The sequence below is a fragment of the Mustela putorius genome, unplaced genomic scaffold (genome assembly GCF_011764305.1).
Source record: "Mustela putorius furo isolate JIRA1106 unplaced genomic scaffold, ASM1176430v1.1 tig00003835_pilon_pilon_pilon, whole genome shotgun sequence".
Classification (NCBI taxonomy): Eukaryota; Metazoa; Chordata; class Mammalia; order Carnivora; family Mustelidae; genus Mustela; species Mustela putorius.
The window spans coordinates 1316021-1604378 of record NW_025421988.1 but is presented as its reverse complement, the minus strand read 5'-3'; positions in this window follow the sequence as shown (position 1 = coordinate 1604378).

Genomic DNA, 288358 nt, shown 5'->3' with positions numbered 1-288358 from the left:
GGGAGCGGGAGGTTGTAGGAGATCCTGCCTGCCCAGGGTCATGACCTGATCCCAAGGCAGTCGCTGAACTAATCGAGCCACGTAGGCGCCCGTCTCCAGAAATGGTTCAACAAGAGCTGAGGAGCACCTGGGCGGCACCTTCAGTGAAGTGCCCAACTCTGGGTTCTGGTTCAGGGGTTGATCTCAGGCTCTTGAGATTGAGCCCTGAGGCTAGCTCTGGGCTCAGGTCAGAGTCCACTAGGTCTCTCTTCGGGTCCTGCCCTTCCCCCCTTCCCCATGAAGAGTGCTCTTGCCCTGAAACCAACTAGGAAAAGCATTCACAGAAATAAACAATGTTTGAGAGGGGGTGTAATGCCAACTGAATATTACCCCCACCTTAAAAGACCACCAGAGACGTGAGTCAAAGCCAAGCAGCAAGGGTCGTTTATTGCAGGTTCGAACCTGACCTCTGCGCTGCTCATTGCCAATAACGCCGAGAGGTCCGGAGCTGGGTCGGTGCAGGATTTTTATAGACAGATACAAACAAGTTTCGGGTGGGGCTGAGCTGATTGATTGATAGTTTGAACAGGCATACTTGGCGTCCGTGGATTGGGTCAGGGGACCCGCGCGCGCGAAGCAGACAAAGCAATCTTACAGAAGCAGAACTGGCGGGTTAGCCCATGCATGCAGAAAAAAAAAAAGCACTATCAGGATATTGAAGGCCTGGTTACTATCAAGCCAAGGCCACTTTCCCTCTAATGAGGCACTAACATAAAGACAATTGGGAGTCTCCTGGTGAAATGTTACATTCCGGCTATCAAAGGTAAGTAACTTCTTTGTTGTAAATTTCAAGGACATTTGCAAACCAAGGGAGACTCCTACCCTGCAGGACTGTGATTTCTGCAAGTTAACTATTTATCATTTTATGGCAGTCAGGGGTGCCTGAGGAATGCTACACATATGGAGGGGAGCGGGGGTGAGGGGGGGGGGGTGCAAGGCGCCAGCTTTTGCTTTGTCCTCAGCCAGCCTCCTGCTCCTTCATTCCCCCCTGAACAATTTTGACCCTTAAATCTTTAAGGGGGTTGAAGGTGGAAGGTCTCATCTTCTATAACTTCTTCGTGCTGAATGGGGGCATAGAGCTGTCCCTACCCATTGCGGTCAATATTGATCAGGGTAGGAATGTATAAGGGAGTTACGAAAGGTGGAGGCAGCTGAATCCAGCGCTGACAGTGAAGAGGCATCCTCGCGTGCAATAAGGATCGTTTGTCGTGGTGTAGTCATTGTAGCAATGGAGTCTCGGCACCAAGTAGAGAAAGATGGAACAAAGCAACATATTAAGGTTAATAAGGCGATAAGAATAAGAAGCCCGAAAAGGAGATTTGGCCATAGCCCTCCTCCAAGCCAGGAACTTAACCAATCACTAAAAGAGAGAGAGGGACCTTGTAGAGCCTTAATCTGGGCATTCATATCCTTAATTAGTCCTGTGATACTTTTGTGATAGTCTGGGATGTACAAACAACATTCTGTCTTGATAATTGCACATGTGCCACCCTGGGCTGCTTTCAGGACATCTAAGGCCATCCTATTTTGTAGGACTGCCTTGCGTATCTGTGACAATTCGGTATTAAGTAGGGAGATGCCATTTAGTGAATCATTGAGTGCCTTTGTAGTATATTTATTAAAGGCTTCTACATGCCACATGACATCCTCTAGTCCCGCAGATGGAACAAAAATGGATGCTAAGTGATCATACCATTTAAAAACAGATCGCGTCCATCTTTATTTCAAGTTGGGGACCTGATGTGAAGTTATTACAGTCAGGGACTGTTCCATAGTGAGCTTTGAGGCTCCTTTTATGAGGGCTGTTCTATGCTTAGCTAAAGCATCTGTTTGCAATCGCACCTCAACAGAGGTGGCCTCTAGGATAAATATGACTAAGGGATGAAACCAATAAGAAGACCTTTGAGTGGTCCAGCCTTAACAATATCCTGATTACAGAGGATCACTGGCAAGAGAGAATACTTGTCAAGAGATAAGGGGAGTCCCCAATGCATCATACAATCCACTCATAAACAAAGTGGGGTCGTCCATTGTCTCCACAAGTCCATAATTAATCCTATGGAGTGCAATAGGCTGGCTTTTAGGCAATTTCATTATCCCAGCCACACATAAGGTGTTAGTTAAGTTATACAATTGTAGGGGAATCAATCCCATTTTCCAGTTGTTTAATCATGTGTGAGGGGGTTCTACTAATATCACCACAAAAAATAAAAAAGCAAGAAGATCATCTAAATGAGCTATTGTGTAACTTCTCTGAAGTTTACCTCAAATTGTTTAGCTTAGGTAAACAAACATTTAAAGACAATCAAATCTAGAATTTAACATCCATAAAGATGTGTTACTAAAACAAAATTTTTCTCTCTAAAATAACCCTCATTTACAGAGATAGCCAAATCAGGACTAATACACTTGTGAAACAAGTCCAGTTTTAACAAACTTGGCCCATTATTTACATAAGCTCAGCAAGAACAGTTGAGTGTGATCATATAGATCTTTTAGAATCTGCTTTGCTGGAACTTCTTATAAGGAATCTCTGGGTTGAACATTTAGTAGCCTCTCCGGGCCAGAAGCCAAGCCCTGTACTTGCCATCAGGCATGCCTGCAATACCTGTTGATTTGGGCGAGTTCCTCTTCTGAGTTTCCGCACCTACCAAAGAGTGACATTCTTTACTCACCAGGTGAGGCTGCTGGGAACACTGTAAGCAAGGTATCAGGCCAACAGTCCCAAGGGGCTTTATGGCTCCAGGTTTCATAAAGTCAACGTTAGTTCCTTAAAGCTGTCTGGTCATATCTGAGTCTATGCATGTCTTTCTCAAATATATGACATTCCAGTCAAAGCCTTGGTAAAATAACCAGTTCTCAATGGTGTCCTGTTAAAGGAGAACAGATTCTTATTGAACTTATGCAAATGACTGATTGCCATGGAAGAAAGAATACTTACTGAGACCTTTTGGTTTCAGAGGGTTCATATAGAGAGAAAATTTGAATGCCTTGTGCACTTTCACATCTCTGTAAGTTACAGATAACTAGGAGGAAGTATCCCTGGTCTGGAAGAGCAAACATTAGAGAGAACCAGCAATGTTTAAAGTAAGACAAAACATTAAGAGACACAACATTATAATCTTTTAGTTCATTTAGTCCCATGTTACTAAATCTGGTGAATGCGGCTTTAGTTAGTTCTGGAAATTCTTACCCATTTCAGTTTTAGGATTTTCAAGTATATCAAATATCTGTATTTGTCCTGAAAGTCCTTTATAGGAATATCCTTGAAGATAAAACTCATTTTACAAGAGAATTAAAACAATTATAAATGACAAAAACTCAGAATGGATATGGTTAGAGCTAAAGAGACATGGGAGTTTACAATTTAGCTGCAAGGAAATCAGGTTATTTCTGTGATACATAACATTTCCATAATTAGAGTATCAAGCGATGATCTTTCCAAACATTAAAACTTTAGGAAGTGCATAGAATCTCTAGAATAGTTATAGTATTTTTTCCCAAATGTAATCCAAGGTTTATCATTGGTTCAGTAGTATTTCACGAGAAACTTCACATACCAAGGAAAAGCCCGAGTTAAAGAGATTTACAATTTAAATCTTGTCAACATTTGCTAAAATCTTAGAAAGTTTTGAAGCACATGCCTAAATATACTTAGGGATGTTAAACACCTGATAAAACAAAAACATAGAAACTGGTTTTTTTCTGGGCAGGCAAAGAGAAAATCACTTACATTCTCGTAACAGGAGATCAATTAATCTAATAAAACTTTATCCTTTGAACAGAGAATTTCAGTCTTGTACTAATGTAATGTACCTTTAAAACCCATTCATTTTAGGACAAAATTACCTTCCCTTACCTTCAACAAAATGTATTCCCATTCCTTAAATCTTTCTTACATATCTGCTACTTTCTTACATACAGAGTTTCCCTTATTTCCATCAGTCTTAGTTACACTAAGCAGAACTTTGTATTCTTAGAAACACCTTTAGTTATTAACCAATTGTGAACTGTTACACAACAGAATTCTTCAGGTGGCAAATTTATGAATCAGTTAAGTGGCAAACAAGTTTACCAACAGATTTAAATACTCTTAGTTTCTTTGCAGTAAGAAGTCAAAAGCACAAACCTACATCCAATAATTAACGACTTAGCATTTTATCCTGTTTGGTAAAGACCTAGATGTCCACAATTTAATTCCATTTGTCATCCAAGCAAAACTTTAAAACTTTCAGATTACCAAAGACTTTGAAAGCTACTTCAGGAATTACCCATTATAACTTTGAGACAGACAATTAACCTTCAGTTTAGTTATTTCATTGCTAACAAATTTTAATAAATAACATGAGCTTATTTGACCTTCAGTAAACCTCGAAGTTTCACATTTACTGCTGATAACTTAAAAGACAGGTCTTATCTTAATTAAACCAACAAACTTAACTTAGTTCCAACACTGATTTACTTTCCACCTGGGCCCACTCCACTTTGAATGTTTACCTGAGACATGCGTGGGAAGATCTGGAGTGGGGGGTGTTAGGTCCAGGGGGTGCTCTTCTTGCTTCTTGACAGTGAAGAGAGAAGGAGCTGCGGTGCATGATCTAGAGGCCAGTCATGCAGGCTGCACACACGTTGGTATAGAAATAGGAGAAGAGGGAAACAGAAGAAACAAAAAGCGCTGCCAGGAGGCAGAGAAAAGATTCCCGGTTTTTAGAGCTCATAAGGCCCAACAGAGGAGAAGACACCATGCTTTCCCATCAGCCAGGGGGGAGGGGTTAGGCAGTCCAAGTCAGGCCAGAGAACACAGGGAAACTTCCCCGAAACAAAGAGAGTTTCGGCAGCTTGCTTGGGAATATTCCTTATAGTCTCTGTCTCGAGTTAGACCAACCCCAGTTGGCTCCAGTTATAGCCATTAACATGGGAAGTGAGTGAGGGAGAAGCCCCCACACATCTATTAGGAGTAACAGAGAGAAATAAATCCAGAGTCCCCTTTGCTAGGGATGGCCCAGCAACCTGGGTTTACTAGAAGAAGGCTTATTTACATAATTATCATCCAATATGTCAGGAGGAAATTTACTAGCTGACTCATTGAATCTGGTTTTAGCTCTTAATACCTATCTCTTATATTCCCTCCCGATATGTACGATGTTGCAGACAAGGGGAGAGGGATCTTTCAGGTGCTGTCTTGCTCGCGTCCCTCGCGGGAACTTAGGAGCGTCTTAGCTAAGGTCTATCCGTATAAACCCCGGACCAGGCTACTCCATGGAGTAGATGACCGTTATGCTGTATGACGCTCCACGAGACTCAGGGTGCAGTCCACTCAGACTCCGAAGCCGAAGGCGGTGGAGCCACACAAACACATTCATACAGTCAGGCATTCCTCAGATTCAAAAGGGTTAGACACCCTCCCGTTAAACAGAATGTAACCTTCATGACCAGTACAAGGAACATATATCCACATTTAAAGACATAACATGGAGACATACATGAAGACATACATTGTTGTCCTCCGAGGTGGGGCTCGAACCCACGATCTCTGTGAGGCCCTCCTGGCCCCCGAGGTGGGACTCGAACCCACGATCTCTGAGAAGCCCTCTCGGCCCCTGAGGTGGGACTTGAACCCACGATCTCTGAGAAGCCATTCCCACCAGGCACAAGGGACGCCTCCCCATTGGCCCGCTGGCAACACTATAGCGCGACCGCCAGGGTGTATTTGCCAGCCACCGTCCTGGGACTCTAACCCAGGTCCTGGGACTCTAACCCAGGAAAAATCACAGAAAGGACAAGACACACAAGACATACATAAGAACAAAGCATACGAAAAACATAGAGACAAAAGACAAAGCCCGCTTTCTTACCGATCGGTTGCAGTGACCCGTTGACCAGTTGTCTGGTGGGCTTGAAGGGGAGATCTCGGTGGGACCTCCAAATGTATTGCCAACTGAATATTACCCCCACCTTAAAAGACCACCAGAGACATGAGTCAAAGCCAAGCAGCAAGGGTCGTTTATTGCAGGTTCGAACCTGGACTTCTGTGCCGCTCGTTGCTGATAACGCCGCGAGGTCCGGAGCTGGGTCAGTGCAGGATTTTCATAGACAGATACAAACAAGTTTTGGGTGGGGCTGAGCTGATTGATTGATAGTTTGAACAGGCATACTTGGCGTCCGTGGATTGGGTCAGGGAACCCGCGCGCGAAAAGCAGACAAAGCAATCTTACAGAAGCAGAACTGGCCGGTTAGCCCACGCATGCGAAAAAAAAAAAGCACTATCAGGATATTGAAGGCCTGGTTACTATCAAGCCAAGGCCACTTTCCCTCTAATGAGGCACTAACAGAAAGACAATTGGGAGTCTCCTGGTGAAATGTTACATTCCGGCTATCAAAGGTAAGGTAACTTCTTTGTTGTAAATCTCAAGGACATTTGCAAACCAAGGAAGATTCCTACCCTGCAGGAGTGTGATTTCTGCAAGTTATCTATTTATCATTTTATGGCAGTCAGGGGTGCCTGAGGAATGCTACAAATATGGAGGGGAGCGGGTGAAGGGGGCGGTGCAAGGCGCCTGCTTTTGCTTTGTACTCAGCCAGTCTCCTGCTCCTTCACTTCATCATCAGCACCTACTGCTCTCCTCTCCTGGTGGTCTCTCCGGAAAGGGTCTTCTCTAGGTCTTCTAGAAGGAGATGGGCACTTCCCCTCTACCCCTGTTGCCGGACCAACCTAACCTATCCTGCAGGGTCAGGTCGGCCTGGCCTTCTTTTATCTGTTGTTCTCTTCTGAATGGTTAGTTTTTCATAGATACCATGCTTTGCTTTTGTCAGGATTTACCCTGGACTATCAAAACCCATTTCTTGTGCCAGTGAAGCCTAAGAAAAACCCTGATGAGAGAACCAGGAACACGAACAGATCATATTTATCCTGAATGTTCCGTCCAAAATGAAAAATACATTTCTGAGGAGCCTCAAGATCTCTAAGAAGGGAACTTTCACCAACTCTGTCATGTAGGGGCATCAATTCCGATTCTGTGTCAATTTTCCTACTTTCCCAGCTAATACCTCTCTACCTCAGAAAGCCCACTCTCAACCGTTTCCTCTCTCAAAGGCAGTTGCTCTTAGAGTCTGCACATGGCACTTGGGGCCTGCTGGTCGTAGGCTACTGCCCTCTGTACCTTGGGTCTAACAGCTGCGGGGCATCAAGGTGAGAACGTCTCTTGTTCTAAGACTTAATATAGTTTGGGGCACATGGTAAGCAATAATCACTTTTTTTGTTGATCCAAGTGTTCGACCTTTCTTAATTATTCTAGTACCACAGTTTACTTGTTCTAAGAGTTGTCCTCCCCCAGCAATTTTAATATCTCTTAAGGTGGCACTCACCTTGCACTTGATGACATATCCTAGTTTAACTGACAGCATTTCTCTTTCTTAGTCGAGCATAAACTATAGTGCATGTTACACTTGATGAAAGCTAGGATGCAATTAAATACTCTATTATGGTTACGATTCTGATATTTGAAATCCTCCAGTAGCTCCCTGTGGCCCCACAGTGTAGTATCTCACCTCCTAGGCATTGTGTACAAACCATCTCACCCCCAGTGTTAACCCCGGGGCTCAGCCTCCATCCCCAGGTGATGCTGCCAGATCAGCTGTCGGTTGTCATGAACTTGCTGTAGTTTCCCGAATGCACTGTGCTGCCTCCTGGCACTTTGAAACTTGACACACTCATCCTCATTCTTCGCTTTGCCCTTGTCTATCAGCTCCCCTGAAAATCTGTTCCTAAGTGGCTTTTCCCAGCTCCATCCTACCCTTGGTAGCCTTTTATCTCCCTCTGGTAAAGCCTGTCACACTGCACCATGGACATGCCCGTTGTCCCCCTGAGAAGAGAAAGGGGACAGTGAGGTTCCCCCAGCATTTGCAGCTCTAGTGCAGAGCCCCATGCCTGGCTTGCAGGAAATGCCAGACCATGAGGACAAACGGAGATCATCCTCAGGCTAAAACCAGATCTTCTTTGCCTACCGCAGGATCTGGATCAATAAAGAGCAGCCAGTTATTATTGCTGCTTTTCTACGGATTTTTTCCCCATATATTTCCCAGGGCTTTACTCTTTTTATAGGGAGATCCTGCCGTGGCACGAGCAGCAGGCCGGTTGCAAACGAGTGTCACCCGATCCCTCTGCGGAGAGACAAAGCCTGGCTGCTAAGGAGACATGAAGGGACGACTAGGGCAGGGACGCGTGCTCCACTCTGAGGAAGGAGTCTGGGCAGAAGGCAGGCCTGTCCTGTGCTTCTGGTCCCAAGGGCACAGCATCTCCTTGGACAACAGTCGGTAGGGGGCAGACTTGGGCTTGCTACCAGGCAAGATACCCTGAACTCACAGGAACAGCTCCCTCGAGAAACGTTCAGTCAGATGCCATCTTCCTCCAATATGTGACTGCGTTGTCAGTGGCTGGGGGTGTGCCGGGAAAGGAGAGGCAACAATCCCCGAATGCTCCCCATTTAGTAACGCGCGGTTGTTCATGGATCCTGTCGCCTCTCCTCTCCTGTGAGGAAGGCACTGAACTGGTCCGCGAGTCCACCTGAGGTCCACTGCCAAAGCAAAGTGTTGCCTACACGGGAGATGGTAGTATGCATAGAGTGCCATCCTAGGCTACACACGCTACTGCAGGGTTGTGGCTGTGTCTGCTTAGTTCGGCCTGGCAGGGTGAACCCAGGACGCGAACATGGAGCCCAGGAAAGCAAGGCCCAAGAGGCACCTGCTCTCCCGCAGCTCTTCTTCCCTGACACGACTGAAGCCTTGCTGAGGAAGCAGCAGTGGCGAAAGCTGTTTGCTCCAAGCCAAAGCCTCTAGGAAAGCACAGCATTCGCTAAGAAATGTTCTGCGGGCTGCTGCTGCTGCTGCTTTTCTGAGCCCAGTTTCGCATTGGGAGAAACCCGCATACAGCGAAAGCCTCTTTGCCGGGAATCTCCTCTGGGAAAGCACAGCATTCGTTGGGAAATCTGAATCGGATGTTTAGTGATGTTGCAGCTGAATGCCTGAGCTACACTACGCAGCATGGTGGAAGAAACCCGCATGGAGCGAAATCCTCTTTGCCTGGGCATTTCCCCTGGGAACGCAAAACATATGTTGGGAAATCAGAGAGTTGTGTTTGTGGGTGCTTCTGCTTGTCTGAACTAGTCTCCGCAGCACAGTGGAAGATACCAGCATGGAGCGAAATACCCTTTGCATGAGCATCCCCTCTGCTTGAGAGAGAAAAGCCAAATGTGGGGATGGCGCAGCAAGCCGCCCCCAGAGAAGCTAAGGAGCCGTTGGCCTTGTGGTCGGGAAACGGTCGGGAAGCAGGAGAGCCTGCCCTTGCAGGAACAGCAGGCCGGTAGCAAGACAAATGTCACCCGCTCCCTGTGCGGAGATGAAGCCTGGCTGCTAAGGAGACATGAAGGGACGACTAGGGCAGGGACGCGTGCTCCACTCTGAGGAAGGAGTCTGGACAGAAGGCAGGCCTGTCCTGTGCCTCTGGTCCCAAGGGCACAGCAACTCCTAGGACAACTGTACGTAGGGCTGACTTGGGCTTGCTACCAGGCACCATACCCTGAACTCACAGGAACAGCTCCCTCGAGAAACGTGCAGTCAGATGCCATCTTCCTTCAAGATGTGACAGCGTTGTCGGTGGCTGGGGGTGTGCCGGGAAAGGAGTGGTAACAATCCACGAATGCTCCCCATTTAGTAACGGGCGGTGTTCAGGAATCCTGTCGCCTCTCCTCTCCTGTGAGGAAGGCACTGAACTGGTCCGCGAGTCCACCTGAGGTCCACTGCCAAAGGCCAATTGTTGCCTATACCGGGAGTTGGTAGTGTGCATAGAGTGCCATCCTAGGCCACGCACGTTGCCGCAGGGTTGCGACTGCGTTTGCTTAGTTCGGCTTAGCAATGTGAACCCCAGGCAAGAACTTGGAGCCCGGGAAAGCAAGGCCCAAAAGGCACAAGCAATACCGCGGCTCTTTTTCCCTCTCGCAACAGAGCGAACGACGAAAGCCTTGCTGAGGAAGCAGCAGCGAATGCGGTTCGCGCCAAGCTGAAAACCTCTGCGAAAGCATAGCAGTCGCTGGGAAATCAGAGTCGGTTCTGCGGACTTTTCTGCTGCTTGCGTAAGCCCAGTCTCGCGGTTGGAGAAACCCGCATACAGCGAAAGCCTCTTTATCCGGGCATCTCCTCAGGGAAAGCACAGCATTCGTTGGGAAATCAGAATCGGATGTGTGTGATGCTGCAGCTGAATGCCTGAGCTAGTCTCCGCAGCATGGTGGAAGATACCCGCATGGAGCGAAATCATCTTTGCCTGGGCATCCCCTCTGCTGCTGAGAGAGAAGCGCGGTTGCGCCTGTGGAAAGAGCCTTAAGGAAAGGGACACGTCTTTAACTGCGCTCCCCAGGAGCATGTCTGTGGAAGGTGCAGCACGCTGCCCGTTTAGAAGAGCAGGAGCCGTTGGCCTTCGGATCTGGAAACGGTTGCAAAGCAAGAGAGCCGGCCCTGGCAGGCACAGCGGCCGGTGGCAATACAAGTGTCACCCGCACCCTGTGCGGAGGGACGGAAGCCTGGCTGCTACGGAGAGAGGAGGGGATGAGTAGGGCAGGGCACGTGCTCCACTCTTAGGAAGGAGTCTGGGCAGAAAGCATGCCTGTCCTGAGCCTCTGGGCCCAAGGAGACAGCAGCTCCTTGGCCACCTGTCCCTGGGGCAGACATGCGCTAGCCACCAGGCGCCTACGCTGAACTCGCAGAAAACAGCTCCCTGAAATAACGGGGAGTCAGATGCCGTCTTCCTCCAGGATGTGGAAGCTTGAAGGAAGCACGGCTTTTAAGGAAAGGGGTGAGGACAGTCCCCCAAAGCTCCCTATTTAGTGCACGGGCAGTGTGCAGGGAGCCTGTCACCTCTCCTTTCCTGTGGGCAAAGAAATGTCGTAGTCCGCGAGTCCGCCTGAGCGCCAGAGTAAAAGGCCAAGCGATGCCTACAGTGGGAGATGGTAGTGTGCATAGGGCGCCATCCTAGGCTCCGCACGCTACTGCAGGGTTCCGGCTGTGTCTGCAAGTTCGGCCCGGCAGGGTGAATCCAGCACGCGAACTTGGAGCCCGGGAAAGCAAGGCCCAAGTGGCACCAGCTCTCCCGCAGCTCTTCTTCCCTGACGCGAACCAAGCCTTGCTGAGGAAACAGTGGCGAAGTGCTGTTCGCTCCAAGCCAAAGCCTCTGCGAAAGCACAGCATTCACTGAGAAATGTTCTGCGGGCTGCTGCTTGCCTGAGCCCAGTCTCGCGATGGGCGAAACCCGCATACAGCGAAAGCCTCTTTGCCTGGGCATCTACCCTGGGAAAGCACAGCGTTCCTTTGGAAATCAGTGTTGGATTTGTGGATGCTGCTGCTGCTTGCCTGAGCTAGTCTCCGCAGCTCGGTGGAAGATGCCCGCATGGAGCGAAATACTCTTTGCCCTAGCATCCCCTCTGCCTGAGAGAGAAGCGTGGTTGCACTCGTCTGTCACTGCGCTCCCCCCAGGAGCAACTGTGGGGAAGGCGCAACACGCCGCCCCCGGAGAAGAGGAGCCGTTGGCCTTGGGGTCGGGAAAGGCTCGGGAAACAGGATAGCCTGCCGTGGCACGAACAGCAGGTCGGTGGCATGACAAGTGTCTCCCGCTCCCTGTGCGGAGAGATGGAAGCCTGGCTGCTAAGGAGACATGAGGGGATGACTAGGGCAGGGGCGCTTGCTCCACTCTGAGGAAGGAGTCTGGGCCGAAGGCAGGCCTGTCCTGTGCCTCTGGTCCCAAGGGGACAGCATCTCCTTGGCCACCTGTCCCAAGGGCAGACTTGGGCTTGCCACCAGGTGCCAAAGCCTGACTCGCAGAAACAACCACATGGAAAAATGGGCAGTCAGATGCCGTCTTCCACCAAGATTTGGCAGCGATGCGGGTGGCAAGGGGTGTGCCGGGGAAGGAGTGGAGACAGTCCCCCATAGTTCCCCATCCCAGTGCACGGGCCTTGTGCAGGGATCCTGTCGCCTCCTCTCTAAACTGGGAAAGCACAGCATTCACTGAGAAATCAGAGTCTGTACTGTGGGCTGCTGCTGTTAGTTGCCGGAGCCCAGTCTCACAGTGGTAGAAACCCGTATACAGCGAAAGGCTCTTTGTCTGGGCATCTCATCTGGGAAAGCACAGCATTCGTTGGGAAATCATAGTTGGGTTTGGGGATGCTGCTGCTGCTTGCCTGGGCTAGTCTCCACAGCTCGTTGAAATAAACCCGCATTGAACGAAATACTCTTTGCCCGGTCATCCCCCTCTGCCTGAGAGAGCACCTGTCGAAACAGCTTTAAGGAAAGGACACGTCTGTTACCGCGCTCCCCAGAAGCATGTCTGCATAAGGCGCAGCACGCCGCCCCCGGGATAAGAGAAGGAGCCGTTGGCTTTGCTGTCGGGAAACGGTGGTGAAGCAGGAGAGCCTGCCATGGCAGGAACAGCAGGCAGGTGGCAAGACAAGTGTCACCCGCTCCCTGTGCGGATAAAATGAAGCCTGGATGCTGAGACACGAGGGGACGACTAGGGCAGGCGCACGTGATCCTCTCTGAGGAAGGAGTCTGGGCAGAAGGCAGGCCTGTCTGGTGCCTCTGGTCCCAAGGGGACAGCATCTCCTTGGCCACCTGTCCCTAGGGCAGACTTGGGTTTGCCACCAGGCGCAATACCCGGAACTCACAGAAACAGTTCCCTGGAGAAACAGGCAGTCACAGGCCTTCTTCCTCCAAGATGTGGCAGCGTTCGCGGAGGCACAGGGTTTCTGGGGAAGGAGTGGGGGACAGTCCCCCACATCTCCCCATCCCAGTGCATGGGCGGTGTTCAGGGATCTTTCCTCTCCTTTCCTGGTGGAAGGCACTGGCCTAGTCCCCGAGTCTGCCTGCGCACCAGAGCAAAAGGCCAAGTCACCAGGAGACGGTAGTGTGCATAGAGTGCAATCCTAGGCCACACATGCTGCTGCAGGGTTGTGGCTCTGCTTAGTTTGGCCTGGCAGTGTGAACCCAGGGCAGGAACATGGAGCCCAGGAAATCAAGGCCCAAGAGGCACCAGCTCTCCTGCAGCTTTTTCTCTTAAGCGACAGAGCTAACGCCCAAAAAGCCTTGCTGAGGAAGCAGAGGCGAAATGCAGTTCGCGCCTAGCCCAAAACCTCTGCAAAAGCAGAGCAGGCGCTGGGAAATCAGAGTCGGTTCTGTGGGCTGCTGTCACTGCTTGCCTTAACCTAGTATTCACAGCACGGTGGGAGAAACCCGCATAGAGCAAAAGCCTCTTTGTACGTGCATCCCCTCTGGGAAAGCACAGCATTCGTCGGGAAATCCGTGTCAGTTCTATGGGATGCTGATGCCGCTTGCCTGAACATAGTCTCCGAAGCATGGTGGGAGAAACCCGTTTGGAGCGAAATCCTCTTAGCCTGGTCATCCCCTCTGCCTGAGAGAGAAGCGTGGTTGCGCCTGTGGAAACAGCCTTAAAGAAAGGCACACGTCTGTCACTGTGCTCCCCAGGAACATATCTGGGAAAGGCGCAGCAATGCCACCCTGGGAGAAGAGGAGCCATTGGCCTTGTTGTCGGGAAACGGTCATGAAGCAGGAGAGCCTGCCATGGCAGGAACAGCGGGCGGGTGGCAAGACAAGTGTCACCACAGCCTATGACGACACTTTTCAGTCAAGGTTCATCTACTCTACAGATGAGACTGTAAAATTTTTAAAGGCAACATGTTTAAAGGCAACATCATGAAAGAAGGTTTGGTGGATTGCTTTGATTTTCTATTCATGGTATCAGATGAGTTTAAGGGAGCATAATCCAATAAAAAATTTAAAATTAATTTTAAAAAAAAGAAGAAAAAAACATTTTAATGTCTTTGCCTTTGTGGTTCCTGCAAATGAAACTACAAGAAAGGACTGAGAACATTTTCTTTTTTTCTATTTGTTTTTCTTCAATTTGGACCTCCTCCTTAGGTCTCTGATCAAAGAATGCTTACACAGACGCTGTAGTGTAGAAAGGACAAAATATCATATTACAAAATATTCCATTCCTATCTTTTTGTATACCCAGAACAATAAGTTAATATATGTGCTGCCAAAGGAGCACACCAGAGCAATAAGTTAAATGAAGATTGTACTGGGAATATAAAACAATTATTCCATAAAATGAGTGGGTTTTGAATGGGACATGAAGGGCGGACTTGTGAGTTAGGAAAAAAAATATATATATAAAGACTTAATGAAGGTTTAATTAAGGCATAACAACTATGCTGTATTCCTGAAATATATTAAAATGATGATATGGAAATACCTCACAGAGTAAACATCAAAGCACCTCTGTTAATCCTTTCTACTAACAGCTGTTCCTCTTTGTTTCACTTTACATAACATGTGATGGATTGACATTTGTAGAAATAAGGAGGAAACATGGAAGAAAGTGAACAATTAGAAAGGATCAAAATACACTAATAAACCAGGTAAATAACCAGTGAGTATTATTATAGTAAATATATGCACATTTATAAACTGAGAATTTTCAGGAGTGACAGCCAATGTAGAAAATCGAGATGGTGTTATAGAAAATTCCATAAAACCCTTTGCATTAGTTTAACAGCCTGGTATAATATTTAGAAACATGTGTAATTTTTTCGAGCAGTTAAGCATAGAAAAACATGGCTGAAATAATGACAAACACTTAACATTTACTTAAATTTTTGTTTATTTTTTATCCTTTAATGCCCATATTGTGTTCATAATGTCCTAAGTATTTGTGGTTGTTAGAGCAAAGTAAATTTGAAAATTTCCATGGAGAGGGCTAATGGTATCCGTTTTGTAAAACAAAACAAAAAAAAAACACAGGGCACCTTTCCTATGGTTGTGAGCTGCCCTTCCCTTACTGCTCAATGCATTTTCATTAACACCCACCTCACAGTCCATAGGCAGCCATCTGTGTTCCCGTCTTGAAGAAATTTTATCCTACAAGTCTTTCCTCATGACACTGTTGCCTATTACATAAATCAAACAGAAATTCAAACTCTTGGAATAAAATCAGAAACTTTGGCTACAAGGTTGGTTCAACATCTGCAAATCAATCAATGTGATATAACACATTAATAAAAGAAAGAACAAGAACCACATGATACTCTCAAATAGATGCTGAAAAAGCATTTGGCAAAGTGCAGTGTCCCTTCCTGATTAAAACTCTTCAAAGCGTAGGCATAGAGGGCACATATTATCAATATTATCAAAGCCATCTATGAAAAACCCACTGCAAATATCATTCTCAATGGAGAAAAACTGAATACTTTTCCGCTGAGGTCAGGAACACGGCAGGGATGTCCGTTATCACCACTGCTATTCAACATCGTAATAGAAGTCCTAGCCTCAGCAATCAGACAACAAAAAGAAATTAAGGGCATCCAAATTTTGCCAAATTGGCAAAAGAGAAGTCAAACTATCCCTGTTTGCAGACGATATGACACTGTATGTGGAAAACTTAAAGGACTCCACTCCAAATCTGCTGTAACTTGTATAGGAATTCTGTTAAGTGTCAGAATATAAAATCAATGCACAGAAATTGGTTGCATTTTTTTTAAACCAACAAGACTGAAGAAATAGAAATTAAGGAGTGAATCCCATTTACAATTGCACCCAAACCCTAAGATACCTAGGAATAAACCTAACCAAAGAGACAAAGAATCTATACTCAGAAAACTCTAAAAGTACTCATGAAAGAAATTGAAGAAGACACAAAGAAATGGAAAATGTTCCATGCTCCTGTATTGGAAGAACAAATATTGTGAAAATGTCTATGCTACGTAAAGCAATCTACACATTTAAGGCAATCCCTATCAAAATCCCATCCATTTTTTTTTTCAAAGAAATGGGGCAAATCATCCTAAAATATATATGGAACCAGAAAATACCTCGAATAGCCAGAGGAATATTGAAAAAGAAAGCCAAAGTTGTTGGCATCACAATTCCATACTTCAAGCTCTATTACAAAGTTGTCATCATCAAGATAGTAGGGAACTGTCCCCCAAACAGACATAGATCAATGGAACAGAATAGAGAGCCCAGAAATACACCCTCAACTCTATGGTCAACTAATCTTCAACAAAGCAGGAAGGAATGTCCTATGGAAAAGAGACAGCCTCTTCAACAAATGGTGTTGGGAAAATTGAAGAGCCACATGCAGAAAAATGAAGTTGGACCATTTCCTTACACCATACATGAAAATAGACTGGAAATGGATGAAGAAGCATAATGTGAGAAAGGAATCCATCAAAATCCTTGAGGAGAGAACAGGTATCAACCTCTTTGACCTCAGCAGCAGCAACTTCTTCCTAGGAACATCGCCAAAGGCAAGGGAAGCAAGGGCAAGAATGAACTATTGGGATTTCATCAGATCAAAAAGCTTTTGTTTGCACAGCAAAGGAAACAGTTAACAAAGCCAAAAGATGACTGTCAGAAGTTATCTGGGAGAAGATATTTGCAAATGACATACCAGATAAAAGGCCACTATCTATCCAAAATCTATAAAGAGCTTATCAAACTCAACACCCTAAAAACAAATAATCGAATGAAGAAAAGGGCAGAGGACATGAACAGACATTGCTGCAAAGAATACATCCAAATGGCCAACAGACACATGAAAAAATGCTCCACATCACTCGGCATCAGGGAAATGCAAATCAAAACCAGAATGAGATACCACCTCACACCTTTCAGAATGGCTAAAATGAACAAGTCAGTCAATGACAGATGCTGGCGAGGATGTGGAGAAAAGGCAACCCTCCTACACTGTATGTGGGAATGCAAGCTGGTGTGCAACCACTCTGGAAAACAGCGTGGAGGTGCCTCAAAAATCCAGTCATGAATTACCAAAAAAGGGATATAAATTACCAAAGTGTTTGTATAATTGTAATGTACAACTGCCCATTATCGTTCAATAGTGTCGGCTTGTACAAGAACTCTATAAAAGAACTCCACTTCTAAACTGTGGAAAATATGTTCCCTTTCACCCTATATACAACTATTAAGCCATTCATTTAGCTTTTAAAATATCCACTTAATACAGGCTTTTTACTCATTTGAACAGGCAGCAGGGCTCTATTCTTATTGCTTACATCTGAAGGATAGACTTCTAGCATAAGAGGTAAAGCCCTTAAAGGAGCCCAATAATAAACAACAAAATACAGTTTAGTGAGCCCTTACAATCTTCCAGCTACCTTTCTGAGAATACTTCAATTAATAAAACATATAAAATACCTGACCCCAAAGAGCTTACATTCTTTTGAAATATAATAGTGAAATACAGCAATAATAGAGGGGCACCTCGGTGGCTCAGTCTATTGAGTGACTGCCCTCTGGCTTGGGTCATGATCTCAGGGTCCTGGGATGTAACTCCCCAGCAGGCTTTCTAGGCAGTGGGGTGTTTTCTTCTTCCTCTGCGCCCCCTCCCAATTCTCTCTCTCTCTGTCTCAAATAAGGAAATAAACCAGTAATAGAATAATGATTGATGGTTGATGGTGATAAGTGTTACAAAGAAATACAAGAAAGGTAAAAAACCATTGGAGAATGCTGGGATGAAAGTTAATTTTTATTTTGTGTTGGGTGGTTATATCTCATTTATGAGATGTTATTTGCACAAAGACCCAGGAAGTGAAGGAGGGTGTTATACAAATATTAAAGGAAAAGGTAGAGCAAGTAAGTATATAGACTTTGTGTGAACAGCTGGTCTATTACTTTTGAGGAAAAGCAAGGAGGCCAATGAGGAGTTCATAGTGGTGGAGAGAGGAAGAACGTATTGATGCATGACCTTCTGGTACATTGAAATGCCTTCAGTTTTTATTTAATATGAAAGGGGACGATACCAAAAGACTTTCAACAGCAGAATAAAATCATCTGACTTGATTTTTAGGTTAAGTTGCTGTACCAAAATAAATTTGCAGGGAGAAAGGAGTGCAGTATGTGTGGAAGTGGGGCTATCAATCAAGTCAATAATTCAGGAACATATGATGGTGTTTTTAGCATGCTGGGTGGTAATAGAAGTGGTGAGGTATGGCTTTAATTTTTTGTATATATTTTGATGGTGAATATTCTGGTGAACAGGATGGGGTATGTGCAGGACAGACAACATCAACATTTATTTTACCTGCACAAACAGAAGGGTGGAGTCTTCATTCCCTGATATGGAGAGAACTCTGAATTCAAATGTTCTTTCTGATTAAATGGCATAGTGATGATGAGGATTTAGTCAGACAGTGAAAGAGAACAGTAAGCATAGTGTTAAGCGGTAAGACATAATACATTTGAATTCAAAAAACGTTGGGTTGGATCATCTGTTTATGTGAGTAAATAAATTAACAAAGGTTCCTGGGGTTCTGATAGAGGTAAAGAAGACTACTATATGATCCAAAGGGGCACGTGCACCAAATGTTTATAGCACCAATATCCACAATAGCCAAACTATGGAAAGAACCTAGATGTCTATCAACAAATGAATGGTAAATATGATGGAATAGTATGCAGCCATCAAAAGAAATGAAATCTTGCCATTTGCGATGACATGGATGGAACTAGATGGTATTATGCTTAGCAAAATAAGTCAACCAGAGAAAGACACTATCATATGATCTCCCTGATATGAGGAAATGGAGGTGCAATGTGGGGGTTTGGGGGACAGCAAAAGAGTAAATGAAACAAGATGGGATCGGGAGGCAGACAAACCATAACAGACACTAATCTCAGAAAACAAACTGCGAGTTGCCGGGGTGGGGTGGGGAGGGTAGGGAGAGGGTGGTGGGGTTATGAACATTGGGGAGGGAATGTGCTGTGGTGAGTGCTGTGAAGTGTGTAAACCTGGCGATTCACAGACCTGTACCCCTGGGGCTAATAATACATTATATGTTAATTTTAAAAAAAGAGGAAGAAGAAGACTACTATAAATCAAATGCTATGGTTTTCAGCAAAGAGTGTGTAATCAGGCATATTTTATTAAAGTAACCAAGTAAAATGATGGTCGAAAATTGGAAAAACAGAAAACATAAAAATCAGAGATTTTTAAAAAGAGATATGGGACAGTGTAGAGAATATAGTCAATGATATTATAATAGTGTTATATGGTGACAGATGGTGGCTATATTTGTAGTGATCATAGAATAATGTATGGAGATATTGAAAACCTGAAACCAATGTAACACTGAATATCAACTATACTCAAATAAAAAAAGAGTAGTAAAAATAAAACATTTTAATTTAAAAATAAAAAAGAGGGACAAGAATTTGAAAAGTGAATTTCAAAAAGAGTAAAGATGGAGGCTAAGACATACTCTGAACCTTGAGGAAAACACCATTTTGAAAATTCTTCCCATTTTGAGAAAACTCAAATGAATCAATACCATAAAAGAATCCATTTTAACTGAGAGATGTAATGAATGCTCAAGAAATAATTTTATGACAGGATAACTCTTCCCTATGAAACAGCATACAGAAACCAGGGGAAACGCCTGGAAGCAAAATAAACTATACTGAAAATAAGAATTAGAAAAAAGATAAATGATGAAGGATAAGAAAATTAGACCTGCGACAGAGACCTAGTGAAGAGAATTTTTAGCTTGTGTTTTAATGTTTTTGAGGATAATCTAGAGTTCATAACTGCCTTGAGATAGGCTGGTTGTAGGCAGTTTAGGCAGACCCCTAAGACAGGCCTACTTTGGGCAGGTGGTGTTGGAGGAGGCCATTGGGCTGGACAAAGACAAATCCAACCATTTGACTAAAGTGTCTGTGAAGATGTTGAAGTCAGATGCAACAGAGAAAGACCTGTCAAACCTAATCTCAGAAATGGAGATGATGAAGATGATTGGACAGCACAAGGACACCATCAACCTGCTGGGTTCTGCACACAGGACGGTTCTTCGTACACTCTCATGGAATATGCCTCCAAAGACAACATACAGGAGTACCTGCAGGCCCAGAGGCCTCCTGACCTGGAGTACTGTTACAATATCAGCCACAATGCAGCAGAGCAACTCTCCTCCAAGGACCTGGTATCCTGTGCCTATCAGGTAGCCTGAGGCATAGAGTACCTTGCCTCCAAGAAGTGCATACACCAAGACCTGGCCACCAGGGAAGTGCTGGTGACAAAGGACAAAATGATGAAATCTCAGACTTCAGCCTTGCCAGAGATATCACCACATCAGTTACTATAAAAAGACAACGAACAGTGGACTGTCTGTGAAGTGGATGGTCCCTAAGGCCATGTTTGACCAGATCTACATCGACCAGAGTGACTTCTGGTCTTTTGCAGTGATCCTGTGCAAAATCTTCACTCTGGAAGCCTCCCATATCCTGGAGTGCCTGTGGAGGTGGTTTTCAAGCTGCTGAAGGAGTCATTTGATGGATTAGCCAATAAGTTCACCAGAGAGTTCTACACAATAATGAGGGGTGGCTGGCATGTGGTACCTTCAAGCTGCTGGTAGAAGACCGGGATCATACTGTGGCCTTGACCTCCAACCAGGAGTACCCGGACCTGTCCTTGGCCCTGGAGCAATACTGTCTATGCTTTCCCAACACCCAAAGCTCCACCTGCTCCTCAGAGAAGAATTCCACCTTCTCTCATGTGCCGTTGCCCAGGGAGGCCTATCTGCCCTGACACCCAGCCCAGCTTGCCAATGGTGGACTCAAATGACTAGTATCCCTATTACTCCTGTCCAGATTCCGTCATAAGCTCTAACCCTTACTTCCCACACTCCCTGCAAGACTGACTGCCTTCTCCTTTGTCCCTTTCCTACTGGCAGGAGCCAGCTGCCTACCTGAGGCCTTCACCCCTTGAAGCTCACCTCTCTTCCTCTTCCTCCTCCTTACAACCTGCTCATGAAAGAAAGGCACAGAGAGGCAGGTACTTGCTTGTGGCTACTTCCTTCCCTCCCATATGTTGGACCAAGACCCCTCCCTGGCATCTGGTACTGCCTGGACATCGAGGGAGTGGGAGATGAGGCATGCCAGTGAAAGCTGTCGCAGCTTTCCTGTTTTGGTTTTGTCTGCTTAGCATAACATGTAAGACTGAGTTCTGGTGGCAGGGTCCTAGTCCTTGGGGCTATAGCACTAGCGAGGGGAGGTCCACTGCTCTGGGCCTTGGCTAAGAGCAACCCCTGCTCCAGAGATATGGTGCAAGGGGCTTCTTAATTTTGATACTAATTTGCTTTGCTGACCAAAATACCTGGTATCAAAAGATGGGAAGGCAAAGACTGGAAGCAGTGTTGTGACCATGGGGTCCAGCCCCAAACTATGAAGAAAACATAAAGTGTGTAAATCTGAGTAAGTATATATTTACACACCTTTTTAAATAGGTTGTTATCAAAGATTTAATCAATGGGTAATATGCTTCTCGTGGCTGGGAAGCATCAGTTGCCATATATTAAAAAAAAGAAAAGAGGTGTCTGGGTGGCTTACTCCATAAGTGTCCCTTCTTTTCAGGTCATGATTCCAGGGTCCTGATATGGAGCCCCACATCAGGCTCTCTGCTCAGTGGGAAACCTGCTTCTCCTTTTCCCTCTGCCCTGCTTATAGTTCCTCTTCCTGTCTCTATGTCTGTCAAATAAATAAAATATTAAAAAAGAAAGAAAGAAACAAAATGTTTTTGAAAGTTCTTTTTTTCTTTTAATTTTCTAGGGGTGCCTGGATGACTCCGTTCTTTAAGCAGATGTTTGCCTTTGGCTGAGGTCATGATTCCAGTATACAGGGATTCAGCCCAGCATGGGATTACTTGCACCCCAAGGAGCTTGCTTCTTCCTCTCCCTTTGCACGATTTTCCCCCCACTTGTGCGCTTCCTCTCTCTCTCTCTCTCTTGCTGTCAATAAACAAAATAAAATCTTTCACTAAATAAATAAATAAATAAATAAATTTCTAAACCTACTTTCAGTTTAGGTCCCTTAACAAAAATTGCTACTCCTTCATTTAAAAAAAAATAAAGATAATTTAGAAAGATGCTTCATGAGCTAATGAGCTCTTTTGTTTCTTTGTCAGGATTAAATATAGAAGTGCTTTAAAAAGTAAAAGAAAAAATATGCTATATAACACTGACCCTAACAGTGACCCTGACCACGACCCTAACACTAACAGTGACCCTGACTGTGAGCCTGACCCTAACTCTAACCCTCAACGTAACACTGACCATGACACTAAGACGGGCCTTGACCCGAAACCTAACGCTGAACCTAACCCTAAAACTAACCCCTAACATTAACCCTGACACTGACCCTAACCCGGTCTAACCCTCCACCTACCTCTATCCCTAACCCTAACGCCACTTTAACAATAATCCTCACGCTGATCATAACCCTAACTCTGAACTTTGCCTATGTCAGACCTTAACCTTAAACCTAACCCTGGCCTTGACCTTAACACTGACCCTAACCCTGAATGTAAACCTAACTCTGACCCAATCCGTGATCCTAAACAGAATCTTAAGCCTAAAGCTAACCCTGATCCTGAACCTACTCATAAAACAGAACCTAAACATAAAGCTGACCTTACCATAACCATGAACCCTGACCTTGACCCTAACCCTGACACTAGACCTGTCCCAAACGTAACCCTGACCCTGACATGAACCTTGCCCCAAAAGCAAAACTTGACCTGACCCTAAATCTAACCATGACCCTGAATCTGACCCTAAACCTAACCATCACCCTAAAACTGACCCTGACGTGACTCTGACCGTAACGCTAACCCTGACCCTACTGTGAGCCTGACCCTAAACTTAACCATGAACCTAACCCTAACCCAGAGCCCTACCCTAAGCCTTACGCTAACCCTGACCCCAATGACGTCTAACCCTAACCCAGACACTAAGTCTTTCTTAAGCCTAACCCTAACACTAACCTAGTCTAAATCCAGCTCTGTTGCCTCCAACGGGGACAACTTCTGCACCCAGGCCTCCCAGGGGCTGGGGGAGGCTCTATGGGGGTCACTGGATGGGCACTGCCTGAGTGTAGTGTGAGCCTGAGCAGCTTGGGGACCGGCAGCTCAGGGAGCTCTGGTACAGCAGGGAGTTCGGTAAGGAGCCCCTAGGCAGTGGTGACCTCACTTCCCTGACGACAGAGCCCAACGGAATTGGAACCCACGTATCCAGGCTACCCATTACAGAGAAAACCCCCCTGCCCAGCTCATTTCTAGGCACATCCTAAAGGAAGCGACATGTTCTTCTGCTGTACTGAAGCCGAGAGGATGTAGGGAGAATAGAGCTCGCCCGCCAGACACGTCCCCTCCCTGGCCGGTCATATCAGGATTCACCAACGCCTCTGGACCTTTGGCTACTAAAATCAAAAGGTGACACCATGAGACTCAGAGTCAGAGAGTCCCACACCTTCTGATCGACCGGTGTAGCCCTAGGTCTCCTCCCCGTCTCTGTGTGTGTGTGTGAGTGTGTGTGTGTGTGTGTGTGTGCCTCTGGGTGTCTGTGTTTCTGTGTGTAAAGAGGACCTGGCCATGCCATTGTGGGTGGAGATGCCCCAAGCAGGATGAGGCTGATGAGGGTATAGATGTCTGGTGGGCAAGTTATGTTCACACCCCAGTTTAAGGCTGGTTAAGTGGGATCGGGTGGAGGGTCTACACCTTTCTGCCCATGGTTTATCCTGAGACCCTGAACGGATGGGTCCATGACCCAGGAGCAGGGCTAATCCTAACAGTAACCACTAACCCAGACCCTGACACTGACAGTGAGCCTGCCCCAAACCCTAACCCAGACCCTGACCCTGAACCTGACCCTGACCCTGTCTGTGATCCTGACCTGAATCCTAAACCTAAACCTAAGCCTGACAAAGTCCCTGATGTGGACCCTGAAGCTAAACCTAACATTGAAATTACCGTAACCTAGACTCATACCTAACCCTGACCATGACCCTGACCCTAATCGTCACCCTGATGCTGACCTAAACCTGACCCTAACCCTAACCCTGACGTGACTGTTAACCTGACCCTAACCCTAAACCTAAAGGTAACTCTAACCATGACCCTAATACAGACCCTGAACCTAAACCTAACGCTGACCCTGACCCTAACACTAACCCCTACCCTAGGCCAAACCCTAACCCTGACCTTACGCTGACTAACCTAAACCTAACCATAACCCTACTTCTAACTCTAACCCTAACCCCAATCCCAAACACTACCGCCAAAACCTAACTGTGACACTGAACCGAACATTGACCCTAAACCAAAGCCTGACCCTAAACCTGAACCTGGCCCTGAACTTCACCTGACCTGACCCTGACCCTAATTCTAACCATGACACTAACACTGACCACTACACAATCCTGTCCCTGACCCGAATGTGGACTTTAAACCAATACCTGAACCTGACCCTAAACCTGACACTGGCGCTAAACTTCACCCTGACCCTGACCCAGACCATGACCATAAACCTAACCCTGACCCTAACAGTGACTCCGACCCGGACCTAAACAACAAACCTGACCCTGACTGTGAGCCTGACCCTAACTCTAACCCTAAATGTAACCCTGACCCTGACACTAACATGGGCCCTGACCCGAAACCTAACACTGAACCTAACCCTAAAACTAACCCCTGACCCAGACCATGACCATAAACCTAACCCTGACCCTAACAGTGACCCTGACCACGACCCTAACACTAACAGTGACCCTGACTGTGAGCCTGATCCTAACTCTAACCCTAAACGTAACCCTGACCATGACACTAACACGGGCCCTGACCCGAAACCTAACGCTGAACCTAACCCTAAAACTAACCCCTAACATTAACCCTGACACTGACCCTAACCCGGTCTAACACTCCACCTACCTCTAACCCTAACCCTAACCCCACTTTAACAATAATCCTCACGCTGATCATAACCCTAACTCTGAACTTTGCCTAGGTCAGAACTTAACCTTAAACCTAACCCTGCCCTTGACCTTAACACTGACCCTAACCCTGAATGTAAACCTAACTCTGACCCAATCCGTGATCCTAAACAGAATCTTAAGCCTAAAGCTAACCCTGATCCTGAACCTACTCATAAAACAGAACCTAAACATAAAGCTGACCTTACCATAACCATGAACCTAACCCTGACCCTGACCCTAACCCTGACACTAGACCTGTCCCAAACCTAACCCTGACCCTGACATGAACCTTGCCCCAAAAGCAAAACTTGACCTGACCCTAAATCTAACCATGACCCTGAATCTGACCCTAAACCTAACCATCACCCTAAAACTGACCCTGACGTGACTCTGACCGTAACGCTAACCCTGACCCTACTGTGAGCCTGACCCTAAACTTAACCATGAACCTAACCCTAACCCAGTGCCCTACCCTAAGCCTTACGCTAACCCTGACCCCAATGACGTCTAACCCTAGCCCAGACCCTAAGTCTTTCTTAAGCCTAACCCTAACACTAACCTAGTCTAAATCCATCTCTGTTGCCTCCAGCAGGGACAACTTCTGCACCCAGGCCTCCCAGGGGCTGTGGGAGGCTCTATGGGGGTCACTGGATGGGCACTGCCTGAGTGGAGTGTGAGCCTGAGCAGCTTGGGGACCGGCAGCTCAGGGAGCTCTGGTACAGCAGGAAGTTCGGTAAGGAGCCCCCAGGCAGTGGTGACCTCACTTCCCTGACGACAGAGCCCAACGGAATTGGAACCCACGTATCCAGGCTACCCATTACAGAGAAAACCCCCCTGCCCAGCTCATTTCTAGGCACATCCCTAAGGAAGCGACATGTTCTTCTGCTGTACTGAAGCCGAGAGGATGTAGGGAGAAGAGAGCTCGCCCGCCAGACACGTCCCCTCCCTGGCCGGTCATATCAGGATTCACCAACGCCTCTGGACCTTTGGCTACTAAAATCAAAAGGTGACACCAGGAGACTCAGAGTCAGAGAGTCCCACACCTTCTGATCGACCGGTGTAGCCCTAGGTCTCCTCCCCGTCTCTGTGTGTGTGTGTGAGTGTGTGTGTGTGTGCCTCTGGGTGTCTGTGTTTCTGTGTGTAAAGAGGACCTGGCCATGCCATTGTGGGTGGAGATGCCCCAAGCAGGATGAGGCTGCGGAGGGTTTAGATGTCTGGTGGGCAAGTTATGTTCACACCCCAGTTTAAGGCTGGTTAAGTGGGATCGGGTGGAGGGTCTACACCTTTCTGCCCAGGGTTTATCCTGAGACCCTGAACGGATGGGTCCATGACCCAGGAGCGGGGCTAACCCTAACAGTAACCACTAACCCAGACCATGACACTGACTGTGAGCCTGCCCCAAACCCTAACCCAAACCCTGACCCTGAACCTGAACCTGACCCTGTCTGTGATCCTGACCTGAACCCTAAACCTAAACCTAAGCCTGACAATGTCCCTATGTGGACCCTGAAGCTAAACCTAACGTTGATATTACCGTAACCAAGACTCATACCTAACCCTGACCATGACCCTGACCCTAATCGTCACCCTGATGCTGACCTAAACCTGACCCTGACCCTAACCCTGACGTGACTGTGAACCTGACCCTAACCCTAAACCTAAAGGTAACTCTAACCATGACCCTAATACAGACCCTGAACCTAAACCTAACGCTGACCCTGACCCTAACACTAACCCCTACCCTAGGCCAAACCCTAACCCTGACCTTACGCTGACTAACCTAAACCTAACCATAACCCTACTTCTAACTCTAACCCTAACCCCAATCCCAAACACTACCACCAAAACCTAACTGTGACACTGAACCGAACATTGACCCTAAACCAAAGCCTGACCCTAAACCTGAACCTGGCCCTGAACTTCACCTGACCTGACCCTGACCCTAATCCTAACCATGACACTAACACTGACCACTACACAATCCTGTCCCTGACCCGAATGTGGACTTTAAACCAATACCTGAACCTGACCCTAAACCTGACACTGGCGCTAAACTTCACCCTGACCCTGACCCAGACCATGACCATAAACCTAACCCTGACCCTAACAGTGACTCCGACCCGGACCTGAACAACAAACCTGACCCTGACTGTGAGCCTGACCCTAACTCTAACCCTAAATGTAACCCTGACCCTGACACTAACCTGGGCCATCCCCCGAATCCTATCGCTGAACCTAACATTAAGAGTAACCCCTAACCCTACAACAGACCCTGATCCTAACAAGTTCTAACCCTAACCGTCAACCAAACGCTAACCCTAACACTAACCCTAAACTTTAACAATAACCCTGTAACAATAACCCTGACCCTATACCTGACTATGATCATAAGCCTAACCCTGAACTTTGCCTATACCAGACCCTGATCATATACCTGACCCTGGCCCTGAGCTTCAACCTAACCATGACCCTAACAATGACCACTATATAACACTGTCCCTGACCCGAATGTGGACTTGAAACCAATACTTGATCCTGACCGTAAACCTGACACTGGCGCTACACTTCACCCTGACCCTGACCCAGGCAAAGACCATAACCTAACCCTGACCCTAACAGTGACCCTGACCACGACCCTAACACTAACAGTGACCCTGACTGTAGCCTGACCCTAACTCTAACCCTAAACGTAACACTGACCATGACACTAACACGGGCCCCTGACCCGAAACCTAACGCTGAACCTAACCCTAAAAACTAACCCCTAACATTAACCCTGACACTGACCCTAACCCGGTCTAACCCTCCACCTACCTCTAACCCTAACCCTAACCCCACTTTAACAATAATCCTCACGCTGATCATAACCGTAACTCTGAAGTTAGCCAATGTCAGACGTCAACCTTAAACCTAAACCTGGCCTTGACCTTAACACTGACCCTAACCCTGAATGTAAACCTAACTCTGACCCAATCCGTGATCCTAAACAGAATCTTAAGCCTAAAGCTAACCCTGATCCTGAACCTACTCATAAAACAGAACCTAAACATAAAGCTGACCTTACCATAACCATGAACCTAACCCTGACCCTGACCCTAACCCTGACACTAGACCTGTCCCAAACCTAACCCTGACCCTGACATGAACCTTGCCCCAAAAGCAAAACTTGACCTGACCCTAAACCTAACCATGACCCTGAATCTGACCCTAAACCTAACCATCACCCGAAAACTAATCCTGACGTGACTCTGACCGTAACGCTAACCCTGACCCTACTGTGAGCCTGACCCTAAACTTAACCATGAACCTAACCCTAACCCAGAGCCCTACCCTAAGCCTTACGCTAACCCTGACCCCAATGACGTCTAACCCTAACCCAGACCCTAAGTCTTTCTTAAGCCTAACCCTAACACTAACCTAGTCTAAATCCAGCCCTGTTGCCTCCAGCAGGGACAACTTCGGCACCCAGGCCTCCCAGGGGCTGGGGGAGGCTGTATTGGGGTCACTGGATGGGCACTGCCTGAGTGGAGTGTGAGCCTGAGCAGCTTGGGGACTGGCAGCTCAGGGAGCTCTGGTACAGCAGGAAGTTCGGTAAGGAGCCCCCAGGCAGTGGTGACCTCACTTCCCTGACGACAGAGCCCAATGGAATTGGAACCCACGTATCCAGGCAACCCATTACAGAGAAAACCCCCCTGCCCAGCTCATTTCTAGGCACATCCTAAAGGAAGCGACATGTTCTTCTGCTGTGCTGAAGCCGAGAGGATGTAGGGAGAATAGAGCTCGCCCGCCAGACACGTCCCCTCCCTGGCCGGTCATATCAGGATTCACAAACGCCTCTGGACCTTTGGCTACTAAAATCAAAACGTGACACCAGGAGACTCAGAGTCAGAGAGTCCCACACCTTCTGATCGACCGGTGTAGCCCTAGGTCTCCTCCCCGACTCTGTGTGTGTGTGTGAGTGTGTGTGTGTGTGCCTCTGGGTGTCTGTGTTTCTGTGTGTAAAGAGGACCTGGCCATGCCATTGTGGGTGGAGATGCCCCAAGCAGGATGAGGCTGGGGAGGGTTTAGATGTCTGGTGGGCAAGTTATGTTCACACCCCAGTTTAAGGCTGGTTAAGTGGGATCGGGTGGAGGGTCTACACCTTTCTGCCCAGGGTTTATCCTGAGACCCTGAACGGATGGGTCCATGACCCAGGATCGGGGCTAACCCTAACAGTAACCACTAACCCAGACCCTGACACTGACTGTGAGCCTGCCCCAAACCCTAACCCAAACCCTGACCCTGAACCTGAACCTGACCCTGTCTGTGATCCTGACCTGAACCCTAAACCTAAACCTAAGCCTGACAATGTCCCTATGTGGACCCTGAAGCTAAACCTAACGTTGATATTACCGTAACCAAGACTCATACCTAGCACTGACCATGACCCTGACCCTAATCGTCACCCTGATGCTGACCTAAACCTGACCCTGACCCTAACCCTGACGTGACTGTGAACCTGACCCTAACCCTAAACCTAAAGGTAACTCTAACCATGACCCTAATACAGACCCTAAACCTAAACCTAACGCTGAGCCTGACCCTAACACTAACCCCTACCCTAGGCCAAACCCTAACCCTGACCTTACGCTGACTAACCTAAACCTAACCATAACCTACTTCTAACTCTAACCCTAACCCCAATCCCAAACACTACCGCCAAAACCTAACTGTGACACTGAACCGAACATTGACCCTAAACCAAAGCCTGACCCTAAACCTGAACCTGGCCCTGAACTTCACCTGTCCTGACCCTGACCCTAATCCTAACCATGACACTAACACTGACCACTACACAATCCTGTCCCTGACCCGAATGTGGACTTTAAACCAATACCTGAACCTGACCCTAAACCTGACACTGGCGCTAAACTTCACCCTGACCCTGACCCAGACCATGACCATAAACCTAACCCTGACCCTAACAGTGACTCCGACCCGGACCTGAACAACAAACCTGACCCTGACTGTGAGCCTGACCCTAACTCTAACCCTAAATGTAACCCTGACCCTGACACTAACCTGGGCCATCCCCCGAATCCTATCGCTGAACCTAACATTAAGAGTAACCCCTAACCCTACAACAGACCCTGATCCTAACAAGTTCTAACCCTAACCGTCAACCAAACGCTAACCCTAACACTAACCCTAAACTTTAACAATAACCCTGTAACAATAACCCTGACCCTATACCTGACTATGATCATAAGCCTAACCCTGAACTTTGCCTATACCAGACCCTGATCATATACCTGACCCTGGCCCTGAGCTTCAACCTAACCATGACCCTAACAATGACCACTATATAACACTGTCCCTGACCCGAATGTGGACTTGAAACCAATACTTGATCCTGACCGTAAACCTGACACTGGCGCTACACTTCACCCTGACCCTGACCCAGGCAAAGACCATAACCTAACCCTGACCCTAACAGTGACCCTGACCACGACCCTAACACTAACAGTGACCCTGACTGTAGCCTGACCCTAACTCTAACCCTAAACGTAACACTGACCATGACACTAACACGGGCCCTGACCCGAAACCTAACGCTGAACCTAACCCTAAAACTAACCCCTAACATTAACCCTGACACTGACCCTAACCCGGTCTAACCCTCCACCTACCTCTAACCCTAACCCTAACCCCACTTTAACAATAATCCTCACGCTGATCATAACCGTAACTCTGAAGTTAGCCAATGTCAGACGTCAACCTTAAACCTAAACCTGGCCTTGACCTTAACACTGACCCTAACCCTGAATGTAAACCTAACTCTGACCCAATCCGTGATCCTAAACAGAATCTTAAGCCTAAAGCTAACCCTGATCCTGAACCTACTCATAAAACAGAACCTAAACATAAAGCTGACCTTACCATAACCATGAACCTAACCCTGACCCTGACCCTAACCCTGACACTAGACCTGTCCCAAACCTAACCCTGACCCTGACATGAACCTTGCCCCAAAAGCAAAACTTGACCAGACCCTAAATCTAACCATGACCCTGAATCTGACCCTAAACCTAACCATCACCCGAAAACTAATCCTGACGTGACTCTGACCGTAACGCTAACCCTGACCCTACTGTGAGCCTGACCCTAAACTTAACCATGAACCTAACCCTAACCCCAGAGCCCTACCCTAAGCCTTACGCTAACCCTGACCCCAATGACGTCTAACCCTAACCCAGACCCTAAGTCTTTCTTAAGCCTAACCCTAACACTAACCTAGTCTAAATCCAGCCCTGTTGCCTCCAGCAGGGACAACTTCGGCACCCAGGCCTCCCAGGGGCTGGGGGAGGCTGTATTGGGGTCACTGGATGGGCACTGCCTGAGTGGAGTGTGAGCCTGAGCAGCTTGGGGACTGGCAGCTCAGGGAGCTCTGGTACAGCAGGAAGTTCGGTAAGGAGCCCCCAGGCAGTGGTGACCTCACTTCCCTGACGACAGAGCCCAATGGAATTGGAACCCACGTATCCAGGCAACCCATTACAGAGAAAACCCCCCTGCCCAGCTCATTTCTAGGCACATCCTAAAGGAAGCGACATGTTCTTCTGCTGTGCTGAAGCCGAGAGGATGTAGGGAGAAGAGAGCTCGGCCGCCAGACACGTCCCCTCCCTGGCCGGTCATATCAGGTTTCCCCAACGCCTCAGGCCCTTTGGCTACTAAAATCAAAAGGTGACACCAGGGGACTCAGAGTCAGAGAGTCCCACACCTTCTGATCAACCGGTGTAGCCCTAGGTCTCATCCCCATCTCTGTATGTGTGTGTGTGTGTGTGTGTGTGTGTGTGTATGTGTGTGTGTGTGTGTGCCTCTGGGTGTCTGTGTGTCTGTGTGTAAAGAGGACCTGACCATGCCATCGAGGGTGGAGATGCCCCAAGCAGGATGAGGCTGATGAGGGTTTAGATGTCTGGTGGGCAAGTTATGTTCACACCCCAGTTTAAGGCTGGTTAAGTGGGATCGGGTGGAGGGTCTACACCCTTCTGCCCAGGGTTTATCCTGAGACCCTGAACGGATGGGTCCATGACCCAGGAGCGGGGCTCACCCTAACAGTAACCTCTAACCCTGACCCTGACACTGACTGTGAGCCTGCCCCAAACCCTAACCCAAACCCTGACCCTGACACTGACCCTGTCTGTGATCCTGACCTGAACCCTAAACCTAAAACTAAGCCTGGCACTGACCCTGATGTGTACCCTGAATCTAAACCTAACGTTGATATTACTGTAACCAAGACTCATACCTAACCATGACCCTGACCCTGACCCTAATCCTAACCCTGATGCTGACCTAACCCTGACCCTAACCCTAACACGGACCGAGACTGTGAGCGTGACCCTAACCCTAAACCTAAAGGTAACTCTAACCATGACCCTAATAAGGACCCTGAACCTAAACCTAACGCTGACCCTGACCCTAAAACTAACCCCTATGCCAAACAAAACCCTAACCCTGACCTTACGCTGACTAACCCTAAAGCTAAGCATAAACCCTACTTCTAACTCTAACCCTAACCCCAATCCCAAACACTACCGCCAAAACTTAACTGTGACACTGAACCGAACATTGACCCTAAACCAAAGCCTGACGCTAAACCTGTCCCTGTCCATGACCTTCACCTGACCCTGACCCTGACCCTAATCCTAACCATGACCCTAACACTGAATACTACATAACCTTGTCCCTGACCCGAATGCGGACTTTAAACCAATACCTGAACCTGACCCTAAAACGGACAGTGGCGCTAAACATCACCCTGACCCTGACCTAGACCATGACCATAAACCTAACCCTGACCCTAACAGTGACGCCGACACTGACCCGAACACACTAAACCTGACCCGGACTGTGAGCCTTACCCTAACTCTAACCCTAAATGTAACCCTGAACCTGACACTAACACGGGCCCTCCCCCGAATCCTATCGCTGACCTAACCCTCAGAGTAACCCCTAACCCTACCACGGACCCTGATCCTAACAAGTTCTAACCCTAACCGTCAACCAAACGCTAACACCAACACTAACCCTAAACTTTAACAATAACCCTGAACCTATACCTGATTATGCTCATAACCCTAACCATGATCTTTGCCTAGACCAGACCCTGACCCTAAACCTGAACCTGGCCCTGACCCTAAACCTAACCATGACCCGAACACTGACCACTACATAACCCTGTCGCTGACCCGAATGAGAGGACTTTAAACCAAACCTGATCCTGATCGTAAAGCTGACACTGGCGCTACACTTCACCCTGACCCTGACCCAGGCAAAGACCATAAACCTAACCCTGACCCTAACAGTGACCCTGACCACGACCCTAACACTAACAGTGACCCTGACTGTGAGCCTGACCCTAACTCTAACCCTAAACGTAACCCTGACCATGACACTAACACGGGCCCTGACCCGAAACCTAACGCTGAACCTAACCCTAAAACTGACCCCTAACATTAACCCTGATACTGACCCTAACCCGGTCTAACCCTCCACCTACCTCTAACCCTAACCCTAACCCCACATTAACAATAATCCTGACGCTGATCATAAACCTAACTCTGAAGTTTGCCAATGTCTGACCTTAACCTTAAACCTGACCCTGGCCTTGACCTTAACACTGACCCTAACCCTGAATGTAAACCTAACTGTGACCCAATCCGTGATCCTAAACAGAATCTTAAGCCTAAAGCTCAGCCTGATCCTGAACCTACTCATAAAACAGAACCTAAACATAAAGCTGACCTTACCATAACCATGAACCTAACCCAGACCCTGACCCTAACCCTGACACTAAACCTGTCCCAAACCAAATCCTGACCCTGACATGAACCTTGCCCCCAAACCTAAACGTGACCATGACCCTAAATCTGACCATGACCCTGAACCTGACCCTAAACCAAATCGTCACTAACACTGACACTGACCCTGACTCTGACCGTAACCCTAACCGTGACCCTACTGTGAGCCTGACCCTAAACCTAACCATGAACCTAACCCTTACCCTGACCCATACCCTAAGCCTTACGCTAACCCTGACCCCAAGCTCGTCTAACCCTAACCCTGATCCTAAGTCTTTCTTAACTCTAACCCTAACACTAAACTAGTCTAAACCCAGCTCTGTTGCCTCCAGCGGGGACAACAGCTGCACCCAGGCCTGCCAGGGGCTGGGGGGAGGCTGTATGGGGGCCATTGGATTGGCACTGCATTGAGTGGAGGGTGAGCATTGAGAAGTTTGGGGAACGGCGGCTCAGGGAGCTCAGGTACAGCAGGAAGTTCGGTAAGGAGCCCCCAGGCAGTGGTGACCTCACTTCCCTGACGACAGAGCCCAACGGAATTGGAACCCACGTAACCAGGCAACCCATTACAGAGAAAATCCCTCCTGCCCAGCTCATTTCTAGGCACATCCTAAAGGAAGCGACATGTTCTTCTGCTGTACTGAAGCCGAGAGGATGTAGGGAGAAGAGAGCTCGGCCGCCAGACACGTCCCCTCCCTGGCCGGTCATATCAGGTTTCCCCAACGCCTCAGGCCCTTTGGCTACTAAAATCAAAAGGTGACACCAGGGGACTCAGAGTCAGAGAGTCCCACACCTTCTGATCAACCGGTGTAGCCCTAGGTCTCCTCCCCATCTCTGTATGTGTGTGTGTGTGTGTGTGTGTGTGTGTGTGTGTGTGTGTGTGTGTGTGTGTGCCTCTGGGTGTCTGTGTGTCTGTGTGTAAAGAGGACCTGACCATGCCATCGAGGGTGGAGATGCCCCAAGCAGGATGAGGCTGATGAGGGTTTAGATGTCTGGTGGGCAAGTTATGTTCACACCCCAGTTTAAGGCTGGTTAAGTGGGATCGGGTGGAGGGTCTACACCCTTCTGCCCAGGGTTTATCCTGAGACCCTGAACGGATGGGTCCATGACCCAGGAGCGGGGCTCACCCTAACAGTAACCTCTAACCCTGACCCTGACACTGACTGTGAGCCTGCCCCAAACCCTAACCCAAACCCTGACCCTGACACTGACCCTGTCTGTGATCCTGACCTGAACCCTAAACCTAAAACTAAGCCTGGCACTGACCCTGATGTGTACCCTGAATCTAAACCTAACGTTGATATTACTGTAACCAAGACTCATACCTAACCATGACCCTGACCCTGACCCTAATCCTAACCCTGATGCTGACCTAACCCTGACCCTAACCCTAACACGGACCGAGACTGTGAGCTTGACCCTAACCCTAAACCTAAAGGTAACTCTAACCATGACCCTAATAAGGACCCTGAACCTAAACCTAACGCTGACCCTGACCCTAAAACTAACCCCTATGCCAAACAAAACCCTAACCCTGACCTTACGCTGACTAACCCTAAAGCTAAGCATAACCCTACTTCTAACTCTAACCCTAACCCCAATCCCAAACACTACCGCCAAAACTTAACTGTGACACTGAACCGAACATTGACCCTAAACCAAAGCCTGACGCTAAACCTGTCCCTGTCCATGACCTTCACCTGACCCTGACCCTGACCCTAATCCTAACCATGACCCTAACACTGAATACTACATAACCTTGTCCCTGACCCGAATGCGGACTTTAAACCAAATACCTGAACCTGACCCTAAAACGGACAGTGGCGCTAAACATCACCCTGACCCTGACCTAGACCATGACCATAAACCTAACCCTGACCCTAACAGTGACGCCGACACTGACCCGAACACTAAACCTGACCCGGACTGTGAGCCTTACCCTAACTCTAACCCTAAATGTAACCCTGAACCTGACACTAACACGGGCCCTCCCCCGAATCCTATCGCTGACCTAACCCTCAGAGTAACCCCTAACCCTACCACGGACCCTGATCCTAACAAGTTCTAACCCTAACCGTCAACCAAACGCTAACACCAACACTAACCCTAAACTTTAACAATAACCCTGAACCTATACCTGATTATGCTCATAACCCTAACCATGATCTTTGCCTAGACCAGACCCTGACCCTAAACCTGAACCTGGCCCTGACCCTAAACCTAACCATGACCCGAACACTGACCACTACATAACCCTGTCGCTGACCCGAATGAGGACTTTAAACCAAACCTGATCCTGATCGTAAAGCTGACACTGGCGCTACACTTCACCCTGACCCTGACCCAGGCAAAGACCATAAACCTAACCCTGACCCTAACAGTGACCCTGACCACGACCCTAACACTAACAGTGACCCTGACTGTGAGCCTGACCCTAACTCTAACCCTAAACGTAACCCTGACCATGACACTAACACGGGCCCTGACCCGAAACCTAACGCTGAACCTAACCCTAAAACTGACCCCTAACATTAACCCTGATACTGACCCTAACCCGGTCTAACCCTCCACCTACCTCTAACCCTAACCCTAACCCCACATTAACAATAATCCTGACGCTGATCATAAACCTAACTCTGAAGTTTGCCAATGTCTGACCTTAACCTTAAACCTGACCCTGGCCTTGACCTTAACACTGACCCTAACCCTGAATGTAAACCTAACTGTGACCCAATCCGTGATCCTAAACAGAATCTTAAGCCTAAAGCTCAGCCTGATCCTGAACCTACTCATAAAACAGAACCTAAACATAAAGCTGACCTTACCATAACCATGAACCTAACCCAGACCCTGACCCTAACCCTGACACTAAACCTGTCCCAAACCAAATCCTGACCCTGACATGAACCTTGCCCCCAAACCTAAACGTGACCATGACCCTAAATCTGACCATGACCCTGAACCTGACCCTAAACCCAAATCGTCACTAACACTGACACTGACCCTGACTCTGACCGTAACCCTAACCGTGACCCTACTGTGAGCCTGACCCTAAACCTAACCATGAACCTAACCCTTACCCTGACCCATACCCTAAGCCTTACGCTAACCCTGACCCCAAGCTCGTCTAACCCTAACCCTGATCCTAAGTCTTTCTTAACTCTAACCCTAACACTAAACTAGTCTAAACCCAGCTCTGTTGCCTCCAGCGGGGACAACAGCTGCACCCAGGCCTGCCAGGGGCTGGGGGGAGGCTGTATGGGGGCCATTGGATTGGCACTGCATTGAGTGGAGGGTGAGCATTGAGAAGTTTGGGGAACGGCGGCTCAGGGAGCTCAGGTACAGCAGGAAGTTCGGTAAGGAGCCCCCAGGCAGTGGTGACCTCACTTCCCTGACGACAGAGCCCAACGGAATTGGAACCCACGTAACCAGGCAACCCATTACAGAGAAACCCCCCTGCCCAGCTCATTTCTAGGCACATCCTAAAGGAAGCGACATGTTCTTCTGCTGTACTGAAGCCGAGAGGATGTAGGGAGAAGAGAGCTCGGCCGCCAGACACGTCCCCTCCCTGGCCGGTCATATCAGGTTTCCCCAACGCCTCAGGCCCTTTGGCTACTAAAATCAAAAGGTGACACCAGGGGACTCAGAGTCAGAGAGTCCCACACCTTCTGATCAACCGGTGTAGCCCTAGGTCTCCTCCCCATCTCTGTATGTGTGTGTGTGTGTGTGTGTGTGTGTGTGTGTGTATGTGTGTGTGTGTGTGTGTCTCTGGGTGTCTGTGTGTCTGTGTGTAAAGAGGACCTGACCATGCCATCGAGGGTGGAGATGCCCCAAGCAGGATGAGGCTGATGAGGGTTTAGATGTCTGGTGGGCAAGTTATGTTCACACCCCAGTTTAAGGCTGGTTAAGTGGGATCGGGTGGAGGGTCTACACCCTTCTGCCCAGGGTTTATCCTGAGACCCTGAACGGATGGGTCCATGACCCAGGAGCGGGGCTCACCCTAACAGTAACCTCTAACCCTGACCCTGACACTGACTGTGAGCCTGCCCCAAACCCTAACCCAAACCCTGACCCTGACACTGACCCTGTCTGTGATCCTGACCTGAACCCTAAACCTAAAACTAAGCCTGGCACTGACCCTGATGTGTACCCTGAATCTAAACCTAACGTTGATATTACTGTAACCAAGACTCATACCTAACCATGACCCTGACCCTGACCCTAATCCTAACCCTGATGCTGACCTAACCCTGACCCTAACCCTAACACGGACCGAGACTGTGAGCTTGACCCTAACCCTAAACCTAAAGGTAACTCTAACCATGACCCTAATAAGGACCCTGAACCTAAACCTAACGCTGACCCTGACCCTAAAAACTAACCCCTATGCCAAACAAAACCCTAACCCTGACCTTACGCTGACTAACCCTAAAGCTAACCATAACCCTACTTCTAACTCTAACCCTAACCCCAATCCCAAACACTACCGCCAAAACTTAACTGTGACACTGAACCGAACATTGACCCTAAACCAAAGCCTGACGCTAAACCTGTCCCTGTCCATGACCTTCACCTGACCCTGACCCTGACCCTAATCCTAACCATGACCCTAACACTGAATACTACATAACCTTGTCCCTGACCCGAATGCGGACTTTAAACCAATACCTGAACCTGACCCTAAAACGGACAGTGGCGCTAAACATCACCCTGACCCTGACCTAGACCATGACCATAAACCTAACCCTGACCCTAACAGTGACGCCGACACTGACCCGAACACTAAACCTGACCCGGACTGTGAGCCTTACCCTAACTCTAACCCTAAATGTAACCCTGAACCTGACACTAACACGGGCCCTCCCCCGAATCCTATCGCTGACCTAACCCTCAGAGTAACCCCTAACCCTACCACGGACCCTGATCCTAACAAGTTCTAACCCTAACCGTCAACCAAACGCTAACACCAACACTAACCCTAAACTTTAACAATAACCCTGAACCTATACCTGATTATGCTCATAACCCTAACCATGATCTTTGCCTAGACCAGACCCTGACCCTAAACCTGAACCTGGCCCTGACCCTAAACCTAACCATGACCCGAACACTGACCACTACATAACCCTGTCGCTGACCCATGAGGACTTTAAAACCAAACCTGATCCTGATCGTAAAGCTGACACTGGCGCTACACTTCACCCTGACCCTGACCCAGGCAAAGACCATAAACCTAACCCTGACCCTAACAGTGACCCTGACCACGACCCTAACACTAACAGTGACCCTGACTGTGAGCCTGACCCTAACTCTAACCCTAAACGTAACCCTGACCATGACACTAACACGGGCCCTGACCCGAAACCTAACGCTGAACCTAACCCTAAAACTGACCCCTAACATTAACCCTGATACTGACCCTAACCCGGTCTAACCCTCCACCTACCTCTAACCCTAACCCTAACCCCACATTAACAATAATCCTGACGCTGATCATAAACCTAACTCTGAAGTTTGCCAATGTCTGACCTTAACCTTAAACCTGACCCTGGCCTTGACCTTAACACTGACCCTAACCCTGAATGTAAACCTAACTGTGACCCAATCCGTGATCCTAAACAGAATCTTAAGCCTAAAGCTCAGCCTGATCCTGAACCTACTCATAAAACAGAACCTAAACATAAAGCTGACCTTACCATAACCATGAACCTAACCCAGACCCTGACCCTAACCCTGACACTAAACCTGTCCCAAACCAAATCCTGACCCTGACATGAACCTTGCCCCCAAACCTAAACGTGACCATGACCCTAAATCTGACCATGACCCTGAACCTGACCCTAAACCAAATCGTCACTAACACTGACACTGACCCTGACTCTGACCGTAACCCTAACCGTGACCCTACTGTGAGCCTGACCCTAAACCTAACCATGAACCTAACCCTTACCCTGACCCATACCCTAAGCCTTACGCTAACCCTGACCCCAAGCTCGTCTAACCCTAACCCTGATCCTAAGTCTTTCTTAACTCTAACCCTAACACTAAACTAGTCTAAACCCAGCTCTGTTGCCTCCAGCGGGGACAACAGCTGCACCCAGGCCTGCCAGGGGCTGGGGGGAGGCTGTATGGGGGCCATTGGATTGGCACTGCATTGAGTGGAGGGTGAGCATTGAGAAGTTTGGGGAACGGCGGCTCAGGGAGCTCAGGTACAGCAGGAAGTTCGGTAAGGAGCCCCCAGGCAGTGGTGACCTCACTTCCCTGACGACAGAGCCCAACGGAATTGGAACCCACGTAACCAGGCAACCCATTACAGAGAAAATCCCCCCTGCCCAGCTCATTTCTAGGCACATCCTAAAGGAAGCGACATGTTCTTCTGCTGTACTGAAGCCGAGAGGATGTAGGGAGAAGAGAGCTCGGCCGCCAGACACGTCCCCTCCCTGGCCGGTCATATCAGGTTTCCCCAACGCCTCAGGCCCTTTGGCTACTAAAATCAAAAGGTGACACCAGGGGACTCAGAGTCAGAGAGTCCCACACCTTCTGATCAACCGGTGTAGCCCTAGGTCTCCTCCCCATCTCTGTATGTGTGTGTGTGTGTGTGTGTGTGTGTGTGTGTGTGTGTGTGTGTGTGTGTGTGTGCCTCTGGGTGTCTGTGTGTCTGTGTGTAAAGAGAGGACCTGACCATGCCATCGAGGGTGGAGATGCCCCAAGCAGGATGAGGCTGATGAGGGTTTAGATGTCTGGTGGGCAAGTTATGTTCACACCCCAGTTTAAGGCTGGTTAAGTGGGATCGGGTGGAGGGTCTACACCCTTCTGCCCAGGGTTTATCCTGAGACCCTGAACGGATGGGTCCATGACCCAGGAGCGGGGCTCACCCTAACAGTAACCTCTAACCCTGACCCTGACACTGACTGTGAGCCTGCCCCAAACCCTAACCCAAACCCTGACCCTGACACTGACCCTGTCTGTGATCCTGACCTGAACCCTAAACCTAAAACTAAGCCTGGCACTGACCCTGATGTGTACCCTGAATCTAAACCTAAGGTTGATATTACTGTAACCAAGACTCATACCTAACCATGACCCTGACCCTGACCCTAATCCTAACCCTGATGCTGACCTAACCCTGACCCTAACCCTAACACGGACCGAGACTGTGAGCTTGACCCTAACCCTAAACCTAAAGGTAACTCTAACCATGACCCTAATAAGGACCCTGAACCTAAACCTAACGCTGACCCTGACCCTAAAACTAACCCCTATGCCAAACAAAACCCTAACCCTGACCTTACGCTGACTAACCCTAAAGCTAAGCATAACCCTACTTCTAACTCTAACCCTAACCCCAATCCCAAACACTACCGCCAAAACTTAACTGTGACACTGAACCGAACATTGACCCTAAACCAAAGCCTGACGCTAAACCTGTCCCTGTCCATGACCTTCACCTGACCCTGACCCTGACCCTAATCCTAACCATGACCCTAACACTGAATACTACATAACCTTGTCCCTGACCCGAATGCGGACTTTAAACCAATACCTGAACCTGACCCTAAAAACGGACAGTGGCGCTAAACATCACCCTGACCCTGACCTAGACCATGACCATAAACCTAACCCTGACCCTAACAGTGACGCCGACACTGACCCGAACACTAAACCTGACCCGGACTGTGAGCCTTACCCTAACTCTAACCCTAAAATGTAACCCTGAACCTGACACTAACACGGGCCCTCCCCCGAATCCTATCGCTCACCTAACCCTCAGAGTAACCCCTAACCCTACCACGGACCCTGATCCTAACAAGTTCTAACCCTAACCGTCAACCAAACGCTAACACCAACACTAACCAAAACTTTAACAATAACCCTGAACCTATACCTGATTATGCTCATAACCCTAACCATGATCTTTGCCTATACCAGACCCTGACCCTAAACCTGAACCTGGCCCTGACCCTAAACCTAACCATGACCCGAACACTGACCACTACATAACCCTGTCGCTGACCCGAATGAGGACTTTAAACCAAACCTGATCCTGATCGTAAAGCTGACACTGGTGCTACACACCACCCTGACCCTGACCCAGGCAAAGACCATAAACCTAACCCTGACCCTAACAGTGACCCTGACCACGACCCTAACACTAACAGTGACCCTGACTGTGAGCCTGACCCTAACTCTAACCCTAAACGTAACCCTGACCATGACACTAACACGGGCCCTGACCCGAAACCTAACGCTGAACCTAACCCTAAAACTGACCCCTAACATTAACCCTGATACTGACCCTAACCCGGTCTAACCCTCCACCTACCTCTAACCCTAACCCTAACCCCACATTAACAATAATCCTGACGCTGATCATAAAAACCTAACTCTGAAGTTTGCCAATGTCTGACCTTAACCTTAAACCTGACCCTGGCCTTGACCTTAACACTGACCCTAACCCTGAATGTAAACCTAACTGTGACCCAATCCGTGATCCTAAACAGAATCTTAAGCCTAAAGCTCAGCCTGATCCTGAACCTACTCATAAAACAGAACCTAAACATAAAGCTGACCTTACCATAACCATGAACCTAACCCAGACCCTGACCCTAACCCTGACACTAAACCTGTCCCAAACCAAATCCTGACCCTGACATGAACCTTGCCCCCAAACCTAAACGTGACCATGACCCTAAATCTGACCATGACCCTGAACCTGACCCTAAACCAAATCGTCACTAACACTGACACTGACCCTGACTCTGACCGTAACCCTAACCGTGACCCTACTGTGAGCCTGACCCTAAACCTAACCATGAACCTAACCCTTACCCTGACCCATACCCTAAGCCTTACGCTAACCCTGACCCCAAGCTCGTCTAACCCTAACCCTGATCCTAAGTCTTTCTTAACTCTAACCCTAACACTAAACTAGTCTAAACCCAGCTCTGTTGCCTCCAGCGGGGACAACAGCTGCACCCCAGGCCTGCCAGGGGCTGGGGGGAGGCTGTATGGGGGCCATTGGATTGGCACTGCATTGAGTGGAGGGTGAGCATTGAGAAGTTTGGGGAACGGCGGCTCAGGGAGCTCAGGTACAGCAGGAAGTTCGGTAAGGAGCCCCCAGGCAGTGGTGACCTCACTTCCCTGACGACAGAGCCCAACGGAATTGGAACCCACGTAACCAGGCAACCCATTACAGAGAAAACCCCCCTGCCCAGCTCATTTCTAGGCACATCCTAAAGGAAGCGACATGTTCTTCTGCTGTACTGAAGCCGAGAGGATGTAGGGGAGAAGAGAGCTCGGCCGCCAGACACGTCCCCTCCCTGGCCGGTCATATCAGGTTTCCCCAACGCCTCAGGCCCTTTGGCTACTAAAATCAAAAGGTGACACCAGGGGACTCAGAGTCAGAGAGTCCCACACCTTCTGATCAACCGGTGTAGCCCTAGGTCTCCTCCCCATCTCTGTATGTGTGTGTGTGTGTGTGTGTGTGTGTGTGTGTGTGTGTGTGTGTGTGTGTGCTCTGGGTGTCTGTGTGTCTGTGTGTGTAAAGAGGACCTGACCATGCCATCGAGGGTGGAGATGCCCCAAGCAGGATGAGGCTGATGAGGGTTTAGATGTCTGGTGGGCAAGTTATGTTCACACCCCAGTTTAAGGCTGGTTAAGTGGGATCGGGTGGAGGGTCTACACCCTTCTGCCCAGGGTTTATCCTGAGACCCTGAACGGATGGGTCCATGACCCAGGAGCGGGGCTCACCCTAACAGTAACCTCTAACCCTGACCCTGACACTGACTGTGAGCCTGCCCCAAACCCTAACCCAAACCCTGACCCTGACACTGACCCTGTCTGTGATCCTGACCTGAACCCTAAACCTAAAACTAAGCCTGGCACTGACCCTGATGTGTACCCTGAATCTAAACCTAACGTTGATATTACTGTAACCAAGACTCATACCTAACCATGACCCTGACCCTGACCCTAATCCTAACCCTGATGCTGACCTAACCCTGACCCTAACCCTAACACGGACCGAGACTGTGAGCTTGACCCTAACCCTAAACCTAAAGGTAACTCTAACCATGACCCTAATAAGGACCCTGAACCTAAACCTAACGCTGACCCTGACCCTAAAACTAACCCCTATGCCAAACAAAACCCTAACCCTGACCTTACGCTGACTAACCCTAAAGCTAAGCATAACCCTACTTCTAACTCTAACCCTAACCCCAATCCCAAACACTACCGCCAAAACTTAACTGTGACACTGAACCGAACATTGACCCTAACCCAAAGCCTGACGCTAAACCTGTCCCTGTCCATGACCTTCACCTGACCCTGACCCTGACCCTAATCCTAACCATGACCCTAACACTGAATACTACATAACCTTGTCCCTGACCCGAATGCGGACTTTAAACCAATACCTGAACCTGACCCTAAAACGGACAGTGGCGCTAAACATCACCCTGACCCTGACCTAGACCATGACCATAAACCTAACCCTGACCCTAACAGTGACGCCGACACTGACCCGAACACTAAACCTGACCCGGACTGTGAGCCTTACCCTAACTCTAACCCTAAATGTAACCCTGAACCTGACACTAACACGGGCCCTCCCCCGAATCCTATCGCTGACCTAACCCTCAGAGTAACCCCTAACCCTACCACGGACCCTGATCCTAACAAGTTCTAACCCTAACCGTCAACCAAACGCTAACACCAACACTAACCCTAAACTTTAACAATAACCCTGAACCTATACCTGATTATGCTCATAACCCTAACCATGATCTTTGCCTAGACCAGACCCTGACCCTAAACCTGAACCTGGCCCTGACCCTAAACCTAACCATGACCCGAACACTGACCACTACATAACCCTGTCGCTGACCCGAATGAGGACTTTAAACCAAACCTGATCCTGATCGTAAAGCTGACACTGGCGCTACACTTCACCCTGACCCTGACCCAGGCAAAGACCATAAACCTAACCCTGACCCTAACAGTGACCCTGACCACGACCCTAACACTAACAGTGACCCTGACTGTGAGCCTGACCCTAACTCTAACCCTAAACGTAACCCTGACCATGACACTAACACGGGCCCTGACCCGAAACCTAACGCTGAACCTAACCCCTAAAACTGACCCCTAACATTAACCCTGATACTGACCCTAACCCGGTCTAACCCTCCACCTACCTCTAACCCTAACCCTAACCCCACATTAACAATAATCCTGACGCTGATCATAAACCTAACTCTGAAGTTTGCCAATGTCTGACCTTAACCTTAAACCTGACCCTGGCCTTGACCTTAACACTGACCCTAACCCTGAATGTAAACCTAACTGTGACCCAATCCGTGATCCTAAACAGAATCTTAAGCCTAAAGCTCAGCCTGATCCTGAACCTACTCATAAAACAGAACCTAAACATAAAGCTGACCTTACCATAACCATGAACCTAACCCAGACCCTGACCCTAACCCTGACACTAAACCTGTCCCAAACCAAATCCTGACCCTGACATGAACCTTGCCCCCAAACCTAAACGTGACCATGACCCTAAATCTGACCATGACCCTGAACCTGACCCTAAACCAAATCGTCACTAACACTGACACTGACCCTGACTCTGACCGTAACCCTAACCGTGACCCTACTGTGAGCCTGACCCTAAACCTAACCATGAACCTAACCCTTACCCTGACCCATACCCTAAGCCTTACGCTAACCCTGACCCCAAGCTCGTCTAACCCTAACCCTGATCCTAAGTCTTTCTTAACTCTAACCCTAACACTAAACTAGTCTAAACCCAGCTCTGTTGCCTCCAGCGGGGACAACAGCTGCACCCAGGCCTGCCAGGGGCTGGGGGGAGGCTGTATGGGGGCCATTGGATTGGCACTGCATTGAGTGGAGGGTGAGCATTGAGAAGTTTGGGGAACGGCGGCTCAGGGAGCTCAGGTACAGCAGGAAGTTCGGTAAGGAGCCCCCAGGCAGTGGTGACCTCACTTCCCTGACGACAGAGCCCAACGGAATTGGAACCCACGTAACCAGGCAACCCATTACAGAGAAAACCCCCCTGCCCAGCTCATTTCTAGGCACATCCTAAAGGAAGCGACATGTTCTTCTGCTGTACTGAAGCCGAGAGGATGTAGGGAGAAGAGAGCTCGGCCGCCAGACACGTCCCCTCCCTGGCCGGTCATATCAGGTTTCCCCAACGCCTCAGGCCCTTTGGCTACTAAAATCAAAAGGTGACACCAGGGGACTCAGAGTCAGAGAGTCCCACACCTTCTGATCAACCGGTGTAGCCCTAGGTCTCCTCCCCATCTCTGTATGTGTGTGTGTGTGTGTGTGTGTGTGTGTGTGTGTGTGTGTGTGTGTGTGCCTCTGGGTGTCTGTGTGTCTGTGTGTAAAGAGGACCTGACCATGCCATCGAGGGTGGAGATGCCCCAAGCAGGATGAGGCTGATGAGGGTTTAGATGTCTGGTGGGCAAGTTATGTTCACACCCCAGTTTAAGGCTGGTTAAGTGGGATCGGGTGGAGGGTCTACACCCTTCTGCCCAGGGTTTATCCTGAGACCCTGAACGGATGGGTCCATGACCCAGGAGCGGGGCTCACCCTAACAGTAACCTCTAACCCTGACCCTGACACTGACTGTGAGCCTGCCCCAAACCCTAACCCAAACCCTGACCCTGACACTGACCCTGTCTGTGATCCTGACCTGAACCCTAAACCTAAAACTAAGCCTGGCACTGACCCTGATGTGTACCCTGAATCTAAACCTAAGGTTGATATTACTGTAACCAAGACTCATACCTAACCATGACCCTGACCCTGACCCTAATCCTAACCCTGATGCTGACCTAACCCTGACCCTAACCCTAACACGGACCGAGACTGTGAGCTTGACCCTAACCCTAAACCTAAAGGTAACTCTAACCATGACCCTAATAAGGACCCTGAACCTAAACCTAACGCTGACCCTGACCCTAAAACTAACCCCTATGCCAAACAAAACCCTAACCCTGACCTTACGCTGACTAACCCTAAAGCTAACCATAACCCTACTTCTAACTCTAACCCTAACCCCAATCCCAAACACTACCGCCAAAAAACTTAACTGTGACACTGAACCGAACATTGACCCTAACCCAAAGCCTGACGCTAAACCTGTCCCTGTCCATGACCTTCACCTGACCCTGACCCTGACCCTAATCCTAACCATGACCCTAACACTGAATACTACATAACCTTGTCCCTGACCCGAATGCGGACTTTAAACCAATACCTGAACCTGACCCTAAAACGGACAGTGGCGCTAAACATCACCCTGACCCTGACCTAGACCATGACCATAAACCTAACCTGACCCTAACAGTGACGCCGACACTGACCCGAACACTAAACCTGACCCGGACTGTGAGCCTTACCCTAACTCTAACCCTAAATGTAACCCTGAACCTGACACTAACACGGGCCCTCCCCCGAATCCTATCGCTGACCTAACCCTCAGAGTAACCCCTAACCCTACCACGGACCCTGATCCTAACAAGTTCTAACCCTAACCGTCAACCAAACGCTAACACCAACACTAACCCTAAACTTTAACAATAACCCTGAACCTATACCTGATTATGCTCATAACCCTAACCATGATCTTTGCCTAGACCAGACCCTGACCCTAAACCTGAACCTGGCCCTGACCCTAAACCTAACCATGACCCGAACACTGACCACTACATAACCCTGTCGCTGACCCGAATGAGGACTTTAAACCAAACCTGATCCTGATCGTAAAGCTGACACTGGCGCTACACTTCACCCTGACCCTGACCCAGGCAAAGACCATAAACCTAACCCTGACCCTAACAGTGACCCTGACCACGACCCTAACACTAACAGTGACCCTGACTGTGAGCCTGACCCTAACTCTAACCCTAAACGTAACCCTGACCATGACACTAACACGGGCCCTGACCCGAAACCTAACGCTGAACCTAACCCTAAAACTGACCCCTAACATTAACCCTGATACTGACCCTAACCCGGTCTAACCCTCCACCTACCTCTAACCCTAACCCTAACCCCACATTAACAATAATCCTGACGCTGATCATAAACCTAACTCTGAAGTTTGCCAATGTCTGACCTTAACCTTAAACCTGACCCTGGCCTTGACCTTAACACTGACCCTAACCCTGAATGTAAACCTAACTGTGACCCAATCCGTGATCCTAAACAGAATCTTAAGCCTAAAGCTCAGCCTGATCCTGAACCTACTCATAAAACAGAACCTAAACATAAAGCTGACCTTACCATAACCATGAACCTAACCCAGACCCTGACCCTAACCCTGACACTAAACCTGTCCCAAACCAAATCCTGACCCTGACATGAACCTTGCCCCCAAACCTAAACGTGACCATGACCCTAAATCTGACCATGACCCTGAACCTGACCCTAAACCAAATCGTCACTAACACTGACACTGACCCTGACTCTGACCGTAACCCTAACCGTGACCCTACTGTGAGCCTGACCCTAAACCTAACCATGAACCTAACCCTTACCCTGACCCATACCCTAAGCCTTACGCTAACCCTGACCCCAAGCTCGTCTAACCCTAACCCTGATCCTAAGTCTTTCTTAACTCTAACCCTAACACTAAACTAGTCTAAACCCAGCTCTGTTGCCTCCAGCGGGGACAACAGCTGCACCCAGGCCTGCCAGGGGCTGGGGGGAGGCTGTATGGGGGCCATTGGATTGGCACTGCATTGAGTGGAGGGTGAGCATTGAGAAGTTTGGGGAACGGCGGCTCAGGGAGCTCAGGTACAGCAGGAAGTTCGGTAAGGAGCCCCCAGGCAGTGGTGACCTCACTTCCCTGACGACAGAGCCCAACGGAATTGGAACCCACGTAACCAGGCAACCCATTACAGAGAAAACCCCCCTGCCCAGCTCATTTCTAGGCACATCCTAAAGGAAGCGACATGTTCTTCTGCTGTACTGAAGCCGAGAGGATGTAGGGAGAAGAGAGCTCGGCCGCCAGACACGTCCCCTCCCTGGCCGGTCATATCAGGTTTCCCCAACGCCTCAGGCCCTTTGGCTACTAAAATCAAAAGGTGACACCAGGGGACTCAGAGTCAGAGAGTCCCACACCTTCTGATCAACCGGTGTAGCCCTAGGTCTCCTCCCCATCTCTGTATGTGTGTGTGTGTGTGTGTGTGTGTGTGTGTGTGTGTGTGTGTGTGTGTGTGTGCCTCTGGGTGTCTGTGTGTCTGTGTGTAAAGAGGACCTGACCATGCCATCGAGGGTGGAGATGCCCCAAGCAGGATGAGGCTGATGAGGGTTTAGATGTCTGGTGGGCAAGTTATGTTCACACCCCAGTTTAAGGCTGGTTAAGTGGGATCGGGTGGAGGGTCTACACCCTTCTGCCCAGGGTTTATCCTGAGACCCTGAACGGATGGGTCCATGACCCAGGAGCGGGGCTCACCCTAACAGTAACCTCTAACCCTGACCCTGACACTGACTGTGAGCCTGCCCCAAACCCTAACCCAAACCCTGACCCTGACACTGACCCTGTCTGTGATCCTGACCTGAACCCTAAACCTAAAACTAAGCCTGGCACTGACCCTGATGTGTACCCTGAATCTAAACCTAACGTTGATATTACTGTAACCAAGACTCATACCTAACCATGACCCTGACCCTGACCCTAATCCTAACCCCCTGATGCTGACCTAACCCTGACCCTAACCCTAACACGGACCGAGACTGTGAGCTTGACCCTAACCCTAAACCTAAAGGTAACTCTAACCATGACCCTAATAAGGACCCTGAACCTAAACCTAACGCTGACCCTGACCCTAAAACTAACCCCTATGCCAAACAAAACCCTAACCCTGACCTTACGCTGACTAACCCTAAAGCTAAGCATAACCCTACTTCTAACTCTAACCCTAACCCCAATCCCAAACACTACCGCCAAAAAACTTAACTGTGACACTGAACCGAACATTGACCCTAAACCAAAGCCTGACGCTAAACCTGTCCCTGTCCATGACCTTCACCTGACCCTGACCCTGACCCTAATCCTAACCATGACCCTAACACTGAATACTACATAACCTTGTCCCTGACCCGAATGCGGACTTTAAACCAATACCTGAACCTGACCCTAAAACGGACAGTGGCGCTAAACATCACCCTGACCCTGACCTAGACCATGACCATAAACCTAACCCTGACCCTAACAGTGACGCCGACACTGACCCCGAACACTAAACCTGACCCGGACTGTGAGCCTTACCCTAACTCTAACCCTAAATGTAACCCTGAACCTGACACTAACACGGGCCCTCCCCCGAATCCTATCGCTGACCTAACCCTCAGAGTAACCCCTAACCCTACCACGGACCCTGATCCTAACAAGTTCTAACCCTAACCGTCAACCAAACGCTAACACCAACACTAACCCTAAACTTTAACAATAACCCTGAACCTATACCTGATTATGCTCATAACCCTAACCATGATCTTTGCCTAGACCAGACCCTGACCCTAAACCTGAACCTGGCCCTGACCCTAAACCTAACCATGACCCGAACACTGACCACTACATAACCCTGTCGCTGACCCGAATGAGGACTTTAAACCAAACCTGATCCTGATCGTAAAGCTGACACTGGCGCTACACTTCACCCTGACCCTGACCCAGGCAAAGACCATAAACCTAACCCTGACCCTAACAGTGACCCTGACCACGACCCTAACACTAACAGTGACCCTGACTGTGAGCCTGACCCTAACTCTAACCCTAAACGTAACCCTGACCATGACACTAACACGGGCCCTGACCCGAAACCTAACGCTGAACCTAACCCTAAAACTGACCCCTAACATTAACCCTGATACTGACCCTAACCCGGTCTAACCCTCCACCTACCTCTAACCCTAACCCTAACCCCACATTAACAATAATCCTGACGCTGATCATAAACCTAACTCTGAAGTTTGCCAATGTCTGACCTTAACCTTAAACCTGACCCTGGCCTTGACCTTAACACTGACCCTAACCCTGAATGTAAACCTAACTGTGACCCAATCCGTGATCCTAAACAGAATCTTAAGCCTAAAGCTCAGCCTGATCCTGAACCTACTCATAAAACAGAACCTAAACATAAAGCTGACCTTACCATAACCATGAACCTAACCCAGACCCTGACCCTAACCCTGACACTAAACCTGTCCCAAACCAAATCCTGACCCTGACATGAACCTTGCCCCCAAACCTAAACGTGACCATGACCCTAAATCTGACCATGACCCTGAACCTGACCCTAAACCAAATCGTCACTAACACTGACACTGACCCTGACTCTGACCGTAACCCTAACCGTGACCCTACTGTGAGCCTGACCCTAAACCTAACCATGAACCTAACCCTTACCCTGACCCATACCCTAAGCCTTACGCTAACCCTGACCCCAAGCTCGTCTAACCCTAACCCTGATCCTAAGTCTTTCTTAACTCTAACCCTAACACTAAACTAGTCTAAACCCAGCTCTGTTGCCTCCAGCGGGGACAACAGCTGCACCCAGGCCTGCCAGGGGCTGGGGGGAGGCTGTATGGGGGCCATTGGATTGGCACTGCATTGAGTGGAGGGTGAGCATTGAGAAGTTTGGGGAACGGCGGCTCAGGGAGCTCAGGTACAGCAGGAAGTTCGGTAAGGAGCCCCCAGGCAGTGGTGACCTCACTTCCCTGACGACAGAGCCCAACGGAATTGGAACCCACGTAACCAGGCAACCCATTACAGAGAAAACCCCCCCTGCCCAGCTCATTTCTAGGCACATCCTAAAGGAAGCGACATGTTCTTCTGCTGTACTGAAGCCGAGAGGATGTAGGGAGAAGAGAGCTCGGCCGCCAGACACGTCCCCTCCCTGGCCGGTCATATCAGGTTTCCCCCCCAACGCCTCAGGCCCTTTGGCTACTAAAATCAAAAGGTGACACCAGGGGACTCAGAGTCAGAGAGTCCCACACCTTCTGATCAACCGGTGTAGCCCTAGGTCTCCTCCCCATCTCTGTATGTGTGTGTGTGTGTGTGTGTGTGTGTGTGTATGTGTGTGTGTGTGTGTGTGCCTCTGGGTGTCTGTGTGTCTGTGTGTAAAGAGGACCTGACCATGCCATCGAGGGTGGAGATGCCCCAAGCAGGATGAGGCTGATGAGGGTTTAGATGTCTGGTGGGCAAGTTATGTTCACACCCCAGTTTAAGGCTGGTTAAGTGGGATCGGGTGGAGGGTCTACACCCTTCTGCCCAGGGTTTATTTATCCTGAGACCCTGAACGGATGGGTCCATGACCCAGGAGCGGGGCTCACCCTAACAGTAACCTCTAACCCTGACCCTGACACTGACTGTGAGCCTGCCCCAAACCCTAACCCAAACCCTGACCCTGACACTGACCCTGTCTGTGATCCTGACCTGAACCCTAAACCTAAAACTAAGCCTGGCACTGACCCTGATGTGTACCCTGAATCTAAACCTAAGGTTGATATTACTGTAACCAAGACTCATACCTAACCATGACCCTGACCCTGACCCTAATCCAAACCCTGATGCTGACCTAACCCTGACCCTAACCCTAACACGGACCGAGACTGTGAGCTTGACCCTAACCCTAAACCTAAAGGTAACTCTAACCATGACCCTAATAAGGACCCTGAACCTAAACCTAACGCTGACCCTGACCCTAAAACTAACCCCTATGCCAAACAAAACCCTAACCCTGACCTTACGCTGACTAACCCTAAAGCTAAGCATAACCCTACTTCTAACTCTAACCCTAACCCCAATCCCAAACACTACCGCCAAAACTTAACTGTGACACTGAACCGAACATTGACCCTAAACCAAAGCCTGACGCTAAACCTGTCCCTGTCCATGACCTTCACCTGACCCTGACCCTGACCCTAATCCTAACCATGACCCTAACACTGAATACTACATAACCTTGTCCCTGACCCGAATGCGGACTTTAAACCAATACCTGAACCTGACCCTAAAACGGACAGTGGCGCTAAACATCACCCTGACCCTGACCTAGACCATGACCATAAACCTAACCCTGACCCTAACAGTGACGCCGACACTGACCCGAACACTAAACCTGACCCGGACTGTGAGCCTTACCCTAACTCTAACCCTAAATGTAACCCTGAACCTGACACTAACACGGGCCCTCCCCCGAATCCTATCGCTGACCTAACCCTCAGAGTAACCCCTAACCCTACCACGGACCCTGATCCTAACAAGTTCTAACCCTAACCGTCAACCAAACGCTAACACCAACACTAACCCTAAACTTTAACAATAACCCTGAACCTATACCTGATTATGCTCATAACCCTAACCATGATCTTTGCCTAGACCAGACCCTGACCCTAAACCTGAACCTGGCCCTGACCCTAAACCTAACCATGACCCGAACACTGACCACTACATAACCCTGTCGCTGACCCGAATGAGGACTTTAAACCAAACCTGATCCTGATCGTAAAGCTGACACTGGCGCTACACTTCACCCTGACCCTGACCCAGGCAAAGACCATAAACCTAACCCTGACCCTAACAGTGACCCTGACCACGACCCTAACACTAACAGTGACCCTGACTGTGAGCCTGACCCTAACTCTAACCCTAAACGTAACCCTGACCATGACACTAACACGGGCCCTGACCCGAAACCTAACGCTGAACCTAACCCTAAAACTGACCCCTAACATTAACCCTGATACTGACCCTAACCCGGTCTAACCCTCCACCTACCTCTAACCCTAACCCTAACCCCACATTAACAATAATCCTGACGCTGATCATAAACCTAACTCTGAAGTTTGCCAATGTCTGACCTTAACCTTAAACCTGACCCTGGCCTTGACCTTAACACTGACCCTAACCCTGAATGTAAACCTAACTGTGACCCAATCCGTGATCCTAAACAGAATCTTAAGCCTAAAGCTCAGCCTGATCCTGAACCTACTCATAAAACAGAACCTAAACATAAAGCTGACCTTACCATAACCATGAACCTAACCCAGACCCTGACCCTAACCCTGACACTAAACCTGTCCCAACCAAATCCTGACCCTGACATGAACCTTGCCCCCAAACCTAAACGTGACCATGACCCTAAATCTGACCATGACCCTGAACCTGACCCTAAACCAAATCGTCACTAACACTGACACTGACCCTGACTCTGACCGTAACCCTAACCGTGACCCTACTGTGAGCCTGACCCTAAACCTAACCATGAACCTAACCCTTACCCTGACCCATACCCTAAGCCTTACGCTAACCCTGACCCCAAGCTCGTCTAACCCTAACCCTGATCCTAAGTCTTTCTTAACTCTAACCCTAACACTAAACTAGTCTAAACCCAGCTCTGTTGCCTCCAGCGGGGACAACAGCTGCACCCAGGCCTGCCAGGGGCTGGGGGGAGGCTGTATGGGGGCCATTGGATTGGCACTGCATTGAGTGGAGGGTGAGCATTGAGAAGTTTGGGGAACGGCGGCTCAGGGAGCTCAGGTACAGCAGGAAGTTCGGTAAGGAGCCCCCAGGCAGTGGTGACCTCTCACTTCCCTGACGACAGAGCCCAACGGAATTGGAACCCACGTAACCAGGCAACCCATTACAGAGAAAACCCCCCTGCCCAGCTCATTTCTAGGCACATCCTAAAGGAAGCGACATGTTCTTCTGCTGTACTGAAGCCGAGAGGATGTAGGGAGAAGAGAGCTCGGCCGCCAGACACGTCCCCTCCCTGGCCGGTCATATCAGGTTTCCCCAACGCCTCAGGCCCTTTGGCTACTAAAATCAAAAGGTGACACCAGGGGACTCAGAGTCAGAGAGTCCCACACCTTCTGATCAACCGGTGTAGCCCTAGGTCTCCTCCCCATCTCTGTATGTGTGTGTGTGTGTGTGTGTGTGTGTGTGTGTGTGTGTGTGTGTGTGTGTGTGCCTCTGGGTGTCTGTGTGTCTGTGTGTGTAAAGAGGACCTGACCATGCCATCGAGGGTGGAGATGCCCCAAGCAGGATGAGGCTGATGAGGGTTTAGATGTCTGGTGGGCAAGTTATGTTCACACCCCAGTTTAAGGCTGGTTAAGTGGGATCGGGTGGAGGGTCTACACCCTTCTGCCCAGGGTTTATCCTGAGACCCTGAACGGATGGGTCCATGACCCAGGAGCGGGGCTCACCCTAACAGTAACCTCTAACCCTGACCCTGACACTGACTGTGAGCCTGCCCCAAACCCTAACCCAAACCCTGACCCTGACACTGACCCTGTCTGTGATCCTGACCTGAACCCTAAACCTAAAACTAAGCCTGGCACTGACCCTGATGTGTACCCTGAATCTAAACCTAACGTTGATATTACTGTAACCAAGACTCATACCTAACCATGACCCTGACCCTGACCCTAATCCTAACCCTGATGCTGACCTAACCCTGACCCTAACCCTAACACGGACCGAGACTGTGAGCTTGACCCTAACCCTAAACCTAAAGGTAACTCTAACCATGACCCTAATAAGGACCCTGAACCTAAACCTAACGCTGACCCTGACCCTAAAAACTAACCCCTATGCCAAACAAAACCCTAACCCTGACCTTACGCTGACTAACCCTAAAGCTAAGCATAACCCTACTTCTAACTCTAACCCTAACCCCAATCCCAAACACTACCGCCAAAACTTAACTGTGACACTGACACTGAACCGAACATTGACCCTAAACCCAAAGCCTGACGCTAAACCTGTCCCTGTCCATGACCTTCACCTGACCCTGACCCTGACCCTAATCCTAACCATGACCCTAACACTGAATACTACATAACCTTGTCCCTGACCCGAATGCGGACTTTAAACCAATACCTGAACCTGACCCTAAAACGGACAGTGGCGCTAAACATCACCCTGACCCTGACCTAGACCATGACCATAAACCTAACCCTGACCCTAACAGTGACGCCGACACTGACCCGAACACTAAACCTGACCCGGACTGTGAGCCTTACCCTAACTCTAACCCTAAATGTAACCCTGAACCTGACACTAACACGGGCCCTCCCCCGAATCCTATCGCTGACCTAACCCTCAGAGTAACCCCTAACCCTACCACGGACCCTGATCCTAACAAGTTCTAACCCTAACCGTCAACCAAACGCTAACACCAACACTAACCCTAAACTTTAACAATAACCCTGAACCTATACCTGATTATGCTCATAACCCTAACCATGATCTTTGCCTAGACCAGACCCTGACCCTAAACCTGAACCTGGCCCTGACCCTAAACCTAACCATGACCCGAACACTGACCACTACATAACCCTGTCGCTGACCCGAATGAGGACTTTAAACCAAACCTGATCCTGATCGTAAAGCTGACACTGGCGCTACACTTCACCCTGACCCTGACCCAGGCAAAGACCATAAACCTAACCCTGACCCTAACAGTGACCCTGACCACGACCCTAACACTAACAGTGACCCTGACTGTGAGCCTGACCCTAACTCTAACCCTAAACGTAACCCTGACCATGACACTAACACGGGCCCTGACCCGAAACCTAACGCTGAACCTAACCCTAAAACTGACCCCTAACATTAACCCTGATACTGACCCTAACCCGGTCTAACCCTCCACCTACCTCTAACCCTAACCCTAACCCCACATTAACAATAATCCTGACGCTGATCATAAACCTAACTCTGAAGTTTGCCAATGTCTGACCTTAACCTTAAACCTGACCCTGGCCTTGACCTTAACACTGACCCTAACCCTGAATGTAAACCTAACTGTGACCCAATCCGTGATCCTAAACAGAATCTTAAGCCTAAAGCTCAGCCTGATCCTGAACCTACTCATAAAACAGAACCTAAACATAAAGCTGACCTTACCATAACCATGAACCTAACCCAGACCCTGACCCTAACCCTGACACTAAACCTGTCCCAAACCAAATCCTGACCCTGACATGAACCTTGCCCCCAAACCTAAACGTGACCATGACCCTAAATCTGACCATGACCCTGAACCTGACCCTAAACCAAATCGTCACTAACACTGACACTGACCCTGACTCTGACCGTAACCCTAACCGTGACCCTACTGTGAGCCTGACCCTAAACCTAACCATGAACCTAACCCTTACCCTGACCCATACCCTAAGCCTTACGCTAACCCTGACCCCAAGCTCGTCTAACCCTAACCCTGATCCTAAGTCTTTCTTAACTCTAACCCTAACACTAAACTAGTCTAAACCCAGCTCTGTTGCCTCCAGCGGGGACAACAGCTGCACCCAGGCCTGCCAGGGGCTGGGGGGAGGCTGTATGGGGGCCATTGGATTGGCACTGCATTGAGTGGAGGGTGAGCATTGAGAAGTTTGGGGAACGGCGGCTCAGGGAGCTCAGGTACAGCAGGAAGTTCGGTAAGGAGCCCCCAGGCAGTGGTGACCTCACTTCCCTGACGACAGAGCCCAACGGAATTGGAACCCACGTAACCAGGCAACCCATTACAGAGAAAACCCCCCTGCCCAGCTCATTTCTAGGCACATCCTAAAGGAAGCGACATGTTCTTCTGCTGTACTGAAGCCGAGAGGATGTAGGGAGAAGAGAGCTCGGCCGCCAGACACGTCCCCTCCCCCCCCCCTGGCCGGTCATATCAGGTTTCCCCAACGCCTCAGGCCCTTTGGCTACTAAAATCAAAAGGTGACACCAGGGGACTCAGAGTCAGAGAGTCCCACACCTTCTGATCAACCGGTGTAGCCCTAGGTCTCCTCCCCATCTCTGTATGTGTGTGTGTGTGTGTGTGTGTGTGTGTGTGTGTGTGTGTGTGTGTGTGCCTCTGGGTGTCTGTGTGTCTGTGTGTAAAGAGGACCTGACCATGCCATCGAGGGTGGAGATGCCCCAAGCAGGATGAGGCTGATGAGGGTTTAGATGTCTGGTGGGCAAGTTATGTTCACACCCCAGTTTAAGGCTGGTTAAGTGGGATCGGGTGGAGGGTCTACACCCTTCTGCCCAGGGTTTATCCTGAGACCCTGAACGGATGGGTCCATGACCCAGGAGCGGGGCTCACCCTAACAGTAACCTCTAACCCTGACCCTGACACTGACTGTGAGCCTGCCCCAAACCCTAACCCAAACCCTGACCCTGACACTGACCCTGTCTGTGATCCTGACCTGAACCCTAAACCTAAAACTAAGCCTGGCACTGACCCTGATGTGTACCCTGAATCTAAACCTAACGTTGATATTACTGTAACCAAGACTCATACCTAACCATGACCCTGACCCTGACCCTAATCCTAACCCTGATGCTGACCTAACCCTGACCCTAACCCTAACACGGACCGAGACTGTGAGCTTGACCCTAACCCTAAACCTAAAGGTAACTCTAACCATGACCCTAATAAGGACCCTGAACCTAAACCTAACGCTGACCCTGACCCTAAAACTAACCCCTATGCCAAACAAAACCCTAACCCTGACCTTACGCTGACTAACCCTAAAGCTAACCATAACCCTACTTCTAACTCTAACCCTAACCCCAATCCCAAACACTACCGCCAAAACTTAACTGTGACACTGAACCGAACATTGACCCTAAACCAAAGCCTGACGCTAAACCTGTCCCTGTCCATGACCTTCACCTGACCCTGACCCTGACCCTAATCCTAACCATGACCCTAACACTGAATACTACATAACCTTGTCCCTGACCCGAATGCGGACTTTAAACCAATACCTGAACCTGACCCTAAAACGGACAGTGGCGCTAAACATCACCCTGACCCTGACCTAGACCATGACCATAAACCTAACCCTGACCCTAACAGTGACGCCGACACTGACCCGAACACTAAACCTGACCCGGACTGTGAGCCTTACCCTAACTCTAACCCTAAATGTAACCCTGAACCTGACACTAACACGGGCCCTCCCCCGAATCCTATCGCTGACCTAACCCTCAGAGTAACCCCTAACCCTACCACGGACCCTGATCCTAACAAGTTCTAACCCTAACCGTCAACCAAACGCTAACACCAACACTAACCCTAAACTTTAACAATAACCCTGAACCTATACCTGATTATGCTGCTCATAACCCTAACCATGATCTTTGCCTAGACCAGACCCTGACCCTAAACCTGAACCTGGCCCTGACCCTAAACCTAACCATGACCCGAACACTGACCACTACATAACCCTGTCGCTGACCCGAATGAGGACTTTAAACCAAACCTGATCCTGATCGTAAAGCTGACACTGGCGCTACACTTCACCCTGACCCTGACCCAGGCAAAGACCATAAACCTAACCCTGACCCTAACAGTGACCCTGACCACGACCCTAACACTAACAGTGACCCTGACTGTGAGCCTGACCCTAACTCTAACCCTAAACGTAACCCTGACCATGACACTAACACGGGCCCTGACCCGAAACCTAACGCTGAACCTAACCCTAAAACTGACCCCTAACATTAACCCTGATACTGACCCTAACCCGGTCTAACCCTCCACCTACCTCTAACCCTAACCCTAACCCCACATTAACAATAATCCTGACGCTGATCATAAACCTAACTCTGAAGTTTGCCAATGTCTGACCTTAACCTTAAACCTGACCCTGGCCTTGACCTTAACACTGACCCTAACCCTGAATGTAAACCTAACTGTGACCCAATCCGTGATCCTAAACAGAATCTTAAGCCTAAAGCTCAGCCTGATCCTGAACCTACTCATAAAACAGAACCTAAACATAAAGCTGACCTTACCATAACCATGAACCTAACCCAGACCCTGACCCTAACCCTGACACTAAACCTGTCCCAAACCAAATCCTGACCCTGACATGAACCTTGCCCCCAAACCTAAACGTGACCATGACCCTAAATCTGACCATGACCCTGAACCTGACCCTAAACCAAATCGTCACTAACACTGACACTGACCCTGACTCTGACCGTAACCCTAACCGTGACCCTACTGTGAGCCTGACCCTAAACCTAACCATGAACCTAACCCTTACCCTGACCCATACCCTAAGCCTTACGCTAACCCTGACCCCAAGCTCGTCTAACCCTAACCCTGATCCTAAGTCTTTCTTAACTCTAACCCTAACACTAAACTAGTCTAAACCCAGCTCTGTTGCCTCCAGCGGGGACAACAGCTGCACCCAGGCCTGCCAGGGGCTGGGGGGAGGCTGTATGGGGGCCATTGGATTGGCACTGCATTGAGTGGAGGGTGAGCATTGAGAAGTTTGGGGAACGGCGGCTCAGGGAGCTCAGGTACAGCAGGAAGTTCGGTAAGGAGCCCCCAGGCAGTGGTGACCTCACTTCCCTGACGACAGAGCCCAACGGAATTGGAACCCACGTAACAGGCAACCCATTACAGAGAAAACCCCCCCTGCCCAGCTCATTTCTAGGCACATCCTAAAGGAAGCGACATGTTCTTCTGCTGTACTGAAGCCGAGAGGATGTAGGGAGAAGAGAGCTCGGCCGCCAGACACGTCCCCTCCCTGGCCGGTCATATCAGGTTTCCCCAACGCCTCAGGCCCTTTGGCTACTAAAATCAAAAGGTGACACCAGGGGACTCAGAGTCAGAGAGTCCCACACCTTCTGATCAACCGGTGTAGCCCTAGGTCTCCTCCCCATCTCTGTATGTGTGTGTGTGTGTGTGTGTGTGTGTGTGTGTGTGTGTGTGTGTGTGTGTGTGCTCTGGGTGTCTGTGTGTCTGTGTGTAAAGAGGACCTGACCATGCCATCGAGGGTGGAGATGCCCCAAGCAGGATGAGGCTGATGAGGGTTTAGATGTCTGGTGGGCAAGTTATGTTCACACCCCAGTTTAAGGCTGGTTAAGTGGGATCGGGTGGAGGGTCTACACCCTTCTGCCCAGGGTTTATCCTGAGACCCTGAACGGATGGGTCCATGACCCAGGAGCGGGGCTCACCCTAACAGTAACCTCTAACCCTGACCCTGACACTGACTGTGAGCCTGCCCCAAACCCTAACCCAAACCCTGACCCTGACACTGACCCTGTCTGTGATCCTGACCTGAACCCTAAACCTAAAACTAAGCCTGGCACTGACCCTGATGTGTACCCTGAATCTAAACCTAACGTTGATATTACTGTAACCAAGACTCATACCTAACCATGACCCTGACCCTGACCCTAATCCTAACCCTGATGCTGACCTAACCCTGACCCTAACCCTAACACGGACCGAGACTGTGAGCTTGACCCTAACCCTAAAAACCTAAAGGTAACTCTAACCATGACCCTAATAAGGACCCTGAACCTAAACCTAACGCTGACCCTGACCCTAAAACTAACCCCTATGCCAAACAAAACCCTAACCCTGACCTTACGCTGACTAACCCTAAAGCTAAGCATAACCCTACTTCTAACTCTAACCCTAACCCCAATCCCAAACACTACCGCCAAAACTTAACTGTGACACTGAACCGAACATTGACCCTAACCCAAAGCCTGACGCTAAACCTGTCCCTGTCCATGACCTTCACCTGACCCTGACCCTGACCCTAATCCTAACCATGACCCTAACACTGAATACTACATAACCTTGTCCCTGACCCGAATGCGGACTTTAAACCAATACCTGAACCTGACCCTAAAACGGACAGTGGCGCTAAACATCACCCTGACCCTGACCTAGACCATGACCATAAACCTAACCCTGACCCTAACAGTGACGCCGACACTGACCCGAACACTAAACCTGACCCGGACTGTGAGCCTTACCCTAACTCTAACCCTAAATGTAACCCTGAACCTGACACTAACACGGGCCCTCCCCCCCGAATCCTATCGCTGACCTAACCCTCAGAGTAACCCCCCTAACCCTACCACGGACCCTGATCCTAACAAGTTCTAACCCTAACCGTCAACCAAACGCTAACACCAACACTAACCCTAAACTTTAACAATAACCCTGAACCTATACCTGATTATGCTCATAACCCTAACCATGATCTTTGCCTAGACCAGACCCTGACCCTAAACCTGAACCTGGCCCTGACCCTAAACCTAACCATGACCCGAACACTGACCACTACATAACCCTGTCGCTGACCCGAATGAGGACTTTAAACCAAACCTGATCCTGATCGTAAAGCTGACACTGGCGCTACACTTCACCCTGACCCTGACCCAGGCAAAGACCATAAACCTAACCCTGACCCTAACAGTGACCCTGACCACGACCCTAACACTAACAGTGACCCTGACTGTGAGCCTGACCCTAACTCTAACCCTAAACGTAACCCTGACCATGACACTAACACGGGCCCTGACCCGAAACCTAACGCTGAACCTAACCCTAAAACTGACCCCTAACATTAACCCTGATACTGACCCTAACCCGGTCTAACCCTCCACCTACCTCTAACCCTAACCCTAACCCCACATTAACAATAATCCTGACGCTGATCATAAACCTAACTCTGAAGTTTGCCAATGTCTGACCTTAACCTTAAACCTGACCCTGGCCTTGACCTTAACACTGACCCTAACCCTGAATGTAAACCTAACTGTGACCCAATCCGTGATCCTAAACAGAATCTTAAGCCTAAAGCTCTCAGCCTGATCCTGAACCTACTCATAAAACAGAACCTAAACATAAAGCTGACCTTACCATAACCATGAACCTAACCCAGACCCTGACCCTAACCCTGACACTAAACCTGTCCCAAACCAAATCCTGACCCTGACATGAACCTTGCCCCCAAACCTAAACGTGACCATGACCCTAAATCTGACCATGACCCTGAACCTGACCCTAAACCAAATCGTCACTAACACTGACACTGACCCTGACTCTGACCGTAACCCTAACCGTGACCCTACTGTGAGCCTGACCCTAAACCTAACCATGAACCTAACCCTTACCCTGACCCATACCCTAAGCCTTACGCTAACCCTGACCCCAAGCTCGTCTAACCCTAACCCTGATCCTAAGTCTTTCTTAACTCTAACCCTAACACTAAACTAGTCTAAACCCAGCTCTGTTGCCTCCAGCGGGGACAACAGCTGCACCCAGGCCTGCCAGGGGCTGGGGGGAGGCTGTATGGGGGCCATTGGGATTGGCACTGCATTGAGTGGAGGGTGAGCATTGAGAAGATTGGGGAACGGCGGCTCAGGGAGCTCAGGTACAGCAGGAAGTTCGGTAAGGAGCCCCCAGGCAGTGGTGACCTCACTTCCCTGACGACAGAGCCCAACGGAATTGGAACCCACGTATCCAGGCAACCCATTACAGAGAAAAGCCCCCTGCCCAGCTCATTTCTAGGCACATCCTAAAGGAAGCGACATGTTCTTCTGCTGTACTGAAGCCGAGAGGATGTAGGGAGAAGAGAGCTCGGCCGCCGGACACGTCCCCTCCCTGGCCGGTCATATCAGGTTTCCCCAACGCCTCAGGCCCTTTGGCTACTAAAATCAAAAGGTGACACCAGGGGACTCATAGTCAGAGAGTCCCACACCTTCTGATCAACCGGTGTAGCCCTAGGTCTCCTCCCCATCTCTGTATGTGTGTGTGTGTGTGTGTGTGTGTGTGTGTGTGTGTGTATGTGTGTGTGTGTGTGTGCCTCTGGGTGTCTGTGAGTCTGTGTGTAAAGAGGACCTGACCATGCCATCGAGGGTGGAGATGCCCCAAGCAGGATGAGGCTGATGAGGGTTTAGATGTCTGGTGGGCAAGTTATGTTCACACCCCAGTTTAAGGCTGGTTAAGTGGGATCGGGTGGAGGGTCTACACCCTTCTGCCCAGGGTTTATCCTGAGACCCTGAACGGATGGGTCCATGAGCCAGGAGCGAGGCTCACCCTAACAGTAACCTCTAACCCTGACCCTGACACTGACTGTGAGCCTGCCCCAAACCCTAACCCAAACCCTGACCCTGACACTGACCCTGTCTGTGATCCTGACCTGAACCCTAAACCTAAAACTAAGCCTGGCACTGACCCTGATGTGTACCCTGAATCTAAACCTAACGTTGATATTACTGTAACCAAGACTCATACCTAACCATGACCCTGACCCTGACCCTAATCCTAAACCTGATGCTGACCTAACCCTGACCCTAACCCTAACACGGACCGAGACTGTGATCTTGACCCTAACCCTAAACCTAAAGTTAACTCTAACCATGACCCTAATAAGGACCCTGAACCTAAACCTAACGCTGACCCTGACCCTAAAACTAACCCCTATGCCAAACAAAACCCTAACCCTGACCTTACGCTGACTAACCCTAAAGCTAAGCATAACCCTACTTCTAACTCTAACCCTAACCCCAATCCCAAACACTACCGCCGCCAAAACTTAACTGTGACACTGAACCGAACATTGACCCTAAACCAAAGCCTGACGCTAAACCTGTCCCTGTCCATGACCTTCACCTGACCCTGACCCTGACCCTAATCCTAACCATGACCCTAACACTGAATACTACATAACCTTGTCCCTGACCCGAATGCGGACTTTAAACCAATACCTGAACCTGACCCTAAAACGGACAGTGGCGCTAAACATCACCCTGACCCTGACCTAGACCATGACCATAAACCTAACCCTGACCCTAACAGTGACGCCGACACTGACCCGAACACTAAACCTGACCCGGACTGTGAGCCTTACCCTAACTCTAACCCTAAATGTAACCCTGAACCTGACACTAACACGGGCCCTCCCCCGAATCCTATCGCTGACCTAACCCTCAGAGTAACCCCTAACCCTACCACGGACCCTGATCCTAACAAGTTCTAACCCTAACCGTCAACCAAACGCTAACACCAACACTAACCCTAAACTTTAACAATAACCCTGAACCTATACCTGATTATGCTCATAACCCTAACCATGATCTTTGCCTAGACCAGACCCTGACCCTAAACCTGAACCTGGCCCTGACCCTAAACCTAACCATGACCCGAACACTGACCACTACATAACCCTGTCGCTGACCCGAATGAGGACTTTAAACCAAACCTGATCCTGATCGTAAAGCTGACACTGGCGCTACACTTCACCCTGACCCTGACCCAGGCAAAGACCATAAACCTAACCCTGACCCTAACAGTGACCCTGACCACGACCCTAACACTAACAGTGACCCTGACTGTGAGCCTGACCCTAACTCTAACCCTAAACGTAACCCTGACCATGACACTAACACGGGCCCTGACCCGAAACCTAACGCTGAACCTAACCCTAAAAACTGACCCCTAACATTAACCCTGATACTGACCCTAACCCGGTCTAACCCTCCACCTACCTCTAACCCTAACCCTAACCCCACATTAACAATAATCCTGACGCTGATCATAAACCTAACTCTGAAGTTTGCCAATGTCTGACCTTAACCTTAAACCTGACCCTGGCCTTGACCTTAACACTGACCCTAACCCTGAATGTAAACCTAACTGTGACCCAATCCGTGATCCTAAACAGAATCTTAAGCCTAAAGCTCAGCCTGATCCTGAACCTACTCATAAAACAGAACCTAAACATAAAGCTGACCTTACCATAACCATGAACCTAACCCAGACCCTGACCCTAACCCTGACACTAAACCTGTCCCAAACCAAATCCTGACCCCTGACATGAACCTTGCCCCCAAACCTAAACGTGACCATGACCCTAAATCTGACCATGACCCTGAACCTGACCCTAAACCAAATCGTCACTAACACTGACACTGACCCTGACTCTGACCGTAACCCTAACCGTGACCCTACTGTGAGCCTGACCCTAAACCTAACCATGAACCTAACCCTTACCCTGACCCATACCCTAAGCCTTACGCTAACCCTGACCCCAAGCTCGTCTAACCCTAACCCTGATCCTAAGTCTTTCTTAACTCTAACCCTAACACTAAACTAGTCTAAACCCAGCTCTGTTGCCTCCAGCGGGGACAACAGCTGCACCCAGGCCTGCCAGGGGCTGGGGGGAGGCTGTATGGGGGCCATTGGATTGGCACTGCATTGAGTGGAGGGTGAGCATTGAGAAGTTTGGGGAACGGCGGCTCAGGGAGCTCAGGTACAGCAGGAAGTTCGGTAAGGAGCCCCCAGGCAGTGGTGACCTCACTTCCCTGACGACAGAGCCCAACGGAATTGGAACCCACGTAACCAGGCAACCCATTACAGAGAAAACCCCCCTGCCCAGCTCATTTCTAGGCACATCCTAAAGGAAGCGACATGTTCTTCTGCTGTACTGAAGCCGAGAGGATGTAGGGAGAAGAGAGCTCGGCCGCCAGACACGTCCCCTCCCTGGCCGGTCATATCAGGTTTCCCCAACGCCTCAGGCCCTTTGGCTACTAAAATCAAAAGGTGACACCAGGGGACTCAGAGTCAGAGAGTCCCACACCTTCTGATCAACCGGTGTAGCCCTAGGTCTCCTCCCCATCTCTGTATGTGTGTGTGTGTGTGTGTGTGTGTGTGTGTGTGTGTGTGTGTGTGTGTGTGTGCCTCTGGGTGTCTGTGTGTCTGTGTGTAAAGAGAGGACCTGACCATGCCATCGAGGGTGGAGATGCCCCAAGCAGGATGAGGCTGATGAGGGTTTAGATGTCTGGTGGGCAAGTTATGTTCACACCCCAGTTTAAGGCTGGTTAAGTGGGATCGGGTGGAGGGTCTACACCCTTCTGCCCAGGGTTTATCCTGAGACCCTGAACGGATGGGTCCATGACCCAGGAGCGGGGCTCACCCTAACAGTAACCTCTAACCCTGACCCTGACACTGACTGTGAGCCTGCCCCAAACCCTAACCCAAACCCTGACCCTGACACTGACCCTGTCTGTGATCCTGACCTGAACCCTAAACCTAAAACTAAGCCTGGCACTGACCCTGATGTGTACCCTGAATCTAAACCTAACGTTGATATTACTGTAACCAAGACTCATACCTAACCATGACCCTGACCCTGACCCTAATCCTAACCCTGATGCTGACCTAACCCTGACCCTAACCCTAACACGGACCGAGACTGTGAGCTTGACCCTAACCCTAAACCTAAAGGTAACTCTAACCATGACCCTAATAAGGACCCTGAACCTAAACCTAACGCTGACCCTGACCCTAAAACTAACCCCTATGCCAAACAAAACCCTAACCCTGACCTTACGCTGACTAACCCTAAAGCTAACCATAACCCTACTTCTAACTCTAACCCTAACCCCAATCCCAAACACTACCGCCAAAACTTAACTGTGACACTGAACCGAACATTGACCCTAACCCAAAGCCTGACGCTAAACCTGTCCCTGTCCATGACCTTCACCTGACCCTGACCCTGACCCTAATCCTAACCATGACCCTAACACTGAATACTACATAACCTTGTCCCTGACCCGAATGCGGACTTTAAACCAATACCTGAACCTGACCCTAAAACGGACAGTGGCGCTAAACATCACCCTGACCCTGACCTAGACCATGACCATAAACCTAACCCTGACCCTAACAGTGACGCCGACACTGACCCGAACACTAAACCTGACCCGGACTGTGAGCCTTACCCTAACTCTAACCCTAAATGTAACCCTGAACCTGACACTAACACGGGCCCTCCCCCGAATCCTATCGCTGACCTAACCCCCAGAGTAACCCCTAACCCTACCACGGACCCTGATCCTAACAAGTTCTAACCCTAACCGTCAACCAAAACGCTAACACCAACACTAACCCTAAACTTTAACAATAACCCTGAACCTATACCTGATTATGCTCATAACCCTAACCATGATCTTTGCCTAGACCAGACCCTGACCCTAAACCTGAACCTGGCCCTGACCCTAAACCTAACCATGACCCGAACACTGACCACTACATAACCCTGTCGCTGACCCGAATGAGGACTTTAAAAACCAAACCTGATCCTGATCGTAAAGCTGACACTGGCGCTACACTTCACCCTGACCCTGACCCAGGCAAAGACCATAAAACCTAACCCTGACCCTAACAGTGACCCTGACCACGACCCTAACACTAACAGTGACCCTGACTGTGAGCCTGACCCTAACTCTAACCCTAAACGTAACCCTGACCCTGACCATGACACTAACACGGGCCCTGACCCGAAACCTAACGCTGAACCTAACCCTAAAACTGACCCCTAACATTAACCCTGATACTGACCCTAACCCCCGGTCTAACCCTCCACCTACCTCTAACCCTAACCCTAACCCCACATTAACAATAATCCTGACGCTGATCATAAACCTAACTCTGAAGTTTGCCAATGTCTGACCTTAACCTTAAACCTGACCCTGGCCTTGACCTTAACACTGACCCTAACCCTGAATGTAAACCTAACTGTGACCCAATCCGTGATCCTAAACAGAATCTTAAGCCTAAAGCTCAGCCTGATCCTGAACCTACTCATAAAACAGAACCTAAACATAAAGCTGACCTTACCATAACCATGAACCTAACCCAGACCCTGACCCTAACCCTGACACTAAACCTGTCCCAAACCAAATCCTGACCCTGACATGAACCTTGCCCCCAAACCTAAACGTGACCATGACCCTAAATCTGACCATGACCCTGAACCTGACCCTAAACCAAATCGTCACTAACACTGACACTGACCCTGACTCTGACCGTAACCCTAACCGTGACCCTACTGTGAGCCTGACCCTAAACCTAACCATGAACCTAACCCTTACCCTGACCCATACCCTAAGCCTTACGCTAACCCTGACCCCAAGCTCGTCTAACCCTAACCCTGATCCTAAGTCTTTCTTAACTCTAACCCTAACACTAAACTAGTCTAAACCCAGCTCTGTTGCCTCCAGCGGGGACAACAGCTGCACCCAGGCCTGCCAGGGGCTGGGGGGAGGCTGTATGGGGGCCATTGGATTGGCACTGCATTGAGTGGAGGGTGAGCATTGAGAAGTTTGGGGAACGGCGGCTCAGGGAGCTCAGGTACAGCAGGAAGTTCGGTAAGGAGCCCCCAGGCAGTGGTGACCTCACTTCCCTGACGACAGAGCCCAACGGAATTGGAACCCACGTAACCAGGCAACCCATTACAGAGAAAACCCCCCCCTGCCCAGCTCATTTCTAGGCACATCCTAAAGGAAGCGACATGTTCTTCTGCTGTACTGAAGCCGAGAGGATGTAGGGAGAAGAGAGCTCGGCCGCCAGACACGTCCCCTCCCTGGCCGGTCATATCAGGTTTCCCCAACGCCTCAGGCCCTTTGGCTACTAAAATCAAAAGGTGACACCAGGGGACTCAGAGTCAGAGAGTCCCACACCTTCTGATCAACCGGTGTAGCCCTAGGTCTCCTCCCCATCTCTGTATGTGTGTGTGTGTGTGTGTGTGTGTGTGTGTGTGTGTGTGTGTGTGTGTGTGCCTCTGGGTGTCTGTGTGTCTGTGTGTAAAGAGGACCTGACCATGCCATCGAGGGTGGAGATGCCCCAAGCAGGATGAGGCTGATGAGGGTTTAGATGTCTGGTGGGCAAGTTATGTTCACACCCCAGTTTAAGGCTGGTTAAGTGGGATCGGGTGGAGGGTCTACACCCTTCTGCCCAGGGTTTATCCTGAGACCCTGAACGGATGGGTCCATGACCCAGGAGCGGGGCTCACCCTAACAGTAACCTCTAACCCTGACCCTGACACTGACTGTGAGCCTGCCCCAAACCCTAACCCAAACCCTGACCCTGACACTGACCCTGTCTGTGATCCTGACCTGAACCCTAAACCTAAAACTAAGCCTGGCACTGACCCTGATGTGTACCCTGAATCTAAACCTAAGGTTGATATTACTGTAACCAAGACTCATACCTAACCATGACCCTGACCCTGACCCTAATCCTAACCCTGATGCTGACCTAACCCTGACCCTAACCCTAACACGGACCGAGACTGTGAGCTTGACCCTAACCCTAAACCTAAAGGTAACTCTAACCATGACCCTAATAAGGACCCTGAACCTAAACCTAACGCTGACCCTGACCCTAAAACTAACCCCTATGCCAAACAAAACCCTAACCCTGACCTTACGCTGACTAACCCTAAAGCTAACATAACCCTACTTCTAACTCTAACCCTAACCCCAATCCCAAACACTACCGCCAAAACTTAACTGTGACACTGAACCGAACATTGACCCTAAACCAAAAAGCCTGACGCTAAACCTGTCCCTGTCCATGACCTTCACCTGACCCTGACCCTGACCCTAATCCTAACCATGACCCTAACACTGAATACTACATAACCTTGTCCCTGACCCGAATGCGGACTTTAAACCAATACCTGAACCTGACCCTAAAACGGACAGTGGCGCTAAACATCACCCTGACCCTGACCTAGACCATGACCATAAACCTAACCCTGACCCTAACAGTGACGCCGACACTGACCCGAACACTAAACCTGACCCGGACTGTGAGCCTTACCCTAACTCTAACCCTAAATGTAACCCTGAACCTGACACTAACACGGGCCCTCCCCCGAATCCTATCGCTGACCTAACCCTCAGAGTAACCCCTAACCCTACCACGGACCCTGATCCTAACAAGTTCTAACCCTAACCGTCAACCAAACGCTAACACCAACACTAACCCTAAACTTTAACAATAACCCTGAACCTATACCTGATTATGCTCATAACCCTAACCATGATCTTTGCCTAGACCAGACCCTGACCCTAAACCTGAACCTGGCCCTGACCCTAAACCTAACCATGACCCGAACACTGACCACTACATAACCCTGTCGCTGACCCGAATGAGGACTTTAAACCAAACCTGATCCTGATCGTAAAGCTGACACTGGCGCTACACTTCACCCTGACCCTGACCCAGGCAAAGACCATAAACCTAACCCTGACCCTAACAGTGACCCTGACCACGACCCTAACACTAACAGTGACCCTGACTGTGAGCCTGACCCTAACTCTAACCCTAAACGTAACCCTGACCATGACACTAACACGGGCCCTGACCCGAAACCTAACGCTGAACCTAACCCTAAAACTGACCCCTAACATTAACCCTGATACTGACCCTAACCCGGTCTAACCCTCCACCTACCTCTAACCCTAACCCTAACCCCACATTAACAATAATCCTGACGCTGATCATAAACCTAACTCTGAAGTTTGCCAATGTCTGACCTTAACCTTAAACCTGACCCTGGCCTTGACCTTAACACTGACCCTAACCCTGAATGTAAACCTAACTGTGACCCAATCCGTGATCCTAAACAGAATCTTAAGCCTAAAGCTCAGCCTGATCCTGAACCTACTCATAAAACAGAACCTAAACATAAAGCTGACCTTACCATAACCATGAACCTAACCCAGACCCTGACCCTAACCCTGACACTAAACCTGTCCCAAACCAAATCCTGACCCTGACATGAACCTTGCCCCCAAACCTAAACGTGACCATGACCCTAAATCTGACCATGACCCTGAACCTGACCCTAAACCAAATCGTCACTAACACTGACACTGACCCTGACTCTGACCGTAACCCTAACCGTGACCCTACTGTGAGCCTGACCCTAAAACCTAACCATGAACCTAACCCTTACCCTGACCCATACCCTAAGCCTTACGCTAACCCTGACCCCAAGCTCGTCTAACCCTAACCCTGATCCTAAGTCTTTCTTAACTCTAACCCTAACACTAAACTAGTCTAAACCCAGCTCTGTTGCCTCCAGCGGGGACAACAGCTGCACCCAGGCCTGCCAGGGGCTGGGGGGAGGCTGTATGGGGGCCATTGGATTGGCACTGCATTGAGTGGAGGGTGAGCATTGAGAAGTTTGGGGAACGGCGGCTCAGGGAGCTCAGGTACAGCAGGAAGTTCGGTAAGGAGCCCCCAGGCAGTGGTGACCTCACTTCCCTGACGACAGAGCCCAACGGAATTGGAACCCACGTAACCAGGCAACCCATTACAGAGAAAACCCCCCTGCCCAGCTCATTTCTAGGCACATCCTAAAGGAAGCGACATGTTCTTCTGCTGTACTGAAGCCGAGAGGATGTAGGGAGAAGAGAGCTCGGCCGCCAGACACGTCCCCTCCCTGGCCGGTCATATCAGGTTTCCCCAACGCCTCAGGCCCTTTGGCTACTAAAATCAAAAGGTGACACCAGGGGACTCAGAGTCAGAGAGTCCCACACCTTCTGATCAACCGGTGTAGCCCTAGGTCTCCTCCCCATCTCTGTATGTGTGTGTGTGTGTGTGTGTGTGTGTGTGTGTGTGTGTGTGTGTGTGTGCTCTGGGTGTCTGTGTGTCTGTGTGTAAAGAGGACCTGACCATGCCATCGAGGGTGGAGATGCCCCAAGCAGGATGAGGCTGATGAGGGTTTAGATGTCTGGTGGGCAAGTTATGTTCACACCCCAGTTTAAGGCTGGTTAAGTGGGATCGGGTGGAGGGTCTACACCCTTCTGCCCAGGGTTTATCCTGAGACCCTGAACGGATGGGTCCATGACCCAGGAGCGGGGCTCACCCTAACAGTAACCTCTAACCCTGACCCTGACACTGACTGTGAGCCTGCCCCAAACCCTAACCCAAACCCTGACCCTGACACTGACCCTGTCTGTGATCCTGACCTGAACCCTAAACCTAAAACTAAGCCTGGCACTGACCCTGATGTGTACCCTGAATCTAAACCTAACGTTGATATTACTGTAACCAAGACTCATACCTAACCATGACCCTGACCCTGACCCTGACCCTAATCCTAACCCTGATGCTGACCTAACCCTGACCCTAACCCTAACACGGACCGAGACTGTGAGCTTGACCCTAACCCTAAACCTAAAGGTAACTCTAACCATGACCCTAATAAGGACCCTGAACCTAAACCTAACGCTGACCCTGACCCTAAAACTAACCCCTATGCCAAACAAAACCCTAACCCTGACCTTACGCTGACTAACCCTAAAGCTAACCATAACCCTACTTCTAACTCTAACCCTAACCCCAATCCCAAACACTACCGCCAAAACTTAACTGTGACACTGAACCGAACATTGACCCTAAACCAAAGCCTGACGCTAAACCTGTCCCTGTCCATGACCTTCACCTGACCCTGACCCTGACCCTAATCCTAACCATGACCCTAACACTGAATACTACATAACCTTGTCCCTGACCCGAATGCGGACTTTAAACCAATACCTGAACCTGACCCTAAAACGGACAGTGGCGCTAAAACATCACCCTGACCCTGACCTAGACCATGACCATAAACCTAACCCTGACCCTAACAGTGACGCCGACACTGACCCGAACACTAAACCTGACCCGGACTGTGAGCCTTACCCTAACTCTAACCCTAAATGTAACCCTGAACCTGACACTAACACGGGCCCTCCCCCGAATCCTATCGCTGACCTAACCCTCAGAGTAACCCCTAACCCCTACCACGGACCCTGATCCTAACAAGTTCTAACCCTAACCGTCAACCAAACGCTAACACCAACACTAACCCTAAACTTTAACAATAACCCTGAACCTATACCTGATTATGCTCATAACCCTAACCATGATCTTTGCCTAGACCAGACCCTGACCCTAAACCTGAACCTGGCCCTGACCCTAAACCTAACCATGACCCGAACACTGACCACTACATAACCCTGTCGCTGACCCGAATGAGGACTTTAAACCAAACCTGATCCTGATCGTAAAGCTGACACTGGCGCTACACTTCACCCTGACCCTGACCCAGGCAAAGACCATAAACCTAACCCTGACCCTAACAGTGACCCTGACCACGACCCTAACACTAACAGTGACCCTGACTGTGAGCCTGACCCTAACTCTAACCCTAAACGTAACCCTGACCATGACACTAACACGGGCCCTGACCCGAAACCTAACGCTGAACCTAACCCTAAAAACTGACCCCTAACATTAACCCTGATACTGACCCTAACCCGGTCTAACCCTCCACCTACCTCTAACCCTAACCCTAACCCCACATTAACAATAATCCTGACGCTGATCATAAACCTAACTCTGAAGTTTGCCAATGTCTGACCTTAACCTTAAACCTGACCCTGGCCTTGACCTTAACACTGACCCTAACCCTGAATGTAAACCTAACTGTGACCCAATCCGTGATCCTAAACAGAATCTTAAGCCTAAAGCTCAGCCTGATCCTGAACCTACTCATAAAACAGAACCTAAACATAAAGCTGACCTTACCATAACCATGAACCTAACCCAGACCCTGACCCTAACCCTGACACTAAACCTGTCCCAAACCAAATCCTGACCCTGACATGAACCTTGCCCCCAAACCTAAACGTGACCATGACCCTAAATCTGACCATGACCCTGAACCTGACCCTAAACCAAATCGTCACTAACACTGACACTGACCCTGACTCTGACCGTAACCCTAACCGTGACCCTACTGTGAGCCTGACCCTAAACCTAACCATGAACCTAACCCTTACCCTGACCCATACCCTAAGCCTTACGCTAACCCTGACCCCAAGCTCGTCTAAACCCTAACCCTGATCCTAAGTCTTTCTTAACTCTAACCCTAACACTAAACTAGTCTAAACCCAGCTCTGTTGCCTCCAGCGGGGACAACAGCTGCACCCAGGCCTGCCAGGGGCTGGGGGGAGGCTGTATGGGGGCCATTGGATTGGCACTGCATTGAGTGGAGGGTGAGCATTGAGAAGTTTGGGGAACGGCGGCTCAGGGAGCTCAGGTACAGCAGGAAGTTCGGTAAGGAGCCCCCAGGCAGTGGTGACCTCACTTCCCTGACGACGACAGAGCCCAACGGAATTGGAACCCACGTAACCAGGCAACCCATTACAGAGAAAACCCCCCCCCCTGCCCAGCTCATTTCTAGGCACATCCTAAAGGAAGCGACATGTTCTTCTGCTGTACTGAAGCCGAGAGGATGTAGGGAGAAGAGAGCTCGGCCGCCAGACACGTCCCCTCCCTGGCCGGTCATATCAGGTTTCCCCAACGCCTCAGGCCCTTTGGCTACTAAAATCAAAAGGTGACACCAGGGGACTCAGAGTCAGAGAGTCCCACACCTTCTGATCAACCGGTGTAGCCCTAGGTCTCCTCCCCATCTCTGTATGTGTGTGTGTGTGTGTGTGTGTGTGTGTGTGTGTGTGTGTGTGTGTGTGTGCCTCTGGGTGTCTGTGTGTCTGTGTGTAAAGAGGACCTGACCATGCCATCGAGGGTGGAGATGCCCCAAGCAGGATGAGGCTGATGAGGGTTTAGATGTCTGGTGGGCAAGTTATGTTCACACCCCAGTTTAAGGCTGGTTAAGTGGGATCGGGTGGAGGGTCTACACCCTTCTGCCCAGGGTTTATCCTGAGACCCTGAACGGATGGGTCCATGACCCAGGAGCGGGGCTCACCCTAACAGTAACCTCTAACCCTGACCCTGACACTGACTGTGAGCCTGCCCCAAACCCTAACCCAAACCCTGACCCTGACACTGACCCTGTCTGTGATCCTGACCTGAACCCTAAACCTAAAACTAAGCCTGGCACTGACCCTGATGTGTACCCTGAATCTAAACCTAACGTTGATATTACTGTAACCAAGACTCATACCTAACCATGACCCTGACCCTGACCCTAATCCTAACCCCCTGATGCTGACCTAACCCTGACCCTAACCCTAACACGGACCGAGACTGTGAGCTTGACCCTAACCCTAAACCTAAAGGTAACTCTAACCATGACCCTAATAAGGACCCTGAACCTAAACCTAACGCTGACCCTGACCCTAAAACTAACCCCTATGCCAAACAAAACCCTAACCCTGACCTTACGCTGACTAACCCTAAAGCTAACCATAACCCTACTTCTAACTCTAACCCTAACCCCAATCCCAAACACTACCGCCAAAACTTAACTGTGACACTGAACCGAACATTGACCCTAAACCAAAGCCTGACGCTAAACCTGTCCCTGTCCATGACCTTCACCTGACCCTGACCCTGACCCTAATCCTAACCATGACCCTAACACTGAATACTACATAACCTTGTCCCTGACCCGAATGCGGACTTTAAACCAATACCTGAACCTGACCCTAAAACGGACAGTGGCGCTAAACATCACCCTGACCCTGACCTAGACCATGACCATAAACCTAACCCTGACCCTAACAGTGACGCCGACACTGACCCGAACACTAAACCTGACCCGGACTGTGAGCCTTACCCTAACTCTAACCCTAAATGTAACCCTGAACCTGACACTAACACGGGCCCTCCCCCGAATCCTATCGCTGACCTAACCCTCAGAGTAACCCCTAACCCTACCACGGACCCTGATCCTAACAAGTTCTAACCCTAACCGTCAACCAAACGCTAACACCAACACTAACCCTAAACTTTAACAATAACCCTGAACCTATACCTGATTATGCTCATAACCCTAACCATGATCTTTGCCTAGACCAGACCCTGACCCTAAACCTGAACCTGGCCCTGACCCTAAACCTAACCATGACCCGAACACTGACCACTACATAACCCTGTCGCTGACCCGAATGAGGACTTTAAACCAAACCTGATCCTGATCGTAAAGCTGACACTGGCGCTACACTTCACCCTGACCCTGACCCAGGCAAAGACCATAAACCTAACCCTGACCCTAACAGTGACCCTGACCACGACCCTAACACTAACAGTGACCCTGACTGTGAGCCTGACCCTAACTCTAACCCTAAACGTAACCCTGACCATGACACTAACACGGGCCCTGACCCGAAACCTAACGCTGAACCTAACCCTAAAACTGACCCCTAACATTAACCCTGATACTGACCCTAACCCGGTCTAACCCTCCACCTACCTCTAACCCTAACCCTAACCCCACATTAACAATAATCCTGACGCTGATCATAAACCTAACTCTGAAGTTTGCCAATGTCTGACCTTAACCTTAAACCTGACCCTGGCCTTGACCTTAACACTGACCCTAACCCTGAATGTAAACCTAACTGTGACCCAATCCGTGATCCTAAACAGAATCTTAAGCCTAAAGCTCAGCCTGATCCTGAACCTACTCATAAAACAGAACCTAAACATAAAGCTGACCTTACCATAACCATGAACCTAACCCAGACCCTGACCCTAACCCTGACACTAACCTGTCCCAAACCAAATCCTGACCCTGACATGAACCTTGCCCCCAAACCTAAACGTGACCATGACCCTAAATCTGACCATGACCCTGAACCTGACCCTAAACCAAATCGTCACTAACACTGACACTGACCCTGACTCTGACCGTAACCCTAACCGTGACCCTACTGTGAGCCTGACCCTAAACCTAACCATGAACCTAACCCTTACCCTGACCCATACCCTAAGCCTTACGCTAACCCTGACCCCAAGCTCGTCTAACCCTAACCCTGATCCTAAGTCTTTCTTAACTCTAACCCTAACACTAAACTAGTCTAAACCCAGCTCTGTTGCCTCCAGCGGGGACAACAGCTGCACCCAGGCCTGCCAGGGGCTGGGGGGAGGCTGTATGGGGGCCATTGGATTGGCACTGCATTGAGTGGAGGGTGAGCATTGAGAAGTTTGGGGAACGGCGGCTCAGGGAGCTCAGGTACAGCAGGAAGTTCGGTAAGGAGCCCCCAGGCAGTGGTGACCTCACTTCCCTGACGACAGAGCCCAACGGAATTGGAACCCACGTAACCAGGCAACCCATTACAGAGAAAACCCCCCTGCCCAGCTCATTTCTAGGCACATCCTAAAGGAAGCGACATGTTCTTCTGCTGTACTGAAGCCGAGAGGATGTAGGGAGAAGAGAGCTCGGCCGCCAGACACGTCCCCTCCCTGGCCGGTCATATCAGGTTTCCCCAACGCCTCAGGCCCTTTGGCTACTAAAATCAAAAGGTGACACCAGGGGACTCAGAGTCAGAGAGTCCCACACCTTCTGATCAACCGGTGTAGCCCTAGGTCTCCTCCCCATCTCTGTATGTGTGTGTGTGTGTGTGTGTGTGTGTGTGTGTGTGTGTGTGTGCCTCTGGGTGTCTGTGTGTCTGTGTGTAAAGAGGACCTGACCATGCCATCGAGGGTGGAGATGCCCCAAGCAGGATGAGGCTGATGAGGGTTTAGATGTCTGGTGGGCAAGTTATGTTCACACCCCAGTTTAAGGCTGGTTAAGTGGGATCGGGTGGAGGGTCTACACCCTTCTGCCCAGGGTTTATCCTGAGACCCTGAACGGATGGGTCCATGACCCAGGAGCGGGGCTCACCCTAACAGTAACCTCTAACCCTGACCCTGACACTGACTGTGAGCCTGCCCCAAACCCTAACCCAAACCCTGACCCTGACACTGACCCTGTCTGTGATCCTGACCTGAACCCTAAACCTAAAACTAAGCCTGGCACTGACCCTGATGTGTACCCTGAATCTAAACCTAACGTTGATATTACTGTAACCAAGACTCATACCTAACCATGACCCTGACCCTGACCCTAATCCTAACCCTGATGCTGACCTAACCCTGACCCTAACCCTAACACGGACCGAGACTGTGAGCTTGACCCTAACCCTAAACCTAAAGGTAACTCTAACCATGACCCTAATAAGGACCCTGAACCTAAACCTAACGCTGACCCTGACCCTAAAACTAACCCCTATGCCAAACAAAACCCTAACCCTGACCTTACGCTGACTAACCCTAAAGCTAACCATAACCCTACTTCTAACTCTAACCCTAACCCCAATCCCAAACACTACCGCCAAAACTTAACTGTGACACTGAACCGAACATTGACCCTAAACCAAAGCCTGACGCTAAACCTGTCCCTGTCCATGACCTTCACCTGACCCTGACCCTGACCCTAATCCTAACCATGACCCTAACACTGAATACTACATAACCTTGTCCCTGACCCGAATGCGGACTTTAAACCAATACCTGAACCTGACCCTAAAACGGACAGTGGCGCTAAACATCACCCTGACCCTGACCTAGACCATGACCATAAACCTAACCCTGACCCTAACAGTGACGCCGACACTGACCCGAACACTAAACCTGACCCGGACTGTGAGCCTTACCCTAACTCTAACCCTAAATGTAACCCTGAACCTGACACTAACACGGGCCCTCCCCCGAATCCTATCCGCTGACCTAACCCTCAGAGTAACCCCTAACCCTACCACGGACCCTGATCCTAACAAGTTCTAACCCTAACCGTCAACCAAACGCTAACACCAACACTAACCCTAAACTTTAACAATAACCCTGAACCTATACCTGATTATGCTCATAACCCTAACCATGATCTTTGCCTAGACCAGACCCTGACCCTAAACCTGAACCTGGCCCTGACCCTAAACCTAACCATGACCCGAACACTGACCACTACATAACCCTGTCGCTGACCCGAATGAGGACTTTAAACCAAACCTGATCCTGATCGTAAAGCTGACACTGGCGCTACACTTCACCCTGACCCTGACCCAGGCAAAGACCATAAACCTAACCCTGACCCTAACAGTGACCCTGACCACGACCCTAACACTAACAGTGACCCTGACTGTGAGCCTGACCCTAACTCTAACCCTAAACGTAACCCTGACCATGACACTAACACGGGCCCTGACCCGAAACCTAACGCTGAACCTAACCCTAAAACTGACCCCTAACATTAACCCTGATACTGACCCTAACCCGGTCTAACCCTCCACCTACCTCTAACCCTAACCCTAACCCCACATTAACAATAATCCTGACGCTGATCATAAACCTAACTCTGAAGTTTGCCAATGTCTGACCTTAACCTTAAACCTGACCCTGGCCTTGACCTTAACACTGACCCTAACCCTGAATGTAAACCTAACTGTGACCCAATCCGTGATCCTAAACAGAATCTTAAGCCTAAAGCTCAGCCTGATCCTGAACCTACTCATAAAACAGAACCTAAACATAAAGCTGACCTTACCATAACCATGAACCTAACCCAGACCCTGACCCTAACCCTGACACTAAACCTGTCCCAAACCAAATCCTGACCCTGACATGAACCTTGCCCCCAAACCTAAACGTGACCATGACCCTAAATCTGACCATGACCCTGAACCTGACCCTAAACCAAATCGTCACTAACACTGACACTGACCCTTGACTCTGACCGTAACCCTAACCGTGACCCTACTGTGAGCCTGACCCTAAACCCTAACCATGAACCTAACCCTTACCCTGACCCATACCCTAAGCCTTACGCTAACCCTGACCCCAAGCTCGTCTAACCCTAACCCTGATCCTAAGTCTTTCTTAACTCTAACCCTAACACTAAAACTAGTCTAAACCCAGCTCTGTTGCCTCCAGCGGGGACAACAGCTGCACCCAGGCCTGCCAGGGGCTGGGGGGAGGCTGTATGGGGGCCATTGGATTGGCACTGCATTGAGTGGAGGGTGAGCATTGAGAAGTTTGGGGAACGGCGGCTCAGGGAGCTCAGGTACAGCAGGAAGTTCGGTAAGGAGCCCCCAGGCAGTGGTGACCTCACTTCCCTGACGACAGAGCCCAACGGAATTGGAACCCACGTAACCAGGCAACCCATTACAGAGAAAACCCCCCTGCCCAGCTCATTTCTAGGCACATCCTAAAGGAAGCGACATGTTCTTCTGCTGTACTGAAGCCGAGAGGATGTAGGGAGAAGAGAGCTCGGCCGCCAGACACGTCCCCTCCCTGGCCGGTCATATCAGGTTTCCCCAACGCCTCAGGCCCTTTGGCTACTAAAATCAAAAGGTGACACCAGGGGACTCAGAGTCAGAGAGTCCCACACCTTCTGATCAACCGGTGTAGCCCTAGGTCTCCTCCCCCCATCTCTGTATGTGTGTGTGTGTGTGTGTGTGTGTGTGTGTGTGTGTGTGTGTGCCTCTGGGTGTCTGTGTGTCTGTGTGTAAAGAGGACCTGACCATGCCATCGAGGGTGGAGATGCCCCAAGCAGGATGAGGCTGATGAGGGTTTAGATGTCTGGTGGGCAAGTTATGTTCACACCCCAGTTTAAGGCTGGTTAAGTGGGATCGGGTGGAGGGTCTACACCCTTCTGCCCAGGGTTTATCCTGAGACCCTGAACGGATGGGTCCATGACCCAGGAGCGGGGCTCACCCTAACAGTAACCTCTAACCCTGACCCTGACACTGACTGTGAGCCTGCCCCAAACCCTAACCCAAACCCTGACCCTGACACTGACCCTGTCTGTGATCCTGACCTGAACCCTAAACCTAAAACTAAGCCTGGCACTGACCCTGATGTGTACCCTGAATCTAAACCTAACGTTGATATTACTGTAACCAAGACTCATACCTAACCATGACCCTGACCCTGACCCTAATCCTAACCCTGATGCTGACCTAACCCTGACCCTAACCCTAACACGGACCGAGACTGTGAGCTTGACCCTAACCCTAAACCTAAAGGTAACTCTAACCATGACCCTAATAAGGACCCTGAACCTAAACCTAACGCTGACCCTGACCCTAAAACTAACCCCTATGCCAAACAAAACCCTAACCCTGACCTTACGCTGACTAACCCTAAAGCTAAGCATAACCCTACTTCTAACTCTAACCCTAACCCCAATCCCAAACACTACCGCCAAAACTTAACTGTGACACTGAACCGAACATTGACCCTAAACCAAAGCCTGACGCTAAACCTGTCCCTGTCCATGACCTTCACCTGACCCTGACCCTGACCCTAATCCTAACCATGACCCTAACACTGAATACTACATAACCTTGTCCCTGACCCGAATGCGGACTTTAAACCAATACCTGAACCTGACCCTAAAACGGACAGTGGCGCTAAACATCACCCTGACCCTGACCTAGACCATGACCATAAACCTAACCCTGACCCTAACAGTGACGCCGACACTGACCCGAACACTAAACCTGACCCGGACTGTGAGCCTTACCCTAACTCTAACCCTAAATGTAACCCTGAACCTGACACTAACACGGGCCCTCCCCCGAATCCTATCGCTGACCTAACCCTCAGAGTAACCCCTAACCCTACCACGGACCCTGATCCTAACAAGTTCTAACCCTAACCGTCAACCAAACGCTAACACCAACACTAACCCTAAACTTTAACAATAACCCTGAACCTATACCTGATTATGCTCATAACCCTAACCATGATGTTTGCCTAGACCAGACCCTGACCCTAAACCTGAACCTGGCCCTGACCCTAAACCTAACCATGACCCGAACACTGACCACTACATAACCCTGTCGCTGACCCGAATGAGGACTTTAAACCAAACCTGATCCTGATCGTAAAGCTGACACTGGCGCTACACTTCACCCTGACCCTGACCCAGGCAAAGACCATAAACCTAACCCTGACCCTAACAGTGACCCTGACCACGACCCTAACACTAACAGTGACCCTGACTGTGAGCCTGACCCTAACTCTAACCCTAAACGTAACCCTGACCATGACACTAACACGGGCCCTGACCCGAAACCTAACGCTGAACCTAACCCTAAAACTGACCCCTAACATTAACCCTGATACTGACCCTAACCCGGTCTAACCCTCCACCTACCTCTAACCCTAACCCTAACCCCCACATTAACAATAATCCTGACGCTGATCATAAACCTAACTCTGAAGTTTGCCAATGTCTGACCTTAACCTTAAACCTGACCCTGGCCTTGACCTTAACACTGACCCTAACCCTGAATGTAAACCTAACTGTGACCCAATCCGTGATCCTAAACAGAATCTTAAGCCTAAAGCTCAGCCTGATCCTGAACCTACTCATAAAACAGAACCTAAACATAAAGCTGACCTTACCATAACCATGAACCTAACCCAGACCCTGACCCTAACCCTGACACTAAACCTGTCCCAAACCAAATCCTGACCCTGACATGAACCTTGCCCCCAAACCTAAACGTGACCATGACCCTAAATCTGACCATGACCCTGAACCTGACCCTAAACCAAATCGTCACTAACACTGACACTGACCCTGACTCTGACCGTAACCCTAACCGTGACCCTACTGTGAGCCTGACCCTAAAACCTAACCATGAACCTAACCCTTACCCTGACCCATACCCTAAGCCTTACGCTAACCCTGACCCCAAGCTCGTCTAAACCCTAACCCTGATCCTAAGTCTTTCTTAACTCTAACCCTAACACTAAACTAGTCTAAACCCAGCTCTGTTGCCTCCAGCGGGGACAACAGCTGCACCCAGGCCTGCCAGGGGCTGGGGGGAGGCTGTATGGGGGCCATTGGATTGGCACTGCATTGAGTGGAGGGTGAGCATTGAGAAGTTTGGGGAACGGCGGCTCAGGGAGCTCAGGTACAGCAGGAAGTTCGGTAAGGAGCCCCCAGGCAGTGGTGACCTCACTTCCCTGACGACAGAGCCCAACGGAATTGGAACCCACGTAACCAGGCAACCCATTACAGAGAAAACCCCCCTGCCCAGCTCATTTCTAGGCACATCCTAAAGGAAGCGACATGTTCTTCTGCTGTACTGAAGCCGAGAGGATGTAGGGAGAAGAGAGCTCGGCCGCCAGACACGTCCCCTCCCTGGCCGGTCATATCAGGTTTCCCCAACGCCTCAGGCCCTTTGGCTACTAAAATCAAAAGGTGACACCAGGGGACTCAGAGTCAGAGAGTCCCACACCTTCTGATCAACCGGTGTAGCCCTAGGTCTCCTCCCCATCTCTGTATGTGTGTGTGTGTGTGTGTGTGTGTGTGTGTGTGTGTATGTGTGTGTGTGTGTGTGCCTCTGGGTGTCTGTGTGTCTGTGTGTAAAGAGGACCTGACCATGCCATCGAGGGTGGAGATGCCCCAAGCAGGATGAGGCTGATGAGGGTTTAGATGTCTGGTGGGCAAGTTATGTTCACACTCCAGTTTAATGATTAGAAAATTTATAATAGAGTCCATGAACATTATTAGTTTTACCATTTTAAACCAGCAATCAAACTTTGATTTTTACAACAAAAGCAGAAATATAAACACACACATTTGGATCAGTTTTCTGTTAATCTGTCCGGACTTCAAAATCCTATTCCTCAAGATAATGCACACCAAAGTTCTGGATTAAACAAGAACTTAGATGGCACCTGAACACTTGGTTTAATATTCTCAAAAGGACTATGCAACCTATTTCTTACATTATGACATTGTTTTACAAAGATTCACACTTTTATAGTGTTAGTATTTTTAATAATCAATAAAGTCAATTAATCATGATTAAAAATCAAACATAAAAATTTCTACTTTTTGCTTTTCCCCCTCCATTTAGAACTTATTTATAGCCTGATAATTCAAAGGTCCCTATGTTTATGAAAATCTGCACAGAAATAGCTCTAAGATCCCATTCAGAACTAGATATTAATCTAAGTCTTTTGGCTCCATTTATCCTGAGAGCAAAGAGTAGGACAAAGGATTTGAGTACTGTTAGTTTATCTGGGAGATTATCCAAGGTAGAAAAGAATGGGAAAGTGAGACAGTGAAGAAGCAACTTTGTCAAAGAGGTACATTGTTGATATAATTGTTGTGGATAGAAAATGAAGGCTTGCTTTTACTGAAAGGTCCTGAGAAACTTCTTTAAGTTGTCCTCATGAAGACCAGAAAACTGACAATTTTATCTATGGCTCTTATTTCCACTTCACTGAGAGCTGTCCTCAGAGGACATTAACTCTCCTACACTTTTGGGTTGTGTTGGAGACATTCTAAAATGAGAGAGAGAACATGAGATGCTATCAGTGTTAAGTAACTGCAATTTCCCATGGAACTATCCACCACAGTTTTGGCTATAATCAGGTGTTGGGCCTTGATATCAGAGGGATTTGAGGCAGTATCATTTTAGGTTAATCATTATATCTGAAATTTCTAAAAACTTCAACTAATGAAACTTTGATTATAAATCTATAAATATAACAATAAATCTACAGTATTCAAATTATTTTCATAGAAATACACAGACAAAGCATCAATTGATTAATATTTAAATGTTACAAAATACTGAACTGAAAGAATTTGGTCATATAACAACGTGTAAGAAGTAGAACTTAGGTTTAGGTTAGAACTCAGGATGCATTTGAGATTCAGTTAAGAAATTGAATGGAGGGACGCCTGGGTGGCTCAGTGGGTTAAGCCACTGTCTTCGGCTCAGGTCATGATCCCAGGGTCCTGGGACCGAGCCCCAAATTGGGCTCTATGCTCAGCAGGGAGCCTGCTTCCTCCTCTCTCTCTCTGCCTGCCTCTCTGCCTGCTTGTCATCTCTCTCTGTCAAATAAATAAATAAAATCTTAAAAAAAAGAAATTGAATGGATGTCTGACTATCTTATAGGTTTGCTAAAAATCAGTGACTTTGTGTTCACGTGTGGCTATGCAGGAATTTTTAACTTTCTCTAAGAAGTTATTAGATTTGATTATATAATGGCAGTAAAGGATGGGGAAAGGCAAAGTACAAACCCCATAAAGACAAAGACACTGAGTATGAGAAAAGAGTAATAGATAAGAAGAATCAATGCATTTGTGGAAAATGGGAATTGAAATACCCAATGATTGTTGATTTTTTTAGATGGAGAAAACAAAATTTGCTTGCAAGAAGAAAAATAACAGAAGACATGTTGTGATGTGAGACAGAATCCTGGAAAAGGCAGTAATGTGGAATAAAGGAGTAGGAAGAGCATATCAGGTAATTTGGATAGGAAGGTGTTAGAGGAGATAATTGCTTGATAAATTTTATATGGAGAACACCGTGTCCTTTCTTTTCCCTTTCAGAGCACCAGAAGTGTACTCTTTCAGACTGAAAACCTGAAAAGCTCAGGACTCAGTTGCTTAAGCACAGCTGAGAGGACATATTTCAATTAAGATTTACATTTTGCTGTACGTAGTAGACGGTCAAAAGTGTTTTAACCATATTTTTTCATTTAACAAGAAGACTACAGAGAGTGTTTTCTCTGGTGTTAGTTCAGAGTGTCCATCCCTCTGAACAGATTTTTCTCTCAAAGTCCGGGGCAAGGAATCAATTGTTACATATGTATTCACTAAAAAAGCAGCTGGAAGATGCTGAGCACTGTGGCCCATGAGATCAAGGCACCAGCACACACTTGTGAGTGGTGAGCTCCCAAGGCTGGAGGAGGAAAATTCTGGAATAAAGTGCTCATTAGAGAGCCCTATCCTTTTCTCCTGTTTCCTTACCTCTCTGCACTACCCTCTTGTAACCACAGCATTGGAAATGCTTTTAGCAACACACCACACTGAATCACCACAAATTATGTGATTCTCTTGGTGGAAAACCAAACACCTTGTAAAAACTGTGGTTTTCAGGTTCATGCTTCTGGATGGAAAATAATTCAGAATAAGCTGGTAAGAGTAGCCAAGAGAGATTTAATCTTCTGTTTGGAAAAGGGCTTCTATATAAGTGAGTAGAGGAACCTTTAAGAATTATTCATGTTTAGGGGCACCTGGGTGGCTCAGCGGGTTAAGCCTCTGCCTTTGGCTCGGGTCATGATCTCAGGGTCCTGGGATCGAGTCTCGCATCGGGCTCTCTGCTTGGCAGGGAGCCTGCTTCCTCCACTCTCTGCCTTCCTCTCTGCCTACTTCTGATCTGTCTCTGTCAAAGGAATAAATAAAATCTTAAAAAAAAGAATTATTCATGTTTAGGGGCACCTGGGTGGCTCAGCGGATTAAGCCTCTGTCTTTAGCTCAGGTCATGATCTCAGGGTCCTGGGATCAAGCCCCACATCAGGTTCTCTGCTCAGCGGGGAACCTTTTTCCCCCTCCCTCTTTCTGCCTGTCTCTGCCTACTTGTGATCTCTGTCAAATAAATAAATATTTAAAAAAAAATAATTATTCATGTTTACATATATGAACCAGAATGCTATGTCCCTTGTCAAATAGGCTTCAAATCAACAAAAATGATAATATTTTACTTAATAAGTTTTTTAATTCCTCTGTTAACATTTTGGAATACATCATTTTAATGCACATCTGCAAATTTGTAATCACTTCATGTGAGACAAGGAATGCTTAAAAAGGCAACCAGGGGCACCGGGGTGGCTCAGTGGGTTAAGCCTCTGCCTTTGGCTCGGGTCATGATCTCAGGTCCTGGGATCAAGTCTCGCATCAGTCTCTCTGCTCAGCCGGGAGCCTGCATCTCTCTCTCTCTTTCTGCCTGCTGCCTCTCTGCCTGCTTGTGATCTCTCTCTGTGTCACATAAATAAATACAATCTTTAAAAAAAAAAGGCAACCAAAAAAACATTTACAGTTTTGGACAGGAGTTTCCCTTACGTTTGGATAAGGATGCAAATTCAACTTCATAATAAATTACACTGCATCATAAATATTAAATGCACTCAGGGATTGCAATCTCTCCTCCCTCCACCCTATCGTACACACAGCTGCCCCACTAATCTTCCAAAAACACAAATTTTCATGTGCTGCTTTTCAAAACTAGCTTCCTGGCTTCCTGTTGCCTGAAAAAATAGTCTCAAATGCTTTTGTCTGGCATTCAGGGCTCTCTAGGATGGGTACTCTGGCCAACACATCACTGCTCATTTGTTCCACCACACACAAGTGGATCTCGGGCTAGTTATTCAGAGACCCACCTCCTCACCGACCCAGCAAAAAGTCTCGTCCATCTACTAAACTTACGGCTCACTCAGTGATGTTCTCAAAGGCCATTAGTGGGTGACATGCCACTGCTAGAGTCAGGAGCCAGTGTGAAGTTGCCGCTACCTAAGTGCATGGACTGAAAGCGGGAACGTTGATTCTCCAGGAGAAAACTGGGGCATTGTTATGAGAAGGCAGACGGCAAAACCACCCAGGTCCCCTATGACTGCTTTAACACACTCTGGACAAAATTGAAGGAGACAAGTGAACGTATTAACTCCCACTTAGGCTGTAGAAGGCAAATGCAATGGAGGGAAGGCGTTATCTTCTTCTGGAACAAACCACTTAGCTCCAGCTACTTTTATAAATAGATCAGACCCTGTCCAGGAGCCCACTTAGCTGGGTTCATTTGTATACAATGTCCATACCCTCAGGAATATTAACATTTTATCTCAGATTGCATTAATTTAAATAAAACTTAACAAAAATGGTGTGAAATGAACAAAAAAACACCATATTCTGTGATGAATCAAATGAAATACATTTTCAGTTGCTGTTTTCCCCATTTAAAGATAAAATTTCTGATAACTCATTATTTGTGAAAAGACACAAGACCAACAGTTTATGTGTATGTGTGTTTTGGTTTTTGGTTTTTGGTTTTTTTCTTCCCCTTAAGGCTATAGCCATATTGTCACTAATAAAGATCTCAAATTTGCCTGGAAGCTTTCATGGCAAATTGTCAGTCTGAGGGTAGTCACCACCCAGCCAAATGGCTTTATACATCATCAATGCCTTTCTTCCACACACATTCTCTTCCTGGTTTAAGCATTAGTTATCCTGGTTCTACACTGACACAGTATTTGCATCTCTCTCCTGTCCATAACTCCTAAAAGTTGGGGACCTCTCACTTTGGTTTCCCCAGAGCATGACATTTTATTTGGTGCTTGGGGGGGCAATGGGCAGTTCAAGAAGTATGTTAATACTATCACTCAATGTATTGATCCATGCTATGCACCAACAGTGTAGTAAATATCGTTTATTTCTTGTAACAAGGGCAGTAGGAACTTCTCCCAAGGGACGGAATTCCAAGGACAGAATGAAGGCAGGGAGGGAGCTGGTCTATTTGTACCTACTTTGTGAGAGACACTGGTTTAGGTATTTTTATGTATACATTATACCACTGAACTGTCACAATCCTGCAAATTCTTACATGCTTGGGTTTCTATGTAGCAAGTTTAGAAGCCACCCAAATTCACAGTGACAGACCCGTGAGTCAAATCCAGCATGCTTGACTCCATGATTGTCAAGTCCACTAGCCCCATGTATCATGAATCTAAGATTCATGAGTGTGTAGGTGCTATCAGGCAATGTCAAAAATGCCCATTTCAGGGACACATGGATGGCTCAGTTGTTTAATTGTCTACCTCCAGCTCAGGTCATAATCCCAGCATCCTGGGATCGAGTCCCCCATCAGGCTCCTTGCTTACCAGGAGCCTGCTTCCCACTCTGCCTGCTTCTCCCTCTGCTTGTGCTATCTCTGACAAATGAATAAATAAAATCTTTTGTAAAAATCTTGTTAAAAAGGCCCATTTTAAAGAATGTTTTAAAACATTGTTTGGACAGCAATAGAAGCGAAAGCAGAATGACATAATGTAACGACAGATAGTTTATGTGGGAGCCCTTTGGGTACTCTGGTGGATGAATGTTTTTAAATTAGTTTTTCGTGGACATGGGGAGTTAGAGAGGAGAAGGGAGGTGGGAGAAATTGGAAGGGGAGCTGAACCATGAGAGACTATGGACTCTGAAAAACAATCTGAGGGTTTTGAAGGGGCGGGGTGTTGGGAGGTTGGGGTACCAGGTGGTGGGTATTATAGAGGGCACTGCTTGCATGGAGCACTGGGTGTGGTGCAAAAAGAATGAATACGGTTATGCTGAAAATAAATAAAAAATAAATTTAAAAAATTAGTTTTTTGTAAACTGCAAAAAAAGAAAAGCACTCCCATTTATAATGTACACTTTATGGTTCACAAAGCACGTGCCAACAATAAAAATAATGATGGGTTACCGTTACAATTCATAGAAAAGGAGGTACAGGGAAATTGAATGAAAGGGAATAATAAAGTAGGTTCATAAGTCCATCTTCCTTGTAAAAAAATTAACCTGAAAGTGCGTTTCTGCCACCTCTCTCCTGTTTGATCTGATAAAGAATGACCACGATACATGAATTATAGTTCGGGGTTTTGAAAAGCATAATAGCTTTATACCAACACTTGAGCTTTTATTTATTTATTTATTTATCTTATGCTGCTAACAAGATAGCTCGATTTCATATGCGGTTCCTGACAACCAACCTCAGAAGTAATTCCATCTTCATGAGAAGTCAGAAAGAACCACAAACCAAACCTCAAAATAGATTCAAAGAGAAAATACTCTTTAAAAAAATTTCCCATCCGGGGCGCCTGGGTGGATCAGTGTGTTAAAGCCTCTGCGTTCGGCTCAGGTCATGATCCTAGGGTCCTGGGATTGAGCCCCATGTCTGGCTCTCTTCTCAGCGGGGAGCCTGCTTCCACTTCTCTCTCTGCTGCTGCTCTCTGCCTATTGGTGATCTCTGTCTGTCAAATAAATAAATAAAATCTTAAAAAAAAAAATTTCCCTTCCTATCAGAAGCAGATCAAACCACTAACAAATACCCCAGAAAGCTTCATCTAAAAGGTTGTACTTTCTTCAGACACCCAGCAGGACCTTCTTCTCTGGGCCTGGTATTTCTTCAATGGCCTATTCCAGAGAATAAGACACTAAACTACTGAGCGCCAAGGGCCTCAGAACCACGAAAAAGATGATGAGGGGGCACAAAGCATGCCTCTGGTCACCAAGAGGGTATGTAAACGTTTGCTGCTTTTCTGCATTTTTCAAAGCTGAGTTTTTAGCTGGATGCCACTCCTTTAGAATAAACTGCTGATACCTTATAGTAAAAGCTATTATATGATCTTTTACAAACCATTTCCTATCTTTGCATTCTCATGTACCAAGACAGACACGGATTATTTAAAACCCTGAAGAGAGTGCTATTGCATTTAAATTGCCTGTAACCTTCATGCAATAGATTTATGATTGATGATAGATTTAGTAAATATAACTATTTTAAATATTTATTCTCAGTAAACGATTCAACCTATGCTCATTTAAGTAACTTGGTGCATAATCCCTTTTCTATTAAACCATAGTGCAAGGACCAATGCCGCGCTTCCGAGAGAACCCCAAGCTCTTCTAGAATGGCCATATGCGTATGTATCAGGTGTCCTCTTTTTTCACTCGCTTTGTGGAGCACCTACCATGGACGTCATGTAATAACCAATGACAAAAAAAAACAGACAAAAACCGTAACATCCCCGTCGAAGTTATTCGCGCCTGCCATCATGCAAAGGCAGACCCTGCCTGGAGACCAGGAGACTGCTCAAATAGCAGGCAGGCATCTCAGCCCAGGCCTGTGCTGGGGAAACTGGTTCCTCCCTTCGGGCGCAATCAGAAAGCCATCGAAGTGACCCGAGAGTGCAGCTGGGGTTTAGGGCTGATGATCTTTTCGCAGCCAGGCTGCGCGCGGATACCCGCTGGGGGAGCCAGGCTAGGAGGCCACTGAGAGCTGGCGCTGGCCACACTCGCAGGCACCCAGGGCTTCACCCCGTGCCCAGGCCTGGACCTCCGCCTCAGGAAGGAGGGGGGCGGGGGTGGCCCGGAGAAGGGGCTTTGCTAATTGCCGAAGCGGGAAGTGAGCTCGCAGAGGACCTGGTGGAGAGTCTGGGAGGAGGTGGAGGGGCTGGTGGAGGAGGGGCGTGCAGCGCGGAGGTGCTGTGCTGCGCCCCAGTAGGGACTGGAGGACCCACAGGACTCGCCGCCCATGCGCTCCTGCGCTCCAGCCCAGCCCCGGAGCCGCGCTGCCCCTCGCAGCCCCATGGCTTCTCCAGACGACCCTCTGCGCACAGGTAAATTGAAACCGCGCCCCGCCCTCACCTGGAACAGAAAGCGCGGGCCAAGAGCTCGCGGGGGTGTGGGGACCCAGCCTCCCGCGTCCCCTGGGGCACCAGGACCACCCCAGACACCGCACCGCGCCACACCCGGGTCCGCCTGGGGTGCCCCCCGCCAGCGGGCGCGCTAGCCCCCATCGTTGGGCACCCCCATGCGCGCGTGCCAATGTCCCCCTTCCCTCGTCTCCCGCCATGGCCCCGCCGCTTTTGTTCTGGACTTGGGATCCCAGGTGGAAACTAGTCCCTCAGACCTCCCTGGCAGCAAGGAGCGCAGGGAGGGAGTCTCCGTTTTTCCACCCTGGCTCTTCCTCTCTCCACATTCACATGCCTTCTGGCGTCCCTTTCCTCTCCTCATTGTCACTTTTATTAAATGGTTTTGTTCTGCATGTTGACCCGCAGAGCGATTTCATGAATGAATATACAGGAAACTGAGTTGGAGCCCACCTGTGAGACCCCACCTGTGGAGGCCTCTCATTAGAATGGTCTCTGGTTCTAGCCTCAGTTCAGAATACTGCGTGTACCTGAGGACCGAGTCCAGATGTTTCTTTCATCTCTGACTTGAATTTGAAATCCTCCTCAGACTTCAACTTCCAGGATTTCTCCCGTCATTGCTCTCCCACTGTCTCGGTGGGGATCCGCCATGAGTGTTGAACACAGGAATGAATGAATGATATATACCCCCAGGTCGCTGGGGCTTTTTCTTGTTTTGCTGAGGTTGGAAAGGCTTTGGAGAGACCCCCTGTATGCAGATACAGAGCTGCATGCAATTGCTTAGATAAACGTGTTCCCCACTTAATTGTTTGGGCATTGAACATTTCGCCCTTAACCTGTGGCTTGAGCAGTTAGGAGGAGACAATCTGGAGGTGAATCAGAAGATGGCTGAATCCACATGGTGGTGGCCTGGGTTTGGGAGATTTTCCTGGAGATTCTAAAGAAAGACCTAAATTCTTCCAATGGGGAGTGGTAAACATTTTATCAATGGGAGGTGGAAAATAAATTGTCTGGTTAACCTTTCCCTCCCCCTCAAAACCCATTATTTGAAAAAACAAAAAAGGAAGTGAAGGGGAAATCCTCCCACTCCCATCCCCACTCACCTCCATAGCCACCTCCTCTTCCAAGAACCTAAGAGACAAGGTGCCAAGAAGTGTTAGGTACCAGCAGTGGTCTCAGAGCTCATTCAAGGATCATGGTGAAAGGCATTCAAAGAGATTGTGGGGGCACAGGGATCCAATTAAGGGGGAGAAGTTTAAGGTTTGCCTGGTCCCCTAAAAATTAATGGCACTAGAGAAGATGAGCTTTGGGAACTATAGCTTAATGGATACAACGTGTAAAAAGCTTCAGTGAGTCATGGTGGGAAGAGGCCATGAGGGCAGCAAAGACAGTCTTAGATGATGTTATTAATAGCACTACAGGCTCTAAATTTCCTGTGGTGGTGTTCTTGGCAAGACCAGCCCGGCCAAAGTGGATACTCACAACCTGCAACAGAGTGTCTTGGAGATCCCAGCATGTGAGGTATGATGAGAGGGTAAAATGATAGGAGGTGTCCTTTGGAATGACTGTCTTCTTGACTTTAAAAGGGAGAACCCAAATCTGTAGGTGAAATCTTTTTGGCTGCAAAGAAGGCTGAGGCCTCCTAAGGTCAAGGTCTCCTCGTCACTTGCAAAGATGTCGAAGAACATATTCAGACATTTCAAAGATGTCCTCATGTCCATCCGTTCCCACTCTGGAATTCTATCAATAAGGTGAGAATTCCTCTAGTTGGAAAAAAGATCTAAAAAGACTTCCCTTTCTCATGTAATTTCTGTAACCTCCAGGACACACCCCACCTACCCCTTCCAGCACTGTAATGAAGCTACAGCTGGTGCCAATTTGTGGAACTCATTAAAGGCTATTTTCCCTTATATACCCCCGGACCAAGTTCCCATGCTCCCTCACCTGATTTCCTGCACTCACCTCCCACCTGGTGTGTTCACACCTGCAGGTGCCTTTTACCAACCCCTTTGCCAAAAGGCAGCCAGAGTGACCTTTCAAAGAACTATCAGTTCCTGGCCTTTGTCTCCATAGAAATCTGCACTGATCTTCTAACAAATTCTCAGTCCTCCAAAGGCATCCATAACCCTCCCATCTATCTCTTCCTACCCTTCCAACTGACTGATGCCTGTTCTGCCCTGTCTTTCTGCCCTTCAACCACGCTGCCTCCCTCTTCCTGTGGAGACCCCTCATGGCGCCTGCCTCCAAGCACAGGTGATTCCCATTGATGGGAAGACCCTCTTCCTCTCTCCCCCGTCTCCCCACTCCAGTTACTCCCACTTATTCGTGAGCTCACAAGCCCCATGGTACACACTCTCCATGCAGCCTGCTCTCTCTTTTCTAGCACTGGCCTCCATTTCTAGCTGTGGTTGTGTCACGGATGTCCCTCCCCAGCCTGCCTCCAAGCTCTCCATCCATTTAGCTCCAACACCTGACACGGTGCCTGGCACGTAGTAAGCCCTGGCTAGCTTCTAAGAGCCTCACTGAGGGACTGAAAGCATTTTAAAAAATGTCACCACGTAGGCTCCAAACTGTAGGCAGAAAAAGCTTTGCCTGGATTGACATTTTAGAGACGTATTCGTCAAGTTAGATGTGTTTACTGACTTTACCTTGTAAAATTAAAAAAAAAAAAAAAAGGACCTCTGTATCGCTTCACATCTAACGAAGGCACATGTATACATTAGACCACGTTATGAGCTTAATGGAAGGAGACAAGATTTTTTCGCTAAGAAAATGTATAAGACTGTTGAGGTCACGTGGGAGGCAATAGTCCGTTTGTTGGAGCATTGCTATCTTACTCTATCACAGCCACTAATAAAAATCTGACACGGGGTGAGTCAGAATTGTCTGTCGGAGATGAGTTAGATCTGGCTCATGTTCCTACAGACATGAAAGCCAGGAACAAAGAAGCAGGCTTTGAAAGCCTGGGTTGAGGAGGCGGTGTGGTTCACTGCGATGAGCTAAGTGCCCAGGGCCACCGGCAGACATGTGGGCCTGTGTCCTTCCTTTGTTCTGGGGTCCGTCTTGCACCATGTGGTGAGGCTAGCAGCTAGGAGCAGCTCAGGACAGGACCCCGTGGCATCTTACCTCTCCCACCCTCCTGTGGGCTCCAGTGGGCTCCAGTGGGTCCCAGGGGACAGCCTGCCTTCCTTGCAAAGCCCAGTAGCACTGGGAGCAGAAACTGGGACCAAAGAGTGAGCACCCTGTTTGACAAGCCAGACCAGCCACCTCTTCTTCAGATGCAGGGGGAGCCCTGGTGTGCTGACTCCTCCCTTCTTCCTTTCCCCTTTCCTCCCTCCCTCCCTCCCCCTCTCCCCTTCCCCTCTCTCCTTCCCTGGTGGTGCCCTTTCTCGATGCCCACTTCATCCCTTTTCCTTTCTTACATGCCTGTCTTCTAGAGTTACTTCTCTTTCCTCCCAATTACTTCCCTTCATCTGAATCTCCTCTTTGGTCACTTTGTCCCCCTGCTCTCTGCTCCTCCTCCCCTTCCCTGGCCCCTGTTCAGCTCCATCCAGACTGCAGGCAGAGCTGGACTAACACGCTCACTCACTAGCTCAGCCACCCCTCCAGAGAAGTCACTCTTCGGTGGCCACCTTCCTGACCCCCTGGTCCTTTCTCCACTTATTCATCTATTGCGCTGAAGTCTGAGGAGGACAGAGCGGGGCTGCCGCAGAATCGGGCCAGAGGAGAAACCAAACCATGTGTCCACACTGTCCCCCAGTACTGCTGCTCTGAGAGCATTCAGAGTCCTCAACAGGGTTCTTCAGAACCGGGAGTGAAAACAGCCATAGGTCAAAAGAAAAGCTATGGCCCCCACACAAAAATAATAATCACAAATGAAAACTAAGTTAACTCTGAAGTCCTAAAGTCGAAGAATTGCCTTGAATCTGTCACTAGAAAGCACCCAAGATCTCACTCTCTGGGTTCTGGGTGCCCTGGGAATGGCAGGAGGCTCTGACCCCCCTTCCCTCTTCATCCACTCCCAAAGAACGTCCTCTGAGGTGGTCTTCAAACTTCCTCTGAGAAACTGTCAATGGGAACTGTAGGCCCTCGGCTGCTGGGGACGAATGAGGGTGATGTCAGGACCTGATGGGCAGCTTTACCAGGAGATTGTGGCTTCTGGATGCAGTCCTCAGGCCCCATGGTCTGGGTGAGATCTGGGTCTTTGAGTGGAGGAGGACAGATGAGATTTCAGATTTTGAGTTGATTCTGGGATGATTAGTGCTTTGGAGGGCATTGGGTGAAGGTATTTTGCACACAAGGAGGACACGAATTTGGAGAGCCAGAGAGTGGACTGTTAAGAGCTGACCTGCATTTCCCCCAGAAACCTTGCTGCTGTCCTTATCTCTGGTACCACAGAACGTGACCTTATTTGGAACTAGAGTCCTTACAGATGCAATCACATTACAGTGAGGTCCTTAGAGTGGGCCCTAATCTCCTGTAACTGACCTCCTTATGTAAAGGGAAAATCTGGACAGAGAGATGCCCCTACTGTCAGTGGTGGGCAGTGCATGAACTTCTAGAACCCTGACAGTAGTGGAAAACAGACTCAGGCTGGGCACTAGGTAAATGGGAGCTCTAGTGGAATTTCAGATGAAGATGCTGTGGACCTCGGCTTCCCAGGTCATAGTGACGTTAGGATTTCAAATTCAAGTCAGAGATGAAAGAAACATCTGGACTCGGTCCTCAGGTACACGCAGTATTCTGAACTGAGGCTAGAACCAGAGACCATTCTAATGAGAGGCCTCCACAGGTGGGCTCTCACAGGTGGGCTCCAACTCAGTTTCCTGTATATTCATTCATGAAATCGCTCTGCGGGTCAACATGCAGAACAAAACCATTTAATAAAAGTGACAATGAGGAGAGGAAAGGGACGCCAGAAGGCATGTGAATGTGGAGAGAGGAAGAGCCAGGGTGGAAAAACGGAGAATCCCTCCCTGCGCTCCTTGCTGCCAGGGTCTGAGGGACTAGTTTCCACCTGGGATCCCAAGTCCAGAACAAAAGCGGCGGGGCCATGGCGGGAGACGAGGGAAGGGGGACATTGGCACGCGCGCATGGGGGGGTGCCCAACGATGGGGTCTAGTGCGCCCGCTGGCGGGGCACACCTCGGCGGCGACATCCCCGGCCCTATCCCGTGCGGACCCTGGTGCGGCGCGGCGTCCGGGGTGGTCCCGGTGCCCCAGGGGTTGCGGGAGGCTGGGTCCCCACACCCCTGCGAGCTCGCGGCCCGCGCTTTCTGCTCCAGGTGAGGGCGCGCGCGGTTTCAATTTATCTGCATGCAGAGGGTCGTCTGGAGAAGCCATGGGGCTGCGAGGGGCAGCGCGGCTCCGGGGCTGGGCTGGAGCGCAGGAGCGCATGGGTGGCCAGACCTGTGGGTCCTCCAGTCCCTACTGGGGCGCAGCACACAGCACCTCCACGCTGCACGCCCCTCCTCCGCCAGCCCCTCCACCTCCTCCCAGACTCTCCACCACGTCCTCCGCGAGCTCACTTCCCGCTTCGGCAATTAGCAAAGCCCCTTCTCCGGGCAGCCCCCGCCCCCGCCCCCCCCCTCCTTCCTGAGGCGGAGGCCCGGGCCTGGGCACGAGGTGAAGCCCCGGGGGTCTGCGAGTGTGGCCAGTGCCAGCGCTCAGCGGCCTCCTAGACTGGCTCCCCGAGCAGGTGTCTGCGCGATGCCTGGCTGCAAAAAGATCATCAGCCCTAAACCTGGCTGCACTCTCGGGTCACTTTGATGGCTTCCTGATTGTGCCCAAAGCCTGGAACCAGCTTCCCCAGCACAGGCCTGGGCTGAGATGCCTGCCCGCGATCTGTTTGAGCAGTCTCCTAGTCTCCAGGCAGGGTCCGCCATTGCATGATGGCACGCGCGAATCACTTCGACCTGGATGTTTGGGTTTTTTTGTTTGTTTTTTGGTTATTGGTTATTACATGACCTCCATGGTAGGTGCTCCACAAAGCGAGTGAAAAGAGGACGCCTGATACATAGGCATATGGCCATTCTACAAAAAGAGCTTGGGGTTCTCTTGGAAGCGCGGCATTGGTCCTTGCACTATGGTTTAATAGAAAAGGGATTATGCACCAACTTACTTAAATGAGCATAGTTTGAAATCGTTTACTGAGAATAAATATTTAAAACAGTTATATTTTAACTAAATCTATCATCAATCATAAATCTATTACACGAAGGTTACAGGCAATTTAAATGCAATAGCACTCTCTTCAGGGTTTTAAATAATCCATGTCTGTCTTGGCACAATAGAATGCAAAGATAGGAAATGGTTTGTAAAAGGTCATATAAAAGCTTTTACTATAGGGTATCAGCAATTTATCCTAAAGGAGTGGCCTCCAGCTAAAAACTCCGCTTTGAAAAGTACAGAAAAGCAGCAAACGTTTACATACCCTCTTGGTGAGCAGAGGCGTGCTTTGTGCCCCTCATCATCTCTTTTGTGGTTCTGAGGCCCTTGGCGCTCAGTAGTTTAGTGTCTTATTCTCTGGAATAGGCCATTGAAGAAATACAAGGCCCAGAGAAGAAGGTCCTGCTGGGTGTCTGAAGAAAGTACAACCTTTTAGATGAAGCTTTCTGGGGAATTTGTTAGTGGTTTTGTCTCCTTCTGATAGGAAGGGAAATTTTATTTTTAAAGATTTTATTTATTTATTTCATAGAGATCACAAGTAGGAAGAGAGGGCAGGCAGAGAGAGAGAGAAGAAACAGGCTCCCTGCTGAGGAGTGAGCCTGATGTGAGGCTCGATCCCAGGACCCTGGAATCATGACCTGAGCCGAAGGCAGAGGCTTTAACTCACTCTGCCACCCAGGTGCCCAAGGGAAAAATTTTTTTAAAGGTTTTATTTATTTATTTGACAGACAGAGATCACAAGTAGGCAGAGAGCAGGCAGAGAGAGAGAAGTGGAAGCAGGCTCCCTGCTGAGCAGAGAGCCAGACATGGGGATCAATCCCAGGGCCCTATGATCATGACCTGAGCCGAATGCAAAGGCCCAGTGAGCCAAACTCACTGAGCCACTCGGGTGCCCCAGGAAGGGAAATTTTTTTAAGAGTATTTTCTCTTTGAATCTATTTTGAGGTTTGGTTTGTGGTTCTTTCTGACTTCTCATGAAGATGGAATTACTTCTGAGGTTGGTTGTCAGGAACCGCATATCAAATCGAGCTATCTTGTTAGCAAGAAATAAATAAATAAATAAATAATAAAAGCTCAAGTGTTGGTATAAAGCTATTATGCTTTTCAAAACCCCGAACTATAATTCATGTATCGTGGTCATTCTTTATCATATCAAACAGGAGAGAGGTGGCACAAACGCACTTTCAGGTTAATTTTTTTACAAGGAAGATTGACTAATGAACCTACTTTGTTATTCCCTTTCATTCAATTTCCCTGTACCTCCTTTTCTATGCGTTGTAATGGTAAACCATCATTATTTTTATTGTTGGCACGTGAGAATTAGAGATCAATGCCCAAAGTGAAAGCAGAAGGCAAGTTTATTAAAGCAACAGCACACTCTCTAAGGGAGAGCAGGTGGTATTCCATGAGGTGGAGCTGGCCCTTTGTTTTGGGATTGGATATTTCTTGGTCTTTTTGAAGTGGGAGGACATTCAACATGCAGTGGATTGATCTCTAATGGAGGCTGCTTCCAATCATTTGGGGGACTCCTACCACAGGTTGGGAAGAGGAGTTGTTGTTGTCATTTTTATTTTATTTTTTTCAGGGTTCCAAAATTCACTGTTTATGCACCACACCCAGTGCTCCATGCAATATGTGCCCTCCATAACTCCCATTAACAGGCTTACCCAACCCTCTGCCCCCTCCCCTCAAAACTCTCAGTTTGTTTCTCAGAGTCTCTCATGGTTTGTCTCCCCCTCCAATTCCCCCCCACTCACTTCTCCTCTTGATCACCCAGTGTCTTCTGTGTTATTCTTTATGCTCCGCAATTAAGTGAAACCATATGAAAATTGACAATCTCTGCTTGAATTATTCCACTCAGGATTATCTCCTCCAGTCCCGTCCATGTTGATACAAAAGTTGGGTATCCTTCCTTTCAGAAGGAAGCATAATACTCCATTGTAAAAATGGATCATATCTTCTTTATCCGTTCATCCATTGAAGGTCATCTTGGTTCTTTCCAAAGTTTAATGACTGTGGCCATTGCTGCTATAAACATTAGGGTACAGATGTCCCTTCTTTTCACTACATCTGTATCTTAGGGGTAAATACTCAGTAGTGCAATTGCAGGGTCATAGGGTAGCTCTAATTTTAATTTCTTAAGGAGTCTCCACACTGTATCCCAAAGTAGCTGCACCAACTGGCATTCTCACCAATAGTGTAAGAGGGTTCCCCATTCTCCACATCCTCTCCAACACTTGTTGTTTATTGCCTTGTTAATTGTGGCCATTCTAACTGTGTAAGGTGGTATCCCAATGTGCTTTTGATTTGAATCTCCCTGATGGCTAATGATGATGAACATTTTCTCATGCATCTGTTTGCCATTTGTATGTCTTCTTTGGAGAAGTGTCTGTTCATGTCTTCTGCCCATTTTTTGACATGATTATCTGTTTTGTGTGTGTTGAGTTTGAGGAGTTCTTTATAGATCTTGGATATCAGCCCTTTATCTGTAATGTCATTTGTGAAAATCTTCTCCCATTCCGTGGGTTGTCCCTTCATTTTGTTGACTGTTTCCTTTGCTGTGCAGAAACTTTTGATCTTGATGAAGTCCCAAAAGTTCATTTTTGCTTTTGTTTCCTTTGTCTTTGGGGACATGTCTTGAAAGAATTTGCTGTGGCCAGTGTCCAAGAGGTTACTGCCTATGTTCTTCTCTAGGATTTTGATAGATTCCTGCCTCACGTTGAGGTCTTTTGTTCATTTCGAATTTATCTTTATGTATGGTATAAGAGAATGGTTGAGTGTCATTCTTCCATACATAGCTGTCCAATTTTTCCAGCACCATTGATTGAAGAGGTTGTCTTTTTTCCACTGTATAATTTTCTCTGCTTTGTCAAAGGTTTTTTGACCATAGAGTTGATGGTCCATATCTGGGCACTCTACTCTGTTCCACTGGTCTGCATGTCTGTTTTTATGCCAGTGTCATGCTGTCTTGGTGAACACAGCTTTGTAGTAAAGCTTGAAATTAGGCAACATGAAGCCCCCAGTTTTGCTTTTTCTTTTTCAACATTCCCTTATCATTTCAGGGTCTCTTCTGGTTCCATACAAATTATTTGGAATTGTTTGTTGTTGTTCGTTCCAGCTCTTTGAAAAGTTCCAGTGGAATTTTGATCAGGATAGCACTGAAAGTATAGATGGCTCTAGGCAGTATAGACATTTTCACAATGTTTATTCTTCCAATCCATGCATGTGGAATGATCTTCATTCTTTTTGTGTCTTCTTCAGTTTCTTTCATGAGTATTCTGTAGTTCCCCAAGTACATTTACCTCTTTGGTTACGTTTATTCCAAGGTATTTTATGGTTCTTGGTGCTATAGGAAATGGAATCAATTCTCTAATTTCCCTTTCTATGGAAATCAACTGATTTCTGTACATTAATTATGTATCCTGCCACATTACTGAATTGCTGTTATGACTTCTAGTAGCTGGGGGGGGGGAGTGGAGTCTTTTGGGTTTTCTATATAAAGTATCATGTCATCTGCAAAGAGAGAGAGTTTGACTTATTTTTTGCCAATTCGAATACCTTTTATTTCTTTGTGTTGTCTGATTGTAGTTTCTAGGACTTTTAGTACTGTGTGGAATAACAGGGTTTAGAGTGGACATCCTTGTCGTGTTCCTGATTTCAGTTGGTAGGCTGTCAGCTTTTCCTGTTTGAGGATGATATTCACTGTGGGTTTTTCATAGATAGATTTTATGAAGTTGAGGAATGTTCCCTGTATCCCTGTACTTTGAAGTGTTTTAATCAGGAGTGGATGCTGTATCTTGCCAAATGCTTTTTCTGCATCAATTGAGAGGGATCATGTGGTTATTCTCTCTTCTTTTATTGATTTGTTCTATCACATTTACTGATTTGTGAATGTTGAACTACCCTTGTATCCCATGGATAAATCCCACCTGGTCATGGTGGATAATCTTTTTAGTGTACTGTTGGATCCTATTAGCTAGGATCTTGTTGAGAATCTTGGCATCCATATTCATCAGGGGTATTGGTCTGAAATTCTCCTTTGGGAGGGTGTCTTTGCCTGGTTTGGCCTTCTGTTTCTATTTTTGGAAGCAGCTTCAGAAGAATAGGTGTTATTTCTTCTTTGAAAGTTTAGTAGGATTCTCCAGGGAATTCACCAGGTCCTGGGCTCTTGTTTTTTGGGAGGTCTTTGATGACTGCTTCGATCTCCTAACTAGATATTGGTCTATTCAGGTTGTCAATTTCTTCCTGATTCAGTTTTGGAAGTTTATAGGTTCCTAGGAATGCATCTATTTTGTCTAGGTTGCCTAACTTATTGTCATATAACTGTTACAACTGTTGATAATAATTTCTGATGATTGTTTCTATTTCCTTGCTATTAGTCATGATCTTTCCCTTTTCATTCATAACTTTATTAATTTGGGTATTCTCTCTTTTCCTTTGGATTAGTTTGGCCAGTAGTTTATCAATCTTATTGATTCTTTCAAAATTCAGCTTCTAGTTTCATTGATGTGTTCTACTGTATCTCTAGTTTCTATCTCATTGATCTCTGCTTTAATCTTGATTATTTCCCTTCTTGCATGTGGGTTTGGCTTAATTTGTTGTTGATTCTCCTGGTCTTTAAGGTGTAAAGAGAGCTGGTTTATTCTGGAGTTTTCAATTTTTTTGAGGGAGCCTGGTGGGAAGAGTTGTTTTTTTTACCTTAAAAGGTTTGTTCTGGAACCATCATGGCAACTCTTTTCCATGGGGATGGCAATGCAAATGCATTATGAAAGATCTAGGGGTTACTCTGGGGTAGAGGTAGAAGAGGAGAGAACATTTTTAGTACCAGTGTCTCCTGGTTTATTAGGCCCAGGGTCTCAGAAGTCACAAAGTCGGGAGGTTGTGCCCTCAGTCTTCTAATGTGTAACCCATTTTTCACCATCCTTGCCTCTAACTCATCTCTCACTGCCCACACATTCAGATATAGGGGAATATTGATTGACAAAATATTAATTACCAAATAACAGTAGTTGGAGAATAAGAAAAATGCAGGCACCTGATTATATAATATTACTTAAATAAAATATGTTTTTATTAGTGCTATTAGAAGTAAATTCCCCAATACTTTAATCACACAGAATGATGGAATCCTAGATTTTTTTTTCTTGTATTTACTAAGAAAATGATCATGCCTCAAGTATATTAAAATGGAATAGGGAAAATTAAAAATTGTTTTAAGTTGATTTGCGTGTGTTGTGCGTATGTGAGAGAGAAAGTGAGAGAGAAAGAGAAAGACCGAAAAAGAGAAAGGGAAAGACAGAGAGGTGGCTGCAGTGAATTGATGAGTTGCAGGATAGATTTTAAAGTTTTGTCTTTTGCTTTCTACATTTCCTTTTCCTTAGGTTCAAGAGAACAATCAGTAATATCTCAGATGCCTGCTGGTAACATCAGCAGAAAGAGTGAGAGGTTCCCAGAAAATTAAAGATGAGATATAGTTTTCCTGACATAAGAAAAGTCATTTTTTGTCCCAGCTATTTTCAATGATCTATACCCCCCCCTGTGTACTTGCCCAAGCACATTTCTTCCAAAACTTCATGGGAGGTTCTTACAAAGAAATGCAAAAACCTCACTAGTTAAGGATTTTGAGGGAACAAGGCAATGGGAAAACTAACAGTCACCACCAGACCAGGAAATAGCCTAAGCTATTGAGACAATAAATTAGTGGTAAAACTCCTAGTGCTATTTCAAAAGTAATCAAGGCCTTGAATTCCTTGTCCCAGAAAATGAGCCCAAGACCCCATCTAGTTTATATCTGCTCTTGAAGCCTGCAGAGTCCCTTTCCCTTGTCCAACAGTTACCTCTGCTTTACTCTAACGTTGAAGTTTCTGCCCTCGGTGGAATACAAGCTTTATTCAGGTGAACATGCAATACATATTGCACAAATACATATGTGGATGTGCATGCATCCACAACCTTATGACCAACCATACACGGGATAATAAAACTCTCTCCCTTCTGAGTATTCATCTTAAATACTAAATAAAAATCTCTCTCCTGTTCAAACAGTCTAGGCTTTGGAACTTATTCCCTGTGATCTCCTTGTATGTTGTAAACAAAGATTCCTTTCTTTGACAACTCCATCTGTTTCTGTGATTCACCAAAGACTGACCTCAGTTAGTTCAGTTACTGTAATGGCTTTCACTACTCTGATTCTACCTCTGCAAGTCTCCAAATTGAACTATTTTTTTCTCCCAATTCCGCATGTTCTTGTCTTTAAACTGCAACTCTGAACAGATGATTTGCTTGTTTAAAAAAAAAAATCAAGAAAAGGGAGTAGTAGACAACATTGTTACTTTGAACTTCCTGCCCTAAGGGGCTCTCCTGTTGTTTCTCTTTGACTTCCTGGACTAAAACGACAGAAATTTGGCAATACATCACTCCCCAATCCAGATTACTGACAGAACAGTTTAGACTCTTAGAAAAATATTAGTTTAAAAGATCACATAATTAAATACTTAAGCATGTAGTGTAACATAGTGGTTTACAAGAAATATATTTTGGTCATCTGAATATTTGGTTTTCAACCATGGCTACTGACTCACAGCTCCTAAAACTCTTGGACTTTCCTGTGATAAGGGTGAGAGAGGTGTGTTTTGTTATGTTAATGAAGTGACCTTCAGACCTCACTCAAGGCAAGGGCTGTTTGCCTGAAGGACCAACCACTTGTTGAAAGCCTTCATAACTTTTTGCCCAACATGCCTCCCCTTCCCCCCAATTCAGAATTATCTGGGGAGGGAAGAGGAGCTGGAGATTAGATCAGCAAATGCCAATGATTTAGTCAGTCATGACTATATGTCATGAAGCCTCCACAGAAAACCTGAAAAGACTGGGTTCAGAAAGCTTTTAGTTTGTTAAATGTATGAAAAGGCAGGAAGAGTGGCAGTCTTACAGAAGGTAATAGAAGCTCTGTGCCCATTCTCCATACCTTGCCCTGTGCACTTCTTTATCTATCTATTGATTTAAATCTTCTATTATATCTTTTAATAAGCTGGCAAACATAAATTAAGTATTTTTCTGAGTTTTGTGAGTCCCTGTAGCAAATTAAAAGAATGTAAGAAGTAGGCCACTGGGACCTCCAACCTGTAGTTGCTCAGTCACAAGCACAGGTAATAACCTGGGGCCTACAGTGAGACTGGCATCTGAGGTGGGGTTGGAGATAGTCTTGAAGGACTGATCCCGTAACTGATGAAATCTTACGCTATGTTCAGGTAGATAGTGTCAGAATTTAGTTGAATTCTTGGAGATCCTGCTGTTGTCTGAAAATTATTTGGCATTGTTGGTATGATGTCCTAAAACCAAAAATACATAGCTACCTCAAAATAAGAATAAGGTTGACAGCTTATATATAATAAGTGAGTATATCAGGGATTTAAAATATACCCAATAAATAATATAAGGAAATAAGGAAAGAGTTTGAAATAAAAACAAGAATAAGAACCTAGTGGTACTAATAGATTAAATATATATATGTAGTCTAGTTGAATTAAGAATACAATGGATAGAATACGTAATGGATTCAATAGAGATAAGAAGTCACTTAAGGATATAGTCATCTGGATACCAGCAACGCATTAAAATGATCAATATAAAAGAGGTGTAAGATGTAGGTGATGTGTGTGGAACAAAAGCTAGAGAAAAAATTAGATTTCCTTACTACTCATAGCCTGTTGACAAGTCCTTGATGTTCCTCTGGGGGGACTCAGCTGCTTCAATGTGGACACGTCCACTCAGGGCAAAAAGCATTCTTAGTCCACCCCCCCAGGATACTGAAAATCTACTTTCACATGTAAAAATTACTTTGGAAACTTATTTATCTCTACTTCCCACCCCTGCCCTCAAGATATACATTGGCAATCATCTCCCAAGCATATACCCACTGATACACATCAGAAGAGTCTCTTCCCTAAGTTTTTACTAAACAGTAATAAATGACCTTTCCCTAACAATAGCTAGCCCCCTCAAGGTCCTGGAAACCTTGTTTATAAAATACCTTGGAGGCTTGTGCTATCCCTAACCTCCTCCCAAATTGAAAGTATATAATCAGCCACTCTTCATGACCCCCCCCTCTCTACTCCAAATAAATAAATAAGTATTTTTTAAATAAAATAAAATAAATGACTTTTTTTTTAATGAAAGAAGAAAAAAAAGGAAAGAAATATTTGAATATTAATGTACATCTATTTCTCAAGCATAAAATAGTCAAGACACTGGATTAAAACTTACATACAAGAAAAGAAAGAAAATATTCATAACTATAGTTGACTCTATGAATCCCACACTAGGGCATACATACCAAAGACAAAAAAAAATCATAAGTGTTAGAGAGGAAAAAAGAATTCATTAATAAAGAAACAAGAATCAGACTAACAGAAAATTTTTAAATAGCATCAGATATAAAAAAGAATGAAGTAATAGCTTTATTATCTTGAAAAAAATAATCACAAATGTAAACTTTTAGATCCTTATAAAATGTCATTGGAATAGGAAGGCATAATAAAAAAAATATTTTCAGGAATACAGACCACAGATAATTTGCCTTAATTTGTGTAGGCAGCACTTAAATACTAATATTATTTTAACAATTAAAATGTACTCTATGACCTATGGGGTGGGGGAAAAGAGGATGACCAAGTCATCTTGAAATAATTCAGTTTTATGAAAAAAGTAAAAAGATCGAAAAAAAGACTTGAAGAAAAGAGAGATAAAAACGTATGCATAATAAAAAAAATAAATAAATAAAAAACAACTGTGTGCCTGGGTGACTTAGTCGGTTCAAGTGTCTGCCTTCAGCTCAGGTCATGATCCCAGGGTCCTGGTATTGAGCCCTGCATCAGGCTCCCTGCTCAGTGGAAAGTCTGCTTCTCCCTCCCATTGTGAAAAAAAATTTGCCTTATTTATTTGAGAGAGATAATCTTTAAATTTTACTTATTTATTTGAGAGAGAGTGAGAAAAGAAAAACATGCACACAGCAGGGAGAATAACAGAGGGAGAGGGAGAAGCACCCCACTGAGCAGGGAACCCCCTGCGGGGCTCTATCCCCGGACCCGGGTATTATCACCTGAGTTATAGTTAGAAACTTAACTGACTGAGCCACTCAGGTACCCCAATGAATACAATCTTTAAAATAATAATAATAATAATAAAGAAATAATATTTCAGATAGTATGATTTTTTTTAATGTAAGACTTGGTATAAAAACAGGATGACATATTTGTCTAATTATAGTAAAAGACTTTGATAAGTTTAGATGCAGTAGTACATAAAAAATTTAACTTCTTTCATTAACTGATAATTTAATTAGATTAAATTAAGAGACATCAAAATTTAGAGAATCTAATAGTCCTGATCTATTAATAAACGTAGCCATCCTGACCCCAAAACAATAGTTTTCAGTAAGTATATAAGCATAAGTTGAACATTTACACAAACAGGCCATTATTTAGGCCAGAAGTATATGCCAATAAATTCCTAGAGTTAAATATCGGGTTATATTTTCCAAGAATAAGGCAATAAAATTAGAAAACAATGACCAAATTATTAAATTCATATAATTGGAAGTTAACTTCATACCTAAAAAGAAATAGTACAGCTAATTCAGAAATTTTTAGAATTAGAGTACTTTGGTAATATCAACTCTCAAAATGAGTAACGGACAGGTGGGGCTAGGGAGGAAGAGATCCATAGGGAACTTTGTGAACAGGCTCTCAGAAATCCCCAAAATGTGGTGTGGGAAAACCAGAGTAAAGAGATAAATTGGACCACCCTGCCCAGGGAAGAGCACCCTGATCTAGGCATGTGGGATGGAGGACCACCCTGCCCTAGGTGTATGGGGTGGGTCATGTGGGGTGAGTGTCTCTATGATAATCACCTGTAACCAAAAAAGAATAATCAGACCCTAAAAAGGAGGTAAGCCACTGAAGGAGTTATTGATAGAGATGTTAAAAGGATTAAAGTTGCCTGGTTACCTTTTTATAAAAAAATAAACCCTGAAGGCACTCATTGTTAACTGTGTGGGGACCTCTCTTAGTTGTGAGAGCTTTTTCTATATATTCACTTGATAAACTTCTGTCACTTACTCACTCTCCATTGCCCACGAGATTCCTTCTTTGACTCCAAGAGACAAGAACCTAGCTCTCCCACATCATTCCCTAGAGTTAAGTATCGGGCTATATTTTCCAATGATAAGGCAATAAAACTAGAATATAATGACCAAAATATTAAGTCCATGTAACTGGAAGTTAACTTGATACCTAAAAAGAAATAATACAGCTAATTCAGAAGTATTTAGAATTACTGTACTATGGTAATATCATTTGTGAAAATAAGTGACAATAATTAAAGGTATGAAGGAAATCTAAAGGTTTAATTGTATTAATTCAAAAGAAAAACAAAACAATACAACAAAAACACCAAAGCATAAAACAACAACAAAACAAAACAAAAAGAATATAAAGGCAAAACCTAAGAATGACAGCAGTAATAACAAAATGTTATAGAAACAAACAAATTTTTGGAATAGATTAATAAAAAAGATTTGACCAATGAGTACTGGTCAGGAATACTCAGAGATGATGAAGATAAAATAAAATACTAAATGAAATGTATAAAAACTAAATTATAGACCTAAGAGACTGATTAAAAATGCTTCTAGAAAAAGAGTCTAATTTTAAGACAATAAAATTAATAGCACCATAGAGAAAACTGTATTTGTGACATAGGGGATCAATTAGAGATGATAAAGTATTTCCTTAAATATCAAAGATAACAATTAGACTCAGTGGCTCAGTCAGCTAGGCCTCTGCCTTCACCAGAGATCATGATCACAAGGCCCTGAGACTGAGCTTGACTCCCTGCTTGGTGGGGAACCTGCTTCTTCTTCTCCCTCTCCCTCTGCAGCTTCCCCTGCTTGTGCTTGTTCTCTCTCTCTCTCTCTCTAAATAAAATTTTAAAAGTTAAAAAAATTAAGAAATAAGCATCAAAGATTAATCCATAAGGTAAAAATATTTATTAAAGTGATTAATTAATTTATATTAAAATTAAATATTTCCTTGAAAATTAAGTACAGTGTGGAGAAAAAGTTTAATAGACAACTGACATAGGAATGAACAATACTTAAAATATTTAAAACTGACAAGGAATTATTAGATTTAGACTCCATGATGATCTCTATGTATGTGCATATAAAACACCTTAAAATACTTTGTAGGAATGTGCTACAGGAAATTAAAGAGACAGGGAGATAAAGGGGGAAAAAAAATAGCTCAACTTGAAATGACTAGTTGGTTGCCACTGTGTTTTATTTACATTTTCCACCACTTTTTTGGGTCAATGAAATTATTTTACATGTATCTATTATTATCTTGTAGGACATGTTATACTAATATCATTATTAATGAAGTTGAGAATAAGAATATGATGCCTTCATTTCATCATAATTGTTAAAAAATGATCCCTGAAGCTGGTAAATGCAGGAAACCAGAAACAGAAATAATAATTAGCACCAGTTCAAAAGCTTGTCCACCTGGAACCCGTAAGAAAATCCAACTAGATCCTGAAAATAATGAGTGATTTGAGGAAAATGGACAGGGATATAGATTTCCAGGTGCTTTTTACTTATAATGGCAATAGCAACTTAGACAATGTAATGGAAAAAGATCTATTAATTGGCAGTAGGAAAATTATTTAAAAAATATAAACCATAAGCCAATGAACTTGGGAAAATTATGAAGAATCTACATAAGCATAAAAAGAAACAATATGAATTTGCCAAGGCACATTCACATTTTTAAAAATAAGTTAAAAGGGGAACACAATATGCCATAATACATATATCAATGTTTTTCATAGAAGTTTAGTATAAAAAATAAACATTTTAAATAATTAATTTGGAAAATGATATCACATATCTGAAAAACTTGGAAGAAGAAATGGATAACCATGACTAAACAAATGTAGCAGAAAAATGATTTACAAAAATAGATAAAGGCTATTCGAAAATGCAGTGAATATTGGCCAAAGCTTAGAAAAATCGATAAAATATAAAATGTAAAATGAATTCATAAGTGAAAAATAGAATCCTATTAAATCTAATTTGGAAAGAACTCATAATTTTTTTTGCCTGAATCTGCTCTGCCTTTCATTAGGTGGGACACTGACCAAGCCCACTCAGCTCCTCTCTCATGCCCAGTAATAGTAAAGTCAGGGACATTAATTACTTCTGGGATGAATTTTAACCACTGTGGATAGGATGCAGAAGCCAGTGGGGTTAAACAGAGTCTTTCTTGTTTCAGGAAAATAATTCTGAGATGTTTTCTGTGCATTAGGATTGATGCTCAGTTGTCTACAATCATAATCCACTCAGTCTGAACTCATATATGTTTCTCCTGGACCACTTAGCTCTTCTCATTCTCTCCTCTTCCACGTGATCAAATCCCAAAATAATTATTTAGGTTGTGTATGCAAGTCCTGATTTTGAAGGGAAACTCAGTTACAGAAAGAGATGGAAATAAAGATACAGGGAAAAAAATGGTGCACTTGGGTGACTCAATTAGATAAGCATCTGACTCTTGATTTCAGCTCAGGTTGTTATCTCAGGGTGATGAGATGAAGCCCCTATAGGCTCTGTGCTGGGCAAGGAGGTTGCTTAAGATTCTCTCTTCTTATCCCTTTCCTTCCACCCCTCACCTCCCATGCTGTCTTTCTCTTAAATAATAAGCACTGCTGGACTATCTTAGATTCTGTACCTTCTCTCCAGCCATGAACCTATCACTGTCTTTAACTCTTGAAAACTTCATTAGACAAATTAACGTGGTGAAAGAAGCAATATGAGAAAGCCTATTAATCTGATGAGCATGGAACTGAACAAACCCTATAGATACTTTCCCTTTGACTTCTAGCCTATCAATACCTACAGTGAGTCACATACACTCAAGATTATTGTTTTTATTGTATACTTCATATATTCATTAATTTTTGACTCGTTATCATTTTGTTGAAGTGTTAAACTATGGTAATAAACAAACTTTTAATTAACTTTTCCTCCTATGATACAAATATAACTTGCACTTGAACTTTAGCTAATATTATGTTCTAAAATTGTCAAAACAAAATGATCAAGGTTTCTAGATTATTTACTGTATTTTCTACTATATAATATTGTTCTATCTCTTCTGTATAAAGAAAATGAATGCTTGGGGCTCTTGGGTGGCTCAGTGCGTTAAAAGCCTCTGCCTTCTGCTCAGGTCATGATCCCAGAGTCCTGGGATAGAGCCCCACATCAGGCTCTCTGCTCAGCAGGGACCCTGCTTCCCTTCCTTTCTCTCTGCCTGCCTCTCTGTCTACTTGTGATCTCTGTCTGTCAAATAAATAAATAAAATCTTAAAAAAAAAAAAATGAATGCTTGTTAACTAAATGAATGCTTTACTGAACAAATTAAATATGGCAGTAGCATTTTATTTTATCATGCTTTACATAGTAAACTATAATATTATATCACTGGTCTACAAATAATCTACTCACATAGTCATTTGGAAGCTTTTAGCAAAAGAATTCTTCCTCCTGATTGTAGTATAAAAGCCACAGAAATATACAGAAGACTCCTAGTATAGAAAGTTAAGTCCAGTTATCCGTGATGCCTTGAGTAGAACCTGACCTATGTATGTCCTGGAATGCACTAGTAACTGTTACATGTGATAGGATTATATTCAATATATACAGTTTCATTTACTTCACAAAGGAGATATAAATTTGAGAATAAAATATTTGATGAATCTATAAAGTCTATATCTATTTGTAACCAATGTGGTAGAATTAAGATGTTAATTTGAAAAAATTTTTCACTGAACACATACACATATTCAATTGTTTTTATATATATAAACAGCATTATTTATTTATGTAAATAAATGCATTGTCAGTAAAAATCCATTTACTTATCAGTCATAAGGGTAATTTTAAGTACTAAGAATAAGAAATATGTGAAAAGATAAGTGTTCAAGAGTGCAGTTTGTGGTAATTAATACAATATGATAGGCTCATAAAAAGATATATTACTTGAACTTAAAAGCTTCTATAATTAAGCGATGACCACTTGAAATTTGTAATTAGTCTTGCTGCAGTTTTTCCTTGCACTTACTGCCCTTCCCCCCCGGAAGTTCATTAAGAATTTCTGTGAATGTCCTTAAGTTTAATCTCATTCATGGATTCCACTGCTGCTCACAAAAACAAAGTCAAAAAGAGAGGTAACTCTATGTGGCACTCCATCCACAAGCAATACATTCATAAATAATTAAAAAGCTCTCTACTTCATTTGTTACCCATTCAGCTAATAATTTAAATGAGTAACTGAGGCCATTTTATCAGCACGTTTAATAGAAGGCGACTCAGAAACTTCACAGTGTTATTTAAGAAGAAATGTTCCTGTGTTAAGGTTTTTATTTTTTTTTAATCAACAAAATAATTTTCAAGTATTAAAAGCAAATGTCTCCTTTTCCTCCAAGTTCCTTGCTATGTCCAAGTTATAAATAAATACATTACAATCGTATTTTGAGTAGTAGATAAAAAAACAAATGTTTTGAAACTGTCTGTGGGTTGAGTGTCTGGGTTAACTTGTATAAATATCTGAACTCAATGTATTTAGACTTTATTAGATGGTTTATTTTAGACTATTTAAAAATACATGCTCAGATAATGACTTAACATTATTTTATTCATTTTAATAAATAAATTATTTTATTTAATTATGTTTAGATATTTGTTTATTATTTTTTTAATGATTTAATATTTAATACTCTAAATTTGAAATATTTTAAATTCTAAAAAATATTTATTTAATTAAATTGATATATTTAATATAAATATTTAGTAAATTATTAATCATTATTATAATTATGCAATACATTATGTATTGTGTAATAATTGCATTTTAATAAATAAATAAATGTATTATTTACATTATTTTATTTTATTTTATTTAGTTGACAAAGAGAGGGAGAAACGCAAGCAAAGGGAGCTGCAGGCAGAGGGAGAGGGAGAAGTAGGCTCCCAGCTGAGCAGAAAGATCAACCTGGGGTTCCATCTCACGACCCTGGGATCACCACCTGAGTTGAAGGCAGATGCTTAACTGAATGAGCCATCCAGATGCCCAAGGCTTTGTATTCTTAGCTTCTAAATATTGATGCTGCTTCATCTCTGGAGTTAGTAAATTGATGTCGAGAATTCCTATCAAAGAATTGATAGTAGCTGTTAAACAGAAACATGTAATTTAGGGGGAAAAAAGAACAGAAGGAAGAGAAAGGCCAAAAGTCAAAAGCACGTTAATATAAAATTTAATTAGATAAATTTAATTAGATAAATAAACCTGATATTCCCCTAAAGGGGCCTAATAAAAGAGCTGCAAAGAGCTGATAGGATTAGGAAAATTGTCCACTCCTGGTCATTTCATAATTTTAAACTATTCCTTATTAATAAATAAACTTAGTTCCAGAAACACAACCACATAAGAACATTTCCACCAAGTTTCCTCTAACAGCATTTAAAAATTAGACATTCAAACAATGTAGTTCATTATATGTTGCATCTGTATCTCAAAGTTTAAACACTTTCTGTGACACATTTTCTAACAATTAAAATTAAAAAAATATATATATATATATACACCTTATCACTAAATGGAAATATATATATATATATTTATATATATATATATATATATATATATATATATATATATATATATATAAGTTTATATATATATATATATAAGTTTACAGTCTAGAGTGCCTGGGTGGCTCAGTTGGTTAAGTGTCTTCCTTCAGCTTAGGTCATGATGCCAGGGTACTAGGATCCAGTCCTGCATCAGCTGCCTGCTCAACAAGGAGTCTGGTTCTTCCTCTCCCTCTGCACCTCCCCGCCCACTCTCTCTCTCTCTAATAAATAAATAAATTCTTAAAAAAAAAAGACTGAAATCTGAGACTGAATTACTAAATTCAGTCTTAATATAAGACAGCTAAACAAAGCAATGATCACAACTGGAAAATTTAGTCAGATCATGGTTTAACATTTTTGGTTGACACAGGACCTCTTTCAGTAAAAACTTTCCCTAAATATCAATTTCGTTTAAGGCAAAAATTTTGACAAGAAATTCAGATCCTTCTCATCATTTTCATATCAATTTAATGTGACATCCTCCAAGTATATAATCAAATATGTAATTATCCTATCTGTTGCCTTGTATATTGCCTGTATCTTTTTCAGACTCAAAGTTCCATTGAGGTAGAGCTTTTTTGTTTTGTTTTTGTTTTTTATATGCAGAGATTTTTAAAGTGTTTGATATATACAAGATTCTTAATAAGTGTTTGCAAAACCTATGTATTTCAGAAGCCTTAAACATATTAAAATAATGTAGGTGATATTAGTAGTCATATCAAACAATTTGTATGTTTCAGTCATGTAAATAACTACATTTCTCAGAGACAGAGAAACATACAAATGATCTGGGTCCAGTAGGATAATGCTAGCATGTGTTGTAAATTCTCTTATATGACCTTATTCTTGCAAGAATTGGTTATGTGGCAGAAAAAAAAGGTATCACTATCTTATACTTTATTATTTAAAGAGATTTATGGAAGTTGTTAATTTCTTACACTACCCCTTTGTTTCAGTGGGCCCAATTTCCGTGGTAATGGTGAGAGGAAAGTAGGCAATTTAGGCAGCAGCAAAAATCTCCTACAAGGCACTATAAAATAAGGCTTGTTCTAGATCATGGGTCTGTCCAAAGGGGAATGTTAAAGGGTAGGATGGATGATGGATGCATTGTGGACTTATAACTATAAGATTAATACTGTTATGCCCCAATAATGGGTCTATGATTATAGGAGCGAGACTGATGTAAAGCGAAGGTCAAGCAAAGCTTTATTTCATGCCAAGCATCAAGAATCTAACCGAACGTTCGGGGCCACACCTCTTATGAGAGAAGGCAACCCTTCTCTGTTTCACAGTCTAGCTTTTAAGGGCAAAGGCCATGCAGTCAGGCCTGGCCACGCACAGGTGACCAATGAGATTTTAACACACACAGGAAACTCCACAGTGAGGCTAGGTGACCAATTGAGGTACAATTTACCCTAGTATAGACATTTGACCCAGCCTATTACACCTTGATTAGGATTGGTGCCAAAAAGGTTCCCAAAGGGTGGAGGAGTGGGGGCATACTCCTTAGTATCTAGGGAGACAAAATGCAAACACCGCCAGCCCCCCCCCCCCCCCGCTGATTGATGTCTCCACCTGGCCTGACCCACCCTTGTATATGTGCTTTGTTACCTGGAGCTGATTTCCAGGACTTGTTTTTAAGTGAATCCCCTGGGGGAAGGGGAGCAAGGACAGTTTAAGGGTTAACTTCAATGAAAGCCTCTTTCTAAAATATAAAAATATAAAATAGGTCCTTACATTACAACAACTCAGTAGGAAAGTCCCAGTGTGGTGATAAAAGAAGTGATGTAACTTGCATTGCACATTTTATTTTTAAAAAACGTGTAAGTTGTATTTTTCCCTGCCATGACATCATACTTTATCTTCATCTCTGTATACTAGTTTTAAAACTAGTTAAACAAACTCAACAATTTTTTAAAAAAATATTTTATTTATTTATTTGAGAGCAAAAGCCAGAGAGAGAGAGAGAGAGAGAGCATGAGCAATATGGGGCTCAATCCCAGGACTCTTGAGATCATGATCTGAGCCAAAGGCAGACACTTAACTGACTGAGCAAATGAGACTCCCACAAACTCAACAATTTTATAAAATTTTATTTGTTGGGGTGCCTGGCTGGATCAGTCAGTAAAACATGTAACTCTTGATCTTGGCGTTGTACATTTGAAATCCACCTTGGGTGTAGAGAGGTTTTTTAAAAATAAAATCTTTAAAAATTTTTTTTTTCATTTTTTTATTTAAGCCATTGTATGGCAGTGTTGATCACTATATTGTACACCTGAAACTAATATTAACCTTATTTTAACTAACTGGAATTTAAATAAAAACTTTAAAAATAAAATAAAAATAATAATCATAAAAATAAAAAAGAGGAAAATTATTTGGCAGGCAATTTTCTTAATTGCATTATTATTTATTATTATCATAGTCTGTGTGTGTCGGTGGGAAGTGGCTGGTATTACAGTGAGCTCCATATCTGTGTTACACTGAGGTCCATGTCTGTAGTCAGTCTTTTTTTTTTCTTTTAATTTATTTTCAGTGATCCAAAATTCATTGTTTATGCACCACACCCAGTGCTTCATGCAATAAATTCCCTCCTTAATACCCACCACTGGGCTCACCCAACCACCTGCCACCCTCCTCTTCAAAACCCTCAGTTTGTTTCTCAGAGTCCACAGTCTCTCATGGTTTGTCTCTCCCTCCGATTTCTCCCAGCACACTTCTCTCCATCTCCCAGTGTCCTCCACGTTATTCCTTATGTATTGAGTCTTATAAAAACTTTTATTTCTTTCCCTATTCTGCTTTGCATATGCTTACCTTAGATGTTAAAAAATGTTATAAACCTCTCCTGCCTGGTCCATTTTCTCTCTCTGCTCTCATGATTTCTCATGCTCTCCCTGCCAACCCCACATGCCTTACAATATCTGGATATGACTAATCTCTTCCTGAGCTACTTTATTTATTCTACTCTGCCATATGGTTGCCCTTCCCTCTTCTGTACCATAACTTCTATCCCCTGCATTTGTGCTTTAACAATACCTAATTCTTTTCACTACATCTGTATCTTTGAGGTCAATACTCGGTAGTGCAATTGCTGGGTCATAGGCTAGCTCTATTTTACTGGAAAGAAGGGCCATATGCACCCCAGTGTTCGTAGCAGCAATGTCCACAATAGCCATTCTGTTGAAAGAGCCAAGATCCCCTTCAACAGACAAACAGATAAAGAAGATGTGATCTATGGATACAATGGAATATATCACTCAGCCATCAGAAAGGATGAAGGAGGAGGAGATTATGCTAAGTGAAATAAGTCAAGCAGAGAAAGTCAATCATCATACGGTTTCACTTATTTGTGGAACCTAAGGAATAGCATGGAGGACATTAGGAGAAGGAAAGGAAAAATGAAGTGGGGGAATTGGAGGGGGAAATGAAACATGAAAAACTATGGACCCCAAGAAACAAACTGAGGGTTTTAAAGATGAGAAGGATGTGGGGTGGGGATGGATGAGCCTGGTGATGGGTATTAAGGAGGGCACATATTGCATGGGGCACTGGGTGTTTTACACAAACAATGAATCATGGAACACTACTTCAAAAACTAATGATATATTGTATGGTAACTAACATAACATAATTTTTTAAAAAAAAAAGAGGGGGACAATACCTAACAGTCTTTGCTAGTTTCTTGTTTACCTCCTTTTAAGAGTAAGCTCATTAGTGGTTTTTTGTTTGTTTGTTTGTTTGTTTGTTTTGTTGTCTCAACTAAAAGAATAAAAATAATACACATTATTTTGAAAACTTTTTGAACAGTGTACAAACCTTAGTCAAGTCCACAATGTCTCATCTCTTCTTCCTCCTAACATGGCTAAGTTGAAAAACCCTTTATCTGGGAAAAGATCATTCTCCTGCCACCTTGTGTTAGATTTTGGCTTTAGCTTAGATTATCCTTACTTTCCTTTTCTGAAAATAAGTTGAAAATATTAATAGCCTCAGTTTCTTCTTCCAAAATATGACTGCTTCTTTACCAAGCACAAAAGCAACCCATTTTGACCATAGTAAACAGCATGGACCTACTTTTTTGGCTCACTGTTTTAGTGAGACAAGTGGAGTGAAGATGACAAACCATTTCCAAATGTATTAATAATTGGTAGACCATACTTCTAAATCGAAGTTTTGTTGCCATCAAACTATGACCAGACTCGCTATAATTACAGAGGTAAATTCTTTATATTTACTATATTTGAAATTACCATATAATACCAAAATAAAATTATGATTATGTGAAGAGTCTGTAATATTAAGAAGATGACTTTGAAATGATTGCTTATCTAAATGAAATTTCCCATTTTATATATCTTGCATAAGCTTCCATTGTCATTTCCTATTTAAAATCTATTAGAAGGTACTCTTATTCTCCCTTAAGTGGGAAGTCAAATGTGGAACAAATTCATCCCAAAGGAACTGATTCTATATTCCACTGAAGACCAGGTGGCTTCCATGTGGCATTTTGCCTCTTGCATATTGTTCATCGCCTACAACAAATGGGGGTATGCTCTTTAGTAAACTAATTCAACTCAACTAGAGACATTGTCTTCAAGGAATAACATCATAGAGACTAGAATCAGAATCATACTTTTGGGGAAAATTGGGCCCAGGTTTTTTTTTTTTTGTTTTGTTTTGTTTTAAGATTTTATTTATTTATTTATTTGACAGAGACCACAAGTAGGCAGAGAGGCAGAGAGAGAGGGGGGGGGAAGCAGGCTCCCTGCTGAACAGAGAGCCTGATGCAGAGCTCGATCCCAGGACCCTGAGATCATGGCCTGAGCCGAAGGCAGAGGCTTAACCCCACTGAGCCACCCAGGCGCCCCTGGGCCCAGGTTTTGATGGCTTCTTTCCTCAATCTTATAAAACCTATTTGAACTCTACTGGATGCCAGAACTGCTTAAAAATATTTGGTCCCTTGTAATTTTAACCTTCCAGTATTCAATGCACCCGATCCATGTAATATCCTATAGTATTTTTGTCAAATGAAGACTCTCAAAGTGTGTTTCTTGGGAGACACTTTTCAATTGGTTGCTTACATTTCTGCATTTATTATTTCTTCTAGACTATCCTTTGAAGATGGTTGTATTGAATAGACTTGGAAAACAGAAATAGTATCTTTTTTTTAACTTAACCTGTTGTGTTTGCAAATATTATCTGCCTCTGTTTTGATTCTTCTTGTGGGAACTGAGGCTCAGAACTGATATATAACTCCCACCCCTACACACACACACACACACACACACACACACACACACAAAACTGTTAATATTCTGACTACTTCTATTGCTGTGAATAATGAACTATATTATTTCTGAACCATGAGTCTGCATCTTCTATCAACACCCAAGAAACCACGGCAGACTCATACACCAGCTTTCAAATAAGGGAAAAAAATCTCAGATGCTTTATATTTTTTGATAGTGTTACCTACTTCTGAACATATGACTGAACACATATAAAGCTGGAGCCATGACCATTTAGAGCTTCTTCTGTGGAAGAACTATGCATTCACTTGTAAACAAAAGTAGTTTAGTTCATCTTTTTTTTTTTTTTTTTTTTCCTCCTGGAAACCATTTCCTCTCTCACACACTGTTGCTCAAATTGGATGGAGTCTAAGGTCCTTTGAGGAAATTTTTGTTTAATGACTCAAAATAAAATAGGAAGAGTCTAAAGTGCTAAAACTAATTCTAGATAAAAGGTATAAGATCATGCCAGAAAGGATAGTAATTTTATCTAACAACTGCCTGTTCACCCCTTTATTTGTTCATTAACTAATCTCCAAATTCCTGACTAAATCCCTTTTGTAAGCCAGAATGTGAGCTAAAAACTGGGTATTTTAAAAAAGTTTTCATTTGAAATCCAGTTAGTTAACATATATGGTTGTATTAGTTTCATGTGTACAATATAACATATAACACTCAGTGCTCATCATGACAAGTGCTCTAATTAACCCCCATCACTTATTTAATCCATCACTCCTTTCAGATCCTCTCAAGTAACCATCAGTTTGTTCTCCGTAATGAAATATCTGTTTCTTGCTTTGCTTCTCTTTCTATGTCTTATTATTTTCCCTTTTGCTTGTTTGTTTTGTTTCTTTTATTCCATATATGAGTAAAGGTATTTGTCTTTCTCTGACTGACTTATTTCACTTTTAGCATTATACTGTCTAGTTCCATCCATGTTATTGCAAATGGCAAGATTTCGGTCTTTTTTTATGGCTGAATAATATTCCATTGTATATACATACCACTTATCCTTTATTCATTCATCAATTGATGGATACTTGGGCTCTTTCCATATCTTAGCTTTATAAATAATGCTGCTATAAACATAGGGGTGCTAGCATCCCTTTGAATAAGTTTTTTCTTATATTCATTGGGTAAATACACACCAACAGGATTGTTTATCACAAAGGACTTCTATTTTTTTTAAATTTTATGGAAATTCCATACTGTTTTCCAATATGGCTGTATCAGTTTGCATCACCACCGACAGTTCACAATTGTTACTTTTTTCTTTTTTTTTTTTTTTTTTTTAGGATTTTATTCATTTGACAGAGAGAGATAACAAGTAGAGAGAGAGAGGAGGGAGCAGGCTCCATGCCTGGCAGAGAGCCCGATGTGGGACTTGATCCCAGGACCCTGAGATCATGACCTGAGCTGAAGGCAGAGGCTTAACCCACTGAGCCACCCAGGCAGCCCCCACTAGTGTTACTTTTTCACATCCTCTCCAACACCTTTTTGTTTTTCTGTAGTGTTGATTTTAGCCATTCTGACAGGTGTGAGGTGGTATCTCTTTTCTAGTTTTGCTTTGCAATTTCCTGATGATACATGATGATGGACATCTTTTCATGTATCTACTGAACATTTGAATGTGTTCTTTGGGGAAACACTTGTTCATGTCTTCTATCCATGTTTTTATTGGATTATTTGTTTTTGGATGTTGACTAAAAACTGGATATTAAGTAACACACAAGACAGGTTTCCTTGAGCTTAAATTTTATTTGCATGAGTATCATTAACAGGAAAAAATATGCATATGTGTATGTACAAGTGTGTTTATGTATACATCTATCTATCTATCCTCTATCCCCTGTCTTCTAATTGTGGTAAATCCTGTAAGGTGGGGAATGGGATAGTCCGAAGAAATATGCTGCTGGATATGTTGGGTAAGCAAATTTAATTGCACTCAGATGCATTGGATATAAGTGAATCACTCAAATGAGTTATTTAATATTATATAGAAACAAATTAAAAATTTTATGTAGTTGAAAATAATAGGTAGTTAAAATAATTTTTGTTGTTTCTTGTTTCTGTGTCTTTTTTTGTTTATATATACTATGGTGTGAATGTTTATGTCTCCCAAAATCATATTATGAAATCTAACTCTGGAAGTGATAGTATTAAAACATAGGGGCCTTTGGGAGGTGATTAGGTCATAAGTGGGATTACAGTCCTTTTAAAGGAGACCCCAGAGAGTTCTCTTGCTTCATTCATCATGTACATTTACAGTGAGAAGATAGCCATCTATGAGGAAGTGGGCTCTCCCTGGATATGCCCATTCCTTAATCTTGAACTTCTCAGTTCTAGAACTGTGAGAAATAAGTTTTCTTGTTTTCTGTTCTTTATAAGCTATTCAGTCTATATCATGTCCGTTATCGGAGCCTGCATGCAGAAGGACAATATGACCTAAAACGAGAGCAATAAATATAAAGTTTCAGTAAAGTCAGTTGGTACAATGTTTTTTTTACTTAGAGAAGACATGCTGCTTCATGTTAAACCTTGATATTCTATGTGTTTCTTGAAGGGCCACTTCTTACTCCTTTGTATGTTTTCCACAAAGTCCAGGATGATGCCTTACATAAAGGTAATATTTTATAAATACTGTTGGAAATATATACTTCTCTAAAATCTTATTTTGCCTACAGATTACTTGGATCCACTTTGCCTTGTGTAGAATATTTGAAATATATTAAGAACAGAATGTCTCTCTAAATAACATTTAGAATCATCTTTAGTTTATGACTCCTGACTCATTTGTTTATGAAGTGATACTTACTGCAAGAACACTGAAGTTTGTAATATAATTTTTGAATTAATCACCAAGCTAGTTTATTATAACTTATGAAAAAAATAATTTCTCATGTTGGTTTAATTCTGCTCTTATGTTATGGTCATGGCATTTTCATTAAAATAAAAGTAGAAAATAGAAGTAAATAATAAGTGAAAAATAAAAAATAAAATAAATAAAAAATATAAAAGTAAAACTCTTGTGAAATGTTAAACTTTTCTTACTTATTTTGTTTTGCTTTTCCTCTCTACCATGCTGGCAAAGCTGCTTTATTTTGCAGATAGATACAATTTTCTAGTTGCTAGGTTTGTTACTGTTGCTAAAATTTTCAAAATATAAGAAGTTGAATAGTCATGGATTGTTTACTAAACTCCTTATCTACACATATAAAAATAAAACAATGATGGTGACCTGGGTATTTCTAAAATTGTATTCTGTTTTTTTCCATATTATGGTTTTACAATGTAATTAATAAAGATTCTGCATATAGTAACACCCATCCCCTTCTATCTCATCTGTATGTCCATTACAGAGCATGTATGATTTCTATTCATTGCTATGTTGTGGTGAAGAGATTGTCTGAAGTAGTCCTATATTTATGCAGGTAGATCTTAAGCTACAGTGCTCTTGTTTATTTGCTTGCTCATGATCAGTATGTCTGAAAGATGGTAACTATTGCATCAGGTATGACGATTAAAAAATATTATTGGTGCCTGATACACTGTGATGAAATAGGTAAGTCGATTTATAATTTGTTAATTAAATTAGAAAAGAAATTCCTTTGGATTTGTCCTTTATTAAGAGTTGTTTTTTTTTTTTTAAACGAATTCCTTGGGATGGTTTTTGTGTAATATATATCACATGCCTCAACCTTTAAATTTGAATGTAGAAAAGAGTTATCAGAATGAGCCTTTCCTTACACCACACACGAAAATAGACTCAAAATGGATGAAGGACCTCAATGTGCGAAAGGAATCCATCAAAATCCTTGAGGAGAACACAGGCAGCAACCTCTTCGACCTCAGCCGCAGCAACATCTTCCTAGGAACAACGCCAAAGGCAAGGGAAGCAAGGGCAAAAATGAACTATTGGGATTTCATCAAGATCAAAAGCTTTTGCACAGCAAAGGAAACAGTTAACAAAATCAAAAGACAACTGACAGAATGGGAGAAGATATTTGCAAACGACATATCAGATAAAGGACTAGTGTCCAGAATCTATAAAGAACTTAGCAAACTCAACACCCAAAGAACAAATAATCCAATCAAGAAATGGGCAGAGGACATGAACAGACATTTCTGCAAAGAAGACATCCAGATGGCCAACAGACACATGAAAAAGTGCTCCATATCACTCGGCATCAGGGAAATACAAATCAAAACCACAATGCGATATCACCTCACACCAGTCAGAATGGCTAAAATCAACAAGTCAAGAAATGACAGATGCTGGTGAGGATGCGGAGAAAGGGGAACCCTCCTACACTGTTGGTGGGAATGCAAGCTGGTGCAACCTCTCTGGAAAACAGCATGGAGGTTCCTCAAAATGTTGAAAATAGAACTGCCCTATGACCCAGCAATTGCACTATTGGGTATTTACCCTAAAGATACAAACGTAGTGATCCAAAGGGGCACGTGTACCCGAATGTTTATAGCAGCAATGTCCACAATAGCCAAACTATGGAAAGAACCTAGATGTCCATCAACAGATGAATGGATCAAGAAGATGTGGTATATATACACAATGGAATACTATGCAGCCATCAAAAGAAATGAAATCTTGCCATTTGCGACAACATGGATGGAACTAGAGCGTATCATGCTTAGCGAAATAAGTCAAGCAGAGAAAGACAACTATCATATGATCTCCCTGATATGAGGAAGTGGTGATGCAACATGGGGGCTTAAGTGGGTAGGAGAAGAACCAATGAAACAAGATGGGATTGGGAGGGAGACAAACCATAAGTGACTCTTAATCTCACAAAAACAAACTGAGGGTTGCTGGGGTAGGGGGTTTTGGGAGAAGGGGGGGGGGATTATGGACATTGGGGAGGGTATGTGCTTTGGTGAGTGCTGTGAAGTGTGTAAACCTGGTGATTCACAGACCTGTACCCCTGGGGATAAAATTTATGTTTATAAAAAATAAAAAATTATATTAAAAAAAAGAATGAGCCTAGAAAATATTGTTATGAAATATTTTTGTTCTGTTATATTATGTTAACTTGGGAAATAATGGTAGTTATTTTTATTAGCATTTCCTACTTTCCACATGCCCTTACAGATGAGATATCATGTTTTTCCTACTCTTTTTATCATGGTTGTTATATTCTTCATGATCAATAACAATCAGTGAAAATTCATAACATTAATTTTCTTTGGGAAAGTGATATTTTAGCAAGAATCCATGACCAAAAATTTTAGCTGTTGTTCATCCAGTAGGTGAGACTATCAATGTTCCCGAAATTTCAAGAAATAGAACTTATTAATTGTGTTGGTTAATGTTTATTGTCTCTGAACTTAGAGGTGCATAATTCAATTTAAAATTTATTTTGAATTGAAAACAAGATCTTACTGAAGTTTAGTCATCCCACTTTATATCAGGCCTCCAGTACATTCTAATTTATTTATAGAAAATATCATAAACATGAATGTCACTTTTCCTATTGCATTTATACTGAAACTGCAATGACTCAAAGATGTCAGATCTGAAAAAAAACACTACCTTTCTATAATTTCTGTTTCCTAGGAGGAATGGATATACCATTTTAGCACAATTATCCAACAGTATTCAAAACCACCATGAATTTTAAAACATAGTTATTACACCCTAAAAATCAAGTATGAAAATGTATAAACAACCAAGTCTCTATCTGTAAATGAAATACTCCCACACAGACTGGTTTTAAAAACTTTCTAACTTAAGGAATTTGATAGCACAGACTCAGGGTAGTAGTTTCAGTGCCTACAGTATACTTTCAGGGAGAGAGTAATGTAGGCTCTGAGTCACTTTCTGCCTAGAGATGACCTAATAGTGGTTCTGGCATTGTTTGTTTGTTTGTTTTTTTTTGAAAATACTTTCCTGGGCGTCATTCAGAAAATGCAGAGTTTGGCAATCTATATAAATTAAGGATGATCTTTTTGAATGTTTGTCTTTCACTACATCAAATTAACAAAATTGGACAGAAATTCCACTAAATTAAGCATTGTTAGGAAATGTGTAAATTGGAGCTGCTCCAATTAGTTGCTCTTTGAACTATGTGCTGTTGGTTCAGGATTAGATAAGGAGTTTGAAGGAAAACCTAAATCATTGCTTCCTTTTTTGAGAGAGTCTTAGCATATTTTCTTAAAATTAGCTGAAATAAACAATGTGTTTAGTCGCAAAGTGATTTGCATTTTTGCACAAACTCTCTATCTCCTTGAGAATTATAACAAATATTTCATGAAACATCATTGATCTTTACTTTGTTACAACACTGCTGTAAAGTACATTCAGAGTTGCCAGTTAAAAGTGTTAGTGTTGAGATGAAATGTCATGCATTTTTCTTCACTTCCATGCAAATGAACACAGTAATTTATTAAGACACAATGAAGAAAAAAAAAATTGACAATGAGTTCCAGATTTTAAAAAATCACTTGCCATTCAATCCAAATTGTGAGTTTGATCGGTTACCGAACACTTTATAATGCACCCCTGGTAATTTTACAGAGATTATTTTTTTCTTACCAATTCTTGATTATTCTGTCTTGCAATGCAGAGAAAGCTAACTAATTTAAAATAAACTTCCGTTAATTTGGATTGTTATAAACTTAAAATTGATTAATTTTCATATACAGAGTTTAAAATGTTCACAATTGGGCGCCTGGGTGGCTCAGTGGGTTAAGCCGCTGCCTTCGGCTCAGGTCATGATCTCGGGGTCCTGGGATCGAGTCCCGCATCGGGCTCTCTGCTCAGCAGGGAGCCTGCTTCCCTCTCTCTCTCTGCCTGCCTCTCCATCTATTGTGAATCTTTAAAAAAAAATTTAAAAAAATAAAAAATAAAAAAATAAAATGTTAACAATTTACATTAAATATATATTCTGTGTATACCTTGGAAAAATTATACTGAAAATTGAAATTAAAATGATGTTGTATATAGCTGCAAGAAGCCTCCAGTCCCATTTCATCTTACTATATAAGTTGTGTCAGGTAATTTATAAAATCCCTACTGCATAACAAATCTATTTTTTGTTGGAATGGGTAGTAATGTTTGTTCTTATTTCTAAATAAGAGTTGGTCTATGAGTACATCTGCAACTGTATTTTTCCTAAGTGGCTTCATGGTCTTGAACTGAGAAAGCTCAGAACATTAAACATCAAATAATATATAATTTGACATAACTAGACATCAAGGAAATGCAATCAAAATGACACTGAGATAACACTACACACTTATCAGAATGGCTAAAATAAAATATAATGACAAGACCAAAAGAAAAAAATATATACCATTTGATGATACACAATGGCAAGTTGTACCATAACGTAACCATCTCAGACTAGTGTAGTGTTAAAATTTGTTTTTCTAAGCAATGTTTTGGGTCACTTACCACTTTTCAAGGATTTAAAGTGCTATCATTTTACTTAACTGTGAAATTTGGTCAGATTTAAATTTCAATTTATGTTAAAACATTCTGTAAACTGTGTTAAACTTTGACATTTGTTCCCTCTGTTCAGTGAATAACACTATATCATATTTTGAAAAATACACTAATTTTCATTTTGAAAAATATCCCTTTTTTCTCTCTATGGTAATTATTAATATGAATTAATAGTAGAATTTGATATGGTTCCATATGACCATAAATACTTTATTGTATATTATCAAATTTAATAATGAATATAATGTACTTCTTTGGACAATTTTTAAAGACCAGTCTACTCTTAAAAAAAAAAAAATGGAGACGCACTTCTTCAGTTCACACAAATTTCATTTTATTATATATAACCTCAGATAAATTTCAACAAATCATAATTTATTAAAATTATATCTACTTAAAAATCTCATAGAAGAGTAAAACCATCAAAAATAAAAATAAACACACACAACACACACACATCACCCATGTATTGGCAAATCACAATTGCTGTAACAATACATTAGGCATTCCAAAGTTAAGGGCTATCAAAATTTCCATCAGTGACAAAAAGATTTGTATCCAAATGGACTGATTTTACAGAATCCAAGAAAAAGTCTCCTAGGGTTTATTTAAAGATAAATATTTGAACAAATACTTCTTAAATTTAGGAAATTCAGAACATAAGATTAAAGAATATTTGCAGTGCAGACTATATTCAATCCTTCCTTCAAAATGTGCCTTTGAGTACATAATTCTGTTTTCTCTATCTAAATTGAGCTGTCCTCCAAGGAAGTTTTCAATTTTCTTCACATGTAAAATTGGATACTCTGTTTGGTTATTAGTAAGGTTTTATATTTTTATTCATTTTGTAATAATCAGAGTAGATGTACATTATCAGATGTATAATTTGCAAATCCCTTCTCCATCTTTACGGTTTCTCAACGGATCTTTGATAGCTGTGTCTTTCAAGAAATATGCTACTTCTTTCCTGGTACACGGAGGTATGACTAGAACATTATCAATGTTGACCTTTGCAAAGAAAATCATGGCTTAAGATATATGTAGTCTGCGGTTGTTGGGAGTGTTCTGTAATATCAAGCATATCTAGTTAGTTGATAATTTTGTTCAAGTCTTACATATCTTACCAATTTGATGACCGTTTGTCTATATAATCTTAAAATAAAGGTGTTGAAATTTTTTTCCATTTCTCTTCTAAGGTAGAAGTTATGATTTTTTGTTCTTAGTTTTTCCCTATATATCCCCAAATCTGTTATTAAGTATTAAAAGTCAAGAATTATTATACTCCCTGAGGAATTCTTGCTTTTACTCTTCTGGAATTTTGACTTGATCTTTATGTCTGATAATGAAATTTGCTTTAAAATCACTTTTCATTATCTTGATATAACCACCAAAGTTATAGTGTGATTAGTGTTAATATAGCATATTTTTTCTTTTACTTTTTAAAGCACTTCTATATTTAATCCTGACAAAGAAACAAAAGAGCTCTTTAGCTCATGAAGCATCTTTCTAAATTATCTTCATTTTTTTTTAAATGAAGGAGTAGCAATTTTTGTTAAGGGACCTAAACTGAAAGTAGGTTTAGAAATTTATTTATTTATTTAGTGAAAGATTTTATTTTGTTTATTGACAGCAAGAGAGAGAGAGAGAGAGAGAGAGGAAGCGCACAAGTGGGGGGAAAAACGTGCAAAGGGAGAGGAAGAAGCAAGCTCCTTGGGGTGCAAATAATCCCATGCTGGGCTGAATCCCTGTATACTGGAATCATGACCTCAGCCAAAGGCAAACATCTGCTTAAAGAACGGAGTCATCCAGGCACCCCTAGAAAATTAAAAGAAAAAAAGAACTTTCAAAAACATTTTGTTTCTTTCTTTCTTTTTTAATATTTTATTTATTTGACAGACAAAGAGACAGGAAGAGGAACTATAAGCAGGGCAGAGGGAAAAGGAGAAGCAGGTTTCCCACTGAGCAGAGAGCCTGATGTGGGGCTCCATCCCAGGACCCTGGAATTATGACCTGAAAAGAAGGGACACTTATGGAGGAAGCCACCCAGACACCTCTTTTCTTTGTTTTTAATATATGGCAACTGATGCTTCCCAGCCACGAGAAGCATATTACCCATTGATTAAATCTTTGATAACAACCTATTTAAAAAGGTGTGTAAATATATACTTACTCGGATTTACACACTTTATGTTTTCTTCATAGTTTGGGGCTGGACCCCATGGTCACAACACTGCTTCCAGTCTTTGCCTTCCCATCTTTTGATACCAGGTATTTTGGTCAGCAAAGCAAATTAGTATCAAAATTAAGAAGCCCCTTGCACCATATCTCAGGAGCAGGGGTTGCTCTTAGCCAAGGCCCAGAGCAGTGGACCTCCCCTCGCTAGTGCTATAGCCCCAAGGACTAGGACCCTGCCACCAGAACTCAGTCTTACATGTTATGCTAAGCAGACAAAACCAAAACAGGAAAGCTGCGACAGCTTTCACTGGCATGCCTCATCTCCCACTCCCTCGATGTCCAGGCAGTACCAGATGCCAGGGAGGGGTCTTGGTCCAACATATGGGAGGGAAGGAAGTAGCCACGAGCAAGTACCTGCCTCTCTGTGCCTTTCTTTCATGAGCAGGTTGTAAGGAGGAGGAAGAGGAAGAGAGGTGAGCTTCAAGGGGTGAAGGCCTCAGGTAGGCAGCTGGCTCCTGCCAGTAGGAAAGGGACAAAGGAGAAGGCAGTCAGTCTTGCAGGGAGTGTGGGAAGTAAGGGTTAGAGCTTATGACGGAATCTGGACAGGAGTAATAGGGATACTAGTCATTTGAGTCCACCATTGGCAAGCTGGGCTGGGTGTCAGGGCAGATAGGCCTCCCTGGGCAACGGCACATGAGAGAAGGTGGAATTCTTCTCTGAGGAGCAGGTGGAGCTTTGGGTGTTGGGAAAGCATAGACAGTATTGTTCCAGGGCCAAGGACAGGTCCGGGTACTCCTGGTTGGAGGTCAAGGCCACAGTATGATCCCGGTCTTCTACCAGCAGCTTGAAGGTACCACATGCCAGCCACCCCTCATTATTGTGTAGAACTCTCTGGTGCACTTATTGGCTTATCCATCAAATGACTCCTTCAGCAGCTTGAAAACCACCTCCACAGGCACTCCAGGATATGGGAGGCTTCCAGAGTGAAGATTTTGCACAGGATCACCGCAAAAGACCAGAAGTCACTCTGGTCGATGTAGATCTGGTCAAACATGGCCTTAGGGACCATCCACTTCACAGGCAGTCCACTGTTGGTTGTCTTTTTATAGTAACTGATGTGGTGATATCTCTGGCAAGGCTGAAGTCTGAGATCTTCATCATGTTGTCCTTTGTCACCAGCACTTCCCTGGTGGCCAGGTCTTGGTGTATGCACTTCTTGGAGGCAAGGTACTCCATGCCTCAGGCTACCTGATAGGCACAGGATACCAGGTCCTTGGAGGAGAGTTGCTCTGCTGCATTGTGGCTGATATTGTAACAGTACTCCAGGTCAGGAGGCCTCTGGGCCTGCAGGTACTCCTGTATGTTGTCTTTTGAGGCATATTCCATGAGAGTGTACGAAGAACCGTCCTGTGTGTAGGACCCAGCAGGTTGATGGTGTCCTTGTGCTGTCCAATCATCTTCATCATGTCCATTTCTGAGATTAGGTTTGACAGGTCTTTCTCTGTTGCATCTGACTTCAACATCTTCACAGACACTTTAGTCAAATGGTTGGATTTGTCTTTGTCCAGCCCAATGGCCTCCTCCAACACCACCTGCCCAAAGTAGGCCTGTCTTAGGGGTCTGCCTAAACTGCCTACAACCAGCCTATCTCAAGGCAGTTATGAACGCTAGATTATCCTCAAAAACATTAAAACACAAGCTAAAAATTCTCTTCACTAGGTCTCTGTCGCAGGTCTAATTTTCTTATCCTTCATCATTTTATCTTTTTCCTAATTCTTATTTTCAGTATAGTTTATTTTGCTTCCAGGCGTTTCCCCTGGTTTCTGTATGCTGTTTCATAGGGAAGAGTTATCCTGTCATAAAATTATTTCTTGAGCATTCATTACATCTCTCAGTTAAAATGGATTCTTTTATGGTATTGATTCATTTGAGTTTTCTCAAAATGGGAAGAATTTTCAAAATGGTGTTTTCCTCAAGGTTCAGAGTATGTCTTAGCCTCATCTTTACTCTTTTTGAAATTCACTTTTCAAATTCTTGTCCCTCTTTTTATTTTTAAATTAAAATGTTTTATTTTTACTCTTTTTTTATTTGAGTATTGTTGATATTCAGTGTTACATTGGTTTCAGGTTTTCAATATCTCCATACATTATTCTATGATCACTACAAATATAGCCACCATCTGTCACCATATAACACTATTATAATATCATTGACTATATTCTCTACACTGTCCCATATCTCTTTTTAAAATCTCTGATTTTTATGTTTTCTGTTTTTCCAATTTTCGACCATTTTACTTGGTTACTTTAATAAAATATGCCTGATTACACACTCTTTGCTGAAAACCATAGCATTTGATTTATAGTAGTCTTCTTCTTCCTCTTTTTTTAAAATTAACATATAATGTATTTTTAGCCCCAGGGGTACAGGTCTGTGAATCGCCAGGTTTACACACTTCACAGCACTCACCACAGCACATTCCCTCCCCAATGTTCATAACCCCACCACCCTCTCCCTACCCTCCCCCACCCCCCCCCCGCAACTCGCAGTTTGTTTTCTGAGATTAAGTGTCTGTTATGGTTTGTCTGCCTCCCGATCCCATCTTGTTTCATTTACTCTTTTGCTGTCCCCCAAACCCCCACATTGCACCTCCATTTCCTCATATCAGGGAGATCATATGATAGTGTCTTTCTCTGGTTGACTTATTTTGCTAAGCATAATACCATCTAGTTCCATCCATGTCATCGCAAATGGCAAGATTTCATTTCTTTTGATGGCTGCATACTATTCCATCATATTTACCATTCATTTGTTGATAGACATCTAGGTTCTTTCCATAGTTTGGCTACTGTGGATATTGGTGCTATAAACATTTGGTGCACGTGCCCCTTTGGATCATATAGTAGTCTTCTTTACCTCTATCAGAACCCCAGGAACCTTTGTTAATTTATTTACTCACATAAACAGATGATCCAACCCAACGTTTTTTGATGTTCAAATGTATTATGTCTTACCGCTTAACACTATGCTTACTGTTCTCTTTCACTGTCTGACTAAATCCTCATCATCACTATGCCATTTAATCAGAAAGAACATTTGAATTCAGAGTTCTCTCCATATCAGGGAATGAAGACTCCACCCTTCTGTTTGTGCAGGTAAAATAAATGTTGATGTTGTCTGTCCTGCACATACCCCATCCTGTTCACCAGAATATTCACCATCAAAATATATACAAAATTAAAGCCATACCTCACCACTTCTATTACCACCCAGCATGCTAAAAACACCATCATATGTTCCTGAATTATTGACTTGATTGATAGCCCCACTTCCACACATACTGCACTCCTTTCTCCCTGCAAATTTATTTTGGTACAGCAACTTAACCTAAAAATGAAGTCAGATGATTTTATTCTGCTGTTGAAAGTCTTTTGGTATCGTCCCCTTTCATATTAAATAAAAACTGAAGGCATTTCAATGTACCAGAAGGTCATGCATCAATACGTTCTTCCTCTCTCCACCACTATGAACTCCTCATTGGCCTCCTTGCTTTTCCTCAAAAGTAATAGACCAGCTGTTCACACAAAGTCTATATATACTTACTTGCTCTACCTTTTCCTTTAATATTTGTATAACACCCTCCTTCACTTCCTGGGTCTTTGTGCAAATAACATCTCATAAATGAGATATAACCACCCAACACAAAATAAAAATTAACTTTCATCCCAGCATTCTCCAATGGTTTTTACCTTTCTTGTATTTCTTTGTAACACTTATCACCATCAACCATCAATCATTATTCTATTACTGGTTTATTTCTTATTTGAGACAGAGAGAGAGAGAATTGGGAGGGGGCGCAGAGGAAGAAGAAAACACCCCACTGCCTAGAAAGCCTGCTGGGGAGTTACATCCCAGGACCCTGAGATCATGACCCAAGCCAGAGGCAGTCACTCAATAGACTGAGCCACCGAGGTGCCCCTCTATTATTGCTGTATTTCACTATTATATTTCAAAAGAATGTAAGCTCTTTGGGGTCAGGTATTTTATATGTTTTATTAATTGAAGTATTCTCAGAAAGGTAGCTGGAAGATTGTAAGGGCTCACTAAACTGTATTTTGTTGTTATTATTGGGCTCCTTTAAGGGCTTTACCTCTTATGCTAGAAGTCTATCCTTCAGATGTAAGCAATAAGAATAGAGCCCTGCTGCCTGTTCAAATGAGTAAAAAGCCTGTATTATTAGTGGATATTTTAAAAGCTAAATGAATGGCTTAATAGTTGTATATAGGGTGAAAGGGAACATATTTTCCACAGTTTAGAAGTGGAGTTCTTTTATAGAGTTCTTGTACAAGCCGACACTATTGAACGATAATGGGCAGTTGTACATTACAATTATACAAACACTTTGGTAATTTATATCCCTTTTTTGGTAATTCATGACTGGATTTTTGAGGCACCTCCACGCTGTTTTCCAGAGTGGTTGCACCAGCTTGCATTCCCACATACAGTGTAGGAGGGTTGCCTTTTCTCCACATCCTCGCCAGCATCTGTCATTGACTGACTTGTTCATTTTAGCCATTCTGAAAGGTGTGAGGTGGTATCTCATTCTGGTTTTGATTTGCATTTCCCTGATGCCGAGTGATGTGGAGCATTTTTTTTTCATGTGTCTGTTGGCCATTTGGATGTATTCTTTGCAGCAATGTCTGTTCATGTCCTCTGCCCTTTTCTTCATTCGATTATTTGTTTTTAGGGTGTTGAGTTTGATAAGCTCTTTATAGATTTTGGATAGATAGTGGCCTTTTATCTGGTATGTCATTTGCAAATATCTTCTCCCAGATAAACTTCTGACAGTCATCTTTTGGCTTTGTTAACTGTTTCCTTTGCTGTGCAAACAAAAGCTTTTTGATCTGATGAAATCCCAATAGTTCATTCTTGCCCTTGCTTCCCTTGCCTTTGGCGATGTTCCTAGGAAGAAGTTGCTGCTGCTGAGGTCAAAGAGGTTGATACCTGTTCTCTCCTCAAGGATTTTGATGGATTCCTTTCTCACATTATGCTTCTTCATCCATTTCCAGTCTATTTTCATGTATGGTGTAAGGAAATGGTCCAACTTCATTTTTCTGCATGTGGCTCTTCAATTTTCCCAACACCATTTGTTGAAGAGGCTGTCTCTTTTCCATAGGACATTCCTTCCTGCTTTGTTGAAGATTAGTTGACCATAGAGTTGAGGGTGTATTTCTGGGCTCTCTATTCTGTTCCATTGATCTATGTCTGTTTTGGGGGACAGTTCCCTACTATCTTGATGATGACAACTTTGTAATAGAGCTTGAAGTCTGGAATTGTGATGCCAACAACTTTGGCTTTCTTTTTCAATATTCCTCTGGCTATTCGAGGTATTTTCTGGTTCCATATATATTTTAGGATGATTTGCCCCATTTCTTTGAAAAAAAATGGATGGGATTTTGATAGGGATTGCCTTAAATGTGTAGATTGCTTTACGTAGCATAGACATTTTCACAATATTTGTTCTTCCAATACAGGAGCATGGAACATTTTCCATTTCTTTGTGTCTTCTTCAATTTCTTTCATGAGTACTTTAGAGTTTTCTGAGTATAGATTCTTTGTCTCTTTGGTTAGGTTTATTCCTAGGTATCTTAGCGTTTGGGTGCAATTGTAAATGGGATTCACTCCTTAATTTCTGTTTCTTCAGTCTTGTTGGTTTAAAAAATGCAACCAATTTCTGTGCATTGATTTTATATTCTGACACTTAACAGAATTCCTATACAAGTTACAGCAGATTTGGAGTGGAGTCCTTTAAGTTTTCCACATACAGTGTCATATCGTCTGCAAACAGGGATAGTTTGACTTCTCTTTTGCCAATTTGGCAAAATTTGGATGCCCTTAATTTCTTTTTGTTGTCTGATTGCTGAGGCTAGGACTTCTATTACGATGTTGAATAGCAGTGGTGATAACGGACATCCCTGCCGTGTTCCTGACCTCAGCGGAAAAGTATTCAGTTTTTCTCCATTGAGAATGATATTTGCAGTGGGTTTTTCATAGATGGCTTTGATAATATTGATAATATGTGGCCTCTATGCCTACGCTTTGAAGAGTTTTAATCAGGAAGGGACACTGCACTTTGCCAAATGCTTTTTCAGCATCTATTGGAGAGTATCATATGGTTCTTGTTCTTTCTTTTATTAATGTGTTATATGACATTGATTGATTTGCAGATGTTGAACCAACCTTGTAGCCAAGGTTTCTGATTTTATTCCAAAAGGTTGAATTTCTGTTTGATTTATGTAATAGGCAACAGTGTCATGAGGAAAGACTTGTAGGATAAAATTTCTTCAAGACGGGAACACAGATGGCTGCCTATGGACTGTGAGGTGGGTGTTAATGAAAATGAATTGAGCAGTAAGGGAAGGGCAGCTCACAACCATAGGAAAGGTGCCCTGTGTTTTTGTTTTGTTTTGTTTTACAAATGGATACCATTAGCCCTCTCCATGGAAATTTTCAAATTTACTTTGCTCTAACAACCACAAATACTTAGGACATTATGAACACAATATGGGCATTAAAGGATAAAAATAAACAAAAATTTAAGTAAATGTTAAGTGTTTGTCATTATTTCAGCCATGTTTTTCTATGCTTAACTGCTCGAAAAAATTACACATGTTTCTAAATATTATACCAGGCTGTTAAACTAATGCAAAGGGTTTTATGGAATTTTCTATAACACCATCTCGATTTTCTACATTGGCTGTCACTCCTGAAAATTCTCAGTTTATAAATGTGCATATATTTACTATAATAATACTCACTGGTTATTTACCTGGTTTATTAGTGTATTTTGATCCTTTCTAATTGTTCACTTTCTTCCATGTTTCCTCCTTATTTCTACAAATGTCAATCCATCACATGTTATGTAAAGTGAAACAAAGAGGAACAGCTGTTAGTAGAAAGGATTAACAGAGGTGCTTTGATGTTACTCTGTGAGGTATTTCCATATCATCATTTTAATATATTTCAGGAATACAGCATAGTTGTTATGCCTTAATTAAACCTTCATTAAGTCTTTATATATATATTTTTTTTCCTAACTCACAAGTCCACCCTTCATGTCCCATTCAAAACCCCACTCATTTTATGGAATAATTGTTTTATATTCCCAGTACAATCTTCATTTAACTTATTGCTCTGGTGTGCTCCTTTGGCAGCACATATATTAACTTATTGTTCTGGGTATACAAAAAGATAGGAATGGAATATTTTGTAATATGATATTTTGTCCTTTCTACACTACAGCGTCTGTGTAAGCATTCTTTGATCAGAGACCTAAGGAGGAGGTCCAAATTGAAGAAAAACAAATAGAAAAAAAGAAAATGTTCTCAGTCCTTTCTTGTAGTTTCATTTGCAGGAACCACAAAGGCAAAGACATTAAAATGTTTTTTTTTTCTTATTTTTTTAAAATTAATTTTAAATTTTTTATTGGATTATGCTCCCTTAAACTCATCTGATACCATGAATAGAAAATCAAAGCAATCCACCAAACCTTCTTTCATGATGTTGCCTTTAAACATGTTGCCTTTAAAAATTTTACAGTCTCATCTGTAGAGTAGATGAACCTTGACTCAAAAAATGTCATCATAGGCTGTGGTGACACTTGTCTTGCCACCCGCCCGCTGTTCCTGCCATGGCAGGCTCTCCTGCTTCACGACCGTTTCCCGACAAGGCCAATGGCTCCTCTTCTCCCAGGGCGGCATTGCTGCGCCTTTCCCAGACATGTTCCTGGGGAGCACAGTGACAGACGTGTGCCTTTCTTTAAGGCTGTTTCCACAGGCGCAACCACGCTTCTCTCTCAGGCAGAGGGGGATGACCAGGCTAAGAGGATTTCGCTCCAAACGGGTTTCTCCCACCCATGCTTCGGAGACTATGTTCAGGCAAGCGGCATCAGCATCCCATAGAACTGACACGGATTTCCCGACGAATGCTGTGCTTTCCCAGAGGGGATGCACGTACAAAGAGGCTTTTGCTCTATGCGGGTTTCTCCCACCGTGCTGTGAATACTAGGTTAAGGCAAGCAGCGACAGCAGCCCACAGAACCGACTCTGATTTCCCAGCGCCTGCTCTGCTTTTGCAGAGGTTTTGGGCTAGGCGCGAACTGCACTTCGCCTCTGCTTCCTCAGCAAGGCTTTGGGCGTTAGCTCTGTCGCTTAAGAGAAAAAGCTGCAGGAGAGCTGGTGCCTCTTGGGCCTTGATTTCCTGGGCTCCATGTTCCTGCCCTGGGTTCACACTGCCAGGCCAAACTAAGCAGAGCCACAACCCTGCAGCAGCATGTGTGGCCTAGGATTGCACTCTATGCACACTACCGTCTCCTGGTGACTTGGCCTTTTGCTCTGGTGCGCAGGCAGACTCGGGGACTAGGCCAGTGCCTTCCACCAGGAAAGGAGAGGAAAGATCCCTGAACACCCGCCCATGCACTGGGATGGGGAGATGTGGGGGACTGTCCCCCACTCCTTCCCCAGAAACCCTGTGCCTCCGCGAACGCTGCCACATCTTGGAGGAAGAAGGCCTGTGACTGCCTGTTTCTCCAGGGAACTGTTTCTGTGAGTTCCGGGTATTGCGCCTGGTGGCAAACCCAAGTCTGCCCTAGGGACAGGTGGCCAAGGAGATGCTGTCCCCTTGGGACCAGAGGCACCAGACAGGCCTGCCTTCTGCCCAGACTCCTTCCTCAGAGAGGATCACGTGCGCCTGCCCTAGTCGTCCCCTCGTGTCTCAGCATCCAGGCTTCATTTTATCCGCACAGGGAGCGGGTGACACTTGTCCTTGCCACCTGCCTGCTGTTCCTGCCATGGCAGGCTCTCCTGCTTCACACACCGTTTCCCGACAGCAAAGCCAACGGCTCCTTCTCTTATCCGGGGGCGGCGTGCTGCGCCTTATGCAGACATGCTTCTGGGGAGCGCGGTAACAGACGTGTTCCTTTCCTTAAAGCTGTTTCGACAGGTGCTCTCTCAGGCAGAGGGGGATGACCGGGCAAAGAGTATTTCGTTCAATGCGGGTTTATTTCAACGAGCTGTGGAGACTAGCCCAGGCAAGCAGCAGCAGCATCCCCAAACCCAACTATGATTTCCCAACGAATGCTGTGCTTTCCCAGATGAGATGCCCAGACAAAGAGCCTTTCGCTGTATACGGGTTTCTACCACTGTGAGACTGGGCTCCGGCAACTAACAGCAGCAGCCCACAGTACAGACTCTGATTTCTCAGTGAATGCTGTGCTTTCCCAGTTTAGAGAGGGAGGCGACAGGATCCCTGCACAAGGCCCGTGCACTGGGATGGGGAACTATGGGGGACTGTCTCCACTCCTTCCCCGGCACACCCCTTGCCACCCGCATCGCTGCCAAATCTTGGTGGAAGACGGCATCTGACTGCCCATTTTTCCATGGGGTTGTTTCTGCGAGTTCAGGCTTTGGCACCTGGTGGCAAGCCCAAGTCTGCCCTTGGGACAGGTGGCCAAGGAGATGCTGTCCCCTTGGGACCAGAGGCACAGGACAGGCCTGCCTTCGGCCCAGACTCCTTCCTCAGAGTGGAGCAAGCGCCCCTGCCCTAGTCATCCCCTCATGTCTCCTTAGCAGCCAGGCTCCATCTCTCCGCACAGGGAGCGGGAGACACTTGTCATGCCACCGACCTGCTGTTCGTGCCACGGCAGGCTATCCTGTTTCCCGAGCCTTTCCCGACCCCAAGGCCAACGGCTCCTCTTCTCCGGGGGGCGGCGTGTTGCGCCTTCCCCACAGTTGCTCCTGGGGAGCGCAGTGACAGACGAGTGCAACCACGCTTCTCTCTCAGGCAGAGGGGATGCTAGGGCAAAGAGTATTTCGCTCCATGCGGGCATCTTCCACCGAGCTGCGGAGACTAGCTCAGGCAAGCAGCAGCAGCATCCACAAATCCAACACTGATTTCCAAAGGAACGCTGTGCTTTCCCAGGGTAGATGCCCAGGCAAAGAGGCTTTCGCTGTATGCGGGTTTCGCCCATCGCGAGACTGGGCTCAGGCAAGCAGCAGCCCGCAGAACATTTCTCAGCGAATGCTGTGCTTTCGCAGAGGCTTTGGCTTGGAGCGAACAGCACTTCGCCACTGTTTCCTCAGCAAGGCTTGGTTCGCGTCAGGGAAGAAGAGCTGCGGGAGAGCTGGTGCCACTTGGGCCTTGCTTTCCCGGGCTCCAAGTTCGCGTGCTGGATTCACCCTGCCAGGCCGAACTTGCAGACACAGCCGGAACCCTGCAGTAGCGTGCGTAGACTAGGATGGCACCCTATGCACACTACCATCTCCCACTGTAGGCATCGCTTGGCCTTTTACTCTGGCGCTCAGGCGGACTCGCGGACTACGACATTTCTTTGCCCACAGGAAAGGAGAGGTGACAGGCTCCCTGCACACTGCCCGTGCACTAAATAGGGAGCTTTGGGGGACTGTCCTCACCCCTTTTCCTTAAAAGCCGTGCTTCCTTCAAGCTTCCACATCCTGGAGGAAGACGGCATCTGACTCCCCGTTATTTCAGGGAGCTGTTTCTGCGAGTTCAGCGTAGGCGCCTGGTGGCTAGCGTATGTCTGCCCCAGGGACAGGTGGCCAAGGAGCTGCTGTCTCCTTGGGCCCAGAGGCTCAGGACAGGCATGCTTTCTGCCCAGACTCCTTCCTAAGAGTGGAGCACGTGCCCTGCCCTACTCATCCCCTCCTCTCCGTAGCAGCCAGGCTTCCGTCCCTCCGCACAGGGTGCAGGTGACACTTGTATTGCCACCGGCCGCTGTGCCTGCCAGGGCCAGCTCTCTTGCTTTGCAACCGTTTCCAGATCCGAAGGACAACGGCTCCTGCTCTTCTAAACGGGCAGCGTGCTGCACCTTCCACAGACATGCTCCTGGGGAGCGCAGTAAAAGACGTGTCCCTTTCCTTAAGGCTCTTTCCACAGGCGCAATTGCGCTTCTCTCTCAGGCAGAGGGGATGCCCAGGCAAAGATGATTTCGCTCCATGCGGGTATCTTCCACCATGCTGCGGAGACTAGCTCAGGCATTCAGCTGCAGCATCACACACATCCGATTCTGATTTCCCAACGAATGCTGTGCTTTCCCTGAGGAGATGCCCGGATAAAGAGGCTTTCGCTGTATGCGGGTTTCTCCAACCGCGAGACTGGGCTTACGCAAGCAGCAGAAAAGTCCGCAGAACCGACTCTGATTTCCCAGCGACTGCTATGCTTTCGCAGAGGTTTTCAGCTTGGCGCGAACCGCATTCGCTGCTGCTTCCTCAGCAAGGCTTTCGTTTCGCTCTGTGGCGAGAGGGAAAAAGAGCCGCGGTATTGCTTGTGCCTTTTGGGCCTTGCTTTCCCGGGCTCTTTCTTGCCTGGGGTTCACATTGCTAAGCCGAACTAAACAAACGCAGTCGCAACCCTGCGGCAACGTGCGTGGCCTAGGATGGCACTCTATGCACACTACCAACTCCCGGTAGAGGCAACAATTGGCCTTTGGCAGTGGACCTCAGGTGGACTCGCGAAAAGGGTCAGTGCCTTCCTCACAGGAGAGGAGAGGCGACAGGATCCCTGAACACCGCCCGTTACTAAATGGGGAGCATTCGGGGATTATTGCCACTCCTTTCCCCGCACACCCGCAGCCACCGACAACGCTGTCACATCTTGAAGGAAGATGGCATCTGACTGCACGTTTCTCGAGGGAGCTGTTCCTGTGAGTTCAGGGTATGGTGCCTGGTAGCACGCCCAAGTCTGCCCTACGTACAGTTGTCCTAGGCGTTGCTGTGCCCTTGGGACCAGAGGCACAGGACAGGCCTGCCTTCTGCCCAGACTCCTTCCTCAGAGTGGAGCACGCGTCCCTGCCCTAGTCGTCCCTTCATGTCTCCTTAGCAGCCAGGCTTCATCTCCGCACAGGGAGCGGGTGACATTTGTCTTGCTACCGGCCTGCTGTTCCTGCAAGGGCAGGCTCTCCTGCTTCCCGACCGTTTCCCGACCACAAGGCCAACGGCTCCTTAGCTTCTCTGGGGGCGGCTTGCTGCGCCATCCCCACATTTGGCTTTTCTCTCAAGCAGAGGGGATGCTCATGCAAAGGGTATTTCGCTCCATGCTGGTATCTTCCCACTGTGCTGCGGAGACTAGTTCAGACAAGCAGCAGCACCCACAAACACAAACTCTCTGATTTCCCAACAAATGTTTTGCGTTCCCAGGGGAAATGCCCAGGCAAAGAGGATTTCGCTCCATGCGGGTTTCTTCCACCATGCTGCGTAGTGTAGCTCAGGCATTCAGCTGCAACATCACTAAACATCCGATTCTGATTTCCCAACGAATGCTGTGCTTTCCCAGAGGAGATTCCCGGCAAAGAGGCTTTCGCTGTCTGCGGGTTTCTCCCAATGCGAAACTGGGCTCAGAAAAGCAGCAGCAGCAGCCCGCAGAACATTTCTTAGCGAATGCTGTGCTTTCCTAGAGGCTTTGGCTTGGAGCAAACAGCTTTCGCCGCTGCTTCCTCAGCAAGGCTTCAGTCGTGTCAGGGAAGAAGAGCTGCGGGAGAGCAGGTGCCTCTTGGGCCTTGCTTTCCTGGGCTCCATGTTCGCGTCCTGGGTTCACCCTGCCAGGCCGAAACTAGCAGACACAGCCACAACCCTGCAGTAGCGTGTGTAGCCTAGGATGGCACCCTATGTACACTACCATCTCCCAGTGTAGGCATCGCTTGGCCTTTTACTCTGGCGCTCAGGCGGACTCGCTGACTAGGACAGTGCTTTCCCCACAGGAAAGGAGAGGTGACTGGTTCCCTGCACACCGCCTGTACACTGAAAAGGGAGTTTTGGGAGACTGTCCCCACCCCTTTTCCTTAAACGCCGTGCCTCTTCCAAGCTTCCACATCCTGGAGGAAGACGGCATCTGACTCCCCGTTATTTCAAGGAGCTATTTCTGCGAGTTCAGCGAAGGCGCCTGGTGGCTAGCGCATGTCTGCCCCAGGGACAGGTGGCCAAGGAGCTGCTGTCTCCTTGGGCCGAGGCTCAGGAAGGCATGTTTTCTGCCCAGACTCCTTCCTAAGAGTAGAGCACGCGCCCTGCCCTACTCATCCCCTCCTCTCTCCGTAGCAGCCAGGCTTCCGTCTCTCTGTACAGGGAGCGGGTGACACTTGTATTGCCACCGGCTGCTGTGCCTGCCAGGGCTGGCTCTCTTAGTTTGCAACCTTTTCCAGACCCGAAGGCAAACGGCTCCTGCTCTTCTCCTTGGGCAGCTTGCTGCACGTTCCACAGACATGCTCCTTGGGAGCGCAGTTAAAGACGTGTCCCTTTCCTTAAGGCTCTTTCCACGGGCGCAACCGTGCTTCTCTCTCAGGCAGAGGGAATGCCCAGGCAAAGGGGATTTCGCTCCATGTGGTTTTATTATACCGTGCTGAGGAGACCAGCTCAGGCATTCCGCTGCAGCATCACACACATCCGATTCTGATTTCCCAACGAATGTTGTGCTTTCCCAGAGAAAAGCACGGATAAGGAGGCTTTCGCTGTATGTGGGTTTCTCCAACCGCGAGACTGGGCTCAGGCAAGCAGCAGAAGAGCCTGCAGAACCGACTCTGATTTCCCAGCGACTGCTATGCTTTTGCAGAGGTTTTCAGCTTGGCCCGAACCGCACTTCGCTGCTGCTTCCTCAGCAAGGCTTTGGTCATTCGCTCTGTCGCGGCAGGGAAGAATAGCAGCGGGAAAGCTGGTGCTTCCTGGGCCTTGCTTTTCCGGGCTCCAAGTTCTCGCCCCGGGTTCACCTTGCTAAGCCGAACTAAGCAGACACAGTCACAACCCTTCAGCAGCGTGCGTGGCCTAGGATGGCACTGTATGCACACTACCATCTGCCGTGTAGGCAACACTTTGCCTTTGGCAGTGGACCTCAGGTGGACTCGCGGACCAGTTCAGTGCCTTCCTCACAGGAGAGGAGAGGCGACAGGATTCATGAACACCGCGCGTTCGCGTTACTAAATGGGGAGCATTCGGGGATTGTTGCCTCTCCTTTCCCGGCACACCCCCAGCCACTGACAACGCAGTCACATATTGGAGGAAGATGGCATCTGACTGAACGTTTCTCGAGGGAGCTGTTCCTGTGAGTTCAGGGTATCTTGCCTGGTAGCAAGCCCAAGTCTGCCCTACCGACTGTTGTCCAAGGAGATGCTGTGCCCTTGGGACCAGAAGCACAGGACAGGCCTGCCTTCTGCCCAGACTCCTTCCTCAGAGTGGAGCACGCGTCCCTGCCCTAGTCGTCCCTTCATGTGTCCTTAGCAGCCAGGCTTTGTCTCTCTGCAGAGGGATCGGGTGACACTCGTTTGCAACCGGCCTGCTGCTCGTGCCACGGCAGGATCTCCTGCTTCCCGACCGTTTCCCGACCACAAGGCCAACGGCTCCTTCTCTTCTCCTGGGGCGGCGTGCTGCGCCTTCCCCAGACTAGCTCCTGTGGAGCTCGGTGACGTGACCCTTTCCTTAGGGCCTTTCAGAAGTACAACAATGCTTCTCTCTTAGACAAAGGGGAGCTAGGGCAAAGAGGATTTCGCTCCATGCGGGTATCTTCCACCATGCTGTGGAGACTAGCTCAGGCATTCAGCTGCAGCATCACACACATCCGATTCTGATTTCCTAACGAATGCTCTGCATTCCCAGAGGAGATGCCCGGGCAAAGAGGCTTTCGCTGTATGCGGATTTCTCCAACCGCGAGACAGGGCTCAGGCAAGCAGCAGAAGAGCCCGCAGAACCGACTCTGATTTCCCAGCGACTGCTATGCTTTCGTGGAGGTTTTCAGCTTGGCGCGAACAGCACTTCGCTGCTGCTTCCTCAGCAAGGCTTTGGTCATTCGCTCTGTCGCAGCCGGGAAGAAGAGCCGCGGGAAAGCTGGTGCCTCTTGGGCCTTGCTTTTCCGGGCTCCAAGTTCTCGCCCGGGGTTCACCTTGCTAAGCCGAACTAAGCAGACAAATTCACAACCCTTCAGCATCGTGCGTGGCCTAGCAGGGCATACTATGCCTATTACCATCTCCTGGGGTAGGTAAGGCTTTGCCTTTTGCTTCGGTGCTCGGGGCCGTGTGCAGACTCGGGGTCTAGGCCAGTGCCTTCACCACAGGAGAAAGGAGGCGACTGGATCCCTGCACACGGCCCGTGCACTGGGATGGGGAACTGTGGGGGACAGTCTCCACTCCTTCCCCGTCACACCCCCTGCCACCCACATCGCTTCCACATCTTCGTGGAAGACGGCATCTGACTGCCTGTTTTCCCATGGGGTTGTTTCAGCGAGATCCGGGTATGGCACCTGGTGGCAAGCCCAAGTCTGCCCTTGGGACAGGTGGCCAAGGAGATGCTGTCCCCTTGGGACCAGAGGCACAGGACAGGCCTGCCTTCTGCCCAGACCTCTTCCTCAGAGGGGAGCACACGCCCCTGCCCTAGTCGTCCGCTCATGTCTCCTTAGCAGCCAGGCTTCCATCTCTCCGCACAGGGAGCGGGGGACACTTGTCTTGCCACCGGCCTGCTGTTTCGTGCAACGGCATGCTATTCTGTTTCCCGAGCGTTTCCCGACTCCAAGACCAACGGCTCCTTCTCTTCTCCGGGGGCGGCATGCTAGGCCTTCCCCAGACTTGATCCTGGGGAGGGCGGTGAGAGACGTGTGCAACCACGCTTCTCTATCAGGCAGAGGGTTGCTAGGGCAAAGAGTATTTCCCTCCATGCGGGTATCTTCCAACGTGGTGCGGAGACTAATACAGGCAAGCAGCAGCAGCATCCCCAAACTCAGCTCTGATTTCCCAACGAATGCTGTGCTTTCTCAGGGGAGATGATAAGGAAAAGAGGCTTTTGCTGTATGCGGGTTTCTCCCACAGCCAGATTGGGCTCAGGCAATCAGCAGCAGCCCGCAGAACATTTCTCAGCGAATTCTGTGCTTTCCCAGAGGCTTTGGCTTGGAACGAACAGCTTTCGCCGCTACTTCCTCAGCAAGGCTTCAGTCGCGTCAGGGAAGGAGCTGTGGGAGAGCTGGTGCCTTTTGGGCCTTGCTGTCACAGGCTCCATGTTCGCGTCCTGGGTTCACCCTGCAAGGCCGAACTAAGCAGACACAGTCACAACCCTGCAGTGGCGTGCGAAGCCTAGGATGGCACCCTATGCCCACTACCATTTCCCGATGTGTATCGCTTTGCCCTTTACTCTGGCGCTCAGGCGGACTCGCGGACTAGCCCAGTGCTTTCCCACAGGAAAGGAGAGGTGACAGGCTCCCTGCACACCGCCCGTGAACTGAATAGGGAGCTTTGGGGGACTGTCCCCACCCCTTCCCCTTAAACCCCGTGCCTCCTCCAAGGTTCCACATCCTGGAGGAAGACGGCATCTGACTCCCCGTTATTTCAGGGAGCTGTTTCTGCGAGTTCAGCGTAGGCGCCTGTGGGAAAGCGCATGTCTGCCCCAGGGACAGGTGGCCAAGGAGCTGCTGTCTCCTTGGGCCCAGAGTCTCAGGACAGGCACGTTTTCTGTCCAGCCTCCTTCCTAAGCGTGTAGCACGCGCCCTGCCTACTCATCCCCCCCCTCTCTCCGTAGCAGCCAAGCTTCCGTCCCTCTGCACAGGGAGCGGATGACACTTGTATTGCCACCGGCCGCTGTGCCTGCCAGGGCCGGCTCTCCTGCTTCGCAACCGTTTCCATACCAGAAGGCCAACGGCTCCTGCTCTTCTCCCTGGGCAGCGTGCTGCACCTTCCACAGACATGCTCTTGGGGAGTGCAGTGAAAGACGTGTCCTTTTCCTTAAGGCTCTTTCCACAGGCGCAACCACGCTTCTCTCTCTCTCTCTGCAGAGGGGATGCCCAGGCAAAGAGGATTTCGCTCCATCCGGGTATCTTGCACCGTGCTGTGGAGACTAGCTCAGGCATTCAGCTGCAGCATCACACACATCCGATTCTGATTTCCCAACGAATGCTGTGCTTTCCCAGAGGAAATGCCCGGGCAAAGAGGCTTTCCCTGTATGCGGGTTTCTACCACCGCGAGACTGGGCTCAGGAAGCAGTAGAAGAGCCTGCAGAACCGAGTCTGATTTCCCAGCGACTGCTATGCTTTCGTGGCGGTTTCCAGCTTGGCGCGAAACGAGCTTCGCTGCTGCATCCTCCGCAAGGTTTTGGTCATTCGCTCTGTCGCGGCCGGGAAGAAGAGCCACGGGAAAGCTGTTGCCTTTTGGGCCTTGCTTTCCCGGGCTCCAAGTTCGCGCCCGGGGTTCACCTTGCTAAGCCGAACTAAGCAGACACAGTCACAACCCTTCAGCGGCGTGCATGGCCTAGCATGGCACCTATGTCTATTACCATCTCCTGGGGTAGGTAAGGCTTTGCCTTTTGCTTCGGCGCTCAGGCAGACTCGGGTTCTACGCCAGTGCCTTCACCACAGGAGAGAGGAGGCGACAGGACCCACTGGGATGGGGAACTGTGGGGGACAGTCTCCACTCCTTCCCCGGCACACCCCCTGCCACACACATCGCTGCCACATCTTGGTGGAAGACGGCATCTGACTGCCCGTTTCTCCATGGGGTTGTTTCTGCGAGTTCCGTGTATGGCACTAGGTGGCAAGCCCAAGTCTGCCCTTGGGACAGGTGGCCAAGGAGATGCTGTCCCCTTGGGACCAGAGGCACAGGACAGGCCTGCCTTCTGCCCAGACTCCTTCCTCAGAGTGGAGCACGCGCCTCTGCCCTAGTCGTCCGCTCATGTCTCCTTAGCAGCCAGGCTTCCATCTCTCCGCACAGGGAGCGGGGGACACTTGTATTGCCACCGGCCTGCTGTTCCTGCCACGGCAGGCTATCCTGCTTCCCGAGCATTTCCCGACCCCAAGGCCAACGGCTCCTTCTCTTCTCCAGGGTTGGCGTGCTAGGTCTTCCCTACACTTGCTCCTGGGGAGCGTGGTGATAGAAGTGTGCAACCACGCTTCTCTATCAGGCATAGGTGATGCTAGGGCAAAGAGTATTTCGCTCCATGTGGGTATCTTCCAACATGCTGCGGAGACTGGTTCAGACAAGCAGCAGCAGCATCGCCAAACCCAACTCTGATTTCCCAACGAATGCTTTGCTTTCCCAGGTGAGATGATAAGGAAAAGAGGCTTTCGCTGTATGCCGGTTTCTCCCACTGCGAGATTGGGGGCTCAGGCAAGCAACAGCAGCCCGCAGAACATTTATCAGCAAATTTTGTGCTTTCGCAGAGGGGGTTTGGCTTAGAGCGAACAGCACGTCGCCCCTGCTTCCTCAGCAAGGTTTCCTTCGTGTCAGGAAGAAGAGCTGTGGGAGAGCTGGTGCCTTTTGGGCCTTGCTTTCGCGGGCTCCATGTTCGCCTCCTGGGTCACCCTGCCAGACACAGCCACAACCAGGCAGTAGCGTGCGTAGCTTCGGATTGCACTCTGTGCACACTACCATTTCCCAGTGTAGGCATCGCTTGGCCTTTTACTCTGGCGCTCAGGCGGACTCGCGGACTAGCTCAGTGCTTTCCCCACAGGAAAGGAGAGGTGACAGGATCCCTGCACACCGCCCGTGCACTGAATAGGGAGCTATGGGGGACTACCCCACTTCTTCCCCTTAAACCCCGTGCCTCCTCCAAGCTTCCACATCCTGGAGGAAGACGGCATCTGACTCCCCTTTATTTCAGGGAGCTGTTTCTGCGAGTTCAGCGAAGGCGCCTGGTGGCTAGCGCATGTCTGCCCCAGGGACAGGTGGCCATGGATCTGCTGTCTCCTTGGGCCCAGAGGCTCTGGATAGGCATGCTTTCTGCCCAGACACCTTCCTATGAGTGGAGCACGTGCCCTGCCCTACTCATCCCCTCCTCTCTCCGTAGCAGCCAGGCTTCCGTCTCTCTACATAGGGGGCGGGTGACACTTGTATTGCCACCGGCCGCTGTGCCTGCCAGGGGTGGCTCACTTGTTTTGCAACCGTTTCCAGACCAGAAGGCCAATGGATCCTGATCTCCCTGGGCAGCGTGCTGCACCTTCCACCGATATGCTCTTGGGGAGCGCAGTGAAAGACGTGTCCCCTTTCCTTAAGGCTCTTTCCACAGGCGCAACCACGCTTCTCTCTCAGGCAGAGGGGATGCCCAGGCAAAGATGATTTCGCTCCATGCGGGTATCTTCCACCATGCTGCGGAGACTAGCTCAGGCATTAAGCTGCAGCACCACATACATCCGATTCTGATTTCCCAACGAATGCTGTGCTTTCCCAGAGGAGATGCCCGGGCAAAGAGACTTTCGCCGTATGCGGGTTTCTCCCACCGCGAGCTGGGCTCAGGCACTCAGCAGAAGAGCCTGCGAACCGCATTCGCTGCTGCTTCCTCAACAAGGCTTTCGTTGTTCGCTCTGTTGCGGCAGGGAAGAAGAGCTTTGGGAGAGCTGGTGCCGTTTGGGCCTTGCTTTACCGGGCTCCAAGTTCTCGCCCGGAGTTCACCTTGCTAAGCCGAACTAAGCAGACACAGTCACAACCCTGCAGCAACGTGCGTGGCCTAGGATGGCACTCTATGCACACTACCATCTCCCGTTGTAAGCAACGCTTGGCCTTTGGCAGTGGACTCGCGGACTAGGTCAGTGCCTTCCTCACAGGAGAGGAGAGGCGACAGGATCCCTGAACACCGCCCCTTACTGGAATGGGGAGCTTTCGGGGATTGTTGCCACTCCTTCCGGGCACACACCCTGCCACCGACAACGCCGTCACATCCTCCTGAGGAAGATGGCATCTGACTGCACGTTTCTCGAGGGAGCTGTTTCTGCGCGTTTCAGGGTGTGGTGCCTGGTAGCAAGCCCAAGTCTGCCCTATGGAGAGTTGGCCAAGGAGATGCTGTGCCCTTGGGACCAGACGCACAGGACAGGCCTGCTTTCTTCCCAGACTCCTTCCTCAGAGTGGCGCACGCGTCCCTTCCCAGGTCATCCCTTCATGTCTCCTTAGCAGCCAGGCTTCGTCTCTCCACACAGGGAGCGGGTGACATTTGTCTTGCCACTGGCCTGCTGTTCCTGCCAGGGCAGGCTCTCCTGCTTCCCGACCGTTTCCCGACCACAAGGCCAACGGCTCCTTCTCTTCTCTAGGGGCGGCCAGCTGCGCCTTCCCCAGACTTGCTCCTGTGGACCTCGGTGACAGACGTGTCCCTTTCCTTAAGGGCCTTTCAGATGTGCAACCATATTTCTCTCTGAGGCAAAGGGGTGCTAGGGCAAAGAGGATTTCGCTCCATGCGGGTATCTTCCACCATGCTGCGGAGACTAGCTCAGGCATTCAGCTGCAGCATCCCACACATCCGATTCTGATTTCCCAACGAATGCTGTGCTTTCCCAGAGGAGATGCCCGGGCAAAGAGGTTTTCGCTGTATGCGGGTTTCTCCCACCGCGAGACTGGGCACAGGCAAGCAGCAGAAGAGCCCGCAAAACCACTCTGATTTCTCAGCAAATGCTGTGCTTTCGCAGAGGCTTTGGCTTGAAGCAAACAGCACTTCGCCGCTGCTTCCTCAGCAAGGCTTCAGTCGCGTCAGGGAAGAAGTGCTGCCGGAGAGCTGGTGCCTCTTGGGGCCTTGCTATCCCGGCCTCCAAGTTCACATCCTGGGTTCATCCTGCCAAGCTGAAATAAGCAGACACAGCCTCGACCCTGCAGCAGCGTGCGTGGCCTAGGATGGCACTCTGCTCACAATGCCATCTCTCAGCGTAGGCAAGGCCGGTCCTTTTGCTCTGGCGTTCAGGTGGACAGGGGACTAGGCCAATGCCTTACCCATCCTTGAGGAGACGTGAGAGGATCACTGCACACCGCCCGTGCCCTGGGATGGGGAGTAATGGATAACTGTCCGGGTTTCCCTGGGACATCCCCTGCCTCCAACAATGCTGCCACATCCTGGAGGAAGATGGCATCTGATTGCCCGTTCCTCCAGGAGGTGTTTCTGCGAGTTCAGGGCCGGGAGCTTGGTGGCAAGCCCACGTCTGCCCTCTGGACAGGTGGCCAAGGAGATGCTTTCCACTTGGGACCAGAGGCACAGACTCCTTCCTCAGATTGGAGCATGTTCCCCGGCCCAATCGTCCCCTCATGTCTCCTTAGCAGCCAGGCTTCGTCTCTCTGCACAGGGAGTGGGTGACACTTGTCTTGCCACCGGCCCGCTGTTCCTGCCAGGGCCGGCTCTCCAGCTTCACGACCGTTTCCGGACCACAAGGCCAATGTCTCCTTCTCTTCTCCTGGGGCAGCTTGCTGCACTTTCCCCAGACAGGCTCCTGGGGAGCCCAGTGACAGAAATGTCCCTTTCCTTAAGGCTCTTTCCACAGGCGCAACCACGGTTCTCTCTCAGGCAGAGGGGATGCCCGGGCAAAGAGGCTTTCGCTCTATGAGGGTTTCTCCCGCCGTGCTGCGAATACTAGGCTAAGGCAAGCAGCAAGAGCAGCCCACAGAACCGACTCTGATTTCCCAGCGACTGCTATGCTTTCGCAGAGGTTTTCAGCTTGGCGCGAACGGCACTTCGCTGCTGCTTCCTCAGCAAGGCTTTGGGTGTTCGCTCTGTTGCATCAGGGAAGAAGAGCTGCGGGAGACCTGGTCCCTCTTGGGCCTTGCTTTCCCGGGCTCCATGTTGTCGTCCTGGGTTCACCCTGCCAGGCCGAACTAAGCAGACACAGCCAAGACCCTGCAGCAGCGTGCGAGGCCTAGGATGGCACTCAATGCACACTACATTCTTGGCCATCATGCGGACTCGCGGACAAGGCCAGTGCCTTCCCCACAGGAGAGGAGAGGCGACAGGATCCCTGAACACCGCCCGTTCACTGGAATGGGGAGCTTTGGTGGATTGTCCCCACTCCTTCCCCGGCAAACACTCTGCCACCGAAAACGCCATCACATCTTGGAGGAAGATGGCATCTGGCTGCCAGTTTCTCGAGGGAGCTATTTCTGCGAGTTCCGGGTATGGCGCCTGTAGCTAGCCCAAGTCGGCCCTACAGACAGGTGGTCAAGGAGATGCTGTCCCCTTGGGACCAGAGGCACAGGACAGGCCTGCCTTCTGCCCAGACTCCTTCCTCAGAGTGGAGCACGCAACCCGGCCCTACTCATCCCCTCATGTCTTCTTAGGAACCAGGCTTTGTCTCTCCGCACAGGGAGCGGGTGACACTTGTCTTGCCACCGGTCTGCTGTTCCTGCCACGGCAGGCTATTCTGCTTCCCGACCTTTCCCGACCACAAGGACAACGGCTCCTTCTCTTTTCCTGGGGTGGCGTGCTGCGCCTTCCCCAGACATGCTCCTGGGGAGCGCAGTGTGACAGACGTGTGCAACCACGCTTCTCTCTCAGATCTCAAAAACACAACATAACCCTACACCTAAAGGAGATGGAGAAAGAACAAAAAAGAAAGCCTAAACCCAGCAGAAGAGGAATAATAAAGATCAGAGAAGAAATCAATGAAATAGAAAGAAATAAACAAACAAACAAAAACCACAAAAAACCACCACCAACAACAAAAAACAATAGAACAAATCAAGGAAACTAGGAGCTGGTTCTTTGAAAGAATTAATAAGATTGATAAACCCCTTTCCAGACTTATCAAAAAGAAAAGAGAAAGAACCCAAATAAATTCATGAATGAAAGAGGAGAGATCACAACCAACACCAAAGAAATACAAACAATTATAAGAACATACTATGAGCAACTCTACGCCAAAAATTTCAACAATCTGGAAGAAATGGATACATTCCTAGAGACATATAAACTACCACAATTGAACCAGGAAGAAATGGGATCCTGAACAGACCCATAACCAGTACGGAGATTGAAACAGTCATCAAAAATCTCCAAACAAAAGCCCCGGGCCAGATGCTTCCCAGCGGAATTCTACCAAAAATTTAAAGAAGAATTAATTCCTAATCTCATGATACTGTTCCAAAAAACTAGAAATGGAAGGAAAACTTCCAAACTTTTTTTTCTGAGGCCAGCATCACCTTGATCCCAAAACCAGACAAGGATCCCATCAAAAAAGAGAACTACAAACCAATATCCTTATGAACACAGATGCGAAAATTCTCACCAAAATACTAGCCAATAGGATTCAACAGTACATTAAAATGATTATTCACCACGACCAAGTGGGATTTATTCCAGGGCTACAAGGTTGGTTCAACATCTGCAAATCAATCAATGTGATATAAACACACATTAATAAAAGAAAGAACAAGAACCATATGATACTCTCCAATAGATGCTGAAAAAGCATTTGGCAAAGTGCAGTGTCCCTTCCTGATTAAAACTCTTCAAAGCGTAGGCATAGAGGGCACATATTATCAATATTATCAAAGCCATCTATGAAAAACCCACTGCAAATATCATTCTCAATGGAGAAAAACTGAATACTTTTCCGCTGAGGTCAGGAACACGGCAGGGATGTCCGTTATCACCACTGCTATTCAACATCGTAATAGAAGTCCTAGCCTCAGCAATCAGACAACAAAAAGAAATTAAGGGCATCCAAATTTTGCCAAATTGGCAAAAGAGAAGTCAAACTATCCCTGTTTGCAGACGATATGACACTGTATGTGGAAAACTTAAAGGACTCCACTCCAAATCTGCTGTAACTTGTATAGGAATTCTGTTAAGTGTCAGAATATAAAATCAATGCACAGAAATTGGTTGCATTTTTTTAAACCAACAAGACTGAAGAAATAGAAATTAAGGAGTGAATCCCATTTACAATTGCACCCAAACCCTAAGATACCTAGGAATAAACCTAACCAAAGAGACAAAGAATCTATACTCAGAAAACTCTAAAGTACTCATGAAAGAAATTGAAGAAGACACAAAGAAATGGAAAATGTTCCATGCTCCTGTATTGGAAGAACAAATATTGTGAAAATGTCTATGCTACGTAAAGCAATCTACACATTTAAGGCAATCCCTATCAAAATCCCATCCATTTTTTTTTCAAAGAAATGGGGCAAATCATCCTAAAATATATATGGAACCAGAAAATACCTCGAATAGCCAGAGGAATATTGAAAAAGAAAGCCAAAGTTGTTGGCATCACAATTCCATACTTCAAGCTCTATTACAAAGTTGTCATCATCAAGATAGTAGGGAACTGTCCCCAAAACAGACATAGATCAATGGAACAGAATAGAGAGCCCAGAAATACACCCTCAACTCTATGGTCAACTAATCTTCAACAAAGCAGGAAGGAATGTCCTATGGAAAAGAGACAGCCTCTTCAACAAATGGTGTTGGGAAAATTGAAGAGCCACATGCAGAAAAATGAAGTTGGACCATTTCCTTACACCATACATGAAAATAGACTGGAAATGGATGAAGAAGCATAATGTGAGAAAGGAATCCATCAAAATCCTTGAGGAGAGAACAGGTATCAACCTCTTTGACCTCAGCAGCAGCAAACTTCTTCCTAGGAACATCGCCAAAGGCAAGGGAAGCAAGGGCAAGAATGAACTATTGGGATTTCATCAGATCAAAAAGCTTTTGTTTGCACAGCAAAGGAAACAGTTAACAAAGCCAAAAGATGACTGTCAGAAGTTATCTGGGAGAAGATATTTGCAAATGACATACCAGATAAAAGGCCACTATCTATCCAAAATCTATAAAGAGCTTATCAAACTCAACACCCTAAAAACAAATAATCGAATGAAGAAAAGGGCAGAGGACATGAACAGACATTTCTGCAAAGAATACATCCAAATGGCCAACAGACACATGAAAAAATGCTCCACATCACTCGGCATCAGGGAAATGCAAATCAAAACCAGAATGAGATACCACCTCACACCTTTCAGAATGGCTAAAATGAACAAGTCAGTCAATGACAGATGCTGGCGAGGATGTGGAGAAAAGGCAACAACCTCCTACACTGTATGTGGGAATGCAAGCTGGTGCAACCACTCTGGAAAACAGCGTGGAGGTGCCTCAAAAATCCAGTCATGAATTACCAAAAAAGGGATATAAATTACCAAAGTGTTTGTATAATTGTAATGTACAACTGCCCATTATCGTTCAATAGTGTCGGCTTGTACAAGAACTCTATAAAAGAACTCCACTTCTAAAACTGTGGAAAATATGTTCCCTTTCACCCTATATACAACTATTAAGCCATTCATTTAGCTTTTAAAATATCCACTTAATACAGGCTTTTTACTCATTTGAACAGGCAGCAGGGCTCTATTCTTATTGCTTACATCTGAAGGATAGACTTCTAGCATAAGAGGTAAAGCCCTTAAAGGAGCCCAATAATAACAACAAAATACAGTTTAGTGAGCCCTTACAATCTTCCAGCTACCTTTCTGAGAATACTTCAATTAATAAAACATATAAAATACCTGACCCCAAAGAGCTTACATTCTTTTGAAATATAATAGTGAAATACAGCAATAATAGAGGGGCACCTCGGTGGCTCAGTCTATTGAGTGACTGCCTCTGGCTTGGGTCATGATCTCAGGGTCCTGGGATGTAACTCCCCAGCAGGCTTTCTAGGCAGTGGGGTGTTTTTTCTTCTTCCTCTGCGCCCCCTCCCAATTCTCTCTCTCTCTGTCTCAAATAAGGAAATAAACCAGTAATAGAATAATGATTGATGGTTGATGGTGGTGATAAGTGTTACAAAGAAATACAAGAAAGGTAAAAACCATTGGAGAATGCTGGGATGAAAGTTAATTTTTATTTTGTGTTGGGTGGTTATATCTCATTTATGAGATGTTATTTGCACAAAGACCCAGGAAGTGAAGGAGGGTGTTATACAAATATTAAAGGAAAAGGTAGAGCAAGTAAGTATATAGACTTTGTGTGAACAGCTGGTCTATTACTTTTGAGGAAAAGCAAGGAGGCCAATGAGGAGTTCATAGTGGTGGAGAGAGGAAGAACGTATTGATGCATGACCTTCTGGTACATTGAAATGCCTTCAGTTTTTATTTAATATGAAAGGGGACGATACCAAAAGACTTTCAACAGCAGAATAAAATCATCTGACTTGATTTTTAGGTTAAGTTGCTGTACCAAAATAAATTTGCAGGGAGAAAGGAGTGCAGTATGTGTGGAAGTGGGGCTATCAATCAAGTCAATAATTCAGGAACATATGATGGTGTTTTTAGCATGCTGGGTGGTAATAGAAGTGGTGAGGTATGGCTTTAATTTTGTATATATTTTGATGGTGAATATTCTGGTGAACAGGATGGGGTATGTGCAGGACAGACAACATCAACATTTATTTTACCTGCACAAACAGAAGGGTGGAGTCTTCATTCCCTGATATGGAGAGAACTCTGAATTCAAATGTTCTTTCTGATTAAATGGCATAGTGATGATGAGGATTTAGTCAGACAGTGAAAGAGAACAGTAAGCATAGTGTTAAGCGGTAAGACATAATACATTTGAACATCAAAAAACGTTGGGTTGGATCATCTGTTTATGTGAGTAAATAAATTAACAAAGGTTCCTGGGGTTCTGATAGAGGTAAAGAAGACTACTATATGATCCAAAGGGGCACTTGCACCAAATGTTTATAGCACCAATATCCACAATAGCCAAACTATGGAAAGAACCTAGATGTCTATCAACAAATGAATGGTAAATATGATGGAATAGTATGCAGCCATCAAAAAAAGAAATGAAATCTTGCCATTTGCGATGACATGGATGGAACTAGATGGTATTATGCTTAGCAAAATAAGTCAACCAGAGAAAGACACTATCATATGATCTCCCTGATATGAGGAAATGGAGGTGCAATGTGGGGGTTTGGGGGACAGCAAAAGAGTAAATGAAACAAGATGGGATCGGGAGGCAGACAAACCATAACAGACACTTAATCTCAGAAAACAAACTGAGAGTTGCCGGGGGGGGGGGGGGGGGGGGGGGGTAGGGAGAGGGTGGTGGGGTTATGAACATTGGGGAGGGAATGTGCTGTGGTGAGTGCTGTGAAGTGTGTAAACCTGGCGATTCACAGACCTGTACCCCTGGGGCTAATAATACATTATATGTTAATTTTAAAAAAAGAGGAAGAAGAAGACTACTATAAAATCAAATGCTATGGTTTTCAGCAAAGAGTGTGTAATCAGGCATATTTTATTAAAGTAACCAAGTAAAATGATGGTCGAAAATTGGAAAAACAGAAAACATAAAAATCAGAGATTTTAAAAAGAGATATGGGACAGTGTAGAGAATATAGTCAATGATATTATAATAGTGTTATATGGTGACAGATGGTGGCTATATTTGTAGTGATCATAGAATAATGTATGGAGATATTGAAAACCTGAAACCAATGTAACACTGAATATCAACTATACTCAAATAAAAAAAGAGTAAAAAATAAAACATTTTAATTTAAAAATAAAAAGAGGGACAAGAATTTGAAAAGTGAATTTCAAAAAAGAGTAAAGATGAGGCTAAGACATACTCTGAACCTTGAGGAAAACACCATTTTGAAAATTCTTCCCATTTTGAGAAAACTCAAATGAATCAATACCATAAAAGAATCCATTTTAACTGAGAGATGTAATGAATGCTCAAGAAATAATTTTATGACAGGATAACTCTTCCCTATGAAACAGCATACAGAAACCAGGGGAAACGCCTGGAAGCAAAATAAACTATACTGAAAATAAGAATTAGGAAAAAGATAAATGATGAAGGATAAGAAAATTAGACCTGCGACAGAGACCTAGTGAAGAGAATTTTTAGCTTGTGTTTTAATGTTTTTGAGGATAATCTAGAGTTCATAACTGCCTTGAGATAGGCTGGTTGTAGGCAGTTTAGGCAGACCCCTAAGACAGGCCTACTTTGGGCAGGTGGTGTTGGAGGAGGCCATTGGGCTGGACAAAGACAAATCCAACCATTTGACTAAAGTGTCTGTGAAGATGTTGAAGTCAGATGCAACAGAGAAAGACCTGTCAAACCTAATCTCAGAAATGGAGATGATGAAGATGATTGGACAGCACAAGGACACCATCAACCTGCTGGGTTCTGCACACAGGACGGTTCTTCGTACACTCTCATGGAATATGCCTCAAAAGACAACATACAGGAGTACCTGCAGGCCCAGAGGCCTCCTGACCTGGAGTACTGTTACAATATCAGCCACAATGCAGCAGAGCAACTCTCCTCCAAGGACCTGGTATCCTGTGCCTATCAGGTAGCCTGAGGCATAGAGTACCTTGCCTCCAAGAAGTGCATACACCAAGACCTGGCCACCAGGGAAGTGCTGGTGACAAAGGACAACATGATGAAGATCTCAGACTTCAGCCTTGCCAGAGATATCACCACATCAGTTACTATAAAAAGACAACGAACAGTGGACTGTCTGTGAAGTGGATGGTCCCTAAGGCCATGTTTGACCAGATCTACATCGACCAGAGTGACTTCTGGTCTTTTGCAGTGATCCTGTGCAAAATCTTCACTCTGGAAGCCTCCCATATCCTGGAGTGCCTGTGGAGGTGGTTTTCAAAGCTGCTGAAGGAGTCATTTGATGGATAAGCCAATAAGTGCACCAGAGAGTTCTACACAATAATGAGGGGTGGCTGGCATGTGGTACCTTCAAGCTGCTGGTAGAAGACCGGGATCATACTGTGGCCTTGACCTCCAACCAGGAGTACCCGGACCTGTCCTTGGCCCTGGAACAATACTGTCTATGCTTTCCCAACACCCAAAGCTCCACCTGCTCCTCAGAGAAGAATTCCACCTTCTCTCATGTGCCGTTGCCCAGGGAGGCCTATCTGCCCTGACACCCAGCCCAGCTTGCCAATGGTGGACTCAAATGACTAGTATCCCTATTACTCCCTGTCCAGATTCCGTCATAAGCTCTAACCCTTACTTCCCACACTCCCTGCAAGACTGACTGCCTTCTCCTTTGTCCCTTTCCTACTGGCAGGAGCCAGCTGCCTACCTGAGGCCTTCACCCCTTGAAGCTCACCTCTCTTCCTCTTCCTCCTCCTTACAACCTGCTCATGAAAGAAAGGCACAGAGAGGCAGGTACTTGCTTGTGGCTACTTCCTTCCCTCCCATATGTTTGGACCAAGACCCCTCCCTGGCATCTGGTACTGCCTGGACATCGAGGGAGTGGGAGATGAGGCATGCCAGTGAAAGCTGTCGCAGCTTTCCTGTTTTGGTTTTGTCTGCTTAGCATAACATGTAAGACTGAGTTCTGGTGGCAGGGACCTAGTCCTTGGGGCTATAGCACTAGCGAGGGGAGGTCCACTGCTCTGGGCCTTGGCTAAGAGCAACCCCTGCTCCAGAGATATGGTGCAAGGGGCTTCTTAATTTTGATACTAATTTGCTTTGCTGACCAAAATACCTGGTATCAAAAGATGGGAAGGCAAAGACTGGAAGCAGTGTTGTGACCATGGGGTCCAGCCCCAAACTATGAAGAAAACATAAAGTGTGTAAATCTGAGTAAGTATATATTTACACACCTTTTTAAATAGGTTGTTATCAAAGATTTAATCAATGGGTAATATGCTTCTCGTGGCTGGGAAGCATCAGTTGCCATATATTAAAAAAAGAAGAAAAAAGGTGTCTGGGTGGCTTCCTCCATAAGTGTTCCTTCTTTTCAGGTCATGATTCCAGGGTCCTGATATGGAGCCCCACATCAGGCTCTCTGCTCAGTGGGAAACCTGCTTCTCCTTTTCCCTCTGCCCTGCTTATAGTTTCTCTTCCTGTCTCTATGTCTGTCAAATAAATAAAATATTAAAAAAGAAAGAAAGAAACAAAATGTTTTTGAAAGTTCTTTTTTTCTTTTAATTTTCTAGGGGTGCCTGGATGACTCCGTTCTTTAAGCAGATGTTTGCCTTTGGCTGAGGTCATGATTCCAGTATACAGGGATTCAGCCCAGCATAAGATTACTTGCACCCCAAGGAGCTTGCTTCTTCCCCTCCCTTTGCACGTTTTTCCCCCCACTTGTGCGCTTCCTCTCTCTCTGTCTCTTGCTGTCAATAAACAAAATAAAATCTTTCACTAAATAAATAAATAAATAAATTTCTAAACCTACTTTCAGTTTAGGTCCCTTAACAAAAATTGCTACTACTTCATTTAAAAAAAAATAAAGATAATTTAGAAAGATGCTTCATGAGCTAATGAGCTCTTTTGTTTCTTTGTCAGGATTAAATATAGAAGTGCTTTAAAAAGTAAAAGAAAAAATATGCTATATAACACTGACCCTAACAGTGACCCTGACCACGACCCTAACACTAACAGTGACCCTGACTGTAGCCTGATCCTAACTCTAACCCTAAACGTAACACTGACCATGACACTAACACGGGCCTTGACCCGAAACCTAACGCTGAACCTAACCCTAAAACTAACCCCTAACATTAACCCTGACACTGACCCTAACCCGGTCTAACCCTCCACCTACCTCTAACCCTAACCCTAACCCCACTTTAACAATAATCCTCACGCTGATCATAACCCTAACTCTGAACTTTGCCTATGTCAGACCTTAACCTTAAACCTAACCCTGGCCTTGACCTTAACACTGACCCAAACCCTGAATGTAAACCTAACTCTGACCCAATCCGTGATCCTAAACAGAATCTTAAGCCTAAAGCTAACCCTGATCCTGAACCTACTCATAAAACAGAACCTAAACATAAAGCTGACCTTACCATAACCATGAACCTAACCCTGACCCTGACCCTAACCCTGACACTAGACCTGTCCCAAACCTAACCCTGACCGTGACATGAACCTTGCCCCAAAAGCAAAACTTGACCTGACCCTAAATCTAACCATGACCCTGAATCTGACCCTAAACCTAACCATCACCCTAAAACTGACCCTGACGTGACTCTGACCGTAACGCTAACCCTGACCCTACTGTGAGCCTGACCCTAAACTTAACCATGAACCTAACCCTAACCCAGAGCCCTACCCTAAGCCTTACGCTAACCCTGACCCCAATGACGTCCAACCCTAACCCAGACCCTAAGTCTTTCTTAAGCCTAACCCTAACACTAACCTAGTCTAAATCCAGCTCTGTTGCCTCCAGCAGGGACAACTTCTGCACCCAGGCCTCCCAGGGGCTGGGGGAGGCTGTATGGGGGTCACTGGATGGGCACTGCCTGAGTGGAGTGTGAGCCTGAGCAGCTTGGGGACCAGCAGCTCAGGGAGCTCTGGTACAGCAGGAAGTTCGGTAAGGAGCCCCCAGGCAGTGGTGACCTCACTTCCCTGACGACAGAGCCCAACGGAATTGGAACCCACGTATCCAGGCTACCCATTACAGAGAAAACCCCCCTGCCCAGCTCATTTCTAGGCACATCCTAAAGGAAGCGACATGTTCTTCTGCTGTACTGAAGCCCAGAGGATGTAGGGAGAAGAGAGCTCGCCCGCCAGACACGTCCCCTCCCTGGCCGGTCATATCAGGATTCACCAACGCCTCTGGACCTTTGGCTACTAAAATCAAAAGGTGACACCAGGAGACTCAGAGTCAGAGAGTCCTAAACCTTCTGATCGACCGGTGTAGCCCTAGGTCTCCTCCCCGTCTCTGTGTGTGTGTGTGAGTGTGTGGGTGTGAGTGTGTGTGCCTCTGGGTGTCTGTGTTTCTGTGTGTAAAGAGGACCTGGCCATGCCATTGTGGGTGGAGATGCCCCAAGCAGGATGAGGCTGATGAGGGTATAGATGTCTGGTGGGCAGGTTATGTTCACACCCCAGTTTAAGGCTGGTTAAGTGGGATCGGGTGGAGGGTCTACACCTTTCTTCCCAGGGTTTATCCTGAGACCCTGAACAGATGGGTCCATGACCCAGGAGCGGGGCTAACCCTAACAGTAACCACTAACCCAGACCCTCACACTGACTGTGAGCCTGCCCCAAACCCTAACCCAAACCCTGACCATGAACCTGAACCTGACCCTGTCTATGATCTTGACCTGAATCCTAAACCTAAACCTAAGCCTGACAATGTCCCAGATGTGGACCCTGAAGCTAAACCTAACATTGAAATTACCGTAACCTAGACTCATACCTAACCCTGACCATGACCCTGACCCTAATTGTCACCCTGATGCTGACCTAAACCTGACCCTAACCGTAACCCTGACGTGACTGTGAACCTGACCCTAACCCTAAACCTAAAGGTAACTCTAACCATGACCCTAATACAGACCCTGAACCTAAACCTAACGCTGACCCTGACCCTAACACTAACCCCTACCCTAGGCCAAACCCTAACCCTGACCTTACGCTGACTAACCTAAACCTAACCATAACCCTACTTCTAACTCTAACCCTAACCCCAATCCCAAACACTACCGCCAAAACCTAACTGTAACACTGAACCGAACATTGACCCTAAACCAAAGCCTGACCCTAAACCTGAACCTGGCCCTGAACTTCACCTGACCTGACCCTGACCCTAATCCTAACCATGACACTAACACTGATCACTACACAATCCTGTCCCTGACCCGAATGTGGACTTTAAACCAATACCTGAACCTGACCCTAAACCTGACACTGGCGCTAAACTTCACCCTGACCCTGACCCAGACCATGACCATAAACCTAACCCTGACCCTAACAGTGACTCCGACCCGGACCTGAACAACAAACCTGACCCTGACTGTGAGCCTGACCCTAACTCTAACCTTAAATGTAACCCTGACCCTGACACTAACATGGGCCATCCCCCGAATCCTATCGCTGAACCTAACATTAAGAGTAACCCCTAACCCTACAACAGACCCTGATCCTAACAAGTTCTAACCCTAACCGTCAACCAAACGCTAACCCTAACACTAACCCTAAACTTTAACAATAACCCTGACCCTACACCTGACTATGATCATAAGCCTAACCCTGAACTTTGCCTATACCAGACCCTGACCATATACCTGATCCTGGCCCTGAGCTTAAACCTAACCATGACCCTAACAATGACCACTACATAACACTGTCCCTGACCCGAATGTGGACTTTAAAACCAAACCTGATCCTAATCTAAAGCTGACACTGGCGTTACACTTCACCCTGACCCTGACCCTGGCAAAGACCATAAACCTAACCCTGACCCTAACAGTGACCCTGACCACGACCCTAACACTAACAGTGACCCTGACTGTGAGCCTGATCCTAACTCTAACCCTAAACGTAACACTGACCATGACACTAACACGGGCCCTGACCAGAAACCTAACGCGCTGAACCTAACCCTACAACTAACCCCTAACATTAACCCTGACACTGACCCTAACCCGGTCTAACCCTCCACCTACCTCTAACCTTAACCCTAACCCCACTTTAACAATAATCCTCACGCTGATCATAACCCTAACTCTGAACTTTGCCTATGTCAGACCTTAACCTTAAACCAGACCCTGGCCTTGACCTTAACACTGACCCCAACCCTAAATGTAAACCTAAATCTGACCCAATCTATGATCCTAAACAGAATCTTAAGCCTAAAGCTAACACTGATCCTGAACCTACTCATAAAACAGAACCTAAACATAAAGCTGACCTTACCATATCCATGAACCTAACCCTGACCCTGACCCTATCCCTGACACTAAACCTGTCCCAAACCTAACCCTGAACCTGACATGAACCTTGCCCCCAAACCTAAACGTGACCCTGACACTAAATCTGACCAGGACCCTAAACCGGACCCTAAATCTCACCGTCACTAACACTGACCCTGACCCTGATTCTGACCGTAACCCTAACCGTGACCCTATTGTGAGCCTGACCCTAAACCTACCATGACCTAACCCTAACCCTGACCCATACCCTAAGCCTTACGCTAACCCTGACCCCAATGACGTCTAACCCTAACCCTGATCCTAAGTCTTTCTTAACCCTAACCCTAACACTAAACTAGTCTAAACCCAGCTCTGTACCCTCCAGCGGGGACAACAGCTGCACCCAGGCCTGCCAGGGGCTGGGGGGAGGCTGTATGGGGGCCATTGGATTGGCACTGCATTGAGTGGAGGGTGAGCATTGAGCAGTTTGGAGAACGGCGGCTCAGGGAGCTCTGGTACAGCAGGAAGTTCGGTAAGGAGCCCCCAGGCAGTGGTGACCTCACTTCCCTTACGACAAAGCCCAACGGAATTGGAACCCACGTATCCAGGAAACCCATTACAGAGAAAACCCCCCTGCCCAGCTCATTTCTAGGCACATCCAAAAGGAAGCGACATGTTCTTCTGCTGTACTGAAGCCGAGAGGATGTAGGGAGAAGAGAGCTCGCCCGCCAGACACTTCCCCTCCCTGGCCCGTCATATCAGGTTTCTCCAACGCCTCTGGACCTTTGGCTACTAAAATCAAAAGGTGACACCAGGGGACTCAGAGTCAGAGAGTCACACACCTTCTGATCAACCGGTGTAGCCCTAGGTCTCCTCCCCATCTCTGTATGTGTGTGTGTGTGTGTGTGTGTGTGTGTGTGTGTGTGTGTGCTCTGGGTGTCTGTGTGTCTGTGTGTGTAAAGAGGACCTGACCATGCCATCGAGGGTGGAGATGCCCCAAGCAGGATGAGGCTGATGAGGGTTTTAGATGTCTGGTGGGCAAGTTATGTTCACACCCCAGTTTAAGGCTGGTTAAGTGGGATCGGGTGGAGGGTCTACACCCTTCTGCCCAGGGTTTATCCTGAGACCCTGAACGGATGGGTCCATGACCCAGGAGCGGGGCTAACCCTAACAGTAACCACTAACCCTGACCCTGACACTGACTGTGAGCCTGCCCCAAACCCTAACCCAAACCATGACCCTGACCCTGACCCTGTCTGTGATCATGACCTGAACCCTAAACCTAAAACTAAGCCTGGCACTGACCCTGATGTGTACCCTGAACCTAAACCTAACGTTGATATTACTGTAACCAAGACTCATACCTAACCATGACCCTGACCCTGACCCTAATCCAAACCCTGATGCTGACCTAACCCTGACCCTAACCCTACCCTGACCGTGACTGTGAGCCTGACCCTAACCCTAAAACTAAAGGTAACTCTAACCATGACCCTAATAAGGACCCTGAACCTAAACCTAACGCTGACCCTGACCCTAACACTAACCCCTACGCTAAAGAAAACCCTAACCCTGACCTTACGCTGACTAACCCTAAACCTAATCATAACCCTACTTCTAACTCTAACCCTAACCCCAATCCCAAACACTACCGCCAAAACCTAACTGTGACACTGAACCGAACATTGACCCTAAACCAAAGCCTGACGCTAAACCTGACCCTGTCCATGACCTTCACCTGTCCCTGACCCTGACCCTAATCCTAACCATGTCCCTAACACTGAATACTACATAACCTTGTCCCTGACCCGAATGTGAACTTTAAACCAATACCTGAACCTGACCCTAAACTGGACACTGGCGCTAAACATCACCCTGACCCTGACCTAGACCATGACCATAAACCTAACCCTGACCCTAACAGTGACCCCGACACTGACCCGAACACTAAACCTGACCCGGACTGTGAGCCTTACCTTAACTCTAACCCTAAATGTAACCCTGAACCTGACACTAACACGGGCCCTCCCCCGAATCCTATTGCTGAACCTAACCTTAAGAGTAACCCCAAACCTACCACGGACCCTGATCCTAACAAGTTCTAACCCTAACCGTCAACCAAACGCTAACCCTAACACAAACCCTAAACTTTAACAATACCCTCACCCTATACCTGACTATGATCATAAGCCTAACCCTGAACTTTGCCTATACCAGACCCTGACCATATACCTGACCCTGGCCCTGAGCCTAAACCTAACCATGACCCTAACACTGACCACTACATTACCCTGTCACTGACCCGAATGTGGACTTTAAACCAAACCTGATCCTCATCGTAAAGCGGACACTGGCGTTACACTTCACCCTGACCCTGACCCTGGCAAAGACCATAAACCTAACCCTGACCCTAACAGTGACCCTGACCACGACCCTAACACTAACAGTGACCCTGACTGTGAGCCTGACCCTAACTCTAACCCTAAACGTAACCCTGACCATGACACTAACACGGGCCCTGACCCGAAACCTAACGCTGAACCTAACCCTAAAACTAACCCCTAACATTAACCCTCACACTGACCCTAACCCGGTCTAACCCTCCACCTACCTCTAACCTTAACCCTAACCCCACTTTAACAATAATCCTCACGCTGATCATAACCCTAACTCTGAACTTTGCGTATGTCAGAGCTTAACCTTAAACCTGACCCTGGCCTTGACCTTAACACTGACCCTAACCCTGAATGTAAACCTAAATCTGACCCAATCTATGATCCTAAACAGAATCTTAAGCCTAAAGCTAACTCTGATCCTGAACCTACTCATAAAACAGAACCTAAACATAAAGCTGACCTTACCATATCCATGAACCTAACCCTGACCCTGACCCTATCCCTGACACTAAACCTGTCCCAAACCTAACCCTGAACCTGACATGAACCTTGCCCCCAAACCTAAACGTGACCCTGACACTAAATCTGACCATGACCCTAAACCGGGTCTACACCCTTCTGCCCAGGGTTTATCCTGAGACCCTGAACGGATGGGTCCATGACCCAGGAGTGGGGCCTGTTTGTGTAATGTTCAACTTATGCTTATATACTTACTGAAGACTATTGTTTTGGGGTCAGGATGGCTACGTTTATTAATAGATCAGGACTATTAGATTCTCTAAATTTTGATGTCTCTTAATTTAATCTAATTAAATTATCAGTTAATGAAAGAAGTTAAATTTTTTATGTACTACTGCATCTAAACTTATCAAATTCTTTTACTATAATTAGACAAATATGTCATCCTGTTTTTATACCAAGTCTTACATTAAAAAATCATACTATCTGAAATATTATTTCTTTATTATTATTATTATTATTATTATTATTTTAAAGATTGTATTCATTGGGGTACCTGAGTGGCTCAGTCAGTTAAGTTTCTAACTATAACTCAGGTGATAATACCCGGGTCCGGGGATAGAGCCCCAGGGGGTTCCCTGCTCAGTGGGGAGCTTCTCCCTCTCCCTCTGTTATTCTCCCTGCTGTGTGCATGTTTTTCTTTTCTCACTCTCTCTCAAATAAATAAGTAAAATTTAAAGATTATCTCTCTCAAATAAATAAGGCAAATTTTTTTTTCTCAATGGGAGGGAGAAGCAGACTTTCCACTGAGCAGGGAGCCTGATGCAGGGCTCAATACCAGGACCCTGGGATCATGACCTGAGCTGAAGGCAGACACTTGAACCGACTAAGTCACCCAGGCACACCAGTTGTTTATTTATTTATTTATTTTTATTATGCATACATTTTATCTCTCTTTTCTTCAAGTCTTTTTTTCGATCTTTTTACTTTTTTCATAAAACTGAATTATTTCAAGATGACTTGGTCATCCTCTTTTCCCCCACCCCATAGGTCATAGAGTACATTTTAATTGTTAAAATAATATTAGTATTTAAGTGCTGCCTACACAAATTAAGGCAAATTATCTGTGGTCTGTATTCCTGAAAATATTTTTTTTATTATGCCTTCCTATTCCAATGACATTTTATAAGCATCTAAAAGTTTACATTTGGGGCGCCTGGGTGGCTCAGTGGGTTAAAGCCTCTGCTTTCGGCTCAGGTCACGATCCCAGGGTCCTGGGATCAAGCCCCACATCGGGCTCTCTGCTCAGTGGGGAGCCTGCTTCCTCCTCTCTCTCTGTCTGCCCCTCTGCCTACTTGTGATCTCTGTCTGTCAAATAAATAAATAAATCTTTAAAAAAAAAAGTTTACATTTGTGATTATTTTTTTCAAGATAATAAAGCTATTACTTCATTCTTTTTTATATCTGATGCTATTTAAAAATTTTCTGTTAGTCTGATTCTTGTTTCTTTATTAATGAATTCTTTTTTCCTCTCTAACACTTATGATTTTTTTTTGTCTTTGGTATGTATGCCCTAGTGTGGGATTCATAGAGTCAACTATAGTTATGAATATTTTCTTTCTTTTCTTGTATGTAAGTTTTAATCCAGTGTCTTGACTATTTTATGCTTGAGAAATAGATGTACATTAATATTCAAATATTTCTTTCCTTTTTCTTCTTTCATTTAAAAAAAAGTCATTTATTTTATTTTATTTAAAAAAATATTTATTTATTTGGAGTAGAGGGGGGGGGGGTCATGAAGAGTGGCTGATTATATACTTTCAATTTGGGAGGAGGTTAGGGATAGCACAAGCCTCCAAAGTATTTTATAAACAAGGTTTCCAGGACCTTGAGGGGGCTAGCTATTGTTAGGGAAAGGTCATTTATTACTGTTTAGTAAAAACTTAGGGAAGAGACTCTTCTGATGTGTATCAGTGGGTATATGCTTGGGAGATGATTGCCAATGTATATCTTGAGGGCAGGGGTGGGAAGTAGAGATAAATAAGTTTCCAAAGTAATTTTTACATGTGAAAGTAGATTTTCAGTATCCTGGGGGGTGGACTAAGAATGCTTTTTGCCCTGAGTGGACGTGTCCACATTGAAGCAGCTGAGTCCCCAGAGGAACATCAAGGACTTGTCAACAGGCTATGAGTAGTAAGGAAATCTAATTTTTTCTCTAGCTTTTGTTCCACACACATCACCTACATCTTACACCTCTTTTATATTGATCGTTTTAATGCGTTGCTGGTATCCAGATGACTATATCCTTAAGTGACTTCTTATCTCTATTGAATCCATTACGTATTCTATCCATTGTATTCTTAATTCAACTAGACTACATATATTTAATCTATTAGTACCACTAGGTTCTTATTCTTGTTTTTATTTCAAACTCTTTCCTTATTTCCTTATATTATTTATTGGGTATATTTTAAATCCCTGATATACTCACTTATTATATATAAGCTGTCAACCTTATTCTTATTTTGAGGTAGCTATGTATTTTTGGGTTTTAGGACATCATACCAACAATGCCAAATAATTTTCAGACAACAGCAGGATCTCCAAGAATTCAACTAAATTCTGACACTATCTACCTGAACATAGCGTAAGATTTCATCAGTTATGGGATCAGTCCTTCAAGACTATCTCCAACCCCACCTCAGATGCCAGTCTCACTGTAGGCCCCAGGTTATTACCTGTGCTTGTGACTGAGCAACTACAGGTTGGAGGTCCCAGTGGCCTACTTCTTACATTCTTTTAATTTGCTACAGGGACTCACAAAACTCAGAAAAATACTTAATTTATGTTTGCCAGCTTATTAAAAGATATAATAGAAGATTTAAATCAATAGATAGATAAAGAAGTGCACAGGGCAAGGTATGGAGAATGGGCACAGAGCTTCTATTACCTTCTGTAAGACTGCCACTCTTCCTGCCTTTTCATACATTTAACAAACTAAAAGCTTTCTGAACCCAGTCTTTTCAGGTTTTCTGTGGAGGCTTCATGACATAGTCATGACTGACTAAATCATTGGCATTTGCGGATCTAATCTCCAGCTCTTCTTCCCTTCCCAGATAATTCTGAATTGGGGGGAAGGGGAGGCATGTTGGGCAAAAAGTTATGAAGGCTTTCAACAAGTGGTTGGTCCTTCAGGCAAACAGCCCTTGCCTTGAGTGAGGTCTGAAGGTCACTTCATTAACATAACAAAACACACCTCTCTCACCCTTATCACAGGAAAGTCCAAGAGTTTTAGGAGCTGTGAGTCAGTAGCCATGGTTAAAAACCAAATATTCAGATGACCAAAATATATTTCTTGTAAACCACTATGTTACACTACATGCTTAAGTATTTAATTATGTGACCTTTTAAACTAATATTTTTCTAAGAGTCTAAACTGTTCTGTCAGTAATCTGGATTGGGGAGTGATGTATTGCCAAATTTCTGTCGTTTAGTCCAGGAAGTCAAAGAGAAACAACAGGAGAGCCCCTTAGGGCAGGAAGTTCAAAGTAACAATGTTGTCTACTACTCCCTTTTCTTGATTTTTTTTTTTAAACAAGCAAATCATCTGTTCAGAGTTGCAGTTTAAAGACAAGAACATGCGGAATTGGGAGAAAAAATAGTTAAATTTGGAGACTTGCAGAGGTAGAATCAGAGTAGTGAAAGCCATTACAGTAACTGAACTAACTGAGGTCAGTCTTTGGTGAATCACAGAAACAGATGGAGTTGTCAAAGAAAGGAATCTTTGTTTACAACATACAAGGAGATCACAGGGAATAAGTTCCAAAGCCTAGACTGTTTGAACAGGAGAGAGATTTTTATTTAGTATTTAAGATGAATACTCAGAAGGGAGAGTTTTATTATCCCGTGTATGGTTGGTCATAAGGTTGTGGATGCATGCACATCCACATATGTATTTGTGCAATATGTATTGCATGTTCACCTGAATAAAGCTTGTATTCCACCGAGGGCAGAAACTTCAACGTTAGAGTAAAGCAGAGGTAACTGTTGGACAAGGGAAAGGGACTCTGCAGGCTTCAAGAGCAGATATAAACTAGATGGGGTCTTGGGCTCATTTTCTGGGACAAGGAATTCAAGGCCTTGATTACTTTTGAAATAGCACTAGGAGTTTTACCACTAATTTATTGTCTCAATAGCTTAGGCTATTTCCTGGTCTGGTGGTGACTGTTAGTTTTCCCATTGCCTTGTTCCCTCAAAATCCTTAACTAGTGAGGTTTTTGCATTTCTTTGTAAGAACCTCCCATGAAGTTTTGGAAGAAATGTGCTTGGGCAAGTACACAGGTGGGGTATAGATCATTGAAAATAGCTGGGACAAAAAAATGACTTTTCTTATGTCAGGAAAAACTATATCTCATCTTTAATTTTCTGGGAACCTCTCATTCTTTCTGCTGATGTTACCAGCAGGCATCTGAGATATTACTGATTGTTCTCTTGAACCTAAGGAAAAGGAAATGTAGAAAGCAAAAGACAAAACTTTAAAATCTATCCTGCAACTCATCAATTCACTGCAGCCACCTCTCTGTCTTTCCCTTTCTCTTTCTCGGTCTTTCTCTTTCTCTCTCACTTTCTCTCTCACATACGCACAACACACGCAAATCAACTTAAAACAATTTTTAATTTTCCCTATTCCATTTTAATATACTTGAGGCATGATCATTTTCTTAGTAAATACAAGAAAAAAAAATCTAGGATTCCATCATTCTGTGTGATTAAAGTATTGGGGAATTTACTTCTAATAGCACTAATAAAAACATATTTTATTTAAGTAATATTATATAATCAGGTGCCTGCATTTTTCTTATTCTCCAACTACTGTTATTTGGTAATTAATATTTTGTCAATCAATATTCCCCTATATCTGAATGTGTGGGCAGTGAGAGATGAGTTAGAGGCAAGGATGGTGAAAAAATGGGTTACACATTAGAAGACTGAGGGCACAACCTCCCGACTTTGTGACTTCTGAGACCCTGGGCCTAATAAACCAGGAGACACTGGTACTAAAAATGTTCTCTCCTCTTCTACCTCTACCCCAGAGTAACCCCTAGATCTTTCATAATGCATTTGCATTGCCATCCCCATGGAAAAGAGTTGCCATGATGGTTCCAGAACAAACCTTTTAAGGTAAAAAACAACTCTTCCCACCAGGCTCCCTCAAAAAAATTGAAAACTCCAGAATAAACCAGCTCTCTTTACACCTTAAAGACCAGGAGAATCAACAACAAATTAAGCCAAACCCACATGCAAGAAGGGAAATAATCAAGATTAAAGCAGAGATCAATGAGATAGAAACTAGAGATACAGTAGAACACATCAATGAAACTAGAAGCTGAATTTTGAAAGAATCAATAAGATTGATAAACTACTGGCCAAACTAATCCAAATGAAGAGAGAGAATACCCAAATTAATAAAGTTATGAATGAAAAGGGAAAGATCATGACTAATAGCAAGGAAATAGAAACAATCATCAGAAATTATTATCAACAGTTGTAACAGTTATATGACAATAAGTTAGGCAACCTAGACAAAATAGATGCATTCCTAGGAACCTATAAACTTCCAAAAACTGAATCAGGAAGAAATTGACAACCTGAATAGACCAATATCTAGTTAGGAGATCGAAGCAGTCATCAAAGACCTCCCAAAAAACAAGAGCCCAGGACCTGGTGAATTCCCTGGAGAATCCTACTAAACTTTCAAAGAAGAAATAACACCTATTCTTCTTCTGAAGCTGCTTCCAAAAATAGAAACAGAAGGCCAAACCAGGCAAAGACACCCCCTCCCAAAGGAGAATTTCAGACCAATACCCCTGATGAATATGGATGCCAAGATTCTCAACAAGATCCTAGCTAATAGGATCCAACAGTACACTAAAAAGATTATCCACCATGACCAGGTGGGATTTATCCATGGGATACAAGGCTAGTTCAACATTCACAAATCAGTAAATGTGATAGAACAAATCAATAAAAGAAGAGAGAATACCCACATGGTCCTCTCAATTGATGCAGAAAAAGCATTTGGCAAGATACAGCATCCACTCCTGATTAAAACACTTCAAAGTACAGGGATACAGGGAACATTCCTCAACTTCATAAAATCTATCTATGAAAAACCCACAGTGAATATCATCCTCAAACAGGAAAAGCTGACAGCCTACCAACTGAAATCAGGAACACGACAAGGATGTCCACTCTAAAACCCCCTGTTATTCCACACAGTACTAAAAGTCCTAGAAACTACAATCAGACAACACAAAGAAATAAAAGGTATTCGAATTGGCAAAAAATAAGTCAAACTCTCTCTCTTTGCAGATGACATGATACTTTATATAGAAAACCCAAAAGACTCCACCCCCCCCCAGCTACTAGAAGTCATAACAGCAATTCAGTAATGTGGCAGGATACATAATTAATGTACAGAAATCAGTTGATTTCCATAGAAAGGGAAATTAGAGAATTGATTCCATTTCCTATAGCACCAAGAACCATAAAAATACCTTGGAATAAACGTAACCAAAGAGGTAAATGTACTTGGGGAACTACAGAATACTCATGAAAGAAACTGAAGAAGACACAAAAAGAATGAAGATCATTCCACATGCATGGATTGGAAGAATAAACATTGTGAAAATGTCTATACTGCCTAGAGCCATCTATACTTTCAGTGCTATCCTGATCAAAATTCCACTGGAACTTTTCAAAGAGCTGGAACGAACAACAACAAACAATTCCAAATAATTTGTATGGAACCAGAAGAGACCCTGAAATGATAAGGGAATGTTGAAAAAGAAAAAGCAAAACTGGGGGCTTCATGTTGCCTAATTTCAAGCTTTACTACAAAGCTGTGTTCACCAAGACAGCATGACACTGGCATAAAAACAGACATGCAGACCAGTGGAACAGAGTAGAGTGCCCAGATATGGACCATCAACTCTATGGTCAAAAAACCTTTGACAAAGCAGAGAAAATTATACAGTGGAAAAAAGACAGCCTCTTCAATCAATGGTGCTGGAAAAATTGGACAGCTATGTATGGAAGAATGACACTCAACCATTCTCTTATACCATACATAAAGATAAATTCGAAATGAACAAAAGACCTCAACGTGAGGCAGGAATCTATCAAAATCCTAGAGAAGAACATAGGCAGTAACCTCTTGGACACTGGCCACAGCAAATTCTTTCAAGACATGTCCCCAAAGACAAAGGAAACAAAAGCAAAAATGAACTTTTGGGACTTCATCAAGATCAAAAGTTTCTGCACAGCAAAGGAAACAGTCAACAAAATGAAGGGACAACCCACGGAATGGGAGAAGATTTTTCACAAATGACATTACAGATAAAGGGCTGATATCCAAGATCTATAAAGAACTCCTCAAACTCAACACACACAAAAACAGATAATCATGTCAAAAAATGGGCAGAAGACATGAACAGACACTTCTCCAAAGAAGACATACTTTTTGAGATGCATGAGAAAATGTTCATCATCATTAGCCATCAGGGAGATTCAAATCAAAAGCACATTGGGATACCACCTTACACAGTTAGAATGGCCACAATTAACAAGGCAATAAACAACAAGTGTTGGAGAGGATGTGGAGAATGGGGAACCCTCTTACACTATTGGTGAGAATGCCAGTTGGTGCAGCTACTTTGGGATACAGTGTGGAGACTCCTTAAGAAATTAAAATTAGAGCTACCCTATGACCCTGCAATTGCACTACTGAGTATTTACCCCTAAGATACAGATGTAGTGAAAAGAAGGGACATCTGTACCCTAATGTTTATAGCAGCAATGGCCACAGTCATTAAACTTTGGAAAGAACCAAGATGACCTTCAATGGATGAACGGATAAAGAAGATATGATCCATTTTTACAATGGAGTATTATGCTTCCTTCTGAAAGGAAGGATACCCAACTTTTGTATCAACATGGACGGGACTGGAGGAGATAATCCTGAGTGGAATAATTCAAGCAGAGATTGTCAATTTTCATATGGTTTCACTTAATTGCGGAGCATAAAGAATAACACAGAAGACACTGGGTGATCAAGAGGAGAAGTGAGTGGGGGGGAATTGGAGGGGGAGACAAACCATGAGAGACTCTGAGAAACAAACTGAGAGTTTTGAGGGGAGGGGGCAGAGGGTTGGGTAAGCCTGTTAATGGGAGTTATGGAGGGCACATATTGCATGGAGCACTGGGTGTGGTGCATAAACAGTGAATTTTGGAACCCTGAAAAAAATAAAATAAAAATGACAACAACAACTCCTCTTCCCAACCTGTGGTAGGAGTCCCCCAAATGATTGGAAGCAGCCTCCATTAGAGATCAATCCACTGCATGTTGAATGTCCTCCCACTTCAAAAAGACCAAGAAATATCCAATCCCAAAACAAAGGGCCAGCTCCACCTCATGGAATACCACCTGCTCTCCCTTAGAGAGTGGGCTGTTGCTTTAATAAACTTGCCTTCTGCTTTCACTTTGGGCATTGATCTCTAATTCTCACGTGCCAACAATAAAAATAATGATGGTTTACCATTACAATGCATAGAAAAGGAGGTACAGGGAAATTGAATGAAAGGGAATAACAAAGTAGGTTCATTAGTCAATCTTCCTTGTAAAAAAATTAACCTGAAAGTGCGTTTGTGCCACCTCTCTCCTGTTTGATATGATAAAGAATGACCACGATACATGAATTATAGTTCGGGGTTTTGAAAAGCATAATAGCTTTATACCAACACTTGAGCTTTTATTATTTATTTATTTATTTATTTCTTGCTAACAAGATAGCTCGATTTGATGTGCGGTTCCTGACAACCAACCTCAGAAGTAATTCCATCTTCATGAGAAGTCAGAAAGAACCACAAACCAAACCTCAAAATAGATTCAAAGAGAAAATACTCTTAAAAAAATTTCCCTTCCTGGGGCACCCGAGTGGCTCAGTGAGTTTGGCTCACTGGGCCTTTGCATTCGGCTCAGGTCATGATCATAGGGCCCTGGGATTGAGCCCCATGTCTGGCTCTCTGCTCAGCAGGGAGCCTGCTTCCACTTCTCTCTCTGCCTGCTCTCTGCCTACTTGTGATCTCTGTCTGTCAAATAAATAAAGAAAACCTTTAAAAAATTTTTCCCTTGGGCACCTGGGTGGCAGAGTGAGTTAATGCCTCTGCCTTCGGCTCAGGTCATGATTCCAGGGTCCTGGGATCGAGCCACACATCAGGCTCACTCCTCAGCAGGGAGCCTGTTTCTTCCTCTCTCTCTGCCTGCCTCCCTTCCTACTTGTGATCTCTATGAAATAAATAAATAAAATCTTTAAAAATAAAATTTCCCTTCCTATCAGAAGGAGACAAAGCCACTAACAAATTCCCCAGAAAGCTTCATCTAAAAGGTTGTACTTTCTTCAGACACCCAGCAGGACCTTCTTCTCTGGGCCTGGTATTTCTTCAATGGCCTATTCCAGAGAATAAGACACTAAACTACTGAGCGCCAAGGGCCTCAGAACCACAAAAGAGATGATGAGGGGCACAAAGCACGCCTCTGGTCACCAAGAGGGTATGTAAACGTTTGCTGCTTTTCTGTACTTTTCAAAGCGGAGTTTTTAGCTGGAGGCCGCTCCTTTAGGATAAATTGCTGATACCCTATAGTAAAAGCTATTATATGACCTTTTACAAACCATTTCCTATCTTTGCATTCTATTGTGCCAAGACAGACACGGATTATTTAAAACCCTGAAGAGAGTGCTATTGCATTTAAATTGCTTGTAACCTTCGTGTAATAGATTTATGATTGATGATAGATTTAGTTAAAATATAACTGTTTTAAATATTTATTCTCAGTAAACGATTTCAAACTATGCTCATTTAAGTAAGTTGGTGCATAATCCCTTTTCTATTAAACCATAGTGCAAGGACCAATGCCGCGCTTCGGAGAGAACCCCAAGCTCTTTTTGTAGAATGGCCATATGCCTATGTATCAGGCGTCCTCTTTTCACTCGCTTTGTGGAGCACCTACCATGGAGGTCATGTAATAACCAATAACCAAAAAACAAACAAAAAACCCAAACATCCAGGTCGAAGTGATTCGCGCCTGCCATCATGCAATGGCGGACCCTGCCTGGAGACTAGGAGACTGCTCAAACAGATTGCAGGCAGGCATCTCAGCCCAGGCCTGTGCTGGGGAAGCTGGTTCCAGGCTTTGGGCACAATCAGGAAGCCAGCGAAGTGACCCGAGAGTGCAGCCACGTTTAGGGCTGATGATCTTTTCGCAGCCAGGCTGCGCGCAGACACCTGCTCGGGGAGCCAGTCTAGGAGGACGCTGAGCGCTGGCACTGGCCACACTCGCAGACCCCCGGGGGGGCTTCACCTCGTGCCCAGGCCGGGCCTCCGCCTCAGGAAGGAGGGGGGCGGGGGCGGGGGCTGCCCGGAGAAGGGGCTTTGCTAATTGCCGAAGCGGGATGTGAGCTCGCGGAGGACGTGGTGGAGAGTCTGGGAGGAGGTGGAGGGGCTGGCGGAGGAGGAGCGTGCAGTGTGGAGGTGCTGTGATGCGCCCCAGTAGGGACTGGAGGACCCCACAGGTCTGGCCGCCCATGCGCTCCTGCGCTCCAGTCCAGCCCCGGAGCCGCGCTGCCCCCCCAGCCCAGCCCCATGGCTTCTCCAGACGACCCTCTGCACACAGGTAAATTGAAACCGCGCGCGCCCTCACCTGGAGCAGAAAGCGCGGGCCTCGAGCTCGCAGGGGTGTGGGGACCCAGCCTCCCGCGACCCCTGGGGCACCGGGACCACCCCGGACGCCGCGCCGCACCAGGGTCCCCACAGGATCGGGCCAGAGATGGCGCCGCCCGAAGTGCGCCCCGCCAGCGGGCGCACTAGACCCCAGCGTTGGGCACCCACATGCGCGCGTGCCAATGTCCCCCTTCCCTCGTCTCCCGCCATGGCCCTGCCGCTTTTGTTCTGGACTTGGGATCCCAGGTGGAAACTAGTCCCTCAGACCCTGGCAGCAAGGAGCGCAGGGAGGGATTCTCCGTTTTTCCACCCTGGCTCTTACTCTCTCCACATTCACATGCCTTCTGGCGTCCCTTTCCTCTCCTCATTGTCACTTTTATTAAATGGTTTTGTTCTGCATGTTGACCCGCAGAGCGATTTCATGAATGAATATACAGGAAACTGAGTCGGAGCCCACCTGTGAGAGCCCACCTGTGGAGGCCTTTCATTAGAATGGTCTCTGGTTCTAGCCTCAGTTCAGAATACTGTGTGTACCTGAGGACCGAGTCCAGATGTTTCTTTCATCTCTGACTTGAATTTGAAATCCTCCTCAGACTTCAACTTCCAGGATTTCTCCCGTCATTGCTCTCCCACTTTCTCGGTGGGGATCCACCATGAGTGTTGAACACAGGAATGAATGAATGATATATACCCCCAGGTCGCTGGGGCTTTTTCTTGTTTTGCTGAGGTTGGAAAGGCTTGGGAGAGACCCCCTGTATGCAGATACAGAGCTGCATGCAATTGCTTAGATAAACGTGTTCCCCACTTAATTGTTTGGGCATTGAACATTTCGCCCTTAACCTGTGGCTTGAGCAGTTAGGAGGAGACAATCTGGAGGTGAATCAGAAGATGGCTGAATCCACATGGTGGTGGCCTGGGTTTGGGAGATTTTCCTGGAGATTCTAAAGAAAGACCTAAATTCTTCCAATGGGGAGTGGTAAACATTTTATCAATGGGAGGTGGAAAATAAATTGTCTGGTTAACCTTTCCCTCCCCCTCAAAACCCATTATTTGAAAAAACAAAAAAGGAAGTGAAGGGGAAATCCTCCCACTCCCATCCCCACTCACCTCCATAGCCACCTCCTCTTCCAAGAACCTAAGAGACAAGGTGCCAAGAAGTGTTAGGTACCAGCAGTGGTCTCAGAGCTCATTCAAGGATCATGGTGAAAGGCATTCAAAGAGATTGTGGGGGCACAGGGATCCAATTAAGGGGGAGAAGTTTAAGGTTTGCCTGGTCCCCTAAAAATTAATGGCACTAGAGAAGATGAGCTTTGGGAACTATAGCTTAATGGATACAACGTGTAAAAAGCTTCAGTGAGTCATGGTGGGAAGAGGCCATGAGGGCAGCAAACACAGTCTTAGATGATGTTATTAATAGCACTACAGGCTCTAAATTTCCTGTGGTGGTGTTCTTGCAAGACCAGCCCGGCCAAAGTGGATACTCACAACCTGCAACAGAGGGTCTTGGAGATCCCAGCATGTGAGGTATGATGAGAGGGTAAAATGATAGGAGGTGTCCTTTGGAATGACTGTCTTCTTGACTTTAAAAGGGAGAACCCAAATCTGTAGGTGAAATCTTTTTTTTTGGCTACAAAGAAGGCCGAGGCCTCCTAAGGTCAAGGTCTCCTCGTCACTTGCAAAGATGTCGAAGAACATATTCAGACATTTCAAAGATGTCCTCATGTCCATCCGTTCCCACTCTGGAATTCTATCAATAAGGTGAGAATTCCTCTAGTTGGAAAAAAAAAGATCTAAAAAGACTTCCCTTTCTCATGTAATTTCTGTAACCTCCAGGACACACCCACCTACCCCTTCCAGCACTGTAATGAAGCTACAGCTGGTGCCAATTTGTGGAACTCATTAAAGGCTATTTTCCCTTATATACCCCCGGACCAAGTTCCCATGCTCCCTCACCTGATTTCCTGCACTCACCTCCCACCCTGGTGTGTTCACACCTGCAGGTGCCTTTTACCAACCCCCTTTGCCAAAAGGCAGCCAGAGTGACCTTTCAAAGATATATCAGTTCCTGGCCTTTGTCTCCATAGAAATCTGCACTGATCTTCTAACAAATTCTCAGTCCTCCAAAGGCATCCATAACCCTCCCATCTATCTCTTCCTACCCTTCCAAATGACTGATGCCTGTTCTGCCCTGTCTTTCTGCCCTTCAACCACGCTGCCTCCCTCTTTCTGTGGAGACCCCTCATGGCGCCTGCCTCCAAGCACAGGTGATTCCCATTGATGGGAAGACCCTCTTCCTCTCCCCCGTCTCCCCACTCCAGTTACTCCCACTTATTCGTGAGCTCACAAGCCCCATGGTACACACTCTCCATGCAGCCTGCTCTCTCTTTTCTAGCACTGGCCTCCATTTCTAGCTGTGGTTGTGTCACGGATGTCCCTCCCCAGCCTGCCTCCATGCTCTCCATCCATTTAGCTCCAACACCTGACACGGTGCCTGGCACGTAGTAAGCCCTGGCTAGCTTCTAAGAGCCTCACTGAGGGACTGAAAGCATTTTAAAAATGTCACCACGTAGGCTCCAAACTGTAGGCAGAAAAAGCTTTGCCTGGATTGACATTTTAGAGACGTATTCGTCAAGTTAGATGTGTTTACTGACTTTACCTTGTAAAATTAAAAAAAAAAAAAGGACCTCTGTATCGCTTCACATCTAACGAAGGCACATGTATACATTAGACCACGTTATGAGCTTAATGGAAGGAGACAAGATTTTTTCGCTAAGAAAATGTATAAGACTTTTGAGGTCACGTGGGAGGCAATAGTCCGTTTGTTGGAGCATTGCTATCTTACTCTATCACAGCCACTAATAAAAATCTGACACGGGGTGAGTCAGAATTGTCTGTCGGAGATGAGTTAGATCTGGCTCATGTTCCTACAGACATGAAAGCCAGGAACAAAGAAGCAGGCTTTGAAAGCCTGGGTTGAGGAGGCGGTGTGGTTCACTGCGATGAGCTAAGTGCCCAGGGCCACCGGCAGACATGTGGGCCTGTGTCCTTCCTTTGTTCTGGGGTCCGTCTTGCACCATGTGGTGAGGCTAGCAGCTAGGAGCAGCTCAGGACAGGACCCCGTGGCATCTTACCTCTCCCACCCTCCTGTGGGCTCCAGTGGGCTCCAGTGGGTCCCAGGGGACAGCCTGCCTTCCTTGCAAAGCCCAGTAGCACTGGGAGCAGAAACTGGGACCAAAGAGTGAGCACCCTGTTTGACAAGCCAGACCAGCCACCTCTTCTTCAGATGCAGGGGGAGCCCTGGTGTGCTGACTCCTCCCTTCTTCCTTTCCCCTTTCCTCCCTCCCTCCCTCTTCCCTTCCCCTCTCTCCTTCCCTGGTGGTGCCCTTTCTCGATGCCCACTTCATCCCTTTTCCTTTCTTACATGCCTGTCTTCTAGAGTTACTTCTCTTTCCTCCCAATTACTTCCCTTCATCTGAATCTCCTCTTTGGTCACTTTGTCCCTGCTCTCTGCTCCTCCTCCCCTTCCCTGGCCCCTGTTCAGCTCCATCCAGACTGCAGGCAGAGCTGGACTAACACACTCACTCACTAGCTCAGCCACCCTCCAGAGAAGTCACTCTTCGGTGGCCACCTTCCTGACCCCCTGGTCCTTTCTCCACTTATTCATCTATTGCTCTGAAGTCTGAGGAGGACAGAGTGGGGCTGCCGCAGAATCGGGCCAGAGGAGAAACAAAACCATGTGTCCACACTGTCCCCCAGTACTGCTGCTCTGAGAGCATTCAGAGTCCTCAACAGGGTTCTTCAGAACCGGGAGTGAAAACAGCCATAGGTCAAAAGAAAAGCTATGGCCCCCACACAAAAATAATAATCACAAATGAAAACTAAGTTAACTCTGATGTCCTAAAGTCGAAGAATTGCCTTGAATCTGTCACTAGAAAGCACCCAAGATCTCACTCTCTGGGTTCTGGGTGCCCTGGGAATGGCAGGAGGCTCTGACCCCCTTCCCTCTTCATCCACTCCCAAAGAACGTCCTCTGAGGTGGTCTTCAAACTTCCTTTGAGAAACTGTCAATGGGAACTGTAGGCCCTCGGTTGCTGGGACGAATGAGGGTGATGTCAGGACCTGATGGGCAGCTTTACCAGGAGATTGTGGCTTCTGGATGCAGTCCTCAGGTCCCATGGTCTGGGTGAGATCTGGGTCTTTGAGTGGAGGAGGACAGATGAGATTTCAGATTTTGAGTTGATTCTGGGATGATTAGTGCTTTGGAGGGCATTGGGTGAAGGTATTTTGCACACAAGGAGGACACGAATTTGGAGAGCCAGAGAGTGGACTGTTAAGAGCTGACCTGCATTTCCCCCAGAAACCTTGCTGCTGTCCTTATCTCTGGTACCACAGAACGTGACCTTATTTGGAACTAGAGTCCTTACAGATGCAATCACATTACAGTGAGGTCCTTAGAGTGGGCCCTAATCTCCTGTAACTGACCTCCTTATGTAAAGGGAAAATCTGGACAGAGAGATGCCCCTACTGTCAGTGGTGGGCAGTGCATGAACTTCTAGAACCCTGACAGTAGTGGAAAACAGACTCAGGCTGGGCACTAGGTAAATGGGAGCTCTAGTGGAATTTCAGATGAAGATGCTGTGGACCTCGGCTTCCCAGGTCATAGTGACGTTAGGATTTCAAATTCAAGTCAGAGATGAAAGAAACATCTGGACTCGGTCCTCAGGTACACGCAGTATTCTGAACTGAGGCTACAACCAGAGACCATTCTAATGAAAGGCCTCCACAGGTGGGCTCTCACAGGTGGGCTCCAACTCAGTTTCCTGTATATTCATTCATGAAATCGCTCTGTGGGTCAACACGCAGAACAAAACCATTTAATAAAAGTGACAATGAGGAGAGGAAAGGGACGCCAGAAGGCATGTGAATGTGGAGAGAGGAAGAGCCAGGGTGGAAAAACGGAGACTCCCTCCCTGCGCTCCTTGCTGCCAGGGAGGTCTGAGGGACTAGTTTCCACCTGGGATCCCAAGTCCAGAACAAAAGCGGCTGGGCCATGGCGGGAGACGAGGGAAGGGGGACTTTGGCACGCGCGCATGGGGTGCCCAACAATGGGGGCTAGCGCGCCCGCTGGCGGGGGGCACCCCAGGCAGACCCGGGTGTGGCGCGGCACGGCGTCCGGGTTGGTCCCGGTGCCCCAGGGGTCGCGGGAGGCTGGGTCCCCACACCCCCCGCGAGCTCTTGGCCCGCGCTTTCTGCTCCAGGTGAGGGCGGGGCGCGGTTCCAATTTACCTGTGTGCAGAGGGTCGTCTGGAGAAGCCATGGGGCTGGGAGGGGCAGCGCGGCTCCGGGGGCTGGGCTGGAGCGCAGGAGCGCATGGGCGGCGAGTCCTGTGGGTCCTCCAGTCCCTACTGGGGCGCAGCACAGCACCTCCGCGCTGCACGCCCCTCCTCCGCCAGCCCCTCCACCTCCTCCCAGACTCTCCACCAGGTCCTCTGCGAGCTCACTTCCCCCTTCGGCAATTAGCAAAGCCCCTTCTCCGGGCCACCCCCGCCCCCCTCCTTCCTGAGGCGGAGGCCCAGGCCTGGGCACGGGGTGAAGCCCCGGGGGCCTGCGAGTGTGGCCAGCGCCAGCGCTCAGCGGCCTCCTAGCCTGGCTCCCCCAGCGGGTATCCGCGCGCAGCCTGGCTGCGAAAAGATCATCAGCCCTAAACCCCAGCTGCACTCTCGGGTCACTTCGATGGCTTTCTGATTGCGCCCGAATGGAGGAACCAGTTTCCCCAGCACAGGCCTGGGCTGAGATGCCTGCCTGCTATTTGAGCAGTCTCCTGGTCTCCAGGCAGGGTCTGCCTTTGCATGATGGCAGGCGCGAATAACTTCGACCGGGATGTTAGGGTTTTTGTCTGTTTTTTGTCATTGGTTATTACATGACCTCCATGGTAGGTGCTCCACAAAGCGAGTGAAAAGAGGACGCCTGATACATACGCATATGGCCATTCTAGAAGAGCTTGGGGTTCTCTCGGAAGCGCGGCATTGGTCCTTGCACTATGGTTTAATAGAAAAGGGATTATGCACCAAGTTACTTAAATGAGCATAGGTTGAAATCGTTTACTGAGAATAAATATTTAAAATAGTTATATTTACTAAATCTATCATCAATCATAAATCTATTGCATGAAGGTTACAGGCAATTTAAATGCAATAGCACTCTCTTCAGGGTTTTAAATAATCCGTGTCTGTCTTGGTACATGAGAATGCAAAGATAGGAAATGGTTTGTAAAAATCATATAATAATAGCTTTTACTATAAGGTATCAGCAATTTATCCTAAAGGAGTGGCATCCAGCTAAAAACTCAGCTTTGAAAAATGCAGAAAAGCAGCAAACGTTTACATACCCTCTTGGTGACCAGAGGCATGCTTTGTGCCCCTCATCATCTTTTTCGTGGTTCTGAGGCCCTTGGCGCTCAGTAGTTTAGTGTCTTTTTATTCTCTGGAATAGGCCATTGAAGAAATACCAGGCCCAGAGAAGAAGGTCCTGCTGGGTGTCTGAAGAAAGTACAACCTTTTAGATGAAGCTTTCTGGGGTATTTGCTAGTGGTTTGATCTGCTTCTGATAGGAAGGGAAATTTTTTTTAAAGATTTTATTTATTTATTTGACAGACAGAGATCACCAATAGGCAGAGAGCAGGCAGAGAGAGAAGTGGAAGCAGGCTCCCCGCTGAGAAGAGAGCCAGACATGGGGCTCAATCCCAGGACCCTAGGATCATGACCTGAGCCGAACGCAGAGGCTTTAACACACTGATCCACCCAGGCGCCCCGGATGGGAAATTTTTTAAAGAGTATTTTCTCTTTGAATCTATTTTGAGGTTTGGTTTGTGGTTCTTTCTGACTTCTCATGAAGATGGAATTACTTCTGAGGTTGGTTGTCAGGAACCGCATATCAAATCGAGCTATCTTGTTAGCATAAGATAAATAAATAAATAAATAAAAGCTCAAGTGTTGGTATAAAGCTATTATGCTTTTCAAAACCCCGAACTATAATTCATGTATCGTGGTCATTCTTTATCAGATCAAACAGGAGAGAGGTGGCAGAAACGCACTTTCAGGTTAATTTTTTTACAAGGAAGATGGACTTATGAACCTACTTTATTATTCCCTTTCATTCAATTTCCCTGTACCTCCTTTTCTATGAATTGTAACGGTAACCCATCATTATTTTTATTGTTGGCACGTGCTTTGTGAACCATAAAGTGTACATTATAAATGGGAGTGCTTTTCTTTTCTTGCAGTTTACAAAAAACTAATTTTTTAAATTTATTTTTTATTTATTTTCAGCATAACCGTATTCATTCTTTTTGCACCACACCCAGTGCTCCATGCAAGCAGTGCCCTCTATAATACCCACCACCTGGTACCCCAACCTCCCAACACCCCGCCCCTTCAAAACCCTCCGATTGTTTTTCAGAGTCCATAGTCTCTCATGGTTCAGCTCCCCTTCCAATTTCTCCCACCTCCCTTCTCGTCTCTAACTCCCCATGTCCACGAAAAACTAATTTAAAAACATTCATCCACCAGAGTACCCAAAGGGCTCCCACATAAACTATCTGTCGTTACATTATGTCATTCTGCTTTCGCTTCTATTGCTGTCCAAACAATGTTTTAAAACATTCTTTAAAATGGGCCTTTTTAACAAGATTTTTACAAAAGATTTTATTTATTCATTTGTCAGAGATAGCACAAGCAGAGGGAGAAGCAGGCAGAGTGGGAAGCAGGCTCCTGGTAAGCAAGAAGCCTGATGGGGGACTCGATCCCAGGATGCTGGGATTATGACCTGAGCTGGAGGTAGACAATTAAACAACTGAGCCATCCATGTGTCCCTGAAATGGGCATTTTTGACATTGCCTGATAGCACCTACACACTCATGAATCTCAGATTCATGATACATGGGGCTAGTGGACTTGACAATCATGGAGTCAAGCATGCTGGATTTGACTCACGGGCCTGTCACTGTGAATTTGGGTGGCTTCTAAACTTGCTACATAGAAACCCAAGCATGTAAGAATTTGCAGGATTGTGACAGTTCAGTGGTATAATGTATACATAAAAATACCTAAACCAGTGTCTCTCACACAAAGTAGGTACAAATAGACCAGCTCCCTTCCTGCCTTCATTCTGTCCTTGGAATTCCGTCCCTTGGGAGAAGTTCCTACTGCCCTTGTTACAAGAAATAAACGATATTTACTACACTGTTGGTGCATAGCATGGATCAATACATTGAGTGATAGTATTAACATACTTCTTGAACTGCCCATTGCCCCCCCAAGCACCAAATAAAATGTCATGCTCTGGGGAAACCAAAGTGAGAGGTCCCCAACTTTTAGGAGTTATGGACAGGAGAGAGATGCAAATACTGTGTCAGTGTAGAACCAGGATAACTAATGCTTAAACCAGGAAGAGAATGTGTGTGGAAGAAAGGCATTGATGATGTATAAAGCCATTTGGCTGGGTGGTGACTACCCTCAGACTGACAATTTGCCATGAAAGCTTCCAGGCAAATTTGAGATCTTTATTAGTAACAATATGGCTATAGCCTTAAGGGGAAGAAAAAAACCAAAAACCAAAAACCAAAACACACATACACATAAACTGTTGGTCTTGTGTCTTTTCACAAATAATGAGTTATCAGAAATTTTATCTTTAAATGGGGAAAACAGCAACTGAAAATGTATTTCATTTGATTCATCACAGGATATGGTGTTTTTGTTCATTTCACACCATTTTTGTTAAGTTTTATTTAAATTAATGCAATCTGAGATAAAATGTTAATATTCCTGAGGGTATGGACATTGTATACAAATGAACCCAGCTAAGTGGGCTCCTGGACAGGGTCTGATCTATTTATAAAAGTAGCTGGAGCTAAGTGGTTTGTTCCAGAAGAAGATAACGCCTTCCCTCCGTTGCATTTGCCTTCTACAGCCTAAGTGGGAGTTAATACGTTCACTTGTCTCCTTCAATTGTGTCCAGAGTGTGTTAAAGCAGTCATAGGGGACCTGGGTGGTTTTGCCGTCTGCCTTCTCATAACAATGCCCCAGTTTTCTCCTGGAGAATCAACGTTCCCGCTTTCAGTCCATGCACTTAGGTAGCGGCAACTTCACACTGGCTCCTGACTCTAGCAGTGGCATGTCACCCACTAATGGCCTTTGAGAACATCACTGAGTGAGCCGTGAGTTTAGTAGATGGACGAGACCTTTGCTGGGTCGGTGAGGAGGTGGGTCTCTGAATAACTAGCCCGAGATCCACTTGTGTGTGGTGGAACAAACGAGCAGTGATGTGTTGGCCAGAGTACCCATCCTAGAGAGCCCTGAATGCCAGACAAAAGCATTTGAGACTATTTTTTCAGGCAACAGGAAGCCAGGAAGCTAGTTTTGAAAAGCAGCACATGAAAATTTGTGTTTTTGGAAGATTAGTGGGGCAGCTGTGTGTACGATAGGGTGGAGGGAGGAGAGATTGCAATCCCTGAGTGCATTTAATATTTATGATGCAGTGTAATTTATTATGAAGTTGAATTTGCATCCTTATCCAAACGTAAGGGAAACTCCTGTCCAAAACTGTAAATGTTTTTTTGGTTGCCTTTTTTTTTAAAGATTGTATTTATTTATGTGACACAGAGAGAGATCACAAGCAGGCAGAGAGGCAGGCAGAAAGAGAGAGAGAGAGATGCAGGCTCCCAGCTGAGCAGAGAGACTGATGCGAGACTTGATCCCAGGACCTGAGATCATGACCCGAGCCAAAGGCAGAGGCTTAACCCACTGAGCCACCCCGGTGCCCCTGGTTGCCTTTTTAAGCATTCCTTGTCTCACATGAAGTGATTACAAATTTGCAGATGTGCATTAAAATGATGTATTCCAAAATGTTAACAGAGGAATTAAAAAACTTATTAAGTAAAATATTATCATTTTTGTTGATTTGAAGCCTATTTGACAAGGGACATAGCATTCTGGTGCATATATGTAAACATGAATAATTATTTTTTTTTAAATCTTTATTTATTTATTTGACAGAGATCACAAGTAGGCAGAGACAGGCAGAAAGAGGGAGGGGGAAAAAGGTTCCCCGCTGAGCAGAGAACCTGATGTGGGGCTTGATCCCAGGACCCTGAGATCATGACCTGAGCTAAAGGCAGAGGCTTAATCCGCTGAGCCACCCAGGTGCCCCTAAACATGAATAATTCTTTTTTTTTAAGATTTTATTTATTCCTTTGACAGAGACAGATCAGAAGTAGGCAGAGAGGAAGGCAGAGAGTGGAGGAAGCAGGCTTCCTGCCAAGCAGAGAGCCTGATGCGAGACTCGATCCCAGGACCCTGAGATCATGACCCGAGCCAAAGGCAGAGGCTTAACCCGCTGAGCCACCCAGGTGCCCCTAAACATGAATAATTCTTAAAGGTTCCTCTACTCACTTATATAGAAGCCCTTTTCCAAACAGAAGATTAAATCTCTCTTGGCTACTCCTACCAGCTTATTCTGAATTATTTTCCATCCAGAAGCATGAACCTGAAAACCACAGTTTTTACAAGGTGTTTGGTTTTCCACCAAGAGAATCACATAATTTGTGGTGATTCAGTGTGGTGTGTTGCTAAAAGCATTTCCAATGCTGTGGATACAAGAGGGTAGTGCAGAGAGGTAAGGAAACAGGAGAAAAGGTAGGGCTCTCTAATGAGCACTTTATTCCAGAATTTTCCTCCAGCCTTGGGAGCTCACCACTCACAAGTGTGTGCTGGTGCCTTGATCTCATGGGCCACAGTGCTCAGCATCTTCCAGCTGCTTTTTTAGTGAATACATATGTAACAATTGATTCCTTGCCCCAGACTTTGAGAGAAAAATCTGTTCAGAGGGATGGACACTCTGAACTAACACCAGAAAACACTCTCTGTAGTCTTCCTGTTAAATGAAAAAATATGGTTAAACCACTTTTGAACGTCTACTACATACAGCAAAATGTAAATCTTAATTGAAATATGTCCTCTCAGCTGTGCTTAAGCAACTGAGTCCTGAGCTTTTCAGGTTTTCAGTCTGAAAGAGTACACCTCTGGTGCTCTGAAAGGGAAGAGAAAGGACACGGTGTTCTCCATATAAAATTTATCAAGCAATTGTCTCCTAACACTTTATTATCCAAATTACCTGATATGCTCTTCCTACTCCTTTATTCCACATTACTGCCTTTTCCAGGATTCTGTCTCACATCACAACATGTCTTCTGTTATTTTCTTCTTGCAAGCAAATTTTGTTTTCTCCATCTAAAAAAATCAACAATCATTGGGTATTTCAAATCCCATTTTCCACAAATGCATTGATTCTTCTTATCTATTACTCTTTTCTCATACTCAGTGTCTTTGTCTTTATGGGGTTTGTACTTTGCCTTTCCCCATCCTTTACTGCCATTATATAATCAAATCTAATAACTTCTTAGAGAAAGTTAAAAATTCCTGCATAGCCACACGTGAACACAAAGTCACTGATTTTTAGCAAACCTATAAGATAGTCAGACATCCATTCAATTTCTTTTTTTTAAGATTTTATTTATTTATTTGACAGAGAGAGATGACAAGCAGCCAGAGAGGCAGGCAGAGAGAGAGAGGAGGAAGCAGGCTCCCTGCTGAGCAGAGAGCCCAATTTGGGGCTCGGTCCCAGGACCCTGGGATCATGACCTGAGCCGAAGACAGTGGCTTAACCCACTGAGCCACCCAGGCGTCCCTCCATTCAATTTCTTAACTGAATCTCAAATGCATCCTGAGTTCTAACCTAAACCTAAGTTCTACTTCTTACACGTTGTTATATGACCAAATTCTTTCAGTTCAGTATTTTGTAACATTTAAATATTAATCAATTGATGCTTTGTCTGTGTATTTCTATGAAAATAATTTGAATACTGTAGATTTATTGTTATATTTATAGATTTATAATCAAAGTTTCATCAGTTGAAGTTTTTAGAAATTTCAGATATAATGATTAACCTAAAATGATACTGCCTCAAATCCCTCTGATATCAAGGCCCAACACCTGATTATAGCCAAACCTGTGGTGGATAGTTCCATGGGAAATTGCAGTTACTTAACACTGATAGCATCTCATGTTCTCTCTCTCATTTTAGAATGTCTCCAACACAACCCAAAAGTGTAGGAGAGTTAATGTCCTCTGAGGACAGCTCTCAGTGAAGTGGAAATAAGAGCCATAGATAAAATTGTCAGTTTTCTGGTCTTCATGAGGACAACTTAAAGAAGTTTCTCAGGACCTTTCAGTAAAAGCAAGCCTTCATTTTCTATCCACAACAATTATATCAACAATGTACCTCTTTGACAAAGTTGCTTCTTCACTGTCTCACTTTCCCATTCTTTTCTACCTTGGATAATCTCCCAGATAAACTAACAGTACTCAAATCCTTTGTCCTACTCTTTGCTCTCAGGATAAATGGAGCCAAAAGACTTAGATTAATATCAAGTTCTGAATGGGATCTTAGAGCTATTTCTGTCCAGATTTTCATAAACATAGGGACCTTTGAATTATAAATAAGTTCTAAATGGAGGGGGCAAAAGCAAAAAGTCAAAATTTTTATGTTTGATTTTTAATCATGATTAATTGACTTTATTGATTATTAAAAATACTAACACTATAAAAGTGTGTATCTTTGTAAAACAATGTCATAATGTAAGAAATAGGTTGCATAGACCTTTTGAGAATATTAAACCAAGTGTTCAGGTGCCATCTAATTTCTTGTTTAATCCAGAACTTTGGTGTGCATTATCTTGAGGAATAGGATTTTGAAGTCCAGACAGATTAACAGAAAACTGATCCAAATGTGTGTGTTTTATATTTCTGCTTTTGTTGTAAAACTCAAAGTGTGATTGCTGGTTTAAAATGGTAAAACTAATAATGTTCATGGACTCTATTATAAATTTTCTAATTGTATGGGAAGTATCCAATAAACATAGAATTAATTGATTTGCAAATCCTCAAAGAACTACAGGATCAGGTAGTGGTATGTTCTGATTCAACAGCATCATAATGCAGCATTTTATATGTGTGGCTAATGGATATTTTCATGAATGTTTGCTAGCTAGTCAGCCAATACAGAGAAATATTAGGTAGGGTAATTACTCACAGTTGTGTTTACTAAAATGAGAGAAAAATTATCAAATGACACTACTAATAATAATCCTATAGCAGGCTAAAAAATTCAATGATAATTACAAGTATTAATCTAGCTTTCTTCCCTGATTATGACTCTTCTCTCCTTTATCATAATGGGAGTAGCAGATTGTCTGCAATGAATTGTGAAAACCCAGCAGTGACTTTGGCAGTGAAGGCCTCCCATCAAATTTGATAGGATAAAATGATTCTGGATGGTCTTGAGCAAATGTGTCAATATTTTTTTTTCTGTGTGTGTCATAAAAGAAAGAAGCAATAGTAAAATCTTGCTGTTATTCCATGGAGCCAATAAAATCATACTGCCAGCAAGAGGCTGCTGACACCATAAGTGTGGTTAACTGTCTTTAAATACTAGGCCTCGAAATAAAATTCCATATTTCACATAACCTCTTTTTTATTTAAAAAAACAAAACAAAACAACTATACTGTTTACATTTAGGGCCCTGCTGTTGTGTAATTATTTTTGAACATGTCTACTGTAAGTGTATATATATATATATTTTTTTGTGCAATAAATTCATTTAGAGATAAATTTGGATTGCAAATTATTTTGAGGGAGGCATGGTATTTGTGGCTAGTCTTACAAATAAAGACTAAAAGAAAGAAGAAAAAAACATTTTTTATTACAGCATATTTACATCTGTCCAAAGTAATTATTTACTATAATACTGACAAATGTATAATTCTGTACACAAAGAAAGAAGTTAAATGAGTTATAATTCAGTCGAAGTATAGCTGGCCATTTTAAAACTTACCACTGAATCTTTCTGGTATGAAATGTGATATCTGGCAATCTGGTCCAGTTCATTACATCAGGTCATTTGTATGTTCTTATTACCATTTTGATAGCATAGCTCATTTTATAACCCAGACATTTTACAATGGAACTATGATGCATGTATTTTCAAAGTATAGACATACATGAAGCTATGAGGTAAAAAGATGAATGTCCATAGTACCATATAGACTCAACAAATAAAAGTGTCCAAGGCTTGAGTGAGATTTATGAGTATTGTATTAGTTTAGGCCAACATGTGGTTTTGATATAAATCATCTGTTCTTAAATTAGAATTACAATCGTTGAGTACAGTGTTGAAAATGGCAGATAGATTTTAGCTATCTTTGCTCACTAGGGAAAATGGAAAAATGTTTAGTTTGGTCAGATTTTCACTTAACTTCTGAAAAATCTTACGTTGGAGAGAACCCTTCTGAAATAAGAATCCTTAAAGACATAACCCCTTTGGCACAAGTTTTCAAGAAACTTGTTTGATGTTGTAGACAATTATATGGCACACGTACTGTTCTAGATGTTTCATGCCAATAATATGTAAGCCATACCAAGGCTACATATACATATAGAGATGTTCCTCAGCTTACAAGGGGGCTATGTACAGAGAAACACATAAAAAATTGAAAATGCATTTAATACCCCTAAACTATCAGATATCATAGCTTTCCTTAAGCTTATTTAAACATACTCAGAACACTTACATTTGCCTGCATTTGGGCAAAATCATCTTAAGCAAAGCCTATTTTATAACAAAGTATCAAATATCACATGCAATTTATTAAATATTACACTAAAAAAAAAAGAAGAATGCTTATATATAGAATGGTTGTAAGAATATCAGTTTGTTCACCCCTGTAATCTTCTAGCTGACTGGGAGCTGTGGCTCACTGCCCCTGCCCAGCATCACAAGATGGCACCATACCACATGTCACTGGCCCTTTTTATAAAGACCCAAATTCAAAATTCAAAGTACAGTTTCTACTGAATCACTTTCACTTTCACATCATTGCCAAATATATCATAAGTTGAATCATTGTAAATCAGGAGCCATCTGATTTGAAAGTTAAATCACAGTCACCCATATACACACAAAAAAAGGCCTTCGTGTAGGGCCATCTATGTATCTCTAAACAACATAGCATGACATATCAACAGCAAAAAATGGATGTGAAGGGGACAATTGCTTTGCGTCAGTACTCTGAGCAGTAACATACATGGCCTTACTCACCTAGCAGAACTCCAGAGCTAGCTGATGGCAAGGAATTTTACAAATGTTTGCTGAACAGCTTAAGCACTATTATTTTTTTTAAATTAGTGTGCATGTCTGTTTTCTAAAGATATGTTAATTTATTTTATTGACTTTTTACAAAACCAAAATAATTTCCTCTTATTTAAGTGGCAGGTAAATAGCATTCTTTTTAATTTAAATCAAATGGCTTTTTAGGGAAAATATACTAAAAATTCTGAAACTTGTATTGCTTATGAATCTTTTATTGGAATCCTTATCAAGTTGTATTTTTCAAGTTTTTCCTAAAAAATCTTCAAAAGAATTGAAAATATTTTTTGGATTTTATTCAAGGCTATTAACACACAATTCCACCTTGTTAAATATAGTGCTAAACGTTCAATCAAAACGTTGTGTCTTTTTTTTTTTTTTCACTACCACATCCTCCATCTACTGACTGGATTCTCTCCCCAACTAGCACATATATACCATTGTCTGTCTTTAGGATAAGTAAGGGTCATCTTTTGTCTTTATTCTATTCCTCGTATGCTTCTGAACTTGTTGAATTTTAATATAGTCACACCATAAGCATCACATATTTGATTCCCCTTTCAATAGTAAACAGTGCACAACCAGAGCATACCTTCAAAGCTATCAATAGACTTACTCTGATATATTATTTTTGTATTTTTTTGTAAATTAAAAGAATTAAATTATAGAACAAGAGTTTCAGGTGGTAGGTGTTGTAAGTTTTACCCAAACTGACTTTTGTCAATCTCGTTTTTGTCATCATATATGTCAAGTAGTTTTCTCACGTTAATTTTTAGAATATCCTTGTATAATGAATATTTACACTGATATCTAGTATAAAAATCTTGCAATTTATTTTAAAAACATTAAGATATTGAAAATCAATCTATTTCTTTGATTCATTAAAGACATTTTTGGCTTGTTTCCAGTACTTTCTTACTGGTTAAAAAATGAATTTGAAGTAGTCTGAATTTCATTATTATATGGCACTTTCCCTTTGATGAATACAAGGATGATATTCTGTATTAGCTATCTGAGAAGAATTTATTTTTTTTAATTTTATTTATTTGTGAGTGAGAGAGAGCACAAGCAGTGGGAGCAGCAGGGTGAGGGAGAAGCTAACTCCCGGCTAAGCAGGGAATCTGTTGCAAAACTGAGTCCCAGGTCCCTAAGATCATGACCTGAGCTAAAGGCTCAGGCGTTTAACTGACTGAGCCACCCAGGAGTCCCAATCTGAGAAGAGTTCTGTATGTTATTCCTATTAATATGAAGTTTAAAGTCTAGGTGATTAACTTAATATTTTAGAGTCAATTGCATAGATAGGACTATGTTCCAGGCAGAGAGTAAGAAAGAAATATTAAATCAACCATATTCTATGCATTCTAAATGAAAATAATTAATCAATCATAATAAATCCTTCTATTTATGGAATATCAACTTATAAGCTTTCCTCCATATGAACAATGCCAAATATCAGAATAAAGGGTCATCTAATACAAATAAAGGATAGAATTAAAGAATTCTGGTAAGCCATTTAATTTTGAAAAATGGTTCTATATTGTTGCTGAGTTGTGGTTTTCAGTTACATAATATCTGATAAGTGTAGAAGTAACATGAGTGTTACGTGAGATGAGAAATGGTATATAATTAAGATATTTTTAAAAGTACAGATAAGTACAAATTTGTAAACATAGCATTATGGAGGAATAAAAATAAATGATAGCTACACACTCTAAAGTGAATACATCTTGGAAAGTTAATAGAGAAGTAAAACAAGGGCAGTGCAAAAAGTATGGTACATTTTTATGAAGTTCAAAAAAATTCTTTAAAACCATAGATGGACTTAAAGATACTATTATGTATCAAATATTGTAAAAATTCATCAAGGAAATAGCAAACATAAAATAACCAAAGCATACAAACTTGGGTAGATACAATAGGTGTGATCATGTTCTACTTCATAAAGAGATTCCACTCTCATGGAATATGCCTCCAAAGACAACATACAGGAGTACCTGCAGGCCCAGAGGCCTCCTGACCTGGAGTACTGTTACAATATCAGCCACAATGCAGCAGAGCAACTCTCCTCCAAGGACCTGGTATCCTACGCCTATCAGGTAGCCTGAGGCATGGAGTACCTTGCCTCCAAGAAGTGCATACACCAAGACCTGGCCACCAGGGAATTGCTGGTGACAAAGGACAACATGATGAAGATCTCAGACTTCAGCCTTGCCAGAGATATCACCACATCAGTTACTATAAAAAGACAACCAACAGTGGACTGCCTGTGAAGTGGATGGTCCCTAAGGCCATGTTTGACCAGATCTACATCCACCAGAGTGACTTCTGGTCTTTTGGGGTGATCCTGTGCAAAATCTTCACTCTGGAAGCCTCCCATATCCTGGAGTACCTGTGGAGGTGGTTTTCAAGCTGCTGAAGGAGTCATTTGATGGATAAGCCAATAAGTGCACCAGAGAGTTCTACACAATAATGAGGAGTGGCTGGCATGTGGTACCTTCAAGCTGCTGGTAGAAGACTGGGATCATACTGTGGCCTTGACCTCCAACCAGGAGTACCCGGACCTGTCCTTGGCCCTGGAACAATACTGTCTATGCTTTCCCAACACCCAAAGCTCCACCTGCTCCTCAGAGAAGAATTCCACCTTCTCTCATGTGCCGTTGCCCAGGGAGGCCTATCTCCCCTGACACCCGGCCCAGCTTGCCAATGGTGGACTCAAATGACTAGTATACCTATTACTCCTGTCCAGATTCTGTCATAAGCTGTAAACCTTACCCCCACCCTCCCTGCAAGACTCACTGTGTTCTCCTTTGTCCCTTTCCTACTGGCAGGAGCCAGCTGCCTACCTGAGGCCTTCACCCCTTGAAGTTCACCTCTCTTCCCCTTCCTCTTCTTCCTCCTTACAACCTGCTCATGAAAGAAAGGCACAGAGAGGCAGGTACTTGCTCGTGGCTACTTCCTTCCCTCCCATATGTTGGACCAAGAGCCCTCCCTGGCATCTGGTACTGCGTCGACGTCGAGGGAGTGGGAGATGAGGCATGCCAGTGAAAGATGTCGCAGCTTTCCTGTTTTGGTTTTGTCTGCTTAGCATAACATGTAAGACTGAGTTCTGGTGGCAGGGACCTAGTCCTTGGGGCTATAGCTCTAGCGAGGGGAGGTCAACTGCTCTGGGCCTTGGCTAAGAGCAACCCCTGCTCCAGAGATATGGTGCCAAGGGCTTATTAATTTTGATACTAATTTGCTTTGCTAACCAAATACCTGGTATCAAAAGATGGGAAGGAGAGGCTGAAAGCAGTGTTGTGACCATGGGGTCCAGCCACAAACTATGAAGAAAACACAAAGTGTATAAATCTGAGTAAGTATATATTTACACACATTTTTAAATAGGTTGTTATCAAAGATTTAAATAATGGGTAATATGCTCCTCGTGGCTCGGAAGCATCAGTTGCCATATATTAAAAACAAAGAAAAGAGGTGTCTGGTTGGCTTCCACCATAAGTGTCCCTTCTTTTCAGGTCATGATCCCAGGGTCCTGGGATGGAGCCCCACATCAGGCTCTCTGATCAGTGGGAAACCTGCTTCTCCTTTTCCCTCTGCCCTGCTTATAGTTCCTCTTCTTGTCTCTCTGTCTCTCAAATAAATAAAATATTTAAAAAAAAAAGAAAGAAACAAAATGATTTTAAAAGGTCTTTTTTTTTTTTTTAATTTTCTACGGGTGCCTGGATGACTCAGTTGTTTAAGCAGATGTTTGACTTTGGCTGAGGTCATGATTCCAGTGTACAGGGATCCAGCCCTGCATGGGACTACTTGCACCCCAAGGAGCTTGCTTCTTCCTCTCCCTTTGCACGTGATTCCCCCCGCTTGTGTGCTTCCTCTCTCTCTCTTTCTCTCTCTTGCTGTAATAAACAAAATAAAAAAATTTCCTAAATAAATAAATAAATTTCTAAACCTATTTTCACTTTAGGTCCCTTAACAAAAATTGCTACTGCTTCATTTAAAAAAAAAAAAAAAAAAAGATAATTTAGAAATGTGCTTCCAGAGCTAAAAAGCTGTTTTTTTTTTTTTTTTTTTTGGTCAGGATTAAATATAGAAGTGCTTTAAAAAGTAAAAGAAAAAATATGCTATATTAACACTAATCACACTATAACTTTGGTGGTTATATCAAGATAATGAAAAGTGATTTTAAAGCAAATTTCATTATCAGACATAATGATCAAGTCAAAATTACAGAAGAGTAAAAGGATGAATTCCTCAGGGAGTATAATAATTCTTGACTTTTAATACTTAATAACAGATTTGGGGATATATAGGGAAAAACTAAGAACAAAAATCATAACTTCTACCTTAGAAGAGAAATGGAAAAAAATTTCAACACCTTTATTTTAAGATTATATAGACAAATGGTCATCAAATTGGTAAGATATGTAAGACTTGAACAAAATTATCAACTAACTAGATATGCTTGATATTACAGAACACTCCCAACAACCACAGACTACATATATCTTAAGCCATGATTTTCTTTGCAAAGGTCAACATTGATAATGTTCTAGTCATACCTCCGTGTACCAGGAAAGAAGTAGCACATTTCTTGAAAGACACAGCTAACAAAGATCCATTGAGAAACCGTAAAGATGGAGAAGGGATTTGCAAATGATATATCTGATAATGGACATCTACTCTGATTATTAAAAATGAATAAAAATAAAAAAACCTACTAATAAGCAAACAGAGTATCCAATTTTACATGTGATGAAAATTATTGCAGAGACATGTCACCAAAAGGATATGGATGGCTTATAAGCACATGACAAATTTCTCAACATTTAGACATTAAAGAAATACAAATTAAAATCATAATGAGACATGCTTACATATCTATTAGAATGGCTAAAATTATAAAGGCTAATTGTACTTCGTCTGAGCTAGATTGAGAAGCAACAAAAAAAATCTAAACTGTTGTTGGCATATATCATGATACCACCACTTTGGAAAATATCGGCCTTATAATAGGTTCAGTAGACAATTTGTAAATTTAAAAAAAAAATTAATGTTGAGAGTATACTGAATTTCATAAGTCATTTCAATATTTTTTTCCAAAAAATAAACTATGTAAAACATACCTTAAATTTACTTTCAAAATATTTTATAGCATATAATGGACAATATACATAAGCCTTAAAGAAACAATCATATAAATAACCATTTCATACCTACTTAAAAATTGCATAATACCACACTCCTAAGTCCTCCCTGAATGCTCTAAAATAACCCTTAAAAGGAAATACATTTTTAAAAATAACAGATTTTTTGGCAAATAATTTAATAAAATAAAAGTTTCATTCATCTATGTAGATCATAATAAATGTTTTTAATAAGCATGAAATTATAACTCTGAAGTGTGCTAAAATGAAAACACCTGCTAAGGGTGAGAGAACAAAAATAAACATCATTTTTCCAAACAAGAGGAATTTATTACCTTCGAATCAATGCATGTGGATTTGTTCAAACTGGCAATAAAGCAATATGGAAACAAAAACCATAGAAAGTTATATTTTAGATTTCCAAAAGACATCAAAGTGAGGAATATACATTTTTTAAATGTTACATAATGCTACATAATGACAAGATGACAGGGTGTGACAAATAGCATTTTAAAAGCTCTACTCATACAGGAACGGAAGGTGTCATTTCCCTATAATTTTATATATGTCATTAATTTACTATATCTGGATACAACATATTACCAAACAGATGTTCATCAAAGACTAAATCATTTTTAATGGAACATAATAATTTCAACCTACATCTATTAATCTTTTTTTTCGATCAAACATTTATAGTCTCGCTAAACATTTTATCAGTTGTAGACAAAATTAAAAAAATAGGATAAAAAGTCGTGTTTGGAAAAGTAGATTTTCTTTGAAATTTGCATTTAAATGAAAATATTTGCTGATATTTTTAAAACTTTAAATGTAACTTTATATATAACTGACCTATCAAATGATATAAAATTTTTGGAGACAATATAGTTTGGGGCACATGGTAAGCAATAATCAATTTTTTGTTGATCCAAGTGTTCTTGTTTTATTTTTCTTAATTATTCTAGTACCACAATTTATAGTTCTAAGATTTGTCCACCCCCCCCATTTTAATATCTCTTAAGGTGGCACTCACCTTGCACTTGATGACATATCCTAGTTTAACGGACAGCATTTCTCTTTCTTAGTCGAACATAAACTATATTGCATCTTACCCTTGATGAAAGCTAGGATGCAATTAAATACTCTATTATGGTTATGATTCTGATATTTGAAATCCTCCTGTAGCTCCCTGTGCCCCCACAGAGTAGTACATCACCTCCTTGGCATAGTATACAAACCATCTCACCCCAGTGTTAACCCCGGGGCTCAGCCTCCATCCCCAGGTGATGCTGCCAGATCAGCTGTCGGTTGTCAGGAACTTGCTGTAGTTTCCCGAATGCATTGTGCTGCCTCCTGGCACTTTGAAACTTGACACACTCATCCTCATTCTTCGCTTTGCCCTTGTCTATCACCTCCCCTGAAAATCTGTTCCTAAGTGGCTTTTCCCAGCTCCAACCTACCCTTGGCAGTCTTTTATCTCCCTGTGGTAAAGCTTGTCACACTGCACCATGGACATGCCCGTTGTCCCACTGAGAAAAGAAAAGGGACAGGGAGGGACCCCAGCATTTGCAGCTATAGTGCAGAGCCCCATGCCTGACTTGCAGGAAATGCGAGATCATGAAGACAGAAGACAAACGGAGATCATCCTCTGACTAAAACCAGCTCTTCTTTGCCTACCACAGGATCTGGATCAATAAAGAGCAGCCAGTTATTATTGCTGTTTTTCTAGGGATATTTTCCCCATATATTTCAGGGGTTTCTGGTTAGCCCCAGAGGGCAATGTTTTTTCTTCTGGAGGGCAGGCAGAGGGCTGCATTTTAGTACTGGAATTGCCAAACTGGAGGGCTTGTGGGCCAGGAGTTGAGGACAGAAGTCTGAGAACACAGGCAACCTTAGGTTTCTGGGCGAGGGCATGGCAGGTACGCTCTGCAGAGCTGAATCGAGATCTCGTGCATCTGAAATCAGGTGAGGATCTGACGAACGCTCAGGTGGGAGTTTCTGTCCCTTATGGCCCTCTTCATGAAGAGGTGGTGGATCACGAGGTCATGGAATTTTTCCCACGATGGGAGTTGTGAGATGCTGCAAACCGTAAAGATTCTTCTGCAGGACGATTGAGACCTGTTGGTTGGCTCCAGGACTTCCCATACGGATCGATTCCGAGTAGGGTTCTAAGGATGGATGGCTGGGAAGCCCGACTCTCATTTCTCTTGTGTCCTAGTGACAAGACAGGTTAGATCTGCTGGATCTGGGGGAGAAACTGAGAGGGTTGAGTTGAAATGGACTCTCTTGTGGATGGGTCCTAATGTGGGTTTGTGTCCATGGAGAACTTGGAATGAGGCAGGGGCACAGGGTCCCTGAAGGTTTCTCCTAACCAGAGGCTTTGACACAGCTCCACCATGCAAGATTCCCACGTGGAGACGAGATTTGTTCTGATGGGTGCCTCAAGAAACAGCCATATGCTGCTATTGGAATCCAGGCCTCTGAGCAGAGATGCCTGGACAACAAAGCAATGGATCCGACTAGGATCTAGGGGCCTGCTCATTCCAATTTACCTCTGGGGACATCTGTCCACGGGTCTAAGTGCAGGTAGATGCTCAGCTGGTGTCAGACCGCCCTTGTTTTTCCTGGGCAGTCAACACTATTGGGATGGCCCCGGGCACTTTGGAGGTTTATCATCCTATTTCTAGGTTTGTGGCCAATGGAATGGGCAGAATTCCCAGGTTTGGCTCCAAGAACCTGTGCCTGTAGGTTTTGTGGGCCAGGGCTGTGGGGACAGTTCTCTGAAAACACAAACTCGGCTTAGGTTTCGGGTCGTAGGTATTGCAGGACTGATCTACAGACCGTGAGGAGAACTCTTCAGGATATGAACAAGGGGGCGAGTGTGAGACGCTTGCTCAAGATTTTGTCTCTGGATATTGTGTCACTGCTGGCCGTGGAATGTCTGGGTGGCCTCATGGGCCATGGACGAGTCTTCCTCTCTGGGCATTTGGCCCGATCCCAAGAGTTTGGGGTTATTCTTTGAGATGGGAGGAGTCGGTTTTGTTTTGTTTTTACCTCAGGTGTACCACCAAAAGAGAGTTTCCAGAGCAGAGCCCTGGGGAGGGGCGACTGGACAACCAGAAAGCTGGTTAAAACTTGGGGCCTAGGGGCATGGCAAGCCCATTATGACGTCTAATGGTCCAGCCACTGAGAGGACTTACTAGAGGACAGGACTCACCCTGAGGGTCACAATGCGTGTTTGTGCCCTCTTCGTACTCAAGCATGGGCGGGGCCTCATGGTTAACGCTGGTTTCTCCTACACTGAACGTGGGACAACATGCCAACCACAAGGTTTCTTGCCATAGGGAAGGAGGAGTTCTGATTTCTGCATCACATTGACCCCTTGGCGGGGTTTGAAGTTAAGGTCTATGTTCTGAAGCCTGAGAAGCTAGGTTGGGAATAGATGACGAGCTAAGGCCATGGCGGGTCTGTTGTGCTCAGTGTGCGGTCAGCTGTCTGGGTGTTGGTCAGGAAGTCCGGGCTCAGGCTGTGTCAGACACTGTATTAGTGCCCAGATTGTCGATATAATTTGTGTACAGAAGGGTGCCTTGTAGGTCTATCCTCATTTCGGGTGTCTGGGAAGCTCCATAGGGCAACATTCTGTTTTTTTTTTTTTTTTTTTCTGGAGGGCAGGCAGAGGGCTGCCTTGTGGGTCCAGAATTGCCAAACGTGAGGTCTTGGGGGCCAGGAGTGTGAGGACGGACATTGGAGAACAGAAGTTTCACATAGGTTTAAGGGCGAGGGCAAGGCCGGCACGCTCTGCAGAGCTGAATCGAGATGTCGTGCATCTGAATTCAGGGCGAGGATCAGACGTTGGCTCAGGTTGGAGTTCCTGTCCATGATTTCCCCTTCAGAAAAGGGGTGGGGGCTTCAGGAAGCCATCACGGTTTTCCCACGTTGGGAGTTGTGAGATGCTCCAAAACGCAAGGATTCCTTCTGCAGGACATTTGAGACCATTCGGATGGGTCCAGGACGTTCCATATGGAACGACGCCAGAGCAGGGTTCTAAGGGCGGAGCCCTGGGCAATCCGCCTCGCATCTCAACTGTCTCCTAGCGACAAGACAGGTTCTATCTGCTGGCTCTGGGGGACCAACCGAGAAGCCAGAGTTGAAATGGACTCTCCTGCGGATGGATCCTAATGTGGGTTTGTGTCCATGGAGACCTTGGAAAGGGTTGGTGGCACCGGGCCCTGAAGGATTCTCCTAACCGGAAGTTTTGACACAGTTCCAGCCTGCTATTTTCCCATGTCGAGACGAGATTTGCCTCCGGAAACCCCCGCATGCTGGTATTTGAAAACATGCCTCTGAGGAGAGATGCCTGGAAACCAAAGCAATGGATCCGATTACGGCCTAGGGACCTGTGAGGTTCAATCTACTACCCTGGTGACATCCAACTATGGTATGAGTGGAGGTAGATGCTCAGCTGTTGTCAGACGCCCTTGTTTGTCCCGGGCGGCCTACACAATTGGGATGGCTTCAGGGACTGTGGAGGTTTCTCCTAATTTGGAGGCGTGTGGTCAAGTGAATGGGCAGAATTCCAGTGGAGTGGGCAGGCACAGACCTGATGTGTGGCTCCAGGGGCCCCAGCCTGGAGGGCGTGTGGGCCAGGACTGTGGGGATAGAAGTCTGAAAACACTAACTCGGCTTACGTTTGGGGACATAAGTATGGCAGGCCCGATCTACAGACCGTGAGGAGAACTCTTTGGGATATGAAGAAAGAGTGAGTGTGAGGCATTTATTCAGGCTTTTGTCTCTGGATTTTGTGTCAACAATGGCCGTGGAATGTCGAGGAGGCCTCATGGGCCATGGACAAGTCTTCCTCTCTCTGTGGATTCGGCAGGAACCCAATTGTTTTGGGTCCATCTTGGGGATGGGAGGAGTCCTTTCAGTTTGGTTACCTCAGGTGTCCCACCAAAAGAGGGATTTCAAAGCAGAGCCCTGGGGAGGGGCCAATGGACAAACCGAACTATGGTTACTTCCAGCCAGCCACTGAGAGGCCTTCCTTGAGGACAGAACTCACGCTGAGGGTCACAATGTGTGTTTATGCCTTCTAGGCGCTCAAGCATGGGCGGGAATCATGGTCCACACTGTTGCTCCTACACTGAACGTTGGGCTCCATGCCAACCACATGGATTCTTGCCATGGGGAAGTAGTAGTTCTGATTTTTTCATCTCTTTCACCGCTGGGCCGTGATTGGAGTTAAGGTCTAGGTTGTGTAGTCTGAAACCCGAGCTTGGGAAGAGATGACGACTTAAGTCCATGTCAGGTCCGACGTGCTCAGTGTGGAGCCAGCTCGCTGAGTGTTGGTCGGGAGGTTCAGGCCTAGGCTGCGTCAGACCAGGCATTAGTTTTCAGGGTATATTGTATAATTGGGGGAGAGTCGAGTGCCGTGCAGCTTGATCCTCATTTAGCGTTTCTGGGTAGCCCCAAGGGCAACATTTTTCTTATGGAGGGCAGGTAGAGTGCTGCTTTGTGGCTCCGGAATTCCCAAACTGGATACCCTTTGGACAAGGAGTGTGAGGACGGAAGAATAAGAACACAAGTTAGGCGTAGGTTTCGGGACGAGGGCACGGCAGGCACTCTCTGCAGATCTGAATCAGGACTTCGTGGAACTGAAGTCAGGGAGAGGTTCAGACCTAGGCTCAGGTTGGAGTTTCTGTCCATTATGGCCCTTTCTTGAAGGGGGCAGCATCTCGAGGCCATGGAGGTTTACCCAGGAGGGGAGTTGGGATATGCTCCAAGCCACAAGGATTTTTTCTGATCAACAATTGCGATCTGTTGGATCGCTCCAGGATGTTTCATACGAAATGACAGCAAAGCAGGGATCGAAGGATGGAACCCTGGGCAGACTGCCTCGATTCTAACTGTCTCCTAGTTAATAGACAGTTTTCATATGCTAGCTCTAGGGGAGCAACGGAGGGGGCTGAGTTGAAATGGACTCTCCTGCGGATGGATCCTAATGTGGGTTTGTGTGCATGGAGACTTTGTCACGGGGCGGTGGCACAGGGACCCTGAATGCTTCTCCTAACCAGAGGTTTTGCGTCATCTCCAAAAGACAAGTTTCCCATGTGGAGACTAGATTTGATCTGATTGGTGCCTCAGGAAAGCCCCACATGCTGATATTGGAAACCAAACCTCAGATGAGAGATAGCAGGAAACCAAAACAATGGACCCCATTAGGGCCTAGGGCCCTGTCCCGTTCAATCTCCTTCTCTGTGGACATCCAACTACAGTATGAGTGGAGATGGATGCTTAGCTGGTTCCAGGCAGCCCTTGTTTGTCCTGGGCATTCTATACTATTGGGATGGCCTTGGGGACTTTGGAGGTTTCTCCTAGTTTGTATGATTGTGGTCAACGGAAGGGGCAGAATCCTGTGGAGTTGTGAGGCACAGACCTGATGTGTGGCTCCAGGGTCCCCAGGCTTGAGGGTATGGAAGCCAGGAATGTGGGGATAGAAGTCTGAAAACACACACTCGGCTTGTTTGGGGACGTAGGTATGGCAGTCCCGATCTACAGACCGTGAGGGGAACTCTTCGGGATGTGAAGAAAGAGTGAGTGTGAGGCGCTTATTCAGGCTTTTGTCTCTGGATTTTGTGTCAACGATGGGCATGGAATGTCGGGGAGGCCTCATGGGCCATGGACGAGTCTTCCTCTCTGTGGATTTGGCCCGATCCCAATTTGGGGGTCAATCTGTGGGATGGGAGGAGTCCTTTCAGTTTGGTTACCTCATTCTAAAGCAGAGCCCTGGGGAGGGGCGAATGGACAACACGAACTATGGTTAAAAATTGGGGCCTAGGGGCATGGCAAGCTCAATATGCCGTCTCTTGGTCCAGCCACTGAGAGACCTTACTTGGTGACTGGGCTCATGCTGAGGGTCACAATGCATATTTGTGACCAACGCGGCCCTCAAGCATGGCGGGGTCAAAGGGACACACTGTTATCAACTACACTGAACGTTGGGCAACACGCCAACCACAAGATTTCTTGCCATGGGGAAGGATTTCTGATTTCTGCCTCATGTTCAACCCTGGGCAGTGATTGGAGAAAACGTCTAGGGTCTGAAGCCTGAAAACCGAAGTTGGGAAGAGATGACGACCTAAGGCTTTGGCAGGTCCGATGTGTTCAGTGTGAGTCCAGCTGGCTGGGTGTGGTTCGGGAGGTCCAGGCTCAGGCTGTGACAGAAAGGGCATGAGTGCCCAGGGCATCCTGTAGAATTGGGGTACAGTCAAGTGGTGAAAAGGTTGATCCTCATTTGGGGTTTCTGGTTAGCCCCAGAGGGCAATGTTTTTTCTTCTGGAGGGCAGGCAGAGGGCTGCATTTTAGTACTGGAATTGCCAAACTGGAGGGCTTGTGGGCCAGGAGTTGAGGACAGAAGTCTGAGAACACAGGCAACCTTAGGTTTCTGGGCGAGGGCATGGCAGGTACGCTCTGCAGAGCTGAATCGAGATCTCGTGCATCTGAAAAATCAGGTGAGGATCTGACGAACGCTCAGGTGGGAGTTTCTGTCCCTTATGGCCCTCTTCATGAAGAGGTGGTGGATCACGAGGTCATGGAATTTTTTCCCACGATGGGAGTTGTGAGATGCTGCAAACCGTAAAGATTCTTCTGCAGGACGATTGAGACCTGTTGGTTGGCTCCAGGACTTCCCATACGGATCGATTCCGAGTAGGGTTCTAAGGATGGATGGCTGGGAAGCCCGACTCTCATTTCTCTTGTGTCCTAGTGACAAGACAGGTTAGATCTGCTGGATCTGGGGGAGAAACTGAGAGGGTTGAGTTGAAATGGACTCTCTTGTGGATGGGTCCTAATGTGGGTTTGTGTCCATGGAGAACTTGGAATGAGGCAGGGGCACAGGGTCCCTGAAGGTTTCTCCTAACCAGAGGCTTTGACACAGCTCCACCATGCAAGATTCCCACGTGGAGACGAGATTTGTTCTGATGGGTGCCTCAAGAAACAGCCATATGCTGCTATTGGAATCCAGGCCTCTGAGCAGAGATGCCTGGACAACAAAGCAATGGATCCGACTAGGATCTAGGGGCCTGCTCATTCCAATTTACCTCTGGGGACATCTGTCCACGGGTCTAAGTGCAGGTAGATGCTCAGCTGGTGTCAGACCACCCTTGTTTTTCCTGGGCAGTCAACACTATTGGGATGGCCCCGGGCACTTTGGAGGTTTATCATCCTGTTTCTAGGTTTGTGGCCAATGGAATGGGCAGAATTCCCAGGTACAGTCCTCAGATTTGGCTCCAAGAACCTGTGCCTGTAGGTTTTGTGGGCCAGGGCTGTGGGGACAATGGTCTGAAAACACAATTTCGGCTTAGGTTTTGAGTCATAGGTATTGCAGGACTGATCTAGAGACCGTGAGGAGAACTCTTCAGGATATGAACAAGGGGGCGAGTGTGAGACGCTTGCTCAAGATTTTGTCTCTGGATATTGTGTCACTGATGGCCGTGGAATGTCTGGGTGGCCTCATGGGCCATGGACGAGTCTTCCTCTCTGGGCATTTGGCCCGATCCCAAGAGTTTGGGGTTATTCTTTGAGATGGGAGGAGTCGGTTTTGTTTTGTTTTTACCTCAGGTGTACCACCAAAAGAGAGTTTCCAGAGCAGAGCCCTGGGGAGGGGCGACTGGACAACCAGAAAGCTGGTTAAAACTTGGGGCCTAGGGGCATGGCAAGCCCATTATGACGTCTAATGGTCCAGCCACTGAGAGGACTTACTAGAGGACAGGACTCACGCTGAGGGTCACAATGTGTTTTTGTGCCCTCTTCATACTTAAGCATTGGCGGGGCATAATGGTGTTAGTGTCAGGGTCAGTGTCAGGGTTTGGGTTAGGGTTTGGGGCAGGCTCACAGTCAGTTTCAGTGTCAGGGTTACTGGTTACTGTTAGGGTTAGCCCCGCTCCTGGGTCAGGGACCCATCCCTTCAGTGTCTCCGGATAAACCCTGGGCAGAAGGGTGTAGACCCTCCACCGGATTCCACTTAACCAGCCTTAAACTGATGCGTGAACATAACTTGCCCACCAGACATCTAAACCCTCATCAGCCTGATCCTGCTTGGGGCATCTCCTCCCACGATGGCATGGCGAGGTCCTCTCTACACACAGACACACAGACAACTAGAGGCACACACACACACACACACACACACACAGAAACGTATAAGAGACCTAAGGCTACACCCATGGATCAAAAGGTTTAGGACTCTCTGACTCTGAGCCCCATGGTGTCACCTTTTGATTTTATTAGCCAAAGGGTCTGAGGCATTGGGGAATCCTGATATGACCTGAAGGGAGGCGACGCGTCTTGTGGGCGAGCTCTCCTCCCTGCATCCTCTCAGCTTCAGTACAGCAGAACATGTCGCTTCCTTTAGGATGTGCCTAGAAATGAGCTGGGCAGGGGGGTTTTCTCTGTAATGGGGTGCCTGGATACGTGGGTTCCAATTCCGTTGGGCTCTGTCATCAGGGATGTGAGGTCACCACTGCATGGGGGATCCTTACCGAACTTCGTGTTGTACTAGAGCTCCCTGAGCCGCCGGTGCGCAAGCTGCTCAGGCTCACACTCCACTCAATGCAGTGCCCATACAGTGACCCCCATACAGACTCCACCCAGACCCTGGGAGGCCTGGGTGCAGCTGTTGTCCCCGCTGGGGGCAACAGAGCTGGGTTTAGACTAGGTTAGTGTTAGGGTTAGGGTTTAGAAAGCCTTAGGGTCAGGGTTAGGTTTAGACGTCGTTGGGGTCGGGGTTAGCATAAAGCTTAGGGTAGGGGTCAGGGTTAGGGTTAGGTTCATGGTTAGGTTTAGGTTCAGGCTCACAGTAGGGTCACAGTAGGGTCACGGTCAGAGTCAGGGTCAGGGTCAGTGTTAGTGTGACGGTTAGGTTTAGGGTCAGGTTCAGGGTCTCGGTCAGATTTATGGTCTGGTTCAAGTTTTGGTTTAGGGGCAAGGTTCATTTCAGGGTCAGGGTTAGGTTTGGGACAGGTCTAGTGTCAGGGTTAGTTTCAGGGTCAGGGTTAGGTTCATGGTTATGGTAAGGTCAGCTTTATGTTTAGGATCTGTTTTATGAGTAGGTTCAGGATCAGGGTTAGCTTTAGGGTTACTATTCTGTTCAGGATCATGGATTGTGTCAGATTTAGGTGTACATTCAGGGTTACGGTCAGTGTTAAGGTCAAGGCCAGGGTCTCGTTTAAGGTTAAGTTCTGATATAGGCAAAGTTCAGAGATAGGGTTATGATCAGGGTCAGGTTGAGGGTCAGGATTACTGTTAAAGTGGGGTTCTGGTTAGGGCTAGGTAGGTTGAGGGTTAGGGTTAGACCAGGTTAGGGTCAGTTTCAGTGATAATGTCAGGGGTTAGATTTAGGGTTACGTTCAGTATTAGGTTTCGGGTCAGGGCCCGTGTTAGTGTCAGGGTTACGTTTAGGGTGAGAGTTAGGGTCAGGCTCACAGTCAGGGTCAGGGTTACGTTAGGGTCAGGGTCAGGGTCACTGTTAGGGTCAGGGTTACGTTTCTGGTCTTTGCCTGGGGCAGGGTCAGGGTGAAGTCTAGGGCCAGTGTCAGGTTTACGGTCAGTATCAGGTATTGGTTTAAAGTCCACATTCGGGTCGGCGACAGGGTTATGTAGTGGTCAGTGTTAGGGTCATGGTTAAGTATAGGCTCGGGGCCATGGTCAGGTTTAGGGTCAGGGTCTGGTATAGGAAAAGTTCAGGGTTAGTGTTATAAACATAGTCAGGTATAAGGTCAGGGTTATTATTAAAGTTTAGGGTTAGTGTTAGGGTTAGCGTTTGGTTGACGGTTAGGGTTAGAACTTGTTAGGATCAGGGTCCGTGCTAGGGTTAGGGATTAGTGTTAGGGTTGGGTTCAGCGATAGGATTCGGCGGAGGGCCCGTGTTAGTGTCAGGGTCAGGGATACATTTAGGGTTAGAGTTAGGGTCAGGCTCACAATCAGGGTCAGGTTTAGTGTTCAGGACAGGGTCGGGGTCACTGTTAGGGTCAGAGTTAGGTTTATGGTCATGTTATGTGTCAGGGTCAGGGTGAATTTTAGCGCCAGTGTCAGGTTTAGGGTCAGGTTCAGGTATTGGTTTAAAATCCACATTCGGGTCATGGACAGGATTATGTAGTGGTCAGTGTTAGTGTCATGGTCAGGGTCAGGGTCAGGGTCAGGTGAAGGTCAGGGCCAGGGTCAGGTTTAGGGTCAGGCTTTGGTTTAGGGTCAGTGTTCGGTTCAGTGTCACTTTTAGGTTTTGGTGGTAGTGTTTGGGATTGGAGTTAGGGTTAGAGTTAGAAGTAGGGTTATGGTTAGGGTTAGACAGTGTAAGGTCAGGGTTAGGGTTTGGTTTAGGGTAGGGGTTAGTGTTAGTGTTAGGGTCAGCCTTAGGTTTAGGTGCATGGTCCGTATTAGGGTCATGGTTAGTCTACAGCCATACCACCCTGAACGTGCCTGATATCGTCTGATCTCAGAAGCTAAGCAGGGTCGGGCCCTGCTTAGTACTTGGATGGGAGGGTCATGGTTAGAGTTACCTTTAGGTTTAGGGTTAGGTTCAGGCTACCAGTCACGGTCAGGGCTACGGTTAGGGTCAGGGTTAGGTCAGCTTCAGGGTTAGGATTAGGTCAGGGTCCGTGTCATAATTAGGTTTGAGTCATGGTTACGGTAACATCAGATTTAAGTTTGGGTTCAGGGTCCACATCAGGGTGAGTGTCAGGCTTAGGTTTAGGTTTAGGGTTCAGTTCAGGATCACAGTCAGGGTCAGGGTCAGGGTCAGGGCTTGGGTTAGGGTTTGGAGCAGGCTCATAGTCAGTGTCAGGGTCAGGGTTAGTGGCTACTGTTGGGGTTAGCCCCGCTCCTGGGTATGGACCCATCCCTTCAAGGTCTCAGGATAAACCCTGGGCAGAAGTGTGTAGACCCTACAGCCAATCTCACGTAACCAGCCTTAAACTGTGGTGTGAATATGACTTGCCCACCAGACCTCTAACCTCTCATCAGCCTGATCCTGCTTTGGGCATCTCCAGCCACAATGGCATGGCCAGCTCCTCTTTACACCCAGACTCACAAACACCCAGAGGCACACACGCACACACACACACACACACAGAGAGAGAGACGGGGAAGAGACCTAGGGCTAAACCCGTGGATCAGAAGGTGTGGGACTCTCTGACTCTGAGCCCCCTGGTGTCACCTTTTGATTTTATTAGCCAAAGGGCCTGAGGCGCTGGGAACCCTGATATGACTTGTTAGGGAAGGGACGTGTCTGGCAGGCGAGCTCTCTTCTCCATGCATCCTCTGAGATTCAGTATAGCGGAAGAACATGACGCTTCCTTTAGGATGTGCCTAGAAATGAGCTGGGCAGTGGTGTTTTCGCTGTAATGGGGTGCCTGGATACGTGGGTTCCAATTCCGTTGGGCTCTGTCATCACGGAAGTGAGGTCACCACTGCCTGGGGGCTCCTTACCGAACTTCCTTCTCCAGCTGACTTCCCTGAGCCACCGGTCCCCAAGCTGGTCAAGGCTCACACTCCACTCAATGCATTGCCCATCCAGTGTCCCCCATATAGCCTCCCCCAAACCCCTGGGAGGCCTGGGTGCCGCTGTTGTCCCCGCCAGAGGGAACAGAGCTGGGTATAGACCAGGTTAGTGTTAGGGTTAGGGTTAAGAAAGACTTAGGGTGACGGTTAGGGTTAGACGTCTTTGGGGTCAGGGTTAGCGTTAGGCTTAGGGTAGGGGTCAGGGTTAGGGTTAGGTTCATGGTTAGGTTTAGATTCAGGCTCACTGTAGGGTCACAGTTAGCGTTACGGTCAGGGTAAGGGTCAGGGTCAGTGTTAGGGTAGCGGTTAGGTTTACGGTCAGGCAGGGTCTTGGTTAGATTTAGGTTCAGGTTCAAGTTTTGTTTGGAGGACAAGGTTCATGTCAGGGTCAGGGATAAGTTTGGCACAGGTTTAGTGTCAGGGTTAGGGTCTGGGTCAGGGTTAGGTTCATGGTTATGGTAAGGTCAGCTTTATGTTAGGTTCTGTTTTATGAGTAGGTTCAGGAACAGGGTTAGCTTTAGGGTTAAGATTCTGTCCAGCATCATAGATTGGGTCAGAGTTAGGTTTACAGTCAAGGTTAGGGTCAGTGTTTTGGTCAAGGCCAGTGTCAGGTTTAAGCTTAAGGTCTGACATAGGCAAAGTTCAGAGTTAGGGTTATGATCAGGGTCCGGGAGAGGGTCAGGATTAATTTTAAAGTGGGGTTTAGGGTTAGGTTTAGGGGTAGGTTGCAGGTTAGGGTTAGACCCAGTTAGGGTCAGTGTCAGCGATAATGTTAGGAGTTAGTTTTAGGGTTATGTTCAGCGTTAGGTTTCTGGTCAGGGCTCGTGTTAGTGTCAGGGTCAGGTTTACGTTTAGGGTGAGTTAGGGTCGGGATCACATTCAGTGTCAGGGTTATTGTTAGGTTCAGGGTCAGGGTCACTGTTAGGGTCAGGGTTAGGTTTCTGGTCTTTGCCTGGGTCAGGGTCAGGGTCAAGTCTAGGGCCAGTGTCAGGTTTACAGGCATGATCAGTATATTGGTTTAAAGTCCAAATTCGGGTGGGACAGGGTTATGTAGTGGTCAGTGTTAGGGTCATGGTTAGGTATAGGGTCAGGGCCAAGGTCAGGTTTAGGGTCAGGTTCTGATATAGGCAAATTTCAGGGTAGGGTTATGATCATAATCCGGTATAGGGTCATGGTTATTGTTAAAGTTTAGGGTTAGTGTTAGGGTTAGTGTTAGTTTGACGATTAGGTTTAGAACTTGTTAGGGACAGGGTCCATGGTAGGGTTAGGGGTTAGTGTTAGGGTTAGGTTCAGCGATAGGATTCGGGGGAGGGCCTGAGTTAGTGTCAGGGTCAGGGTTTCATTTAGGGTTAGAATTAAGATCAGGCTCACAGTCAGGGTCAGGTTTAGTGTTCAGGTGTGGGTCGGGGTCACTGTAAGGGTAGGGTTAGGTTTATGATCATGGTCTGGGTCAGGGTCAGGGTGAAGTTTAGTGCCAGTGTCAGGTTTAGGGTCAGGTTCAGGTCTTGGTTTAAAGTCCACATTCGGCTCAGGGACAGGGTCATGTAGTGGTCAGTGTTAGGGTCATGGTTTGGATTACCGTCAGGGTCAGGGTCAGGTGAAGTTCAGGGCCAGGTTCAGGTTTAGGTTCAGGCTTTGGTTTAGGGTCAATGTTCGGTTCAGTGTCACAGTTAGGTTTTGGCGGTAGGGTTTAGGATTTGAGTTAGGGTTAGAGTTAGAAGTAGGGTTATGGTTAGGGTTAGGGTTAGTCAGCGTAAGGTCAGTGTTATGATTTGGTTTAGGGTAGGGGTTAGTGTTAGGGTCAGGGTCAGCATTAGGTTTAGGTTCAGGGTCCTTATTAGGATCATGGTTAGAGTTACCTTTAGGTTTAGGGTTAGGGTCAGGCTCACAGTCACGGTCAGGGTTGGGTTAGGCTCATGGTTAGGTGGTCAAGGTCTGGATTAAGGTCAGGTTCCAGGTCATGGTTAGGTTTAACTCATGGTTACGGTAATATCAATGTTAGGTTTAGATTCCGGGTCCACATCAGGGTCATTGTCAGGCTTAGGTTTAGGTTTAGGTTTCAGGTCAGGATCACAGTCAGGGTCAGGGTCAGGGCCTGGTTTCGGGTTTGGGGCAGGCTCACAGTCAGTTTCAGGGTCAGGGTTAGTGGTTACTCTTAGGATGAGCCCCGCTCCTGGATCATGTACTCATCCCTTCAGGGTCACACGATAAATCCTGGGCAGATGGGTGTAGACCCTCCACCCGACCCACTGAACCAGCCTTAAACTGGGGTATGAACATGACTTGCCCACCAGACATCTAAACCCTCATCAGCCTGATCCTGCTTGGGGCATCTCCACCCACGATGGCATGGCCAGGTCCTCTTTACACAAAGACACACAGACACCCAGAGGCGTACACACACACACATACACACACACACAGAGACGGGGAGGAGACCTCGGGCTACACCAGTCGATCAGGTGTGGGACACTCTGACTCTGAGCCCCCTGATGTCACCTTTGATTTTATTAGCCAAAGGGCCAGAGCCGTTGGGGAATCCTGATATGACCTGCCAGGGAGGGGACGTGTCTGGCGGGGGAGCTCTCTTCTCCCTGCATCCTCTAAGCTTCAGTACAGCAGAAGAACATGTCGCTTCCTTTAGGATGTGCCTAGAAATTAGCTGGGCAGGGGGTTTTTCTCTGTAATGGGGTGCCTGGATACGTGGGTTCCAATTCCATTGGGCTCTGTCGTCAAGAAAGTGAGGTCACCACTGCCTGGGGGCTCCTTTCAGAATTTCCTGCTGTACCAGAGATCCCTGAGCCACCGGTCCCCAAGCTGCTCGGGCTCACACACCACTCAATGCCGTGCCCATCCAGTGACCCCCATACAGCCTCCACCCAGCGCCTGGGAGGCCTGGGTGCAGCTGTTGTCCCCGCTGGAGGCAACAGTACTGTGTTTAGACTACGTTAGTGTTAGGTTTAGGGTTAAGAAAGACTTAGGGTCAGGGTTAGGGTTAGACTTCATTGGGGTCATGTTTAGCGTTAGGCTTAGGGTAGGGGTCAGGGTTAGTGTTAGGTTCATGGTTAGGTTTAGGGTCAGGCTCACAGTAGGCTCATAGTTAGCGTTACGGTCAGAGTCAGGGTCAGGGTAGTGTTAGGGTGACGGTAAGCTCTAGGGTCAGGTTCAGGGTCATGGTTAGTTTTAGGGTCAGGTTCAAGTTTTGGTTTGGGGGCAAGGTTCATGTCAGGGTCAGGGTTAGGTGTGGAACAGTTTTAGTGTCAGTATTAGGGTCAGGGTCTGGGTTAGGTTCATGGTTATGATAAGGTCAGCTTTATGTTTAGGTTCTGTTTTATGAGTAGGTTCAGGATCAGGGTGAGCTTTAAGGTTAAGATTCTGTTTTGGATCAAGGATTGGGTCAGTGTAGGTTTACAGTCAAGTTTAGGGTCAGTTTTAAGGTCAAGGCTAGGGTCAGGTTTCAGGTTAAATCTGACAAAGTTCAGAGTTAGGGTTATGATCAAGGTCAGGGAGAGGGTCAGGATTATTGTTAAAGTGGGGTAATGGTTAGGATTAGAGGTAGTTTGAGGGTTATGGTTAGACCGGGTTAGGGTCAGAGTCAGTGATAATGTTAGGGGTTAGTTTTAGGGTTAGGTTCAGTGTTAGGTCCGGTCAGGGACCGTGTTAGTGTCAGGGTCAGGGTTACGTTAAGGGTTAGAGTTAGGGTCAGGCTCACATTCAGTCAGGATTATTGTTAGGGTTAGGGTCAGGGTCACTGTTAGGGTTAGGGTTATGTTTCTGGTCTTTGCCTGGGTCAGGGTCATGGTGAAGTCTAGGGCCAGTGTCATGTTTACGGTCAGGATCAAGTAAGTTTTAATGTCCACATCGGGTCAGCGACAGGGTGATGTAGTGGTCAGTGTTAGGGTCATGGTTAGGTTTAGGCTCAGGGTCAGGGTTGGTATATGGTCAGGGTCTGGTATAGACAAAGTTCAGGGATAGGGTTATGATCATAGTGAGGTATAGGGTCAGGGTTAGGTTTATGGTCAAGGTTAGGGTTAGTGTTAGGGTTAGCTTTTGGTTGACGGTTAGGGTTGGAACTTGTTAGGATCAGGGTCCGTGTAAGGGTTAGGGATTAGTATTAGGGTTGAGTTTAGCGATAGGATTCGGGGGATGGCCCGTGTTAGCGTCAGGGTCAGGGTTACGTTTAGGGTTAGAGTTAAAGTCAGGCTCACAGTCAGGGTCAGGTTTATTGTTCACGTCAGTGTCGGGGTCACTGTTAGGGTCAGGGTTAGGTTTATGGTCATGGTCTGTGTCAGGGTCAGGGTGAAGTTTAGTGCCAGTGTCAGGTTTACGGTCAGGTTCAGGTATTGATTTAAAGTCCACATTCGGGTCAGGGACCGGATTATGTAGTGGTCAGTGTTAGGGTCATTGTTAATATTAGGGTCAGGGTCAGCGTCAGGAGAAGTTCAGGGCCAGGGTCAGGTATAGGGTCAGGCTTTGGTTAAGGGTCAATGTTCACTTCAGTGTCACAGTTAGGATTTGGAGGTAGGTTTTGGGATTGGTGTTAGGGTTAGAGTTAGAAGTAGGGTTATGTTTAGGGTTAGGTTTAGACAGTGTAAGGTCAGGGTTAGGGTTTGGTTTAGGTTAGGGGTTAGTGTTAGGGTCAGGGTCAGCGTTAGGTTTAGGTTCAGGGACCGTATTAATGTCATGATTAGTATAACCTTTAGGTTTAGGGTTAGGGTCAGGCTCACAGTCACGGTCAGGGTTAGGTTAGGGTCAGGGTTAGGTCAGCGTCAGGGCTAGGATTAGGGTTAGGGTCATGGTCATGGTTAGGTATGAGTCATAGTTACGGTAATCAGAGTTAGGTTAGGTTCAGGGTCCACATCAGGGCCAGTGTCAGGCTTAGGTTTAGGTTTACAGTTCAGGTCTGGATCACACTCAGTGTCAGGGTCATGGATGGGTCAGGGCTTGGGTTAGGGTTTGGGGCCAGCTCACCGTCAGTGTCAGAGTCAGGGTTAGTGGTTTTGTTAGGGTTAGCCCCGCTCCTGGGTCATGGACCCATCCTTTCAGGGTCTCAGGATAAACCCTGGGTAGAAGGGTGTAGACCCTCCACCCGATCCCACTTAACCAGTCTTAAACTGTTGTGTGAACATAACTTGCCCACCAAACATTAAACCCTCATCAGATTGATCCTGCTTGGGGCATCTCCACCCACGATGGCATGGCCAGGTCCTCTTTACACACAGACACACAGCCACCCAGAGGCACACACACACACACACACTGAGACCGGGAGGAGACCTAGGGCTACACCCATGGATCAGAAGGTGTGGGACACTCTGACTCTGAGCCCCCTGGGTTCACCTTTTGATTTTAGTAGCCAAAGGACCAGAGGCGTTGGGGAAACCTGATATGACCTGCCAGGGAGGGGACGTGTCTGGCGGGGGAGCTCTCTTCTCCCTGCATCCTTTCGGCGTCAGTACAGCAGAAGAACATGTCACCTCCTTTAGGATGTGCTTTGAAATGAGTTGGACTGGTGGGTTTTCTCTGTAATGGGGTGCCTGGATACAAAGGTTCCAATTCTGTTGGGTTCTGTCGTCAGGGAAGTGAGGTCACCACTGCCTGGGGGCTCCTTACCAAACTTCCTGCTGCACCAGAGCTCCCTGAGCCGCCGGTCCCCAAGCTGCTCAAGGCTCACCCTCCACTCAATGCAGTGCCAATCCAATGACCCCCATACAGCCTCCCCCTAGCCCCTCGGAGGCCTGGTGCAGCTGTTGTCCCTGATGGGCGGAACAGAGCTGGGTTTAGTGTAGGTAGTGTTAGGGTTAGGTTGAAGAAAGACTTAGGGTCAGGGTTAGGGTTAGACATCCTTGGGGTCAGGGTTAGCGTTAGGTTAGGCTTAGGGTAGGGGTCAGGGTTAGGGTTAGGTTCATGATTAGGTTTAGGGTCAGGCTCATAGTACGGTCAGGTTAGTGTTATGGTTAGAGTCAGGGTCAGGATCAGTGTTAGTGATGGTTAGGTTTATGGTCAGGTTCAGGGTCATCGTCAGATTTTGGTTCACGTTCAAGTTTAGGGTTCGGGGCAAGGTTCATGTCAGGGTCAGGGTTAGGTTTGGGACAGGATTAGTGTCAGGGTTAGGGTCAGGGTCAGGGTTAGGTTCATGGTTATGGTAAGGTCAGCTTTATTCTTAGGTTCTCTTTTATGTGTAGGTTCAGAATCTGGGTTAGCTTTAGTGTTAAGATTCTGTCAGGATCACGGATTGGGTGAGAGTTAGGTTTACAGTCAGTGTTAAGGTCAGTGTTAAGGTCAAGGCTAGCGTAGGTTTAAGGTTAAGGTCTGACTTAGGCAAGTTCAGAATTACGGTTATGGTCAGGTTCAGGGAGAGGGTCATGATTATTGTTAATTTGGGGTTAGGTTAGGCTTAGAGGTAGGTTGAGGGTTATGGTTAGACCGGGTTAGGGTCAGTGTCAAGGATAATGTTAGGGGTTAGTTTTAGGGATAGGTTCTGCGTTAGGTTTTGGGTCAGGGCCCGTGTTAGTTTCAGGGTCAGGGTTACGTTTAGTGTTAGAGTTAAAGTCAGGCTCACAGTCAGGGTCAGGTTTCTTTCTCAGGTCAGGGTCTGGGTCACTGTTAGGGTCAGGGTTATGTTTATGGTCATGGTCTGGGTCAGGGTCAGGGTGAAGTTTAGCGCCAGTGTCAGGTTTAGGGTCAGGTTCAGGTATTGGTTTAAAGTCCACATTCGGGTCAGGGACAGGATTATGTAGTGGTCAGTGTTAGTGTCATGGTTAGGATTACGGTCAGGGTCCGGGTCCGTTGAGGGTCAGGGCCAGGGTCAGGTTTAGGGTCAGGCTTTGGTTTAGGGTCAATGTTCGGTTCAGTGTCACAGTTAGGTTTTGGTGGTAGGTTTTGGGATTGGGGTTAGGGTTAGAGTTAGAAGTAGGGTTATGGTTAGGGTTAGACAGCGTAAGGTCAGGATTAGGGTTTTGTTTAGGGTAGGGCTTAGTGTTAGTGTTAGGGTCAGCGTTAGGTTTAGGTTCAGGGTCCGTATTAGGGTCATGGTTAGAGTTACCTTTAGGTTTAGGGTTAGGGTCAGGCTCCCAGTCACGGTCAGGGTTACGGTTAGGGTCAGGGTAAGGTCAGCGTCAGGGTTAGGTTTAGGGTCAGGGTCGGTGTCATGATTAGGTTTGAGTCATGGTTACGGTAATGTCAGATTTAAGTTTGGGTTCAGGGTCCACATCAGGTTGAGTGTCAGGCTTAGGATTAGGTTTAGGGTTCAGGTCAGGATCACAGTCAGGGTCAGGGTCAGGGTCAGGGCTTGGGTTAGGGTTTGGCGCAGGCTCACAGTCAGTGACAGGGTCAGGGTTAGTGGCTACTGTTGGGGTTAGCCCCGCTCCTGGGTATGGACCCATCCCTTCAAGGTCTCAGGGAAAACCCTGGGCTGAAGCGTGTAGACCCTACAGCCGATCTCACGTAACCAGCCTTAAACTGCAGTGTGAACATGAATAGCCCACCAGACCTGTAACCCCTCATCAGCCTGATCCTGCTTGGGTCATCTCCAGCCACGATGGCATGGCCAGCTCCTCTTTACACTCAGACTCACAAACACCCAGAGGCACACACGCACACACACGCGCACACACACACACACACACACACACACATACACACACACAGAGACGGGGAAGAGACCTAGGGTTACACCCGTGGATCAGAATTGTGGGACTCTCTGACTCTGAGCCGCCTGGTGTCACCTTTTGATTTTATTAGCCAAAGGGCCTGAGTTGTTGGGAAACCTGATATGACCTGCCAGTGAAGGGACCTGTCTGGCAGGCGAGCTCTCTTCTCCCTGCATCCTCTCGGCTTCAGTACAGCAGAAGAACACGTCGCTTCCTTTTAGGATGTGCCTAGAAATGAGTTGGGCAGGGGTGGGTTTTCTCTGTTATGGGGTGCCTGGATACGTGGGTTCCAATTCCGTTGGGCTCTGTCATCACGGACGAGAGGTCACCACTGCCTGGTTGCTCCTTACTTAACTTCCTGCTCCAGCAGAGCTCCCTGAGCCCCCGGTCCCCAAGCTGGTCAAGGCTCACACTCCTCTCAATGCAGTGCCCATCCAGTGACCCCCAGATAGCCACCCCTAAACCCCTGGGAGGCCTGGGTGCAGCTGTTGTCCCCGCTAGTGGGAACAGAGCTGGGTTTAGACCAGGTTAGTGTTACGGTTAGGGTTAAGAAAGACTTAGGGTGATGGTTATGGTTAGACGTCTTTGGGGTCAGGGTTAGCGTTAGGCTTAGGGTAGGGGTCAGGGTTAGGGTTAGGTTCATGGTTAGGTTTAGGGTCAGGCTCACAGTAGGGTCACGGTTAGCATTACGGTCAGAGTCAGGGTCAGGGTCAGTGTTAGGGTAACGGTTAGGTTTAGGGTCAGGCAGGGTCATGGTCAAATTTAGGGTCAGGTTCAAGTTTTGGATCCATCCCTTCAAGGTCTCAGGATAAACCCTGGGCAGAAGGGTGTAGACCCTACAGCCGATCTCACGTAACCAGCCTTAAACTGCAGTGTGATCATGAATTACCCACGAGACCTGTAACCCCTCATCAGCCTGATCCTGCTTGGGGCATCTCCAGCCACGATGGCATGGCCAGCTCCTCTTTACACTCAGACTCACAAACACTCAGAGGCACACACGAACACACAAACGCACACACACACACACACAGAGACAGGGAAGTGACCTTGGGCTAAACCCGTGGATCAGAAGGTGTGGGACTCTCTGACTCTAGCCCCCTGGTGTCACCTGTTGATTTTATTAGCCAAAGGGCCTGAGGCGTTGGGAATCCTGATATGACCTGCCAGGGAAGGGACCTGTCTGGCAGGCGAGCTCTCTTCTCCCTGCATCTTCTCGGCATCAGTACAGCAGTAGAACACGTCGCTTCCTTTACGATGTGCCTAGAAATGAGCTGGGCAGGGGACGTTTCTCTGTTATGGGGTGCCTGGATACGTGGGTTCCAATTCCGTGGGGCTCTGTTGTCAGGAAAGTGAGGTCACCACTGCCTGGGGGCTCCTTACCGAACTTCCTTCTCCAGCAGAGCTCCCTGAGCCTCCGGTCCCCAAGCTGGTCAAGGCTCACACTCCACTCAATGCAGTGCCCATCCAGTGACCCCCATAGAGCCTCCCCCAAACCCCTGGGAGGCCTGGGTGCCGCTGTTGTCCCCGCCAGAGGGAACAGAGCTGGGTTTAGACCAGGTTAGTGTTAGGGTTAGGGTTAAGAAAGACTTAGGGTGATGTTTAGGGTTAGACGTCTTTGGGGTCAGGGGTAGCGTTAGGCTTAGGGTAGGTGTCAGGGTCAGTGTTAGGGTAACGGTTAGGTTTAGGGTCAGGCTCACAGTAGGGTCATGGTTAGCATTAAGGTCATAGTCAGGCTCAGGGTGAGGGTTAGGGTAATGCTTAGGTTTAGGGTCAGGCAGGGTCATGGTCAGATTGACGGTCAGGTTCAAGTTTTGATTTGGGGGCAAGGTTCATGTCAGGGTCAGGGATAGGTTTGGGACAGATTTAGTGTCATGGTTAGGGTCAGGGTCAGTGTTAGGTTCATGGTGATCTTTATGTTTAGGTTCTGTTTTATGAGTAGGTTCTGGATCAGGCTTAGTTTTAGGGTTACGATTCTGTTCAGGATCACGGATTGGTTCAGAGTTAGGGTTATCATCAGGGTCAGGGAGAGGGTCAAGATTATTGTTAAAGTGGGGTTAGGGTTAGGCTTAGAGGTAAGTTGAGGGTTAGGGTTAGACCGGGTTAGGATCAGTGTCAGGGACAATGTTAGGTTGTTAGTTTTAGGGTTAGGTTCAGCGTTAGGTTTCGGGTCAGGGCCCGTGTTAGTGTCAGGTTCAGGGTTACGTTTAGGGTTAGAGTAAGTGTCAGGCTCACAGTCAGGGTCAGGGTTAATTTTAGGGTCGGAGTCAATGTCACTGTTAGGGTCAGGGTTAGGTTTATGGTCTTTGCCAGGATCAGGGTCAGGGTGAAGTCTAGGGCCAGTGTCAGTTTCCGGTCAGGACCAGATATTAGTTTAAAGTCCACATTTGGGTCAGCTACAGGGTTATGTAGTGGTCAGTGTTAGGGTCATGGTTAGGTTTAGGCTCAGGGACTGGGTCAGGTTTAGGGTCAGGGTCTGGTATAGGCAAAGTTCAGGGTTAGGGTTATGATCATTGTCAGGTATAGGGTCAGGGTTATTGTTAAAGTTTAGGGTTTGTGTTAGGGTTAGCGTTTGGTTGACGGTTTGGGTTAGAACTTGTTAAGATCAGGGTCCGTGGTAGGTTTAGGGGTTAGTGTTAGGGTTAGGTTCAGAGATAGGATTCGGGGTTGGGCCTGTGTTAGTGCAGGGTCAGGTATACATTTAGGGTTAGAATTAGGGTCAGGCTCACAGTCAGGGTCAGGTTTGTTGCTCAGGTCCGGGTCGGAGTCACTGTTATGGTCAGGGTTATGTTTATGGTCATGGTCTGGGTCAGGGTCAGGGTGAAGTTTAGCGCCAGTGTCAGGTTTAGGGTCAGGTTCAGGTATTGGTTTAAAGTCCACATTCGGGTCAGGGACAGGATTATGTAGTGGTCAGTGTTAGTGTCATGGTTAGGATTAGGGTCAGGGTCAGGGTCAGTTGAGGGTCAGGGCCAGGGTCAGGTTTAGGGTCAGGCTTTGGTTTAGGGTCAATGTTCGGTTCAGTGTCACAGTTAGGTTTTGGCGGTAGTGTTTGGGATTGGGGTTAGGGTTAGAGTTAGAAGTAGGGTTATGGTTAAGTTTAGGGTTAGTCAGCGTAAGGTCAGGGTTAGGGTTTTGTTTAGCGTAGGGGTTAGTGTTAGATTCAGGGTCAGCGTTAGGTTTAGTTCAGGGTCCTTATTAGGGTCATGGTTAGAGTTACCTTTAGGTTTAGGGTTAGGGTCAAGCTCACAGTCTCTGTCAGTGTTTAGGGTTAGGGTCAGGGTTAGGTCAGCATCAGGGTTAGAGGATTAGGGTCAGGGTCAGGGTCATGGTTAGGTATGAGTCTTGGTTACAGTAATATCAACGTTAGGTTTAGATTCAGGGTACACATCAGGGTCAGTGCCAGGCTTAGTTTTAGGTTTAGGGTTCAGGTCAGGATCACAGACAGGGTCAGTGTCAGGGTCAGGGTTTTGGTTAGGATTTGGGGCAGGCTCACAGTCAGTGTCAGGGTCAGGGTTAGTGGTTACTGTTAGGGTTAGCCCCGCTCCTGGGTGATAGACCCATCTGTTCAGGGTCTCAGGATAAACCCTGGGCAGAAGGGTGTAGACCCTCCACCCGATCCCACTTAACCAGTCTTAAACTGGGTTGTGAACATAACTTGCCCACCAGACATCGAAACCCTCATCAGCCTCATCCTGCTTGGGGCATCTCCACCCTCGATGGCATGGTCAGGTCCTCTTTACACACAGACACACAGACACCCAGAGGCACACACACACACACACACACACACATACAGAGATGGGGATGAGACCTAGGGCTACACCGTTGATCAGAAGGTGTGTGACTCTCTGACTCTGAGTCCCCTGGTGTCACCCTTTGATTTTAGTAGCCAAAGGGCCTGAGGCATTGGGGAAACCTGATATGACCGGCCAGGTAGTGGACGTGTCTCGCGGCCGAGCTCTCTTCTCCCTACATCCTCTCGGCTTCAGTACAGCAGAAGAACATGTCGCTTCCTTTAGGATGTGCCTAGAAATGAGCTGGGCAGGGGGTTTTCTCTGTAATGGGTTGCCTGGATACGTAGGTTCCAATTCCGTTGGGCTCTGTAGTCAGGGAAGTGAGGTCACCACTGCCTGGGGGCTCCTTACCGAACTTCCTGCTGTACCAGAGCTCCCTGAGCCGCCGTTCCCCAAACTGCTCAATGCTCACCCTCCACTCAATGCAGTGCCAATCCAATGGCCCCCATACAGCCTCCCCCCAGCCCCTGGCAGGCCTGGGTGCAGCTGTTGTCCCCGCTGGAGGCAACAGAGCTGGGTTTAGACTAGTTTAGTGTTAGGGTTAGAGTTAAGAAAGACTTAGGATCAGGGTTAGGGTTAGACGTCTTTGGGGTCAGGGTTAGCGTAAGGCTTAGGGTATGGGTCATGGTTAGGGTTAGGTTCATGGTTAGGTTTAGGGTCAGGCTCACAGTAGGGTCACCGTTAGGGTTACGGTCAGAGTCAGGATCAGGGTCAGTGTTAGTGACGGTTAGGTTTAGTGTCAGGTTCAGGGTCATGGTCAGATTTAGGGTCATGGTCACGTTTAGGTTTGGGGGGGCAAGGTCATGTCAGGGTCAGGATTAGGTTTGGGACAGTTTTAGTGTCAGGGTTAGGGTCAGGGTCTGTGTTAGGTTCATGGTTATGGTAAGGTCAGCTTTATGTTTAGGTTCTGTTTTTTATGAGTAGTTTCAGGATCAGGGTTAGCTTAAGGGTTAAGATTCTGTTCAGGATCACGGATTGGGTCTGAGTTAGGTTTACATTCAGGGTTAGTGTCAGTGTTACAGTCAAGGCCAGGGACAGGTTTAAGGTTAAGCTCTGACATAGGCAAATTTCAGAGTTAGGGTTATGATCAGGGTCAGGGAGAGGGTCAGGATTATTGTTAAAGTGGGGTTAGGGTTAGGGTTAGAGGTAGGTGGAGGGTTAGACCGGTTTAGGGTCAGTGTCAGGGATAATGTTAGGGGTTAGTTTTAGGGTTAGGTGCAGCATTAGGTTTCGGGTCAGGGCCCGTGTTAGTGTCATGGTCGGGGTTACGTTTAGGGTTAGAGTTAGGGTCAGGCTCACAGTTGGGTCAGGGTTAGTGTTAGGGTCGTGTTCAGGTGAAGGTCTTTGACAGGGTTAGTTTTAGCGTCAGGCTTTGGTTTAGGGTCAAGGTTCGTTTCAGTTTCACAGTTAGCTTTTGGCGGTACATTTGGGATTGGGTTAGAGTTAGAGTTAGAAGTAGGGTTATAATTAGGATTAGGGTTAGACAGCGTAAGGTTAGGGTTATGGTTTGGTTTTTATTGTAGGGGTTAGTGTTTGGGTCAGGGTCAGCGTTAGGTTTATGTTCAGGGTCGGTATTAGGGTCATGGTTAGAGTTACCTTTAGGTTTAGGGTTAGGGTCAGGCTCATAGTCACGGTCAGGGTTAGGGTTAGGGTTAGGTTTAGGTCAGTGTCAGGTTTAGGATTAGGGTCAGGGTCAGGGTCATGGTTAGGTTTGAGTCTTGGTAACAGTAATATCAACGTTATGTTTAGGTCCAGGGTCCACATCAGTGTGAGTGTCAGGCTTAGGTTTAGGTTTAGGGTTCAGGTTAGGATCACAGACAGGGACAGGGTCAGAGTCAGGTTTTGGGTTAGGGTTTGGGGCAGGCTCACAGTCAGTGTCAGGGTCAGGGTTAATGGTTACTGTTAGGGTTAGCCCCGCTCCTGGGTCATAGACCCATCTATTCAGGGTCTCAGGATAAACCCTGGGCAGAAGGGTGTAGACCCTCCACCCGATCCCACTTAACCAGCCTTAAACTGGGTTGTGAACATAACTTGCCCACCAGACATCGAAACCCTCATCAGCCTCATCCTGCTTGGGGCATCTCCACCCATGATGGCATGGCAGGTCCTCTTTACACACAGACACACAGAAACCCAGAGGCACACACACACACACACACACACACACAGGAATACTATGCAGCCATCAAAAATGAAATCTTGCTATTTGCAATGACCTGGATGGAACTAGAGGGTATTATGCTAAGTGAAGTAAGTCAATCAGAGAAAGGCAATTATCATATGATCTGTCTGATATGAGGAATTTGAAACACAGGGTAGGGGGTCATGGGAGGTAGGAGGGATGAAATGAAACAAGATGGGATGGGGGGAGAGAAACCATAATAGACTTAATCTCACAAAACAAACCAAAGTTTGCGGTGATGGAGGGTTTATGGAGAGGGTGGCTGGGTTATGAACATTGGGGAGGTTATGTGATACGGTGAGTTCTGTGAAATGTGTAACACAGATGAATCACAGACCTGCACCTTTGGGGCAAATAATACATTATATGTTAATTTTAAAAATTTCTCCTGTGCTTCTGCAGTCTGGAGGAGGATGGGCACACATATAAACCCATATAGTGTCTAGTCCACCTGACACCAGTAGGACCAATCAGAGTCTCCCTGGGATTGATATGTAAATGACAGGAAGACAAAGTTCTCTCTTTAGGCGAGTGACTGGCCTTGCTGGATGGGATTCAGGAGCTGGCCATGGCCATCTTCCTGGACACTTGAAGAGTCTGACCAGAGAAGAAAGCAGCCATATGGAGACTAGTAAACATGAGACATGGACAAATAGAAAACTGTTTTGCCGGTTTCCAGGCCCTGTTCTTGATTCTGAAATTTTAGTTCTGCAGCTCTTCTTTTGATTTAAAAAAACGTTTTTTTTAATTTATCTGACAGAGATCACAAGTAGGCAGAGAGGCAAGCAGAGAGAGAGGAGGAAGCAGGCTCCCTGCAGAGCAGAGAGCCCAATGTGGGGCTCGATCCTAGGACCCTGGGATCATGACCTGAGCCGAATGCAGAGGCTTAACCCACTGAGCCACCCAGGTGCCCCATCTTCTTTTGGATTTTTATGAACTTCTGTGGTATCCATACCTACAGGATCCTGGACATTCCTTTGTTTTGTGTTTGTTTGCTTGCTTTTCCCTTTTGGTTCCTCCAGTTTTCTTTGGATTGCTGCCACTTGCAAGCAAAGGGTCTTGTAAAAATACCACACCAAGGAAATTCACACGTCCTTAGGAGCTATTGAGTAAGTTCCTGTAGGGGAAGGACACAGTGAGATGCACATTTTAGAGTGATTATCTTTGAATAAGTTTAGAGGATGAATTGGTGTGAGGAGGGGAGGGAAAGGGGCATATTCCTGAAGATGACATGACAGGTTGGAAGGCCGTTATGGTCATTGTGGCAAAGTATGGTGAGTGCCTGAAACAGAAGAGAAAAGGGGGAAAGATTAAACTTACACAAGGTGAGAAGACTAATGAGACTTTATGAAATCTGAGTTTGTGAAATCGGATATTGCTAGGCTTTTAGCACACTTACTTTGGGATCTAATCTTCAAAAATATTTAAATATCTCTGGTGGTGACAACACCATCGTCCTTCCAGTGATTAAGAACTCTGAAATCTTAATCTGGCCTGGGCTGTAGAATGTCAGCTGCGGCTTGAGCACAATGAAAAGCCATTGAAGGGTTTTACACTGGTGGGTGGAGGGTGGTCACGGGATTTCTTTTGCATTTTTAAAATGTCATTTTTGGCTGCTGTGTAAAGAATGGATAGAGAAAAGGCAAAAATAGAAACAAATCATTCTCCAATATTTACGGAACATCTACTATGTGTCAGGTACTGTTCTAAACCCTAAAGACAGAATAGTTAACAAGAGACAAAATAAATTTGATGTCCTCTTGGAGTTTTCATTTTAGTTGTTGAGTGAGAAATGAAGCAAATAAATATACATACATATCAGGGGTTGATGGGGTGTAGGAAGGAAACTAAGCTGAGTGAGTGGACATGGGGTGTGGGGTTTAGGGGAGCAGGTTGGAATTTTCTATGGTACTGTGTAAGGGAAGTCTACCTCATTTGAGGAAAGACTTGGAGGAAATTAAGGAACGAGCAGTTGTGCTGTTTGGAGAAGAGCATCCCACACAAAGCAAACAGTAAGCCCAAGGTGGGAGCACATCTGGTGTGTTTAAAGAATTACACAGCGACCAATAATGCTGGGCAAAAAATGAGCAAGACGGCAAGTGGTAGTGAAAGAGCCTGGAGCCGCACCCAAGAATCAAACAGCACGCCTCCACTAGATGCAAACTGCAAGAGGTTTATTGGTTACACAGGCGCCTGCGGACGCATCAGCCTTTGTGGGCTGAGCGCGCCAGGCTAAGTTGGGGAGCAGATTATATAGGAAGGGTTGGGGTGGCGGGAAGCAAGCTTACAGAAGCAGATGCATGGTTACAGGGATCTGATTGGTTAATTAGTCAGGCGTTGGGTTTAAGGCAAGGACACAGCCGTTTGTTCTGGCGGGCCTTGCCTCAGCACTCTGGAAATTCCCAGGTACACTCTATTCCTCATTTGTCTTTTCTTTTGACAGACCGGGTGATCACAGACAATAGACATCCTGGTATGTGTTTCCATCTGGCTATGGGGACAATCAAGCCTTCAGCAAGGGGAGAGGGGGTGCTGTGGGGACTTCAGGTTATTTAAACAAGACTTTAGCAAGGGGAGAGGGGTTTTTCATTCCCCCCTTTTTCTTTATCATGGATAGAATCCTATATACATTCGCTTTGTTTATCAAGTAAGTCAGTTTGAGAGCCGGTTTGTTTAATTAGTTGATATTGCTGTGTCAGTACCATTGTCTGGATTACTGACAAGCGATCTTTTACAAACTGTACGAGTTTATTTAAGATACAAGGGCCGATTGAAAATTGGGCTATTGATAAAGTAACTTCTTTGTTGTAATCTCAAGGACATTTGCAAACCAAGGGAGGCTCCTATCTTGCAGGATTGTGATCTTAGCAAGTCAACTATTTATCATTTTATGGCAGTCAGGGGTGCCTGAGGAATGCTACACATATGGAGGGGAGCGGGTGAAGGGGGGATGCCAGGCGCCAGCTTTTAAAGACCCTTAAATTTTTAAGGTGGTTTGAAGGTGGAAGGTCTCATCTTCTATAACTTCTTCGTGCTGAATAGGGGCGTAGAGCTGTCCCTCCCTACTGGGGTTAATATTGATCAGGGTAGGAATGTATAAGGGAGTTTCAAAAGGTGGAGGCAGCTGAATCCAGCGCTGACAGTGAAGAGGTGTTCTTGCGCGCGACAAGGATCGTCTGTCGTGGTGTAGTCATTGTAGCAATGGAGTCTCGACACCAAGTAGAGAAACATGGAACAAAGCAACATATTAAGGTTAATAAGGCCATAAGAATGAGAAGCCCAAAAAGGAGATTCGGTCATAGTCCTCCTTCAAACCAGGAACTTAACCATTTACTGAGAGAGAGAGGAGGATCTTGTAGGCCTTAATTTGGGTATTCATATCCTTTATTAGTCCTGTGACATTTTTGTGATAGTCTGGGATATACACACAACATTCTGTCTTGATAATTGCACATGTGCTACCTTGGGCTGCTGTCAGGACATCTAAGGCCATCCTATTTTGTAGGACTGCCTTGCATATCTGTGACACTTTGGTATTAAGCTGGGAGATGCTATTTAGTGAATCATTGAGTGCCTTTGTAGTATATTTATTAAGGGCTTCTTCATGCCACATGATATCCCCTAGTCCCGCAGATGGAACAAAAATGGATGCTAAGTGATCATACCATTTAAAAACAGATCGTGTCCATCTTTGTCTCAAGTAGGGGAGATTAGCTGGAGTTGCAATGGTTTTAGTAATGCGCCCATGATTCCAGGAAAATCCCCTTTTCTTCCAAATCGCTCCATGGGCATGTGGTACCAGGAAGGCATATTTGGAGTCAGTATACATGTTAATTCTTAGGCTTTGGCAATTGCAAAGTGCTAGTGAGCACTATGGCACACCTAGCTTTTCTTCTTCTTTCTATGAAAACCATTTTCATCAGAAAACCAACTGTCATTTGTAATTTTAACAGGGGCATCTTAAACCTGGCCATATAGAATAAGCTAGATTAATAATCTCTGAACATTTTTGCTCTATAGAGAAAGATGTACAGTGGTCAGGTTCAGCCATACAGGTAACTAGGTTTAAAGTTTGACAAATTTTAAGTTTTATTTCTGGCATCTCTGTTAGTGTGGGCCAGTATTTAATAAGTTGGCCTCCATCATCCATTGGTGGCCTTTGGCTACTAAGACAAATCTGGACCTGATGTGACATTATTACAGTTAGGGACTGTCCCATAGTGAGCTTTGAGGCTCTTTTATGAGGGCTGTTTTAGGTTTTGCTAAAGCATCTGTTTGCAATTGCACCTCAATGGAGGTGGCCTCTAGATAAATATGACTAAGGGATGAAACCAATAAGAAGACCTTTGAGTCATCCAACCTTAACAATATCCTAATTACAGAGGATCATTGTCAAGTGGGAGAAGGGTGCGGTATGCTGGCTTTTAGGCAATTTCATTATTCCAGTTGTTTAATCATGTGCCGTGGGGTCTGCTAATATCCCCACAAAATAATAAGATTGACTAAAGAAGCTATTGTACAAGTTCCCTGAAGTTTACCTCAAATTGTTTAGCTTAGGTAAACAAACATTTAAAGACAATCAAATCTAGAATTTAACATCCATAAAGGTGTGTTACGAAAATAGAATTTTCTCTCTAAAATAACCCTCATTTACAGAGATAGCCAAATCAGGACTAATTCACTTGTGAAACAAGTTTAGTTTTTTGACAAACTTGGCCTATTATTTACATAAGCTCAGCAAGAACAATAAGTGTGATCAATAGATCTTTTAGCATCTGCTTTGCTGGAACTTTTAATAAGGAATCTCTAGGTTGAACTTTTAGTAGCCTCTCTGGGCCAGAAGCCAAGCCCTGTACTGGCCATCAGGCATGCCTGCAATACCTGTCGATTTGGGCGAATTTCTCATTGGGGAATTCCTCTTCTGAGACCGCACCTACCAAGGAGTGACATTCTTTACTCACCTGGTGAGGCTGCTGGGAACTCTGTAAGCAAGGTATCAGGCCAACAGTCCCAAGGGGCTTTATGGCTCTAGGTTTTATAAAGTCAACCTTAGTTCCTTTAAACTGTCTGGTTATATCCGAGTCTTTTTAAATATGACATTCCAGCCAAAGCCTTGGTAAAATAAACCGTGTTTCCAACTCTTTCCTGTTACAAGGAGAACAGATTCTTATTGGACTTATGCAAATGACTGACTGTCATGGAAGAATGCTTACTTACTGAGACCTTTTGGTTTCAGAGGGTTCAGATAGAGAGAAAAGCTTGAATGCTTTGAGCTCTTTTATAAATGAGCACTTTTACATCTCTATAAGTTACAGATAACTAGGAGGAAGTATCCCTAGTCTGGAAGAGCAAACATCAGAGAGAACCAGCAATGTTTAAAGTAAGACAAAACATTAAGAGATATAACATTATAATTTTTTTAGTTCATTTAGTCCCGTGTTACCAAATCTAGTGAATGCAGCTTTAGTCAGTTTTGGAAATTTTTACCCATTTCAGTTTTAGGATTTTCAAGTATATCAAATATCTGTATTTGTCCTGAAAGTCCTTTATAGGAATCTCCTTGAAAATAAAACTCATTTTATAAGAGAATTAAAACAATTATAAATGACAAAAAACTCAGAATGGATATGGTTAAAGCTAAAGAGACACGGGAGTTTACAATTTAGCTGCAAGGAAATCAGGTTATTTTTGTGATACATAACATTTCCATAATTACAGTATCAAGCGATGATCTCTCAAAACATTAAAACTTTAGGAAGTGCGTAGAATCTCTAGAATAGTTACAGTATTTTCCCAAATGTAATCCAAGGTTTATCATCGGTTCAGTAGTATTTCATGAGCAACTTCATATATTAAGGAAAAGCCTGAGTTAAAGAGATTTTACAATTTAAATCTTGTCAACATTTGCTAAGATCTCAGAAAGTTTTGAAGCACATGCCTAAATATAATTAGGGATGTTAAACACCTGATAAAACAAAACATAGAAACTGGTTTTTCTGGGCAGGCAAAGAGGAAATCACTTACATTCCCGTAACAGGAGATCAATTAATCTAAGAAGACTTTGTCCTTTGAACAGAGAATTTTAGTCTTGTACTAATGTAATGTACTTTTAAAACCCATTTATTTAGTCTATTTTAGTCCGTTCTGACCATAGCTAAAATTCCTTTTCTGAAGATTTCCCTTTATAAATCTTTTATAACTTTCCTTTGTATTCAGGTCTTGTCCTAAGCCATTTCTTTCTAAGCAACCATCTCATTTAGGATAAAATTACCTTCCCTTACCTTCAACAAAATGTATTCCCATTCCTTAATTTTTTTTTTTACTTATCATCTACTTTCCTACAGAGTTTCCCTTATTTCCATCAGTCTTAGTTACACTAAGCAGAATTTGATACTCTTAGAAACACCTTAATCTCTAGTGAAGACTAAGTATTAACCAATTGTGAACTGTTACAACAGAATTCTTCAGGTGGCAAATTTATGAATCAGTTAAGTGGCAAACAAGTTTACCAACAGATTTAAATACTCTTAGTTTCTTTGCAGTAAGAAGTCAAAAGCACAAAACCTATATCCAGTAATTAATGACCTAGCATTTTATCCTGCTTGGTTAAGACCTAGATGTTTATAATTCAATTTTATTTGTCATCCAAGCAAAACTTTAAAGCTTTCAGATTATCAAAGACGTTGAAAGCGACTTCAGCAATTACCCATTAGAACTTTGAGACAGACAACCACCAGTTTAGTTATTTCTTTGCTAACAAATTTTAATAAATAACATGAGCTTATTTGACCTTCAGTAAACTTCGAAGTTTCACATTTACTGCTGATAACTTAAAAGACGGGTCTTATTTTAATTAAACCAACAAACTTAACTTAGTTCCAACACTGATTTACGTTCCATCTGGACCCACTCCACTTTGAATGTTTACCTGAGACATGGTTGGGAAGATCTGGAGTGAGGGGGTGTTAGGTCCAGGGGGTGCTCTTCTTGCTCCTTGACAGTGAAGAGAGAAGGAGCTGTGGTGCATGATCTAGAGGCCAGTCATGCAGGCTGCACACACGTTGGTATAGAAATAGGAGAAGAGGGAAACAGAAGAAGAGAAAGTGCTGCCAGGAGGCAGAGAAAGGATTCCCAGTTTTGGAGCTCCTAAGCCACAACAGAGGAGCAGATGCCATGCTTTTTCATTAGCCAGGGGGGAGGGGTTAGGCAGTCCAAGTCAGGCCAGAGAACACAGGGAAAAACCTCCCCGAAACAAAGAGTTTCGGCAGCTGCTTGGGAATATTCCCTATAGTCTCTGTCCCGAGTCAGACCAACCCCAGTTGGCTTCAGTTATAGCCATCAACATAGGAAGTGAGTGAGGGAGAAGCTCCCACATCTATTAGGAAAAACAGAGAGAAATAAAGCCAGAGTCCCCTTTGCTAGGGCTGGCCCAGCAACCTGGGTTTATCCAATATGTCAGGAGGAAATTTACTAGCTGACTCATTGAATCTGGTTTTAGTTCTTAATACCTATCTTTTATATTTCCTTCCGATATGTATGATGTTGCAGACAAGGGGAGGGGGACCTTTCAGGTGCTGTCCTGCTCGCGTCCCTCGTGGGAACTTAGGAGCGTCTTAGCTAAGGTCTATCCATATAAACCCCAGACCAGGCTACTCCATGGAGTAGATGACCGTTATGCCGTATGACGCTCCGCGAGACTCAGGGTGCAGCCCACTCAGACTCCATAGCCAAAGGCAGTGGAGCCACATAAACATTCATACAGTCAGGCATTCCTCAGATTCAAACGGATCAGGACATTTTTCCCTAAACAGAATGTTACCTTCATAACTGAAACAAAGAACATATAGACACTTAGGACGTCGACAGGACAGCCTGGACACAAGAGACAAAAATAGAAATTGCTGTGCGGGGTTCGGTTCAGAAATCGAGACTACGGGTTATGGTCAGGAGGAACGCGAGATCCTCTCTGACCGACAGGTGGCCCAAGATAATGGCCCTCTTAGGAAACCCCAAGGCGTCTCCTAGAGTAAACTGAAACCCCCGAGGCGTCCCTCGGTTGCAGCAGGGGAGAAGTCTGAGTTCGTCAACTCCTTCTCAGCCTGCCCAAAAATACGGAGCAACAACGTTGTTGTACGGAACAGGAAAACAGACAAACAGAGAGACAGAGACACGAATGACAGAGACACGGATACTGGCCAGCTTACCTCCTGCTGGGGACCGGCTAGAGTCTTGGGTGGGACTTCAAGAGATCTCGGTGGGACCTCCAAATGAAAGACCCTGGTGCCGCACCCAAGAATCAAACAGCACGCCTCCACTGGATGCAAACTGCAAGAGGTTTATTGGTTACACAGGCGCCTGCGGATGCATCAGCCTTTGTGGGCTGAGCGCGCCGGGCTAAGTTGGGGAGCAGATTATATAGGGCAGGGTTGGGGTGGCGGGAAGCAAGCTTACAGAAGCAGATGCCTGGTTACAGGGATCTGATTGGTTAATTAGTCAGGCGTTGGGTTTAAGGCAAGGACACAGCCGTTTGTTCTGGCGGGCCTTGCCTCAGCACTCTGGAAATTCCCAGGTACACTCTATTCCTCATTTGTCTTTTCTTTTGACAGACCGGGTGATCACAGACAATAGACATCCTGGTATGTGTTTCCATCTGGCTATGGGGACAATCAAGCATTCAGCAAGGGGAGGGGGGTGCTGTGGGGACATCAGGTTACTTAAACAAGCCTTTAGCAAGGGGAGAGGGGTCTTTCAGTAGGAGGTAGGTAAGGAAGGTAGTGGGGTCAGATCACATAAAGTATTCAAGGCCCTTGTAAAGATTTGCCTTTAACATTGTGCCAGATGAGAAGAGCTTGGATGGTTTTGAAGAGGCTTGACTTGATTTAGATTAGAAAAGGATCGGGGCGCCTGGGTGGCTCAGTGGGTTAAGCCTCTGCCTTCAGCTCAGGTCATGGTCTCGGGGTCCTGGCATCGAGCCCCGCATTGGGCTCTCTGCTCATCCCTTTCCCACTGCCTGCCTCTCTGCCTACATGGATCTCTCTCTCGCTCTGTCAAATAAATAAATAAAATCTTAAAGAGAAAAGAAAAGAATCACTCAGGCTGCTGTGTGCAGAACGGACTTGTGGGGTTGTGGGGTGGGGATGCTACTTGCATTAATGTAGACTGAGATTTCTATACTGCTGGCATTTGGGGCCACATTCATTTTTGTTATGGGGAGCTGTCCTGTGCACTGACCACTAGATCGCAGGAGCGCCCTTTCCCACTCTCAAGTTGTGACAACGAAAAGTGTGTCCAGACTCTGTCAAAATCCCCTGGGGGGGAGCAGGTACACAAAACTCTCCTGGTTGAGGACCACCGATTTGGGTGAGAAGGGGTATTGGCCCAGACCAGAGCAGTAGATGCAGGTGTGGGGAGAAGGGGGGAGATTCTGGGTGTATATTGAAGACAAAACATGCAGGATTTGTAAATATATTAAGTGTGGAGTGTGCAGAAAAGACAAGAGATGGGATGATTTTACAATTTTGGGGGCCCGAGGCCCTGGAACAGTGACGTTACCACTTGCTAACATGGAAAAGACGACAGGAGAAGCAAGTTTGATGGGCAACAGGTGTTTGTTTCTGGAGATGGTGGCTGAATCCACATGGGGATGCTCAACCAGCAGCTGAACACACGAGTCTGGCATTCATGGGTGAGGTCCAGGCTGGAGGCACAAATATGAGCACCGTTAGGACATAGGGTTCAAGCTCTGAGAAGAAGTGGGCTTACCTACGCAGTGAGTATGGACAGAGGTGTGTTTGGCAACATGATAAGTCAGCTTCATGATATCTGTCCCCCGGTATTTGTCCTGTGAGTATGGATGGGAGTGTGTATGGGACTTAGGACTTGCTTTTAACCAGTAGAATTTGGCAAGGTAAGAAGATGTCACTATTATGATCTCATTATATTAAATCAGACTGTTTTACTGATTGGAGTGAGAGGCTGTCCTGGACTTGAAGAAGCAAAGAGCCAAGTTCAGAATCACCTGTGGAGAGAGTTATATGGCAGGAAACCGCAAGCAGACTCTGGGGGCTGAGGATGGTTTCCAGTTAACAGCCTGGAGAATCTCCCTGGCCCACCCCAGCATGGGCTGCCCCCCAAATCACACAGCTACAAGGAAATGAGTTCTTCCAACAACCCAAGTGAGTTTGGAAGCAGAGCCTTCCCTAGTGGAACCTGCAGGTGAGAACACAGCTTGGTGGGTGCCTTCTCTCCTCCTTTGAGTGAAACCCAGAGCCGAGGACCCTGGTTAAGCTGTGTCTGGCCTCCTGACAGCTAGAGATGGTAGGATAGTAAACTGAGCTGTTTAAAGTTACTAAACTTGTTATTATTTGTTATGAAGTAACTATTAAAAACAAAACAAGAGGCCCAAAATGGAGTTGCTTATGCTAAGCCCCATGTCCCCCAAATCAGACTTAATTATGATTTCAGCTGTCTCAGAAATGGAATCTGAGCCCAGGCAAGCAGACACCACCTGATCCCCACTCCCTCGGACCCCTGCCATCCCCAGAAGCCAAGTCACCTGGCCATAACCAACCTGCCTTGTTTGCCTGACGTGACTTCCTTGCTCCTCCTCTCTTCTGCCTATAAAAGTCTATCATTTTGTACTGCTCCTCCGAGCTCCTTTCAGTCTGCAAGCAGGATGCTGCCCATTTCGTGAATCATTGAATAAAGCCAATAGGTTCTTTAAAATGTATTCAGCTGAATTTTTTCTTTTAACACAACAGAAAACTCAAGCAGAAGTTCCGAGTCCCAGAGCACAGGACTGATGTCTAAAGGTCAGGAAGCTCAACAAAACCCAGCCAGGAAAGGAGCCATCATCACTGACCAGTGTGGAAGAGGAAGGGAGAGCCAACATCACGATGAAAAAGATAGAATATTTCCAGTGAAGTGGAGGGAGTTCTATGTCTATAGGACTGACAGGTTGAGTCATTTGGATCTGAAAGTTAATCATTGGATTTGGCAACTTGGCGGTGATTAGCGATCTTGTAAAATATCTGTGTAGGTGTAGTCGTGGGACCAATGACTGTTAACAGTGTCTGAACTGCAAAAAAAAAAAAAAAAAATTCAGGGTTTGGATTCAAATGGGAGCAGTGGATATAAAGAGCAGTGAGCAAGTCTGACTTCTGTTTTGGAGGTCAAATCAGTTGGTTTTGCTGATGGATTAGATATGAGAAAAGGGAAAGGGGGTATTTATCCCAGGGGCTGAGGCTTTAGCCAGTAGGAGGTGGGGATGCTAAGATGGGGAGACTGGGACAGGAGCAGGTTGAGGAGGGAGCAGGATAGAAATCATGGTGAAAATAAGACTCCTGTTACTTATTCATGGAGAAATATGCTGCAGGCAGTTGGCCATGTGAATCTCAGTTCCAAGGGCGGGTTAGGATTAAAGACTAGTCTCCGCATGGGAAAGTTGTCTTTTGGAGATGACGCAAAACCTCTGGTTAGGAGAAGCATTCAGGGTCCGTGTGCCACCGCCCCGTGACAAAGTCTCCATGCACACAAACCCACATTAGGACCCATCCGCAGGAGAGTCCATTTCAACTCAGCCCCCTCCGTTGCTCCCCTAGAGCTAGCATATCAAAACTTTCTATTAACTAGGAGACAGTTAGAATCGAGGCAGTCTGCCCAGGGTTCCATCCTTCGATCCCTGCTTTGCTGTCGTTCCGTATGAAGCATCCTGGAGCGATCCAACAGATCTCAATTGTTGATCAGAAAAAATCCTTGTGGCTTGGAGCATATCCCAACTCCCCTCCTGGGTAAACCTCCATGGCCTCGAGATGCTGCCCCCTTCAAGAAAGGGCCATAATGGACAGAAACTCCAACCTGAGCCTAGGTCTGAACCTCTCCCTGACTTCAGATGCAGGAAGTCCCGATTCAGATCTGCAGAGAGTGCCTGCCGTGCCCTCGTCCCGAAACCTACGCCTAACTTGTGTTCTTATTCTTCTGTCCTCACACTCCTTGCCCAAAGGGCATCCAGTTTGGGAATTCCGGAGCCACAAAGCAGCACTCTGCCTGCCCTCCAGAAGAAAAACGTTGCCCTTGGGGCTACCCAGAAACGCTAAATGAGGATCAAGCTGCACGGCACTCGACTCTCCCCCAATTATACAATATACCCTGAAAACTAATGCCTGGTCTGATGCAGCCTAGGCCTGAACCTCCCGACCAACACTCAGCGAGCTGGCTCCACACTGAGCACGTCGGACCTGACATGGACTTAAGTCGTCATCTCTTCCCAAGCTCGGTTTTCAGACTACACAACCTAGACCTTAACGCCAATCACGGCCCAGCGGTGAAAGAGATGAAAAAATCAGAACTACTACTTCCCCATGGCAAGAATCCATGTGGTTGGCATGGAGCCCAACGTTCAGTGTAGGAGCAACAGTGTGGACCATGATTCCCGCCCATGCTTGAGCACCTAGAAGGCATAAACACACATTGTGACCCTCAGCGTGAGTTCTGTCCTCAAGGAAGGCCTCTCAGTGGCTGGAAGTAACCATAGTTCGGTTTGTCCATTGGCCCCTCGCCAGGGTTCGGCTTTGAAATCCCTCTTTTGGTGGGACACCTGAGGTAACCAAACTGAAAGGACTCCTCCATCCCCAAGATGGACCCAAAACAATTGGGTTCGTGCCGAATCCACAGAGAGGAAGACTTGTCCATGGCCCATGAGGCCTCCTCGACATTCCACGGCCATTGTTGACACAAAATCCAGAGACAAAAGCCTGAATAAATGCCTCACACTCACTCTTTCTTCATATCCCAAAGAGTTCTCCTCATGGTCTGTAGATCGGGCCTGCCATACTTACGTCCCCAAACGTAAGCCGAGTTAGTGTTTTCAGACTTCTATCCCCACACTCCTGGCCCACACACCCTCCAGGCTGGGGCCCCTGGAGCCACACATCAGGTCTGTGCCTGCCCACTCCACTGGAATTCTGCCCATTCACTTGACCACTCGCCTCCAAATTAGGAGAAACCTCCACAGTCCCTGAAGCCATCCCAATTGTGTAGGCCGCCCGAGACAAACAAGGGCGTCTGACAACAGCTGAGCATCTACCTCCACTCATACCGTAGTTGGATGTCACCAGGGTAGGTAGTAGATTGAACCTCACAGGTCCCTAGGCCATAATCGGATCCATTGCTTTGGTTTCCAGGCATCTCTCCTCAGAGGCATGTTTTCAAATACCAGCATGCGGGGGTTTTCCGGAGGCAAATCTCGTCTCGACATGGGAAAATAGCAGGCTGGAACTGTGTCAAAACTTCCCGTTAGGAGAATCCTTCAGGGCCCGGTGCCACCACCCCTTTCCAAGGTCTCCATGGACACAAACTCACATTAGGATCCATCCGCAGGAGAGTCCATTTCAACTCTGGCTTCTCGGTTGCTCCCCCAGAGCCAGCAGATAGAACCTGTCTTGTCGCTAGGAGACAATTGAGATGCGAGGCGGGTTGCCCAGGGCTCCGCCCTTAGAACCCTGCTCTGGCGTCGTTCCATATGGAACGTCCTGGACCCATCCGAATGGTCTCAAATGTCCTGCAGAAGGAATCCTTGCGTTTTGGAGCATCTCACAACTCCCAACGTGGGAAAACCGTGATGGCTTTCTGAAGCCCCCACCCCCTTTCTGAAGGGGAAATCATGGACAGGAACTCCAACCTGAGCCAACGTCTGATCCTCGCCCTGAATTCAGATGCACGACATCTCGATTCAGCTCTGCAGAGCGTGCCGGCCTTGCCCTCGCCCTTAAACCTATGTGAAACTTCTGTTCTCCAATGTCCGTCCTCACACTCCTGGCCCCCAAGACCTCACGTTTGGCAATTCTGGACCCACAAGGCAGCCCTCTGCCTGCCCTCCAGAAAAAAAAAACAAAATGTTGCCCTATGGAGCTTCCAAGACACCCCAAATGAGGATAGACCTACACGGCACCCTTCTGTACACAAATTATATCAACAAATCTGGGCACTAATACACTGTCTGACACAGCCTGAGCCCGGACTTCCTGACCAACACCCAGACAGCTGACCGCACACTGAGCACAACAGACCCGCCATGGTCTTAGCTCGTCATCTATTCCCAACCTAGCTTCTCAGGCTTCAGAACATAGACCTTAACTCCACACCCCGCCAAGCGGTGAATGTGATGCAAAAATCAGAACTCCTCCTTCCCTATGGCAAGAAACCTTGTGGTTGGCATGTTGTCCCACGTTCAGTGTAGGAGAAACCAGTGTTCACCATGAGGCCCCGCCCATGCTTGAGTACGAAGAGGGCACAAACACGCATTGTGACCCTCAGTGTGAGTCCTGTCCTCTAGTAAGTCCTCTCAGTGGCTGGACCATTAGACGTTATAATGGGCTTGCCATGCCCCTAGGCCCCAAGTTTTAACCAGCTTTCTGGTTGTCCAGTCGCCCCTCCCCAGGGCTCTGCTCTGGAAACTCTTTTGGTGGGACACCTGAGGGAAAACAAAAAAAACCGACTCATACCACCTCAAAGAATAACCCCGAACTCTTGGGATCGGGCCAAATGCCCAGAGAGGAAGACTCGTCCATGGCACATAAGGCCACCCGGACATTCCACGGCCAACAGTGACACAATATCCAGAGACAAAATCTGGAGCAAGCGTCTCACACTCGCCCCCTTGTTCATATCCTGAAGAGTTCTCCTCACGGTCTGTAGATCAGTCCTGCAATACCTACGACCCAAAACCTAAGCCGAATTTGTGTTTTCAGACAACTGTCCCCACAGCCCTGGCCCACAAAACCTACAGGCACAGGTTCTTGGAGCCAAACCTGAGGACTGTCCCTGGGAATTCTGCCCATTCCATTTGCCACAAACCTAGAAATAGGATGATAAACCTCCAAAGTGCCCAGGGCCGTCCCAATAGTGTTGACTGCCCAGGAAAAACAAGGGCGGTCTGACACTGGCTGAGCATCTACCTGCACTTAGACCCGTGGACAGATGTCCCCAAAGGTAAATTGGAATGAGCAGGCTCCTAGATCCTAATCGGATCCACGGCTTTGTTGTCCAGGCATCTCGCCTCTGAGGCCTGGATTCTAATAACAGCATATGGCTGTTTCTTGACGCACCCATCAGAACAAATCTCGTCTCCACGTGGGAATCCTGCACGTTCGAGCTGTGTCAAAGCCTCTGGTTAGGAGAACCATTCAGGGACCCTGTGCCACTGCCTCATTCCAAGGTCTCCATGGACACAAACCCACATTAGGACCCATCCACAAGAGACTCCATTTCAACTCAACCCTCTCAGTTTCTCCCCCAGATCCAGCTGATCTAACCTGTCTTGTCACTAGGACACAAGAGGAATGAGAGTCAGGCTTCCCAACCATCCGTTCTTACAACCCTACCTGGAATCCTTCTGTATGGGAAGACCTGGAGCCAAACAGCATGTCTCAATCGTCCTGCAGAAGACTCTTTACGATTTGGAGCATCTCACAATTCCTATTGTGGGAAAAATTCCATGGCCTCGTGATCCACCTCCTCTTCATGAAGAGGGCCATAAGGGACAGAAACTCCAACCTGAGCATTCGTCAGATCCTCACCTGATTTCGGATGCACGAGATCTCGATTCAGCTCTGCAGAGGGTAACTGCCATGCCCTTGCCCAGAAACCTAAGATTGCTTGTGTTCTCAGACTTCTGTCCTCAACTCCTGGCCCACAAGCCCTCAAATTTGGCAATTCCAGAAGTACCATGCAGCCCTCTGCCTGCCCTCCAGAAGAAAAAACATTGCCCTCCGAGGCTAACAAGAAACCCCTTAAATATATGGGAAAAAATCCCTAGAAAAACAGCAATAATAACTGGCTGCCCTTTATTGATACAGATCCTGCGGTAGGGAAAGAACAGCTGCTTTTAGGCAGAGGATGATCTTCGTTTGTCTTTATGATCTGCCATTTCCTGCAAGCCAGGCATGGGGCTCTGCACTAGAGCTGCAAATGCTGGGGGGCCCTCACTGTCCCTTTTCACTTCTCAGTGGGACAACGGGCATGTCCATGGTGCAGTGTGACAGGCTTTACCACAGGGAGATAAAAGACTGCCAAGGGTAGGTCGGAGCTGGGAAAAGCCACTTAGGAACAGATTTTCAGGGGAGGTGATAGACAAGGGCAAAGCGAAGAATGAGGATGAGTGTGTCAATTTTCAAAGTGCCAGGAGGCAGCACAGTGCATTCGGGAAACTACAGCGAGTTCATGACAACCGACAGCTGATCTGGCAGCATCACCTGGGGATGGAGGCTGAGCCGCGGGGTTAACACTGGGGTGGGATCGTTTGTATACTATGCCGAGGAGGTGAGGTACTACACTGTGGGGGCACAGGGAGCTACCGGAGGATTTCAAATATCAGAATCATAACCATAATAGAGTATTTAATTGCATCCTAGCTTTCATCAAGTGTAAGATGCAATATATTTTATGTTCGACTAAGAAAGAGAAATGTCTGTCAGTTAAACTAGGATATGTCATCAAGTCCAAGGTGAGTTCCACCTTAAGAGATATTAAAATGGGGGGGGAGGACAAATCTTAGAACAAGTAAATTGTGGTACTAGAATAATTAAGAAAGGTCGAACACTTGGATCAAATATAAAAGTGATTATTGCTCGCCATGCACCCCAAACTATATTAAGTCTTAGAACAAGAGACGTTCTCATCTTGATGCCCCGCAGCTGTTAGACCCAAAGTACAGAGCGCAGTAGCCAACGACCAGCAGCCCCTAGTGCCATGTGCAGACTCTAAGAGCAACTGCCTTTGGGAGAGGAAACGGTTTAGAGTGGGCTTTCTGAGGTAAAGAATTATTAGCTGGGAAATTAGGAAAATTGACACAGAATCGGAATTGATGCCCCTACATGACAGAGTTGGTGAAACTTCCCTTCTCAGAGATCTTGAGGCTCCTCAGAAATGTATTTTTCATTTTGGACGGAACATTCAGGATAAATATGATCTGTTCGAGTTCCTGGTTCTCTCATCAGGACTGTTTCTTAGGCTTCACTGGCACAAGAAAAGGGTTTGGATAGTCCAGGGTAAATCCTGACAAAAGGAAAGCATGATAACTATGAAAAACTAACCACTCAGAAGAGAACAACAGATAAAAGGCCAGGCTGACCTGACCCTGCAGGATAGGTAAGGTTGGTCCGGCAACAGGGGTAGAGGGTAAGTGCCCATCTACTGCTAGAAGAGCTAGAGAAGACACCTTCCGGAGATAACACCAGGAGAGGAGAGCAATAGATGCTGATGATGAATATTTTAATCAGCCGAGAAGGTCATAATGACCAAGTTCCACGATCAGAGTAAACATATGGGATTAAAAAATAAAAAATAAAAAAAAATATTTTTTAAAAGGACTTTTGTTTAAAGTACTTTAAGAGACAGTTGGCTGTTTAAACTAAAATACAACTCACTGAGAGAATCGCTGCATTATTTATAGGGGTAGAAAGGACCTGGAATGTAGAAAGACCCATTCTGCAGATGTAAAAATAGAATCACTAACAGGCCTCATGCCTTGCACAGCCAGTGGCTAGAATCCCTGCCTCATGAGACCCTGTACTAGAAGGCCGCTAGAACCATCTCAACAATGTTTGTCTTTCTTGGAAGCCAACAAGTGTTTGCCCAGTAAAGAGCACGGTAACAATCAGTCACGTTATGTTAAAATGTTTGTCGATATCTTTAAAACCTTGTCAAGTTCCTTTTTGAGTAACCCTCACCCCACCCTTAGAGAAATTTATCTGTGGTTCACCTCTTTGAAATACCTCATTTTTGTTCCACATTTACCATAGCCAAAAAAAAAAAAAAAAAATAGCTTTTTATTATCAAAGTGTTCAGAAGGGGGCGCCACTGTACAATGAGAGTTTTCGCTGCTGGGACAATTTTGTTGCAGAAACAGCTGAAAGCAATCAGGTCAGACAGAGCCAAGAGCTGCAGGGTTTTAAAATTACAAAAACCGAACCAAATCAAACCAAAACAAAAATCAAAAATCAAAACCAATGGCCAAGATTTCAATTTGCTACTAAAGGTATGACATTCTCCTAAGACATGTTAGTGACTTGATCAATATATTTATATATTTATATTTGAAGAAGGAATTATTTATGCAGCAAATCCACGTTGAATAAAAATTACCAGATATGGGGGCTCCTGGGTGGCTCAGTGGTTTAGGCCTCTGCCTTCGGCTCAGGTCATGATTGCAGGGTCCTGGGATGGAGCCCCACATCAGGCTCTCTGCTCAGCGGGGAGCCTGCTTCCCTCCTCTCTCTCTGCCTGCCTCTCTACCTACTTGTGTGTGTCTGTCAAATGGATAAATAAGATCTTTAAAAAAAGAATTACTAGGTGTGAAATACATCGAGGGTATGCGAAGGAAAATGATTTCACCTGATCTGACTAGGAAGTGGTTGAAGCCTGAATTAAAGCGCTATAAAAAGAGTAAATACCTGGGAAATAAATGGGGAAAAAATCCGTAGAAAAACAGCAATAATAACTGGCTGTCCTTTATTGATCCAGATCCTGCGGTAGGCAAAGAAGGGCTGGTTTTTGCCAGAGGATGATCTCCGTTTGTCTTCATGATCTGGCATTTCCTGCAAGCCAGGCATGGGACTCTGCACTAGAGCTGCAAATGCTGGGGGGCCCTCACTGTCCCTTTTCTCTTCTCAGCGGGACAACGGGCATGCCCATGGTGCAGTGTGACAGGCTTTACCACAGGGAGATAAAAGACTGCCAAGGGTAGGTCGGAGCTGGGAAAAGCCACTTAGGAACAGATTTTCAGGGGAGGTGATAGACAAGGGCAAAGTGAAGAATGAGGATGAGTGTGTCAAGTTTCAAAGTGCCAGGAGGCAGCACAGTGCATTCGGGAATCTACAGCAAGTTCCTGACAACCGACAACTGATCTGGCAGCATCACCTGGGGATGGAGGCTGAGCCGCGGGGTTAACACTGGGGTGGGATCGTTTGTATACTATGCCGAGGAGGTGAGGTACTACACTGTGGGGGCACAGGGAGCTACCGGAGGATTTCAAATATCAGAATCGTAACCATAATAGAGTATTTAATTGCATCCTAGCTTTCATCAAGTGTAAGATGCAATATATTTTATGTTCGACTAAGAAAGAGAAATGCTGTCAGTTAAACTAGGATATGTCATCAAGTGCAAGGTGAGTGCCACCTTAAGAGATATTAAAATGGGGGGTGAGGACATATCTTAGAACAAGTAAATTGTGGTACTAGTATAATTAAGAAAGGTCGAACACTTGGATATACTAAAAAAGTGATTATTGCTTACCATGTGCCCCAAACTATATTAATCTCCAAAAATTTTATATCATTTGATAGGTCAGATATATATAAAATTACATTTAAAGTTTTAAAAATATCAGCAAATATTTTCTTTTAAATGCAAATTTCAAAGAAAATCTACTTTCCTAACACGACTTTTTATCCTATTTTTTTTTAATTTTGTCGACAACTGATAAAATGTTTAGCGAGACTATAAATGTTTGATTGAAAAAAATGATTAATAGATGTAGGTTCAAATTATTATGTTCCATTAAAAATGATTTAGTCTTTGATGAACATCTCTTTGGTAATATGTTGTATCCAGATATAGTAAATTAATGACATATATAAAATTATAGGTAAATGACACCTTCTGTTCCATTATGAGTAGAGCTTTTAAAATGCTATTTGTCACAACCTGTCATCTTGTCATTATGTAGCATTTTGTAACATTTAGAAAATGTATACTCTTCACTTTGTAGTCTTTTAGCAATCTAAAATATGACTTTCCATGGTTTGTTTTTCCATATTCCTTTATTGCCAGTTTGAACAAATCCACATGCTTAGATTCAAAGGTAATAAATTCCTCTTATTTGGAAAAATGATGTTTATTTTTGTTCTCTCACCCTTAGCAGGTGGTTTCATTTTAGCACACTTCAGAGTTATAATTTCATGCTTATTAAAAACATTTATTATGATCTACATAGATGAATGAAACTTTTATTTTATTAAATTATTTGCCAAAAAATCTGTTATTTTTAAAAATGTATTTCCTTTTAAGGGTTATTTTAGAGCATTCAGGGAGGACCTAGGAGTGTGGTATTATGCAATTTTTAAGTAGGTATGAAATGGTTATTTATATGATTGTTTCTTTAAGGCTTATGTATATTGTCCATTATATGCTATAATATATTTTGAAAGTAAATTTAGGTATGTTTACATAGTTTATTTTTTGGAAAAAAATATTGAAATGACTTATGAAATTCAGTATACTCTCAACATTAATTTTTTCTGAAATTTACCAATTGTCTATTGAACCTATTATATGGCAGATATTACTTCAGACTACATAGAAATGAACATGGTAGCAGAAAGTGGAAAATAGGCTACATCTCTTGTGAGCTCACGTTCTCTGAAAGCCTGTCACTTAGTGGAGACAGTAACTGTTCGATGAATAGCAAATGGTAGTCTTTCAGATTCCCGGGATTTTCACTAAAAATCGTGAATGGATTTTTTAAAAAATATGTAAAGAATGTCTACAGTGCAAGTACCTGCAAATACTGACATTTTGGAGAGAATATTTTAATCAGCAGAAAAGGTCAAAATGACAATGTTCCAGTATCAGAGTTAACATATGGGTTTAAAAATAAAAGATAAAAAAAAAAAGATTTTTTAAAAGGACTTTTTTTTTAAAGGACTTTAAACAAAAGTCCTTTCGAAGAGAAAGTTGGCTGTTTAAACCAAAAGTAGAACTCACTGAGAGAATCACCACATTATTTATAGGGGTAGAAAGGACCTGGAATGTAGAAAGACCCATTCTGCAGAGGAAAAAATTGAATCACTAACAGGACTCATGCCTTGCACAGCCAGTGGCTAGAATCCCTGCCTCATGAGACCATGTGCTAGAAGGCCGCTAGAACCATCTCAACAATGTTAGTCTTTCTTGGAAGCCAACAAGTGTTTGCCCAGTTAAGAGCATGGTAACAATCAGTCACGTTATGTTATAATGATTGTCGATATCTTTAAAAGCCTTGTCACGTTCCTTTTTGAGTAACCCTCACTCCACCCTTAGAGAAACTTATCTGTGGTTCACCTCTTTGAAATACCTCATTTTAGTTACACTTTACCATAGCCAAAATAAAAAAAATAAAAAAAATAAAAAAAAATAAAGCTTTTTATTAACAAAGTGTTCTGAAGGGGGCGCCACTGTAAACAATCAGAATTTTCGCTGCCCGGACAATTTTGTTGCAGAAACAGCTGAATGCAATCAGGTCAGACAGAGCCAAGGGCTGGAGGGATTTTTAAAATTAAAAAACTGAACCAAATCAAACCAAAACAAAAATCAAAACCAATGGCCAAGATTTCAAGTTTGCTACTAAATGTATGACATTCTCCTAAGACATGCGAGTGACTTGATCAATATATTTCTATATTTATATTTGAAGAAGAAGGAACTATTTGATGCAGCAAATCCACGTTGGTTAAAAATTACCAGATATGGGGGCTCCTGGGTGGCTCAGTGGTTTAGGCCTCTGCCTTTGGCTCAGTTCATGATTTCAGCGTCCTGGGATGGAGCCCCACATCGGGCTCTCTGCTCAGTGGTGAGCCTGCTTACCCCCTCTCTGTCTGTCTGCCTCTCTACCTACTTGTGATCTGTCTGTCAAATGGGTAAATAAGATCTTTAAAAAAAGAATTACTAGGTGTGAAATACATCGAGGGTATGGGAAGGAAAATGATTTCACCTGATCTGACTAGGAAGTGGTTGAAGCCTGAATTAAAGTGCTATAAAAAGAGTAAAGACCTGGGAAATATATGGGGAAAAAATCCGTAGAAAAACAGCAATAATAACTGGCTGCTCTTTATTGATCCAGATCCTGCGGTAGGCAAAGAAGAGCTTATTTTAGCCAGAGGATGATCTCCGTTTGTCTTCATGATCTGGCATTTCCTGCAAGCCAGGCATGGGGCTCTGCACTAGAGCTGCAAATGCTGGGGGGCCCTCACTCTCCCTTTTCTCTTCTCAGCGGGACAACGTGCATGTCCATGGTGCAGTGTGACTGGCTTTACCACAGGGAGATAAAAGACTGCCAAGGGTAGGTTGGAGCTGGGAAAAGCCACTTAGGAACAGATTTTAGGGGAGCTGATAGACAAGGGCAAAGCGAAGAATGAGGATGAGTGTGTCAAGTTTCAAAGTGCCAGGAGGCAGCACAGTGCATTCGGGAAACTACAGCAAGTTCCTGACAACCGACAGCTGATCTGGCAGCATCACCTGGGGATGGAGGCTGAGCCCCGGTGTTAACACTTGGGGTGAGATGGTTCGTATACTATGCCTAGGAGGTGAGGTACTACACTGTGGGGGCACAGGGAGCTACCGGAGGATTTCAAATATCAGAATCGTAACCATAATAGAGTATTTAATTGCATCCTAGTATTCATCAAGTGTAAGATGCACTATAGTTTATGTTCGACTAAGAAAGAGAAATGCTGTCAGTTAAACTAGGATATGTCATCAAATGCATGGTGAGTGCCACCGTAAGAGATATTAAATTGGGGGGTGGACAACAAATCTTAGACAAGTAAATTGTGGTACTAGAATAATTAAGAAAGGTCAAACACTTGGATCAACAAAATAAGTGATTATTGCTTACCATGTGACCCAAACTATATTAAGTCTTAGAACAAAAGACCTTCTCATCTTGATGCCCCGCAGCTGTTAGACCCAAGGTACAGAGCGCAGTAGCCAATGACCAGCAGGCCCTAAATGCCATGTGCAGACTCTAAGGGCAACTGCCTTTGAGAGAGGAAACGGTAGAGAGTGGGCTTTCTGAGGTAGAGAATTACTAGCTGGAAAAGTAGGAAAATTGACACAGAATCGGAATTAATGCCCCTACATGACAGAGTTGGTGAAACTTCCCTTCTCAGAGATCTTGAGGCTCCTCAGAAATGTATTTTCCATTTTGGATGGAACATTCAGGATAAATATGATCCGTTCGAGTACCCGGTTCTCTCATCAGGACTGTTTCTTAGGCTTCACTGGCCCAAGAAAAGGGTTTTGATAGTCCAGGGTAAATCCTGACAAAAGCAAAGCACGATATCTATGAAAAACTAACCACTCAGAAGAGAACAACAGATAAAAAGCCAGGCCGACCTGACCCTGCAGGATAGGTATGAAGGACCCCAGATCAGAACTATAGTATAGCCTATAAGTTTTAACATTCTTTTTATAACCAGCTCATGCTAACTAAGAAACTGTGGCCAGCTGACCATAGATAAGGGAGTCAGCAAGCAGCATAATAGGATAACAAATAGCAAAAATCTGTGTTTACCCCAGCTGTTTCTGGCTTCTGTATAATAATGCTTCTAATGCTTTGCTAAGAAATGAAAAATTGCTTAAACCCTCGCTCGCTGTGTAATCAAATAAAGTTAGACCCTTCCCCTGTTAAGAATTTCCCCTACTACTAAATAAAATTGATAAGGGTTGTCTCCCGTACCAAGGCCGAGACGAGCGGTTCAGCATGTACGCTAGCTGGAGATGTGCGGTTCAGCATGTATAAAGGTTAGAAACGTGCAATTCAACACGTATCCTCTACTGTACACTACCTGAACGGTGACTGGCCAGAATGTATGGTTGATTTTAAAGGATTGGCTACCTGTGTGTAGGCCTTACTGTAATGCTTTGAAATTACTGGCTAGAAAAGTGAGAGCTCTGATGTAATGGACTGTAAAATCTATATTAAGTCACTCCCGAAACAGATCAGGGCTCTCAGACACTGACCCATCCCTCGCGGATTTCATGGTCAAGTGTCCCTGGGAGTCCGAGCATGCCCGAATAAAATCCTCTTGCTTATTGCATCCAGTGGTCTGTGAGTGCGTCCTTGGGTGCGGGTCCTCTAGGGTCTTTCATTTGGAGGTTCCACCGAGATCCACCGTGGACCCTAGCCCAACGACCACCGGTCCCACCGGGAGGTAAGCTGGCCAGCCATTGTCTCTGTTTTCTTGTCTGCTGCATTGTCTGCCTGCTTATTGTTTGTGTCTTGTTCAGTGTTCGGTATCGGAATTGTGCTATTACGCATAATAGACTGGTGCTCGGTTTCGGGGCAGCTTGAGAAGGAGTTGACGGACTCAGACTTCTCCCCTGCCACCCTGGGAGACGTCCCAGGGATTCGGGGAGCCCGATTTTTTGGTGCTTCAAGCGTATCCGAGGGATACATTCAATTTTTGGCCAAGGGAACAGCTTCTGCTTTCCCCCGACCGTCGGAATCGGTTTCGGTTTGGCGCCAAAAGCCGCAAGGCACGTCTTGTGACCGGTCTGTTTGTCTTGTTCAGTGTTGTGGCTATTTGGTACTTGCTTTATTCAGAATCTAAAATGGGACAGTCTTCTTTATCCCAATAGCCCTTCTGAACAACCCTTTGTCCTCACCTACCCAACTCCTGTGTATATAACCAGCCACTCCTCACATGCCCAGGGCAGCCGCAGCTCTTCCTGCCCATGGGTCCTGTCCCCGTGCTTTAATAAACCACCATTTTGCACCAAAGATGTCTTAAGAATTCTTTCTTTAGTCGTCAGCTCCAAACCTCACCCCACCGAACCTGACTTAGGTTCTGGAACTTCATCATTTTTGGCGAGCCAGCCAGGAGATTTATGAGTCTTTACATTTGGACTCTGAGCTTTGATGCAAAATTGGTGAGTACTTTCCCTTTTCCTTTACTCTCATTCCAGGGCTTTTTCAAGGAGTATGGTCTTTTTGGAACACTTGCATGTCAATTGCTCAGGCTGTAATCCTCTAGCCCGTGGCTACTCTATGGGGAGGAGAACGTCTGCCTTTTGGCTCTAAGTTAGTACCCTGGCCGGAATGGCAATAAGACCCAGAAACTTGATGGCCTCTCTTTATTCCTGTTCTTATAGAGAGCTGTCTCTCTTGGGCACGGGACAGCCACCTAAGTCACCAGGATGGCTGCCAATCTTAAGACTCCCATGTGAGGTTTCCTCCTGATTGATCTAATGTGATCCCCTCCACATCCCTGGTCTAGCCACTTCTGGCCACGGGACCTCCACTGGGAGCCGGCCAAAACCAGTACTCAATTGAATTAAAACGCAACCGGGGACCGTTTCCTAGGGAAGTTGGCTGTAAGGACCACATGTGCTGGAATGTCGCTTAGACCATGATGGATTTCAGTCTTTACTGTTTCTCATCAGTGTCGTCTGCAAACCGCTTAAAGCTATGAATTTGGGTAATTTCCCCTTGCCAAACTTTTCTAGTATTTCCATGGGTTAAAATGGCAAAACAGTATGCAGTCTTCAGGACAGACAATGAGCATGGCATGGCACAGCGTTTTGGTCCATTCACCAGGCACCCATCAGCAGCCTAGGATGCAATGGGGAAGTGGAGGGACGCCAGCACTACTCCAGGGCCTTTTAGGGCAGGAATGTCTTCCCAGGGAAGGCAGGAGGGTGATCAATAGCGGTATCTTGAGGGATGCCTCTGGTCGCTTTTGACACACAGGAACCTCTGACATATCCTGCATGGGACGCTACCCAGGAGTCAGGGGGGATTTGGTAATGGAGCTTCATTACTTTTCTGGAAGCATGGCCTGAGTAGGCTTCCTCAGTTCCCAAGGACTCTACCTTGGGGTGCCTTTTAACCCACTGGCAATAATTTGGATTGCAAAACTTAGGAAAGGACTGAGCTCCTGTAACACTGCATGGCCTCAGTGGGATCTATCAGTTAGATCTCCTCTGCAGGAAGCAGGGCAAATGGGCCTAGGATACCTTCACTGCTCATACCTAGGCCTTCATTGCTCTGCACCAGGACCCCCAAGTAAGGGGCTTTTGCGGAATGTGTTTGCCCAAATGAGTCAGCTAATAAACTTTCTCCTGACATATTGGATGGTAATTATGTTTAAACCTTCTTCTAGTAAACCCAGGTTGTTGGGCCATCCCTAGCAAAGGGTACTCTGGCTTTATTTCTCTCTGTTTCTCCTAATAGATGTGGGGGCTTCTCCCTCACTCACTTCCTGTGTTAATGGCTATAACTGGAGCCAACTGGGGTTAGTCTAACTCGAGACAGAGACCATAAGGAATATTCCCAAGCAGCTGACGAAACTCCCTTTGTTTCGGGGAAGTTTCCCTGTGTTCTCTGGCCCAACTTGGACTGCTTAACCCCTCCCTCCTTGCTGGTGGGAAAGCATGGCATCTGCTCCTCTGTTGGGGCGTAGGAGCTCCAAAACTGGGAATCCTTTCTCTGCCTCCTGGCAGCACTTTGTTTCTTCTGTTTCCCCCTTCTCCTGTTTCTGTGCACCAGCGTGCGTGCAGCCTGCATGACTAGCCTCTAGATCATGAACCACGGCTCCTTCTCTCTTCACTGTCAAGGAGCAAGAAGAGCACCCCCTGGACCAAACACCCCCACTCCAGATCTTCCCACGCATGTCTCAGGTAAACATTCAAAGTGGAGTGGCCCAGGTGGAACATAAATCAGTATTGAAATTAAGTTAAGTTTTTTAGTTTAATTAAGATAAGACGTGTCTTTGAAGTTATAGCAGTAAATGTGAAACTTTTATTCTATCAAAGTTTACTGAAGGTTAAATAAGCTCATGTTATTTATTAAAATTTGTTAGCAAAGAAACAACTAAACTGATGGTTAATTGTCTCAAAGTTCTAATGGCTAATTGCTGAAGTAGCTTTCAAAGTCTGGTAATCTGAAAGTTTTAAAGTTTTGCTTGGATGACAAATGGAATTGAATTGTCTTAACCAAACAGGATAAAATGCTAAGTCGTTAATTACTGGATGTAGGTTTGTGCTTTTGACTTCTTACTGCAAAGAAACTAAGAGTATTTAAATCTGTTGGTAAATTTGTTTTCCACTTAACTGATTCATAAATTTTCCACCTGAAGAATTCTGTTGTAGCAGTTCACAATTGGTTAATACTTAGTCTTCACTAGAGATTAAGGGGTTTCTAAGAGTATCAAATTCTGCTTAGTGTATCTAAGACTGATGGAAATAAGGGAAACTCTGCAGGAAAGTAGATGATATGTAAGAAAGATTTAAAGAAGGGAAATGCATTTTATTAAAGATAAAAGGTAATTTTTGCCCTAAATGAGATGGTTGTTTGGAAGGAAATGGCTTGGGACAAAACCTGAATGCAAAGGAAAGCTGTAGAAGGTTTGTGAACGGAAATCTTCACAAAAGAAATTTTAGATATAGTCAGGACAGACTAAAAAAAGAAAGAAAAACAGCCTCCAAGGTAATTTATCACTCTCCTGACCTGCCTCCACACAGATTATACTTCCTAGTATAAAGGCCATTTGGCCTTGAGAGATTAAGGAAACAGCCCAACCTTGAGGGACTGCGAAAACAACCTGTTACCATCCTCCATTGCCTGTAACCATAGAAACTCACTCTAATCTGTAAAGAGTGAAAGAGGAGACTGATCACCTCCCATTAGCCAGAGATGCCCAGAAAGGGGGGGGGGGTATCCAACCTGTATGAATCTGAAGAGTGCCTGACTGTGTGAATGTGTCTGTATGGCTCCACCACTTCTGCTACGGAGTCTGAGTGGGCTGCACCTTGAGTCTCGCAGGGCGTCATATGGCATAACGGTCATCTACTCCACGGAGTAGCCTGGTCCGGGGTTTATATGGACAGGCCTTAGCTAAGACACTCCTAAATTCCCATGAGGGATGGGAACAGGACAGCAGGGGAAAGATCCCCCTCCTTTGTCTGCGACATCATTCATGATGGGAGGGAAACCCAGGAAACACCTATCTTAAGAATGCACACTTAGAAATAAAATAAAAAAGGGAAAGACACTGGTATAAAAAGCTGGTTTTCTTTCTGTTTAAAAGGGGCAAAGTTTTCTTAGCTAATTGATCTGTTAAAAAGTGTAAATGGTTTTCTCTTTGCCTGCCTGGAAAATTCAGTTCCTATGTTTTGTTTTATCAGGTGTTTAATATCCCTAATTATATTTAGGCATGTGTTTTTAAACTTTCTAAGGTTTTAGCAATTGTTGACAAGATTTAAACCAATGATAAACCTTGGGTTACATTTGGGAAAATGCTATAACTATTCTAGAGATTCTATGCACTTCCTAAAGTTTTAATGTTTTGAGAGATCATCGCTTGATATTTTAATTATGGGAATGTTATATGTCACAGAAACTGTAACCTGATTTTCTTGCAGCTAAATTTGTAAACTCCTGTGTCTCTTTAGTTCTAACCATATCCATTCTGAGTTTTTGTCATTTATAATAGTTTTAATTCTCTTGTAAAATGAGTTTTATCTTCAAGGAGATTCCTATAAAGGACTTTAAGGACAAATACAGATATTTAATATACTTGAAAATCCTAAAACTGAAATGGGTAAGAATTTCCAAAGCTAACTAAAGCCGCATTCACCAGATTTAGTAACATGGGACTAAATGAACTAAAAGATTATAGTGTTGTGTCTCTTAATGTTTTGTCTTACTTTAAACATTGCTGGTTCTCTCTAATGTTTGCTCTTCCAGACCAGGGATACTTCCTCCTAGTTATCTGTAACTCACAGAGATGTGAAAGTGCTCAAGGCATTCAAATTTTCTCTCTATATGAACCCCTCTCTGAAACCAAAAGGTCTCAGTAAGTATTCTTTCTTCCATGGCAATCAGTCATTTGCATAAGTTCAATAAGAATCTCTTCTCCTTTAACAGGACACCATTGAGAACTGGTTATTTTACCAAGGCTTTGACTGGAATGTCATATTTGAGAAAGACATGCATAGACTCAGATATGACCAGACAGCTTTAAGGAACTAACGTTGACTTTATGAAACCTGGAGCCATAAAGCCCCTTGGGACTGTTGGCCTGATACCTTGCTTACAGAGTCCCCAGCAGCCTCACCAGGTGAGTAAAGAATGTCACCCTTTGGTAGGTGTGGAAACTCAGAAGAGGAACTCGCCCAAATCAACAGGTATTGCAGGCATGCCTGATGGCAAGTACAGGGCTTGGCTTCTGGCCCGGAGAGGCTACTAAAAGTTCAACCCAGAGATTCCTTATAAGAAGTTCCAGCAAAGCAGATTCTAAAAGATCTATATGATCACACTCAACTGTTCTTGCTGAGCTTATGTAAATAATGGGCCAAGTTTGTTAAAACTGGACTTGTTTCACAAGTGAATTAGTCCTGATTTGGCTATCTCTGTAAATGAGGGTTATTTTTAGAGAGAAAAAATTATGTTTAGTAGTAACACATATTTATGGATGTTAAATTCTAGATTTGATTGTCTTTAAATGTTTACCTAAGCTAAACAATTTGAGGTAAACTTCAGAGAAGTTACACATTAGCTCATTTAGATGATCTTCTTGCTTTTTTCTTTTAATTTTGTGGGGATATTAGTAGAACCCCCTCACACATGATTAAACAACTGGAAAATTGGATTAATTCTCCTACAATTGTATAACTTAACTAACACCTTATGTGTGGCTGGGATAATGAAATTGCCTAAAAGCCAGCCCATTGAACTCCATAGGATTAACTATGGACTTGTGGAGACAAATGATGACCCCACTTTGTTTATGAGTGGATTGTATGATGCATGGGGGACTCCCCTTATCTCTTGACAAGTTTTCTCCCACTTGACAATGATCCTCTGTAATCAGGATATTGTTAAGGCTGGACCACTCAAAGGTCTTCTTATGGGTTTCATCCCTTAGTAATATTTATCCTAGAGGCCACCTCTGTTGAGGTGCGATTGCAAACAGATGCTTTAGCTAAGCATAGAACAGCCCTCATAAAAGGAGCCTCAAAGCTCACTATGGAACAGTCCCTGACTGTAATGACTTCACATCAGGTCCAGATTTGTCTTAGAAGCCAAAGGCCACCAATGGATGATAGAGGCCAACTAATTAAATATTGGACTATACCTATAGATATGCCAGAAATAATACTTACAATTTGTCAAACTTTAAACCTAGTAACCTGTATGCCTGAACCTGACCACTGTACTTTTTTCTCTGTGGAGCGGAGGTGTTCAAAGGTAGTTGATCTTGCTTATTCTATAATCAATAACCTCTGAACATTTTTGCTCTATAGACAGTCCTACAAAATAGGATGGCCTTAGATGTCCTGACAGCAGCCCAGGATGGCACATGTACAATTATCAAGACAGAATGTTGTGTGTACATCCCAGACTATCACAAAAATGTCACAGGACTAATAAAAATATATGAATACGGGGCGCCTGGGTGGCTCAGTGTGTTAAGCCTCTGCCTTCGGCTCAGGTCATGATCCCAGGGGCCTGGGATCGAGTCCCGCATAGGGCTCTCTGCTCAGCAGGGAGCCTGCTTCTCCTCATCTCTCTCTCTCTGTCTGTCTCTCTGCCTATTTGTGATCTCTCTCTCTGTCAAATAAATAAATAAAACAAAAAAAAAGTATACCATAAAATATATGAATACCCAAATTAAGGCCCTACAAAATCCTTCTCTCTCTCTCAGTGAATGGTTAAGTTCCTGGTTTGAAGGAGGACTATGGCCAAATCTCCTTCTCGGGCTTTTCATTCTTATCGCCTTATTAACCTTAATATGTTGCTTTGTTCAGTGTTTCTCTACTTGGTGCCGAGACTCCATTGCTGCAATGACTTCACCACAACAGACGATCCTTGTCGCGTGAGAGGACGCCTCTTCACTGTCAGCGCTGGATTCAGCTGCCTCCACCTTTCGTAACTCCCTTATACATTCCTACCCTGTTCAATATTGACCCCAGTAGGTAGTGACAGCTCTACGCCCCTATTCAGCAGGAAGAGGTTACAGAAGATGAGACCTTCCACCTTCAATCACCTTAAAGCTTTAAGGGTCAAAATTGTTCAGGGGGAAATAATGAGGGAGCAGGAGGCTGGCTGAAGATGGAAAAGGGGCTGATGCCTTGCACCCCCTCTCCACCCACATCCCTTGGTAATATGTGTGACATTCCACAGGCACCCCTGACTGCCTTAAAAGAAGAATGTTGCTTTTATGCAGATCAAACTGGCGTAGTCAGAGAAACTATGGATAAACTCAGAGAAAGACTTGCTCAAAGAAAAAGGGATTTTCAGTCCCAGCAGGGATGGTTCGAAAACTGGTTCAACAGATCACCTTGGCTTACTACTTTGTTGTCATCTATAATGGGCCCTCTCATCATTCTGTTATTAATTCTAACTTTTGGTCCTTGTGTCTTAAACAGGTTTAATACAATTCATTAAAGATCGCCTGTCTGTTGTTCAGACTATGGTCTTGACTCAGCAATACCAACTACTTAAACAAGTAGAGTCCCAAAAGGACTCAATTGAAGAACAAAACAGATGGATATAAGATTATATCCATGATAAAGAAAAAGGGGGGAATGAAGGACCCCAGGTCAGAACTATAGTATAGCCTATAAGTTTTAACATTCTTTTTATAACCAGCTCATGCTAACTAAGAAACTGTGGCCAGCTGACCATAGATAAGGGAGTCAGCAAGCAGCATAATAGGATAACAATTAGCAAAAATCTGTGTTTAACCCAGCTGTTTCTGGCTTCTGTATAATAATGCTTCTAATGCTTTGCTAAGAAATGAAAAATTGCTTAAACCCTCGCTCGCTGTGTAATCAAATAAAGTTATACCCTTCCCCTGTTAAGAATTTCCCCTACTACTAAATAAAATTGAAAAGGGTTGTCTCACGTACCAAGGCCGAGACGAGCGGTTCAGCACGTACACTAGCTGGAGACGTGCGGTTCAGCACGTATACAGATAAAGGTTAGAAACGTGCAATTCAACATGTACCCTCTACTGTACACTACCTGAACGGTGACAGGCCAGAATGTATGGTTGATTTTAAAGGATTGGCTACCTGTGTGTAGGCCTTACTGTAATGCTTTGAAATTACTGGCTAGAAAAGTGAGAGCTCTGATGTAATGGACTGTAAAATCTATATTAAGTCACTCCCGAAACAGATCAGGGCTCTCAGGCACTGACCCATCCTACACGGATTTCATGGTCAAGTGTCCCTGGGAGTCCAAGCATGCCCGAATAAAATCCTCTTGCTTATTGCATCCAGTGGTCTCTGAGTGCGTCCTTGGGTGCGGGTCCTCTACGGTCTTTCAGGTAAGGTTGGTCCAGCAACAGGGGTAGAGGGGAAGTACCCATCTCCTGCTTGAAGAGCTAGAGAAGACCCCTTTCGGAGATTACCACCAGGAGAGGAGAGCAGTAGATGCTGAAGATGAAGAATATTTTAATCAGCAGAGAAGGTCAAAATGACAAAGTTCCAGGATCAGAGTAAACATATGGGATTAAAAAATAAAAAATAAAAAAAAAGATTTTTTTGAAAGAACTTTTCTTTAAAGGACTTTAAAATAAAGTCCTTTTAAAGAGACAGTTGGCTGTTTAATCAAAAGTATAACTCACTGAGAGAATCACCGCAATATTTATTGGGGTAGAAAGGACCTGGAATGTAGAAAGGCCCATTCTGCAGAGGAAAAAATAGAATCACTAACAGGACTCATGCCTTGCACAGCCAGTGGCTAGAATCCCTGCCTCATGAGACCATGTGCTAGAAGGCCGCTAGAACCATCTCAACAATGTTAGTCTTTCTTGGAAGCCAACAAGTGTTTGCCCAGTTAAGAGCATGGTAATAATCAGTCACGTTATGTTATAATGATTGTCGATATCTTTAAAAGCCTTGTCAAGTTCCTTTTTGAGTAACCCTCATCCCACCCTTAGAGAAATTTATCTGTGGTTCACCTCTTTGAAATACCTCATTGTTGTTCCACATTTACCATAGCCAAAAAAAAAAAAAAGAAAGAAAAAGAAAAAAAAGTTTTTTATTAACAAAGTGTTCAGAAGGGGACGCCACTGTAAACAATGAGAGCTTTCGCTGCCGGGATAAATTTGTTGCAGAAACAGCTGAAAGCAATCAGGTCAGACAGAGCCAAGGGCTGGAGGGACTTTTAAAATTACAAAACCCGAACCAAATCAAACCAAAACAAAAATCAAAACCAATGGCCAAGATTTCAAGTTTGCTACTAAACGTATGACATTCTCCTAAGACATGCGTGTGACTTGATCAATATATTTATATTTAAAGGAGGAGGAACTATTTGATGCAGCAAATCCACGTTGATTAAAAATTACCAGATATGGGGCTCCTGGGTGGCTCAGTGGTTTAGGCCTCTGCCTTCGGCTCAGTTCATGATTTCAGGGTCCTGGGATGGAGCCCCACATCGGGCTCTCTGCTCAGTGGCGAGCCTGCTTACCCCCTCTCTGTCTGTTTGCCTCTCTACCTACTTGTGATCTGTCTGTCAAATGGGTAAATAAGATCTTTAAAAAAAGAATTACTAGGTGTGAAATACATCAAGGTTATGGGAAGGAAAATGATTTCACCTGATTTGACTAGGAAGTGGTTGAAGCCTGAATTAAAGTGCTATAAAAAGAGTAAAGACCTGGGAAATATATGGGGAAAAAATCCGTAGAAAAACAGCAATAATAACTGGATGCTCTTTATTGATCCAGATCCTATGGTAGGCAAAGAAGATCTGGTTTTAGCCAGAGGATGATCTCCGTTTGTCTTCATGATCTGGCATTTCCTGAAAGCCAGGCATGGGACTCTGCACTAGAGCTGCAAATGCTGGGGGAACCTCACTGTCCCCTTTCTCTTCTCAGGGGGACAACGGGCATGTCCATGGTGCAGTGTGACAGGCTTTACCACAGGGAGATAAAGGACTACCAAGGGTAGGTTGGAGCTGGGAAAAGCCACTTAGGAACAGATTTTCAGGGGAGCTGATAGACAAGGGCAAAGCGAAGAATGAGGATGAGTGTGTCAAGTTTCAAAGTGCCAGGAGGCAGCACAGTGCATTTAGGAAACTACAGCAAGTTCCTGACAACCGACAGCTGATCTGGCAGCATCACATGGGGATGGAGGCTGAGCCCCGGGGTTAACACTGGGGGTGAGATGGTTTGTAAACTATGCTTAGGAGGTGAGGTACTACACTGTGGGGGCACAGGGAGCTACCGGAGGATTTCAAATATCAATCGTAACCATAATAGAGTATTTAATTGCATCCTAGATTTCATCAAGGGTAACATGCACTATAGTTTATGCTCGACTAAGAAAGAGAAATGCTGTCAGTTAAACTAGGATATGTCATCAAGTGTAAGGTGAGTGCCACCTTAAGAGATATTAAAATTGCTGGGGGAGGACAAGTCTTAGAACAAATAAACTGTGGTACTAGAATAATTAAGAAAGGTCGAACACTTGGATCAACAAAAAAAGTGATTATTGCTTACCATGTGCCCCAAACTATATTAAGTCTTAGAACAAGAGACATTCTCATCTTGATGCCCCAGAGCTGTTAGACCCAAGGTACAGAGGGCAGTAGCCAACGACCAGCAGGCCCCAAGTGCCATGTGCAGACTCTAAGAGCAACTGCCTTTGAGAGAGGAAACGGTTGAGAGTGGGCTTTCTGAGGTAGAGAATTACTAGCTGCGAAAGTAGGAAAACTGACACAGAATCGGAATTGATGCCCCTACATGACAGAGTTGGTGAAACTTCCCCTCTCAGAGATCTTGAGGCTCCTCAGAAATGTATTTTTCATTTTGGACGGAACATTCAGGATAAATATGATCTGTTCGAGTTCCTGGTTCTCTCATCAGGGTGTTTCTTAGGCTTCACTGGCACAAGAAAAGGGTTTTGATAGTCCAGGGTAAATCCTGACAAAAGCAAAGCATGGTATCTATGAAAAACTAACCATTCAGAAGAGAACAACAGATAAAAGAAGGCCAGGCCGACCTGACCCTGCAGGATAGGTAAGGTTGGTCCGGCAACAGGGGTAGAGGGGAAGTGCCCATCTCCTGCTAGAAGAGCTAGAGAAGACACCTTCCGGAGATACCACCAGGAGAGGAGAGCAGTAGGTGCTGATGATGAAGTGAAGGAGCAGGAGACTGGCTGAGTACAAAGCAAAAGCTGGCGCCTTGCACCGCCCCCTTCACCCGCTCCCCTCCATATTTGTAGCATTCCTCAGGCACCCCTGACTGCCATAAAATGATAAATAGTTAACTTGCAGAAATCACAGTTCTGCAGGGTAGGAATCTTCCTTGGTTTGCAAATGTCCTTGAGACTTACAACAAAGAAGTTACCTTACCTTTGATAGCCGGAATGTAACATTTCACCAGGAGACTCCCAATTGTCTTTATGTTAGTGCCTCATTAGAGGGAAAGTGGCCTTGGCTTGATAGTAACCAGGCCTTCAATATCCTGATAGTGCTTTTTTTTCGCATGCGTGGGCTAACCGGCCAGTTCTGCTTCTGTAAGATTGCTTTGTCTGCTTTCGCGCGCGGGTCCCCTGACCCAATCCACGGACGCCTAGTATGCCTGTTCAAACTATCAATCAATCAGCTCAGCCCCACCCGAATCTTGTTTGTATCTGTCTATAAAAATCCTGCACTGACCAAGCTCCGGACCTCTCGGCGTTATCGGCAACGAGCGGCGCAGAAGTCCAGGTTGGAACCTGCAATAAACGACCCTTGCTGCTTGGCTTTGACTCATGTCTCTGGTGGTCTTTTAAGGTGGGGGTAATATTCAGTTGGCAATACATTTGGAGGTCCCACCAAGATCTCCCCTTCAAGCCCACCAGACAACTGGTCAACGGGTCACTGCAACCGATCGGTAAGAAAGCGGGCTTTGTCTTTTGTCTCTATGTTTTTCGTATGCTTTGTTCTTATGTATGTCTTGTGTGTCTTGTCCTTTCTGTGATTTTTCCTGGGTTAGAGTCCCAGGACCTGGGTTAGAGTCCCAGGACGGTGGCTGGCAAATACACCCTGGCGGATGCGCTATAGGGTTGCCAGTGGGCCAATGGGGAGGCGTCCCTCGAGCCCGGTGGGAATGGCTTCTCAGAGATCGTGGGTTCAAGTCCCACCTCAGGGGCCGAGACGGCTTCTCAGAGATCGTGGGTTCGAGTCCCACCTCGGGGGCCAGGAGGGCCTCGCAGAGATCGTGGGTTCGAGCCCCACCTCGGAGGCCAACAATGTATATCTCCATGTTATGTCTTTAAATGTGGATATATGTTCCTTGTACTGGTCATGAAGGTTACATTCTGTTTAACGGGAGGGTGTCTAACCCATTTGAATCTGAGGAATGCCTGACTGTATGAATGTGTTTGTGTGGCTCCACCGCCTTCGGCTTCGGAGTCTGAGTGGACTGCACCCTGAGTCTCGTGGAGCGTCATACAGCATAACGGTCATCTACTCCATGGAGTAGCCTGGTCCGGGGTTTATATGGATAGACCTTAGCTAAGACGCTCCTAAGTTCCCGCGAGGGACGCGAGCAGGACAGCACCTGAAAGATCCCTCTCCCCTTGTCTGCAACATCGTACATATCGGGAGGGAATATAAGAGATAGGTATTAAGAGCTAAAACCAGATTCAATGAGTCAGCTAGTAAATTTCCTCCTGACATATTGGATGATAATTATGTAAATAAGCCTTCTTCTAGTAAACCCAGGTTGCTGGGCCATCCCTAGCAAAGAGGACTCTGGATTTATTTCTCTGTTACTCCTAATAGATGTGGGGGCTTCTCCCTCACTCACTTCCCATGTTAATGGCTATAACTGGAGCCAACTGGGGTTGGTCTAACTCGAGACAGAGACTATAAGGAATATTCCCAAGCAGCTGCCGAAACTCTCTTTGTTTTGGGGAAGTTTCCCTGTGTTCTCTGGCCTGACTTGGACTGCCTAACCCCTCCCCCCTGGCTGATGGGAAAGCATGGTGTCTTCTCCTCTGTTGGGCCTTATGAGCTCTAAAACCGGGAATCTTTTCTCTGCCTCCTGGCAGCACTTTGTTTCTTCTGTTTCCCCCTTACGTGTTTCTGTACCAACGTGTGTGCAGCCTGCATGACTGGCCTCTAGATCATGCACCACAGCTCCTTCTCTCTTCACTGTCAAGAAGCAAGAAGAGCACCCCCTGGACCTAACACCCCCACTCCAGATCTTCCCACGCATGTCTCAGGTAAACATTCAAAGTGGAGTGGGCCCAGGTGGAAAGTAAATCAGTGTTGGAACTAAGTTAAGTTTGTTGGTTTAATTAAGATAAGACCTGTCTTTTAAGTTATCAGCAGTAAATGTGAAACTTCGAGGTTTACTGAAGGTCAAATAAGCTCATGTTATTTATTAAAATTTGTTAGCAAAGAAATAACTAAACTGAAGGTTAATTGTCTGTCTCAAAGTTATAATGGGTAATTGCTGAAGTAGCTTTCAAAGTCTTTGGTAATCTGAAAGTTTTAGTTTTGCTTGGATGACAAATGGAATTAAATTGTGGACATCTAGGTCTTTACCAAACAGGATAAAATGCTAAGTCGTTAATTATTGGATGTAGGTTTGTGCTTTTGACTTCTTACTGCAAAGAAACTAAGAGTATTTAAATCTGTTGGTAAAGTTGTTTGCCACTTAACTGATTCATAAATTTGCCACCTGAAGAATTCTGTTGTGTAACAGTTCACAATTGGTTAATAACTAAAGGTGTTTCTAAGAATACAAAGTTCTGCTTAGTGTAACTAAGACTGATGGAAATAAGGGAAACTCTGTATGTAAGAAAGTAGCAGATATGTAAGAAAGATTTAAGGAATGGGAATACATTTTGTTGAAGGTAAGGGAAGGTAATTTTGTCCTAAATGAATGGGTTTTAAAGGTACATTACATTAGTACAAGACTGAAATTCTCTGTTCAAAGGATAAAGTTTTATTAGATTAATTGATCTCCTGTTACGAGAATGTAAGTGATTTTCTCTTTGCCTGCCCAGAAAAACCAGTTTCTATGTTTTGTTTTATCAGGTGTTTAACATCCCTAAGTATATTTAGGCATGTGCTTCAAAACTTTCTAAGATTTTAGCAAATGTTGACAAGATTTAAATTGTAAATCTCTTTAACTCGGGCTTTTCCTTGGTATGTGAAGTTTCTCGTGAAATACTACTGAACCAATGATAAACCTTGGATTACATTTGGGAAAATACTATAACTATTCTAGAGATTCTATGCACTTCCTAAAGTTTTAATGTTTGGAGAGATCATCGCTTGATATTGTAATTATGGAAATGTTATGTATCACAGAAATAACCTGATTTCCTTGCAGCTAAATTGTAAACTCCTGTGTCTCTTTAGCTCTAACCATATCCATTCTGAGTTTTTGTCATTTATAATTGTTTTAATTCTCTTGTAAAATGAGTTTTATCTTCAAGGAGATTCCTATAAAGGACTTTCAGGACAAATACAGATATTTGATATACTTGAAAATCCTAAAACTGAAATGGGTAAGAATTTCCAAAACTAACTAAAGCCGCATTCACCAGATTTAGTAACATGGGACTAAATGAACTAAAAGATTATAATGTTGTGTCTCTTAATGTTTTGTCTTACTTTAAACATTGCTGGTTCTCTCTAATGTTTGCTCTTCCAGACTAGGGATACTTTTTCTTAAGTTATCTGTAACTTATAGAGATGTAAAAGTGCTCAAGGCATTCAAATTTTCTCTCTATATGAACCCTCTGAAACCAAAAGGTCTCAGTAAGTATTCTTCCTTCCATGGCAATCAGTCATTTGCATAAGTTCAATAAGAATCTGTTCTCCTTTAACAGGACACCATTGAGAACTGGTTATTTTACCAAGGCTTTGACTGGAATGTCATATTTGAGAAAGACATGCATAGACTCAGATATGACCAGACAGCTTTAAGGAACTAACGTTGACTTTATGAAACCTGGAGCCATAAAGCCCCTTGGGACTGTTGGCCTGATACCTTGCTTACAGAGTTCCCAGCAGCCTCACCTGGTGAGTAAAGAATGTCACTCTTTGGTAGGTGCGGAAACTCAGAAGAGGAACTCGCCCAAATCAACAGGTATTGCAGGCATGCCTGATGGCAAGTACAGGGCTTGGCTTCTGGCCCGGAGAGGCTACTAAAAGTTCAACCCAGAGATTCCTTATAAGAAGTTCCAGCAAAGCAGATTCTAAAAGATCTATATGATCACACTCAACTGTTCTTGCTGAGCTTATGTAAATAATGGGCCAAGTTTGTTAAAACTGGACTTGTTTCACAAGTGAATTAGTCCTGATTTGGCTATCTCTGTAAATGAGGGTTATTTTAGAGAGAAAAATTGTTTTAGTAACACACCTTTATGGATGTTAAATTCTAGATTTGATTGTCTTTAAATGTTTGTTTACCTAAGCTAAACAATTTGAGGTAAACTTCAGAGAAGTTACACAATAGCTCATTTAGATGATCTTCTTGCTTTTTTATTTTGTGGGGATATTAGTAGAACCCCCTCACACATGATTAAACAACTGGAAAATGGGATTGATTCCCTTACAATTGTATAACTTAACTAACACCTTATGTGTGGCTGGGATAATGAAATTGCCTAAAAGCCAGCCTATTGCACTCCATAGGATTAATTATGGACTTGTGGAGACAATGGATGACCCCACTTTGTTTATGAGTGGATTGTATGATGCATTGGGGACTCCCCTTATCTCTTGACAAGTATTCTCACTTGCCAGTGATCCTCTGTAATCAGGATATTGTTAAGGCTGGACCACTCAAAGGTCTTCTTATTGGTTTCATCCCTTAGTCATATTTATCCTAGAGGCCACCTCTGTTGAGGTGCGATTGCAAACAGATGCTTTAGCTAAGCATAGAACAGCCCTCATAAAAGGAGCCTCAAAGCTCACTATGGAACAGTCCCTGACTGTAATAACTTCACATCAGGTCCAGATTTGTCTTAGAAGCCAAAGGCCACCAATGGATTATAGAGGCCATCTAATTAAATATTGGACTATGCTTATAGATATGCCAGAAATAATACTTAAAATTTGTCAAACTTTAAACCTAGTTACCTGTATGCCTGAACCTGACCATTGTACTTCTTTCTCTATAGAGCAAAAATGTTCAGAGGTTATTGATCTTACTTACTCTATTTGTCCAGATTTAAGATGCCCCTGTTAAAAATACGAATGACAGCTGGTTTTCTGATGACAGTAGTTTTCATAGAAAGAATAAGAAAAGCTACATGTGCCATAGTGCTCACTTGCACTTTGCAATTGCCAAAGCCTAAGAATTAACATTTATACTGACTCCAAATATGCTACATGCCCATGGAGCTATTTGGAAGAAAGGGGATTGCTATCAAGCCATAAATCCCCAATCAAATATGGGCCTAAGTTTCAAAACCCTCCTTATCGCTATACTAAGGATGGCATATACTAAGGATGGCATATACTAAGGATGGCATCTGAGATACATATCTGTGGCTTACACCCACGATTGGACAGCTCAGTCAGAAGGCAGTTTTATGCTGGGAACAAAGGAATCATACGAGTGGTATTGGGCAAATAACACACGATGTCTAGGATGGCTCACTAGAAATGTGTCCCCAAATAATAGTACTTCAGGCTACTGACTGGTTTGCTACTGACTGGGCAAGGCGACCTGGCATCAGATGGCCAGCTCCAAACGGAACCCACTGGATATGTGGAACCAACTTGTGGCCCTGGCTTCGTCCAGGGTAGATAGGTCGCTGTACTTTAGGATTTGCCTGAATTCATGGGTGCATTACTAAAACCATTACAACCCCAGATAATCTCCCCAATTTGAAATAAAGATGGACGCGATCTGTTTTTAAATGGTATGATCACTTAGCATCCATTTTTGTTCCATCTGCGGGACTAGAGGATGTCATGTGGCATGTAGAAGCCTTTAATAAATATACTACAAAGGCACTCAATGATTCACTAAATGGCATCTCCCTACTTAATACCGAATTGTCACAGATACGCAAGGCAGTCCTACAAAATAGGATGGCCTTAGATGTCCTGAAAGCAGCCCAGGGTGGCACATGTGCAATTATCAAGACAGAAGGTTGTTTGTACATCCCAGACTATCACAAAAGTATCACAGGACTAATTAAGGATATGAATGCCCAGATTAAGGCTCTACAAGGTCCCTCTCTCTCTTTTAGTGATTGGTTAAGTTCCTGGCTTGGAGGAGGGCTATGGCCAAATCTCCTTTTCGGGCTTCTTATTCTTATCGCCTTATTAACCTTAATATGTTGCTTTGTTCCATCTTTCTCTACTTGGTGCCGAGACTCCATTGCTACAATGACTACACCACGACAGACGATCCTTATTGCACGCGAGGACGCCTCTTCACTGTCAGCGCTGGATTCAGCTGCCTCCACCTTTCGTAACTCCCTTATACATTCCTACCCTGATCAATATTGACCCCAGTAGGTAGGGACAGCTCTACGCCCCCATTCAGCACGAAGAAGTTATAGAAGATGAGACCTTCCACCTTCAACCCCCTTAAAGATTTAAGGGTCAAAATTGTTCAGGGGGGAATGAAGGAGCAGGAGGCTGGCTGAGGACAAAGCAAAAGCTGGCGCCATGCACCCCCCCCCTTCACCCGCTCCCCTCCATATGTGTAGCATTCCTCAGGCACCCCTGACTGCCATAAAATGATAAATAGTTAACTTGCAGAAATCACAGTCCTGCAGGGTAGGAGTCTCCCTTGGTTTGCAAATGTCCTTGAAATTTACAACAAAGAAGTTACCTTACCTTTGATAGCCGGAATGTAACATTTCACCAGGAGACTCCCAATTGTCTTTATGTTAGTGCCTCATTAGAGGGAAAGTGGCCTTGGCTTGATAGTAACCAGGCCTTCAATATCCTGATAGTGCTTTTTTTTTTCGCATGCGTGGGCTAACCGGCCGGTTCTGCTTCTGTAAGATTGCTTTGTCTGCTTTCGCGCGCGGGTCCCCTGACCCAATCCACTGACGCCAAGTATGCCTGTTCAAACTATCAATCAATCAGCTCAGCCCCACCCGAAACTTGTTTGTATCTGTCTATAAAAATCCTGCACCGACCCAGCTCCGGACCCCTCGGCGTTATTGGCAACGAGCAGCGCAGAGGTCAGGTTCGAACCTGCAATAAACGACACTTGTTGCTTGGCTTTGACTCACGTCTCTGGTGGTCTTTTAAATGGGGGTAATATTCAGTTGGCATTACACCCCCTCTCAAACATTGTTTATTTCTGTGAAGGCTTTTCCTAGTTGGTTTCAGGGCAAGAGCACTCTTCATGGGGAAGGGGGGAAGGGCAGGACCCAAAGAGAGACCAAGTGGACTCTGACCTGAACCGAGAGCTAGCCTCAGGGCTCAATCTCAAGAGCCTGAGATCAACCCCTGAGCCAGAACCCAGAGTTGGGCATTTCACTGAAGGTGCCGCCCAGGTGCTCCTCAGCTGTTGTTGACCCATTTCTGGAGACGGGCGCCTGCGTGGCTCGGTTAGTTCAGCGACTGCCTTGGGATAAGGTCATGACCCCGGGCAGGCAGGATCTCCTACCACCTCCCGCTCCCAGATCCATGCGGAGTTGGCTTCTCCCACTGACCATCTCCTCTCTCATGCTCTCTCTCACTCATTCTCTCTCCATGAAAGAAAGACAAGCTTTCCAAAAAGTGTCTGGAGCCTTGTTGGATGGGCTTGAATGTGGTGGATCTCAGGGAGTTTTCTCATGGCATGCAGACACCTTGAGGATAGCCATGTCTTTCTAAAAGGATCCCTTGTTGTTCTGCAATGGTTTCTTTCTCTGTTCACGTATCGGGTGTCTTTCCATTGTTTCTTCTCAAGACCTCGGAAAAGCAGCCTTTGAGGATTCCTTTGGGTACATACGGACTAGCCCTTTTCATCCTTTCTCTTTCCACAAAATCTATACTAGCCACTGCATCCTCCTATGTAGAGTTTATTTTTCACTGACCTATGCAGGTCTTTTCTTTCAATAGAATTTCAGTCGTTCATTCTGAAGGTCATTGTTGAAAAGTTAAAGGTGAAGTCTACTAACTCGCTAGGCATATTTTCTTTTTCCCATCTATTCCTTCCTCCCTTTCTATCTATACACATAGATATATATATAGGAATACATATACAACGTGTGTGTGTGTGTGTGTGTGTGTTTATGCATATGAAGTATCCCAGTCCTAAACCCCAGCACCTGGGAGCATGACCTTATTTGGAAATAGGGTCCCTGGAGATGTCACTAGCTAGGATGAGGTCATATTTGAGTAGACTGGGCCCCTAACTCGGGAGGACTAAGAAGGGAGAGTGCGGATACACAGATATGCACTGAGGGAAAGGCCCGTTGAAGAAGTCCAAAGCCAGAGCAACGCTTCAAGCTGGAAAAGTGGCCTGGAGTAGATCCATCCACAATACCTACAAAAGGTGCATGTCCTACCAACATTGTAGCCTCTAGAAATGTGACACTGTCCACTTCTGTGGTTTCAGCCTCCAGGCTTCTGGTATCTTGAAATAGCAACCCTAGAAAACTTATATATATATGTATATATATACATATATATATATACATTTATTTATTCATTCTTTTACCTAATAAAATATTTTCTCAGAATCTCAGTCTTCCTTCCTTTCAATAGAATGTTATTCACATTCTTTTGGTGCCTCCTGAACAATTCGACCACGTCTACCTCTTCAATTTGCATGAAAGTTATTTATACCTAACGTCGTGTGCCATTTCTTTAAAAACAGTTAGCATCTTTTTGCAGTTTCCAGTGTTTTTGGTTTGAGTATCTGTTTATAGGCTGATAAAGGTAACTTTCATCCTACTCTTTCCTTCTGTGTTTATTTCTTTCTAGGAAAGTATATTTACTACTCTTTAAAAAGAAGGACCTAGAAAAGCAAAATGGTTCTTCTTTGTATGTCTACATTCCCTTTCCCCATTTTTTGTTACCTCTCTTTAATGACTCCCCCTGCTCTGAGGCACTGCATGTTCTAAGCAGCCTCAGGCAGGCATATCTCTTTCTGAACGTCAGACTGACGCTGAGTACACATATGGAATAAGGCATATTTTGTGTCTTTGTATAGAATCGTTCCTCTATTGCTTTGCAATGAATTACCCCCAAACTTAGCAGCCCAAACTATATATTTAAGTACTTATGATCTCACACCGTTTCTGAAGGTCAGGCACCTGGAAGCTGTCGAGCTGTGTGTTTCTGCCTTGAGGTATCTCATGAGATTGCCATCAAATAGCCAGCTGCAGCTGTTTGAAGGACATGTGATGATGGACAGACCTCAATTCTGTGCAGGTGGCAGGTGTGGAGGGCTTCAGTTCCTTGCCACCCGGGTATCTACAGGGATACCTGCATTTCCACAAGAGCTAATGATAAATGAGAAAGAGAGAGAAAGGGAGGGAGTGAGAGGGAAGGAGAGGGGGAATAGAAGAAGAAAGGAGAGAGAGAGAGAGAGAGAGAAAAGAAAGAGAGGAAAAGAGAGAGAGAACAAAACAGAAGCCTCAGTGTCTTTCATAACCTAATTCTGTAACTGATTTACCCCCAATTCTGCTATATCCTGTTAGTCACACCAGATGTGGGAGGGTACAACACACATGCAGATACTGGGATGTGGAAATCTTCGTGGTCCTCCCCGAGGCTGGCTAGCACACTGACTTGTGCTTTTCCCCCCACACAATCTAACATCTTTGAAATTGGGATACATCTTACAATCAAAGGTATAGCATGGTTTGAAAGGCAAAATTCCCATTTAACAGCATTTAAATCGTCGTAAGCCTTATCATCATGATTTGAGAATATGCTATCCTGGGATATTCGGGCTTTCAGGAGGCTTCCTGGCTCCTGGCAGCTTGCCTTGAACCCAGTCTCTCACGGCCCCACCTTGACAGTCCACTTGCCACCTTCCAGATGTGCCTGTCCTGTGCCCTTGCTCACCACACCACCCCTTCTGATGTGCCCTTTTCACGACTAAATGATCACACCAGGTACTGAAGCCTCCAGAAGATTTCCTGGACCATCCGGAAGCATCACAGTCTTCTCTTGCTATAGGATTGTCTATAGTCCTAGCTACTGCTTCCATCCATTCATCAGTACTTATGCTTCTGGTCTTGTAGACTTGCTGCACTTTCTGTGTAATAAATGTTGCTGTATGCATTTAGCCTTAAAAGCAGAATTTCTGGACTCTTCATAAAACATAAAGTCTTCCTTCCTCAGGTGAAACTGTAAAACTACTCCGGCACACATCAGTAATGGACAGCTATCCAAGAATGCACAAGCTCACTGTTATAAACCGAAGCTGCAAAGATCAGTTTCCAACGTTCATCAAACTGATGAACATTCTGTTCCCTACAACTTCAACATTCTAAGATTTGCTTAGACAAGGCTTTGAAGTGCACCATCGCATAGGATGGGGAAGGGGTGCCTGCTCTTTTTTACTCGCAAAAATAGGGGTTCTGTCCAGTCACTGTGTTAAGAATAAAAGGTCAGTACTTCGTGACACTCTTGTAAGTGGCTTAATTTGTTGCCCTTTTTTTTTTTTCAGGTTTAATTCCAACAGGTGAATTGATGTTTTCTATAGAAAGCAGGTTGAAAAGGGGGAGTGGATAAAATGCATGAACTTCCATTGAAACCCAGTAGACAAGATTGTTAAATTTGAGGATTTTCTTTCAGTTATTTGACTGCTCTGAAGGAAAGCTGTGCTGGACCATTGCCAGGAAACAGTAGGAAAGACCCAGGCCCATTCTTTTTGGCGGCAGGCTGGAAAGCATTTCTATCATTGCATGTATGTATGGGAAAACAAATCATCACTCTTGCCTCACATTATATCCAAAAATTAACTGGAAATAGATTGTAGACTTAAATGTAAAGGCTAAAACCATAAAACTTTCAAAAGAAAATGCAGGGGGAAATCTTCATATTCTTGGGGTAAGCATGGCTGGATCGGGCCAGGTACACTATTCCCTGGGCACCATTTTTCAATTCAGGGCACAGGAAGATTCAAGACTATTTTGGTCTTGAATCTAAGCCATGCTGACTCATCTAGCCCTCAATACCTATCACATTTGATTGAACTCGGTTCTTATCTGTTGTCAGTCTAGGTTAGAACCCAGAAGGATGATTCATTGACACCTTCCCTGATCTCTAAGAGCACAGAGTCTAATATTCTTCAGTTTTCCCAGACTTGGGAATAAGTGCCTTGCGGGGACATTGCAAAAAGGTGGATGAGAGGTTGTCTACAAAACACCCAGGTCTCTAGGAGGAAGACACCTCAGATTCACAAGGGTCCACTAGCATAACTCTTTTTCCCAAGAATATGTTCTGACCTGTTGCCAAGAACCTGTCTTTGATCTGTCTCAGGATGTCTGTGTTTAAACGCCCAGAGTTAATGATTGGGTTGGTGGTTGACATGAGGGGATGGTCACTGAACAAAGGCACCCCACCTATCTTCTGCTCTCTGACTTCCTCCCTCTTCTCCAGGTCCCCTATAGCATGTGACAAGCAGAATTAGCTCACATAAAGCTATCAAAGAACTCTCTCATTAACTTAGCCCCCAGGTGTCAAAAGAAACAGCTTAAGTCCCTGAAACATGAAATGAAGATGTGTCCCCACCATAACGATGTAACACCCCTTCCCTCACATGATGCACACCGTGGGAAGCTCTAATCACATCCATTAGGGACCAAGCTGCTGAGCATATATCAAAGGAATATATGCTTTGTCCCAAAGACAGAAGTGAGGAAAGATAATTATGTTTAACAAATGAATTAAAGCAATTATACAACCACCCACTGAGTACAGAGCTTTGAGCTCTGCTTCAAATAGGATATGAAAAGAATCAGCTGAGAAATCGTATTGCAATCAAAACTGGTCAGCACTTTCAGAGAACTTTTTTCTGCAGGATCAGAATGCAGATATTATTGGTTAGAGAAATCTAAAAGGTGCTCTCTTATCAGATATCTTGTGAACCTACAGTAAATGATTCCCAGTAACATTAAAACCCAATAATAACTGTTTCAAGACATTAAAACCCCACTTCTGATGGTCAGTGGTATCGTTTGTCATGTTTGTTGTAATTTGAAACAGCCAGCATCCTTTGGACACTCTTCTTCCTACCTCTGAGGAATTTTCCCATGTTGACTTTCTACCCCAAGAGAAGCCAGAAATTACTTTGCAAATGATACAAGGTCTGCCCATCAGATGCACCCACATGAGGCTCTGATGGGAGAAGAAGAAGCAAGCACCAAGTAGGTAGGATCTGTTTTCTAAGGATGGATGCAAAAGACTGGAGTTCTCTGAGCAGCCATGCCCACGGTTGCATCCAGGGTCAACTGTTGGGGTATCACTGCACTATCTCCCCCCTGGGCAGTCCTGCGGTGGGTACAGCCCCAGAACCTGGCATTGGCCCTCTGGGCATTCTTCAAGGCCCTTGATAATGTTCAATAAAGTTCTTTTCTGTTCAAACTAATTACATCATTGGCTGATACACATTTTGCTTTTCAGAAGTAAAGAATAGGGGAAGAACTCATAAGTGCTTTGAAAACTGTAAAAGACTGTACCGATCTACGGGAGCAACTACAGTGCTTGGCTTTTAAAGGCAAGAAGCAGCAACCTAAGCTTGCAAATAAATAGACCACTCACAAGCTTGTTGAATGTTTGGAATTCTACAAAGTAAAACATGGGTCATGGGATTAATGTTGTAGATGTCCCTTCATAGCCAGATGGATGATGAGTTGGGTTTTCAGAAGTTTCCAAAGCTACTCTTCGTGTAGGAACTAACTGAGGCTATTTCTGCCCCCATGCTCTGACACTGGACATTGTCCTTTGGGGGGCAGATAGCAGGAAACCCCAAGTTGGTGGGACGATGCAGGTTTTCAGTCCGGGCCTGGCTTAGGTCCCAGCCAAGAGCCAGCATGGCCCAACAGGGACATCACCCACACTCCTTCCTTTGTTAAGCTGAATAATCTTCCATTGTAATTTATTTATTTATTGCATTGCAATTTTATTTATTTATTTATTTATTGCATTTCATTTATTGATATAATAATATAGCATTATAATAATATTTCATATATTATATGTAATATATCATATCATTGGCTCTCTCCCGTCTCTTCCCATAAGGGCACTAATCCCATTGTTAGGGCCCCACCACCATGACCTAATAATCTCTTAAAGGCCTTATCTGTAAATGTCATTACACTTGGCACTTGGATTAGGGTTCCAACATATGACTTTTTTTTTTAAAGATTTTATTTATTTATTTGACAGATAGAGATCACAAGTAGGGAGAGAGGCAGGCAGAGAGAGGGAGGGAAGCGGGCTCCCTGCTGAGCCAAAAGCTCGATGCAGGGCTCGATCCCAGGACCCTGGGATCATGACCTGAGCCAAAGGCAGAGGCTTAGCCCACTGAGCCACCCAGGCGTCCCTCCAACATATGACTTTTGAGAGGGGACACAAAAACATTCGGACTACAGAAGAGCTATATTTTTTTTAAATTATTTTTTAGAAGAAACAGGAATAATTAACCAAAAACCATTAATGTAAAAAAAATGATAAAAGTACATTGTATTACTGTAGACTTATTTTGTAACTGCTAATATTCACTTAATATAATCAATCACCTGGGATGATTAAAAAATGTGGACTCAACAGCCCTGGCTGACAATTTGAGTCGGCATCTAAACTGTATCTGTGTTTTATTTTGTGTGTACGTGTATTTTGTGTCTTGAGAAAAATCTGATTACAGAGATAAGTAACTGTAGATAAAGGCTGACTCGTGACAATTTGCCTTAAAATCTCAGAGCACCCCTTAATTTAACCCAAAGTCTTGAAGAAAAGATGAAAAAAGTCTTTGCTTCAAAGTTGAATCACTAAGAAGGTCAAATACGTGTTCAGATTCCCAAACAGAAACATGCACATTTTATTATGGCTGCTGAAATTTACACAGTGATGGGTTAGTCCCTCCCTTGCTATTGTATAACACTATCAGGTCCCGGAGGAAATCCCAGGGAGGAACATGAATCAAGCTACACCCATTGGGGCAAAATAGTGCACATTCAGCATCTTCGCCTGACCTTTTAAGGGTTACCAGAAGGAGACACTTTGGGCTAAAAACCAACCTGTGCTTTGCTCCCCAAGCAGTCTCCACAGCACACAGCTGCAACCGTGCAAAGGATGGTGCTTCTTTTCCTAATCCACACCCAGGCACCATACAAAGATAATAAGGCACCATACATTCATCAGTGGGAGGGGTCCTTGTGTAATCAGGCATATTGTTTTGATTTTCTATGCACGGATATTTACAAGCCTCAATTTCTTAAAAGAGCAGTCAGAGTTTAAATTTTCCTGGTTAATTGTGTATTTGGAAGGTCGAAGATAGGCACAATAATGCAGAGGAAAAAACGTATTCAATAATCAGTATGAGGATGAATGAGCAATGGCTCTATAAGTGAATGTGATGGTGGAAATTCAGGATATATAGCACACCTCGAGTTTTGTTGTCATCATTTTAATAAAAAAATATGAATAAAAACATTTTTAAGACACGTGAGTAAAGACTAGAAGTGCAGTCTTACAGGCTACCCACATCAAATGAGGTCACACATCCATTACATCGAAATTAAAATGGCTTCAAGTTCTCACCCTCTTCCCTCAAAGGAATCTGAAGGTTGAACATTGCTATGCTGTCACTTGGGATGCCATTGTTGGCGCTGTCACCTTGCAAGGACAGAAATATGCACTGGTTATTATGGGATCAGAAGGAAGAATCACAGAAACCTGATTTAGGGGAAGAGGGTGAAAAAAATATCAGGGAAGAATAATTGAACTCTGCATTAGAAACTATTGATACACTTTACATTAACTAATTGAATTTAAATAAAATAAGTTTAAAAAGAAAAAAAATCAGGGAAGATGAGTAACCGTCCTTTATTTTCCATATTTTGATACTTTGACCATCATGAGTGCTTGCTGAAGCTGGAAGGACTGCCCCTCCAGGGTTGGTCAGCTCCTAGAGAGAGTTACCCCTCAGCTGGGAGTGAGGTTTTTAAATGCAAAGCAATGAATCTAGAGTCTGAATTCCTGACTAGGGGCTCCCAAATTCTGCCTCATCTTCCTAATCAGTTAGTACCCCAAATTGGGTATGATAGTGCCAGAACATTCTTCCATGTGTATTTTATAACAGACTAGTATTTTATTAGTTTTTTTTCAAACTAATAAGAATGATAAGGGTAACTTTTTTTTCTTTTAAAGCATAGGCAAAATCACGAAAGACATTGAAATGAACCTAAAAGATTATAGTGTCTTCCAAGGGAAAACAGGTGTTGTCTCATGTACCCTTCTGGGCTGACCAATTCTATGGGATATTCTGTGCCTTTCTTGTCTTTGAGCTATTTTGCAACTCTATAGATTGTACATAATTGATGTGGATGCAGATGATCTTGTCTAGCTATATGTAAATGAATTTTGTCCACTGGAAGTACAGTTGACCCCCTTTCCTTTGGTAGAAGGCAGTTTTGCATCCATTTGCATTCTATTTGCATATCTATTTGCATCTATCAAAGCAAATTCGTTTAAGTATCACTGATTGTATATGTGTCTGCCTTGAGATTCTTGCTTGAAGTGGTGGTAACATCTTAGTGGTTCCCGAGCTAATGAATGAATTAAACAAAATCCCTTCAGGCATTCATCTCATATTTGTAAAATGGTCCTTATTTAATCTTTTCGAGAAAATGATACACTAGCAAACCATGACAAGATTCTGGTAAATGAAAAGTGCAATGAAATCAAATCGGAATGAATTTTAGAATTACCTTCAATGTGGCCCACGCTATGCCAGAGGCAGAGAATGAATGAATCTCAAAGACATGGCTTCTGGCCCCCAGGAGTTACAGTAATCTGTGTCAACATTGGCATGCCTGAGAAATGCATGTGACATTCCCATCAGGGTTTCCCCGGGGGTTCAGTTAACCTTTCTCTTCCAAGCTACCCTCTCTTGTAGTGATATCAACTGTGCCCTTGGTTTCAGCTCCCATTCCCTAGCCAACATCTCTCCCACTGATACATGACCATCTGTTTCTTTCCTACCCACCAGGCCCGTGTAACTGACTACCTACTCATGCTATTTCACTGATGTCCCACCTGTGCCTCAAAACCCAGCATGTTCAAAACTTGATTCATCATCGTTTGTGAAAGAAAGGCTTATCCTCTTTTGCTTTGTTTCTTTAGAAATGATTCTACCAATGCCAGCGGCATGCACCAGAAACCAGGAAGGAATCATACAGCTGAGCCAACCTGCTGTACTTTAAAACACTTGACCACAATTCTCCAGTGGATACTCAACCCTGGCTTCAAACTCCCCTGTCTCTCTGGTGAGTTTGCTTTCCCTCTAATGGATGACCGTTTCACACCTTCAAGACTTGCCTCAACAATTCCTACCCCCACCACCTCTTCTGAACTATGTCACCTCACTTCCAGCTCCTGTCCTAGGGATGAGGGAGCAGAAGGCAAGCTTAGGACAAAGCAGAAAAACTGGCACCCTACACCCTCTCCCCATGCCATATGTGTAACATTCCTCATGCACTCCTGGCTGCCCTAAAGGAAAAACGATGCTTAACTGATAGAGATCCCAGTCCTGCAGGACAGGAGTCTCCCTCCATCTACGAATGTCCTAGCGACTTACAAGGAAGGAAGAAGCTTTCTCATCAATAGCTTGACTTCCAGAGACCCATACCTCAGTTTCCGGAAGCCCTAACATCACCATCACCCTCCCCTCCATAAAATTCTGGGAGGCTAAGGGGGAGGGAAGTGTAATAAAACTGAATTTCTTCTAAGCCCAAAGCCCACTGACAAGGATGTGTGATAGGAGGAATGTAACATATCTCCAGGAAACTCCCGACTGTCTTCATGCTTTCCCTCATTAGAGGCAAAAACAGCCTTGACTTTACAATAACCAGGTCTCCCTTATCCTGAAATTCTTCTTTAGCATATGACAGTCCTTCTGGACACCCCCCTTTGTCCTCACCTTCCTCAGCTCCCAGTCAACCATGCCTCTGTCTGAGCAGCTCTTTCTGCCCTTGGGTCCTGTCCCTGTGTTTTAATAAAAACCACCATTTGCACCTAAGACGTCTCAAGAATCCTTTCTTGGTCATCGGCTCTGGACCTCACCCCACCAAACCTCACCTGTGTTCCAAAACTTCATGACTAGTGTCACACTTTAAGAAAATAAAAGCCCTTTGTGTAGGAATTCCCTTATCTTACCACCACCCAATCAAATCTATACCTACATTTGTATCCATTTTTAATTTGTTTTTAGACATTTACTCAACAAATATTTAGTCAGTGCTACACACTGCCCTGAGTGTTTGTAAATCTGTGGCGAACGACACAGAAAAGTCCCTGGCATCATGGAATTTACATGGTAATTGGAGAAATGTACAAGAAACACAGAAAGAGTTGAAGACAGAGCAGGTTTATTGAGAAGAGCAGACATCCCCAGATTGGGTTTGTTCTTCCTTGTGTCTGGGATTTGTTCCCTCCAGCCCTCTCCAGGACTCCACTTCCAGGGTCAATATCAAGTTCTCGTTCCAATGGATCCTTCCAGTCAGAAGACAAATGACCTTTTTCTTAAAAACAAAAGGAAAAACCCAAAACAAAAACTTCCTTTAACCTTCTATCTTCCTATAACAACCTCCATATTTCTCTCCCCACCTCATTCCCAGCATAGCTTGTAAAATATTTGTCTACACCTGAGGGTGTAGGGTACCATGTCCCCAAGGGTAGTTGAAAAATCTCTATAAAGAATCCTTATGTGCAGATCATTTTAAGGGAGTCCATTTCCAGATCCAAACTCCATGTGTGCTCTGTAGGATCGATGATATGCCCATTCTTGGGTCTGATATCAGGATTCTCCTCTCCTTCCTGGAAGATCAAGACACTCCTCTCAGATCTTATTAGAGTGTAGGACTTGGGCTGATACCAAAGTTGAAATACCAGTTTTGTTTCAAATAATGCCCTTCTGTGGGCAGTCCTGGGGCTCTGCTTTAGGGGGCTTCCTCTCCTTATTAGGGTAAAGGTTAACATCGGAAAGGGGATTTGGGCAGATGTTGTAAGTGCTCTGACATCAGAATAACAATCAGTTTTGGTTAGTGACACTCATTCCTTCATATTTAAATTAAACTACATATTTTTAGGGACATAATAGGGAAAGGCACAAGTAAGGATTTTAATGGTTTCATTCCATTCCAGTGTCTTTTGGGAAATAAAATAACAAAAAATGAGACTGTTCTGCTTAAAAAAAATCAACTTGTAGCAAGCAAATGTTATTCCAATGAAGTCGATCCTTTCCTATCTCATTTTCTTTTTAAAGATTTATTTATTTATTTGGTAGAGAGAGAGACACACACACACAAACACACACACACACACACACACACACAACACAAGTAGGGAGAGCCAGGGAGGGAGAAGCAGGCTTCCTGCTGATCAGGAATGTGGGCCTTCATCCCAGGCCCCTGGGATCATGACTTGAGCCAAAGGCTGCTGCTTAGTGACTGAGCCACCCAGGTGCCCTCTATCTCATTTTTAAAATGTTTAATATTTTCAACACCTAGTTAATAAAATATACATATATTGTGATGAAAATTTTATGATTAAAAAGTTTCAGATGCCCACTAAAAAATGTGCAAGGTGTGTGAATTCTCATAGGCGGTCCATGCACCATACACGCCTATCACTAGCAAACGTGGATGTACTCGGTGTCTCTAGGTTCCCGCTTCCTTAGTGCCCTCTTAATCACTTGGTTTCTCTTCCTACCATCCTGGACCTGTATTCTCAATTTGCTTCTCAATTTCATCTCCGCCCCTTTGAAGAGCTTGATTCTGGGTCTTCTGTAGCTATGCGTTCGCTCTCTCTCTCTCTCTCCCTCAATCAGGCTTTCGCAACCTAGCACTATTGATACCTGGTGGGTGATTCTCTGCTGTGGGGCTGTCCTGTGCCCTGCAGGACAGTTAGCATCATCTCTGGTCTCTAGCCACTAGATGCCAGCAGCACCCCCCAAGTGGTGACCACCAAAAATGTTGCCAGATATTGTTCAGTCGGCCCTGGGAGCAAAACTCCTTGCCTCCCAGCCCCAGTTTAAAAACCACTGCTTTAACCGATTCCATTCAGCATCATTGATTTAAGTTCTTTGTAGAAGCTGAAGGCTCTGAAGTGAACGTCTTTAATCCTAACCCGCCCTTGGAGCTGAGATTCACATGGCCAGCTGCCTGCAGCATATTTCTCAATGAATATGTAACAGGAGTCTTATTTTCACCATGATTTCTATCCTGCTCCCTCCTCAACCTTCTCCTGTCCCAGTCTCCCCATCTTAGTAAACAGCATCCCCACCTCCTACTGGCTAAAGCCTCAGCCCCTGGGATAAATTCCCCCTTTCCCTTTTCTCGTATCTAATCCATCAGCAAAACCAACTGATTTGATCTCCAAAACAGAAGTCAGACTTGCTCACTGCTCTTTATATCCACTGCTCCCATTTGAATCCAAACCCTGAATTTTTTTTTGCACTTCAGACACTGTTAACAGTCATTGGTCCCATGACTACACCTACACAGATATTTTCCAAGATCGCTAATCACCACCAAGTTCCAAATCCAATGATTAACCCTCAGATCAAATTGACTCAACCTGTCAGTCCTATAGACATAGAAGAACCTCCACTTCTCTGGACATATTCTATCTTTTTCATCATGATGTTAGCTCTCCCTTCCTCTTCCACACTGGTCAGTGATGATGGCTCCTTTCATGCCTGGGTTTTCTTGAGCTTCCTGACCTTTAGACATCAGTCCTGTGCTCTGGGACTCGGAACTTCTGCTTGAGTTTTCTGTTGTGTTAAAAAAAAAAAAATTCAGCTGAGTACATTTTAAAGAACCTATTGGCTTTATTCAATGATTCACGAAATGGGCAGCATCCTGCTTGCAGAGTGAAAGGAACTCGGAGGAGCAGTACAAAATGAAAGATTTTATAGGCGGGAGAGAGGAGGAGCAAGGAAGTCACGTCAGGCAAACAAGGCAGGTTGGTTATGGCCAGGTGACTTGGCTTCTGGGGATGGCAGGGGTCTGAGGGAGTGGGGATCAGGTGGTGTCTGCTTGCCTGGGCTCAGATTCCATTTCTGGGACAGCTGAAATCATAATTAAGTCTGATTTGGGGGACATGGGGCTTAGCATAAGCAACTCCATTTTGGGCCTCTTGTTTTGTTTTTAATAGTTACTTCATAACAAATAATAACAAGTTTAGTAACTTTAAACAGCTCAGTTTACTATCCTACCATCTCTAGCTGTCAGGAGGCCAGACACAGCTTAACCAGGGTCCTCGGCTCTGGGTCTCACTCAAAGGAGGAGAGAAGGCGCCCACCAAGCTGTGTTCTCACCTGCAGGTTCCACTATGGAAGGCTCTGCTTCCAAACTCACTCGGGTGTTGGCAGAACTCATTTCCTTGTAGCTGTGTGATTTGGGGGGCAGCCCATGCTGGGGCGGGCCAGGGAGATTCTCCAGGCTGTTAACTGGAAACCATCCTCAGCCCCCAGAGTCTGCTTGCGGTTTCCTGCCATATAACTCTCTCCACAGGTGATTCTGAACTTGGCTCTTTGCTTCTTCAAGTCCAGGATAGCCTCTCACTCCAATCCGTAAAACAGTCTGATTTAATATAATGAGATCATAATAGTGACATCTTCTTACCTTGCCAAATTCTACTGGTTAAAAGCAAGTCCTAAGTCCCATACACACTCCCATCCATACTCACAGGACAAATACCGGGGGACAGATATCATGAAGCTGACTTATCATGTTGCCAAACACACCTCTGTCCATACTCACTGTGTAGGTAAGCCCACTTCTTCTCAGAGCTTGAACCCTATGTCCTAACGGTGCTCATATTTGTGCCTCCAGCCTGGACCTCACCCATGAATGCCAGACTCGTGTGTTCAGCTGCTGGTTGGGCATCCCCATGTGGATTCAGCCACCATCTCCAGAAACAAACACCTGTTGCCCATCAAACTTGCTTCTCCCGTCGTCTTTCCCATCTTAGCAAGTGGAAATGTCACTGTTCTAGGGCCTCGGGCCCCCCAAATTGTAAAATCATCCCAACTCTTGTCTCTTCCGCACACTCCACACTTAATATATTTACAAATCCTGCGTGTTTTGTCTTCAATATACACCCAGAATCTCCCCCCTTCTCCCCACCCCTGCATCTACTGCTCTGGTCTGGGCCAATACCCCTTCTCACCCAAATCGGTTGTCCTCAACTAGGAGAGTTTTGTGTACCTGCTCCCTCCCAGGGGATTTTGACAGAGTCTGGACACACTTTTCATTGTCACAACTTGAGAGTGGGAAAGGGCGCTCCTGCGATCTAGTGGTCAGTGCACAGGACAGCTCCCCATAACAAAAATGAATGTGGCCCCAAATGCCAGCAGTATAGAAATCTCAGTCTACATTAATGCAAGTAGCATCCCCACCCCACAACCCCACAAGTCCGTTCTGCACACAGCAGCCTGAGTGATTCTTTTCTTTTCTCTTTAACATTTTATTTATTTATTTGACAGAGCGAGAGAGAGATCCATGTAGGCAGAGAGGCAGGCAGTGGGAAAGGGATGAGCAGAGAGCCCAATGCGGGGCTCGATGCCAGGACCCCGAGGCCATGACCTGAGCTGAAGGCAGAGGCTTAACCCACTGAGCCACCCAGGCGCCCCGATACTTTTCTAATCTAAATCAAGTCAAGCCTCTTCAAAACCATCCAAGCTCTTCTCATCTGGCACAAAGTTAAAGGCAAATCTTTACAATGGCCTTGAATACTTTATGTGATCTGACCCCACTACCTTCCTTACCTACCTCCTACTGAAAGACCCCTCTCCCCCTTTGCTAAAGGCTTGTTTAAGTAACCTGATGTCCCCACAGCACCCCCTCTCCCCTTGCTGAAGGCTTGATTGTCCCCATAGCCGGATGGAAACACATACCAGGATGTCTATTGTTTGTGATCACCCGGTCTGTCAAAAGAAAAGACAAATGAGGAATAGAGTGTACCTGGGAATTTCCAGAGTGCTGAGGCAAGGCCCGCCAGAACAAACGGCTGTGTCCTTGCCTTAAACCCAACGCCTGACTAATTAACCAATCAGATCCCTGTAACCATGCATCTGCTTCTGTAAGCTTGCTTCCCGCCACCCCAGCCCTGCCCTATATAATCTGCTCCCCAACTTAGCCCGGCGCGCTCAGCCCACAAAGGATGATGCATCCGCAGGCGCCTGTGTAACCAATAAACCTCTTGCAATTTGCATCCAGTGGAGGCGTGCTGTTTGATTCTTGGGTGCGGCACCAGGGTCTTTCATTTGGAGGTCCCACCGAGATCTCTTGAAGTCCCACCCAAGACTCTAGCCGGTCCCCACCAGGAGGTAAGCTGGCCAGTATCCGTGTCTCTGTCATTCGTGTCTCTGTCTCTCTGTTTGTCTGTTTTCCTGTTCCGTACAACAACGTTGTTGCTCCGTATTTTTGGGCAGGCTGAGAAAGAGTTGACGAACTCAGACTTCTCCCCTGCTGCAACCGAGGGACGCCTCGGGGGTTTCAGTTTACTCTAGGAGATGCCTTGGGGTTTCCTAAGAGGGCCATTATCTTGGGCCACCTGTCGGTCAGAGAGGATCTCGCGTTCCTCCTGACCATAACCCGTAGTCTCGATTTCTGAACCGAACCCGCACAGCAATTTCTATTTTTGTCTCTTGTGTCCAGGCTGTCCTGTCGAAGTCCTAAGTGTCTATATGTTCTTTGTTTCAGTTATGAAGGTAACATTCTGTTTAGGGAAAAATGTCTGATCCGTTTGAATCTGAGGAATGCCTGACTGTATGAATGTTTATGTGGCTCCACTGCCTTTGGCTATGGAGTCTGAGTGGGCTGCACCCTGAGTCTCGCGGAGCGTCATACGGCATAACGGTCATCTACTCCATGGAGTAGCCTGGTCTGGGGTTTATATGGATAGACCTTAGCTAAGACGCTCCTAAGTTCCCACGAGGGACGTGAGCAGGACAGCACCTGAAAGGTCCCCCTCCCCTTGTCTGCAACATCATACATATCGGAAGGAAATATAAAAGATAGGTATTAAGAACTAAAACCAGATTCAATGAGTCAGCTAGTAAATTTCCTCCTGACATATTGGATAAACCCAGGTTGCTGGGCCAGCCCTAGCAAAGGGGACTCTGGCTTTATTTCTCTCTGTTTTTCCTAATAGATGTGGGAGCTTCTCCCTCACTCACTTCCTATGTTGATGGCTATAACTGAAGCCAACTGGGGTTGGTCTGACTCGGGACAGAGACTATAGGGAATATTCCCAAGCAGCTGCCGAAACTCTTTGTTTCGGGGAGGTTTCCCTGTGTTCTCTGGCCTGACTTGGACTGCCTAACCCTTCCCCCTGGCTAATGAAAAAGCATGGCATCTGCTCCTCTGTTGTGGCTTAGGAGCTCCAAAACTGGGAATCCTTTCTCTGCCTCCTGGCAGCACTTTCTTCTTCTGTTTCCCTCTTCTCCTATTTCTATACCAACGTGTGTGCAGCCTGCATGACTGGCCTCTAGATCATGCACCACAGCTCCTTCTCTCTTCACTGTCAAGGAGCAAGAAGAGCACCCCCTGGACCTAACACCCCCTCACTCCAGATCTTCCCAACCATGTCTCAGGTAAACATTCAAAGTGGAGTGGGTCCAGATGGAACGTAAATCAGTGTTGGAACTAAGTTAAGTTTGTTGGTTTAATTAAAATAAGACCCGTCTTTTATGTTATCAGCAGTAAATGTGAAACTTCGAAGTTTACTGAAGGTCAAATAAGCTCATGTTATTTATTAAAATTTGTTAGCAAAGAAATAACTAAACTGGTGGTTGTCTGTCTCAAAGTTCTAATGGGTAATTGCTGAAGTCGCTTTCAACGTCTTTGATAATCTGAAAGCTTTAAAGTTTTGCTTGGATGACAAATAAAATTGAATTATAAACATCTAGGTCTTAAACAAGCAGGATAAATTGCTAGGTCATTAATTACTGGATATAGGTTTGTGCTTTTGACTTCTTACTGCAAAGAAACTAAGAGTATTTAAATCTGTTGGTAAACTTGTTTGCCACTTAACTGATTCATAAATTTGCCACCTGAAGAATTCTGTTGTAACAGTTCACAATTGGTTAATACTTAGTCTTCACTAGAGATTAAGGTGTTTCTAAGAGTATCAAATTCTGCTTAGTGTAACTAAGACTGATGGAAATAAGGGAAACTCTGTAGGAAAGTAGATGATAAGTAAAAAAAAAAATTAAGGAATGGGAATACATTTTGTTGAAGGTAAGGGAAGGTAATTTTATCCTAAATGAGATGGTTGCTTAGAAAGAAATGGCTTAGGACAAGACCTGAATGCAAAGGAAAGTTATAAAAGATTTATAAAGGGAAATCTTCAGAAAAGGAATTTTAGCTATGGTCAGAACGGACTAAAATAGACTAAATAAATGGGTTTTAAAAGTACATTACATTAGTACAAGACTAAAATTCTCTGTTCAAAGGACAAAGTTTTCTTAGATTAATTGATCTCCTGTTATGGGAATGTAAGTGATTTTCTCTTTGCCTGCCCAGAAAAAACAGTTTCTATGTTTTGTTTTATCCGGTGTTTAACATCCCTAATTATATTTAGGCATGTGCTTCAAAACTTTCTGAGATCTTAGCAAATGTTGACAAGATTTAAATTGTAAAATCTCTTTAACTCAGGCTTTTCCTTAATATATGAAGTTGCTCATGAAATACTACTGAACCGATGATAAACCTTGGATTACATTTGGGAAAATACTATAACTATTCTAGAGATTCTACACACTTCCTAAAGTTTTAACATTTTGAGAGATCATCGCTTGATACTGTAATTATGGAAATGTTATGTATCACAAAAATAACCTGATTTCCTTGCAGCTAAATTGTAAACTCCCGTGTCTCTTTAGCTTTAACCATATCCATTCTGAGTTTTTGTCATTTATAATTGTTTTAATTCTCTTATAAAATGAGTTTTATTTTCAAGGAGATTCCTATAAAGGACTTTCAGGACAAATACAGATATTTGATATACTTGAAAATCCTAAAACTGAAATGGGTAAAAATTTCCAAAACTGACTAAAGCCGCATTCACTAGATTTGGTAACACGGGACTAAATGAACTAAAAAATTATAATGTTATATCTCTTAATGTTTTGTCTTACTTTAAACATTGCTGGTTCTCTCTGATGTTTGCTCTTCCAGACTAGGGATACTTCCTCCTAGTTATCTGTAACTTATAGAGATGTAAAAGTGCTCATTTATAAAAGAGCTCAAAGCATTCAAGCTTTTCTCTCTATCTGAACCCTCTGAAACCAAAAGGTCTCAGTAAGTAAGCATTCTTCCATGACAGTCAGTCATTTGCATAAGTCCAATAAGAATCTGTTCTCCTTGTAACAGGAAAGAGTTGGAAACACGGTTTATTTTACCAAGGCTTTGGCTGGAATGTCATATTTAAAAAGACTCGGATATAACCAGACAGTTTAAAGGAACTAAGGTTGACTTTATAAAACCTAGAGCCCTAAAGCCCCTTGGGACTGTTGGCCTGATACCTTGCTTACAGAGTTCCCAGCAGCCTCACCAGGTGAGTAAAGAATGTCACTCCTTGGTAGGTGCGGTCTCAGAAGAGGAATTCCCCAATGAGAAATTCGCCCAAATCGACAGGTATTGCAGGCATGCCTGATGGCCAGTACAGGGCTTGGCTTCTGGCCCAGAGAGGCTACTAAAAGTTCAACCTAGAGATTCCTTATTAAAAGTTCCAGCAAAGCAGATGCTAAAAGATCTATTGATCACACTTATTGTTCTTGCTGAGCTTATGTAAATAATAGGCCAAGTTTGTCAAAACTAAACTTGTTTCACAAGTGAATTAGTCCTGATTTGGCTATCTCTGTAAATGAGGGTTATTTTAGAGAGAAAAATTCTATTTTCGTAACACACCTTTATGGATGTTAAATTCTAGATTTGATTGTCTTTAAATGTTTGTTTACCTAAGCTAAACAATTTGAGGTAAACTTCAGGGAACTTGTACAATAGCTTCTTTAGTCAATCTTATTATTTTGTGGGGATATTAGCAGACCCCACGGCACATGATTAAACAACTGGAATAATGAAATTGCCTAAAAGCCAGCATACCGCACCCTTCTCCCACTTGACAATGATCCTCTGTAATTAGGATATTGTTAAGGTTGGATGACTCAAAGGTCTTCTTATTGGTTTCATCCCTTAGTCATATTTATCTAGAGGCCACCTCCATTGAGGTGCAATTGCAAACAGATGCTTTAGCAAAACCTAAAACAGCCCTCATAAAAGAGCCTCAAAGCTCACTATGGGACAGTCCCTAACTGTAATAATGTCACATCAGGTCCAGATTTGTCTTAGTAGCCAAAGGCCACCAATGGATGATGGAGGCCAACTTATTAAATACTGGGCCCACACTAACAGAGATGCCAGAAATAAAACTTAAAATTTGTCAAACTTTAAACCTAGTTACCTGTATGGCTGAACCTGACCACTGTACATCTTTCTCTATAGAGCAAAAATGTTCAGAGATTATTAATCTAGCTTATTCTATATGGCCAGGTTTAAGATGCCCCCCTGTTAAAATTACAAATGACAGTTGGTTTTCTGATGAAAATGGTTTTCATAGAAAGAAGAAGAAAAGCTAGGTGTGCCATAGTGCTCACTAGCACTTTGCAATTGCCAAAGCCTAAGAATTAACATGTATACTGACTCCAAATATGCCTTCCTGGTACCACATGCCCATGGAGCGATTTGGAAGAAAAGGGGATTTTCCTGGAATCATGGGCGCATTACTAAAACCATTGCAACTCCAGCTAATCTCCCCTACTTGAGACAAAGATGGACACGATCTGTTTTTAAATGGTATGATCACTTAGCATCCATTTTTGTTCCATCTGCGGGACTAGGGGATATCATGTGGCATGAAGAAGCCCTTAATAAATATACTACAAAGGCACTCAATGATTCACTAAATAGCATCTCCCAGCTTAATACCAAAGTGTCACAGATATGCAAGGCAGTCCTACAAAATAGGATGGCCTTAGATGTCCTGACAGCAGCCCAAGGTAGCACATGTGCAATTATCAAGACAGAATGTTGTGTGTATATCCCAGACTATCACAAAAATGTCACAGGACTAATAAAGGATATGAATACCCAAATTAAGGCCTACAAGATCCTCCTCTCTCTCTCAGTAAATGGTTAAGTTCCTGCTTTGAAGGAGGACTATGACCGAATCTCCTTTTTGGGCTTCTCATTCTTATCGCCTTATTAACCTTAATATGTTGCTTTGTTCCATGTTTCTCTACTTGGTGTCGAGACTCCATTGCTACAATGACTACACCACGACAGACGATCCTTGTCGCGCACAAGAACACCTCTTCACTGTCAGCGCTGGATTCAGCTGCCTCCACCTTTTGAAACTCCCTTATACATTCCTACCCTGATCAATATTAACCCCAGTAGGGAGGGACAGCTCTACGCCCCTATTCAGCACGAAGAAGTTATAGAAGATGAGACCTTCCACCTTCAACCACCTTAAAAATTTAAGGGTCTTTAAAAGCTGGCGCCTGGCATCCCCCCTTCACCCGCTCCCCTCCATATGTGTAGCATTCCTCAGGCACCCCTGACTGCCATAAAATGATAAATAGTTGACTTGCTAAGATCACAATCCTGCAAGATAGGAGCCTCCCTTGGTTTGCAAATGTCCTTGAGATTACAACAAAGAAGTTACTTTATCAATAGCCCAATTTTCAATCGGCCCTTGTATCTTAAATAAACTCGTACAGTTTGTAAAAGATCGCTTGTCAGTAATCCAGACAATGGTACTGACACAGCAATATCAACTAATTAAACAAACCGGCTCTCAAACTGACTTACTTGATAAACAAAGCGAATGTATATAGGATTCTATCCATGATAAAGAAAAAGGGGGGAATGAAAGACCCCTCTCCCCTTGCTAAAGGCTTGTTTAAATAACCTGAAGTCCCCACAGCACCCCCTCTCCCCTTGCTGAAGGCTTGATTGTCCCCATAGCCAGATGGAAACACATACCAGGATGTCTATTGTCTGTGATCACCCGGTCTGTCAAAAGAAAAGACAAATGAGGAATAGAGTGTACCTGGGAATTTCCAGAGTGCTGAGGCAAGGCCCGCCAGAACAAACGGCTGAGTCCTTGCCTTAAACCCAACGCCTGACTAATTAACCAATCAGATCCCTGTAACCATGCATCTGCTTCTGTAAGCTTGCTTCCCGCTACCCCAACCCTTCCTATATAATCTGCTCCCCAACTTAGCCTGGCGCGCTCAGCCCACAAAGGCTGATGCGTCCGCAGGCGCCTGTGTAACCAATAAACCTCTTGCAGTTTGCATCTAGTGGAGGCGTGCTGTTTGATTCTTGGGTGCGGCTCCAGGCTCTTTCACTACCACTTGCCGTCTTGCTCATTTTTTGCCCAGCATTATTGGTCGCTGTGTCATTCTTTAAACACACCAGATGTGCTCCCACCTTGGGCTTACTGTTTGCTTTGTGTGGGATGCTCTTCTCCAAACAGCACAACTGCTCGTTCCTTAATTTCCTCCAAGTCTTTCCTCAAATGAGGGAGACTTCCCTTACACAGTACCATAGAAAATTCCAACCTGCTCCCCTAAACCCCACACCCCCCATGTCCACTCACTCAGCTTAGTTTCCTTCCTACACCCCATCAACCCCTGATATGTATGTATATTTATTTGCTTCATTTCTCACTCAACAACTAAAATGAAAACTCCAAGAGGACATCAAATTTATTTTGTCTCTTGTTAACTATTCTGTCTTTAGGGTTTAGAACAGTACCTGACACATAGTAGATGTTCCATAAATATTGGAGAATGATTTGTTACTATTTTTGCCTTTTCTCTATCCATTCTTTACACAGCAGCCAAAAATGACATTTTAAAAATGCAAAAGAAATCCCGTGACCACCCTCCACCCACCAGTGTAAAACCCTTCAATGGCTTTTCATTGTGCTCAAGCCACAGCTGACATTCTACAGCCCAGGCCAGATTAAGATTTCAGAGTTCTTAATCACTGGAAGGACGATGGTGTTGTCACCACCAGAGATATATTTAAATATTTTTGAAGATTAGATCCCAAAGTAAGTGTGCTAAAAGCCTAGCAATATCCGATTTCACAAACTCAGATTTCATAAAGTCTCATTAGTCTTCTCACCTTGTGTAAGTTTAATCTTTCCCCCTTTTCTCTTCTGTTTCAGGCACTCACCATACTTTGCCAGAATGACCATAACGGCCTTCCAACCTGTCATGTCATCTTCAGGAATATGCCCCTTTCCCTCCCCTCCTCACACCAATTCATCCTCTAAACTTATTCTAAGATGATCACTCTAAAATGTGCATCTCACTGTGTCCTTCCCCTACAGGAACGTACTCAATAGCTCCTAAGGACGTGTGAATTTCCTTGGTGTGGTATTTTTACAAGACCCTTTGCTTGCAAGTGGCAGCAATCCAAAGAAAACTGGAGGAACCAAAAGGGAAAAGCAAGCAAACAAACACAAAACAAAGGAATGTCCAGGATCCTGTAGGTATGGATACCACAGAAGTTCATAAAAATCCAAAAGAAGATGGGGCACCTGGGTGGCTCAGTGGGTTAAGCCTCTGCATTCGGCTCAGGTCATGATCCCAGGGTCCTAGGATCGAGCCCCACATTGGGCTCTCTGCTCTGCAGGGAGCCTGCTTCCTCCTCTCTCTCTGCTTGCCTCTCTGCCTACTTGTGATCTCTGTCAGATAAATTAAAAAAAAACTTTTTTTTAAATCAAAAGAAGAGCTGCAGAACTAAAATTTCAGAATCAAGAACAGGGACTGGAAACCGGCAAAACAGTTTTCTATTTGTCCATGTCTCATGTTTACTAGTCTCCATATGGCTGCTTTCTTCTCTGGTCAGACTCTTCAAGTGTCCAGGAAGATGGCCATGGCCAGCTCCTGAATCCCATCCAGCAAGGCCAGTCACTCGCATAAAGAGAGAACTTTGTCTTCCTGTCATTTACATATCAATCCCAGGGAGACTCTGATTGGTCCTATTGGTGTCAGGTGGACTAGACACTATATGGGTTTATATGTGTGCCCATCCTCCTCCAGACTGCAGAAGCACAGGAGAAATTTTTAAAATTAACATATAATGTATTATTTGCCCCAAAGGTGCAGGTCTGTGATTCATCTGTGTTACACATTTCACAGAACACACCGTATCACATAACCTCCCCAATGTTCATAACACAGCCACCCTCTCCATAAACCCTCCATCACCGCAAACTTCTGTTTGTTTTGTGAGATTAAGTCTATTATGGTTTCTCTCCCCCCCCCCATCCCATCTTGTTTCATTTTTTCCCTCCCTACCTCCCATGACCCCCTACCCTGCCTTTCAAATTCCTCCTATCAGACAGATCATATGATAATTGCCTTTCTCTGAGTGACGTACTTCACTTAGCATAATACCCCTCTAGTTCCATCCAGGTCATTGCAAATAGCAAGATTTCATTTTTGATGGCTGCATAGTATTCCATTGTGTGTGTGTGTGTGTGTGTGTGTGTGTGTGTGTGTGTGTGTGCCTCTGGGTGTCTGTGTGTCTGTGTGTAAAGAGGACCTGGCCATACCATCATGGCTGGAGATGCCCCAAGCAGGATGAGGCTGATGAGGGTTTCGATGTCTGGTGGGCAAGTTATGTTCACACCCCAGTTTAAGGCTGGTTAAGTGGGATCGGGTGGAGGGTCTACACCCTTCTGCCCAGGGTTTATCCTGAGACCCTGAACAGATGGGTCCATGACCCAGGAGCGGGGCTCACCCTAACAGTAACCATTAACCCTGACCCTGACACTGACTCTGAGCCTGCCCCAAACCCTAACCCAAAACCCTGACTCTGACCCTGACCCTGTCTGTGATCCTGACCTGAACCCTAAACCTAAACCTAAGCCTGACACTCACACTGATGTGGACCCTGAACCTAAACATAACGTTGATATTACTGTTACCAAGACTCAAACCTAACCATGACCCTGACCCTGACCCTAATCCTAAACCTGACGCTGACCTAACCCTAACCCTAACCCTAACCCTGACCGTGACTATGAGCCTGACCCTAACCCTAAACCTAAAGGTAACTCTAACCATGACCCTAATACCGACCCTGAACATAAACCTAACGCTGACCCTGACCCAAACACTAACCCCTACAATAAACCAAACCATAACCCTAACCTTACGCTGTCTAACCCTAACCCTAATTATAACCCTACTTCTAACTCTAACTCTAACCCAATCCCAAACCGTACTGCCAAAACCTAACTGTGACACTGAAACGAACCTTGACCCTAAACCAAAGCCTGACGCTAAACCTAACCCTGTCCATGACCTTCACCTGAACACGAACCTACAACTAACCCTGACCCAACTGTGAGCCTGACCCTAAATCTAACCCTAAATGTAACCCTGACCATGATACTAACACGGGCCATGACCCGAAACCTAACGGTGAAACTAACCCTAAAACTAACCCCTAACATTATCCCTGAAATTGACCCTAAACCGGTCTAACCCTCCACCTACCTCTA